We start from the raw sequence: 241,584 nt of genomic DNA, 5'->3' as shown, positions 1-241,584 counted from the left end.
ACATCTTAGCTTTCCATCCTGACTACAACAGTGATCCTCAAGCAAATGTGCAGAGTTGATGTTATCACCATGTTAATTTTTTTTAATAAGCTTTGTCGTTACTTGACTTGGGTTGGTATCATTATGCTTTAAAGCAAGAAGCCCTCTTCTATATCTTTTCTTTTGTTAGAGAAAGTAGAGCTCAAATTAAACTTGTTAGCTATTATTATGAATATTGTTTGTAGGATGACTTCTAAGGCATGAGGTTGGAAGTTGTCACAAGCATGAAATTTACCTTCAATTTTTCGTGTTGTGTGGCGCTTAGAGGCCCTCAACTCTTTGCAAGCTCCACATGAGACACAAGCAACAACACGCAAACAATACAACTCTTTGTAGGGAAAACCCCCCAACTTGCATTAACTCTCAAGCAATTACAAGAAAATTACCAAGGTCTTTTCTGAATAAGACTTCACAACTTTCGCTAGTGGAAAGGCTTGATAAAACACATTACATGAAGGCAATAATTACACTCATGTTCTAGGAATCAACCCACTAACACAAACCACATTTTAGGTAGTGGGTCAGCTCATGCTGCAGTGTAAACACATTACAATTGCATTCCATAGTCCTGCTTTTGTTAGATTTCACAATAGTTACATTGTTTGCTTTTGCTCATACGACCTGTACCATGCTCAAGAGCCCACTCTCTTGTTTATGCCACATTTTTTTGTTCTTATTGTACCATTGCATTCTACTGATTCCATCATAGTAGAAAATCACTTGGCTTGTGCCATGTGTCAAATGTTTTGCAACCCTCATACTAGGTGTGATTTCCTTGATGCACTAACATCCCCTTGCTTAAGCTTCTCCCGATGTCAAAAGTGTCACATCCTTATATCTTTTCTTTTTGTAGTTCCTCAAATGGGGATCCAAAATCAGGAGATATGACTTTCACTGCTCTGAGCTTTAAACTTACTTGAGAATTTCTTGGATATCATTATTGCTGCATCTGCATATAAGCATAAATGATAAATCAGGTCCATCTTCATGCTCTATAAATTATTACTGTTTCACTCATTTTATTTTTATATATTTTTTTAAGGCAAAACTAAATTGCCTCACAATCACCTACCAAGCAAAAATACGGAATGCACGAAAGGCAGCAAAAATCAACATCTCGGACCATCTTAGAAATCAAACTAGTAGCTAAATTTACAATCCAAAACAGCATTTGACCCAGAATACTGAATATATTCAACGCGTCTTATCACGCCACCGTATCAAACAGAGTACGGGACGACCTTTCGAAGCTTCTTCACACCTCCCCTCAGGAAGCTTCCATGCAGAATTGTCAATAGCTCCTTAACAGAACAAGGACCAGAAGTTACCGAACGAAGAAAACACCACCAAAGTCCATAATCATGAGCTGGTTCCCCTTCCATCTTGGCGTCAGGTGATTGCTGTTTCAGATTGCTTGGCTGACTGGGAATTGCCATTTCTGTGCTTTATCACACCAAGTCGCCATCCCTGTTTTCTAGAATTTGGGGTCAAATTGATCTATTTTATAAACAAACATAATGTAAAGTATAAGTATGGTTTGAAACTATTGGTTAAGCTAACCTTTTTTTTTAATTAATTTATTTAAATTAGTTTGAACCCTTATTTTATAAATACATTTTCTATGAAAATTAGAAATTGCAGTCTCAAATTACAATTTCTAAATAACCAAAAACTCCATTTCAAACAGTAGACTTTGAACCAAAACTCTGTTGTCTAGGCTTTTGCCAAGGGCATGAACCCTATTTTGGCTCAATATGTGGTCACGTTTTAGTGTCATAGCAGAGCTTTTATGGCGCATTTCTTGAATGCCCCCTCATATGATGCCTGAGGTTTAGACTGCTCCCCCAGTCCTCCCCAAGACCAACACTTCTCATTGCTCTATTATATACGCTCATCACATCAACCTCTCTCCACCAACTCTCACACACATCCACTACTCACAACTACAGACCTTCAATACATAGCCATCAAATATGATCACCGCTTTCATCCTACTCTCCATCTTCTTTACAGTCTTCTCTGCTCCAGACTTCTCTCAAACTTTACCGGCCACAGTCAATCAAGGTGAATGGCATCTCTTGCACGCCAGCATCGGCATATCAGCCATGCACATGCAGCTCCTTTGGAACAACAAAGTCGTCATTTTTGATAGAACTGATTTTGGCCCTTCCAACCTCTCTCTTCCCCCTCACCTTTGCCGCCATGATCCTCGTGATCATGCCCTCCAAACTGACTGCACTGCTCACTCCTTACTATACTGCGTCGACACCAACACTTTCCGGCCGTTGAAGGTTCAAACTGACACTTGGTGTTCCTCTGGATCCGTTCTCCCCAATGGGACTCTTACTCAGACTGGTGGGTTTAACGATGGAGATCACGTCCTGCGAATGTTCACCCCATGCGACGATTATAGCTGTGATTGGGTCGAGTTTCCTGGGTACCTGTCCCAACGTAGATGGTATGCGAGTAATCAGATATTGCCGGACGGCCGTATCATCATCGTCGGAGGAAGACGGCAGTTTAATTATGAGTTTTACCCTCGGAGTTCTCGAGGTTCTAACTTATACACCCTTGATTTTTTGAGAGAAACCAGAGATGCCCATGAGAACAACTTGTACCCATTCTTACACCTCTTACCCGACGGAAACCTGTTCATTTTCGCCAACACACGATCGATTTCTCTAGATTACAAGCGGAATAGGGTTGTTCAGGAGTTCCCACCGATCACCGGCGGCGAGCCTCGTAACTACCCTAGCTCAGGATCATCAGTCATGCTCCCCATCAATGAAACCCAAGCCATTGAAGCTGAGGTCTTGGTCTGTGGTGGTGCACCGCCCGGTGCAGTGTCACAAGCGTTGCGTGGAAACTTTGTTAGTGCAAGCTTGACATGCGGACGTCTGAAGGTCACTGATGAAAACCCTAATTGGGTCATGGAGGAGATGCCGGTTGCTCGAGTTATGGGGGATATGCTACTTCTTCCCACTGGCGACGTTATCATAATCAATGGGGCACGATTGGGCGCAGCCGGGTGGGAGTACGGAAGAAGTCCGGTTACTAACCCGGTGATTTACCTGCCTTTTGGGGATGTTAACCGGAGATTTTTAGTCATGTCCGGATCAATCAGACCAAGAATGTACCACTCCTCCGCTGTCCTATTACCGGATGGCCGGATTTTAGTCGGAGGAAGCAACCCTCACGTATACTATAACTTCACAAACGTCCTTTACCCCACAGACCTCAGCTTGGAAGCATACTCACCTCCCTATACATCACCAGCATTCTCTTCACTTCGTCCTCATATTCTATCCCTGGATGAGAACTTACTATATGGGCAGTCATTCTCGATTGTTTTCAATGTGTGTGAGTACACGAATGATAGAGTTCTATCAGCAAATATTGTTGCGCCATCGTTTACTACACACACAGTGGCAATGAACCAGAGAATGGTGGTGCTAAGAGTGGAAAGTGTCATGCAGGAGGTAGGGAATACGTATAGGTTGAGTGTGGTTGGGCCATCAACGCCTGAAATTGCACCACCAGGTTACTATATGTTGTTTGTGGTGCATTCTGGTATACCAAGTCATGGTTCGTGGGTCAAAATCCATTGATTGGAGTCGTGAAATACTCAGATTTTGTTTATTGTACCCACAGTTTTTATTCATTGTTGGAAACAAGAAATGATTGAATGACCAATGAATTTGCTCAAAGGAAAAAAGGAAAAAGATTTCAAACAAATCCAAATCCCAAAGATTTCAGACTCTTATTTCTCCTGAAATCTCACCATCATTTAATTAATCTACACCATTGGGAAAATTTTCGGAAGTTTCCTCTTTGAAAATGATCCGGGAGGCTTGCTTCGCAAGCAAGTAATTAATCTTTTGACACGCAATCTTCCACGTAAGGAAGCCAACTTTATTGTTCATGGACATGACTCAACAACTTTGTCTTTAGTTGATATATAGAGTTTTAATTAGGTCATCTCTAAGTCGTAGTTGGCCCATTAAGGGGTATAATGGACATTTCAATGGCACTCATTTGTATTACACATTAAGTTAATTTGTATATTATTATGTCTTTAAGTTATATGGCCCATTAAGTGCCATTATTTTTTTTTTTTATAGTATTTTGCTTAGAATATGTTTAATAATGATTTTAGAAAATGTTATAATTATTTTAATATTTAAATTTTTTTATCTTTCAAGAAATGTTAAAAATATTTTTTTTTAAATTATTGTCAAACATATTCTTAGTGTATGTTTGTCAAACTAGTTTAACAACTTAAAGTGATTTAATAACTTAATTTAAGTTATTAAATAAATTAAGTATATTTAATAAAATAGCTTAATAATATGACTTAGAATAAAAACAACCTTAAGTAATAAATAAAAATAATAAAGTGATTTATTGTTTTGCTGAATGTTTTATTATAAAGTTAGGTTTATTTTGAATCCCATGATTATGCTAAAGTGATATTTTGACCATCTTTGAAAGGATAGAAGAAATAAATAAATAAATTATATTCAATATGATACATATAGGCTTGATTGGGGATGACACCTAACTTCTACATTTAATAATTGAAGTATAAGTATAACTAGAAGTAATTAATAATGTCATGTCATTCATTTTCATGTTTAGAAATTGTCTTTAAAAAATATTTTTATTAAAGATAAAGATAATTATTGTGTTTGAAAATTTTGAATTAAAAAAAATAATTGTGTTTGATGGAATATTAAATGCTAGATTTTACGGAAATACTTGCTCATGGGATGAAAATTGATCAAAACTCATAGGTAAGTTGAAAATTTATGAGGTTTAACCGTAATATAATATACATTGATGATAATATGATTTTTGAAAATATACACTCAAATTTAATACGACCACAAATATTTGATTCTATGAAATGTCAATACTAGCTCCTTCCTTTCCCTAGATAGGAAATGTTTGAGTCACCCATGCATTCATTTAAAATCTTCCTTGAATATGATATAGAACATCATATAACATTTCTATACGAAGAAAATTAAACATACCAGTAGAACATGAACTCATCCCATATTTGTGGAAGAGGCTATCTATAAAGAAAAATATATGGATAAACATTAACTTCAATTAATGTGTTAGTGTGTTGAGTCTTTATGTTCATGGGCTCAAAACCGGTAAAAAGGAACTCATTTTTAAATGTTTATATCCTTTATTGTCTCTTTTCTATCTATGACTCTTTGATAGCTCTTATGCATGGACCGACTCATTTGAAGCTATGATCCTTATCTTATATGCAGCATGTGAAATTGATTTCAGTAATGAATGAGTTCAATGGATGTTGACTTTGGTTATATTGCTCAATATTTCATCCATCATTGACATCATTACCATCATCTCGATCTTTTCTTAAGTTAGCATAGTTGCTACTAGAAGCATCAATATCACTAATTTGGCCAACTTATGGAATCAATACTAATATGAGGAGGTCGTCTTTAAGGTCACATTGTCTACTCCTTTCTCAAATATGTTCCCTCAATACTCCTTTCTAAAGAGATTTTGTAGAATATTACTCTTGAAATTAAGAAAAATTGATGAAAAGGAAATGAATGGAAATAATTTATACTTAATGGGTACTTTTGAAAAAAAATATTTTTTTTATTAAAGAAATTGAAATTTAAAAAGGAAATTAAATCAGCAAAAACCAAATAAAAAACTTGGAATCAATATTATTATTGTAGTCAAAGATTTTGACCAAGAAAAAAAAAGAAGAAGTTGAAATATGGAGAGATTTCACGTTACAATAAACTTAGAATTAAGAGATTGATTCACAAATATGAGAGAAAATAAGTGACATAATAAAAACATTTTAGGAAGAGGAAAATTTACATACATTTGTATTTTTGTATGACTTAGGGTATAGATAGATTTGACTCTTATGTGACACTTATTTTTTGGTTGAATAGAAAAAATCAAAATATTTTATTTTTTTTATTATGTCAAAAGTAATTTATTAATATCAATTAACATAACTAAATTGAACTTATTGATAAAAAGTTCACTTTAATTATATTGGTTGATATTAATAAATTACTTTTAAATTAATAAAAAAAACTAAATATTTTAACTTTTTCTATTTAACTAAACAACAAACACCACCTAAGATCATTTGGCTACAAGAGGAATTACACAAAACATAAGTTATAATGCAATAATGAGCAACAACAAAAGATGAATTTAATATTAATTTTATGATGAATGAATGATAAAAAGGTGAATTTAATATGGATTGTTGGAATCAAATCACGAGGTGGAGTAGGTGTGGAGGTCATTTACATCATGGGGAAATCATCTATATTTGTGGAGTACTTCAATTTCAAAAGGATACATATCCACTCTTCATAATTTCTAATATAGTATAGATTAAACTTTTTCAAACTAAAAGAGGGTTTAGTTAAACTTAATTTTGACTAAATTGTGTTTAAATGTATGGTTAAACAACTCTTTGGAACTCCTTCAAGCTAATATTTGCCATAAAATTGAATTTCCATTTATGGAATTCAAACCATTTAGAAAATTAAGTTTTGTGTGTAAATATATTTTTAAACTTAATTTAAGTAGATTATTTGGTAAAACTTAATACTTAATTATTTAAGTGATTTTAAGTTAAATTATACTTAAAATATTGACTTAAAACTTATTACTTAATTTTTATTTTAAGTATTAAGATTGTTTAATAAAATTAACTTAAAACTTATTCTAAATCATCAAATTGACATATTTATCCTCATAAATTATAATTAGGGCAAATAAGATTGAGTGTTAATGAAGGTTATGAAGTAGCAAAGAAGATTATGGAGGTAATTAGGATACATGAAAAAATAAAAAATAAAATGAAGATGTGAACTTAATAATAAGTTAATTGTTTTTACTTATTACTTGAAGTTATTTTTTACTTTAAATCATATTATTGAGTTATTTTACTAAATATATTTAATTTTTTTAATAATTTAAATAAGTTATTACATTACTTTAAGTTATTAAGTTGGTTTACCAAACATCCACTTACAAACTGATAAAATGAAATTTGATTATATGACAAAATTAAGTTTAAAAATTTTAACTAATTTTGATAAATCTTGAATCATACCATACAAACCAAGTTTGAATGTACAAATAGCAAGTCATTAGATTCACCATAATTATCATATTAATTGATCCTAATGTATGGAACTTTAGTTGTTTATGATTGTGATGTCTCACATAAGATAGATGAGAAAGTTTTTGACGTTATATATATAAACTCCTCCTAACTTTGTAAATACATTTTAGATTTGTAAAAACTCTTTTAAATACAAAACAGACAATATATACATGGTTGGAAACGAATCATTACAAATAGTATCAGAGTTGATTTTTGACTTCAATATGGAGGTTTGTTTGGTTCCGTGAGGGGTTGTTTGTTTGTTTAACTCCATAATCCCTTGGGATACAATGAAGACGTTGTGCTTGCATGAAGAAAGATTGATTATGATGTTCTACATCAGATAAAGGAGAAAGTTCCTGATACCATATGTATATAGACTTTTTTTAACCTTGTAAATGTGTTTTAAAACCTTAAGGTCCCTTCAGGTTCAAAACAAACAATATCTATATGATTTGATATGAGTTGTTACGCTTTATAATTTTTAAATCTACAAACATGGGACACATTTAGTATACATACAAAATCTCCGCACTCTTAAAAGTGTTATTATGTGTGGCTAAGATCTCTGCACTCTTAAAAGTGTTATCGTGTGTGGCTAAGATCTCCACACTCCACCTCGAATACCTAGATCCACTCTACGAAGAAACGATAGCCCGTTAAGTTCAAGTAAAAAACACAAAATTAGTTATAATATATCCAAACTTGAATACACTAATGAGTAGTTCGATAAAACCAATTTACGTTTCTATTTACAACACAATCTTAAATAGGATTCATGAGGATCTAAATAATTAGAACCAATTATTATATTCTTGTGACAAAAAATTGAACTTGTAACCATGTAATGCATATTAGAAAATAATTGGGTCAGACTATCTAATGGTTATTATTTTAAACACAAAAAATTTAGGTGCCATTTGCATACTTTTCTTTTTTAAAAATAAAAATTAAAAATTAAAAATAATAACTTATGTATAAGTAATAAAGGATTACCTTTGAAGATTATTATTATTTTTTTTCAAAAATTGTTTGAAAAATATAAGTATTAAATTAACTATTTTAAATATTAAATATTTTGATAGCAATTTTAAGGCTAAGGGGGTGTTTGTTAAAATTTAATAAGTTGACTTTAAGTTATTAACTTAAAATTTATTACTTAATTATTACTTTAAGTGTTAAGATTCTTTGATAAAATTAACTTAAAAATATATTTTAAACAATCAAATTAACATATAATTAGGGTAAAGGAAGTTGAGGAACAGTGGAAGTCGTAGAGCAGCAAAAGATCCCACATTAGATATGGGAGAAAGTTCCTGACACAATATATGTATGAGCTCCTTAACCCTGTAGACATGTTTTAAAGCCGTGAGGACTCCTTTAGGCCTAGAGCAAATGATATCTATACAATTAGGTATGAACTGATCCTTGACCTCGATGTGAGATACAATAAGGATGTTATTTTAAGAAATTTATTATTATGTAGACACGTTTTAAAGCTATAAAGGCTCTTTTGAACTCATAACGGACAATGAACAATATCTACATAATTGGAAGCGAGAATTAGAGAAATAGAGACAAAAAGTTAAAATGAATATATAAACTTAATAATAAGTTAATTATTTTTACTTATTATTTAAAAATATTTTTTACTTTAAATCGTATCATTAAGTTACTTTATCAAAATAATTAATTTACTTAGTGAATTAAATTAAGTTATTAAGCCAATTTAAGTTATTAAATTGATTTATCAAACACTTACTAATTTTAAAAAAATTAGAAATATTTTTTTATTACGACGTATTATTAAATATATTATTAAAATTATTTTTTGATTTATATCCCATCGTAAACCTTTTAAAAATATTTTGTTATAAATAAATTATTAACTTTCGGGAATATAAATACAAAAATTGTTATATTTTAAATCATTTTAAAAATATATGTATTTTTTCAAAATGCCTAATTTTTATATATTTATTTTATTTCGAACGCGCTTCTACGCATTAACTAGTAGAGAGCACATTGGGCCCAAAAGAAACGGACGTGATTTCTGGAGTGGTGAAAGGTGTAAGGCTGCTCAGAGTGGCATTCCTTTGTAATTTCGGTGAAATTGGTGAACATTTATTAACCTGGAGCCTATATATCTGTGCCCGAACGTTTTCCCTCCCAACTCCTTGTGACCAGAGGAAGAAGCCAAGAAGAAGAGAAACATAATCAATTTCAGACAAGAAATTAGAGAGAGAAAGGGAGATGAAGCACATTTTCAAGAAGCTTCATATAGGGAGTAGCAGTCACGATCCCAATCGATCCAACGAAACCCTAAGCTCCGCCACTACATCATCGCCCGCCTGTGCTTCCGATCATCGGACATCTTCCGCGCAGTCTTCGGTGAGCCCTCCCTCCTCCTATCCTTCTCCGACTACTGTATCCTCCACCGCCGCCTCCACCCTCCCCACCGCCACCTCTCCGGCGGCATCGAATCGGTCGGACTATTTCTTGTCCGAAGAGGAGTTTCAGGTCCAACTTGCTCTTGCTATCAGCGCTTCCAATTCGGACTTCCGTGATGATTCGGAGAAGGATCAGATCCGCGCCGCGACGTTGCTCAGCTTGGGTCGCCACCGAACTGATTCGGTCCGCGATAAGGATGAATCGGCGGAGTCTATGTCGCGCCGATATTGGGTGAGTTTGTTGAAAGCTGAATTTCGTGGAGTTCTTGCCATTCATATAGTGAAGTCTACTAAATTTGCATGAATTTAGTTGATTTTGTTGTGTGTCTTTTTTTGTGGTTGACTTGATTCTAGTTTCAGATTAGGGCAATCTTAATTTGCTCAATTGAGTGTTAAATTAAGCTAAACTTTGTTCGTCTTCTCTGAACTTGGTTGCATTCTGTTTTTTAGCCTCGAATGTACTGAATTCTGTGGCATCATCATGATTTTGTTGGTTTTACTATATTTCTAGTAGTTATTGTGCAGTGTCTCTTAATCTGTTCTGGAATTGGGAAATTTTTTTTGCAATTTAAATTTGGAACAATATGGTCTGGGAAGGTCTAAATGATCAAAACTGCCCATTTGTACTTTAACTTTATGGATTGAGTTGAATTTGGTTTTATTTGGTCTAAAATATGCTGAATGCTACACCATGAGCATTATCTACAGATTTTCTTCCTCAGTTTTTTGTTGTCCGAATATGGAGTACTTTTGCATATGGTATTGTGTTGGTGTCAATTGGGAGCAAATGTTTGATTCAGATTGTTCCACTGAAGTTAGGAGAGGCTTGGTTAGAAAAGCAAAAGAAAAAAAAAAAATTGTGATGTGCTCATTGTTCAAGTGAATAATTGAATTTACTACTATCAATTGCATAACTGAATTTACTTTATTAATTCCATAACTTCTCTGGAACATTTCTTGTATTAAATTCCACTGCATAAGCATGACTCCTTTGCTTTTAGCTGGGTTTTTGGTGGTTGAGTATTTATGAATCTGGTTTCAGATTGGATAGCAATCTTGGTGATGTTGATTAGCGTGAATATTAATTTTGTGATATGGTGTTAAGTTGGGTGAAATTTGGCTCCTGGGGACAAAAAAGCACCTAAAGTGGTCATCTTGTGACTAAAGTTGGTTGAATTTGGGTTGTTCAAACTTCTCTTGAGCCCTCAATGTCCTGAATTTTACTAAGTGAGTACATTTTGAATAATTTAGTCCCTAGCCTCACCTCCAGCCTCTGGACCAAAAAAGAACAAAAAAAAGAAAAAATGAGAGGAAAAATGAGGATGCTGTAATGTATTTTGCTTGTATCTTCTGTTCATTAACAAGAAAGATTTTTTGTACTTGTTATATCTAACTTGGCTTGATTTATTTTGGGTTCTCTTAACTCCCTCAGGATTACAATGTGCTTGACTATGAAGAGAAAGTGGTAGATGGGTTTTATGATGTGTATGGGCTCTCCACAGATCCAGTAATCCAAGGGAAAATGCCATCTCTCACAGATCTTGAAACAAACCTTGGAAACTCTGGATTTGAAGTGATTGTAGTTAACCGCAGAATTGACCCTGCCCTGGAAGAGTTGGTGCAAGTCGCACACTGTATTGCCTTAGACTGCCCTGCTGCTGAGGTTGGTGTTTTGGTGCAGAGGCTTGCTGAGATTGTTACAGATCACATGGGTGGGCCAGTAAGGGATGCTAATATTATGTTGGTGAAGTGGATGGAAAGCAGAAAAGATTTGAGGACATCTCTTCACACAAGCATTTTGCCTGTTGGGTCCTTAAGTATTGGCCTTTCACGTCACCGTGCTTTGCTTTTCAAGGTGAGCTATTTGACTGTCATTTCACTGTAGTCTCTTGAGCCTAGAGCTTATCAAGTGTAGTCTTTTCCTGGCTGTCCCTGCTCTTGGAATCAAACATCAAATTCAGCAGGTGCCATGTTACATTGGTAAATTGCAATTTGAAACCTGGATCCTCCAATCTATGGGTTTGGGTATGCTTCCTTGAGTAATTCTAATTTTTGTCCCTAATACTAGGATTTTGGGATCAACGATGTTTGAAGTTTGGTTAAATCAGTTCTTAAATTACTCTTGTTTTCTTCTTGTAGTTTGCAGCCTGTTATTCATGGTGTAGAACATTTGGAGATTGTTACAAAAATCAAATTTTCTTTTGGGTTTTTGGAAATGGAAATAAATGTAGAGGTGGGAAACGCACATATGGAGATTGTTACAAAAATTGTCTTAAAAAGTTTATATAGAAAGGCCTCCTTCTTTTTAGTGTCATATTGTTTTATCTTCAGGTTCTCATTTTCCAGATCATGCTTAAGAAAATGAAACTACAACGAAAAAAAATGTAAAAGAGCTAAGTTTAGCTAGTAACATGGGTTGCTCTTTCTATTGATTTAGATGATTGTGTTGTTGATCAGCTAGCTAAATAGGGTGTCAACAAGTCTCTTGGTTTTAGACATTTTGAACCACTTAGGTATTTATTTATTTTTTTTGGGTGATTCACAATCACTTGTTTGTATTTACACATGCAGTTGTTTTCCTGTTTGATTTAAGTGGCATTTGTTTTTTTTTAATCTAAAGTATGAATAGGTCTGACTTTGTCAGAAATCTAAATGGAAATTGATGCAAAAGTTTCAATTTAGATAAAAAAAAAAAAAGTTACCTATAAGAAAAAAAAAGGTTCACTCATTGGATTTATATGAGAAAAAAAAAGTTGTAATGCAATGATTGCTTAGGAGGTGAGAGGAGGTTTGAAAGGTGGAAAGTGTTGGTTTGCAGTAGAATCCAAGACCTTTGAAATCTCCATTGAAGTAGTCCAAGGTAAGCCGAGAGGGATTATTTTGGAAAGGAGCGACAAAGGCTTTTCCTCTTGGATAAGGTTTGGAGAAAGGAGTTTGAGCTATCTGTTGGAAGGTGTGGAAGCTTGGTGTAGAGGAGAGTCAAGTTCGAGGTGTCTAAAAGTTTGGGAAGATGGAGGAAGAAAGTTCAGGCTGGAGTGTCAATCGAATGAAGTTGGTAGGTTTATACTCTGTTTGGTGCTAGATGTGGAAGCTAAGAAGTATTGTCTTGTATTTCCAGAGGGAAAAGGTTTAGTTGGGGGGTGGTTCTTGTTGGCTAAGAAGTTAAGGGCCTTAGGAGTCTCCACTCCAACTCTGAGCAAAGCTTTTTCGGGTGTTTCCATCTCTAAAAGGGGTGGGTGTGGTTTCAAAGAGAAAGAGAAAGGGAAAGGAACGTATGCAGATGGCACGAGGGTGAAGACAGGGGAACTAGGGGAGTCTTTATGGGTGCATTTAGGGGATCGAGAACTTCTTTGCAGGGAAGAGTAGCTAAGTCGTTGCTTGGTTGGCTGCTTTGGTGACAGTTTTGAATTGGTTCCTCCTCTGTCATCCTTGAAGGGGTGGGTGCTTGCAAGTTGGATTCTAAGGGGGGGTTCAAAAATCTCCAAGTTGGGTGGGGCCTTTGTGCTGTTTGAGTTTGAAAATAAATGTGAAGCTGATTTGGTGCTTTTAAGGGGCAACATACGGTTTAAGGAGAGAAAGTTTCTTTTGCAAAGATGAGGACCTGAAGTGGGGTGTTTTTGGAATGGGAGCCATGCCAAGGAAGTATGGGTGAAGGTTGTAGGACTTCCTCTTCACTTTTGGAGTAGAGAGGTGTTCAAGAGAATTGGGGAGAGCTGTGGGGGTTTTATAGCTGTAGATGAGGAAATATAAGGCACAACTTAAAAAACTAAACATAAAACATCTAAAGTCTATTAATACTTCAAACAAAAAAAGGGCCTTAAGTCTCACTTATGAAAACATAATTTTCAATTGTTTCCATAATGTGTCTATTCTTTTTCAAGAACCAAGTTGATGCTGCGTGATTCCTGATAAAAGGTCAGACATGTGTGGAGCACTAGAAACCGTTTGTGTGGGAGGGAGGGGGTTTATACTTTTGATATTTCTCATTTTGATTTTGTGAGTTAAGATTCGAGACACTACCTCTAAAACCAAGTAAGGAATGCAGTTGCATGAGCTTTTGCTCCACTCTACTAACATAAATTTGTTAATAATTCTTTGCCATTTCTCTTTGCATTATGATTTGATCTTGCCATGTTCATAAGAACTAATTATATTTGTGCTCAGGTTTTGTTAATTTTTACAATGTTCTTATTATCACATTCAAATTGACTAGTTTTGTATTTTTTATTCTCTTTATTTTCTGGGATGCAGATATTAGCTGACAATGTTGGTGTACCATGTCGACTGGTAAAAGGTAGTCATTACACTGGCGTAGAGGATGATGCTGTCAACATAATAAAATTGGATAATGAAAGGTTACAACTTCTGCTTGTTTTAGAATCTTTTATTATGTTTACCTTTATGGCTGCTGCTAAGGACTGTTATTTGAATACTGCACGTAGTATTCTTTTTAATTTCTAGTAGCTTTTTTCCCCTTAGTTATCCTCTCTATTTAATTGAAGGTCGGGCAAACCCCATGAACAATGCCCTACTGTGTCATGGCTTAGTCCTGAAAGGACCTTTTTTGCTGAGTTTCCTTGCCTAGACATGTTACATTATTCATTCCAGATGGTTATTTATCTTTTTGTTGAAACAAACTTTCATTTTTTGATCTCATGATCATTTGTATTATTTATGCTTATGCACACATGCACGCACATTTTGTCTAAATAGTGAAACTAGTTGTTAGTTGTTATATACATCATCCGTAACCCCTTAAGTCATGGATCTAATCCCTGTTTTTCTGTTTTCAGGGAGTTTTTGGTTGATCTCATGGGAGCCCCTGGGACACTTATTCCAGCTGACATTCTTAGTGCAAAGGATAGTTCTTTAAAGTCATATAATCCAAAATTAAGTAAAATCCCAACTCTTCAGGCATCTAAGGACCCTGGAGGTGTTTACTCAAGACCTAAGCCATTGCTTGGTGATTATGAAGGCAGTAGTCAAACCTCCACAATTGAAAATAGTTTGCCTCAGGATAGGAAAGCAAGTTCTGAAAAGATAGAATCCTTGGATTCATTTTCTAGTTCAAGTGGTGACACTGGTGTTGGTACTTCCAGAATTTCTAAAAGAGTGACTCCTGTTAATCAGTCAGATCTTCGGCCTTCATTGGCAATTGGGGCCTCTGTGTATAAAGGGAGTCGTGGTGCCAATGCAGTTGGTGATGGTTCGAGGATGAATGTTAACATAGTTCCATATAATCAAAACAGCACAGAAGACCCTAAAAACCTTTTTGCAGATCTTAATCCTTTCCAGATGATAGGATCCAGCAAGGCTTCTGCACAGAGCAAACCTATGGAGAATAAAGTTGATGAGTTTCAAAGAGAGAAAAATAGCGCTGCCCCTGGTAGACCCCCTTTGCCATTGATGTGGAAGAATCGTTATGCTAACAATGAGGTCCCAAGAAAAAAGGAAAATGATTTTGTGGAGGGTCTCTTTCCAAAAATCAACCGTGAAACCAATGACTACAATCTGCCATCATTAACTTCCAACAATGCTACTACATCTGAAAAAGTTTATTCCGGTGTTTTCAAGTTATCTGGTAATGCCTATATGAATAACAAAGTTAATGATGACCAAAATTCTTCTTGTAATACCACTTCAATGTTGGCACCAAGCACAAGTCAGTTCAATAGGTTATCTTTGGATGAGGATGTAAATGCTAATTACAATGAAAAATATCACAAGGATGGGAAAGTTTTTCAAAGTGACATGGTAGATGCTGCAAAAGAACATGACAAGAATGAAACTGGTCTGCATGATCACAGAAAGTTCAGACATGATAGCTTTATGGAGAACAATTTGAGGGAAGCTGAAAGTCCTTGCTCGTCTGTTGACAGTGATGCTGGTAAAGTTGATCAAATGTTTGAAGATGTAGGTGAATGCGAAATTCCTTGGGAAGACCTGGTTCTTGGGGAAAGGATTGGACTAGGTAACGTATATGACTAGCCAATTTTTTTTATCGTGTGGATGAGTTAGTTGTTGCTAACATTTCATTTGGTTGGTCTAGGGGGTATACAACTTTAAGCTTTTCAGGAAAAGTGATATTATGGTAATCTCTTTGGGAGATGTTTCTCTTGAGAACCAAGATCTCTTTCCTTTTGAGCAATTCTCTCTTTCTCTCTCTCTCAATGATGTTAATTAATCTCTTACGGGAAATCTTCTGCTGTTTTCCTTTCACCAATTGACCATTCTCCTTTGCTTTTTGTTGAAGAACAACAATTCCTACTGCTACCGCTCTTTTTATTTTTTTATTTTTTATTGTTTATGTTAACGTTTTTCTTATTGGAAGAATGGTTGTAGTGTTTCAATCTGAGCATTGCAATATGCTCATTTATTTGGATGTTTTCTGATTATTATTCATGTTTTGTTGTCAATAGGCTCGTATGGAGAGGTCTACCATGGTGATTGGAATGGCACAGTGAGTTTTACTTCTCCTTCCTGTATTTCAATCCCTTACATGTAATGCTTTGTTGAGGGGAAAAATTGCTGAAAGAAGAGAATAGTGGATCCATAAATGTGACTCTTCTGGATTTTTTTTTTTTGTCTTTGCATTTTTATTTTTTATGCTAGTGTCTTCTATGTCTTGAAACCAGTTTTTTGTGATTTAGTTTATTTACCTCATCTACTGCTTTTTTCCCCTCAACTGTTGTATGCTCTTTGTAATGCACTATGTATGCAGAATTTGGTTTTTTTGAACGGAACCATAAAAATTGTTTGCATGCTCACTCTGACTTTTCTTTATTGAACAAACAAACTATCATTTTTACTCATCTGTCTTGTTTCTTTCTCCATTGCACCCTCCTCTTAAGGCATACAGCCTAGGATACCGTTGTTATCTTTGTAAACATCTTAATCAGATCCAAAAATGATCAACCCAAATTTTCCCCTAGTGCTATCTTTTTTTAATTAACTGAGAAATGATGATTCGAAGAACTCTTTAATTTTGTCCACAAAAGATTGCACATTCCTGCTTGTTTTATGCCGCATTTCCTGATCTTGATAGTTGACATTTCTTATTACAGTTTTTGTTTCTTTTTTTTGAATACTTTCTGTATACTTGATTTGCTAACAGTCCCTTACCACTCACAGGAGAAAAAAAGACACTTTTGCAATAGAGTGGTAAAGAGAGGATGAAACAAGTATGCACATGAGAAAGGTTTTAAAGTTTTTTTTTTTACTTATCAAAAAAGAAAAAAGGATGATGAAACAAAATGAAACTTTAAAATCTTTCTCATGTGCATACTTAAGTTCAATAATGATGTTACTACACACTATTTGTGATGGATATTCTTAATATTGCCGTAGTAATGATATTGTGGAACATTAAGTGAATGGTGTAAACTGAAATTGCAGTCAGGTTATGTGAAGTGAATCTTAAAATGTATTGGAGTGTGATATCATAGGAAATTGGAAAATAGGCACTCTATTATTATTATTATTATTATTATTAATTTGAAACAAATTGATATGATTTTTTTATAGGTAAAAGCAATTATATCAAAAGCACCTACCAAAGGGGCATGCAAAAGTATACACAATTTTTTTTTTCGATAGACAATGATGTAATTTTATACACAAACACAATAGAAACATCGTAGCAAGGTCACAGGATGTATACAATGAGTGCCAAAGAAAAAACAAAAAGGGGCACTGAGGAACCACCAAAATGAGAACAAAAAACAACTTTCTGCCTTCTTGTTAATCCAACCAATCAACAAAGTCAATTAAATATATTTTACCTTCACGTATGTACAACTTTACCTTACCCACAAAAAGAGAAAATCTTCCAAAAATACAAAAGATGGTCAGAAAAAGAAGGGGGAAACGCGTAATTAGAGTTGCATAATAGCTATATAGATCAAAGATAAAACAAGAATATGTACAAAATATAGAAATAAAATACAATTCAAGTGGGGTAAATAATCCTCTACAAAAGAACTCATCTACTTGGCATAACCTTTTGCTAATTGATTTGCAACATCATTAATTAAGTGCGAGGACTAAGAAAAGGAACGACCCTAGTTGCTTGCTAGATCTAAATTTTGATGAAACCACATTTCTTACTTCCAAGGACCTCTCTCCTCTCTCCAATCTAGACATCTATGAGATGATGACAGCATAATCACCTTTCACCCATAATTGGATATATCCAAAGCCTTAACCTGCAATAAGCCTTCTAAAAGACTAAAATCTCTACCCCAACAGCCAATACTTCTACTAGTTTAGAGAAGGATCTCAATATTGTGCCATGGTGATCCCTAATTACACCTCCGATTCCCAATTAACTTGGGTTACCTAGAGCACTCCTGTTAAAGTTTAGTTTAATCACACCCATTGGAGGTATAGTCCATATTAGAAGCAACTCCCTAGCTACCCTCTTTGACCTGGAAACCATATTCTAATCAAGCTATAGAATTCTCGAAGGAGGACCTTCAAAAGTTGTAAAGGTTGAAGCTTGGACAAAGGAATATAACTGTAGCAAAAACCAAATAGATTCTAAGGTCCTTTTATCCTAAAAAAACCCTCATGTTCCTTCCCCTCTAGACTATCCATAACAAAGTAAGGCAAGCCAACATAGCAAAACTTCCTCTAGGAGAACTCCATGCCCCCCAAAAGGGATACTCATATTTGTCACACTCATGGGAGGACTCCAATCCATCCCAACAAGGCTAAATAGCTTATGTCAAAGGCTTGAAGTCACTGGGAATTATAAAATAATATTATCAGTCAATTTCCAGCTCCTTAGGCATATAACAAAATGATTCAGACTGAGAGCTTTGAGAAGCCTCCTCACCTATAGCAAATCAGTGTTTTATTATTGGTCATTGGCCATGCAAAAGTCTTAACCGTAGATTGGGATTTTAGATTCACAAATGAAGTTGACAAGAAAAACATGGCCTAGAATTAGGGGTTAGAAAGAGTTGTAAAGGAAAAATTTACAAAAAATAAGCCTATGAAAGTTAATACTTATAAAAAAAAATGAAAGTTAATGACAAAATTCTTATGTCCAGTAAGAAAGATGACAAATAAAGAAGGATAAAAGATGACACAATAGCTCAACATATTTGAAAATTTTTCTGCTTGTGTGTATTGAAGTTCCATAGAATTGTTGGAGGTGGTGGTTGATAGTAGTGTTGATGATGGTGTAGAATGGTACTGGATTGTTCATTGTTGGTGATAAGGAGGCTGTGGTGGTGAGGATGCTGGTTTGTACAGGTATTTGTTGGTGATAAGATTGGACTCCATATGATGTTGGAGGAGATGGTTTTGGATGAGTTAGGTGCAGATATGGAGTGGTAAAAGTTTGTGGTGGTGCTTGTCTATACCTTATGTCTTGTACAGAAAGTGGATGCAATGGTTGTGTGGTAGGGTGACAAAAGAGGCATGTGGTTATGGTGTTGATTATAAAAATTTATGCTGGCTCTATGGGTGTCTACTGAGAGGGTTGTGGTCCAATTCATTATTGTTGGAGGTCCATTCATTTGAAAATGATATAATTGTCCTCTAAATGGATTTCATTATTCCATTTGTAACAGTGCTTTCTTTTTATTGTCTTTTTAAAAAGTCAGTCATATTTATTATTTTATTTATTACGATTTTTTTGGGACATTGGGCAGAGGCATTAGTGGGTTACAGTGCCTTTTTTGATTGACTTTACTTCCATAAGATTATTATTGTTATTATTATTATTATTGTTATAATGTTAGATTTTTTGTCGGACACCAGGAGGTTGCTGTGAAGAAGTTCTTGGACCAGGATTTCTCAGGTGCTGCTTTGGCCGAGTTCAAAAGAGAAGTAAGCACCGAGTCAGACTTTGATTTATGCATCTAAAGTGTTCTGTTTTGTTGCTAAAATTTAAGAGGAAAAGAAAATGAAATTGAGAAGGCCAGAGAAATAGGAAATAGTTTAAAGTTGCATTCCTTTCTAAAAAAAAAAAAAGAACAAAAAAAACCTTTTTTATTTATCCATTCAGAAGAATACAAACTTAACTCAACTCAACAATGGCTTGTACAGTTTATTTGAAGTAGTTAGGAATCATGTTTTCCTATTCTCTTCTTTCTAGACCTGTGTCACAAAGATGCTAGAAAAGGGGGAAAAAAAGGAGAAAATTCCTAAGCATTAATGTTGGTGTTGGTGGTTTGTGGTGCAGTGCCAGTGATGATGATTTGAAAGGCCACATAAATTGGTGGTGGTGCACCATTGTCAGCCTGTCTCTGCTGTAACTTGGAAAAAAAGTGGAAACCATAAAAACAGAAAAATGAATATTTTGCTCAAAATTATTTCTATTTTATGTTATAGTTACCTGAAGACAATAGAATGAGTGAATAAGATCCCAAGGCCCAAAACCCAACTGTTCAAGTTTTTTAAATTAGGATTTCTGTTCTATTAGCTACGAAATTGTTGACCATAAGAGGATTCGAATTATGTTTTGTTTCCTTTTGTGCCTGACAATGAAAAAGAACTTAAAATATTATATTATTTCTATGTTGGAGACTTGGCTGGTAATTTTGTTATAAAGCAAAAATGTTAACTTGATGTCTGTCTTTTTTGTTCTTTAATGTAAGGTGCGAATAATGCGTAGATTACGTCATCCAAATGTTGTTCTTTTTATGGGTGCTGTTACTCGCCCTCCAAACCTCTCTATCATCACTGAGTTTCTTCCAAGGTACATTTATATGATATTTTCCCCCTCCTTTTAATGAAGTGAATTTCTTTGCCAAAGTATTGGAATACTTAATCCGAATCTTTTTGTTCTTGGCATGCATGTTCAACCTGAGCATGGTAATCCTTAGAATTGATTGTGTTGATTTACACTATGTTATTATTTATTCCTTAATGATATTGTATTCCAGAAGACGCTAGTCTGGAATTTTTATTATCATAAGGGATGGGGATTCAACTTACCAATCTCTATGGCTCATCTGCTATCAATTTATGATATTATTATATTATTTTATTTTTTGTTGGTTACTCAATGGTTTTGTTACTTGATGGGGACAGTAACAGAGATCTGCATCAGAACTTTTAGGTGTGTAGGCCTGGCTTTAGCAAGTTGGTCATGGATTGTCAAGCAGTACAAAGATAGTACTATTGATTTTATTATTTGAATGTCCAACCCAACTAATTCTTTGAAGACAGTTTAGGGTTGGCTGATACTGAAAGCTTTGGGTTCAGTAGAAAGCATATTTCAAATGACACACGCATCAATATCCCCCCACTTCTGTTGTACACAAAATATGCTTGTAGGTGTATATCATGAAGTACTTGACGAGGCTTGACATGTTTCTTGAGATGTCATAAACTAAGAGGGTATTTGGTAAATGAATTTAATGATTTAAAGTGACTTAATGTCTTAATTTATATCAATCTTAAATCTTTTTTATAAACATGGTTTTAGATTTTTAAGTAAGAAGAAATTAAATATTTTGACTTAATACTTAATATCACAATTTAAAGTTAAAAATTACTATAAGGTTTTTTTAACAAACATGCTTAATCTATTTAATAACTTAAATTAAGTTATTAAGTCACTTTAAATTATTAAGTTGATTTACCAAACACCCTTTAATAGTATGACTTCTTCCTTTGTTACCATTGACATCTTCTGTTATTGTCAAAATTGCTGGGAAATACAAATTTCTTTGTTCCTTGACCTTGAATCGTATAAGGTGAATGCTTTCTACCCTAGGCATCTTCAAATCTATTGCAGTGGAATAACAAGGCTATAAAAACCAAAAACAACAGATTTAGAGAGTATAAAGATTATACCTTTGATATGGATGTTCCCAAATTATTTCCAATCCGATGAAGATGTCAAAAACCATTGTAGAAGTCATTTACCCGATGCTCTTCCATCCGATCTCTCCTTCAAGGGTCTAGGCATGGGAAAAGTGTGGACTTTTCTCTCTAAAAGATAACTAGGGTTTTTCTCTTTGGAGGCTCTTTGGAAGATGACAGGAAAAACTCTTAAACCCTAACCCCTTGAGGGGCTTATAGGGCTCTGTGTGGCCTTGAGGGTCTTTAAGCCCGAGTTGGGCTTAGGTCACCTAAACCAGCCTACTTGGGTACTAATTAATTAATTAGCTCTATTGAGCTTCAATTAATTAATTAGTCTTGTCTAGAAAGACAATTCATAAGGTCTAGTACAACCTTAGGTTTTTATCAAACGCCCTTATTTACACTTATGAACCTGAAACCAAAAATTCTCAAAACAAACGTGCCACCAAGATTTAGGAGCTTGAGTAGAGGCCATTGGGGCTCATAGGGAAATACTAGCTTTCTCGTAATCTAATTCTAAAGTTGATTCAACATTCCACTAAATAGAATCAACTATACTTATTATACTATGTAATTAAAACTAGGCGAAGATTAAGGTCATGCATACTATTTATTACATACAAACTTCCGGTGAACTGATGTTTGTAATCTAATAAGATACTGCTCTCAACCTATCAAGGTTACCTATCAAATCCTTGAGTTGCAGATTCACCTATTATATGATCAATTGACATACTCGAGTTCCAAGGAGTATATTCAAATTCCATTGAAGGAATTGCCATGACCATAGTTTTCTAAATCAACTGTCCTTTGGATCACCCAAGGGGACACACTGTATCAATCCTTTGAGATATCATGGTGTTTCCAATGTTTTAAAAACCGGACCGGACCGGCCGGTCTGACAGGTCCAACAGTCGACCGGTCACCATTCCGATCTGGTTCGGCCATTTGGCCCATAAAGAGGTTGAGCCGGAATCGAACCGGTTGAACCGACGATCGGACCGCCGAACCAGCCGGTTCCCTCCGAACCGTCCGACTCAATTTTTTTTTTCTTTTCTTTTTTTTTCCTCCTAGCATCTGCGCGGCTGTTCCCATTGTCGTCGGTCATTGGAGCGTCGTCCCACTGGCAGCAGCCCCCGCGCGTTGGAAAGCCCTCCCCCGAAACGCTGCAAAGCCCCGTCGTCGGCCACTCAACCCCCCCTTCCCCCGCGGCTGTTCCCATTGTCGCCGACAGTGTTTGAAATATCGAAAAATTTTGGCGATATTTCTCAAAAATCGTGGAGTTAGGGTTCGTGAAATTTAAATCCATTGGCATAAAAGCAAAGAGACCCCTAGAATAGATCAAGAAAACACAGAGAGCAAAAAAAATAGCAATTTTGTTGGTTTTCGTTGGGGGTTTTGAACGGATTTTCTCGGAAATCAAACGAGGATGAATTTTCTCGGAAATCAAATGGGGGATGGATTTTCTTTGGAATCAAAGAGGGGTTGCAAAGAAAAAAATCAAAAACATGATTAGATTAGTAACTACGAGGATTGAGAGTGGCAGAGGAAAGTAGGGCCTTTTTGGCTTTTTACCTTTTAGGGATTGTCTCGTCTAGAGGGCACCTTCAGAGAAAAGGGCTTCTTTGCCTTGAGTGAGAGAATTTCTCTTTATAAATAATTATTAATTATTAATAATTCATCTTAATTTTTATTAAATCAAAATCGTGGCTTGAGTTCAATGCTTGCTAGCATTGGACTATGATAGTCTTTGATAATATATATTTAATTTAAATTTTTTAAGGTTCATCATTAAAAAAAAATTTAATTTTAATTATTTTATTTTAAATTATATTTAATTGATTAATAAAAATATAAAAAATAATATTATAATTTTTTAAAAATTTTAATAATATATAAAAACATATTTATGACGTCACCGCTTCATCCGCGGTTTGACCACCGGTCCGACTAGTGAACTGTGAACCGGTAACTTTTCTTGTTCAATGACCGGTCCGATTCTGAAAACATTGGGTGTTTCATTGAGAATATCTATTGTCATCAGCCTCCATTAACAATAACCTAAATCATAGGGATATATGACTGTGTTAGGGTTTCATTTATAGGTCAAAACCTTCTATTGATTTTGATACAGACTCGATACCTTTTCAAGGTTGAGAGCCCATGCAGTAAAGTTGCTTGGTAAATCATGATAATTGATAACCTTAGGTCATGATTCACCGTAAGTCTTATTCAATATTTAACCATACACACAAGTGCACTAACCATGGGAAACCTATCCAGACGGACAAGACAAGTCATCCCTCCAATTAGGAGATAATGCACTATAGTCTCTATTGAATTGTCCAAATCCATGAACCGATTGCCATGTTATCATCTTGCAAGGGGCTCATGGCTTATATCCTCTATGCTACTCTAAATGCATCCAAGTTATGTACAATACAAGCGATATGAGTATGTATGCTCGGATAACCAATTAATGCACAAGGGGTAACAAAGGGAAACCAAGAAACATAAATAAATAAATTTATTAATGAATTAACCATTTGTTACATCATGTTATTCTTTTCAGGGCTCTGGCCCAACAAAAATAACCATTTTGTTGGCCTCTAACCTCCATTACCACAAAACTGCCTTCATTGCCATGTAGATGCATATTCTGAAGTACTTGATGAGGCTCGACATGTGACTTGAGATGGCATAAACCAACAGTATGGCTTCGTCCTTTGTCAACATTGGCATCTTCTGTCACTGTCAAAATCACCATTCTGTTGGCCTCCAACCTCTATTACCACAAAACTGTCTCCATTGTCATGTAGATGTATATTCTGAAGTACTTGATGAGGCTCGACATGTGACTTGAGGTGTCATAAACCAACAGTATGGCTTCTTCCTTTGTCACCACTGGCATCTTCTGTCACTGTCAAAATCACCATTCTGTTGGCCTCCAACCTCTATTACCACAAAACCGTCTCCATTGCCATGTAGATGTATATTCTGAAGTACTTGATGAGGCTCGACATGTGACTTGAGATGTCATAAACCAACAGTATGGCTTCTTCCTTTGTCACCACCGGCATCTTCTGTCACTGTCAAAATCACCATTCTGTTGGCCTCCAACCTCCATTACCACAAAACTGCCTCCGTTGCAACATAACACTACATTTTCCACTGCCAAGGAGAGCCTCTCTCTCTCTCTCTCTCTCTCACTCCCCACACAACCAACACCCTATCTTGGTTATGTTATAATCCTCTTTCACAGTTCTGTTCTATCTTGTTCTGTCCCCACCCATTCCCCTCTCCCACACAAAACCACTCTTTTCCTCCTCTTCCTTCCTTTGAACTCTGACATTCTGTGCTGGAAATCATGGTTGTGTTGTAGTCCTCTTTGCAGTTCTGTTATCTTGTGGATTGTGCTTGGTGTGATGCTCCCCTGTGCTAAGATCCAGAACTTTAAGCTCCAAAATCTTATTTCTAACCATTCTTACTTTCTACAACAACTACAAGTATGTACAAGAAATTACAACAATTGGACCAAGAGTGATTGACTAGAAACTATGGAGGACATCAGACTTGTGGGGAGAATGAGATACAGAGGAAGATAATGGCATTGTTTTCTCTTTAGTCTCCCTCTCTTTGTATATATATGGGTGGGGGCAACAACTACAAGTTTGTACAAGAAATTACAACAATTGGACCAAGAGTGATTGACTAGAAACTATGGAGGACATCGGACTTGTGGGGAGAATGAGATACAGAGGAAGATAATGGCATTGTTTTCTCTTTAGTCTCCCTCTCTTTGTATATATATGGGTGGGGGCAACAACTACAAGTATGTACAAGAAATTACAACAATTGGACCAAGAGTGATTCACCAGAAACTATGGAGGACATTGGACTTGTGGGGAGAGTGAGATATAGAGGAAGTTAATAGCATTGTTTTCTTTTTAATCTCCCTCTCTTTGAATATATATGGGTGGGTGGGTGTGTGTGTGTACAAATTTATATTTTCAAGTTATCAATTTACTAAATGTTATCACGTCTAGTTAGAACTATGGGGTTATTTTTGGTTTAAGGTGAGAACATTGCTAGCTACGTTAATGGTGATGTGGGTTAAAATCCCTACCTACATGTGTAGGATCAAATTACAACTATTATAAAAGCTTTTAATGCTACACTCAATATTTTGTCTCGACCTAATTTGTTTTTTTATTTTTTTATTTGGATCCATAGTTGTTAAAAATGCAATTAAAGTGTGTGTAGGCCTAAGGCATAATGACTCCCTCACTATAGTAGCTCACTTGCAAAGCACATACCTTGTTGGAGTGGGGTGCTTCATCTATTTTCTTTTTTCTTTTTAATAATTCCATTCTTGAAAATTTAGTTTGATTGCTGGGTGACATATCAAAAGGAAAGAGGCCAAAGATGTGCTTAAGGGCAAGAGATTGATTTAAAGACTCTATTTGTAGACCCTAAACGACCTTAGCTACTTGAAAGGCTCATCTCTTATTGGATGCTTCTTCTAAATGGTTGGACTTTTGAATTTTTTGTTGCTTGGATTGAATTTTGGATAAAATTGACAGGCACCCTAAATTAGGCCTCATTATGCATCAAGTGCCACTAATGTTGTGCTTTGAGCTTAAGCATATGAGATTTTTAAGCCTAAGGTGTGCCTTATGCTTTTCAAAACTATGATTCAATTAGATACTATTACAATGTCAATTATGCATGTCAAACATCATATTGCTTAGTTATCAATAGGTGTCGGATCCAAAAAATGACATTTTATTTTATAATTTTTTATTGGCAATACATTTGTAGATATGGCAAAAAGTACACCAAAGTTCACCAAACGCATATTACGGGCACCAAATGGTAGTGCCAAAAGAGAATACAAAAAGCTACCCTTTCTCTCTCAGCACAATCTCAACTAATCTACAATATCAACCGGGGGTATTGAACCTTCTTTTATGTACAACCTAAATCCGTGCTAAAAGGTTACTTAGAAATGAATATTCTAGCTTTTTATCATATTACTCCTCTTTTTCGAACACTTTTTGATTTCTTTTCTTCTAACTCGTCAAAAAATGCAAAGAAGTATCTCTTCATACATTTTTCTCTTTCCTTCTTACAAAGGAACCATACCAGCTTAAAAGAATCTCTTTGACCAAGCAAGGGATCACCTAAACTATGCCAAATAAGGAGAATAACAACTATTATATAATCCTTGATTTTGCATAGTGACGGAGAATGTGACCTATTGATTCTTCTTCATCTTTACAGAGAAAAACATCTATTTCTTAGTAGCCATACTCAACATCAATGCCTTTCCCCTACTAGCTTTCCAAGTAAAAACATCGCTCTAGATGGGGCTCATGAATTCCAAATTATAGTTCCGTTGGAAAGGGAATTGATCTCCTTGTCTCCAAAACAGATTAGAGGGATTTGAGAGAAAAAACTTAATTATTGCAATTCCTTCCAAGCCAACCTATTGTTTTCTTTCCTCTTCACCGACTTACCTTGCAATTTTGAGAAAAAAATTTCAACAATATCCAACTCCTAAGTGTCTAGAGAAACATGGATTCTAATGACACCCCACACTTGTCTCATTCCATAAATCCAACATCCAAGCCTCTTTGGAGGTGACTAAAACATATGAAGAGGGAAAGGACACATACATGGGCTCCTCTCCACAATATTTATCCTTTCGAGACTCCACCCTCCTTTCATTACCCACTTCAAAGGATGCCTTATTATTGAAGAGGTCCACCCTTTCCTAGTACCTTTCCATACCTAACCCTATTCCCATCTCTCACATTACAAGAATACTAATTCCCTTCTTCCTTGTCATATTTTCTCTCTATCACTTGTTTATAGAGAATTTCTCTTTCAAAAGCAAATCTTTAGCCATAGTTTCTAAGGAGAGCCTAATTAAATGATGAAAGGCTTGTACTATTCAGTTTTCCCTTGCTCTTATTCATGCAAATGGTTGTCCATTTCACTAAATGTGATTTTTCCTCTATGCCTCACCTTCCTATAGAAGATGTCTTTGAATCTTCTCAAGTCTCAAACTGTCTTTGAGCCTCTCACCTTTTGAAATATAGTCTTTTCCATATCAACAATCTTTTATAGACCCTCTCTTCCACCCAATTCCATACCAATACAGATTTGAAAGGAGCACCCAACGGTAGAACTAAGTAGATGAAAGCTCTCCCATTGCATAGCCTAACTCCAACTCCGACTTCTCCATATTAGCGACCCCCCAAATTGGGATTAATTCTCATTTTGTGTGTTTATTTTTAGCCTTGAAATTATTTCAAACCACATGAGTAGCCAACTTAAATGAATCATTTGATCTCAAAAATCATTGCCAAAAAACCAAAGTATCATCTGCAAACATCAGGTGGGACATCTTCACTCTCTCACTACCCCTCCCCCTCACCCTGAAGCTTGGCAAAAATAACTGCCCTCCTTGGCCCTCTCTAAAACACAACTCAACACCTCCGTCACCAACACATACATGAATGAGACAACTTTTAATGTATAATCAACTTGATATTTGGCATGCATGATAAGAACGGCAGTTCGACTATACTCCAATGGTGGATTTGGGAAGACATGGACTCATGAAAAAATTTGGAGACTGCGCAACAAAAGAAATTCTACAATATACACATATATTCAAGCACATTACATATGTTTGTGTGTATGGATTTGGAGAAAATTTACCTCCCTCTCTCTCATTATAGCTTGGTGAGTTAAAATAGGTTAATCTCTGACCAATTGGATTGTGAGAAAAATCATTGTCTTCTATAACATTAATCTTGGACCAATTGGATTGTGAGAAAAATTATTGTCTTTTGTAATGTGTTTCTCTTTTAAATCAGTAACAGCATACTTGGAAAATCTTGGTACTTTCTTTGGAATTTTCTTGACTCCAAGATTGATTTATTTACTGAGAACTCTCATAAGGGATTGTAATGTTCTGAAAACTACTTAAAAATAGTGTGGCAATCATTTTGGTTTGCTCTATGGTTCCTATTATTCTAGCTAGATATTACAATGGATGTTATTTTTCCAAATTGCCCAATATTCACAACAAATTAGTTTTTCCTGTGATTGTGTGAGCAATCTTGATGAATGCATGCATATATTGTGCTTTCATGTTCTTAGTAGAGTGGGATGATCACTTGTTTGAGTGTTTTTGGTTTCTCAGAGGAAGCTTATATCGGATTCTTCATCGTCCTTCTTGTCAAATTGATGAGAAGCGTAGAATTAAAATGGCTCTTGATGTGGTACAAAACAATCAACCTACTTCATTCTTCTAATGAGCATTTTATATCTTTATCTAATTCCAGAACTGCTGTGTGCAGGCAAAGGGTATGAATTGTTTGCACACCAGTTTACCAACAATTGTTCACCGGGATTTGAAGTCACCAAATCTGCTGGTTGATAAGAACTGGAATGTCAAGGTATGGCATTGTCTTTTTAACATTTCATTTAGACAACAGTAGGATTGGGAGTTCTTTTTTTCTTCTCTTTTCCCAAGTTTTGTGTTACAATTGAAGCAATAATTGGTCCACTTCCCTCATATTGCACTTTGTTCAACTAGTGTTTCCAAGCTTCCACTCCTTTGTGAGAAAATAGAAAGACATTAATAGCTCTCTGCATATTTTCATCTGATAGCAGCCAATGTTCCAGAAACTGATAATACATTTATTCTTGATAATCTGATGGATTTGCTGATCCAAGTGCTGGCAACATTTCGTGTAAATTATGATTTGCTTGTCGTTTCCTTGGTTGTTTGTGGAGCTATTTGATTTCCTATGCAGTTTCTGACAATCAACTCACCAACCCAAGTTCATGATTCAAGCAATGATTTATTACAGCAAACTTGAACCTTTGCAAGTTACTTGCACTGGTTTGTCATGCTGTAGACTATTATTTGAAATGTCTTCTGGCCCGTAGAATGATACATATGGGATTCATCATATATAGCGTGTTCACTCTTTGGAGACTATTGATGGCTACTTTTGGGTCTGTGGCGGGGAAGAAAGGATTTGTGTATGTTGGTGTTAAAGGAGCAAAGTTTATTACTAGTATTTGTGCTTTGGCTTTGTTGAATTTGGATCTCAAGCCCCTGTCAAGCTTATGTGTTTATTGTTGTTTTTAGAGTGTGTCAGGAAGCCAGGATGGCCTTTATCTTAGGTCAGTTGAATCTTTCTCAAGTCTAAAAGAAAAAGTCCTGCCACTTCAAAGTTTGAAGAGGAACTCTAGAACACAAATTTTTAAGCACAAAGGATGTTGGTTCTCTGCCACCATGTTCACATTCTTCCTTTTTGGCAACCAATTCAATGCTCTGCCAGTGCATTAAGAGCCTTAACAAGGACACCAGGTCTTGCCTCAAACAAAATATGGCAGAACCCATCTCACTTTTCTAAAACAGGAAACGAGCAACCTTAAAAACTAGGAATGCAGGGGTAAAAAGAGGTAAATAAAATTAAAGGAGGTGTGACAGTTACCTACAGTCCCATAGGTTATGGGAGCCTCCTAGTGTCGTTCTATCCAATTCTTGTTCTAGAAACCTAATTATGAAAATTGTCCAATTCTTGAAGGAGGGATGACAGCTATCTACAGTCCCAAGGTTATATTTGCTTAGCTTGTTTCTAAACAGAGCCCCTAATTCAAGCTAGACCTGGGTTTGATAAGCTGGTTAATTGGTTGAGTATAGACGTTGCTTTTTACTTAAGTAGCTCTATATGAGAAGGGGCCACCCAAGTATTAAGAACGGAAAAACAACAAAAATAATATTCTATCACAGTTGTGGTTTGACATACAATATCTTCATGGACCATAATTTATGACTTTGCAGGTATGTGATTTTGGGTTGTCACGCCTGAAGCACAACACATTTTTGTCATCCAAATCAACTGCTGGAACGGTGAGAATCTGAGACTTGCATTCAAGAATTGATTATGTTACTATCTTTATTTTCTTTTTCATACTATTTACAAAGAACAATCCAACTTGATGAATATGTCTTGATCTTGCTTTCTACTCCATTTCTGCATCTCTTCATGATTTAAGTTTCTGTTTGTTAGCCTGAGTGGATGGCCCCAGAAGTTCTCCGCAATGAAAATTCAAATGAGAAGTGAGTCAACTACTCTTACCTTACCTTTCTTCTGTATTGCATTTTTAGCTTATTATTTCTCACATGCGCTTTATTATCATTCATTAGCTAGCTGCTGGTCTGTGATTCTTTATCTTTAGTCTCTCTCTCTCTCTTCAGTGCCCTGTTTGGTTGTTGAGAATAAGGAGAGAGAAAAGTTTCAATCTTATAACAATCATTGCAACTAAAAATTGATATAACATGCCAAATTTCACTTACAGGTGTGATGTCTATAGCTTTGGAATCATTCTGTGGGAGCTTGCAACTTTAAGGTTGCCTTGGAGTGGGATGAATCCAATGCAAGTTGTGGGAGCAGTAGGTTTCCAGAACCGTCGTCTTGACATACCAAAGGAAGTTGATCCCTTGGTTGCAAGGATAATCTGGGAATGCTGGCAGACGTAAGTTCACATTTGCAGACCAGATTGCACATCAAAATGCCATTCTTATGCTGACAAAACTTTAGCATGGATTTATTGTTCTGCATTTTCTAATTCAATCAGTGGCTTTTTCTGTCATGTTGTTTTCCAGGGATCCGAACTTGCGCCCATCGTTTGCACAGCTGACAGTAGCTCTGAAGCCCTTACAGCGACTGGTGATCCCTCAACATTTGGACCAGCAAAGCCTGACCCTCCAGCAAGAGATCTCAGTAAATTCTACACCTTGAAATGTGTTAGTTTCTCTCCAAGTGTGAATAAGGACAAATTGCTTCTCTGTAGGATGAAGTTAGATTGTGCGATTAAGGAGAAAGAAAATGTGAGCAAAACTTGGTGATATAGTTGAGGGTTGTGTAGAGGAATCAACATATATATATACATATATATACTTGCAGCGGCAGCATGTTTTGTATAGTGGGATTCCGTGGTTTTTGACCTGGACAAAACTAAAAAACTCCCTTATAATGTTAAGAAAAATGGGAAGAATGTTTATTACATCAACACACTGTGCCTTCATAATGTTAATACATATTTTGGAGATTGTAATTATGAAATAGAGCCTGTCTTCCAACAATAATCATTTGATTAAATGATAACACTTGCTTCCGACTCTGGTACTTGAATTCTCATGCACCAGCACTCATCTTTAAGGTTTGATATGGTGTCTTACCATTTCTTTTGATTTATTTGTCCATATTTCATTAGTCTCTTTTTTTTGCAACCATGATTCCATATCTACTACTTATATTTTGTCGTAAGTTTTAATTCATTAAGTAATAAGTATTAAGTTTTACGTAGCACTTTTAAAATTTGTCAGGCATTGTACCGATGTTTCATTAAAAATGACATCCCAATGTACATATACATGTATGCTATTTCTCACACCATATCATCCACGGCCCCGTTCGAGTCAGTGGACAAAAGACTATATATCACCAAGTCTTTCAATTGGCCCTTGAGAAATGTGTATTTCCTGAGTAAACCCTCCCTGGTGAATCCAGCTTTCTCCAACACCCTCTGAGAAGCAATATTCTCCACCACTGCAAATGCTTGCAACCTTACCAGATCAGGGAAGTCCTTGAACACCTCCGATATAACCATCTTCACAGCTTTGGTGGCAATCCCCTGCCCCCAATGCTTTGCAGCTACACCATACCCTATGTCCGCCTTATGTCTGTCGGCGCCCGACCACCTGATGACCAAAACAAAGCCGATGGAGCGGTCATCTATACATATGGATCGACAAAAATGGTGGGGGATGCAGACTTCTTTGATGAAGGTCAAGGCTTCCTCCTTAGAGGTGATGGTCTTCCATCGGATGGTTCGAGTGACTTGCTCATCGCCCGCCCACAGTATGAAGTCATCCACATCGCTGACCCTGAATGGTCGAAAAGTAACCCTCTCGGAGTCCATCTATTGCAAAAATATTGATTACTGTGCTCTGTGGATCAGCACTAAGCGCTTGGGCTGAGGGATTATATAAAACTGACAGATGGATGCCCATATTATAATATTGAACGTTCTCTCTCTCGTTTACTGGTGTAGTTTGTTTCATGTGAATTTCATATGTTAAATTCTCGTTGTTTGGTTAACATGGTATTGGTCCTCCTACTCAATAATAATATATGGAAAGAATATTAAGTACACCATCTACCATTGAACCGAATCCATTTGAACCAATGATATTGGTATCCACCTCATGGTCCTTGAGCAATCAGCTGATTCAAATTTACTTATCTAGGGGGTGGCTTAAGGGTTTAAAGCAAGCTTTACTCCTAGAATCACTTTTTTTTTAATCATCTTTTTTTATACAATTTTGTCTTAATGGACTAAGTGATTTTTTTTAATCTTAATTGAAAAAACCACTTTTTCTCATTTCTTTTTTCAACCCTTAACTTTGTTATAATCAACGTTTTAATAATCGAATCCATCATTGAACAAGAAAAATAATTGAATCATGGTTCACCATGTGTCAATGATGACAAGTGCTATATTTGTTACAAGATTTGGGCTAAAATAAACCAGTAAGGTTGGTATTCTGTTGAGAATATTATGCAAGATTGCAAGAACAATTTTTTTTTAATTAGAATTTTTTGAATTCATAGTTGACTTGGTAATGCTATTAGAAATCCGTTGAAAATATGTAGGTAGATTTTTTGGCTTTGTTTATTTCTTTTCCTGTATAAATTTAGATTTTGCAAGACATGCAATTTTCAGCCCAAATTTCTGTGTTTATTATTTTATTGTTCTTACTCTAAAAAACCTACAAAGTGGTATCAGAGCCCTCTTTCTTTAGGAACCTGTGAAGTGTGTGTGTATCCAATGAGAGACAAACCACAACAAATCAAACACCTAGCCTTCATCTTGAAACCTAATATGACAGGAAATAATTTCTTGTCTGCACCTCCAGTTTTCATAGGAGAAAATTACCAAATATTGGCTGTGAAAATGAAGTCATACCTGCAAGCATGTGACTTGTGGGACTTGGTGGAAACAGATCCTGAGGATACAACAATAGCATAGATCAAGAACAACAGAGAGGAAAGAAAGAGGAGATATAAGGCCAAGACCTGCACCCACTCTACAATTTCAGAGACAATATTTACAAAGATCATGGCATGTTAAACAGCAAAACAGGCATGTGATCTTTTGAAAGATGAATATCAAGGAAACATTAAGACAAAGCAACAGGTCTTGAACCTGATGAGGGAATTTGAAATGCAGAAAATGGAGGAGATAGAAGCAGTTAAGGACTATACAGACAGGATGTTGATATTGGCCAACAATATTAAGATGCTAAGGGAAGAATTCTCTGACATAAGGGTAGTAGAGAAGATTTTGGTGACCTTGCCTGAGAGATTTGAATCCAAAATCTCTTCACTTGAAGAGTCCAAAGATCTGTCAATAATAACATTAGCAGAACTCATCAATGTACTACAAGCTCAAGAGCAAAGGAGAGCTTATAGAAAAGATGAGACAATTGAGAGAGCATTTCAAGTGAAAGAGGCTGATCAAGCTCAAGGAGGCAACAAAGAAAAGAAACAGTGGAGTAAGAAGAACAGCAAGAAAGGGGAAAGCAACAACAATGGAGGTAGCAAGGGCAATCACCCTCTATGTCCTTATTGTAAGAAAACCTCTTATTTGAAGAAAAAATGTTGGTTTAAACCTAAATTCAGTGCAGGGCATGCAAACAATTGGGGCATATGGAGAGGGTGTGTAAAAACAAACAACAAGAAGAACACCAAGCTCAAGCAGTGGATCAACACTAGGAGGAGCAACTTTTTGTTGCATCTTGTTTTTCTAGTAGCAGTTCAAGTGATGATTGGCTTATAAACAGTGGATGCACAAACCACATGTCTTTTGATGAATCCTTTTCAACGAAGTAAACAAGTCAGAGGTGTCAACAGTTAGAATTGACAATGGGCAGTATATTGAGGTGAAAGGTAAAGAGACTATTGCAATAAAAGGCTCAACAGGGTATAAAGCTAATTTCTTATGTATTTACTTATTCCTAAAATTGATCAAAAGCTGCTGAGTGTGGGACAATTGCTTGAGAAAGGCTATTCTATTGTGTTTAAGAATAAAATGTGTGTGATTGCTGACTCAGATGGTGTGTTCTGTTTTCTGTGAAAATGAATAGCAAAAGTTTCGGTCTAAATTGGAACAAGGATGAGTCTAGTGCATATCCATGTCCTTTGGACCAGGTTGAGTAATGGCACAAGAGGATGGGGCATTTTCACTATTTTGTATTGGATTACATGTAGAAAAAGGATCTTGTATGAGGAATGACTTACAATGGAGAAGGAGCAGCAGTGTGTGGAGTTTATCAGCTTGGAAAGCAAGCCAAATTGCCATTTATTGTTAACAAGGCATGGAGGGTAGTTGAGAAGCTTTAATTGATCCACATTGATGTTTCTGAAACTTTGAGGATTGCATCCTTAAGTGGTAACATGTATTTTATGGTTCTTATTGATGACTTTAGCAAAAAATGTTGGGTTTGTTTTCTTAAATAGAAGTTTGAGGTTGCTGGTGTGTTTTGGAAGTTCAAAACATGGATTGAAAATCGAAGTGGTTGTAGAATTAAGGTGATTAGGTCTGATAATGGGACTGAATATGCTGCTGACAAATTTGCTAAGTTTTGTGAAGCTGCAAGGATTGAACATCAGCTTACTGTAACTTATACTCCTAAGCAAAATGGAGTCTGTGAGAGGAATTAGTTACCCATTTTCCATTAAAAATAATATCCCATTATACAAATACATGATGCTATTTCTCATACTTCATCATCCACGGCCCCATTCGAATCAGTGGACAAAAGACTATATATCACCAAGTCTTTCAATTGGCCCTTCAGAAATGAGTGTTTCCTGAGTAAAGCCTCCCTGGTGAATCCAGCTTTCTCCAACACCCTCTGAGAAGCAATGTTCTCCACCACAGCAACTGCTTGCAACCTTACCAGATCAGGGAAGTCCTTGAACACCTCTGATATAACCATCTTCACAGTTTTGGTGGCAATCCCCTGCCCCCAATACTTTGCAGCTACACCATACCCCATGCTCGCCTTCTGTCTGTCGGCGCCCGACCCCCTGATGACATAAACAAAGCCGATGGAGCGGTCATCTATGCATATGGATCGATAAAAAGGGTGGGGGATGCAGACTTCTTTGATGAAGGTCAAGGCTTCCTCCTTAGAGGTGATGGTCTTCCATCGGATGGTTCGAGTGACTTGCTCATCGCCCGCCCACAGCATTAAGTCATCCACATCGCTTACCCTGAATGGTCGAAGAGTTAGGCTCTCGGAATCCATCTATGCCAAAGATATTGATTACTTTGCTCTGTGGATCAGCGCTGAGCGCTTGGGCTGAGGGATTATATAAAACTGACAGACGGATTACTCATATTTCTCGTTGTTTGTCAACAATGTGTTGGTCATCAAGCTTAATAATAGTAGAAGTGGAAAGGATATTGAGTACACTTTCCGCCATTCAACCCACTGATATTGGCATCCACCTCATGGTCCTTGCTACAGCTGACTCAAATTGACAAATTGACAGATAAAAGGGAGGGAGGAGGGAGGGGGGAGGGGGGTTGGTATCCACCTCATGGTCCTTGACCTACAGCTGACTCAAATTTGACAAAGGCGGGGGGAGGATGTTGAGGGCTTTTTGAACTTTTAGCAATGACTCATATTTCTCGTTGTTTGTCAACAATGTGTTGGTCATCAAGCTTGATAATAGTAGAAGTGGAAAGGATATTGAGTACACTTTCCGCCATTCAACCCACTGATATTGGTATCCACCTCATGGTCCTTGCTACAGCTGACTCAAATTGACAGATTAAAAGGGAGGGAGGGGGAAGGGGGGTTGGTATCCACCTCATGGTCCTTGACCTACAGCTGACTCAAATTTGACAAATTGACTCATAAAGGAGGCGAGGGGAGGATGTTGAGGGCTTTTTTAACTTTTAGCAATTTAAAAAAATGGTAGTTGAAAAAATATTGATAGATTTATGACAATTTTGGTCATGTGGAAGACATCTCTTCGATAGACATTTTTTATAATTTGACAAATTTGAATGTCTCATGATTTTAAAATTAGATGTGTCTCTTGAAAATACACTTTTCACAATTTCACAAAATCCAATATATATTAAAAATTGTGAAAATGATTTTAAAACTAAAGATGTCTCTTTTCAATATAAATTCAAAATTTTCTACAGTGTATGAAAATTGTGGAAAATGTCTGTGTCTTTACTTTCAGTATAAAACCAATTTTTTTAAAATTGTGGAAGGTGTCTCTTGAAGAGACACCTTCAACCTTCCACAATTCCCAAAAAATGGAATTATAATGAAAGTGTCTCTTCAAGATACACCTTCCATAATCTTTAAAAAAATTGAGTTTATACTGAAAGTGTCTCTTCAAGAGACACTCTTTACAATTTTCATTCATAGTAGAAAATTTCGAATTTATATTGAAGAGAGACAACTTTAGCTTTAAAATAATTTCCACAATTTTTAAGACATATTGGATTTTGTGGAATTGATGTGACTTATGGTAGCTTAGCTTTAAAGGCGTATCAACAAAATTTATATCTTAAATACTATTACTAAAGTAGCCAAGCTACTATAGCATAGTGGTTCTAGAATCGTTCACTGGGAAGAGTTTTTGCAAATACTAGTGATATTCAAATTAGGAAAATAAGTGATTTTCTTATGGATGTTAGCTTTAAAAGAAGATGTAAATGGTTTTAGAAAGATTTAAACTAATCTAAGCTAACATTAAAGACTAAAATGAAAGGGTGTAAAAACAAGTTTCTCCAAGATAGGATAGCTATGCTTTGGCTCTTATGCAAATTGGAAATCTCAGGATAGGCTTCTCGCGTTGGGGTTGCAACTATGGTGATGCTTGCTTCCCGAACCGGTATGAATTTAGCAAATCAAGTTTTAATCCTTTGAAATGGCAAAACAGATGATAGTGAATTTCATCAATGGTTATTCACCTTAGACTTCCTTTGAATGGCTTGTAAGAGATAACTAATGGTTTAAAGCCAAAAGCTTACCAAATATTAGCAACTCAAAGTCATTCCAGGTGATAAACTCACTTTTCAATGGTCATTGAAATTGGTTCTAACGGATTACTGCAAAACTTGGAATTGAAAACCTCACCTTCTAATAGCTCGTACGAGATAACTAATGGATAGAAATCCAAAAGCTTATCAAGTATTAGCCGTCGGCAGTTGTCCAAAGGAAATAAAAACCAGACTTTGCATTAATGAACCATTAATGAAAAACGACTACCTTACCTTCCAGGTGCAAGAAATTTCCATGAGATTGCATCCAAGCCATCACATAACATCCATACTTTGAGAAACTTAGAAGTTTTAGCCAATCATCCTCTGAGGAAAAGTCCTCAGAGGCTATTTGGCTACTAAGAAAATAGAAATGGGGAAGAACAGGAGAAGAGAGAAAAATAGAGCTTTATATATTTCTAAATTAATGTACAGAGGATCGATCACCCAATAATAATTTTTTGGAGGTGTTGTGCACCTCTATATATAGCAAAATTACAAGATAAAGCCTTATGTCGGCTGAATACAAGGTTACAAAAGGAATTTACACGAGAAAATATCAAGCTAAAAATATCTGGGAAGTCGGTGGTGCGTGTGTGGAGAAACAGAGGAAATTTGGCAAGGTAAAAGGTTACTTGCGAAATTTTGGCAAGGTAAAAGGTTACCTTGCGAAATTTTCGCAAGGTGAATTACTCATGATGCGAAGTGCCATATTTTCGTATCATGAGTAAATTCACCTTGCCAAATTTGGCAAGGTGCATTTTCACCTTGCGAAAATTGCATTTTGGCAAGGTACTTTGCCTTGCCTTGCGAAATGGCTATCCCTTTGTTTGTGCTCGTGTTTCCACTTGAAATTCAAGCCTGTAAACTTCCAAAATCCTTGCTTTAACTTGTCCAAGTAGCTCCTCCATCATTTGGCATGCTTGAATTGATTCATAAGCTGATAAAAACATGTAAACTTGCCACAAAATGGTTAAAACCAATTACTAAGGACCTTAATGAATTAATTGGGTTAAATGAATATGATTACTACTCAAAGGTGCTTAAAACCATTATAATTAGGTCTACAAAATAACACTTTTTGGTAGTAATCAGGAATTGTGGAAAATGTTTTTTCAAGAGACACCTTTAGTATAAATCTAATTTTTTAAAATTGTAGAAGGTGTCTCTTGAAGAGACACCTTTAGTATATATTGGAATTTGTGGAATTGTGAAATTATAGAAAATGTCTCTTCAAGTGACACCTTTTGTATAAATTAAAATTTTTAGGAATTGTAAAAGGTATATCTTCAAGAGACATCTTTAGCTTTAAAATCATGACACATTCAAATTTGTCAAATTGTGGAAGGTGTCTCTTCAAAAGACACCTTTAATGCATATTGGATTTTTTTTCACGTGAAAAATGTCTTTTCAAGAGGCACCTTTAATATAAATCCAATTTTCTGAAATTGTAGAAAGTGTCTCTTCAAGAAATACCTTTAACTTAAATTTAATTCTTTTATGATTTTGAAAATTGTGAAATGTGTCTCTTCAAAAGACATCTTCCACGTGGCCAAAACTACCGTAGAACTATCAATATTTTCTCAACAACCAATTTTTAATAATTATTTTTTAAAATTGCGGTAAAAGTTATAAAAAAAAAAAAAAATCGTGTGGGGGGTGGTCTGATAGTGGTGCTTTATTCTTAGAATCACTTGTTTTCTAATTTATTATCCTTTTTAATACAATTTTGTCCTAATGGACTAAGTTTTTTTTTTTTTTTAACTAAAAAATATACCAAGTTTTATATTTAGAGCTATTTTGTCCATTTATATGTAAGTTTGCAAAGTTCCTTACTATATATATATATATACATGCTATAAAATTTAAGTTTCTTTTTTTATGTGAAAAGAGCCTAAAAAATCCTTACACTTTTCATTACCCAAAACTTTCAAAGGTGTTTGCTTTCATTCTTAAGTTCGTGAGAGAGAATTACATCCTCTTATAACATTGAGGAGTTTATTAAGAAGCAAGGTAGTGTTGCATTCCAAACATAAAGTAAGGTGTAGGTATTTGATGTAAGTCTTAGAGATTAGCAATCAATAAATAAATTTGTGTACTTAATTCTTCACAGTTAGTGAAGTACAACTTTGTAATCTTTGATCCCTTGATTTTATATTCACAAAATCATAAAATTAAAATATAACAAATATAAAATAAAATAAATAATAACGGCGATGAACTAAATAAAAATAAAAATCTTGAAAGAAATGGGGAAGAGGTGCTATTGGAAAAGAAAACGGGAGAAAGACGACGACACATGGGGCGTTAGGCAGCAGGAAGGAGGGTGGCAAGAGGAGGAGGCAAAGATCTACGTGGCTGAGAGGCAAAGACTAGTGCAGGGGGAGGGGGGTTTTCGGTGACAGACGACGGCTATTGGAGCTAGGCTGGCCTAGGGGGTGGGGAGAAAGAAAAAGACACTTTTATAGTCATCAAAATGGCATCATTTTCGTTCAAGAAGCATCAAAACAACGTCGTTTTGATGTTGTAAAAAAAGAAAAAAAAATCAATGGTTGAACCATTCGGTTCATAGAGAATCAATTGGACCATCAGTTCACCAAGTCTGATTTCGATTCAACGATCTTCTGGCTTAATTCACCAAATTGAACCGGAACCGTGATCAATTGGCCAATCCAGTCCGATTTTTAAAACTATGATGTAAACATCCATTTGGTTATTCTCAACCTACTCTTCACGTCACCATGTATGAGGTGATTATACTGAGGATCTCTAGGTTGATTAGGAAAGCTTTGGGTCTCTATTCTCTTTTTAAGAAATTGCTTGCATTTCCTCTTAAGGTCCTTGCCTTGACTTTTGTTGAGTATTAGGAGATTCTTGTGAGCTTATTTAATGTTTCAAAGGGATCTATCCGTACAGATATTATTACAGTTAAATGACCTTTTTTTTTTTTTTTTCTTTGGGTTTGTGATGGTAGTGGAGGGATCGACCAATATACCTATGCATATATATGAGATTTCCTTACCTATATGCATATATTTCTATCAAAAATTTGTTTATTACTCTCACGCGTGCACCCATCACATATATGTGTGTGTGATGATGTATAGTTTTAAGGTTATGATGATGGTGATGATTATGCTTATGTATAGTTTTAAGGTTATTACTCTTGTACTCCCACACACACACATATATATATATATGATGTATAGTTTTAAGATTATGATGATAATGATTATACTTCTATTGTAATCGCTCACAACTCTCTCATCTTGTACCAATTTTTGACATAGTGGATCTTCTTCTCTTCTACTTATGGTTTTTCACGTCTAAGGATTCCAGGTATATCTATGTATTCTTATTTTGTTTTTCTTATTGATTATTCTCGTTATTTTGTAACACATTTATCCGAATGACTTTACTAAGCTAAGCTAAAATTGACTACTACAAATTGACTTTGAGTGTGGGCATAATAATCGTAATAGCTAACGAGAGAAATAGTATATTAAATATGTGGATAAAACCATGTCATTGGATGCTTTCGAATTGAGTTTTTCAAAAAGTAATTTTTATAAGAACAATTGATAAATATTTCCTTATATGAAAATATGTTTGATAACTTCAAAAACGTCTTTTCTACATTCAGAACATTTCTTAAAACTAATTTGTATTTATAGTATTGTATTTTTAATCATTATCTGTATAATTATTTTTTATAATATACTAAAAAAATTAAATGAAAATAAGTGAGAATAATTAAAATATCTTCCCAAAAAATATTATATTTTCATAACAATTCTCATAAAAACTCATTTTGGGAATAATTGACAATCAAACATATTTCTATATTTTTTTTTCCTTTTGTCCTAAAAACAAAAAAACTATTCTTAAGAATATGTATCAAACATAACCTTAATAATGTTAAAGGGAGAGCAACATGTGATATGTAAAAAAGAAAAAAATTAATTATAATAACCGAATATGTGTGACGAATCGAGTGACAAGTTAAGATATAATTTTACTTATTTGATAAAATCAATTACTGTTTTGGAAAAATAATTTTTAAAACTATTTATTTGTTAATATTTTATCATATTTTTTGCTTTATTTTAAATTTTACAGTATTTATTTTGTTAAAAATAAAAAATTTAATGAATTGCAATGCATAGGTGGAAAGTAAATCATGTCTTAGAACATTCCTACCTAACCAATAAGTCAAATGTACTAGTTGTGTATGAGACGGTGTTAATAAGAAAAATCAACAAACATTTCTAGATATATTATTGAAAAAAATCAACACAATATGTTCAATCAATTGGAATTGCAAAATTTTTGTTCCTATTGTTATAAACATACAATTCATAGAAAGATAAATAAAAATAAATAAAAAATTGAATCAACGGCCTGTATATCACTCTTCCAAGGACCAGTAAAAATAATATAGTATATAATGTTATATATATAACATATAGAAATAAACCAAATCCTATTTATGCTATTTATAAATTCTAATTCATTTTTTTATCCAAATGAAATTGGATTTTTAGGATAAAGAATAAACAAACCATGGATAAATCCAAATGACCTTGTTGATGTTATGATGTTGCCTTTACTTTTTGCATAATTTGAGTCATCATATCCTAGAACATGTCCATCCTCACCATCATAAGCGTAGGAAGTGTCCACAATTCTATTTTTAAGTTAATTGAAAAGAAATTAATGGTTTCTTAATAAAATATATTTTTGTAAGGGGTTTTGTATTATCATAGAGGAAATATCTTATTGTAAGATCTTCTTTTATAAATAGTTATCTTTGACAATTATACAATTAATTTCTAATATAAAATCTTTCGGGTGTAATATGTTGATTTCAACATAAACTCAATATCCCTTCAAGTTGAGAGTTTATGTGGTACAATAACTTAGTAAATCATGATTACCCAATAACCAATGTCATGATTCGTCGTAAGTCTTGTCTAATGTGTAACCATAGATACCAGTACACTCACCATGAGAAACTCATCCAGATGACCAAGATCAATCATCTCTCCAATTAGGAAGTAATGTACTACAACTTCAAATGGATTGCTTGAATTCATAAACAAAAATAACTCAGCAATCTTACAAAGAGCCACGAATTGGATCTTTCATACAACTACTAATACACTCAAGTCACGTATAGTAGAAGTGATGTAGGTCTGAATGCTAAAATCAATATCAATGAAAATGAGGATAGTAAAGTGAAAAGTCAAGTTTAATGTTTTAAGAACTCCATCCCAATAGGTACATTATACATGGAAGAGTTATGTCACTTGAATTCAAACTTTTTACATCATTTATTCATCAAAGTGTTGTAGAAACATTTTTCATTATCAGTTATGAGGTGTTAAGGGATATTATACCGATAAATGATGTTAGCTTGAATGAAGTTGACAATAATCCATTTTTTTACCTCTTTAAGTGGCACAACTTCTGCCCATTTGGAGATGTAGTCTACAACTACCAATATATATGCATGACCTCTGGAAGATTTCAATGTGATTAGTCCTACTACATCAAGTCCTTATGCATTCAAAGGCGCACTATAAAGCAATGCTAGGATGTAAGGGCTTCAAAGGTTGATAAATAAAGTTTGAAGTAACTTAACGAGCTTGACATCTTTTTGCATAATTCATGGAGTTTTCAAACATCGTCAACCAATAACACCCTATTCTTTTACTTGAAAATGAAAGTTTGGACCGGATTAATAGGTGCACAACATATCCCGGAATATGCTTCTTATAAAACCTTGGTTGCTTCATGTTTTCCTAATCAACAAAGAAACACTTCATCAAAGGACCACTTATAAAATGTATTATTGTGGTAAATAACTGAGGTGCTCATCATCATATTTTAATTCTTGGACATGGATTATTAGGAAGTACTCTGTTTTATAAGTAGTCGATGAGTGGTTGTCTCCTGTCTTCTTTTTCGACCTCAAAAACAAATATAGGGTTAAAACTCTTTTTCATCACTTACATCTTCAAAAATTATTTGCACAACCCAACTTTGAAATTGGATGTTAATTTAATATCCGACGTGTGGGGACCTTCCCCCAAGTGGTAAACCACTATTGGCCCATGTGACACTCCTCTCAGTACGGTCCAAGAGGATGGGGCATTTTCACTATTTTGTATTGTACGAGGAATGACTTACAATGGGGAAGGAGCAGCAGTGTGTGGAGTTTATCAGCTTGGAAAGCAAGCCAAATTGCCATTTCTTGTTAACAAGGCATGGAGGGTAGTTGAGAAGCTTTAATTGATCCACATTGATGTTTGTGAACCTTTAAGTGGTAACATGTATTTTATGGTTCTTATTGATGACTTTAGCAAAATATGTTGGGTTTGTTTTCTTAAATAGAAGTTTGAGGTTGCTGGTGTGTTTTGGAAGTTCAAAACATGGATTGAAAATCGAGGTGGTTGTAGAATTAAGGTGATTAGGTCTGATAATGGGACTGAATATGCTGCTGACAAATTTGCTAAGTTTTGTGAAGCTGCAAGGATTGAACATCAGCTTACTGTAACTTATACTCCTAAGCAAAATGGAGTCTGTGAGAGGAATTAGTTACCCATTTTCCATTAAAAATAATATCCCATTATACAAATACATGATGCTATTTCTCATACTTCATCATCCACGGCCCCATTCGAATCAGTGGACAAAAGACTATATATCACCAAGTCTTTCAATTGGCCCTTCAGAAATGAGTGTTTCCTGAGTAAAGCCTCCCTGGTGAATCCAGCTTTCTCCAACACCCTCTGAGAAGCAATGTTCTCCACCACAGCAACTGCTTGCAACCTTACCAGATCAGGGAAGTCCTTGAACACCTCTGATATAACCATCTTCACAGTTTTGGTGGCAATCCCCTGCCCCCAATGCTTCGCGGCTACACCATACCCCATGTCCGCCTTATGTCTGTCGGCGCCCGACCCCCTGATGCATGGTTCAAAGTCGCGGTATCGGTCATTGACTCGGAGGGTCACGAGGCATATCGGTATCGGTGTCTCGGTTCGGTATCGGGCGATACGTAAAATAAGATAATTAAAATTTTCAAAAAATTATAAAAATATTATATAAATTAAAAAACAAAATAGATATAATTAAATAAATTGAAAATTTTAATAAAACAATTTTTTTTTTTACATTTAACTCAAAGTTATTTATGATAATATTAAAAATTGAGGATTTAATTATCACTTTACCATATAAATATTTTAATTTATCATTAAACCTCATATATATACCTTTCATATCATTTTAACAAATGGGTACTCAATTTTCCTAATTAGTTATTATTAAATAAGATTAATATAAAAGGTATTTTTCAGGTAAATTGGCCTTAATTCTCCGTGTAAATCCGTATAAAAGGTAGCTTTTTTACTTTACTAATTTGAGCCCCAATCTCCCGTCCTCGCCACCATTGCTGTCAAGACCCACAACAGAGCTCTCAATCTCCCACCCTCGCACACCACCATGCTGTCAAGACCCACAACAGACGACACCACTTGCAATCGCAAATTTATAACCGTTCCTAACATGGGAGGGGGAGCAATCTGATTGCGAGGGGTTGTCTTGTCGACGCCGCCGATGAAATATTCAGTCCACTTGACGAGTCACCACCGCCGACACCAAAGCTCCACCCTCTGGTAATGCTCGATTTTGAGGAAAATCAGGTAAGTAAATCATAAATCATGCCCTCATCCTTCGGTGGTTTCTCCGCTTATTTCCGAATGGGTTACGGTTAGGGTTTTTTCTTCTTCATCTTCTTTGATCTTCTTATTGATGGTTTAAAATTTCAGAATAGGTGTTTGCTTTTGGAAGGGCAATCTCTGGTTAATTTTTTTTTTTTATTTTATGAAAAATTTGAAAATTCTCTGTAACCTAACCGAGTCAACCGAGTTAACTCGGAAACTCAGACAAGTCAGTCGAGTCTAACCGATTCCCAGTCGAGTTCATGCATTATACCGTATCTGGTATCGGTCTCGTCGCGGCAGGTGTCGAGGCGGATACGACTCGGCCGAGTCGTACCGGACTCGGCCGATACTTTGAACCTTGCCCTGATGACATAAACAAAGCCGATGGAGCGGTCATCTATACATATGGATCGACAAAAAGGGTGGGGGATGCAGACTTCTTTGATGAAGGTCAAGGCTTCCTCCTTAGAGGTGATGGTCTTCCATCGGATGGTTCGAGTGACTTGCTCATCACCCGCCCACAGTATTAAGTCATCCACATCGCTCACCCTGAATGGTCGAAGAGTTAGGCTCTCGGAATCCATCTATGCCAAAGATACTGAATGCATTGCTCTGTAGATCAGCGCTGAGCGCTTGGGCTGAGAGATTATGTGAAACTGACAGACGGATTACTCATATTTCTCGTTGTTTGTCAACAATGTGTTGGTCCTCCAGCTTAATAATAGTAGAAGTGGAAAAGATATTGAGTGCACTTTCCGCCATTCAACCGAGTCCATTTGAACCACTGATATTGATTGGTATCCACCTCATGGTGGACCATGAGCTACAGCTGACTCAAATTGACAAATTGAGGGGGGTGTGGGGGGTTGATCTGATAGTGGTGCTTTATTCTTAGAATCACTTGTTTTCTAATTTATTATCCTTTTTAATACAATTTTTTCCTAATGGATTGAGTATTTTCCTTTTTTTAACTCAAAAATATACCAAGTTCTATATTTAGAGCTATTTTGTCCATTTATACGTAAGTTTGCAAAGTTCCTTACTTTATATATATACATATTGTAAAATTCAAGTTTCTTTTTTTTTTTTTTTTATGTGAAAAGAGCCTAAAAAGTCCTTACACTTTCCATTACCTAAAACTCTCAAAGGTGTTTGCTTTCATTCTTAAGTTCGTGAGAGAGAATTACATCCTCTTATAACATCGAGAAGTTTATTAAGAAGCACGGTAGTGTTGCATTCCAGACATAAAGTAAGGTATAGGTATTGGATGTAAGTCTTAGATATTAGCAATCAATAAATAAATTTGTGTACTTAATTCTTCATAGTTAGTGAATTACAACTTTGTAGTCTTTGATCCCTTGATTGTATATTTACAAAGTCTTTATAAGGCTTTATAAGTGGTTTTTCATGTAAATCACTTGTGTATGTGTATGATTGGAATTCTTAATCTATTGATTAATTGTCCAATTAATTAAAGAATTCTTAAAATTAAATATTTGAAATCTTTAGGCTAATTGAATAATAAACTATGTATTCACTCGTTTCTTTGTTGTCCCACATATTTATTGACCATCAATGGCAACCCTTGACTTCCGTAACTAGAACATTATATCCTCATTATGCATGGATATTCTATGTAAACCAATGTTTTAAGAATTAGATCAGTCATTGAACCAAAAGAATTACTAGTTCATGATTTACTAGTCGGATCGACGATCGAACCACAATTGAACTGACGTCGTTATAAATATCTAATTTATATATTATTAAAATTTTAAAATAATTTTAAAAATAAAAATAATATAATTGATATATTATTTAAAAATTAAAATTTTATTTGAAAATAATAAAATTATTTGAAAATTAGAAAACTAGTTTCAAATTAGAAATTAAAATTAAAAATCTTAAAATTTATTTTTAAATCAAAAAACTATTTTTAAAATAAAAATTATTTAAAATTACATTTAAATTAAAATGACAAGTTTTAAAAATCATAAAATAAAAAAATAACAAATATAAAATAAAATAAATAATAATGGCAATGAACAAGGTAAATAAAAATAAAAATAAAAATCTCGAAAGAAATGGGGAAGAGACACCATAGGAAAAGAAAATGGGAGAAAGGTTGCGGCGCATGGGGCGTTGGGCAGTAGGAAGAGGGGTGGCAAGGGGAAGGGGGGCAAAGACCGCTGGTGCTCTGCGTGGGTGGGATCAAAGACTGGAGTAGGGGGAGGGGGGGTTGTTGGCAGCAGGCGGCAGCTATTGAAGTTGGGCAGGCTGCCGGGGGTGGGGGAAAGAAAAAGATACTTTAAATAGTCATCAAAATAGCATCATTTTGATTCAAGAAGCATCAAAACAACATTGTTTTGATGTTGTAAAAAAAAAAGGTTAAACCATCCAGTTCAAAGAGAATCCGCTGGTTCATCAATCGAACTGCCAATTCATTAGGTCCAATTTCCATTCAACCATCTTTTGGCCTAATTCATCAAATTGGATCGGAATCGTGATTGACCAACAGTAAGACCAATTGATCCGGTCCAATTTTTAAAACCATGATGTCAACATCCATTTGGTTATTCTCAACCTATTTTTTAGGTCACCATGTATGGGGTGATTATACTGAGGATCTCTAGGTTGATTAGGAAAGCTTTGGGTCTTTGTCCTCTTTTTAAGAAATCGCTTGCATTTCCTTTTTAAGGTCCTTGCCTTGACTTTTGTTGAATATTAGGAGATTCTTGTAGCTTATTTAATGCTCCAAGGGATCTACCCATATACATATTGTTATAATTTGGTAACCCAAGTTCTTTTTTAATTGATCCGAAAAACTTGCGGTGTAACATATGTGATAAAGTTAAAATTATGATTTTTTTTTTTTAAGGTTATGATGATGATGATTATGCTTATGTATAGTTTTAAGGTTATGATGATGATGATTATGCTTATGTGTGTGTGTGATGATGTATAGTTTTAAGACTATGATGATAATGATTATACTTCTGTTATAGTTGCTCACAACCATGGTTTTAAAAATTGGACCAGACTGGCCAGTCTGACCGGTTTGATCGTCGGCCGATCACTAATTCGGTCCAGTTCAACCATTTGGGCCAGGGAGCCTTTAAACTGGCGTTGGATCGCCGGAACCACGGTCAGACCAATGAACCAAATGACTATGCCGGTTTCGATGAACCGAATAGTTCTCCTCCCCCATCCAACGCTTCATCAGCTCACCTCAGTGCCACCGCCGTCCTACAACCATCCTTCTTCTCATCCCCTCGCAATGCCCCGACCTAGATTTTTTCCCCTTTTTGGTGTCAAAACCCTTCCTTCTTCCTCACTCTTCCTCACCCAGACTTTTTCCCTTTCCGCTTCCAGTGCCCCCCAAAACCCTTCCTTCTACCTCTCCCTTCCCTACCTAGATTTTTTCCCTTTCCTTTCCGATGCTCCCACCCAGATTTTTTACATTTTCTAATAGCCCCAAAACCCTACCTTTTTGGCCGCCCAAATTTTTGACATTTTTTATTTTCCTTTTTGACATTTTTTGACCTTTTTGGCCGCCCTTTCCAATTTTTATTTTTTTTATTTTTTTTACTCTATCAACGTTATTATTTATTTTATTTTATATCTATTATTTTTTTACTTCATGATTTTTAAAACTTGTGATTTTAATTTAAATAAATGAAAATAATAAATATTATAATTTTAAAATAAATTTATGATTATAAAATAAGTTTTTGATTTAAAATTTCAAAATTTAAATTTAAATTCTGATTTTAATTTAAAATTTTAATTTGAAACTAATTTTATGATTTTTAAATAAAAATTTAATTTTTAAATAATATATAAATCATTATTATTATTATTATTATTAATTTTAATAATATATAAATTATATATTTATGACATCACCGGTTCGACCGTCGGTCCGACCAGTGAACCGTGAATTGGTAACTTTTCCGATTCAATACCCGATCCGATTTTGAAAACATTGCTTACAACTCTCTTTTCTAGTATCAATTTTTGACATAGTGGATCTTCTTCTCTTCTACTTATGATTTTTCTTCTTATAAGGTTTCCACGTAAATTTATATATTCTTATTCTTTTCTTATTGCTTATTCCTGTTATTTTGTAACACATTTATCTGGATGACTTTACTAAGCTAAGCTATACATTCTTATTATCTTTGCTAGCTACACCTTCTATCCCACCTCTCATAGGATTGGGTTCTAAACCAATGATCTTTGGAACAAAATTATCAACTTAAACCAATCTTTAAAATAATTTTCCCTTTCCAATTAGATTATATAAAAAGTCTGAAATTGCTAATTTGTACCCATCTCTAAAGCCAATTACAAATATTCAACTTTTGTTAGTTATGAAATTATTGGGATTCAAGCACACAAACTACAACTACTTTAGGGGACTACTGATTTTCTTACAGTAGTTCGTCATCCACGGCCACGCTTATGTCAGTGGACAAGAAACTATATATCACCAAATCCTTCAATTGGCCCTTGAGATATGTGTATTTCCTGAGTAAACCCTCCTTGGTGAACCCAGCTTTCTCCAACACCCTCTGAGAGGCCTTATTCTCCACTGCAGCAAATGCCTGCAACCTTACCAGATCAGGGAAGTCCTTAAACACCTCTGATACAGCCATCTTCACTGCTTTGGTGGTAATCCCTTGCCCCCAATACTTCGCAGCTATCGCATACGCTATGTCCGCCTTACATATGTCGTTGCCCGACCACCGGTAGACCGAAACAAAGCCGATGGAGCGGTCGTCAATACATATGGACCGACGCCATGGGTGGGGGATGCAGACATCTTTGATGAAGGTCAAGGCTTCCTCCTTAGAGGTGACGGTCTTCCACCGGATGTTTCGAGTGACTTGATCATCGCCTGCCCATAGTATGAAGTCATCCACGTCGCTGACCCTGAATGGTCTAAGAGTGACCCTCCCGGAATCCATCTATGGCAGAAATATTGATGATTGTTTCTGTACCAGCGCTAAGCCCTTGAGCTTGGGGATTACATAAAACTAATAGATTGACGGATGCCCATATATGTTGAATTTTCTTTGTTTGGTAGTGACAATGTGAGGATGGAGGTTGATGATGGGTTTTTGTTCTCATATGATTCTATGTGTATGTAATTCTTGGTCCTCCAATTCAGTAATAATAGAAGTCGATTGGATATTGAGAGCCAATGGTATTGGCATTCAACTCATGGGCCTTAAACAGTACTGGTCATCATCTACAATTGGCTGCTACAAATTGACTCTGACTGTGGACAATGGACCAAGGTCATTTTCATGTGAATATATATGATTTTCATATGTTGAATTTTCTTTGTTTGATTAGTATTATATTGGTAGTGACAATGTGAGGATGGAGGTTGATGATGGGTTTTTGTTGTCATATGATTCTATGTGTATGTAATTCTTGGTTCTCCAATTCAATAATAATAGAAGTCGATTGGATATGGAGAGCCAATGGTATTGGCATCCAACTCATGGTCCTTAAACAGTGGTCATCATCTACAATCGACTGCTACAAATTGACTCTGAGTGTGGGCATACCAACCGTAATAGCTGACGAGAGAAATAGTATATTAAATATGTGGATAAAACCATGTCATTGGCTGCTTTCGAATCCAGTTTTTCAAAAAGTAATTTTTATAACAATTGATTTATATTTTCTTATATAAAAATATGTTTGATAACTTCAAAAACGTTTTTTCTACATTCGAATATTTCTTAAAACTAATTTTTATTTATAGTATTGTATTTTTAATCATTCTTTGTACAATTATTTTTTATAATATACTAAAAAATAAATAAAAATAAGTGAGAATAATTAAAATATCTTCCCAAAAAGTACTCAATTTTCATAACAATTCTCGTAAAAACTTATTTTGGGAATAACCGACAATCAAACATATTTTTGTATTTTTTTTCTCCTAAAAATAAAAAACTATTCTTAAGAATATGTATCAAACATAACCTTAATGATCTTGCATGGAGAGCAACATCTCACATGTAAAAAAGAGAATTTTAATTATAATAATCAAATATGTGTGGCGGAGTGACAAGTTAAGAAATAATTTTACTTAATAGATAAAATCAATTACTATTTTGAAAAAATAATTTTTAAAACTATTTATTTGCTAATACTTGATCATATTTATTTCTTTATTTTAAATTTTATAGTATCTATTTTCTTAAAAATAAAAAATTTAATGAATCACAATGCATAGGTGGCAAGTAAATCATGTCTTAGAACATTTCTACCTAGCCAATAAGTCAAATGTACTAGTTGTGTACGAGATGATGTTAATAAGAAAAATCAATAGACATTTCTAGATATATTATTGAAAAAAATCAACATAATACGTTCAATCCGTTGGAATTACGAAAATTTTGTTCCTATTGTTATAAACATACAATTCATAGAAAGATAAATAAAAAAAATAAAAAATTGAAAATAGTCTATGTGTCACTCTTTCAAGGAACAATAAAAATAATATAGTATATAATGTTATATATATATATATATATATATATATATATATATATATATATATATATATATATATATGTATGTATGTATGTATGTATACATAACATATAGAATAAACCAAATCCTATTTATATTATTTATAAATTCTAATTCATTTTTTTATGAGAATGAAATAGGATTTTTGGGATAAGGAATAAACAAACCATGGATAAATCCAAATGACCTTCTTGATGTTATGATGTTGCCTTTACTTTTTGCATAATTTGAGTCATCATATCCTAAAACATGTCCATCCTCGCCATCATAAGCGTAGGAAAGTCTCTAGCAATTCTATTTTTAAGTTAATTGAAAAGTCATTAATGGTTTTTTAATAAGATATATTTTTGTAAGGGGTTTTGTATTATCATAGAGGAAACATCTTATTATAAGATCTTTTATAAATAGTTATCTTTGACAATTATACAATTAGTTTCTAATATAAAATCTTTCAATAAAATTAGGAAAATATACATAGAAACATATTTTGACTTAAATAGGAAGTCTCTTTTTAGGGTATAATATGTTGATTTCAACACAAACTCAATATCCTCTCAAGTTGAAAGTTTACGTAGTACAATAACATAGTAAATCATGATTACCCAATAACCAATATCATGATTCGTCGTAAGTCTTATCCAATATGTAACCATACATACTACTGCACTCATCATGAGAAACTCATTCAGATTATCAAGACCAAACATCCCTCCAATTAGGAAGTAATGTACTACAACTTCAAATGGATTGTTTGAATTCATAAACCGAAATGGCTCATCGATCTTACAAAGAACCATGAATTGGATCTTTCATACAACTCCTAATGCACTCAAATCATGTACAATATAAGTAATATAAGTTTGAATACTAAAATCAATATCAATGAAAATGAGGATAGTAAAGTGAAAAGTCAAGTTTAATCTTTTAAGAACTCCATACCAATAGGTACATTATACATGGAAGGGTTATGTAACTTGAATTCAAAATTTTTACATAGTTTATTCATCAAAGTCTTGTAGAAACATTTTTCATTATCAGTTATGAGGTGTTAAGGGATATTATATCGATAAATGATGTTAGCTTGAATGAAGTTGACAACAATCCCTTTTTTTTACCTCTTTAAGTGGCACAACTTCTGCCCATTTGGAGATGTAGTCTACAACTACCAATATATATGCATGACCTCTGGAAGACTTTAGTGTGATTAGTCCTACTACATCAAGTCCCTCTGCATTCAAAGGCGCACTATAAAGCAATGGTAGGATGCAAGGGCTTCAGAGGTTGATAAATAAAGTTTGCATGAACTTAACAAGATTGACATTTTTTGCATAATTCATGGGGTCTTCAACCATCGTTGGCCAATAATACCCCATTCTTTTACTTGAAAATGAAAGTTTGGACCGGATTAATAGGTGCACAACATATCCCGGAATGTGCTTCTTATAAAACCTTGGTTGCTTCATGTCCTCCTAATCAACAAAGAAACAGTTCATCAAAGAACCACTTATAAAATGTATTATTGTGGTAAATAACTGAGGTGCTCGTCATCGTATTTTAATTCTTGGACATGGATTATTAGGAAGTGTTCTGTTTTATAAGTAGTCGATGAGTGGTTGTCTCCGGTCTTCTTTTTTTTTTCGACCTCAAAAACAGATATAGGGTTAACCTCTTTTTCATCACTAACATCTTAAAAAATTATTCGCACAACCCAACTTTGAAATTGGATGTTAATTTAATTTCCTATGGCTGATGGATATTTGTTAGACAGAGGAACCTTGTTACAAACATGGTTCCTATTCTTTTTCACAGTCCAGCTAGAGTACAATGTGTTATGCTCAGTTGTGCTTGTGTCGGTGATTCTTGTAGGAACATCCAGACGGCAACTGAATACAGTCTCCATGGACCTGTTGGGCAAGTTTACACCTTGGAGGCAACGGGTAAAGATATGGTTTTTGCTGTGTGGAAATGGCTTCGAAACAGACTACAGAAGCTGATTTGAGCAGTAATCAAGCTGTGTACAGACGATGATATTTTTTTGGGAACTGAATTAGAGTTGTAGGAGTCAAACAAATTGTAACCACCATCCATTCAATGAAAAAATGTATACCATATTTCTCTTTGTTTTGGGTCCATGTGACTGCCCTTTTTGTTTTCTATTTTTTGTTGAGTGATGAAGTTTGATTTAGCTGACAGAAGTAATGGAATGGACCTGAGGAATTGCAGTTTATAAAAACAATTGGTTTTGTAACTTGAGAGTGGGAAAGTAAGTGGTGGGTTCATATATTTGAAATTCAGATTTTCTTCTGCAACCTTAAAACAGAAGCTATAATTAGGTGCAGGGATTTTTTACAGGAAGATTGCTTGTGTGTTGGTTACATTACAAGGTTTCATTTAAGATCAGACAATTCCATTATGTCTAGTAAGTTAGTAACATCTACCATGTCAGAAATATCAATGATTGCAATTACTCATCAACACCTTTCTTTTAGCTTCTAGAATCCATTCTTTAATTCAAGAAAAGTCATGTGTGAAAACAGAAAACTGCTCCATTGTGTTTGTTCTGGATCATTTGGGGAAGAGAAATAAGAACCCTGGTGCTTGCTGCATCTAGACTTCCTCAGTTAGTGAACCATGAAGAAATGCATTATTAACGTTCAATTTCCAAATATGATACGAGCACTACCTTTTAATAGCAGCAGCATTAAACGACAGTGAAAAAACAAAGGACAAAAAGAAAACGAGGAGAAACAGCAGATTTTGTGTTGGCATTCAAGCACACAAACTAAAACTACTTTAGGGGGGATTACTGATTTTCTTAGAGTAGTTTGTCATCCACGGCCACGGTTATGTCAGTGGACAAGAAACTATATATCACCAAATCCTTCAGTTGGCCCTTGAGAAATGTGTACTTCCTGAGCAAACCCTCCTTGGTGAACCCAGCTTTCTCCAACACCCTCTGAGAGGCCTTATTCTCTACTGCAGCAAATGCCTGCAGCCTTACCAGATCAGGGAAGTCCTTAAACACCTCTAATACAGCCATCTTCACTGCTTTGGTGGTAATCCCTTGTCCCCAATACTTTGCAGCTATCCCATACGCTATGTCCGCCTTACATATTTCGTTGCCCGACCACCGGTAGACTGAAACAAAGCCGATGGAGCGGTCATCTATACATATGGATCGACGCCAGGGGTGGGGGATGCAGACTTCTTTAATGAAGGTCAAGGCTTCCTCCTTAGAGGTGATGGTCTTCCACCGGATGTTTCGAGTGACTTGATCATCGCCTGCCCATAGTATGAAGTCATCCACATCGCTGACCCTGAATGGTCTGAGAGTGACAGTCCCGGAATCCATCTATTGCAGAAATATTGATGATTGTTTCTGGATCAGCACTAAGCTCTTGAGCTTAGGGATTATATAAAACCAACACATGGATGCCCAAATTATAATATTGGATATATTCTCTTTCGTTTACTCAAATAATTTATTTCAGTGACAGCAAGACAAAGAGTTGATTAATCTGAATCATGGGTCATGCTCATTTTCTTTGTTTGGTTTAGTATTATTTACTGATATCTAGGAGTTGAAGATTTAAATTAGTTTAGAAGTCAAACTCCTGATTTCTAGGGATTCTATAAGTTTTTTTTTTTTCCCTTCTTTACCAAATATACGCTTATATATACACATTTTTTCTAAGCAATAAAGAAATACTTTTCTTCGCAATTGTTTTCATGGTATTATGGTTGTCGAACTAGGGTTCCTTTTTCTTTTCTAGAGACATTTGTATCTATTTTATTCTCAAGATTTGGTTAGAGAGTCCTATTTTTCTAAGTTCATTTTTTTTTTCTCTCTCTTTGCTTTCATCTTCTTTATCCTTGGTTCTTTCTTCTCCAAAAAATGTTAGTAGGATCTAAGATAATATTTTCTAAGGTTTCTTCAAACCCGAACAGATTGAATGGAAGCCTTCACAACCCGACACTTCATATCACTACAGAAAAATTGAATGGAAAAAAATTTCTGGAGTGGTCTCATACGGGGAAGCTGTTTCTTAGGAGCAAGAAGAAGATGGGCTACATTTTGGAAATGATTAAAGCTCCCAAGACTACTGACCCTCTCTTTGAATCATGGGACTCTAAGAACTCCATGATCATGTCCTGACTTCTTAATTCTATGCAATCTGAGATAGGGAAGTCATTCTTATTTGTGTCCACAGCCAAGGATATCTAGGATGCCATGGTGAAGACTTATTCAAAGAAAGGGAATGTCACTCAGATTTTTTAATTAAAGCTCGTAATTCATGAGACCAAATAGAGAGATCTAGATTTTCAATAAATTGAAAATTCTATAGGAAGAATTGGATGTCCACCAACATTGGGAGATGGAATCACCAAGAGATGTTGCAAAGCCTGTAGAGATTCTTGGATGAGAAAGGATCTTCGATTTCTTGGTTGGATTAAGACTTGAGTATGATGAGGTCCGAAGCAGGTTGTTGGGCAGGGATATAGATCCAAATCTGCATGAGGTATTCTCCACCATATGAGATGAAGAAAGTAGACAGGCTGTGATGTTAGGATCCAATAATGAATCAAATAAGTCAGCACTCAAAACTTCTCGTTAAAACATTGTAGGAAACAAGAAAAATGATCATTGGTGTGACTTCTGCAACAGGGATAATCATACCAGAGAAACATGTTGGACAATAACTAGATTACCACGCATGGATAAAAAGAACCAAAAGGGAAAAAACTAGTCCAAGACAAGGAAAGGCTTCCATACTGACTCAACTAGCACTCAAACTTCCAAACCTGCTGCAGTTGCCACCAAAAACTGAGTCTTCACAAAAGATCAATTAGAGCTAAAACTATTGGGAAAAATTGAGGTTACTTCGCTAACCCCATCAGCCTCTTGTGCCTTGGCACAATCAGGTATAACCGAACCTATTATGTGCATGGCATCGGTCCTAAAGAATGTTCATTGGATTGTTGACTCTAGAGCAAGTGATCATATGATTCAAGAGTCAAAACTCTTTAAGTCATATATGCCTTGCTCTGGGAAATTAACAGAAAGTTTTCGTGGCAAACTGCTCGAATATATCAGTGCATGGAAAAGAAAGTATAGCCATTAATAAAGACTTTACTCTTGATTTTATTTTACATGTTCTTGAGATGTCAGTGAATTCGTTGTCCATTAACAAGCTTACGAAGTCTCAAAACCGTTCAGTAACACTTTTCTTGAATCAGTGTGTTTTTCAAGATCTGGCTATGGAGAAGATGATTGACAGTGCTAAGGGAAGAGAGGGCCTATACTACCTAATTCCGCAAGATTGAGCCTACCAAATGGAAGGAAGTTTAGCTAGAGAACATGAAATTAGGTTGCAACATGAAAGAATATTAGGACATTTAAATTTTGGTCCTTTAAGAATATACCCTGATTTGTTTAAGGGTTTTGATTCATCTTTTCTTAAGTTTGAAATTTGTGAACTTGCAAAGAGTCATCATGTTCCATACTCGTTGAGAAATAATAAATGTGATTTCCCATTTTTTTTTTCTTATTCACACAGATATATGGGTCCTTCTAGGGTCACGAGTATGTCAAGAACAAGGTGGTTTATTAATTTCATTGATGATTGTATTAGAGTTACCTGAATTTATTTGATGAGAGAAAAATCTGATGCTATAGGGACTTTCCAAAAATTTCACAAGATGATTAGTGTCAAATTTGATGCAAAAGTTAAGGTTATTAGATCTGATAATAGAGGAGAACACTTTAATGGATCTCTTAGCATGTTTCTAACTAATAATGGAATTAATGATACGAGTCATCATGCACAAATACACCTGAGTAAAATGGTGTTGCTGAGGGTAAGAATAGACATCTTTTGGAGGTTGCTTGGTTACTTCTCTTTGCTAGGAGTGTCTCAAAGATTTATTGGGGTGATGTTGTTTTAATAGCAGCTTACTTAACAAATTGGATGCCTTCCAAAATGCTTGCTAACAAGGCACCCCTTGAATCACTTAAAGGGTTCTTTCCTACGAAATATTTTCCAAGCTCCATACTGCCAAAAATCTTTGGGTCAGTTGCTTTTGTTCACATTCTAGCTAGGAGTTGTTCGAAACTAGAACCGAGAGCCCTAAAGTGTTGATTTATGGGTTATTCATCTCATCAAAAAGGCTATATTTGCTACCACCCTCCAACCAAGAAAAAATCTCCCTGAATGTTACTTTTTTCGAGACACAAGGTTATTTTTCTGGTCCTGATCTTCAGGGGGAGGGGGAGGAATAGAAGTAGTGAAGACCAGTCACAAAATATTTTTCCACTCCCAAAGTGGGAAGATATCAAACGTATTGACACGCAGAGTGGAGCTTCATGTCATAGAGAGAATGTAGAGAAGATAAAAACCTCTCTTGTACTTCCAGCCATTGAAAATGAATCTGAACAGGTTCCTTAATTTGGAGGTCTCAAATTAGTTATAGATTTAAGAACCAACAACTTCTGCACCTACAGACCGCCCTCTTCAAGTTTACTCTGGGAAGAACAAGCAGGAGATGAATCAAGGAACAGGCTCTCTCTCTCCAAATACTCAATCTTCTAAACTCGAGGTAAGTCCTGAAACTTGCAATGTTTGAGAAAAACCTGGCTTTTTGTTAAGACTAATTGTGATCTTCCCATAACTTTTTTTTTTAAAAAAAGTGTGAAGTGATACAAAGCATCTTATTGCCCATTTTCTCTTTTATTAGAAAATGAGACTATCAAACCTATCAAATGAGACTATCCTAAGGGATATTAAAGAAGCTTTGAAAGATCCAAAGTGGAAAGAGGCCATTAATGAGAAGATCAATGCATTGGAAGAGCAACACTTGGAAAGTGCCAAACTTACCCAAATGGAAGAATACCATGGGGTGCAAGTGGGTATTTACAATTAAATACAAGTGTGATGGCACTATAAAGAGATACAAAGCACATCTAGTCGTGAAGGGATATACACAAAGTCATGGGATTGACTATCAGGAAACATTGGCTCCAGTTACTAAAATTGATTCCATTCAAGTCTTGTTATCATTAGCAACTAATAATGACTGGTCTTTACAGCAGCTAGATATAAAGAATGTAATCCTCCATGGAAATCTAGAAAAAGTGTTTATGAATGCTCCTCCTAGTTTCAAAAAATACTTTGGTACTGGTAAGGTGTGCAAACTTAAGAAATATCTCTATGGCTTGAAGCAATAACTTAGAGCTTGATTTGAAAGATTTAGTAGGTCAATTATTCAATTTGGTTTCCAACAAAGCCAAGGTGATCATACTCTTTTTATTAAAAACAAGTCAGAAGAAAAACTAACAGCCTTGATTGTGTACGTGGACGACATTATCTTGATAGGGAATGATCTTGAGGGGATGAAAATGGTTAAGTTGAAGCTTGCTAAAGAATTTGAGATCAAAGACTTGTACAGTTTGAGATATTTCCTTAGCATTGAGATGGCAAGATCAAAGAAAGGTATCTATGTCACAACAAAAATACATCATTGACCTTTTAAACAAGGTTGGAATGTTAGGATGAAAACTTGAAACTACACCCATCAATCTTATTCATAAGTTAAGCTCTGACCCCTCAAGAACACTTGTAGGCAAAGGATGGTATCAACAATTAGTGGGAAAACTGATTTATTTGTCTCATAGTACTCGACATGACATAACTTATATCGTTGGCCTTGTTAGTCAATTCATGCACACTCCAATGAACTGTCATATAGAAGTAGTGACTCACATTTTCAGGTGCTTAAAACATACTCGAGGCAAAGGTCTTCTATTTGAGAAACAAGACCAATGTGATTGGGGTGGTTCATTCACACACAAGCGTTCTACATCAGGCTACTGCACTTTTGTTGCTAGAAATTTGGATGTGGAGGAGTAAAAAATAGCAGGTGGTCTCTCGATCCAATGCTAAAGCAAAATTTAAGGCTATGACTCTTAGGATTTGTGAGCTAATATGGCTCCATACTCTTCTAAAAGAAGTATATGTAAACGTGGATGAACCTATGAGATTGTATTGTGATAACAAATCAATAATAAATATCGTACATAATCTAGTACAACATAACAGAACAAAGTACGTTAAGATCAACTGAACTTCATCAAGGAGAAGATCAACAAAATGGTGATCAACACACCATTCATAGGCTCCAACTCACAATTGGTAGATGTGTTCACTAAGGCCTTACCTTCTAACATTTATTTTCTCTTAATTGACAAGTTGAACGTGTTGGACATCTTTGAACCAGCTTGAAGAGGAGTATTAGGGGATCTTTGAGTTGAAGATTTAAATTAGTTTAAAAGTCAAACTTTATATTTTAGGAGATTTTAAATTTAATTTCCTGTTTTGGGGAATCTATAAGTTTCTATTTTTTCGCCCTTCTTACACTTATATATACATTTTTTCTAAGCAATTAGGTTGTTTGTTTTTCTACTTTTACATAACTTATTATAAATTTTTTACTAAATAAAAAAAAAATCAAAATATGTAGTTTTTTCTAAATAAAAAAATAACATATATATATTTACTTTTTAATACTTTATAAAAATAAAATACTACAAAAACAAATAACTTAATATTTAACACTATTAAGCATTAAGATTTTATTTAGAATTAAGTAAAAGAACAAACATCACCTAAGTTTTGGTCCTCTAATTTAATAATAATAATAATAATAATAATAATAATAATTATAGAAGTGGAAAGAATACTGAGCACACCTTCTGCCATTAATTTAATGGCAATCCATTTGAAGTTTGAACCAATGGTATTGGTATCCAACTCATGGTCCTTAAACAGTGGTCATCATCTATAATTGGCTGCTGCAAATTGACTCCTAGTGTGGACAAACTATCGTAATCGCTGACGAGAGAAGTAATATATTAGATATTTGGGTAAAATCATATCATCGAATGCTTCGAATACAGTTTAATTTTCTCATATAAAAATAATATATTTGAGAACATCATTACAACTTCTTTTCTACCTCCAAAACATTTCTTAATTATAACTTCTATTTATATCATTAATCCTATTTTAAAAAATTGTTATCACTTCATTTTTAATTTTTTTTTATTCATCCTTTTAATTTATTTCATTTTGAATGTTTTTATTTTAAATTTTAAAAATATAAATTTATTCAAAAATTGCTAAAATATATATATATATATATATATAAAAGTAAGTAATGAAAATTCTAATATTTTATAAATTAAAATTAATTTAATAAGATAAATTATTAATATAATTTCAATTATTTAAATAAACTAATGTTAATAGCAAAAAGTTTTCACCACAAATTTATAATAAAATTTTAGAAATTAAATCTCAAATAAAATATTTTATATAAATATTAGAAATGATTTAATTTTTTATTTAAAATATAGAAAAAACATGTTTTAATAAAATAGTTTTTAATTTTTAAAATAAATGAATATAAATATATTAAATGAATTTAAGATTTTTTTTTTTTTCTAAAAAAACTTGATAAATATCATTAGAATTTTTAATATAGATTTTTTTTTTGATAAAATTAGTAATCTAACTTAAAGTTAAATAAGAAAAATTTTAAAATTTGATAACATTAGAAATTGTTATTCACGACTATTATTCTAATTATAAATAGAATCCAATGTCATGATTAATTTATTATAAATATAAATTTGTTATTGCATCGAAAAAAAAAAGATGGTAATAAAATCTTATTTTAGAAAAATACTATCAATATCTTCCAACAAAATTATTGTTGAAAACAAATGTCAAATGTGAAGTGAATGTTTTAACACCCAAAAAATAAGTAGGCTTTCCTAAACCTTTCTTGTGTGACATCATCACCAACTTAGAACAAAGCAACAAGAAGCTTTCAATACCATACCACCAACTTATAATAAAACAATAAACATATTCTTTTCATCACCATACACAAACATCATAGGCACAGGGAGCTTGTTTCAGTTCATAGAGAGCTTTCTATGACTTACAAACATCCGAGTGATCATGATGATGAACACCAAGTCTAGCACATGTACACTTGTTCTTGTAGAAAACCATGCAAAAATAGAACTTCCATAACAAGTTGTTCCAAATCTTCTAAGGCCTATGAAAGGATTATTTAAATTGTTGTTAGTTTAATAAGACAGAATTCCCCAGCATCAACTCCTCTTGATTTAAGCTTTAGGCTACTAGGTGAGCTCGAAGTCAGAAATGCACCATCAATTTTTGTATTAAAAAGAAAGACATTCAACATTCAGAAAAACTAAATATCAACCCACTTAAAAGGGTGAAGAGAGATTTCATACATTTTATTAGTAAAATTTGTTCTGCCTGAATTTCATGACCAGAACAATGTATAAATACAAGCCACTCAATTGCTTAGCTGGCCTATAGATATACTCCATGGAAGCAAAAACAACAGCCTGCATGAATACAAGCACTCAATCAGGTTAATTAACCAGCATGTAGACAGTCTAGTCCATGAAAGCAAATTTTAAAACACCTTTGCAGCCAGTGTCCATGTAGCAAATTAACCAAAAGGCTCTAACAAGATGCCATTTGAAACAGCAAATGAATTTGTACAATCTCAGGAAATCTCTCCCATATCAAGGTCAGAGTAAGGTTTTCATGTATCTCTTCTTTAAAATCTTCAATCCTTTCCGCAGCACCTATACAAGAAAAAAGGCAAATAAGCGAATTGATTTAAATAATGAAAAAACATATGCAAATTAAATAACTAAAATCTGTGCAATCAACATATAGTTAGACAAGTTTTGTGCAATCATCAATTTAGAATAACTACACATGTATGTACATGTGCTTGGGTAGACAAGTTTTTAAGATACGTAGCCTACTCTCCTAGATGTACATATTAGAAGGTAGCACATAATTACAAAGGAAAGGCTTTTCCTGATTGCTTTCCATACATGGTAAAAATATCTTCAATCCAACCCTTTATGACAAATTTAGCTCAAGATTTATAAAAAAAAAAATTGATATATTTTTGTTAAATATTTCCATGAAACTATTTCAGCTTCCATTACATAAACTCTGAACATCTAAAGAGTCAGCCATCCAAACATGAGTCCTAGCTGAGTTCCACTCAAACTAGAGCTTATGGTAAGATGGATGGAAGTTTCCGTAGATGTTTTTAACTGCAAGCCAAGATGCTTTAGAAACCCAAGGCGACCTGGGCAAATCAACTAACTAGCATGAAAACTACCAACTGATACATACGGTTAAAGAAGACCATGATTCTTCAAATATTTCACTTCATTCTTACATTTATGTAATCCTCCTCAATTGTCCAGCCCATATGGCTTCTCTTTAAGGAGGTTCTTCACTTGTTTCGATTATAGTTGCATATTGTAGAAGGATGTCTTGTCTCTCTTGAATTTTTTAATTAATAGAAAATACTTGTGTTTCAGATATTAAAAAAAAATGAATCTCAAAAGTATGAAACATTTTCTTACTCTCCATTGATTACAAAGAGGGGGAAAGGATGAACAATTTCAATTTACCACTATCACAATATAGTTAAAAGTATATAGAAAGATATTAAAAATCAAGCAATTTTAATAGACAGTCGATATCATGAGAGAATCAAGTAAGCTGCAAAGAAGGAAATCTAGATCATCCATGCAGAATTGATACCACATCAAGACATACATTAAGCATAAGTTTTTTTTATTTGTAAATAGTTCTCATACATCTTTCAGTTTTGCAGCTACTTTTGCCTTCATTTGGAAAAGTTCACTTTTATTTTCTTCTTTCTTTTATCAGTTCTTTTGTGTTTTGGAAGGATTTCTCATCCTTCATTATTTTACTAATCCATATCAACAAATCTATTGTTTCTATATGTTTGAAAACTGTGTTAAACACAGAAATATAACTGTATGGAATATCCAGATTACAAGTCAAGCAAAATGATTGAACAAAGCTACCCTAACTAAATGCTCTCACAAATTCTGTAAACAAGTCAAGAAATTAGAGTTAAACTGTTCTGAAAAACAATGTAAAGTACCGCTTGTATCTCTTTTTGGAACCACATGGGCAGAGTGCATTTCTACTTATTTGACCACTTTTAGCCAAGTTAGACCTGGCAAGATCCACCGGTGTTGAACCCATCAGCTTTTGCAACTACAGAACAAAAAATACCAAGTATAATTAGTATATTCGTGCAAATATTTTTATTTTCTGCTGGGTAATATAGGGCTCTACTTTCTAATCAGAAATCATGCATCTTGAAAGGATTGCTCATCCTTCTCTGTATTACCCTTTAGTACAATGAATATGTTTGTTTCACATTAGAAAAGAAAAGAATAAAGTAAGTACATTTGAAACATTCCATGTTTAAAGGAAAATTTTAGGAGAAAAATAACCAACATGGAACATTTTCTGTAAAGCAGTTCTAACAAGTTTCTGAAAACATGGAGTGACTAAATACTTTGAGACCATTGATCATAAAGAATGGCAAAATATGATTAGAGTGGTGGTCAAACATCAATAGTTAGCAAACAAGACCAATGAATATTTTTCTGATTTTTTATCTAATTTTTGGGTGAAAAACAAGAAACTGAAAAATACCCCATTTCAGCCAATAGTCTGCATTTTAAACCACTGGTTCCTATCTAATAGAGGTTTGCTTACATGAGAATAAACATGTTCCCAGAATATCTAAAAAGACAACATATGAATTTCAGATATCCAAATCAACTCAAGACTCATTGTGTGCAGTTGATTCCAAAAAAGGCTTAATAATCAGGTTTATTACTAACCATAAAGAACATAACCCATACCTTGCAAAAAAATAACATGAACATGACAACCAGGTCACCATGTTTTCTATATTCTGTACACAACTGAGAAGTATAACAAACAAACTGATGCATACTATATATATATATGGTGTACATACATTTTTTTGTTACCTATTCATACATAAACATATAGTATTCTCAAGTTAAGAAAGAATTAGACCCATTGATCTGTAACTTCTAATCCTCCAATATAAGTCCTCTGACATTCCATTTATCCAAAGCACTATATTTGAAAGATTAAGAAAACAACCATGCTTAAGGCAAAGTTTTGCTCCAATTCTATACAAACCCACACTAGCAATGCAATCAGAACAGCATCTTCCAGCACAATTCACAAAAGGCCTAAAATAATAGTAATCTACCTTAAACATCATTATCCCATACCAGGTTCCATATGTCTTCCTTTCACTGAGATCTAAAACCCATAAATGCTCTAAACCCATCAAAATTCATATCAATTTTAATGGAACTAATCATACTCCTCCACTAATCCAAGCATAGGATTTAGCCTTCTGGTGGAATGAAGTCCCAGTCCTTGACCATGTATTTACAGCCAGGAAGACCCTAGGATGTGTTCTACATTATAAGCAAAGACAAGGACACTGAAACTCACCCTCAGAAGTGCATGTACAGATACATTCTCCCATTAAATCCAAAACAAGTTAAGTTAGAAAATAAAACCGTTTAATGAATAGCCCCATATATGGTGACCCATTAAGATGGCCTCTATTACCCATACAAGTATAACCCCATTTTGGAAGTAAAAATGCTATAATAAGATGCAGGAAATAGTACCTCAGCCATCGACTTTGGGATTGGTTTCCCTTCTTCCTTTAACTTCTCCAATTTCTTGTGTGCTTGTTTAGCCCAAGTAAACTTTGCAAGAGCATTCTCGACATCAGCTATTGTGCAATTACAATTTTTTGCCGCTTCTTGCTTTTGACTAGTTTGCAGATTCTGCAATCAATAAACCAAAGACCCGAAACCAACATCTATATAACCAAATCAGAACATTCCCAACATATAACAGCCTCTCAGCTGCACTGCTTAAACAATCAAATCGAATTGGCAGTTGCAATTAATCTTGTGCTGAACTGCATATTTATTACAAAGAAATTATTCAGCAGAGGAGTGATCTAAGATGCAGATTAAGGTGGAAACTATTATAATTACTTGGATACTTTTAAGCTTAAAAAATTCAGATAATTCGGGAACTAGTGGCAATCTTTGCAGATAATATTCATTTGAAGCAAAAAAACTGGCAAAATAATCTTGAAAATAAAAAGATAGATTGGATTAAAGGGTTAAAAACTAACATCTCCAGAAGGATCAAAACGTCCAAGATATCGAATAATCGCTTCCTGCTTCCCGAAAGCATCAGCAAATGTGGCCTCACTGCTTCGACCCACTACAAACCTTTTAAATGTCCCTGCAGCCCTTGCGGCCTTCAGCTCATTTGCAAAACCTGAAACCCAAAATAATAAGAAGAAGAAGAAGAAATAATTGAAAAGAAGAAAATAAAAACAACCAACAAGCCCTATAAAAGATCAACAAATCTTACATTTTCCCCAAAAATTTGTTAACAGGCTCAAAGAAAAAAAGAACGCAAATTTGAAACAAAACAACAGAAATTTTCACAAACCAAAGCAAAGTGGTTTTCCAAAAATCTGAAGACATTAAAAAGGTGAAAAATCAATCGCCAATCAAGAGAACATTTCTAGCTTTTGCGTTCACTGGTGCTAAAACAGAGCAGTGATCGGGAGCTTACGAAGGAGGGTGAATTCTTCGGTGGTGATTTGGCCATCTGGGGCGGCCTTTTTGCCTGTTAAAACTCCTTTAATCTTGTCCATCCATGAGGCGTCGAGGTGGGACGTGGAGAAGATCGACCTGTGCTGTGACGGAGGTAGCTGACGGTAATGGTAAGAAAATGTAGAGGATGAAGAGGAGGAGAATAAGAAGGTGGGGTTGTTCTTGTAAATGTTGCGCAGAGTTCGTAAAGAAGCCATTATCGTTCTCTGCAAATCTTTCTAAGGTTAAGGTATAGGATTTTACACTCAGGGTTTTTCATGAGGAAGTGGAAGCAGCAGCAATACCCCTAAAACGCCGTCGTTTTGGTGCTCACATCATTCCTCGGACCTAACGCCCAAGTGAAACCCAATCCGAGCTTTCTCTTTTTTCACAAAATATTAAATTATTAATAATATAATTTTTTTTTTTAATAATGATTCAAAATTACAACATGTGTATTCCAAAATGTTTACGTTACAAAATTTAATTATTAAATATTTTATCCTCATTTATTAAAAGATAAAAAGAGTCTTTAAAATAAATCAATGAGAAAGTCTTTATTATTAAGAAATCTGTCGAAATAGCTCATGTGTAGAAGCAATGGTCTCCAACGGGCGGGCCGGGCCGGGCCGTAAATAGGAGGCCCGTGGCCCAGCTCGGGCCGGGCCTATGGGCCCGTTGACTGGTCAACAGATCAGGTCGGCCCGGGCCATGCTAAAATGCTAGGCATGGGCCCGGCCTATGAGCCCGCAGGCTGGCGGGCCTACGAGCCGGGCCTAAAGTGGGCTGCGGGCCGCGGACTTTTTGGAGACCCTTATGTAGAAGTAACGACCATCTTTCATGAAATCACCTTACCTTTTTCAAGGCGTGTAAAAGGTGGAACTCATTGAGAAACCATACATATACCTTTTTTTTCTTATAGGAGCTGGGATGGATGCAACCACCATCTACATTGCCAGAAGAGATTGAGAAAAATGCATTTTTTTAAGGCTACGTTTGGATTCATAAAAATAAAAAAAACAAACATTAATCACTTTTACCCATTAAAATGATGTATATATTAAAATGAGATATTTGGAAATTTCATCAAAAAATCTTAATAATAATTCATTAGAAAAGAAAAAAAAATTAAAAACATGAAAGCTATAAATTTCAATTTTTATGAATAAGGAAACTTAAACAAATTGTTAAATATTTATCCTAAAATATTCCTTATAAAATTTTGAAAAAAAATAATTTTAATATTTAATATTTTATTTTTAATAATTCTACATATTTATATAATTATTTTTTAAAACAAACTTAAGAAAAGAAACAAAAATATAAAAAATTAATTAATAGATGTTTTCTAAAAACACTATATTTTATGTTTTTAAAAATAGAAAATAGAAAATAGCTTTTTATTATTAAATGTGTTTTCATAATCTTTTATTCTGAAAAATAAAAAACTGTTCTCTATCAAATAAGCTCTAAAATTTAAATTTTCATATCACCGTGTGGAGATGTCTTTTGGATGGATTATAACCTTGCCAATATAACTTATTAAAATTTTGTTTCATAGTTAATCATGGCCATAATTTGATCAAATTATTGGTACATAGAAGTAAAGATGGTTTAAAATAAAAAATAATAATTATATAAATACTATCATTTCTTTAATATTTATATATTAAAATTACATGCATCATTATTTTAATATTAAATAAAGGAAAAAAGTGGGTTTTGATTATTATTATTATTATTATTATTATTTTATTATTTAGAATTCTTTTTCTCACTGAGAACAAAGGCCTCTTAGGAAAAGTTGAGATTTATTTTTTTCTACTTGAACAAACATCCAATAGTAAAAGTGGGGTAATTTGAAAAGTATGGACATTAAAAGTAGTGAAAAAAAACTCAAATAAAATAATAATAATAATAATGAATCTAAAGTAAAGGAAAACATTTGGGTGAATCTAGTTATCAATTATTTTAGAGAATAATTAAATGACTCATTCAAAAATTTATGTATTTCAAATTAATTTTAAATAGATGAAGATAACACTAATTTAAAAATTTTGAGATTTCTTTTTCCATATATTTTTATTTTAATAAATCAAAACCCATTTTTCCCAAAAATATATCTTCAAATTCTATAAATTATTATCCAGTAAATAAAATAGCAAGCAAAAAAATGATATTCAAAAGTTAAAAACTTGGAAATTATAGGTGAGTTAATAGTCTTAATTTAACCATATTCCTCCCTTGATCATAATTATTCACAAAAACAAACATATATTGAAAAAAAAATCTCCTAAAAATGGGAATGGAGGATATAGTTCCAATTAATTTACCAATTAGGCCATGTTTAGTTCCCAAAAAGTAATAAGAAAAAAAAATACTAAGGAAAATAATTTTCTCATAAGGGAACCAATTTTCTCATGTTTAGGTTCACCATGAAAAATATATATAAAAAAAATCAAATATAATGAAAATTAGTTTAAATTTTATACATTTTAAAATTATTTAATCCTTGTGAAACCAAAGTTTGATTAATCTCAATTTTGATGATAATAAAATAAGGTTTAAAACTAATGATTATATTTCAAGTGTGATTAGGCAAGACGATTTCCAAAGTAGCAATCACAAAAACAAATCAAGTCAATGAGAAATCATGAAGAAGAAAACCACCTCAAAGAAAAGTGTTTTTCAAAACCCAAGTTTCATAAGATCTCTTTGTAAGGTTGTTAGTGCACTACGATTTTCATGCATTACATTTTTTACTTATGCACCAAAATCATCCAAGAGTTATTTTGTTTTAAATATTTTAAAATTGGATGATTTCATGTTTTCAACTAAAACCTTATTTCAAATGTTTTTCAAACTTGTTTTAAAATGTTTTAAGTTGAAAAAACTGGTTGTCGCGGCCAAAACGTTGAACCGATTGAGGCACTAGGCCAATCGGCTCAACCGGCCAAGGTACCAGTTGACCGGTTCCCCTTGCCCAGTTGAGGTCAGGTCGAGGAGTGCTAAAAACACTTTCTCGCATCTAGCAGTCTTCCCTTCCCGGTCGAGGTATCCTTCTTCCCGGTCGACCTCCGATCGAGGTCCAGTTGAAGCAATGGTAACCTGTCAAAGCATTAAATGCTCTAATGGTTAGTGAACCGACCGACCCCCAACTCGACCAGTCGAACCCCCAACGGCTAGTTTGGTCATTTTCTTTTATAAAAAGACTCCAAATCTTCATTGTTTAGAGAGCTCAACCTTCCTAAACTTTTCTTGAATATATTTGAGCTTTAGAAAAGTGTTTTGAGTGCACCATTGTTCTAAAACTTGCATATCATTAGTGCACCTCTCAATCCTAATTTTCTTGTATCATTTGAGCTTAAAGTTTTTGTACTAGGATTTTGTGAGATCAATTATTTGTATATCTTTGAGATGATGATTCTCAAGTGTGGGGTATCACTTGAGAGGTTGTTCAAGAGTGAGGTATCTCTTGAGGATTGTAAAGGGTGTTTGGAGCCAAAAGTCCAAGATGGTGGATTGGAACCATAATCCAATTATATTGCTTGAATGCTTGGTTTGGAAGCCTTAAATTAGTGGAACCTCAAGCTTGGAATTGAAGTTAGAGGAGTGGATGTAGGCCGAGTTGCGTCGAACCACTATAGAATCTTGTGTTTGCATTCTCTCTTCCCTACTCTTTTACTTTATATGCAATTGTCTTTATATTGATTTATTATATATTTGCATATAATTGTCTCTTACATTCACATATGGAAATTAAGTTAAATAAATTTTAAAAAACATATAAAAATAATTTATTGGCTTTAAATTTATTTTTTATTTTCATCCATTTTTTTCTTTTCTTTTCACTTTTCATCTCTATTTTTTTTTCCACACATTTTCTTTCAAAATTTTCAAGTACCAAACATAGCCCAAAGTAAAAGAAAAATCTGTATGTTTATATTACACAAAATTCCTCACATATTAACATCATCGTCTCATGGGCCTTTTTGGATTCTCTTACTCGGTTTGTCTTGTGCCATGTATCTCTCCTTTTATTTTTCTCTCTGACGCTTTCTAAACACCTGTTCCTCCTTGACTTTCTCCGCTTCAAATCTTTTCCTCTTCTCCGTTGCTTTCAACTTCCGCTTCTTGATCTATGAAACATTAGACTCATAAATCATTACATCTATTGACAAACTGGAAACAAATTAACACAAAGAAATGTCAAATTTAACAATTGTACCTTCTCATTTCTAATCATCTGAAGGTGTCGGACAAGGGCATGGACTTTTCGCTTATGGGGTTCCATAACAACAGCTCTTTGGTTCTCCAGAAGAGGCTTCTTTCGTTTTGGAATATCTTTGGGCTTTGAAGCGAAAGGAAGAGCTGCTTGTAATGACTTGGGGATAACCAAGGGGTTGAACTTCCTTCCTTCCTTTCAATTGGCTGGTATACCCAACAATAAGCAAGCAAATGGATGAATTAAAAAACAATGTCCAAGAGAGAGGGAAAATTTTAAACAATACCATGTCCTGAGAGCATCATAAATTTTACCCTGTAGAGTGAATATTTGTTAACAGGAATGGAAAGATCGTTCTCTCTTCTTAATTCAGCCACAGTTTTCCTTCCTTGCTAGGTCTGCTCACGGGGTTGCAGGGCTGTTGTCAATGGATTAAAGAAGCAAGGGACTTCAACTTCAATCCATGCACGCAACAAAACCAGGTTACTCACCAATATTCTATCCTCAAATGTGCACCTGGCAATCCCTTCTCTAGGAAGTCCTCTTTTCTTTTTGGGTTGGTTACCAAGCTCTTCTTTTGCAGTCTGCCAAGATTATTGACATTAAATTCAAACTACCAATAAACTTTTCCATGGCAGAGGAAAAACACAAACTTCTTGGAATGCCCTTTTTTTTTCAGTTGGGAAAAAAATTCCCCAATAATATTACATGCTAAACAATGGCACCCAAAGAAAAATAATTGTAATTGTGCTTCCAATAGAACAATGCAAAAGTAAAAAATGAAGAACGTATTGTTTATAAGATGCATACCTCCTTCACCTGTCCCTTGATACCACTAGCAGTCTGGACTCCTGCACTTTCAAACCTAGCTATTTCAAGATCTGAAGTAAACATGTTCTTTATAAGTGTCGTCTTCTTGAAAATTTCGCAAGGCTCAGCAACTAGCTTGATCTTCTTTACTAAGCGTGGTGCATGATTGAACTCTAAGACAATTGCAGTGGCAATGATCCTAAATGCTGCCTGAGAAGGAACAACATTCACTGGTAAAAGAAAAGCCAGAAAAAGGAAAAAGGACTACAGAACCCAACAGAAAATATTCATTGACAACAAAAATAAAAGAAACCACCTGCAACAATATCATGTATAAGGCTTTAAGGATCTTCCTATATGCTAAAATTCCAAAGAGAGGTCCTTTGATTGTGGTTCAATGTTTTTAAAATCAATAGCTCAAACAAATTCAAATAGTGAAAATTGATTCCAAAAAAAAATTAAAAAAAAATAGGTGTGTTTTTTGGAAGATCTTTAAATGGTTTCTTTTGTATTTATTTATTTTTCCATGGACTATAATAGCTATGTTTTAAACTAAGGGAATGAATGAGTTTTGAAGTTAATTGATATATACAATGTCTTTTTTGAATTTGTTTTGCAAATCTGGGCAACTTACAATGTCATATTAACATATTTACATTGCAAAAGAAAATATTTAAAAGAAATTTATTTTTTTAAAAATTATGAACTATAAAATAAAAAATATTGTCAAATTTTTTTTTATAAAAAAAATTAAATGCTAATTTTTTTTATATTCAAATACTTAAATTTAATGAGCACTTACTAGTTATTATAAAGGAAAAAGATGTGAATTCTAAGTACAACACTTATATAAATATACTAAAAGTACAATACATTATCTCAAGAAGTTTTAGAGGACAGTTTTACTATTAAATATATTTTCTATATTATCTATAAATATATTTGAGATTGTCAATAATATGGGGCCCACTCATGATGATAAATATATTTAATCATTAGTACATATCTCGTGTCAAAAAAAAATTATTTTTCACTTTTGAACTATTACCCCGACTATTTAATATAGTTTTACTTATAAAAAGTCAAGGATAAAGATAATTTTATTATTTACTTGAAATGGACTTGCAAATGATAAGTCCAATTGAATGTTAAAATATTCATCAAAATAATATAATAAATTATGCATTATTAATCTAGTTTATTATTTTGTATTAATCATAAATTATTTTGTATTAACACATCAACATGATATATTTAATAAATTTGTCATTTTTATGTTACTCCTTTAGTTACTTAGAGCTAAAAAAAAAATGGGAAAGTGAAAAAAATGAAAAAGAAAAGGAATATATATAATTTTTCTTATTTTATTATAAGAAATTAAATTATTTGAATTTTTTTTTCTTCAAAACATTTGAGATTTATAGTCACGAATTTCGCATGACCGTGACCAAATGTATAGAGGTTTATTTTAAATATTTTGAACCTATGGTCACGGGGTTCACACAATCGTGACCAAAAGTCTATTAGTTATTTTTTTGGGTTACCTATTATAATATTTTAGAAAATCTTTTATATATATATCATAAATAGAAATTATCATTAATAGTAATAATAATAGTTCTTATTAATTATAAAAAGTTTAAAGTTATATTACTATATATTTTTTTAAGTTAAGAAACAAATTAGTGTGTTACCTATTTTTCTTTAGTTAAAATTATTTAATTTCCTTGTTATGATTAATGTTTTAATAAGAATCAAAATAAAGTTTAATATATTAGTTTAAAAATATGATGGTTCAATTTGATATTATTTGATAAAAAGTTTAAATGCAAGTGAGTTAGCAAATTAAAAAACAATTTTGATTTTATATATGTGTGGACCCCGTATTTCGGCTCATGCATTTCCACTCAATGACGAGCTCGATTTTATTTTAAAAAATGATTATATTTATTCAAAAATGACTTGGAGTCGCCACTTATTTTTGTTTTATTTTTAAAAGGGTAAACAAAATAAGAAAGAAAACACTAAGTGTGACTCCTTATTTGGAAAATGTGGTTTGTGAAAAACTGAATCGAGCTCGGGGATCAGGTTACTTATCAGGAAGGTACGATAAAGACCGTAGCACCCTTCTAAGTCCCTAAAGTCGGGTCTCTACTAATAAGATGAAGCTGACGTGGCAGTCAATAAGAGAATCAATGGATACCGACATGATCACATACTGAAAGTCAAAGCATATATGGATGATAGTTAAAGTAAAAAAGGATGCGTACCTGATCCGTAAACAGCAACGCGCTATCACAAAATGGGGTTAGTGCATAGTAATGATCATAAAATATGTCACTCATATCACCAAACCAGATAAAGAAGCACCAATAGCATGCACGACATTTCATTCAATTCCATTTTTATTTTAAAGGAAATTTATTTGATGTTGGGCCTCCACCATAGCCCAATTTATTATTGCATGAATTAATTCTGTAAATTCCATCACTTGAAATTACGAAATTTAGCTCACGCTTATTTTTAAAACATTTTAAAAAATCATGGAAGTTATTGAAAATTGCATGCCTAAAGAAATGTGGCAGCAAAATTTTATTGAAATTGATATTTTGAGGCCTAATAAAAAACTACCGATGAAGATTTGAAAAATTAAAATAATTTGAAGGGTTTAGAATTTGGAAAAAACTATTTAAAAGCTAGAATTTGAAAAAAGATTTGAGTATTGGAGTGTGAAAAATTATATATGAAAACCAAACGAGGATGAAGAAGAATGAAAGGGACACACGGCCAAAAAGTAGTCATACTAAAGGTGGTCATGCATGAGTATTTTCTTCTGGGCCCATTCTGGAAAAGTACTCTTTTAGACACTTCCTTTCTCAACGCAGTGAACCCAATTCAAATGGCATATCCAGGTTCCAATTCAGGTCACTTTCAAGCAATTTTTCATTCAAGGGGATCCAAATGTTGGCCCATTAACAATCATCAACTCATTCAAACTGTACCTCAATGGCCTTATCTTTCTTGAGAAGCAGGGAATACCCAACAAAATATAAGTGTTGAAAATGGGTCTTGCAAAAAAGAATCCATCAGCATGGCCACACTAACCAGGATAGGATGAGATTGCAGCCAACAACCGGCCACTACCAAATTGCTCTTCGATATGTGGATCAAGTTTGTGATCCTGTTGACGCTTCTCTAATTTTCTCACCACATGGTTGCCCTTATTTATCTCCTCAACAGGACCATCACCTTTCTCTCCTTCTTTCTTGGTGTGGTTGAGGCTTTCTTCTTGCAACCAATGTCAAGGCCATAGTGTTGGAGATACCGCTATTTAAATGGTGATGCATCAACCTGAATAATGGCATTCTTCACCAATGTTTGGGTACGAACTAACTCATTGTTTGATGCATTGTAAACCACATCCAAGATTCAAGTTTTCCTGTTTTACATCTCCATGCACATAACCTCGTGATGGCATTTTCTCTAGGATTGATAAATACTCAACTGCAGTACAAGCTACCAATTCTGAAGACATCGCTCGCCTTGAAGAATTCCATACATCCAATAAGCTAGGCCCTAGCATGGCCATAACCTTATGTTCTACTCTTATAACTTTTAAGAACTTTCCATGAGGATCCCAAGTCTCCAAGATTCATCAATGGGTCTCTTCTCTTCATCACCACGGATCACTTCAGGTCAGAGATGGAGACCACAGCGTCAGAGATGAGCTAGTTGCGAAGTACGCTGGAGATGACAATAATGACCACCAGAACAGTAATAACTAGGGCTGTGGAAGAAGAAGACGCATGTGGATCATGCGAAGTGAAAGATGAAGTGGAGTTCTTGTCCAAAACGTCGACGTATCGGTGTTGCTTCTTGACGACAACACCATCAACCTTAAAAAGGTCAGGTAAAAGCAGAACGGGAGGACCTGGTTGAGATCCTGAATTCAGTATGAGACAAAACACATTGAAGATGCCAATTGCACTGAGATTTCTTGCAGATTTCAGACGGGTATCCTTTTTCAATCTTGTTAACCTCTGATGTCGTGCCTTAGTTCCCAGGAGCAGTAGCTCTTAAATCATTGAAAATCCCGCAACTTGATGTGAACCATTGTGAAGATTTCCTCAGCGCTAAACCACTTTTCTTCGCCATTGTAGGTAGCCATGCAAACTGCCACAATTGGATAAGCCCGACTCATGGTCAAATTTATGTGATGTCATGGCTTGATAACTCCATATTTGGTTCAACATGTTTTTAATAGGACTCATGCTCACAGGTTTACTTTCACAGTGGATGCCCAAATAGCTAGCACTTCACATGGTTATGGTAGGATGGGTTCCTAATGAAAACATGTGGGTAGGATGGGTATTGGAAGGATTAGTGGTATGCACGGGTATGGAAGTTTGGAAAATGATGAAGGTGATAAATGAGAGAAATGGGTATAGATGAGGACCATGCATGCATGAGAATTGATAGAACGGGCATGGGGATATAGAGAATGATCATGAAGACAGTGGGTTTCATGGAGGTGATGACATGGGTGGGATAAGAGAAAATAGGTATGCTTGGATGTAGAGAGAGAAATGTGGTGATATGCATGGGGGTATAGAAGATGGGTGATACGTGTACGCATGGAGATGGGTATGAGAAAATTGAAGAATGGGTATGAAGTGGGCATGAAGGACGGGTATGGAGGAGTATGTATGATGGGTTTGAAAGAAAATGGGTATGAAGGAATGTGGTGGAAGGGAAATGGGTTTGGTATGCACGAGGTATGATAAATGGTGCATAGCCTTGGATATGATGGAATTGTGAGTGTGGGTATTATTGATAGCATGGATGGTTGGTGGTAATGGGGAGTGAGCTTGGTGGAAAGTGGATTTCAAGGAAAGGTGTTGGAAAGGGTTAGGGAGTCATGCACGTAAATTCCATGCGAATGGAAGAATAGAAGATAAATGAATATAGAGTGAATGAAGGAGGTATGGGTAGCTGGTAGTGAGTATGGGGGATGGGTTTGAAGGACATTTAAAAAGAATGGATATGTGGTGTGGTGTAGAAAGAGAAAAACATGAGGGAGTATGAGAATGTGTTCAATGGGTTTAAAAAGAATAGGTAGCATGTATAGGTATGGAAATGAGGAGAATAATGGGTTAGTTTAAGTGGGATGAAGGATGAATGAACACTGAAAACATGCCACCGGTGTGTGAAAGATGGAGATGAATAGGAGAGGTGGTGAGGAGGAATGGGTTTGGTGTGGTGATGGGCATGTAGGTTCTTGAGAAGGTGGGCGGTGGAGTGTTTCATGTAGCTATACATGCATGCACTGCATGCATATGGGGAATACCCTAATTCATGTTCCCATAAATCCTATAACCAGCAAGAAGTGTCTTCCAAATAGGCGGGCATGGGCATATACCATAAAGGCCTGACAGAGATTCAAAGTAGCAAAGTCCCTCTTCAACTAGATCAGCATGGCATGTCCTTGTTGACCCAGAGCTGCAATCATGACGTTCCAGGATATTGAACCCAAATAATACATTGTTAGAAAAACATAATGGGTCGCCTCAACCACACCACATCTTGCATGCATTACTATCAGTGCATTCCCTACTGGAAAGATAGAATCAAAACATAGCTGGACAAGCTGAGCATGGAGTTGTCGTCCATGTATCAACACTGCCAACCAAACACAAGCAATAATTGCCCCTGCAAATGCATAATCACATGGCTCAAAACCCTCTGGCTCTGTACGATTGAATAGATTTAGACCTTCTTCACCAAAACCGTTTTGCGCCAATCCAGATATTCATCACAGTCCGTGTCAAAAAATTCATCTCCGGCATCTCCCTGGAATCATCACATTCCATGCAACTACCAATTTTTGTGTCATCCCATCAACATATTCCTTATGCTTTAAGTGAAGAGCATCAATAACCTCACGCAGATTGTTAGCCTCCTCTTTCATCAAATCATCAATCTTACTTAATTGGATGATAGCATTTTCTGCAGATAGCTTTCCATGCAAAGCCTGTGCTATGTTTTTTGTTTTGACCCTTTGAGTATCAATGGTATCTTCCAGGGATTTCATCAACTCTAGAGTAGAAGAATGTCGCAAAGCAAGGGCTTCTTCAACATATTTGATAATTCCATCATTCCCATTGCTTTCAACAGAATCTGTTTCTAGCAGTCTATAGAGAAATATCTCCTCAGCAAGACATGATGGAATTAGACCTCGAGAATGGTCTGCATGGCCCAAGGTTTGTATAGCATTTTGACCTCCCCCCGCTCGTATTCCAAGTAGGATTAAATCATCAACCAACTAACTCTAGAGTGGGTTCGTGGTAATCAACATGTCATCATATGAAGTCTGTATGTCTTTTAATTCTTTGGTTTTGTCTTCAAGATCATGCAACTCATGCTTCTGCACCTCTAACTGTTGAACAAGTTTTTGATTCTGATACTGGACGTAAGTTGCATCAACGCTTCGGTTATCGGGAGAAACACTAGAGTTTCGGGCCATGGGGGATGACACAGTGTTCAAATGAGGCCTCTTCTTCTCTGTTAACACTCTCAGCTGAACATCCAAACCCTGTTCTCAAAGTGACAGTATCTCATATCTACTGGGTAGGCAACAACCTACCCTTGTTGAGGCTCGAATATGTATCCAGAATTATCAACAGTTGAAAGATGGCATTAATGCCTTGCTTTGGCAGTCATTATTTCTTTATTTTCAGTCCAAATAAGTTCGAGTGACATTCATCTTCCAGATTAGGAGCAGCCAAAGCTTTCTCAAAGGGGGATACACAGTCTACAAAGGGTGATACACAGTCCAAGGCATTTTCACAATTAAACACATGTGAGCACAAAAGTATGGAGAATGAAATAGATAAAACAAAGCAAGAACTCAAGCAATTATTAGGCAAAACCTCGTTTCATGAGCGATGAACAAAATGCCAACTGGTGGGACGAGCAGTAAGATTTTGTGTATTTAATCAAACATCAAGCTCAAAGAAAGTAAACCATATCCCAGTCATTTGAGGGAAAACAGAGAAACCGAATAAAGAACAGAGTAGAATGAACATAATAACAAAAACCATCAAACCATGCCTAAGATCAACGATGTGAAGAGACGAAAATCAAGTAATACAAAGTGAAAAAACTCCTAATGGTCATACCTGAGTCCTCAAGCGAAGATAATATGGCTTGCTTTCTGCTCAAACTCTTTCCGGACACCTCTGGTTTTCTCTTCAAGGAACCAACCTGCAACTTCCTCTGTCTAATCCCCTCCTCGTTGTTTTCTTCCAGCAAAAGGATGCTCTAAAAAAAAAATATTCCCCCCCCCCCCCCCCCCCCCCCCAAGCCTTTTTTTTTTACTTCTCACAGCTTGCTGCCCCTAGCTAAACGAATCCTCCCTCAGAAGCTCCAGGATCTCCCAACTCTCTGCAACTCCTCACAAAATCCCTAGTCCCCCCTCTTTCTTTCTCTGTTTTTTTCTCTCAAAAAAAAAAACCACCTCTCCTGCAGCTCACCAAAATATCTCTCCTCTACCAGTACCAAAAAAAGCACATCTCTCTCTGCAGAATCCTCTCTCCGAAGCTCCCAGACCTCCCATTTTTTCTTTCTTGTTTCTGTCTTCCTTGGCAAGCCACTACCCGCTCTCCTATTCACCGATCAACAAGCATGTCGTCTTCAACCACCACCATGGCCAGCCATGCTCCTTGCCACCCGTCCATGCAGCTGGTCCTTCTCTAAAAAGAGGTCCCCCTACTTAAAAAAATGGAAAAATTCCACTCTCCCGGGTGGTCATGGAATGCCTTTTATTTCAAATTATAAAAATAGTAATAATAAAATAATAACAACAAACCATTACACTTGGTTTGAAAAGAGGAAGGGTCTACAATATCATAAATAATTCTTAATCAATTGAATAATATACAAATATTCAATTGAATAACACACAACTATTCAATAGAATAACACACAACCATTCGTTGTATAATATAGCATGTGAAAAAAATTAAACAAAATTAAATTAAATTATATTGTAATATATTATAACGTTATTGTATTTATATTGTAAGTACAGTGCATTTATGTCGTACATATATTTTATTACAAAAGTAATAATACTAAAAATATTTATTCATAGTCTATTTGTATTAACACATCATATCAGTATATTAACATCATTCACCCAGTGCATTAAAATTATTTAATAATTTTTGTATATATATAAATTAAAAAAAATGCGAGTCTCATGAATTCAAATTAGTTCTTCATTTTGTTTCTAAAATGATTCATAATATAAGTATGTTATAAAGTATAGAATGATCATACAAAACTATCACTTTTATAAAAAAGTTCAAAATTTTCTCAATTAGGTTTTATTGTTATGTATTGTAATGTAAGTGTATTTATATCGTAATTATAATATATTTTTGTCGTACTTGTATTTTATAATAAAAGTAATAGTCTTAAGAGTCACTTTTTATACCTCATTAATATTTAACATATCATATGTATTGACATCATCCACTCTATGTAGTGAAGAAAAATAAAATTATATATAAAAATTAAGAAAGAAACATTATGCAAAGGAAAAATATATAGAAAAATCACATAATTTTTTTAAAATTATTTTATTATAAAAAATAAAAAACAATTAAACATTCTCCATCATTTTCTTATTCTTTTTAGATAATTTAAATGAAAAATTAAGCATTTTATCTTTCCCGAATTTAATACAAAAACATGATTTATCAATTTAAAATTTAATATATATATATATATGAAAAAAAATCATAATTTTTATTATATAATTATGAAACTTATTTTGTTCTTAATAAAATTAAAAAATAGAATAAAAATACAAAAAAAAACACATTAAATGTTATTTTAAAAATATTTCTTAAAAGTATTTTTTTAAAATAATAAATTTAAATAACAAATTCTACTATTGTTATATATAATAGTCGTAAAGGTTAAACCCACAATTTTGATTTGAATTTTGAATGTCAATAATTACAATAAATGTGGAATCCACACACCATAATTGTCACGACAAAACAAGTAAATTGCTTTAAATGCGTTGAATTTTAAAAGTTTTTAGTTGAATGACATTTTTAAATTTTAAGCCTATTATTGTCTTCCCCAATAATTATCAAAAGATATCACCCTTCCCGATCATTATCACACCCAACCCATCCTATATGGTAATTGTCACACCCTTGAAAATCCCTCTAAATTTTTCTTTGTGTGCAATGTTAAGTACCCTTCCTTAGCCAACCTTTCCCTTAAGCCTTATAAAAGCAGTGTAATCAGACCAAAACAATTATGGGAATACTTCCCAACTTGTATTATCCCAATCAACTACAAGATACAAAACTTTTTTCAAAGTGTTACAACACTTTACAAGAATCAGAGGATTGCAATGCTTTACACCCTAAGCATTCAGTAACTTTCCCACCCTCTGTCTCAAAGATGCATGAGGAATTTTATAACACTCAGCTTGCAGTTTTCTTTCAAATTTTTAACTAAGGGAGCCTATCGATAGTTATGTAACCACCCATAACCACTCATCTAGAGACACCCCTCTGAATCAAGTTGTCCCTTCACACCAACCACTAGCTTCTCAGCTACCTATCAGTTCTTTGTTGTTAAGTCTATTTGTTGTCATTTCATGTGTTGCATTGATCAACCTATTGTCACTAGCTAGCTGTTGTTTCTTTAAGTCATTTCTCATGGAGTTGTTGATGAGTTCCCCTAACAAGGTGTCTCCTCCTCGTAAAGTGCCTCCTATGATCGAGTGTCCATCAAGGTGTTTTTGACCAAGGCTTTCTAAACCAGCACTGTGCATCAACCAGTTGATCAAGTGCATTTGGTGCATTAGTGTGTCTTCCTCACACTGATGTCTAAGCTTATGCCTTGTCAAGGTACCCATTACCTAGGGCATGTGTCAAGCCCCCTCTGTTAGCCAAGGCTCACTATTGCCTTGCCCATGCTATGCACCACCAATCTTGTTTGTTGCCTTAAAGCTTCCTATCTAGCCACTGATCCACAACATCGAGCCATGGCATTGCGCCCATGGCTATTCCATCCTCATGCACAAGGCATTACACCCTTATGCATGCATAGGTGTCATGAGTCTGAGTCGGTTGCATGTCTAGTGTCCCATCGAGCCATGACATTGCACTCATGGCTTCTCCAATTGGCTCAATGCAAGTCTTTAGGCGCCCTCGTGCTAACGCGGGGAGGAGGTAGGTTGTATTAGATTATTAGGCCCTGTGCCATTGCAGTCATAGGGTGCACACCACACATGTCGTGGAGCCCATGTGTGCATGCTAGTGTGCCATCCATGTGTCCTAGGCACACCCAAGGTTGTGCCATGGTGCTCCCTTAGTGTAGTCAAGGCTTAGCCTTGGTACCCCTTCAGTCACATACCCCTCCTTAAAGAGCATTACGGGTCATTCTCGAGATGTCTAAAAGAGACATCAAACCCCCTTGAGGAAACATAATGGAATATTTAAATAAATAATAATTATATTTCATAAGAAACCTCACCCTCCATCTACACCGCCACCATAGTCCCAAATATGCAAGATGTGTGTTGAGTGTGCAGCCTGGTGTGTGCATGCGCATGATCTAGTGTGCACGCAAGTGCGGGACGGATGTGCGCATTGTGTCTGTCTGATGTGCGCGTGGTGTACACGCAACCTACGCCTAGTGCGTGTCTAGTGTGCACATAGCTTGTGCCAATCTCTTCATTTCACTTCTTGAGGCTTGAACCACCAAACCTCCAGGCTTTCTCGGTTCTCCTCCTAGGATCCTCATGGGTGCAAGGCCTACCCATGAGGCCCTTTACTCCATCATTGGGTCAAGGAGCTAAGGGGTTGACAATAATCCTCTTCTCACATATTATAAAAATAGTTTTTTTATTATGATTTTTTCTTAATAGTTATATTATAAGGTTAAACAACTCAAAATTTCTAAATCTATTTAATAAAAATATAAAAAAATAATTGTTGTAATATTTTCTTATGAAATCTTTATAATAAAAAACATAATAAATTTATTTATTTTAATTATTGAAAATAATTTGTGATTAATTATTATATTATTTATATGTATTAGTATTAATATTATTTTTATTTGATATATTATTTATAATGATAATAATAATTAGAAAAGACAAAGTAAGAATATGATTGATTTTAAAATGAAAAATATGATTGTATATTTGACTTTTTGTATTTTAAGACATTTAAAGACTTATCAAAGCATATGATCCTTCAAGGTTATTATCACATCCAACCCACCTTATATGGTGATTTTCCCATGAAATAATGTCATGACTCATAATTGTTTCCAAGAATTTGAATTTGGCCCATTTGCCTACTGGCCCGAACCGAGCTAACTTTTTTAGTCTAAGCCTAACCCCTGGAGTAGCCCAATCCGACCCGAACAGTAAAGCCCAAAAATTTATGCTTAATGTATAACGGTTATTATCACACCCAACCCACCCTATATGGCAATTTTTCCATGAAATAGTGTCATGACTCATAATTGTTTCCAAGAATGTGAATTTGGCCCATTTGCCTACTAGCCTAAACCGAACTAACTTTTGAAGTCTAAGCCTAACCCCTGGACTAGCCCAATCCGACGTGAACATTAAAGCCCAATAATCTATGCTTAATATATATATTGTTTGGTAAAACTTAATAATAATTTTTATATTAAATTGATTTACCAAACACCTTCTTAAAAATAATTTAATTTAAAATTGACTTAAATCATTAAATAATAAATATCAAGTTTTACTTAACACCCACTAAATCCTTTCAATATTTTTTCTAAAAGAACATCAAAGGTGATAAAAGAAAGAGGAATACAAAAAATAAATTACTAATAAAAAGAGGAATAAGAAATGTGAGAAAAGTATCATTTTTTCAATTATTTATTCTCTTAAATAAATAAATAGATCATGTTGATAGATTATATCCATATTGTATTAAAACTCAGACCCTCCACCAAATAAATGGACCCATCTAATTATTAAATAGATAATACATCATAAAATCGGATAATTTAGACTTAATTAATGTATTTATTCAATCAAAATTTAAATGAATCAATTAAATAAGTTATGATTATAATCACTTTAATCAACACCATTCTCAAATAGATTAATTCAAATCATATTTATGTTACCTGTTTTCGTATGAATTTGATCTAAACACGATTATACTCAACTCAGATTCAAAAAATACGGAAGCTCGGAATAATGACTGGGAAATGACATCAAAAAATTAAATAGCAACAATCTTCTATCAACAGCCGGACAAGGGAATAAATATTCAGCTCTCCAAAAGTTTCAAGCGAAAATAAAAAATCCCATAGAAGCCGAGGATAAGGCGAAGTACAGAGAGGGTTCACATCCTCCACTTGGACAGGAACTGTCCTATAACCTCTCCTCCAAGCCAACAAAGAAAATCCACAGGAACCCATTTTGGTATAGCAAATTCTCTCATAAAATATGACAACTTTCTGGATTTTCCAAAATCTCTAGGCATTGTGAGGTTGTGAGTCAGATGCATACTGAGGAACTAAACAGTTGTGGGGGATCCTTCTTACGTAGATCCCCGTCCCAGAAAGAATTGTCACCAACTGGCAAGAAGGCAGAAACGGTTGAACTTTGTTCAGAGAATTAATCTTCCCTCAGGATTACCAACTAGTGTACTAGAACTTTGAAGATAGTAAAATCTAAACCTCACCGAAAGAAACTTGATGTGATGAGCACAAAAGGAATCAGGTTTAGGAAACGGCCAAAGCAAACCCGGGAAGTTGAATGCAGGCATGATCATTACTGTCTAAGTAACAAAGACCTTCAAAATATCCACAAGTCTACTAAAGGAAATACATGAAAATGTAAATATCAACTGGACGAAAATTCCACTAGAACTAGTTAAGTTAAAGCCTAATTTCACGGATTGATTAACAAATTTCTCTAGCTTGAAAACATGCTCCAATGGCTCTAGGACTAGCAACTTTTGTCCTTGTTGAAATCCCTTTCTCATGACAAAAAAATCTACTCAACTTTATCTTGTTTATACCCTAGGTACCACCATGTTTACCTTAAATTTGCCTCCGAAGGGAGGTTTCCACAGCAGCAACCCCTGAATATCATACAAACTTCAAATCTGAATCCATTTCTATAAGACTAGTTACCATTAAGAAAACAAGAAACAAACAAACATGTTGATGTCGGAAAGGTTTGAAGCATCATACAAACACAATCACATCAGCAAGCATATAACTACATTGCAGTCAAAAGCAAATCAATCATATGGTTTTACTAATTGAAAGCAGGCCCCCACTTAAGTAAATGATTATTTGAACACAATCATTCAAGTTTATTGCAAGCGTGTAAAGGAGTTTCCTGTGCAATGATCAATAACAGCAGAGAATGGCAAGATAAAATGTCTGTACTGCAGCTAATTAAATAAATCCCAAATATATACTACTCATTACATGGTGTCAGTCTCAAATAACACAAAGCCCCCTCTTTTGCACTCAATCTCAAATACCTAAATAATAGTTACACAATCATTGTCATGTCAAAATTACAAAGCAGGGCCCCTGTTTCCTGCCAGATTTACGATTCATCTAAAAAAATCTGCAAGTGAGTAAGCCTTCTTTCTTCCACGTACAAATATCAACAGAGCATTGAAAATCCAACATTCCAAAAAATGTCACCATACCAACGAAGAGCAACACAATGTGCCCACTTTCAGCTGACAGCTGCATTGCTTGCTTCAAAATCGCTAATAACTAAACCCAAAAAGACTAAATTGAAAGAACTCTAAGCTTTTGACCTCCTGAACTCAAACCAAATCTCATAATGATTGAAGAGTAAGCTGTCATGTGTATGCTTGGCAACATACTCAAGTCCTAAACTTGTAAGCCTCTTTGTGCACTCCTCTCCTCCCAAACGCGAGCAGAACTTTATATTATGTGATACAAAGATCCGACCTTCATAAGGTTTCAATTTATTTGCTAGCCTCTCCAATCCAACCCAAACAAGCTTATCAGGCATATGAAGAAATACAGCACTAGCATATATCAAATCATACACAACTCCAGATCCAAACCTGCTAAAATCCATATCTTCACCTCTCACAATCAGAGGACGCTTGTACAACAGGCCTTGGGAAGGAAGCTCATACCTGAATGCAGCCATTAGGGAAAGCTCATCCCTCTCTAGACAGTGGTAGTGCTCAGGGTTCAGGTATCGAATGAAATGCAAGCCAACACGAAGCGTCCCACACCCAATCTCGAGGACACGGGAGTCAGGACTGAGGTGTACCGACTCAGCAATGAACTCAAACACATCTCGGCCACCTGCCCAGGGCTCACCATAGTTGCTATGGTGCTCTTCTACAAGTAGCTCACCAGGACATGGGAGTGCCGTATGGTTGCCCTCTCCAGGTTCTTCATAGTGAGATATTCCTTTGAATCTAGATATTTTAGGAAATTAAGTCATGATTCAAAGCAAATATGTGATAAATGTGCAGAAATTTGGGTTTGCAAGTTGAAAATTAAAAAGAAGAAGAGAAATGGAACCCGATCACAGTTCAAAAACAAAATTAGTGTCATTTAGCAACTAAAACTGGAAGAGAAAAAAGAAAAAGGGAAAAAGTGGATCTGCTAATTTCAGTTGTTTTTTATTCGCAGACACAAAAATCATCTCAACCAAGCAAAAGTGTTGTGACAGATCACAATTGTGTACAGTTATTAATTTTCTCTACTTCCCGAATTCCAATTACTTCATTTTCTTTTCCCAAGTTTGTCATCATCCAAGGAGACCCTATATGATACCAAATTGTAACTCGAGCAATAGATAGATAGATCGATAAAGTTATGATTTTTGTTTTCAATTTTTTTGTGTTTGTGTGCAAAGAAATGAAGAGATCAACTTATCCAAGCCAAATTGCTACATTAAGTTAAACTGAGTGAAATTATCTACTTTTGCTCTTCCTAAATTCTAGTTCCTTCCTTTTTCTTTTCCTCACATTTCTCACGAACCAAACAGACACTCTGTGAGAGAGATACACTAACCGGAATACACACTAACAAATTTTCCTTTTTTTTTTTTCTTTTTTTTCGTTTTTCTATGGGGAGGAAAATCTCAGTAAAGCCAAGCTAAATTGTTGTATTGGGTTAGGTTAAATGAACTCGCTGGTTTTCTCCCAAAATATTCAAGATTCAAAACATAGTTTTTCTTTTCTATTGTTTTGGTATACCTGCCCCAAAACCAAATGAAACCCTACGTCATAACACCGGGCAGTACAGATACAAATACAGAAACAAACACGCATATACGAAGAGATGAGAGAGTGAGTGAGTGAGAGAGATTACTCAATGAGATCTTGGAGCTGCTGCTGGCGAGTGCGAGGATTGATGCCCTTACGCAGCACATTGTCCTGCATTCTCAAACCATTCACTCTGATCTGACCTTTCACCCACTCTACATCCTCCGCACTCGTTGATATCCGACCCTCAAATGCCCCACTGCCGCCGCGGCCACCACCACCACCACCACCATCACCGACATCGCTGCCGACGGAGGAAGGAGCGGGGGGGATGGGGCAAGAGCAGGAGTAGAGGGAGGAGAGGAGGAAGAAGAGGAATACGGCGGCGACAGAGATGGAAAGAACGAGAACTGTAACAGTGCTCACCCCTCCCTTCGATGATAAAGCCATGTCTTCGTCACTCCCAATTCAGATCTCCCTCACATCTGTGTTTCGTGGACTAGTGTTTTCCCAAACGACGTCGTTTTGGGATTCGGGGGACCATGTTTTCTTTGTTTATCGGGAGGAGATGGGCCGGTGAATCATTGTTGCTTCGAATGTCGCAAGGGTGAAATAGAAAATCTGCGAGAAAGATTATTATGCGGGAGAGCTCATGGGACTTATCATGTGCTCTACGTTCACACCGCTCGTCTATAGCCTGAAATTATTTTTAGCTGCAAGAGCCACCGACGGTCCAAATGGCCTCCAACCACGAAAATAAATATCATATGCAAATTATCATTTGACTTACAATAAGGAATAAGTATGTCTCCTACACTCTTAATAAAAATAATTACAAAATAAAAACCCTTTAAAAATAATTCAAATTGCATGTAATGATCGGATCAAATATAATATCTAAAATAGTCAAAGTAGTACAAAAAATACATAAAATGTTAATAATTTGATAAGGTTAAAAAAAAAAATAGATATAATGATAAATTAATTTGGTATAAAATTATAATTTAATTTTGATATGAATAGAAAACTCAAGAATCAAATGATAGGCTTCACTATAAAGCTACAACATAAAGTCCTTAACGATTGAGGGTCTATTTGGTAATATTTTTAAAATCAATTTTTTGTTTTTTATAGAACAAAAAAACCATGAAAATATATTTAGCAACTAAAAATTATTTTTTATTTTTTATTCTTAAGAATAGAAAATAATGTATTTTTATAAAACATATTATAATTATTTTTACTTTTTGAGAACTGTTTTAAAAAATAATTATACAAACTTGTAGAACGATTAAAAATAAAACACTAGATATAAAATTAGTTTTAAAAATAAATTAAAAACATTTTAGATTTTCAAACAGAGTTTTGTTTTACAAAATATCAAATAACAATTTTTAAAAATTGTTTTTACAACTGTTTTAAAAAACAGTTACCAAAGGCAAGTCTCTATCTGTCCTTTGCTTTAAGTTCACTGGGAACACAAGCCAAGGAAAAGGCAACAATTTTATGGGAAAAACAGAGGAATGAAATCAATAGGGTCAGAGAACCTTGAGAAAGGTGAATAAGCAAAATAATGAACTGTGAAAAGCAAAGACATATACCAGACTAAAAAGATAACTTTTTGAGTTACATAATTTCAGGATATTTATAATGAGAATCTCAAAAATAAAGGAAGCCAATGTTTTTTCATATATGTTTCAATAACATGATGTCAACAAACCTATAGGCCCTATGTGGGCTACAAGACAAGGATCATGTAAATGAACAATTGACAGATCCCAAAAAGCCTAAACAAACCATGAGAGTTAAAGGGATCATGTAAACAAATAATTAACAGATCCCAACAAGCCTAAAAAAAAAAAGAAGAAGAAAAACCACCCCTTTAGAACAATGACACAAAATCAATCATCCTATATAAAAACCACTGTTAATCAAACATGGACAAAAAAACATTGTACAGAAAGCGCGAAATATCATTAACCAGGAGCAATTTACCCTCTAGATAAAATCAGACATCCTTCTTCTGTGACGGGAAAGTGTAACTCTCAAGTTTGGATTGGAAGAAGTGACGATCTTGCTCCGAGGCATGGAGGTTGTCTTAGAATCCAAATCACTGCATTTGGGACTCTCCATGGCAGGAGTATTCGTTTCCCCATATCTTGATTTTTTATTTGATCTTAAAATGGATTTGAAACGAAGATCTGAATAACTGAGGGACTGGGAACCTGAGAATTGGATTGAGCTTCGAGTCCCAGTTCTTGAACTGTTTGCTCTGCTATCAATTTCTTTTTCTGCAGCACCTAGCCTTTGGCGACTTGCCACGGTGGAATTCATGAATCGAGGCATAGAATTAGAAAATTTTCTTCTAGTCGTTTTCTCAAATGTTAGAGATGCTCTAGAAACTTGTACAAGAGCTCCCTTAGGGCTTGCAGGGGCCTTTCCTTCATCTTCAGGAGGTTGATATGTGGAAGAGAAGAGCCTTTTGTTTTCATTTAACAAGAACTCAGCCTTTTGTATTTGATTCCTAACTTTCTGACATTCTTCTTCAGCTTCTCTCATCTCTTCTTCAAGCTTGGCAATTCTCTTTTCCTTTTGCTTCTTTAAGTCCTAAATAAATGCATAGAGATCAGTAAGAGCTTTCAACATTCATACTCCAAGGACATTGGTAGCTAGCAAGAAATTGAAGAGGAGTACCTCAGGGAGCTCTTTAGTGGACTCCACTGCTCTTGCTCTCTTTGCAAAGCTCAAGGAATAGGTTGTCTCCCCGATATCTTCTTCAAATGGGCTTACATGCACAAGCATCAAGATCTTTGAACCGTCCCCTAAAGCAATCAGATTAAGAAGTATAAGACATTTTGCACTTTAATCCATCGTCTTCTCAACAGTATTATAGAAAACAAATTCATCTTTTGGAATGGAGTCATCACAAAAACTTGATAATTCAAAATTGAGAGAGCCTCCATTTCTCTAAATCAAAGAGTTTTCACCCCTTCAACAAAATAAATTCATTTTAAATGCAATGAGACAAGTAAAACAATTTCAAGTTCTAAGTAAATCAAAGAGGAAAAACTTTAATTTCTCAGTGGCAGCCAAACAGCCCACAACTAAATTAGAACCAAGAATGCAGTGTCATACCAAGGGAATCCTTGAGAATTTGAGTTAGCTTGCTATTTCTGCAACCAAAGAAACAAAACCCAACCAGATTAGAAGTGCAAATCTCAATGGGAACTAGAATGTAAGAACTTACCTATAGGGGACATGGCCTCGCTTCCTTCTCAGGGCTGCAATGACATCACCAAGAGCTGAAAGAGAGAGATTTATAGCCCTTCCTTCATCTAGTGTCTGACCAGTGGCACCTGTCTTTAACAATCTTTCACTTCCTCCAAGGTCAACCATCCACAGTTTGCTTACTTCTGCTTTAGCTTCCGAAGCAACCCCACGCCGAAAAATGGTGATCCTCGTTAAGCTAGATATATAGAACTAAACAGATAACGTAATTACCAAATCAAATTAATCCATCAAAGAAGTTGCAAAAGCCTGAGTAAACCTGGAACCCACCAATGAGACCTGCTAGATGCTTCATTCACGTTAGTCCATGAAGTAGATCTAACCCGTCTCCCCTTGGTATACCACCAACTTGCTTTTGTAAAATCAGAAATTGGCACTTCTGAGAGACCCTCAATTTCGACCAATCCCTTTGGATCTGTTTGAATGTTGAGATTGCTGTAGTAGGGTCAACAAAACACAGAACTGCAGTAAGCAACTCAGTTATCCCTCAAATTCATTTCTATTTCTGGGGCTTTAGGAGGTGTAGGAAGAAATATGATTACCATCTTGATATGGTTTCATATGCTCTGGAAAATGATTTGGGAGCCAGCAAATCTCTCAGACTACCCATGTAAACCTCCAACATGCTCATTGAAAAGGTATAAGACGATGATTTATCCAAAGAGGCATTATGGAAGAGCTGAACAAGGGCTCGAGGAGCAATTCCCAGCTGATCATTTGTACCATCCTGAATAATAATTGCATCACAACATTTATCCATAAGAAACAATGCAGTTTCAAATGATATGAGTAAAACAAAATCTTGATCACTAACCATTGTAAATGTCTTGCCAGTGCCAGTTTGACCATAAGCTAATATACATACATTGTGCCCATCCAGTGCCGACCTAAGAATTGGCTCGACCTCAACAAAAACATCTTCTACAGAGTTTTCAAAAGCAGGATAGAGTCTCTTACTACAACCGGAAACAAAATAAGATAATTAAACTTGAGAAAAACAGATGGAGATTTGATACTGACCTTGGCTTGCTTCTTGTGGGAACACCTTATCAAAACTGAACTCTTTCCTACTTCCCCCTGATCTAACCACTATCTTCTCCAATTCAGTAGAGATGGGTTGGTGAATTCTTCTCCTATCTGTCAATAGAATTGGTCTAACTCGACAAAACACTCTAATGCTGCCTGCAGGTTAAAGTCAATTCTTCAATAAACACACTTGTATATACAAATGCAAGATAAACCCATGATAAAGCCAGCCATGACCAGCTACCTTTTATATCTAAGATCTTATTCAGTGCTTCTCTTCGCGTCCGGTCCAAAGACCGATGCTGCAACCTCAATCCAGCAATTTCTCCTGCATAGTTAAATTCAGATTCATATTAGGAGCTCGTCAAAATGCTCCATCTTGTGAATTAATGCCAGAAGATGGTACCTTCTAGAGTAGAAATTGTTTGCTCAAGCTCCTGCTTTTCTTGCTCAGGAACAACAGTCACATCAGTATAGAGGGCAGGAACAGGAACCGGATCGCACAATTCAGTACCCGCCGGAAACCCATTAAGGGAATCCGGGTATGATCCTGCTGGGGAAGTTGACTTAAATGACTCCCCCCCATTCTCCAAAGGCAGTGAGATCTGTTCTTTCTCAGTAGAAACGAACATTTCTCAGCTACCGAACAAACCAAAACCACGAACCCCTTTACAGAAACTTCAAAATTCATGCACAAAGAACACTCCTTATACACCCAAAAATCCAAAATGAAGTAGAAATCAAGCTAAATCTACTCTACCAAACAAAAAAAAAATAAAGAAATAACAGCAACTGCAGATCACAACAAACAACGAGCAGAGATTTAACAGAGTATCACCACTCTGAAATCTCTCATTTCCTACTAAAAACTCAATGTTACTCGAATCAACCAACCTATAAAACAAACCCTTTCAAGAAACCCCAAGATTCACACACAAACAACACTCTTTACCCAGAAAAAGCAATGTTCAAACAAACCCTAAAAATTTCAAAAACCCTAGAAATTTGAGAAACCCCAAATCAGAAAAAGTGAAAAACAAAACTGGTAATGTTTTGATTTCAATGATTGATCACTCCACATGGACTCTGATTCAGAGGTTTTTTTTTTTTTTTTTAATTAATAGTTGTTTCACTCAAATACACCAATGAAATAAAAATATGAAGAATCTTGGGTTGCTTCAGATCTAAAAATCAACCTGGAAAGGTTGATTTTTCTGACAGGAGCGTGGGAGGGGCAAAAGTGGAAATAAGAATATATGCTGTATCTAGGGCTTTTCTGGGAATTTTGGAGGGAAAGAAACGGGGAAATGAATCAGCGTGCTAGATTTTGCCACGTCGGGTGGACGCCGTACGTTATTAGCCAGGATATGACGTGGCAAGATCTCAATAGTGTTGTGAGCTGAAATATAGCATAGGGAATTGTAGCTTTTTAACGGAATTTCAGAAAAGACTTGCCGTTAACGTTAAAGGTGCAATAATGGCGGGGACATCATTTTTTAAAATTTGGAAAATTATATTCATATTTGTTTATTCGAAGCTTCTAGGTTATGAAAATTAAAGTCTACGTTCGATTCTCCAACGTTTGATGAAAAAAAAAAGGAGAAAAAAAAATCTATAATTGTTTTTGTTTTATTATTTATAGAAAAGCTGAAGAAAAAGAATATAAAAAAATTATTTTTCCGACATTTACAAAGAAAGAAAATTTATATTTTTTATTTTATTATATTTTATTATTTGTGAAAAATTACATACAAATGCACTTTTCTTCATCTCTACTCACATTTATTTATAAAAAAAAGGATTTTTTTTTAATATCTTCTAATTTTAAAATATTTTTCACATGCAAACACAAGAAAATTAGTCTTTATTCGCTAACTATTTTAAAAAATAGTTTGAGATGTTTTGTAAAATAAAAATCTATTTAAAATTTTAAAATATTATTAATTTGTTTTTATTGTTTTTAAAATAAATTTTTATATTTAATGTTTTATTTTTAATAATTCTATATGTTTTTATTATTATTTTTTACAACATTCATAAAAAAATAAAACAAAACAATTAAAAAGCTAATTTTCTTTAAAAATAAAAAAGAAAAAATAATTTTTTTAGTTGTTATTATGAAAGACAATAGAAGGGTTAGGGATGAGTTACTCTTGAACATGTTTTTATCATGAATGACGGTAGAAGGGTTACGAATGAGTTACTCTCATCATAAACTTACCCTATTTAATCAAAGTAATTGTCGTCTCTATCCCATTATAAAAAATTAAAAAAGAGAGGACGGGGTTAAGAGAATATAAATTTCACATGCCGTCCCAACTTGTTTAAATTTTTTTTTTTTTTTGAAAATTTTAAATTTTTTTCTCAAAAAAAATATATATTTAATATTTTTAATTACATTAAAATAAATATATTTTCTAAATAATTAAAATATTATAATTTTGATAACTCATTCTATTTAAAAAATATTTTTATTATTATATATCAAAATTAGAAAAATAAAATTTTTAATTAATTCAATTTTTAAAATACATTTTATATATAATGGAAGCTAAATAGGATGGAACAAGACAATACCTAAACTTATCCCAAGTTTAAAAAAAAAAATATCAAATTTACCCATAATCTATTTATTTAATTTTCAAACGGGATAAAATCCCTAAGTATCTTTTTTTTTTTTTTCCCAATAACAAAAAACCATTTTTGAAAACATAATCAAATTTGCTCTTATTATTCTTAAAGGTTTTTAATACTTACCAAAACCCAAATTATCGCAATTAAATAGCAATCGACATAACATCATTTTTCTACATTATGAGGAAAACGTGTCCTTTAATATCATTAAAAAAAACACACATGTTTTTTTTTAATAATTTTTGTCATCACGCTAATTTAATTAGTAAGACAAAGTGGAATTTCTCACTATTTGTCTGTTTGTCGGTTTTATTTAAATAGAATGTCTTTTGTTACTTTCTATTATTAGGAAATTTTGGATAATAGTTTATTTATGAGTGACAGAAAATTAAACATTTGTAGTAAGTGTGGTGAATTTAAAGCATTTTTGTCCTGCTTTGCGGTCTATGCTAAGGTGGTCAGGTATGACAAACTCGTACTGATTTACGGAAGTTTGGATACTACCCTTTTTATGTTTTTTTTTTTTGAAATTATGTTGGAGTTGGATTTCAGTGACTCGATTCCATACAACAAAATGAAAAATGGGAGAATAGTATATAGGAGTTAAAACTACTTAAAAATGGTAACGGTTTAAAACAATTCTAAAAAATAGTTTTTAAAAATAGTTTTTGAAAATTATTTTTTGATGTTTTATAAAACAAAAGCCTATTTGAAATAGGATCTATGTAATCATAAATAAATAAATAAATCTTCCTTCTTTAGTAATATCGAAAGAACATGTTGTTGCAAGAAAGTTGTCTTTTTTGAATTTCGTCTAATTTTTTTTTTCTTAGTGAAAAAAGTCAAGACATTTGTGCTATGAAAAACAAAGTGTTTCTCAAAATTTTGTAATTTTATTCGCAGTTTGAGATAAAGAATTCATCAATGAAACAATTAATCTAGATTTTGAGTATTTTGGAAGATAATGAGAATCTTTATTTCCACTAATTATTTATTAAAGAAAACGGATTAAAACAATTTTATCAATATATATATATATATATGAATTGAGAACTAAAACACTCATCAAAATAGAAGGAATTTTATATCAATATTGAATAAAATGGGTTAAAATACTCTTGATACCAGGAAAATAACCTATTTTATTTATTTGCTATATAAATGATTTATTTTGGACATTTTTTAACCTTTTTTTATTTCATTTAAAAATAATATTTCCTTCTCACTCCTTGTCAAAGTTAAAAATAAATGTAAAAGAAAGTGTTATTTTTGTTCACATCATTTGAGGTATATAATTAATACTGATTTCAAATTTCCTAAGTTGATATTTCTATAAAATTATTTTGTTTACAAAAATTATTTTTAAAGAGATTTAACAATGGGGTTTATGTATTTATGCTAAACATCATGAAGTGTGAATGAAAATAACTTTAAAAATATTTTAGATTTAAAAATGACTATAAATTTTTAATAATAGAAAATAAAATTTATATTTTCTATTTTAGTAAAATTTATATTTTCTTTATTTATTTTTATAACTAATTATTTGTTCTCTATTTCTACTTTTTAAAAATAAAGTAAACTATCAAATAATTTTTAGAAAACAAGAAGTTATTTTAACTAAATTTTAAAAAAAGGAAAATTTAAAAAATTTAAAAAAATCATTAAAAAAAAAAAACAAATAAGATTAAACATGATATCATTCTTCTTCTCTTTTAATGATGTGACAATGATATAAAAAAAATCTTCAAATATGATATTCTTGTTGTAAAACAAAGGTAAATATAATGCAAATCAAAGTAATAGAGATGAAATATATCTTACTTTGATATATAATAGGGAAGAATAAATCAGAGAACAGAGTTGAGAAAGTTGAGAGAATGAAAACAGAGAAAATGAGATAAAGTAAAAAATTTATTTATTACTTAGGGATACATATTACAGGGGTTAGGAAACCCTTTTATAGGCTTTCCAAATGGCTTTCATTAATATTCTCATTAATGAATATTAATGGAACTCATAAATAATATTAATGAGTATTAATGAAAATCATAAATAATACTTAATTAACATTTATTATAATTAATGTGGTGGCATTCATTACTTCAGTTATAACACTCCTCCTTGGATGTCCACCACATTGAAGAATATGTTTCATTAAAACCTTGCTAGTAAAAAATCCTATGGGAAAAACCTAGCAAAGGAAAAAGAGTGTAATATTCTTATAATTCTTTAAGTTGCTCTTGGTATGTTAGGACTGCCTCGTTAAAAACCTTGTCAGTAAAACCCAGTAGGATAAAACATGGACGAAGGAAAAAAGAGTACAGTACACTAACACCCTTTTACAAGCATACCCCCTCTCATGTCAATATCCTTGAGTTGACGCATTCCAATCCTGTGTATTAACTTCTTGAATGTTGAGGTTGGCAATGATTTTGTGAATAAATCTGCTAGATTATCACTTAAGCATATTTGTTGCACATCAATTTCACCACTCTTCTGGAGTTCATGTGTATAAAAGAAATTTGGTAAAATGTATTTAGTTATATCCCCTTTAATATAACCCCCTGTTATTTGTGCAATGCATGCAACATTATTTTTAAATAATATTATCGGGTCACCTTTGTTAGAGGAGAGTCCACATGATTCTCGAATATGCTGGATCATAGATCTTAGCCATATACATTCACAACTTGCTTCATGAATTGCCAGTATTTCTGAATGATTTGATAATGTGGCCACCATTATTTGTTTGATAGATCTCCATGAAATAGCAATACCATTGCAATTAAACATATACCCTGTTTGTGACCTACCTTTATGTGGATCTGAAAGATATCTTGCATCTGCATATCCAAGCAATTGTTGATTTGATTCCCTTGAGTAAAATAAACTCATATCAGTAGTTATGCGAAGATAACGCAATATATGTTTGATACCATTCTAATGTCTTCGAGTTGGAGCGAAACTATATCTTGCTAATAAATTGACAGAAAAAACAATGTTGGACGTGTACAAGTGACAAGATACATAAGTGCACCAATAGCACTAAGATATAGTACTTCAAGACCAAGTAACTCTTCATCTTTTTCTCAATGACGAAATGAGTCTTTTTTCACATCAAGTGATCGGACAACCATTGAAGAACTTAAAGAATGCACTTTATCCATATAAAAACGCTTCAAAACTTTCTTAATGTATGTTGATTGATATACTAAAACTCCATTTGGAAAATGCTCGATTTGTAGGGCGAGACAAAATTTTGTTTTTCCAAGATCTTTCATCTCAAATTCCTTTTTTCAAGTAATTTGTTGTTCTTGTGAGCTCTTTAGGAGTTCCAACAAGATTTAAGTCATCAACATACACTGCAATAATTGCAAATCCGGTTTCTGATTTCTTAATGAAGATGCATGGGTATATAGAGTTATTTACATACCCTTCTTTTAGCAAGTATTTGCTAAGGCAATTGTACCACATGCGTCCAAATTGCTTTAATCCATACAAGGATCGTTGAAACTTGATTGAGTACATGCTACGAGGCTTTGTACTATTTGCTTCAGGCAATTTAAATCCTTCAAAGATTTTTATGTATATATCATTATCCATGGATCCGTATAAATATGTTGTAATAACATCCATGAGACACATATCCAGTCCTTCTGAGATTGCTAAACTAATTAAGAAACGAAATGTAATTGCGTCCATGACGGGAGAATATGTTTCCTCGTAGTCAATACTAGGTCTCTACGAGAAACCTTGTGCTACTAATCGCGTTTTATATCTTATGATCTCATTATTTTCATTGCGCTTTCGTACAAATACCCATTTGTACCCAATAGACTTTACATCTTCAGGTGTTTGGACTACAGGTCCAAAAACTTCTTGTTTTGTTAATGAGTTTAACTCTGCCTGTATAGCTTCTTTCCATTTTGGCCAATTATTTCTATGTCGACATTTTTCCACATTTCGTGGTTTGGGATCTTCATCATTTCTTATGAGATCAGAGACCACTTGGAAAGTAAAAATATTGTTAATAATAATATTATTTCAATCCCATTTTTTTCCCGTGTGTACATAACTTACTAAGATCTCACAATTTTCAGGTATCTGTGCCTTTTCAGGGGCTTCTTGTTCAATATGTGCCTCTTTAAGGGCTTCTTGTTCAATATGTGCCTCTTTAAGGGCTTCTTGTTCAATATGTGTCTCTTCAGGGGCTTTCTGCATTATTTGTGTCTCTTATAGGGCTATAAATTCATCAATTTTAAACTGATCAATCATTTTGATGGCCTCTTCTAGAGTGCCAAGTTTTTCTTGGGCTCTCCTCTTCCGAGGAGTTACATCATTTGAGCCGACAGATCTACCATGTTTCAGGCGTATCTTAGATTCATTTTTTAACTGTCCTACAAGGACATCAATCTGTGTTGAAGTATTTGCAGCCGGGATATGTGACTTTGTCACTTTCTTTGTATCAATGAATGCATCTGGTAATAGATTTGCAAGATTTTGCAAATGAATGATCCTTTGAACTTTTAGTTCACATTGATTTGTATGAGGATCAAGATGGGTCATAGTAGATGCCTTCCAACTAATTTCTCGTCGTTCTTCAGGAATCGACTTTTCTCCCCCTAATGACGGGAAAACACTCTCATTAAAATAACAATCCGTAAAGCGGGTTGTAAAAACATCGTCTGTCAAAGGTTCAAGATATCTTATGATAGATGGAGAATCAAAACCTACATAAATCCCAAGTCTTCGTTGAGGACCCATTTTAGTGTGTTGTGTAGGTGCAATTGGTACATATACTGCACAACCAAAGATTAGTAAGTGAGAGATATTTGGTTGTTTTCCAAACACAAGTTGTGAAGGGGAGTATTCATGGTAAGTTATAGGTCCAATATGGAATAAAGCTGCAGCATGCATAATAGCATGTCCCCAAACGAAAGTAGGTAATTTGGTTTTCATTAGTAATGGTCGAGCTATTAATTGGAGACGTTTGATGAAGGATTCTGCTAAACCATTTTGGGTATGAGTATGAGCAACATGATGCTCAATATTTATTCCTACTAACATGCAATAGTCAATGAATGTTTAAGAAGTAAATTCATTAGCATTATGAAGACATATTGTTTTAATTGGATAATCTGGAAATTGTACTCGTAATTTGATTATTTGTGCAAGGAGTCTATCAAAAGCAACGTTATGTGTAGAAAGGAGACAAACATGTGACCACCTAGTAGAAGCATCTATTAAGATCATACAATAACGGAATGGTCCACATGGTGGATGGATAGGCCCACATATGTTCCCATGTATTCTTTCTAAAAAGACCGGTGACTCAGATAAAAGATGGTCTGACTATCAATTTACCTTGTGAGCAGGCAACACATGAATATTCATTGGGCAAAATAATCTTCTAGTTATTTAGTGGATGTCCATGTGAGTGTTCGATTATTCGATGCATCATTGAAGACCCTAGGTGACCTAGCCTATCATGCCAAAGGACAAAAACTTTTGGGTTGTTGAACTTCTAGTTCACGACGACATATGATTCAATAAGCTTTATAGTTGCATGATACAACCCATAGGAGAAAGCCGAAAGTTTTTCCATTATAAGCTTCTGGCTAGATATAATGGAAGTAATGTAAAGATATTCTACATTATTTTCATCCATAGTTTCAATATGATATTCATTTCTACGGATATCTTTAAAACTGAGCAAATTTTTTCTGGATTTGCTAGAATATAAAGCATCATTTATATGGAATCTAGTTCCATTTAATAACATTATGTTTGCTCTTCGAAAGCCTTCAACTAAGTTTGTAGTAGTACCAGATATGGTACTTACATTAGCTTTTATTAATGTCAATTTGAGGAAATATCTTTTATCTCGAAGAATTGTGTGCATGGTCACACAGTTTATGAGACATACATCATCTTCATTCATCTTGAGACCAAATAACACATGGATTTCAGATATAACTAAAAAAACAAGGCATAATGTAAATAAGAAAAGAAAATCAGATGTAAATATAAGACATAATAATATATTATTTCATATATAAAGTAACATCAATCAATGTTAATTTTCTCATCATTTATCAAATGATCTATTTTTTCATTGGGACCTCCAAAGAAATCAATGTCATAGTAGGTTAGGTCCAATCCATCACCATCGGTAAAGTTCATCTCTATCTCTTTTCCTTTTTCTTTTATTGATGCTTGGTAAAGGTCAACCAAATGTTTGGGCATACGACAGGTATGAGACCAATGCCCCTTCATACCACATCTATAACAATTATTCTCATGGTTCTTAAGAGGTTTATCTTGTAAACGCTTCCCATTTTCTTGTTTTGCCTCAGTATTGTTCCACTTCTGGTGGTGCAACGAGGCTTTCATTTTCTGAGAATTATTACAATAAGAACCATGGTATCTAGGATTTCTTCCATGACCACGATCACGTCCTCGTCCATGTCCACGAGTTTGGGACGATATTGCATTCACTTCAAGGAATGGTTTAAATCCAGTTAGACGAGACTGGTGATTTCTCATCAAAAGTTCATTATCTTGTTCAGCAACAATAAGACATGATATTAATTCAGAATATTTTGTAATTCTATGCTCTCGATATTGCTGCTGCAGGAGCACCACATTCGAGGCATGAAATGTAGTAAAAGTTTTCTCTAACATGTTTTTTTCTGTGATTTTTTCTTCACACAACTTTAATTAAGACTGATTTTGAAAAGTGCAGAGTTGTATTCACTAACAGTTTTAAAATCTTGCAACCTTAGATGCATCCAATCATATTGAGCTTTTGGGAGAATCACAGTTTTCTGGTGGTCATATCTTTCCTTCAAATTACTCCATAGAGTAAAAGGGTCCTTTATCGTAAGATACTCATTTTTTAAACCTTCATGGAGGTGATGGCGAAGGAAAACTAATGTTTTTGCACGATCTTACAGGGATGCTTGATTTCCTTCTTTGATCGTAGCTCCAAGGTTCATTGCATCAAGATGTATTTCAACATTAAGGATCCAAGATAGATAGTTCTTTCCCGAAATAGCAAGTGCCACAAATTCGAGTTTTGTGATATTCGACATTGTCAAATAACTTCATATATATGACAAAACAATATTATTAGAATCAATTATAATAACTTGATGGCATTAATAGTATTTAAAATTCCATAACATAATTTCTTCATTTGGTTTTGAAGAAAATGTTATGGATCAATGCATGTACCTTAAGGTCAGTGGGAGTAAAGTTTGTTTTCTTGTTTTATACATGGATGACATCTTACTTGCAACCAATGATAAGGGTTTGCTTCATGAGGTAAAACAATTCCTCTCTAAAAATTTCGACATGAAGGATATGGGTGAGGCATCTTTATGTCATTGACATTAAGATCCATAGAGACAGATTTCAAGGTATCTTAGGTTTGTCTTAAGAGACCTATATCAATAAAGTTTTAGAGAGATTTTGGATGAAGAATTGTTCACCTAGTGTTTCTCCTATAGTGAAGGGTGATAGGTTCAATTTGGATCAATGCCCGAAAAACGATCTTGAGAGGGAACAAATGAAGAACATTCCATACGCTTCTGCAGTTGGAAGTCTGATGTATGCTCAGGTCTGCACAAGGCCTGACATTGCATTTGCTGTTGGAATGTTAGGACAATATCAGAGTAACCCAGGTAAGAACCACTGTAAAGCTGCAAAGAAAGTGATGAGATATCTTCAAGGAACCAAAGATTACAAGCTTATGTACAGATGGACAAGCAATTTAGAGGTTGTTGGCTACTCAGATTCAGACTTTGCTAGTTGTGTTGATTCACGTAAATCAACATCTGGATACATTTTTATATTGGCCGGTGGAGCTATATCTTGGAGGAGTGTTAAGCAGACCATGACTGCTACTTCTACTATGGAAGCTGAGTTCATATCTTATTTTGAGGCTACTTCACATGGTGTATGGCTTAAGAGTTTCATTTATGGGCTTAGAGTTATGGATTCAATATCTAGGCCATTGAGTATATATTGCGACAATTCAATTGCAGTCTTTATAGCGAAGAACAATAAAAGTGGAAGTCGAAGCAAACACATCGACATTAAGTATCTAGCCATAAGAGAACGTGTTAAAGAAAAGAAAGTGGTTATTGAGCACATTAGCACTGAATTGATGATCGCTGATCCTTTAACTAAGGGCATGCCACCATTGAAATTCAAGGATCATGTAGTGAACATGGAACTTAGTTCTTTTATGTAGTTTTTATTGTACAAACTCTTATTATGATGTTTTCTCATATTGATGCGCACTTTTTATTTAATTTTGAGAAAATTCAACTTCATTGGACCAAGAATGAACATAGGGTTTATTCATTAAGTAATATTGCCACATAAAGTATAATGTTAAGAAATGAGTACACTGTAATACATAGAAGGTAACACTCGTTAAATAGAGGACTTATCGCCATGATTCATGTATTTGTTACTTAGTGGGACAATTGATGGACTGAATTAGGACATTAGGTTAAAGGTGTGGACCAAGTGGGAGAATGTAAGCTGAATACACGTTCACACGTTCTCACTTCATGATGTGGTCCAACACTTTGACCATGTCTTCCACCATCTCACTTCCGCTGCGGTTAAGGAGCCAGCAACTGCTCAACGTGGTGGCAAGAACAACGTGGTATGATGGAAGCCATGGATATAAAGATTTTAAAAGGAAAAATGGTCCCGAACTCGTCTGCTATTATCTTCAGAAACACCATCTAAACAAAGGGAGATTAGAGTTTGGAAATCAAGTTTTTGAAACCGACTACAATGACTGGAGGTAAGTAGACTATTCTTAGTCTTTTTCAGTTTTGATTCATATTGCAAATCCATTGGAATCATATATATATATAGCATGTAAACAACTTACAATTACCTCATAAACTTATTAAAAAGTTAATTAGTTGGTTAAGTAAAAAAACAATGCTAAAATGCAAAGAAAAACAACTGAAATGCAAAGAAAAATATCTAATATCCAAGTTCAACGTCACCACACTTTGCAATAACATGCAAAAATCACGAATAGTCATGCGAAGATCCCTCTAAAATAAAATTTTAGAACTGATAGCTACTATATTTTGAATACAGTTGAGAATTTTCATTTTAAGATTAGTAATTCAAAGTTGGTTTTACTTAATTTCATACTAATATTCAAATCAAAGTACAAAAAAGATGAATCTCTTCCATAATTTTATGAAAAGTTTGTAATTAGAGGCAAGGTGTTTGTACTTAATAAGTTTATAGGGCAAAATGTTAGGTTTTGAACGTAAGAGGGTAAAATGTAAACATGCCAAAGATTGAGGGGGTTAAGTGTATTTAACCCTAAAATCTATTCACTCGACATTGTTTTTTTAAAACATTACAGAACACTTAAGGCCCATTTTGTCGATGTTTTTTAAAAAATGTTTTAAAAATAGAGAATAAAAATAGTTTTTTATAATTTTTTAAAAACTAGATTGTTTGGCAAGATATTTTAAAATATTGTTTTTTAAAACAAAAAATAAGAAGTTTGTTTGAATGGAAGAATTTGTATTGTTTTTAAAAATAATTTATTATTTTTATTTTATAAAATTAATTTATAATAATATGAAATCAAATTCAAATTAAGTCTTATTAAAAACTAAAAATTAAATTTACAACTATATATGAGTTAAAGATAAATATATGTTTTTTAATTATGAAACAACTTTTTTATTATAGTGAAACAAAAATTTCTATAAGATAAAAATAATTTTAATATTTATTTTTAATACAAGTCAAATAAGTATTTCAATTACTTTTTTTTTAATTTTTTGTTTGATCATGATTTCTCGTGCTTTTTTTAGAAACTTTTTTTTTTTTTAAGTTAAAAGAATAATTTTTTTTTTAATGTTTTATAAAATTAGGATATTTGGTAAGTTATTTTTATAAAAGGATTTTAAAAATAAAAAACAAAAGTCTTGTTTGAATAAATTGTTTTTTTTTTTAAAAATGTTTTGATTTTGTAAAAACCTTTTAAATTCAATTTATTTAATATTAATTAATTAAATTTAATTGAAGTCTTATTGAAAATGAAAATAATTTTTTAATTACAAAAAAATTAAAAAATATATGGCTTTTAGTAAAACATAAATAATAATATTATAGTAAAATCATAAATTATATTTTTAGTAGAAAATATACTATTTTATTATATGTTAGAAAAATAATATTTTATTATATTCATAAATTTATAGTATTAATGAGTTTATTATTTAAGTTTTAAATTATTTTTAAAAATTAATAGACTTGTTAACAAATCCAACACATTAAGTCTCGCTTAATTTGCCTAACAAAAAATAATTGAAAAATAATAATTCTATATAGGAAATAAGTAATAGAGTGTATGTGTCTTTTTATTGTTTTTAAAAATTGGTGAAAACAAATTTTACTTGTTTTCTAAAAGGTGTGCTTTATTTCACTTTGTTTTTAAAAAATGAAAACAGAGAATAATAACCAAACAGTGCTATGAATTTTTAAAAATTATTTTCTGTTTTTAAAAACTCCAGGCTCTTAAGTTTTCATAATATTTTTAAGATTATTTTTCTTTTATATAAAGAATAAAATATATTTTTTAATAAGTCTCTATTACTATTTTGTTATCTCTTACATTTTTTGCATATCATTTGAGATTTTTTTTTTTCCTTTCTTTTTCTAATACTTTTCAAATACAAAGCATTAAGAAACTTGAGAAAGTATTTTGTTTTTGACATGGTATATATCCATTCATATTTTCCCACATCAATGTTTAAAATAATTAAAGAAAGAAAGTTATTAGGGTTTAAAAATAACTAAGAAATTTTCAATTATTAATAAATTAAAATTTGAAGTTTCTTTTCAATGAAATAATTTATAGTTTATATTTATTTTGATAAATAAATAATTTTTAATAAAATAAAAATATATTAATGAATGGTTATACAAAATAAACCTCCCAATGGCTTAGCTCACTTACCAAGTACTTTCCAAAGGAGAAAGATGCACAACAATCACTTTCTTCCTTACATGGTACTTGCCAAACAAAGAATATGTAAAATTTTTAAATACTTTCTATTTTAAGTAATTTTAAAATAGAAAAAAATATTTTCTCCTTTTTTAAAATTTAATCATTTTATTTATGAAGCCCCAAACCTCTCCCCCCCCAAAAAAAAAAAAAAACCCACTAGATTTTAAAAAATAAAAAATGAAGGGTAGTCAATGACAATCTCACTAAGGGTTTTTTTGGAACCAAATTTAACTAGGGTTGTTGGATTGAAAATTTTCCTTGAGGGGTTGTTTTGGTATTTCCCTTCCTTTGTAATGTCAAAAGAAGAGAAAAATGGAAGCTTAATTAAATTCAAATGGTGGCATGACATGTGAAGTTCATTAAATGAGGGAAAAGTTGAGTAGCAAAGCTCTCAACCAATGGTCCAAGTTAGTGGCCAAACCACATGGATATCTTTTAGGAATTTGTACTATCACCATCCCATATCTACTTTTTTTCTCATTATTTTCCTTTATTTGTGCTCATTGCTTGTTTTCCCACAAGGGGTCTCATTCATTATGTTTTTCATGCCCTTGGCCAAGGGCTTGTTTGGGCACCTTCAATCTTGGATTGTGTTTTGAGCCAAAAATAAATTGGATCCCTTGTAACATCATTTGCAACTAAATTTTGAATTTGTTAAGTTGTTAATTTGTTGGTTTGATGATAGAATTGTTAGAAGTGATAGTTGTCCTTAAGTTAAAAAGCTCAGTTTTAAGGATATATGAGACATTTTATTTTTACTCAAAGAAGGAAAAAAAACTATTTTTATATTATTTTCTTCTAGTTTTTCTTTCTATTTTCTTGTTCTAATATTTTCTCTCAAATTTTTTACGATCAAACATTGCATTTATCCAAAAGAAAAAAAAAAGAGTGAGAGAATTATAACTCTTGATGAGAAAATAGATCTAATTATTTTTTATAAGTAAAAATGTAACTACTTTAATAATATAATATGGTGTATGGTATATATGAAGGCAAAGGTTAAGCACGATAATAAAAAAGGATTCATTAATACGAGGATAATGTAAGATAGACTTTAAATATTGGAAGGCTAGATTAAGTATGTATGCGAGACATCTCACTATTTCTTTGTTTAAGCTACATTAAGTACACATTTAAGGTTTATGAAACATCTTGTATTCTAACCTTAATCCCGATTTCTTTATTTAAGATTTGAATTAAATAATTCTAATAATGTATTAGAGAATAAATTGTTTTGCCAATGAGGCACTTTCTTAACTTTTTAGAAAAACAACATTTTTCTTAAGTCTTAAGCTTATTAGGTTTTTTTTTTTTTTTTTTTTTTCCAGTATTATGATGTCTTGAAAACCTATGATTAATGTATTGAACATAGGAGAATGAAATGTCTCTTTTACCAAAGGATATGTTCATAATTCTTTTAGAATATCACCTTTTAAGTCACAAGTTTATTAGATTCCTTTTTAATGTTATCATGTCCTAAGGAAGCCATAATTATTGTCTTGAAGATGAATGGATGAGCATCTCTTTCTCATTGAGGTTTCTTAATGTTAATGTCTACTCCTTTCACTAACAAACATATCTAGTGCTATCACCTTATAAAATACAAAAAAAAAAAAAAAAAACCCCGAGGCCACAAAAAAGATGGAAAATAAGAATACTCGTACTAAATATCACGTTTATGCCTTTTTATAAAAAAGTGATACATCACTCTTTCATTATTACGAGTCTATTTGATAATGTTTTTTAAAACAATTCTCAAAATACAATTTTTAAAAATAGTTTTCAAGTGTTTCCATGGCCAAAATTTTGTTTAGGAACTCAAATATTTGTTTTATTGGTTTGTTCTTAGTGGAATTTCTACAATATTAAAGTTTTTAAAATGTTCTTCATATTTTCAATTGTTACTTGAGCACTCTACAACATCATAACTAAAAATATATCAAATGTGTTCTAAAAAACATCTTACTTTCATAACAAATTTTGAAATATTTTTCTATTTATAAAACAATTTGCTATTTTCAAGAGCAGAAAACCATTTCAGAAAATAGTTACCATTTTATAAAATAAACCTTAAGGGTTTGTTTGGTAATTGTTTTTGAAAACAGTTTTAAAAAATAATTTTTAAAAATAGTTTTTGAAATTTATTTTGTTATAAAAACAGTTTTTGAAAACAGTTATCAAATAAGCCGTCTTTGAAGAATGCAAAAGTAAACCCTAGATTAACCCAAATTTCTGTATGGGCTTTAGGGGGGAACACAAGCCCATACAACATAGAGATTATGGGGGCTGACAATTTTGAATAATATCCTCAGGCATGGGCCAGCCTGGCCAATGTGCAGTAATATTATTACAGTCTTGACAACATTTCCTTGTGGTGCCACCTTTCATTTCCACTTTTGCTTTCTATTCTCTCTCCTTCTTTCCTTTTATTTTTATTTTTTAAATAGTAAATAGTAAAATTTTATAAGGAATTGATACCTACCTCCATGTCTTCTTTAATTTAATTTCAGAGTAAATATGCCCTAATTCTCTTTTGGCATTTGTCTTCTGGTTATGTTTGGTTTGAAGGAAAATGGAGGGAAAGAAAATATAAAGAAAGAGCAAAAATTAAAAGTAAAGAAAAATAAAATATAGATTTATATTATATTTAGTTTTTGAAAAATTTGAAGGAAAAAAAATTGAGATGAAAAGTAAAAAAAGAAAAAAAGAAAAATTGAAGAAAAATAAAAAATAATTTTAAAATCAATAAATTATTCTTTTTTACTATTTCAAACACATTTCACTTATTTTACTTGCCCATGTGAAGATTAAACAACTAAAAAAATGTATAAGTTTTTAATTAGTTTTAATTATAATTGATTTTTTTTATATATTTTCTATATAACAATCAAACATGAGAAAATATTTTTTTTAACATTTTTTTTGTTTTTTTTTAAATATTTTTTGGAATCAAACATAACGGAAAAATAGAAATAAAAAGTCTGGAAAAATAAAAAATAAGTTTTAATTTAACAAATTATTTTTATATGTTTCTTTAAACTTATTTATTCGTTATAATAAGATTAAATAATTTAAAAATATATAAAAATTTTAAATTAATTTTAATTATATTTGATTTTCTTTTTATATTTTTTTACGTTGAAACCAAATATGAGAAAACCATTTTTCTTAACATTTTTTTTTCTTTCCTTAATACCAAACATCTTGTTAAAGTCAACAAATTAATTTTATATACTACAATTTTTATTTTTATTTTTACTTATTTAGCTCTTTTATATAAAGATTAAATAATTTTAAAATATATACATTTTTTAATAATTTTAATTATATCTATTTTTTTATATATTTTTCATAATAAAATCAAATATGAAAAAATCATTCTCTTTAACAATTTTTTTATTTCCTTGATACTTTTCGGGAATAATTTATTCCTAATGTAATGTAAAAACATTTTTTTTGAAATAATTATGATTTAATTTATGAATGCAATTAAATTATTATTATTATTTTTAAAAATATATAGAAAACACTAGACAGGCATAAAAATGGTATATGTGCTCAAACCAAGGGGTACGCATGAGAACGTATTTTGGGATACGAGGCAGATAACGAAAAAACCATTAAACCGTGGCTTATTCACAAATACGACAAAATACAGGGGTGCCGTTGCAAAAACGACTTTCGCCTAAAAATCATCAACCCCACTCGCACTCCACTCAGAACAACTCTACTCGCTAATCCCCAAACTCCCAGTTCCATCAGCTCTTTCGTTTGCATCACAACCGTCTGCCAACGCCATAAAACCGGTCCCACCTAACAATTGGACGGCTGGGGAAGCGAGTAAGAATAAGCCAACTATCTCCGCGATTGTCATTAATTTTTCCTCCGCCTCTGTTGTTTATCTGTTGAGAGCGAAAAGACTAGATAACCCTCGAAGAAAACGGGAAAACCCAGTCAAAGGACTCATCCACACAACAAGATCGAAACTCACAAACCATCTCTCTCTGCACTTTCTCTCTCTAGCATTCTCAGCCATTTCTCACACACTGCCTCTCTCTCTCTACATTTTCTGTGTCTGAATTTTGGAACTTCATCAGTAGAGAAAAAACCAAAGCCGAAACCCCCACCAAATTCTTCATTGATTTTAAGGTTAGGGTTTCATTTTTTTCCCCTTCTCGACAGCTCCAATTTTGGTATCAATATGTGCTTGGATTGAATCTAGTGGATTTCTTAGGTTCTGTCTGTATGATTTTGTCTTTTTTGCGATTGATTATTTGGGGTTTGGTTCGATTTTGGATACCCTAAATCGTTTGATCTGGTTGATTGAATTAGGGGAAAGATCGACTGGTTTCAGTGTTTTGCAGTTGATGAGGGTTTTGGGTACTTGAAACCCTTGCCTTGTGTCCGGCTGCTGAGGAAAAGAGAAGGGGAATTTTGAATTTTGGGTTTTGTGGTATTTTTGGTTTCTGGGAAATGTAAAAAGTCAACTTAACTGAAATGTGGAATTCGGCTGTCCTTTATTTTAATGATTCTTATTGGTTAGGAAGCAGATTTTATTACTTTCATGCGCATCTGTGATTGTTTTGAAACTGATTTTAATGCTTTTTTCGAGTATCATAATCTGGGGTTTGATAGTTTAGAGATTTGCTATTGAATTTTTGAAATTTTCCCATTTGGACTATGGTTGTGAAGGATTAGACTTTTTGGTGAATTTTGTTGAGGGCTATGATTGTCTGTGACCACCCTATAGAATTTATTTATTTATTTTTTTAGGGGGGGTTGGGGTGTTTCTTGCTTTAGACGGGCATTATTGTAGATAGTGCTTTCTTTTGATCATATTACCATCCTAAGTCGATAATTGCTAAAAAGATCAATAGCAAATGTTGTTAAAAGTCATGATTGAGAATGCCATTTTCAAACTGCTTCCTCGTTTGAGTTCATCACAAACGAAACTCCTGAGTCACTTATCAAAGCAATTGATTTAATCAAGGAAAGACCACAATGAGAAAATGCTAATGTAAAACCTCATCTATATTACCACTTCATCCCTATGTTCTGCATTTACTCAATGGTTTATATTGGTCTGTCTAGGTTAGAATCTTCCTTGCAGACCTCATTTAGGAATATAATTTATAGTTGTCTTTTTCCTCACACATGCGATGTTTGTAATAATTGATAAATGCTTCATTGTTCACAGAACATATGTATATATATATATATATATATTTTAAATTAATGCAGTGAGACTGAAAAATGCAAGTGAAAATGTTCCTTGGTACAGATTAAAACTTTGCAAAGATGATTTTTATGTTATATATGTGATTTTTCAGCTTTTGAAATCTAAAGGGCATTTCAAGGGTACCTTTGGGGTTTCTGCAATTGTATCCATATCTTCTGGTTATCATCATTTGTAGATATGCTTGAAGGTGCCTCTTTGATTTGTTTGACAAATCTGCTATTAACACATTTGAAGTGCCAAATTATCTGGAAACTGGAGAACAGTCCGAATGTTTATGCTTATCAGTGACTGATTGAGAAAGGAAGCTTTTAACAGCGAGTGGGTATGGGAAGACATATTTCTAGACTTACTTTTTTCAATAAAAAAAGGAATGAACATTTTCAGACTGTTAATGTTTAATGTCCTAAAGTGGATAGTTTGACTGAAGTGGTAGCGCATGTATTAACTTCTCTGTACTTGTTGTATTGCAATCTCCTCGTTTGAACATTTGAATGCATGTAATAATCATTTATGATTGCTTTCTTGACCTTTTATTAGATTTTTTATAATTTTTTTAATAATTTTATGTATTGTTGCTTGTCAGTAATTGCTGATTGTATAGCTGGTACTGAACTGTACCAGGGTTCTGTTGATAGCAGGACCAACTCGATTCCTAAATTGATGAATTTTTACTTCCATTATATTACACATGGATAAAGGTTGGTCCAAAATTTGATACTGGATCATTCTGGCTCACATATGTCCCATTTCATTCAATCTTGAGGAAAAACAAAAAAAACTGATGCTAAGGTATTTTACTCCAATGGAATGTTATCTTGCTTTTTCACTGGTAGGAGTCTGCAAGCATTTCATGCTTATGAGTGTTTCCAAGTAATTGATAGGGAATTACATTCTTTAACATTTTTTCTTTATTTGACATTTTATTTATATCTGTTTAGGGGTTTCTGCAATGCACCGCGTAGGCAGTGCAGGAAACACATCTAATTCAACTCGCCCTCGCAAAGAGAAGAGGTTGACATATGTGTTGAATGATGCGGATGACACAAAGGTAGATTATTTTGTATTTGTTGAACATGCATGTTAGTTATCTATAAATTTTATCAGGGCCCCCTTTACTACTTGGATGTGTCACCTTCACTTTTAATGTATTGGGTTCTCCGAAATTGTGATGATTGCTGTAACTTGTTTCTTAAATTGAAGATAATTTGTAATTATATATTTTTCCAAATTATTGACGAGTGTCTAACAATTTTTTCCCCCTTTAGTGAATTTTTTATATTTCCTGAATCTTTCTCATTATTTTAGGGTGTTTATGGTTTACAGATTGCCATGTTTTTCTGCCCAATGTGGTGTAGTACCTTGGGTCACATATATTTTACTTTATTTGCTTACGAACCAAAATATGAGAGATTTTTACCCTGATACAACTTTATCACCATCTTTTGTCTCTTCATAGACAGTTCATGCAACTTTAAGTTAAATAACTTGATTCTTCTCCCTCACTGACAGGGGGAAAATAATTCACCAAATAGAAAAATATATTTTGTCATACCTGGGATGTGTGTATTTTTTTTTATCAGAGGGATATGTATGTTCACTAATATGTGTTGCTTCAATTTGGATGAAAAATTGTTATATGCTTGCTCGTGGTGTTAGATTTGTTCTATTTTTAAATGAACATGTTAAGATTGCTGTGTTCCTATGTTACTTATCAAAAAAAAAAAAAAAAAAAAGATTGCTGTGTTCTTATGTTATAGCTCCTGTTTTCAGTGAATCCATTTGGCTTGTTGGAACCCATGCTACCCTCCCCTTCACAAGGAGATACCTAAGCACACTCCTGCTGCTGTGGCCATGGTGTCATTTTTTTTATATTTTTTACCAGAGCTATGTTATCATTGATTACTTTTTATACATGTTGTCCTATTTTTTCTTTTTACAATCACGAAGTTCAAGCAATTTACATGCTTAGCTATGCCTATTATTGTTTGTCTTATTGTAACTATGTATGGTTAACCAACATGCGTGTGGGAATCACTTAACAAAATAAATCATATGACAGTGTTCTCATTTACACACCCCTCTTGTGTTGTTTTATTTTTCCCAATATCAAGAAGATTCTTTTCCCCTCCTCATCAAAAAAGGAAGATTTCTTTCCCCTTTGCTAGGTTACTGTTCTGTTGATAATTCTTTTACTGTTAGAGGATTTATAAATTCTTATGTTACTCCATTGTGGAATGTTTCCCTATTTGCAGCATTGTGCAGGCATAAATTGTTTGGCTGTATGGAAGCCATTGGCTCCTGATGGGCGTGATTACCTCTTCACTGGAAGCCGTGATGGCACGCTGAAGAGGTGGGAGCTCACTGAAGAGGTGGCTACCTGTTCTGCCACATTTGAGTCACACATTGATTGGGTACTGATCTTGCTTGTGTTAGGCTATTCTTCATCATTTACTTCACCCATTGCTGATCTGATTAGTGCCTAATTATTAGAATCATTTACATAAGTAGTTTCAGCCTTTATATTGGTATAGGCTATTCTTTTGCATTATCAGTTCCTCACAAAATGAATTTATCTAGTTTTAGCCACATAGCATTATTATTGGCAATCTAGCATTGCCAATCATTGATGAAATGGACATTTCTTTTAAAATTTTTAATTTATAGGTTTCCATTTTCAACATTGATAGTTCTCTTATCTTTATATGGGATTGTTTAGTTCATTGAATTCCATTTTTTATTGTGCTGCATACATACATTATTATTGAATTTGAAAGGAAAATTGTTGGTTGTGCAGGTTAATGATGCTGTTCTTGCAGGTGACAATACACTCGTTTCCTGTTCTTCAGATACTACCCTCAAGGTTTGTCAATTTGAATCCATCATTGTTGGTTTTTTAACCTATGGAAAATCTGATTATTTTTATTGACTTATTTCCCTTATTGAGATACACCAGACCTGGAATTGCTTGTCTGATGGAACTTGTACCAGGACTCTCCGTCAACACTCTGACTATGTTACTTGTCTCGCTGCAGCAGAAAAAAATGTAATTTCTTTGTCAAAATTTTCATGGAATTATTTACTGCATAGATGAAGGGTTCTTGTCAGTGTAATGCTGTTATTTAAGTTTCATGTTCAATTTAATGGTGCATATTTGGGGGCATTGTGTCATATTTTGTCGTTATCATTTTCTGATCCTTTTATAGTGTCATGCATTTTAGAGCAATGTTGTTGCCTCTGGTGGCCTTGGTGGGGAGGTTTTTGTATGGGATCTGGAAGCTGCACTAACTCCAGTCTCAAAGTCAAGTGATGCAATGGAGGAGGATTGTTCCAATGGCATCAATGGTTCTGGAAATTCATTGCCCATTACAAGTCTACGGACTATTAGTTCAAGCAACAGCATTTCTCTACACCCTACTCCACCTCATGGATATGTGCCTGTTGCTGCCAAAGGCCACAAAGAGTCTGTGTATGCATTGGCAATGAATGATAGTGGAACCCTTCTTGTTTCTGGTGGAACTGAGAAGGTATGCTATGATATTTATAGTTTCTTTATTGTCTTCATTTTTGAAGGATCGTTAATTCTTCCTTGCATCTGATTTCTTTTTTATATAAGAAATTTATTTATAATAGGTTCATTAGGTTTCTCTAAGTACCAACGAAGCCATTTTATGATATAGTTGATTTGCATCTTATATCCTTGACTTCTATGTTGATCAGCTAGTGTGTTGCTCCTGGTTTACTATTATTGGAAAGCAATTTTATGGCAAACTGCTACTGTACTGTAGGTTGTGCGTATTTGGGACCCAAGAACTGGTTCAAAGACTATGAAGCTCAGAGGGCATACAGATAACATTAGGGCTCTGCTTCTGGATTCTACTGGCAGGTGGGTTGCATGAAATCTGCAGTTATTTGACAAGGCAATTGTAAGCATTTTTGCTAAGCTTCAAATTGATTTTGGTCTTTTTCATTTGCAAATTTTTATACTAGATTTTCTTTTTCCCTTTTTTAGGGTAGGGGCAAAGCATTTTGTGTTGACTAGTTGTTGCATTTATATCATCATTTTTTTGGTGATATCCATTCATGCACTTGATTGAATTTTTCATATATGTATACATGCATATGTAATACAGGTTCGAACAATGTTTCAACCATACCTAATACTTTTGTTCAGTTCTGTAGCACTTGCTGCAATCTTGGTTTGAAGTCAGATTGCTCTGCAGGAGGCATTCCCATATGGATTTTGTTACCAGTTTGAGTGGCCCTTCATTGTTAAGTGCTATCTTGTTTATTATTTTCTTTCGTTTTCTTGTCCTCCTTGCTTATGTAGTTTGGTTGGGCCCAGTGAGTGTACTCCATGTATACATGGATTGCCACCCCCCACAAGGTTTTTTTTAATTCTTTTTTTTTTTTTTTTTTTTTGTACTTATCAGGAAAAAAAAGTTTCTTGTGGGTTCTGTTTTGTATGGCATGGCTAGAAATCTATGTATTTATAGTGTCATGTTATGTATGTCTAAATGGATGTTTCCATGTTTTTGTGCCTATGTATGTCGGTGTGTGTATGTATATATACTATGGATTATCTCTGAATCCTATTATCAACATATCATTCAACAATGCCTTTGATTTCCTTCATTGATACACTTATTACTACTGCTGTTGTTGATGGGACTACAGATAAAAGACGATACCAACAAAGAGGGATTACTTATCAAAAAAGTGGAAAAGGAGAGAGAAAGAAAGAGGGAATTTGGTTGTTTTCCGTTTTATTTCATCTTAAATTTTCTTGGAGTTTGGGGGTAGGAAGAGTTGAGAGTTCAGCAGTATTCTTATGGAAAGCACCTCAAGTGGCTAGGGTTGGGGTGGGGATGTGAAGGTTCTAGGTTTGATTTCATGTCCTAAAGTTCTGATTGAAGGAATTTGTGATAACATATGGGAATAACCTGGACAAAGTTTGGAAGCCATTGGCAATGATGAAATTGGGCTAAGCTTTGGGTATGATATGGTGTTTTTCTTTTTCTTTCTTTCTTCTTCCTTTTTTATTTTTATTTTTTTTATTTTTATTTTTTATTTTTTTTTTAAAGGGGAGGGAGGAATAAACTTGGAAGTTATGTTTTTCTTGAAACCTTGTTGATAGCTCCTCTTGTTGAATGATAGATAAATCAGTAAATTTATTTGCATGATATTCATTTTACTATAGTTATGCTTTACTTGAAACCTTGTTGATAGTACCTCTGGTTGAATGATAGATAAATCAGTTAATTTATGTACTTGATATTCATTTTTCTGTCTTCTTGATCCTTCTTTGAATAGAGGTTACATCTTGGCAGAACTGCTTATCCTTCTTTGAATGTTTAACCACAATGAAATCATTGGTTATTATAAAAAAAATTTACTAGGAGAAAAACTTTATGCATTTTAATGTCATATAATACAATGGAAATTATGGTGTAGTTGAAAATTAAATCTTTTAGAACATAAATAAAATATGTAATTATTGTCAACTTCATAGATTGGCTGGGGTCTTGCTAAAGGAGGGGAGTTGTTTCTTGTACCCTCTGTCTTTTGGGTTGTGCCTTTCGATGCCTGTTGTAGACAACCTGTATACTTTGGTGTGCTCTTATTGGCACTGTTTATAAATTTGTTTTCATTTGCTTATCAAAAAATAAAAAAATAAAAAATATTGTCATCCCAGTTATTAGGGGTGTGACTCTTAAATACTTGAGATGACCCTATGGCATAAAATATCGCATTCCCTAGGAAACCTCAATAATCACTTTTTCAAGAGTTTGCTAGTGCTCAAATAAATCCTCCCCAAACTCAAACAATTGTTGTTCCTAGATCGAGGGATTTTGTCTTTATTTTTACTTTAGTTCTGCGTTTACTTCTCTTTTATATCTGTAGTTGCACTTTTCTGTTTAGCCATTTTTTTTTTAAAATAAAAAAAGAAGGGAAATATATTTTTTGGGTAAGCTTGTTTGTTTAATTTGTTATGCTAAGATGACCATTGTCTTGCTGCTTGGTACTTACACAGTGTTAGAAGAATGCATCATCCTTCTTTGTACTTTCCTTTTATTATTACATTTTTTTGCTTCTTACTAGAAAAAAGGGGCACATATTTGAGAAGCATGTTAGTTAGCAATTTCTTTTATCCACTGGATTTGTGTTGCTTCCTGGCAAATTCACAAAATCAAACCTTTAATATTTTTGAGCTTCAAACTTTTTTAATCTTCGTTTTATTTTTTGCAAGTAACATCCTGTATTCTGACAATTTAATTTGTTGCAAATATTTCCTGTTTTTCTGTCACTACAGCATCCCTTATGATTAATTTTTTATTTCAGTACTTTTTTCCTCTTTAATTTTCAGTGTCACACAAGGTAAATTTTAGGACTGTGATGGATCTTGAAATGCATTAGGGAGATATTGGGTGTGTTGCATCATTGTTGGACTGACTAATCATTAGTTGGCTTTCCAATTTGATGAATCATCTATTGCTGTGTTACTAATCATTTTGATTATGTTCTTGTTTACTTCAAGTAAGTGTTTTTTAATTCTCATTGTTGCAGGTTTTGCTTATCGGGGTCTTCTGATTCCATGATTAGGTTGGTACCTCATACTGCTTTTTGCTTTTTCACAATGATGAAACTTATTATCTTATTCAGACATGCAAATTTGCCTTTTAATGTTCCTCCAGTTCCATATGCAGTTCAAATGGTTGTAATGATGCTAGTCAGTCAATTTTTTGTTCCTCTTGGTCATTTTTTATGAGTAGGCCCAATATCAACTACTTGGCTGTATAAATACCAAGGATGAACGTCTAATTTGTTTGCTTAGATTTGCATGGGAAATGCACTTTTCATGGGCAAAAAACTAAAGCTAACAGGTACGAATTGGTCTGATCAGATAGGTACCCATTTTGGGGATGTCCAGGGCTAAAGTCACTGAATGGTAAGTGGCAATTCCCCAAATTGAACTCTGTTTTGTATTCATCTATGGGGTTATAGGTAGGACTGAGTGTAACCACCAAGTTTGGAGTGGGGTGGCGTGGTTCCTCAATGCCTGGGACATCAGAATATTGAACCATGAACAAAGAAAGGCATGAGAAAAAAGCCTCATTGGTGAGCATTGTGAAGCCCAATTCTTTACTTGAGGGAACATGAAAGGCATTTGACTTTCCATCTCTGAGAGAGGGGAAGGGCAGAGCTTTTGGTTTCAACATGATGAGTTGTTTCAAAACTAATCTCAACAGTTTTTTGAATTGATCCTCAACAGAATCAAAGTAACTTGATTGATGCACATGCCTTGTAATTCTTTATTGTGTAATTCTTTTTTTTTTTTTTTTGATAACCGAGGAACCTTCCATGGCCAAGCCCTTAGTACTCATCATGGGGACCCAAACCTTGGGGTGCTGACTGCCCAGCAACAACCAATCTTTATTGTGTAATTCAGTAATTCTTTATTTAGGACCTTCTCCTAGACAAAGAGAGGGCAAGTGTCAAATCAAATTAACTTGATTTATAAGCATACCTTCTAATTCTTTATTGAGTGGTTTTCTATTATAACTTCTATACCTATTATGTTTATTTACCATCTCCAAGAATTTTTTATTTTTTTTATAGGCAAAAAATGCGAATATATAAACAAGCACCAAAAAGACAGCAAACCATTGTACACAGGTGGTATACAATGAGTACCTAAAGGCGCAACCAAAAAAGAGAGAACACAAAAAACAACTCCCTCCCTCAATGAGAACCCAACCAATCTACAAAATCAAATAAAGATGTAGAGCTTATGTCTATGCACATCTTCACCCACGAAAACAAATTTCTAAGGAAGAGTTTTTCTAACCTTGATCTGATTGCTCCTTATCGTAAAAAGCAAGTGTCAAAGCATTCAAATCATATCATCCCTAACCATTATCTCTCCTCTTAGCTGTAACAAAGAGTTGGGTTGAGATTGATAAAAATCGGGGATACATAACTGTGATACTATATACGGGAATGGAAAGTTTGCTATTATGCTACATTTTTTGTTGAATTTTACATTGCTTAGCAAGTGTTTAGTGCCTTCAAAGGAGCCTAATTTTATATGGAGCTCTATCATGGCTATTAAGTATTGGTACATGGGTGAGGAATAGGCAGCAAGGTGCTGTATGGATAGCACCTTTGGGATCTATGTCTGAAGTATTTGAGGATTTTCTTAAGGCATCATATGATATCCTGGAATGTCGCCCTAGGATCAAGATCATTATGATTTTAAATTCTTGGGTGACTGAATTCTAGTTTCTGGTATGAAACTAAACCCTACAATGCTATTTCAGATGCAAGTTTGCAGGTTTCTAATATGTGGGAGAGAGATGCCCTTCCAATCTTGGAGCACACTTTCTGCCCTACTGTTCATATAGGAGAGAAAGTTCCTAGCGTTATATAAGCATCGACTCCTCTTAACCATGTAGACGCGTTTTAAAGTTGTGAGCCCTTTGAGCTCAGAGCGAATAATATTTATACGGTTGGGAGCGGGTCATTACATATGGTATTAGAGTTGATCCCCGACTTCAGTGTTGAGGTTTGTTTGTTTGACCCTATAATCCCATGGGACACAACGAGGACGTTGTGTCTGCATGGGGGTGATTGTGATATCCCATAGCCGATAGGGGAGAAAGTTCCTAACACTAGACGTGTTTTAAAGCCGTGAGCCCTTTGAGCTTAGAGTAAATGATATCTATATGGTTGGGAGTGGATTGTTACAAAGCCTCTACCTCCTTTTCATATCATTATTGCCAAAAACTTCCACTTCTGCAACACTACTATTGTTCTCACACTGCTGCCACCCATGCCACTATTGCTAGAAACCATGTGGTTGCCAATTCTCCCTCCATTGCATTGCTGACACTGTCAGTAGGCCACCTCCATCATGGTCACTCCAATCCAACCACCATCACTGTTAGGCACTCATCTCATGCATGCCACATGCTTCACCACAAGATCATCATGAGTGCCACGACCACCATCTTCATTGATTGTGGACTAACACAATCATTGTCACACCAAATGCCACCACCATAACCACTGCATCCCCTTTCAGAATTGTAAGTGATCTACAAGGATATTTTTTTGGGGGTCCTAAACAGAAGAGGGGCACCTCTGTTGGGGTTGGTCCAGTCAATCGTGTCCAACATAACCATGCATCTCCTTTCAGAGTTGCGAGTGCTCCACAATGGGTGTATATAGATATTGGGTTCTAAATAGAAGGGAGGCACACATCTCTTTTGAATTTGGTTCGGTAAATTGTGTTAATTAATTGGTTTTCTGAGTGAAATACAATTTTTGTAAACCAAATGTGGTCTAAATGCTGTTGTTAGGATTTACACCCCCACAAGAAAAAGGGGAAGGCAGCAATGAGAAACAAAGGAAATGCCATAATAGAACTACTATTATAGCATCCTCCATTGATGTAGAACAACCTTAGGATAGTTGTCTACAACCAAATAAGGTGGGCTAGGGCTTCAATTTTTTAAGATTTAAGGAGAGCTAAAATTATGGCAGTGAAGAAAATAAAATAAAATAAAATCTTAAACAAGTCATTAAAGCCTTCTTAGAGTCTCACCTAAAAGAAAAGTCATGGAGTCTCACAATTGAAAATTGCAAGGTATGTAAAAACTTTAATATAATTCGTCATCAATCCCATAATTAAGTAATTAACCTTATTTGCAGGTTTTGGAAAACTCTAAAAATTGAATAAAATTATGAAAACAGAAACCTAGTCCATTTAGTAATTAAGAGTTCTATTCTTTTCCTATAATGATTAAAGCTTCTAAATAAAAAAATCTAAAAGAAAGTAAAAATACTTTTTTTTTAGATTAGAAGCTTAACTTTATATAAAATTCTTTTTCTTTCCCTAATATGCTTCAAGAAAGAATATATGTGTGTGTGTGTGTGTGTATAAAGAAATAAGCACTAGAGATACCAAAGTGCACACAAAGTACGAAGAATAGGTAAGAAGAAGACACAGGCAAGTTTTGCAAGGAGCAACATGTTATGCACCATCATATTTTGAAACTATAATGTGATGAAACTTTGAGTAACACTTGCATGGCCCTGTGCTCTGTTACTTCATTTTTTCATTAGAGTAATTTCTTTAAAGCTCTATGCAGTTTTCTTTATTTTGTAAGCTACATATCATTGATGGGGAAAGCTACAAGTTGGTTGAATCCTAGAAGTTTTCTCCAAGAATTATATTTCTACACGAGTTTTGCCTTGTTTTTTTTTCCCTTTATCCTTAGGGGTGAGGTTGAGGTTTGTGCTTGGATTCATGGTTGTTAAGTTGCAAAACATATTATCATTTTTCTATTCTTTTGTACAATGTATCATAAGTTTTTTTATATGGTGAAAAAATAAATAGAAAAAAAATGTATACATGTACATATATATTGGAAGCATGGATTGTGAGGTAGCATATAACCAATTTCATAAAAGATGTTGAGATTTAAAGAGTCAAACTATATCATACCATATGAAAACATTGAATGCTAGAGCTTTAAAAAATTCAATTTAACAAAATATGAGTTTAATGCATAGATTTATCATAACATCCACACAAATAAGCTTTTTTAAACTTTTACATATGATTTTAGTTCCAAATTCTAACTAGGCATATGTACTTGTATGTGTTGTGGATATTTATGCCTTATGTTTTATCCCCAAACTTCTAACTTTTCATGTTTGTCACATTTTCTTTTTCTCTGTAAAGTAAAGAGAAAAAAAATGGGAGAGAGAGAGAGAGAGAGTGCGAGAGAGAGAGAGAGGGCGTGAGGGAGAGTGAGAGCGCGTGCGACGGCGACGACGATGAGACCGGCGAGGTGAGTCGAAAGCGAGGCTTCACGGTGGAATCCAAGACTTTCGAGCTCGCCCTGGATGAAAGGAAAGGGAAACGTCAGTTTCTCATTGTGGAGAAGAAGCGGGGGGCCTCGACATGGGTTCGATTAGGGCTGGAAAGCTTATGGCTTTTCAAGGAGGGGCTAATCCATTGTATACGAGACGAAAAAGAAGGGAGATGGAAAAAGGAGTGGAAAGAAAGCGGCAAGCTGTATACATTGGCTCGGGGCTTCAACAGAGCGGGTGGTTTTTTAAGGTTGGGGGTTGTGGATCTGGAACGAAAAAGGTTCTGTATCTTCTTACCGAGAGGTAGGAGGGACAAAAGAGGATGGATGGCTATGACGGAGATGATACGGCAAATGGAAGAGCTGGTTGGTAGAAGAACAGATTTCAGGAAGTAAGGGTCGGCGGAAAAGCTTTTCCGGCGAAATCATATGCAGAAGTAGTCATGAGAACAAATCGGAAAGGCTCAAATGCAATCAAGATGAAGGTCACTAGGGAGGAGATTGCTGGAAATTTACAGAAGCTGGAGCACTGCCTCGTCGAGAGCTGGAAGTCCAACAAAAAGGAAGAAGAAGATTTGGAGAGGCTGGGAAGTCTTTGGGCGAATTCTTGGGGCCTAAAAGGCAAGTTAGGGCTGGCCAAGTTGGAACGAGGTAGGGCATTGTTGGAGTTTGAAGATCTAAGAGAGGCACACCGTGTGGTCTCCTCGGGGAGCAGAGTGATGGGAGGAGCCCACTTAGGGTTGGATCTCTAGAATCCAAAGACGGGTTGTTGGGTAGAGAAGGAGATGGAACAGGAAGCTTGGGTTAAAATTTTCGGCCTTCCAATTTCGCTATGGAGCCCGGTGATTTTGAAGAAAATAGGGGAGGAATGTGAGTGATTTGTTGAAATTGATGAGCGGACAAGGTCGATGGGGGAGATTCAATGGGCTAGGATACTGGTCAAAATAAGAGGTGATTTTAGACCGAGTATGTTAGAAATTGAGGTAGAGGAGGAGGTTTACACTTTGGCGCTATGGTGGGAGATTAGGTCGGTGGTGAGACGGATTTTCTCTGCGGCGAAAAACAGAAGGAGAAATGAGGTCAGGGGTGACACGTATTCACGCGCGGAGAAGCGCGTGGGGAAGGAACTGGTAGACGCGGGAACCGAGGAATTGCACCTGCCAGATGATGGGAGGTTTCTGCAGGAGAATGGGCCGGGTCTAGAGCTCGGGAACCAGATCCATGGCCCGGTACCTCGGGATTGGGTCTATCCAGATGGAAGAGTGGCTGGGTCGATCTCATTTGGCCCAAATATGGGTCTTAAAGAGCTGGAGAAGGATGGTGGGCTGGCTAAGATAGACGGGCCTTTGGACCGAATTTTAAAAGATAAGACAAAGGTGGCTGGTGATTCAGAGGCAGGCCCATCGTCTAGTAGTTGGGCTGCCATCCTTTAGTTGAGGTGGAAGGCTTGGAAAGGGATGGTCCAACTGCGCCCCAAGAGAAGGCTGGTTTTCTAGGCCGTTTTATCTCCAGAAAAATATCCATTCCAGAGGATCCTTTGACGAGCTGGGTGCCAGAGGAGCTTAGAAGGGAACAGAGGGATGATGGCTTTTCAATGATTGACCGAGCGCTTGAAGAGGAAGCTAAGAGGTATGTCTTGAATTCCCATCCTAAAGGAAATCGGGTTATGGGGACACCCCTTCTTCTCTCTTCTAATTCTGATTAGGCTCCGGAGGGGGAGTCTTTCGATCGTTCAGGGGGAATAGAGGAGGAATTTTGGGGGGACAAGTCAACATGGTTAACAGTCTATGAGGGGAACGTTGAGAATGAGAACGGATCCTGGAAGTTGGGAGAGGCCAACAAAAACAGAGACAAGGTTAGGGGCAAGGAGGGGAATACTAGTGCCTCTGGATCTCAATATACCAAAAATGAGAAAGAGGAACTATGGGAGGACTGTAGCTTAGCAAAATTTAGCCAATTTCTGGGATTCTCTAAGGAGGGGCTGGAAAAGGAGATATTGAATTTTCTGACTAAAATCAGAAAGAGGCGGGAAAAGATTCATAGCAAAGAACTTTTGGAGAAGTCCAAGTTTGAAAGGGAACTAAAGAGGCTGGAATGCTCTGTCAATTATGAGGGGGGGAATAAGCAGAAAGGTCCTTCACAGGGCAAAGGGAATCAATTGATAGTTGCCCAATGAAGCTGAAGATTATAAGTTGGAATGTGAGGGGAGCTAATGACAGCTCTAAGAGGAAAATTATTAAGAACTATATAAGGAACCAGAGGGTGGACCTAATGTGTATTCAGGAAATCAAGATTTAGGAGATGTCGGAGGGTATTGTAAGAAGTCTGGGCACGGGGAGATTTATAGATTGGAGAGCCCTAAATGCGGAGGGGGCTGCGGGTGGCATTTTGATATGCTGGGACAAGAGGGTCTTGGATATTTTGGATTGGGAGGAGGGTCATTTCTCATTGTCTTATAGATTCGAGACTATAGAAAATGGGGCTACTTGGGTTTTTATGGGAGTGTATGGTCCATTTACCAAAGTGGAAAGGGAGGGTATGTGGGAAGAATTTGGGGCGATAAGAGGCCTTTGGGATGATCCCTGGTGTCTCGGTGGGGATTTCAATATCACTCTGCTTCAACAAGAAAGGAGCAGCCAAAGAAGAATCAGCTCAGCCATGAGGAGATTTGCAGAGACTGTGGATGAGTTAGAGCTGGTGGACCTGCACCTTCAGGGGGGAGAGTTCACTTGGAATGGGGGGCTTAATAATCAGGCGTGGGCGAGACTAGACAGATTTTTAGTTTCCCCTAGCTGGTTAGATCAGTTTAGTGGAGTCACTCAGAGCAGGCTGTCTCGGCCAATTTCTGATCACTTCCCAATCGTGTTAGAGGGGGGTGGAATAAGAAAAGGCTCAACCCCGTTTAGATTCGAAAATATGTGGTTGAAGGTTGAGGGGTTTAAAGACATTGTTAGAACCTGGTGGCAGGGAATTGAAGTCAGGGGCAGCGCTAGCTATAGATTGGCTGTTAAAATGAAGGAAATTAAAAAGAAGCTGAAAGTTTGGAACAAAGAGGTTTTTGGGAGGCTGGAAATTAATAAAGCTTCAGCCTTATAGCAAGTAGACTTTTGGGATCGGGTGGAAAGTGAGAGAAACTTGACTGTGGAGGAAGCTGAATTAAAAAAGGAAGCTAAAGACTCCTTTAAGAAATGGGTCCTGGTGGAGGAAGCCCATTGGAGACAGCACTCAAGGGAGATTTGGTTAAGGGAGGGGGATAGAAACACGGGGTTCTTCCATAGAATGGCAAGTGCTCATCGAAGAAACAACGCTATGGACAGAATTAAGGTTAATGGGGAGTGGCTAGTAAAGGAGCAGGAGGTGAGAGAAGGAGTTGTGAATTCGTTTCAGTAGATGCTTTCAGAAGATATGGTTTGGCAGGCAGATATTGGTAGAATTCAGGTGAGTTGCATCAGCCAGCAAGAAGCAGAGAGTTTGGAAATCCCATTTGCAGAGATTGAGATTCATTCGGCGTTGATGGAGATGAATGGGGATAAAGCCCCTGGCCCAAATGGTTTTACTGTAGCCTTCTGGCAAAACGCATGGGATTTTACCAAAGAGGAGATCATGGAGATGTTTAAAGAATTTCATGAGCATAATTCCTTTGTTAGGAGCCTCAACAATACTTTTCTGGTGTTGATACCCAAGAAAAGCGGGGCTGAGGATCTTGGAGACTTTAGACCTATCAGCCTGTTGGGGGGGCTTTATAAACTTTTGGCTAAAGTCTTAGCTAATAGACTCAAAAAAGTAATTGGTAAGGTGGTCTCTATTGCTCAGAATGCCTTTGTAATGGGAAGACAAACTCTGGATGCGTCCTTAATTGCTAATGAGGTGATAGATTCAGGGCAGAAGAGAAAAGAAAAGGGCCTTATTTGCAAATTGGATATAGAAAAAGCTTATGACAACATCAATTGGAATTTCTTAATGAAAGTCCTTCAAAAAAGGGGCTTTGGGACCAAGTGGGTGGGATGGATGTGGAGCTGCGTGTCTTCTGCTAAATTCTCTATTCTTGTTAATGGAGTGCCAGTTGGGTTTTTTCCTACCACTAGAGGGCTTCGTCAAGGGGATCCTCTATCCCCTTACCTCTTTGTTATGGGAATGGAGATTCTGGACGTCCTTATCAGGAGAGCGGTGGAGGGGGGATATCTATCAGGATGCAACATTCGGGGTGGTAGTAGAACTTCCTTGAATATCTCCCACCTATTTTTTGCTGATGACACAATTGTGTTTTGTGAGGCGAGCAAAGAGCAAGTTTCTCATCTAAGCTGGATTCTCTTTTGGTTTGAAGCGGCTTCGGGTCTTCGAATTAATCTAGCCAAAAGCGAAATCATTCCAGTTGGAGAAGTGGAGGAGATTCTTGAGATGGCAGCTGAGCTAGGGTTCAGGGTGGGGTCTCTGCCCTCTCACTATTTGGGTCTCCCCTTAGGGGTCCCTAATAGGGCTACTTCTATGTGGGATGGAGTGGAAGAGAGGGTCAGGAGGAGACTTGCGCTTTGGAAAAGACAGTACATCTCCAAAGGGGGGAGGACCACTCTCATAAAAGGCACCTTGGCTAGCATGCCAATTTACCAAATGTCTATCTTCCGAATGCCCAAGTCCGTTGCTAAAAGAGTGGAGAAAACCCAAAGAGATTTCCTATGGGGGGGAGGAAACTTGGAGGGAAAAGTTCATCTAGTTAAATGGGATGTGGTCTGTACAGAAAACCACAAGGGAGGGCTAGGATTAAGGAGAATAGCCACTCTGAATAGAGCCTTGTTGGGCAAGTGGATTTGGAGGTTTGCTTGTGAAAAGGATAACCTTTGGAAACAAGTGATCACTACGAAATATGGACAAGAGGATTATGGTTGGAGGTCAAAGAAGGCTAGTGGGGCTGCTGGAGTAGGGGTCTGGAAGGAGATTATGAAAGAATCTGAATGGTGCTGGGAAAATTTGGCTTTTCTAGTTGGGAAGGGTTCCAAAATCAAATTTTGGAAAGATAGTTGGTGCACTGACACTCCGTTGTCCCAATGCTTCAATCATCTTTTTGTCCTTGCCGCGCATAGGGACGCTACGATTGAGGAGATGTGGGACCAAGATTCGGGCCAAGGAGATTGGAATCTTGTTTTTGTGAGGGACTTCAATGATTGGGTGTTGGATATGGTTGGGGATTTGCTCCATACTTTGAGGGGTCATAGGCCATCCCTAGAGGATGATTCAGTTATGTGGAGGTAGGGAAGAAATGGTCTCTTCAGGGTCAAAGAAGCTTACAGGTTGCTGGACAAGCCTAATGCCACAGTGTTTCCCGCAAGGAGAATATGGGTGGATAGGGTGCCAACTAAAGTCTGTTTTTTTGCTTGGGAGGCTACGTGGGGCAAGGATGAAAGTTTCCATTTTTTTCGCCGAAATTTCTTCGAAATTTCGGGTTTCGGTGGTCGGCGATACGAAAGAGGGGGGCGAAATGTCGATAGGATATGTATAAATTATTGATATTTACTAAAATAAGTTTTTCATGAAAGTTCATAATGAGTGTATAAATACAATTGACATAATATAATTATGTTTAATATCGCAAATCATATTATATATATATATATATATATATATATATATATATATCAAATTCTTCACCAAAACAACTTTAAATTGTTTATTATACTTTTAATTACATTAATATGAGGTTTTTTTACATTTCCATAAGTTTTGATCAATTTTTTGCTTATCAAATTTTTTTTCCAAAATATCCGTCGATAATTCTCCGATATATCCGATATATCTGTAAAATCAAGTTACCAATATATCCGTGATTACCGATATTTTCATCCTTGACGTGGGGGAAGGTGCTCACTCTGGACAGACTCTAGATAAGAGGGATGCAACTCCCAAATTGCTGCTTTTTGTGTGGTTGTGAAGAAGAGAATGTAAATCATATTCTTTTACACTGTATAGTGACTAGAATCCTATGGGATATTATTTTTGGGTTGATAGGTATTAAGTGGGTCCTCCCAGAAACTGTAAAGGAGGCTTTAATCTCCTGGAGGGGTTCATTTGTAGGGAAGAAAAGGAAAAATATTTGGAAATCCATTCCGTTGTGTATTTTTTGGATGGTTTGGAAGGAGAGGAATAGGTTAGCTTTTAGGGGGGGGGGGGGGGGGGTGCGTTGAATATTCAGAAATTAAAAAATTCTTTTGTCTGTAACTTATGGAATTGGGCCAAAGTGTATTTAGGTGAGGAGTCTTTCTCCCTTATAGGATTTTTGGAGTGGATAGCTTCCACTTAAGGGGAGGTAGGTCTTTTTGATCCTTTTTCTCTTTTTGAGGCTGTAGTCGTCTTGTATACTCCCTGTATGCTTTGTGGCGTTTTGCCTTTTCTATTGCATTTCTTGTTTACTTATCAAAAAAAAAAAAAACTTTTCATGTTTGTCACCATTCTTTTTCCACTAGAAAAAAAATAAAAAACTAATTTATTACCTAAAAATTTTTATTTATCAATTACCATCATTTTCAATGTCAATAAATATTGTTAGAATAAATTTAATTAACTTCCAACATTGTCTTTGACAACAAGGATATAGTTTTTCATATAGGATTATTTTACCTCTCTCTCCCTTTTATGACTACTTTCTAACCTTACCATTCATTTTAAACAATTACTATAATAATTCTTTCAAAAAACGGAATTTATTTTTGTTAAAATTATGAAAAATAGTTGAAGATGTATATATTGTTGTATTTTGTATTATATCATGTATTGTATATGTATTGCAAGATACGTTAATGATAAAATATGAATTACGATATGTATTGATTTTTGTTAAAAACGCAATGCATCATTGTATCGTATTATGTATTGTAAGTTTTGGGCCCTTCTTCTCTTGTAAGTTTCTTTGATTGGTTAGGCTTTAAGTAAGGGAAGGTGATGTGTTTTGTTTCTATCCCTTCCCCTTCGGTTTTAAGCCTTTGGGCTTCTTTTGTATACTTTGAGGGCACTGTTTTTGGTGCTTCCTCTTTTTGTTTAATATACATCCTTTTATCTATAAAAAAAAAAACAAAATGTATTGCAAGTTTTTAACAACTATGCTTGGATTTAGTTGTGCAAGGTAGTTGCTTCCCTCATCCCTCCAGTCTCCTTGGTTGCTGCTTTTGTATTTCTTCCTCTTAATAAGTTTTCTACATTGCTTGTAGGCATTGTACGTTTTCTTTTAGTTTCTCAGCTGAGCAGCTTTAGTTTCTTTTGGGGTGTTTTTCCATTCTTACTCTTTTATCAGTTCTTATTTTTTTAGAATGATACCTACTTCTTTGTATTTTTAATCCATTTCAATGAATTTCTTTTCTGATAAGATAAATAAATTTTCTGGTTTCTGATTTTTAATCACGCATTCAATATATGTTTCGTTTATTTCCTTATAATTAATCCTTTTAGTGCTTCATGTGGTTGATCAACCTGTACATCTCTCTTCACATTTCACAGGCTATGGGATCTTGGTCAGCAGAGATGCGTGCATTCCTATGCCGTGCATACAGATTCTGTCTGGGCACTTGCAAGCACCCCAACATTTAGCCATGTTTATAGTGGTGGGAGGGACCTTTCCGTGAGTACAGTTTTCTCCCAGAACTCAACCAATGCAAATATTCCCCTGCCTCTTTCTTATGTTTTGCCATTATTTTTTTCCTTTAGCATATGATGTTTTCTCCCTTTTTTCTTTCTCTATCTCTCTCTCTCTCTCTTTTCTGATCTTTTTCTGCAATACTCATCCTTTGATGCCCAATTCTGTTTATACTCTCAGTTATACTTGACAGACTTGGCGACAAGAGAGAGTATTTTGCTTTGCACAAAGGAACATCCTATTTTGCAACTGGCATTGCATGATGATGGCATATGGGCTGCAACAACTGACTCTTCTGTACGCAGATGGCCAGCTGAAGGACGTAACCCTCAAAAGGTTTTTCAGAGAGGCGGTTCATTCTTGGCTGGAAACTTGTCCTTTTCAAGGGCAAGGGCTTCCTTAGAAGGATCAACCCCTGTAAGTCATTCTTATTCCTGTCTGTTCTGTAATTCATAAAAGATGTTAATGTGTATACTGAATCCTTATTGTGCATAATAATATGAATAGTAGGCATCCTTTAAAAAACAGTAATCTAGAAATATAATTAGTTCAATCAGTCTTGTTCTCTTTTGTTTATTTCTTTTTCCTTCTTTCTCCAAAGAGGTATACCTGAGCTTCCTTAACCAAGTTAATATACTTTTTCCAATGTTGTAGGTTCCTGTTCACAAGGAACCATCCTTTACCATTCCTGGAACCCCAGGAATTGTGCAGCATGAGATTCTAAATAATAGAAGGCATGTCTTGACTAAGGTAATTACGATGCTTCCTCTTATTTTACGATAAGATAATTATTACTTTTACGATCAATTTCTAATTCAGATTTGAATGGTTATTTTGTTGAATGTGATTTTGCAAATTGACACTATACTTCTCCACAATAGGATACAGCTGGCTCAGTAAAGCTATGGGAGATCACCAGAGGCATTGTTGTTGAGGACTATGGACAGGTTAAAAGAGCTCATTTTTTTGTCTATAGTTTTTGTGACACTAGAATGATATGATTCGTGCCCCTGTGCTAAGGCCTGATTGGGTTGCAATCGTCTTGCTGAATTACGATGTACGGCTTTTACGTTCGAAGATTTTCTTTTGGGCTAATTCCTAAACATTTGTGCTTTTAACATCCTTAGGTCTCATTTGAGGAGAAGAAAGAAGAATTGTTCGAGATGGTATGGATTCCTAATTTATATTAAATATTTGTTGTAATTTGAGTGAAACATTTTGGTGGATCTTTCTTTTGATTGCATTATCTTGTCCAGGTGAGCATTCCTGCATGGTTTACTGTAGATACGAGGCTGGGAAGCTTGTCTGTCCATTTGGATACCCCACAATGCTTTTCTGCAGAAATGTACTCTGCTGACCTTAATATTATTGGAAAACCTGAGGATGATAAGGTAAATCCGTCATTATTCCTTATTATCATCTCCCCTTGAGAAAGTATTTTGTTGCTTTGTTTGGTTGGAGTGATTTATTAATTTTTTTTTTGGGTTTTTTTAACTCTTTTTTTTGCTTTTATTTATTTTTTCTCCTAGAATGGGTGGGGCTTTTGGGTTGGTTGGTGTTGTTGTTTATGTACCTTTAATACAGTTTTTCCATTATTTGTAAAAACTATGATAAAATGGAAACAAGATTATCAATTAAAAATTCTTTTCCAATGTCTGACTCTCAGAGATATATTATCCTTTATTCTCTTATGAAATGGTACTCATGAAGTGACCAGATCTCTTTTACATCGTATAATTATAAAATTGAATTTATTCAGGTGAGATTTCTTATCTTTATTCTCAAAGTTTTGTATCACTATGTCATTGGATTTCTGAATTTGGTAGCAGAAATCCCTTGGGTACATCTCAGCTATATCTGTACATTTTTGGGCACTTCATGTAGATAGCTGGAGTGTTAGAATTTTGTTCTTCTTCAATTTTGTTTTTGTAAAATTTTCTGACTTTAAAAGGCATTTTAGACAATGTGAGGTAGGAAGCCAAAGGCTTTCCACCAAGTGGTTTTTGCTTTACACTGTATGATTTATTTATTTATTTATCTCTTTTTGAAGGATTTCTTATCCTTCTTCCTTTTGTGTATACTCCTAATATACAAGTATAGTTTTTCCTCAAAGAAAATAAAACATTTTTATTTTTTTGCTGTTATATATCATAAAAGAAGTTCTATACTCATCATTAATTGGAATGTGTTTGGTAATCAATGTATCCTGAAATGGTGTAACTTTGCATTTTCATAGGTTTAATTGCAATAATTCATTTATTGTATCATCTTAATGTGATTCTGCAGGTTAATTTAGCACGGGAAACTCTTAAAGGTCTTTTGTCTCATTGGTTAACCAAAAGAAAACAAAGATTTGGGTCCCAATCTGTAGTCAATGGGGAGGTTGCTTCTGGGAAGGAAATTTCTACTAGAAGTATTACCCATTCAAGAATGGAGATAGATGGTAATGCTGAAAATGATTCCATGGTTTATCCTCCTTTTGAGTTTTCAACAGTTTCCCCTCCTTCCATTATTACTGAGGGCTCGCAAGGAGGCCCATGGAGAAAGAAAATCACTGATCTAGATGGAACAGAGGATGAGAAGGACTTCCCTTGGTGGTGTCTAGATTGTGTACTGAACAATCGTCTACCTCCCAGGGAAAATACCAAGTAATTCTTTGACCTTGTTGCATTTGCTTTTCTTTATTGGTTATTATTTTCCCCTTTTTTTATAGGCTTTTCTTTATTTGTCATCTACTTGCAAGATACCTTGCATATAAGAAATTGCTTATTATTTGTTTGCTGTTCTGTGATTGAAAGATGCCTGCTGCTTGCTGTAGTAGGACCTGTTAAAAGATTGCGATCATTTCTGGGATGTGAAATAAGTGTCAGTGGTTGGGGCCATATATTAAATTGCTTTAAATAAATTTATGCATCCAGAATGAAACAGTTGACTGTCGAATTCTTCTACTGGAAGCTATTGGAAGTATTATGGTGTTAATGAGCCCTTGACATGTAGACATGTTTGGGAAATTAAAAGAACTATATTTTTGTTATGTTTGATGTTGCTGGTGCTCAGGCTCCCTAAAATTGTGAACTATCTTTATTTTGTCCAATGAAAAGTAATGAATGATTGTCATAGGAAATCAGACATTTTCAGTTATTGGTTGCCTAGCGTTATAGGACACTGTTCATTTTTTATTTATTTTACATAACCAATTTAGTAATTTTCATAAAATTTTATGTAAACTACTGCAGGTGCAGCTTTTATCTACAAGCATGTGAAGGTTCAACTGTTCAGATCCTTACTCAAGGGAAACTGAGTGCACCTCGTATATTGAGAATTCATAAAGTAAGTTTTTCTTTTGGTTCTGCTAGTTTGGAAAAAGGTAAAGTTTTCAACTTCACTTGTTTGGGTACAATAACACATGTATATTTTATGTACATGTGCATATATGCCTTGTGCATGCATATCATGAACGCTGCTTGTGGCTTTTGTCTGATATTTGTTTTCTTCATGTGTCATTCATTATTGAAGTTGAAAGTTCTTAACTATAATGACCAACTCCAATGTACATATGAGATAAATGGGAAATGGATGTTGTACTGTATATTCTCTCACTTTATAGCATATGCTTTGTGAATAGTGAAACAAAATGAAAATTGAGTTGTGTTTCATTTTCTCTGAGGCAAGTTGAATGCCTTGTTGGATCTGCTTATTTTGATGTAAAATTCTTCCTGCCTTTTTTTTTTCCATGTAAAATACCTTTTCCACCTGTCTACCTTGAGCTCCATCTCACTCTTCATCTCCATAGCTTCCAAGCAACACTAACTGCTCAAAATTTTTGAGCGATTTTCTCTTGAAAAAGCTGTTAATGATTTTTCTGGGAACCTTTTTCTTGAGCTATGGTCACCTTTGGGAATCCACTGCTGTATCAGCCATTCTCTGTGGAACTTGATGCTTTATTTGCCTATAATTCTATCTCCACCCCACTGATTTCTGGCAATATTGTCCTTTTGAAAATCTAGTACGTTGACAATCTCTGCTTGGAATCATAATCAATGATTGATTTATATGTATTATGTAAAAAACCTCACAGAAGTTTTTATGGATCAGGTTCACAGTCAATCTGAAAGCATGGCAAAAATTGGGGAAAAAACAAAGTCAGTGTTGAAATTATTAAAGAAAATAGTTCTCTTCATTCTTTCAATTGATATTTCCAGTTAGGGTTTTTATTTATTTATTTTTAAATATAAATTTTTCTTTTTGGTTTTTACTTTTTTATATGTGAAGTCGAAAGTGAATGAAGGTGTCCAAGTTGATTGTAGATAAATAAAACCCCTAAATTTATTGTGTTACCTGAATACATGATGACCAGGAAATTGAAGTAAATAAAAAATGGTGCTTAAATCCTTGACTAATAAAAAACAGTCGGTGGTGATTTTGAAGATGAGGGTTTAGCACCACAAATGGTTGGTGTCATAATACTCTTGTCTTTCCTTCGTAACACACTGATTAATGATTGTAGAATACTTGAACATTTTCAAGTTTCATACCAAACAATGAAAAAACTAAAAAAATTGGTGTTTTACCTGTAAAGGCTTTAAATTTGAAATGTTTTCCCACCATGAAGTGCTTTATGTCAAAGCAACTGAAGTCATTATCTAAAATATACTTTAGTAGATACACAGAGATGTATTAGACTGCTGGCTGAAGCATCAGGGAAAAATGTTCAGAGGTTAACTCGGAGCATGTCTCATATATATTATCATCCTCACTGTGCTCTGTGATGGGAGATCACATTATCCTGTCCCACCTAGGGGTCTGAGACTTCTTCTAAGTACTTGGGCATAATTTTGTAGAAGAGTTCTGGTGTCTGTTTCCTTAGTTGGAACACATTGTTTAAATGTATATATTATCATCTGAATGGATGAAAGATGTGAGGAGCATCTCTTTTTGTGCATCTTGACATGTGTTCACACCAGGTTGTACAAAACTGCATTTACTTCATGCTTTTAGAAGAATACTGTGTGATGAAAACAATTCTGTGGATTTGTTTCTTTTAGGTTGTTAATTATGTTGTGGAAAAGATGGTCCTTGACAAACCAATGGATAGTGTAAACCCTGATGGAACATTTGCCCCGGGCCTCCCTGGTGGGCAGTCACAGCATTCAGCGGTTGGTGGAGATGGATCCTTCAGGTCTGGGTTGAAGCCTTGGCAAAAGCTTAAGCCCTCAATAGAGATCTTGTGCAATAACCAGGCAAGTTGATATACTTGGATGAGTATAATGTTACTGATCCATTCACCTTTTGTTAAAGCAGTATTTCAAACTATGAACTACAACTTTGTGCTTCTTGAAATGCTGAATTAAAACAGAAGAATTAGAATTTGGAAAAAACAGTAAAGTAGAATGGATAAATATATTAATGGTAATCGATATGTGATATGGAGTGCCATTCCCTTGGGTTTGAGCTAGACTGTCAGACTGTGGTCTGAAATGTTTTCCCCTAGTTTTCTTTCATTCCTATTCTTGAATTTATTTTAATTTTCATTTAGTTGTTTACTCTTTGATTTCATTCCCATTCATGAAATCACTTTCATGTTTATTTGAGGGACTTACCATATTATTCGAGATGGACTAGGGGCGGAGGAAAGTCTGCCAATTGGAAATTCATTTTCTCAAGGAATTTAAGAAAACCCATGATAGTTTTCCCTGTTATTGTTCTTCTGTAAGACATGCTTTGATATACTTCTTGCTGGAAATATATTGGATGTTTATTTATGGGACCTACCATGTTATTTAAGAGTACACTTTTGCCCTGATATTGTTCATATGTAAGACAAACTTTGACATCCTTATCTATGGAATTATTTTTGGAATGACCAGAATGGACTATGGAGTTCTGAAATGCCTGGTAAACTCTCTGATAGTAGGAGTTTTTTAAGCTTCGTTTAGATCATAGAAAGAACAAGGGAAATGGGAGGGAGATGCTGATAATAGTTTGAGAAGGATACCATTTTGAAATTTTCAGCATTTTCCCATTTCCTTTCCCCTTCTCTGGGGATTCAGAAAGAGCCTTGGTATTCTTGATAACAATGTCTTTTATTTGTTGTGTTTTAGGTCTTATCCCCTGACATGAGCTTAGCCACAGTCCGCGCTTATATATGGAAGAAACCTGAGGACCTGGTTCTTAATTACAGAGTGGTGCAGGGAAGATGATTCCAGATGACATTTTGACAGAGGTTAGTGCTGATTTACTTAGATGTGCATATGCATTATTTTTATTTTTGTTTTATTCAAGAAACTTTGTCATGGACCTGAAATGTACATCAATGGAACATCTTTGAGTTCATTCTGATGAATTAGTGGGAAATGATTTTGTGAGTCTTAGAACATGGCAAGCATAGAAATAGGTATTTCTTGGTCAGTAAAATTGTGAGTTGGAATATATGATTTTCACTTGTTCTTTAATCTTGGAAAAGCATTTTAGAGTTCAGCAAAATTTCTAAGCCACAGGAACAGCATTCTTTGCTGTGGGTGCTCATCTCTGGTACTATTTAATTCTAGATTTATAAAGATGGCAGCATCCTATGATCATTGGTCCAATGGATTTATCTATTCATTTTCTTAAAGCTATTTTCTTTGATTGAATCAGAAGATTGCAAGTTTGTGGTTGAACAGTGTGGAGCTTGATTCACACTTAGCTTTGTTCAAAGTTTCTCCTGTTGCCTCTTGAAGCACTTCGTCTGTCCTTGTATTCATTTGTTTCTTTAACAGCATGGATTCTTGGTTTGTATGAGGGAAGAAAAAATAAATAAATAAAAACCAGAGTGTAGCAGCTATTTTTGAGTGATACCCTCTTAGTTACAGATACTTGCAGGATTGGAGTTCGAGGCCCATGGTGATGAAGATCTTGTGCTTTGTGTAAAATACTTGGAAATGATCGAATCTTCTTGGGGGTTGCTTGCGATGATCAGTTGCAAATCTTGATAATCAATCCATTGCTGAGTCAAATCGGTATTCTCAAAAATTTGATGAGAGAACCCGGTTAGCTGTTTCATAGTTGGACGGTGGTATTATAAGTTTTGGCTTTGTGTAGCTCTTCTCATGCAAGCTTTTACTTGACATGATGGAGTGTTTGTTGTAGTCCCTCTCTCCTTGCGGGCGGGATTAGAACGTGTTTTTTTGACTCTGAAGGGGAATTAGCATGAAGGAACTTGGAGCAACACCCAAGTTGAATATGATGTCGAAAGCTTTGTAGATTTATATTGTTGGGGCACAGTAGCAAAACCATGTTATGAAGGTCATTAATATTTTTTCTTTCATTTTCTCCTTTTGAAAATAAAATACCATTCCCATTTGTGTCTAGTTAAGTCACTTGACATATATATATAATACTAGATAGTAGATTTTTTTTTTTTTCCTTTCTTCTTTCTTCTACTGGGAAGTTCAATATCTGAAGATCAGTGGCTGGTAAGGTGTTGGGATTTCACAGTATCTTCGGCTCTTCCAACTGGTGACTTGCAGCCGTAGTTTATGAATTGGTTATTGTTGCTGCTGCTGCTCTATATACATATACTCCTTTGAGATGAAGTTAAAAATTTGATTTCATTGAATGATTCAGAGCATTTGCTTCTTTTTATCTATTGTTCCCTAATTACTAATATGTGGCAGCTCAAAAGTGCAAATAGAAGGGCATGTAACTGTTATTGATGCTTTAACAAATTTTGAAGGGATGGTATAGAAGTAGGCTTCTAAGTCTATTCAACTCAAATCATTCCCAATCCACCCAACTTGATTTGAGAATTGTGGAAATTGACTTGATGAGAAAAAAATAGAGAGGAAAAGGAGCGGAGAAAAAAATTTAAAATTAATAAATTATTTTTATAAAATGAAATAATGTAAAAATTTGTAAATTATTTAGTAATTTTAATTTTTAATTTTTATTTTTTATAATAAACATAGACTGGTAGGGTTTATAATGACTTCAACTGAATAAAGTAAGCCTAACGGGCTTGTCTTGATTGTTGAGCACATCGATTCCCTCGTCCAAGGAATTCCATGCGGAACATAATTATTATTATTGTTTATATTTACTGGAAAGTTTTCTTAAATACTATGTTCAATCCCAATGAATTCTTTTCTATGATGAACTCTTGTTAATCTTTGATTGTTGGAATGATAATTTTAATTAGGTTTTGTTTGGGAGGTGTTTTTGAGAATTGAAAATATTACGGAAAAATAATTTTTGAAAACCTATTTTCTAATGTTTTATTAAATAAAGTTTTATTGGAGAATTTGAACTGTTTTTAACTTATTTTTTTATACTTTTACATATGTTTTTAAAATGTTTTTTTGTATGTAATATTTTATTTCATATTTAAGAATGTGGTGCAGAAACTTAAAAAATACCTACATCAAGACAACCTTCAATCCATTCAGTCAATTGAAGACGGACCCAAGAAGCTTCCAATTACACCCTTAAGGCAAAGAGTAGACCCAAGAAGCTTTGTGCATGTGCATCATCTTGAGTTTTAGAGAGAGAAAAAAGGCATGTGTTGGAGAAGATGATCTAAGGGCAAAAATGGAATAAATTGAATAGCACTATTTTCCTACCGCTGGGAGGATTAAGGTTTGTTTAGTTGCTGTTTTTTAAAATTATTCCGAAAACAGTTTTTAAGAATAGTTTTTAGTGTTTTCAGAAAAAAAAAAAAATTGTTTTTTGGGAAATGAATTTTGGAAAACATTTTTTGTTCTCAAAAGTAAAAAAAAATATGTTTGGTTGAGCTAATAAAAAAGTTTTTTTAGAATAAATAAAACAAAAAAAAACATGTTTGAAGGTTTTTTTTAATTAATAAAGTATTTTCTTTCATTAACTTGATATTATAAATATATAAATAATTTTTATATGCACAATTCATTTTAATTAAAAAAGATATTCTATTTTGAAAATTTTACATCAATTATAATTTTTTTAAATAAATGATGATTTTGTATTTTATAACCATGTAAGTATATTAATTTCATTAATTTAAGGAAGAAAAAAAGGCTTACAGATGGGGATATGGTGATTGGGTGGAGTTTACATTTCTAGAAACACAAAAAGCAACTAGGAAAACATAAAAAAAAAAGAAAAGAAAACACGTAAAACAATCTATTATTTAAACAGTGAAAAAACAATAAAACATGTTTTTATTGTTCTCAAAGAAGTGGTTTTTGAGAATACGAAAAACATAAAAAACTAAAACACACCCCTTTCTCTAAACATGTTTTTAGTGTTTTTTGTTTTCAAGAAGTAAAATTAGTTCTTGAAAATAACAATCAAACATATCCTTACTTTTTGTTGTGGGCTCTTAACCAAAATGTAGGCAGATGAACTACCAAAATTTAGATAGATTGGGCTCTTTCACTCACTTTTCCTAATTTTCTTTTCTAATAATATATCCAATTGAAATTTTTTACACCTTCCTCTAGAAAAGTATGAACCACTTAAAAAAAAATCAATTGAAAAAAAAGATAAAAAAAAAAAAAATCTATAGCATTGTCTCATATCATATCAAACTTTTTAGTTTGGGTTGTAGATCAAAATTTAAAGAGTAGCTGAATAAGGGTATTAAGATATGAGATGGGGTTTAGATTAATGACACCCAACTACCAAACTAAGTAAATAAATGCAGCAATAAAAAGAAGTAGAAAGCAATAAAAATTAAATGGCGACTTAGGGTAGACAAGTGGCAAAATTTGTTGTTGGTAGGTTCAGAGGTAATGAGAGGGTAGCTTTCCAATTGAATCAATTGTTTATATTACCCCAAAACCTTGTAGATTGAAGGCTAATGGATGTGTTGGTGATGGTGATGGTGACGTGCCCCTAATATTGGGTAATGATGTTGTGAGTAACCCATCGTTTCCTCTCTGGATGAACCCTAAACGTATGTCATTGATTCTCATCATGTCTATTTAAGTGAAGGCGAGAGACCAACTAGAGCTTCATCTCCATGATTCAAATCACTCCACCCCACCTCTTAATTTTTTCTTCGATGCATGAAACACATTTTAATTGTTTTAAGCATGGACCACTGGCAGCTGTGCAGAAGTTAATAGTCCTGATTAACCTAAAAATGGCTGTTTTATTTTCCAAAGTAAGAAAAAAAAACATAGATGAAAAAAACAAAGGCAGGAGCATTTTTGAATACTTCGATAGTTTTATTAACCACAAAATGCCAAATGAAGATAAAAAAGGGAAACATCCATTGCAGGGCCACCAATCTCGTGCAGCTCCAAAAGGTAGCTGACACTTCTACGGTGTGAAAACTGAGGCTGAGAGGGGACTTGGGTGGCTCAAGAACAACCAGACAAACAACAAGCATGTGGACAACCGCCCGACCCAGTGACAGTTCTCCCTCTCTCTCTCTCTTTCTCTCTCCATCTGCACACACCCAACTTGTCAGAATGGCTATCTGACAAAAGATAGTTCAACCCCACATGGTTAAAGGTTTAAAGAAAAAAACCCATTAATTTTATTTTCATTTATTTATTTCAACGTCCATTTTTTCACTTCCCAATTACTGCTTCACAATAATTTCTTTCCCTTTTTTACTTGTTGTGGAAACCCCACACTTCATTTTGCTTCTGGGTTTCTCTCTAATTCCCGTTTTGTTCCCATTTGGTTTGTTCTTTTTTGTATATTAAGCACATTGTATATAGCCTTTCCTCTTGTCCTGAAAGTTCTTGAAAGAAGGGGGGTGTATTGGTGTATTGTATATTCCATGCCATGGCATCAGTTTCAAGTTTCCGGGTGGCTCTGCCTAGTTTTGTGCTCAAGTCAGAGTGTAAGTCTAGGAATCGAGCACAAATTCAGTGTTTAACGGGCCCTGATTCGTCCATGGTGTCTTCTGATTCAGTTTTAGTAAATGGAGCTTCTGTTGTTGGAGATAAGTCCAAAATTGAGCCTTTGATCAATGGTGAGAATAGGAGGTTAGGGTCTAAAGTTGAGGAGAAGAAGAGTGTGAAATATGATGTCAAGGAACAGTTAGAAGTGTTGTGGGATGATGGTTATGGGACTGAGACTGTAAAAGATTACCTTGAGATATCCAAGGAGATGATTAGGCCAGATGGGGGGCCACCCCGGTGGTTTTGCCCAGTGGCCTGTGGGCAGCCTTTGAAGGATTCCCCTGTTCTTTTGTTTTTGCCAGGTAACAAACTCTGGGGACAAACTCTTAAGTTGGTTTCATGTTTGTGATTGTTCTAGAAATACTGGGCACATGTAGATGGCTCTGGTTATGGTGTATATTTCAGCCTCTCAAAGGTTCTCCAATTCTTTTGCCTTTTCCTAGTAACCGGCTTGTTATAAACTCTCAAGTGGATTTTGAAGTTAGTCAAGTCTCTATAAATAAGGGGTACATGTAGATGGCTTCAATTTCTTATATATTTTACTGGGTCTTTGAAAAATTCCCAATTCTTTTGTTTAGGCCTGGTATCTACAGGGGTGATCAACTCTTGTTAGAGTTTTAGGCTTGTCAACACTTTAGGGGCCCATGTAGATGACTTTAGATTTTTAAATATCTATCTTAGTTTCAAAGAAGTGCTTTTGTTTTCAAAACCGTCTATTCACCGAGAAAATTGAGATTTGAAATTGAAAAAATGGATGTTATGCATGTTTAATGGTTTCTCGGTCACTATAAAATGAATACTTTCAACAAAACTTAGTCAATATTTATATCATGGTCACCAGAATAGAGTTTTCTGTTTCTCTGGTCATGTGGTGAAAAATTTTAGTTTCAAACTATTTACCTTTTTTTTTCTTTTCCATTTCCAATTTACTTGGAATTTTTGTTTGTGTTGATTTTCTTTTTTTGGTAATGATTTTATAGATTTAATCACCAGTTACTGGGTTTTGAATCACAATTAGGGCTGATATATTTTTGTTTTTAATGTATGTAGGTATAGATGGTGTTGGATTGGGCCTCATTTTACACCATAAAGCTCTTGGCAAGTAAGTCATAGTGTTCTCATTCTTTCATTATCATATGGGCAAATAAGTTTTTATATGTATATTATTTTATAGGTAAAATGAATATCTGTTAATCTGTAGCTATATGTAGTTGTATTGGATAAAGCGATAAATGAATCTATTCAAGAGTTTCCCTTGACATGGTGGATCTGAAAATATGTCTATTATGTCCTGAGATGATAATCCAGTTTTTTCTTGAATCTACTCGGTCAGGTAATTTTCCAGCGAAAAATTTATCTCTATGCCTCTAGCTTCCGATTGTCTATAATTGGAATTTTTTACTTAAAAAAATGACTTCTTGGGTTTTTTTCACTTCTTTTTTAGGTTTTTGTTCCCTTCTTTTCCCTTCTTTTTTCTTTCTATAGGACAGCAGAAACATAATATTAATAGAACTAGAGATGGGACCTTACTAAAAGGACGCATGAGCCATCCTTCAGACTGGAACATAAAAGCAAAAAGAGAAGAAAGGCCAAATCTTTGTGCTACCTGGTTGTCAGCCTAGGAATCCAAACAAAGGAACAGGTCAATAATCTTGCAAGTCCAAAAATCTAATTTGTATGGCCATTTGAGTAACGTGTGAGAGAACAATCTGTGAGTTCCCCTCTGGTAAGAGATTACTGCCACCCAATGGGGCCACCTTGATCAACTGTTTCAATAGAGCAATGATTTCTGCCTCAATGGTCAAATCATAGCTAGTTGATATTTTCTCCAAGCCTTTGTCTCTATTATCCTTGATCACTTTGCCGATTCTCATTTGTCCTATGTTACCTAAAGGACAATTGTCAAAATTCAGTTTAAGGCACCAATAAGGTGGCAATGTTCATTTAATGTCTACTCCTGCATGGTTTCTATAATCTTTTGTACGAAGACGTGAAAATTAAAATTTTATTAAATCAAATGGAAATTACATTTAAATAGACTTAGGTTTGAATAAGAGTTTACAACCAAGTCCAAAACCTACTCTTAATATCTCGGCAGTTTAGTTTCTATCAACTAACCTGATTTATTTGAATTTAAAAATAAAAAACAATAACTCCTAATCTAGATAAAGGGAAATAACAACCTAAACATATTGACTTATTTAAATTCTTCCTAAAAACTAGATTTTATCTGTCAACACTCCCCCTCAAGCTTGGCCATAGATGTCAATGAGCCCAAGCTTGCCTACTAAGTACTCAAATGTTGGTCCTGAGAGACCTTTGGTGGGTATCTCTGCAACTTTTTGGTCTGTAGGAATGTACTCTATGCTGATTATTCTGTTATCTAGTTTTTCAGTAATAAAGTGTCTATCCACCTCCACATGTTTGGTTCTATCATGATGAACCGGGTTGTGTGCTATGCTGATTGTGGCATTGTTGTTGCAATAGAGCTGCATAGGGAACTCACAAACTGATCCGCAACTCTTCTAGCAATTGTTTCAACCAAATTGCTTCACAAATACCATAAGTCATGGCTTTGTATTCAGCTTCAGTACTACTCCTTGCTACTACGGACTTCTTTTTGTTGTGCTGAGTCACTAAATTCCCCCAAAGACGTGTGCAATACCCAGATGTTGATTTCCTATCATTGATGGATCCTGCCCAATCTGCATCTGTAAAAATTTCCACTTTTCTGTTTCCTTCTTTACCAAAAAATAATCCTTTCCCCAGAGTCTTCTTGAGATACCTCAATATTTGATAAACGAGATCAAAGTGTCCTTGGCACGACGAATGCATGTATTGGCTTACTACACTTACTGCAAAGGTGATGTCAGGTTTTGTGTGTGAAAGGTATATTAGTTTTCCCACAAGCCATTGATATCTTCCTTTATCAACCATATCTCCTTCAATTAATTTTGCCTTGCCTTCTTGTTCAATTGGAGTCTTTATTGGTTTGCAGTCGAGCATACCTGTCTCTTCTAACAAGTCTAGCGTGTACTTCCTTTGTGATATAGAAATGCCCTTCTTACTTCTTGCGACTTCCATTCCCAAAAAAGATTTCAAAGTTCCGAGATCTTTAACCTCAAACTCCATTGCCATCAATCTTTTAATTTCCTCCATTTCTTTGAAGTTGCCTCTAGTAAGTATTATACCATCTATGTATACTATTAGGGGTGTGATTTTTCCATCTGATGAGTGCTTAACAAATAACGTGTGATCAGTTTGCCCTTGTGAGTATCCGTGGCTCCTAATCACCTTCAAAAATCTATCAAACCATGCATGCGGAGACTGCTTTAGCCCATACGGTGATTTCTTTAACTTGCACACCATTCTGTTTTTCTTATCTTCTTCAAAGCCGAGTGGGAGACTCATGTATACTTCTTCCTCCAATTCACCATTTAAGAATGCATTCTTCACATAGAGTTGAAACAATGGCTGATCTAAATGTACTACTAGGGATAATAGGACTCGGATTGTGTTGAGCTTTGCCACAGGAGCGAATGTCTCAGTGTAATCTACTCCATAAGTTTGTGTGAAACCTTTTGCAACTAGCCGTGCTTTGTATCTTTCAATCAATCCATCTGGTTTTAATTTGACAGTAAATATCCATTTACATCTGATCACACTCTTGCCTTGTGGTAATTTCACCAAACTCCATGTGTCATTCTTCTTAAGTGCTCGCATCTCTTCAAGGGCTGCATTTTTCCATTCAGGAACAGCAAAGGCTTCTTTTACTGACCTGGGAGTATTAACACTAGATAGATTTGTGGTAAAGGCATGAAATGATGGAGACAAGTTATCATATGACAGATTTAGAAATAGGATGTTTTGTACATGATCTAACACCTTTCCTATGGGTAATTGGCACATCTAGTGTTTCAAAAATGTTTTCGGGATTACCTGAAGATGAGGAATTAGTTCCTAGCACAAGTTCAGATTCTGGACAGTGCATAGAGTTCATGAGCAGCTTGTTTCCTTGAGAATTCTGTTTCCGAGAATAAACACGGAGCTCTTGCTGATTAGGAATATTGAGATCTCCCCCTGTTTCAAGGAGCGGTACTGCTTGTGTTTGCTGTAGCATATTCTGTGTTTGCTGTGGCATATTCTCGGATGGTGGTATAGTTTTGGATGGGGTGAGCTCGGGTGTGATGGGTGTAGTAGCATCAATCTCAGTCTCAAATGAGGTGAATTCGGGTGTGATGGGTGAAGCAGTAGTGGTTTTGGGTAATGAGGTGGCAGACATGGATGGAGTCTCGGATATAGGTAAGGCAATGGTGTCTCAATCCCACACATGAGCTTTTTGGTTGTGGTTCTCCCCTTGAAGCGAAGTGGGGGAATAGTATGGCACTTCTTCAAAGAATGTGACATCTCGGGAGATAAATATTTTTTTGGTCTTGGGACAGTAGCACCGGTACCCTTTTTAGGTTGGAGAATAGCCAAGAAAGATGGTTTTTATGGCTTGAGGGTCAAATTTGGTTCGGTGTTGGGAGTGAAGATGAACAAAGGTGGTGCATCTAAATGTCTTGAGGGGAAGATTATTTACGGTTTGAAGGTGTGGATATGTTTTGGTAAGCAAGGACAGTTGGGAATTGAAGTTTAAGGTTCGACTAGGTAGGCGATTTATGAGAAACGTAGCAATTCAAATGGCATTTCCCCATAGGTATTTGGGAATGTTCATTGTAAACATGAGAGCACGGGCCACTTCCAATAAATGTCTATTTTTTCTTTTTGAGACTCCGTTTTGTTGCGGTGTATCAACACAAGAACTTTGGTGAACAATTCCCTGTTATAGCAAATATTCTCCCAAGATAGATTGAAAATATTCTCTCCCATTGTCAGTTCTTAAGACAGTTTTTTTCCTGAAACCGAGTTTGAATCATGCTGTTGAAATTTTGGAATACTTGGTAGGTTTCAGATTTTTCTCGAAGAAGATATACCCAAGTTATTCGTGTATGATCATCAATAAATGTCACAAACCATCTTTTTCCATTCATTGTGGTAACCTTAGATGACCCCCATATGTCGCTGTGAATTAAGGTTTAGGAGAAAATGGTACCCGAGTGTGTTTTGCAAATTGGCCGATGTCACAATTGAAAGAAACAAGAGTTTTTCTTGAAGGATGATGGTAACAAATGTTTCAAATATGAAAAATTAGGGTGGCTGAGTCTATGATGCCACAACATTATTTTCTTATCACTAGAAAGAGAAATAGGCGAAATACTAGTCGCAAAGGCTTGTCGCCTCTCATTCTCCGTGTCCTCAAGGAAGTAAAGCCCCTCATGAACTCTAGCACTACCAATCATCCTCCCTGATGATAGGTCTTGAGAGTGACACATAGAGGAATGAAAATTAGCAACACAATTATTATCATGAGTGAGTTTACTTATTGACAACAGATTGCATTTTAAGGCGGGAACAGAAGGACTGAATTAAGAGTTAGGTCTTTAGATACTTTTACTGAACCTATTCCTGCAACAGAAGACAAGGATCAATCTGTAATTTTCACTATAGTAGAACTAGGACATGGAGTATAAGAGAGGAAAAAATTAGAGACACCTGCCATATGGTCGGAGGCACCAGAATCAATGATCCAAGGTTCCTTAAAGTGAATGGTAGATTTTAAGGCTGAGTGATAGTTACCAGATTGAGCTACATAACATAATCCAAGGCTTGGAGTTGATGAGGATGGGGCAGGTGACTGATTGAGAAGGCGACAGAGTTGCTTAGTCTGTTCCTTGCTAAACAGAATTGAGGCTTGATTTTCTGTTGTTGCTTCATTGTCTTGGTTTGATTGAGTTTGACATGCATGTCCTTCAGTTTGTCTTTGGGGAACCCAATTTGCAGGTTTGCCATGAATTTTCCAACATATGTCACTGGTATGTCCATGGCGGTTATAATGGTCGCACCACATTTGTTCTCCTCGTCGTGGTGTCCTAGAATCATTGTTGTTCCTTGCTAGTTGCAAAAGCTGAGCTTTCTGTTGGTGGGTGCACTAGGAGATCCTTCCTCTGGCAGCATGACTTTCCAGCGTTTTTCTTCTCTATGAACTTCAGCAAATGCTTCTTCAGTTGTTGGGAATGGAAGACGACTCAAGATATGTCCTCTGACTTCATCCAGGCCTCGATTTAATCCAGTGAGAAAGTCGTACACGCGTTCTTTTTCAAGAATCTGTCTCTGCTTCACATTACAGGTTGCACACACTGAATTTTCTTCAAGGAAAAGATCCAGTTCTTGCCAACTGTCCTGTAGATCAGTGAAGTATTGAGTAACAAATTTGGTACCCTGTTTCATCTCCTTCAGTTTTGAAGGAATTTCGAACACTTGTGAGGCATTGCCAAGATCAGAATTTGTTCTTCTAGCAGTATCCCATACATCTTTAGCTGTTGGAAGGAAGAGATATCGGCGGCTGATCATGGGTTCCATGGAGTTGATAAGCCATGCGTGTACAATGGAGCTTTCTGCAAATCATTTCTTGTATGCAGGGGCAGTTGGAGCTGGAGCTTTAGCTTCACCGGTGATGTATTTGAATTTTCCTCTGCTGCAAATCACAATTTTAATTGATTGAGACCATTGAAGATAGTTTTTTCCGTTACGTTTGTGAGCTGTAATCTGGGGTGAGCTGTTGTCGCCGCCGGGAAACGCTGTGATGGGCTGATCAGCGTGAGTCTTGTTGGAGATTTCTGATTTGGGATTGTCTCCACGTAAGGACCCTGTCATGGCTGTTTTTGCCATGGAAATTATCAGAGTTCTAGCTCTGATACCATGTATGAAGATTAAATTTTTTATTAAATCAAACAGAAATTACATTTAAATAGACTTAGGTTTGAATAAGATTTTACAACCAAGTCCAAAACCTACTCCTAATATCTCGGCAGTTTAGTTTCTATCAAATAACCTGATTTATTTGAATTTAAAAAGAAAGAACAAACTGATAACTCCTAATCTAGATAAATGGAAATAACAACCTAAACATATTGACTTATTTAAATTCTTCCTAAAAACTAGATCCTATCTGTCAACATCCCTGCATGCTCCTCTCATTTTCAACATAATCCCACTGGTGATGGGGACACCCCAAAAACTCTAGCTGCATATCCCCAAAGGAAGGTAAGGTAGTGTATGGAATTCTAGAAGACATCCAAGGTCCTCCACCTATCTTCAAAGATTCTAACATTATTCTTAATCCATATCCTCCAACAGCCCCCCACTATAGCACTTGTCCCTAGTTTTTTTCCCCCCCAAAACCATGAAATGAAATAACCACAATAGCTGCAATTTGTTCAGGAGGAGCCTGGGAAATATGCCAATCTGAAATTTCAGCTCTTGAGAATACTTTCTGCCTTTGCCTTGCCATAATCATGAAGGAATATTTCTACAGATTTTCCCATGAAACGATTAGAGGCTAATCAGACTTATGGCAAAGATTGGGGAACATATAAACAATTTCTTCGCATTTATGGCACCATTCTGAGATTAGATAATTCCTCTTATAGAGCAAAGAGCAACTTCTTTAGAGTCATTGCTAACTGCCTTGAGTGTGCTTGTTTTCTATGCTGCAGTTTTGAAATCAAATTGATAGAATAGCTAGAAAAATTACAATTGCATTACACTTGGGAAACACTCTGATACTTGGAACTTGTATATGTTCTTGTAGTTTATTGTTAGTTGCAAAAGCAAGATTCTTTTGAAAAGATTTCTAAATTAATTTTTTTGGACTGCCTAGCTTTATTTTATTTATGCTTTTTAACAAGGTTATTTTTGTTTTTCCTTATTTTCCTCAATGGGCACTGTTATCCATGTGAGAATTGAAGTTGTATTGACAATATCATAGTTGTACAAATGCATTGCTTTCATGGTCTTCTTTTGCTTTCTTTTCTTGCTTAGTATGTGTATGTGCGGTTTTCCAAGATTTTTTTTTTTTTTTGAATCCATATGTTCCATTCAAAATAATGAATCATATCCACTCTAAGGATTGCACTTGTCCTGTTCAGGAAAATCCTCTGAGGCTTTAGTTCTGTAAAATTTGGGTTAACTTTAAGTAAATGTCTGATTTTGAATTGTTCAATTTCAGGGTTTTTGAAGTTCGGTGCATGCATATTCCTGTTTATGATCGAACGCCATTTGAAGGTCCTAACTGCAAAAGCTTCTAAATATAGCAGAGAATTTTTCTTGAATTATTTATAGAGTTCACTTATTTATGGAGTTCATTATAATATTTTTATATATTATTTCCCTTAGTTTTGAAATTGATACCGTTATATTGTATTATATCTTAAATCTTTGGAATTAGTATTTATTGAGAGATTTTTTGGAACTTTCCTTTGCTGGATTTATAGTGCTTAGGATTTGTGCTTTGGTGCCTAAGCAATGTGCATTTCTGCATGTACACTTGCATGCACCCTATGGTCATGCTTTTGCAAATTTGTTTTTCTATTTATAAGATTTTATCGTTTTTATCAATATAATTTGATGGTAATCCCTTATGGGCAGCTCAACTGGCAGGCACTCCTGCTTTGGGATGGGAGGTCCCAGGTTTTATTCTGGGCATGCCTAATATACAGTCCTTGTTCCTGCTAAGTGGAAATAGTGGGTTTCTGTATTATAAAAAAAAAAACTTAATGCCAATTTGTTTTCTTCTTTTTCTGGTATGAAGGTCTGGTGAAACTTGTGGAAAAAACTGTGAGGCTTGAGCATGCTTCATCTCCAAATAAACCCATTTATTTGTTAGGAGAGTCATTTGGAGGATGCCTGGCACTTGCTGTTGCTGCTCGTAATCCTACCATTGACCTGGTAGTGATATTAGTAAATCCAGGTCAGTTTCCAGATTTACAGTTTAATTTTATCATCATATTTTATTTAGATGTGTCTGGTTGAACAACTCTGTTCACTGATACATGGTAGTAACTGATGTCTTTGGTTGTTCATTTTAGCAACATCATTTGGGAGGTCACAGCTGCAACCTTTGCTCCCTATATTGGAGTCTTTGCCTGATGGACTTCATTTCACAGTGCCTTATCTGCTCAGCTTTATTATGGGTATGTGCTTTCAAATTCAATGTTGAGTTTCTTTATTTTTTTGAAAAATTATATGGAAATATTATGAAATAGACATTCTTAAAACTATTACCGTTTTTATGAAACAAACATTATGTTATTTGATGCTCTGTGCTGCTTCTCTAAGCTTGAATTCCTGATTGTATTAAGTTTTGGCTGCCTTCTAGAAAGCATGATAATGAATGATATTTCTTTGTCATTCATCGGATGAATTTTGTTTCATTTACAATCTTAAATTCAACCTGAACTGTTGATGAAAAATTGACATTGTTGAAAAGCCTGATATATATTATGAGCCTAAATCTTATCAGCTTAAACTTTTAGGAAAATTAGTAGCCTAATATGGTATCTGAGCCTCAGGAGGTGGTGAGTTTGAACCTCACCATATTTCCCTAATTTATTGAGTCCATGTGTAAGCCTAAAGAAGGCTTTTTGCTGTTTCTTTGCCTACAGGTCAGTTTGTCTCTCTACATAGGTATGAGGCTGTACATGAGGGAGGGTGTTTCTTAGGAAGACTGGTTGTCCAACAGAAGTACTTTAAACCACTTTTATAAATATATGGACTTACCAGTAGTGTTAAAAATCACTGTTGAGCCAAGCAAGGGACAAGTCTTGTCAATCTAGTTGTACTATTGTTTGGTCCTTGATAATCTTATCCATGGGATGAAGTGGTAAATCCACTTTCATGCTGTGGATTGGTGGATTGCAGCAGGTCCACCAAATTCATGGATTGAAATCTTTTGGGTGCTTGAATTTTGTTAAGTCTGTTTGATAAGCTTATAATTTCTTCCTAAAAAGATCTAAAGAAACCTCAAATGCTAGAAATTACAATTGGCTCACTGACTTCTCACTGAAACCTACTGAGAAATGAAAATTGAGAACTTTTCTGTCAACTTTTCATGTCATATGGCAATCATGATTTCTGAGTTATATGTACCATTTGTTTGGTTGGAATTCCTATACATATATAATCATATTGATATGCATGCAAACACAAACATATTTGCAGGCTTAGATATATTTTCAAAGGCATAAATGGAAATATCTACAATAATATTGAGTTTCAGAAGATATGGAGATATTAATAACAAGCTTTTTATTGATAATCTAAACATTTGAGTTATTGGTAGAGATATGCACAAGTAAATGGATTTTAAAGCCATGTATGCATTATTCTGCATGCTATACAAGCTCTGGAGCATTAATTCCATCTCTGCACTCCCCCCTTATACCATCAAATCACTCTCTTGAGCTCTTGATCCTGTGTTTGCATCTTCTTTTGCTAGTTGCTTCAATGGCATTTACTTAAAGCTTGTGTATTTAGTATCTTGAAACTAAAAATGTATAACCCACAATTTGTTCCGCTTTAATGTTGCATCCTTTTTCCTCTCAATGAGGGTTAATTTCTGTTCCCAACAGCATCATTATCTCCCATATTGACATCAACAATGACAAATCCTCCGTGTGTGTGTGATAGCTGCAATTACCGTTCCTTGGGGATTTTTAACGATATTCCATTGAAATATTCTGTGTGCACCTCCTGGGAGTTTTACTATAACCTATTTTGAACTTGTATTATCTTGGAATATCTTGCTGGTTGAGTCATCAATATGTTTTGTTTTGAGTTTATTTAGAAGTTTCTCCAATGATTTGCTGAAGAAACATGAAGTACCGTTCCTTAGGGATTTTGAGTGATCTTCCATTCATTTGCACCTATTGGAGTTTTATTGTAACCCATCCTGAACTTGTATTGTATCAGAAATATCATGTTGATTGAGTTATCCTTGTGTCTTGTTTTGAATTTATTTTGAAGTTTCTTCAATGAGTCGCTGAAGAACTCTGAAGTGGGAAGTTCTTGCATTTGATAGCCTTTTGGATGTTCTGTGTATGCATCATGCAACTTGATACTGCACTGGATCTTGGATTATGGGATTGATATGCTAAATTCAGGGTTCACTTTTTTCCCCCTTTTTCATTCCATTTCATCAAGCAACAATTAGCATCCTAAGCATTTCCTTTTCTTTATGTTCTCAGATGCAAATAGGCCCATGAATTGGCTTGTATGTAAATTTTCTAGTTGTTCCATTTCATCAAGATACTTATTCATGGAATCAATCTTATGGTTCATATGATTTGTTTTTATTTTGTCGATACAAGCTACTAAATATTTTCTTTATATAGCTTGTTGATAAACTTTATCATTTATTATCCAATTCAGTTTTTAGCTTCAATTTGCTCTCATCTTATGGTTGCTTACTTTCTTGACACCAGGAGATCCAATGAAGATGGCAATGGTCAATATTGATAGTACACTTCCTCCTCCATTTGTAGTTGAACAATTATCTGGGAACCTCACTGCTTTGCTACCATGTCTTTCTGTAAGAAGTCCTCCACTGCTTATGCTTTCTCTGAACTTTTTGATTTCAAATTTTTTCTATGGTGTAAGAATTGCTTTTGGTACTATTTATTTTTGAAATTTACTTAAGATCAAATAACAGTTCAGAATGGAGTTAAATACATTTTACCATCAGTTGTTGGAAGGATGTTGGAGGGAGCATTCCAATATAATCTTTTCCCCTGGAACATTCAATTTGTTATAGATTGAAATAGATCTTGAAGTTAACAAAGAACAAAAAAGGGAAAAAGAAAAAAAAAAGTACAGGAAAGGCAACTGGTTTTTCATTGTTTATCGATGGGGCGTAGTTCATTTAGTTAGTTTAGATGATAGTTGTACACTGAACTGGAAAACTCTTCCAACTTTTCCTTGGTTAAATTATGTTGAACATTTCATTGTGGTAAGGTAAAATTTCAGGTTGCAGATATTGCAATAGGTTAAAGCCTTGCAGGAAAATAGAACAGGTGGGTGCATTGTTTAATGTAGGCTAGGTTGATTTCTTGTGTAACACTATTGCGGTACAATCCTATCTTGTTCATAAAGTTGTTAATTGATTTATCTGAGGATGAGGATGTTTGGATATTTTCTGGGTTTTAATTTTCTTCCTTTCTTAGGGCTTGTCTGACATCATACCCAAAGACACTCTTCATTGGAAGCTGAAGCTGCTTAAATCAGCTGCTGCTTATGCTAATTCCCGCCTCCATGCTGTTAAAGCTGAAGTACTTTTGCTTGCTAGGTTTTTGTTCTCTCTCGCTTTCATGTGGATCTTTGTTATATTCACCATCCATGAATATTTTATATCGAATCTCTTTTTGAATTTTTGTTTAGTGTGTTCTTTTTTTCCTTTATTTTCTTTTTTTACATTTGGTTTTGATTTTGTGGTAGCCATTCAACTCTATGATCCCCTTAGTGGTTGTGTTCTGCCTCTAATTATTAATCTCTGCTTACAAATTTTATATTTTTAATTCTAGAGTTCACCAAATCAAGTTATTATTGATTTTAGAGTAGGCATATGGTTTTTACCTTGAGAGGGAGAAAGGAATATAGAACGCATTTGTAACATGGGCTTGTAGCAAGAATGATTATGATTGGATGGGAGACTGATTGAGTTTCCAAGTCTTAGTTGTCTTACATCAAAAGGTTGACACCAGGTAACACTGCTCTTATATTTGTCACAGATGCAGAAACCGTCAGATAAATTAGGTGGTTATGTTGTGATTCTTTTCTGATGATTTATTTTCTCTGTCCACTCTGTCTTTCTCTGTCCTTGTGAGTTGTACAAATCTTTCCATTTTTCAGTTTGATCGATCTATTCATTTGTGGAGCTATTTACTGGATTGCAGACATTTCTAGAGCACCTTTAACAGAGGGACAAATTGACAATTTTGAAAGAAATTATTCTCAACCTCTTTTAGATATGAATCTGTCTAATTCAGAAGAGACAAACTTCCATTAGTATCCCAATTTCAATTCAAATATGGGTTTGATTCACACTTAATATTCAGAGAAATATTTGCCATTTGAAGAGAGGGAAAGTATTGAGAAAGGGTAGATGTATATAACCTTTCAACGAGATAGAGCCTTTTCGACTCTCTTAAAACATGTCTCACGGTTCCATCTCTTTCTACTCTCACTTTTTTTTTTTAATGCCCATGTGTTTCTATTTATGTGCATGGGTTTCTTAAGATTAAATGAAAATTATGGGTTAAACTCTGTAGATATTTGACAGTCTTCAATTGGGAAATACTAGTGAAGGTCACAAGGTTTTGAATATTGAGAAGAGGAGATTTGTTTTGATCCTATCCAATTGCAATGTTCTTATTCCTCATGGAAGTTTAGATGTTCAAGACCTCATTCGATTGAGAGGTTTTGTTTTGATTTTTCACTTATGGTTCTATATAGATGTATAGGTCTTATTAACATACTGGAGTAGGTCAATATATATATATATATATATATATATATATATATATATATATATTTCTGTTTAGCTTTTGTAAATATGGGGAAGATTCCTTATTCTTCTCATGTATTTGCTTTACCTATTTCTTATACATTCTATTTTCTGATTAAAAAAAAAGAAGAAAGAAATATATGAATTTTGGGTGTAGAGTACATTAAGGAGCGAGAGATTAGAGAAAATGATGCTTATACTTCATTGCACTTGTGTAAAAAAAGAGTAAGATCAACAAAATTTTAGATTTCAGACCTATCAACCTAGTCACTATCTTGTATAAGATCATAGCTAAAGTCTTTTTAGGTTGTATCCGAGGAGTCCTTCATGAAACCATTCATATTTCCCAAGGAGCTTTTGTTGAGGGGAGGCAGATTTTGGACATAGTTCTAAGGTCCAATGAAATGGTGGATGAGAACAAATGTTCAAGAGAGAAAGGGGTAGTCTTCAAGATTGATTTTGAAAAGGTCTCTAATCATGTGAACTTGGGTTTTTGTGATCATGCACTAAAGAAGAAAGAGGCTTAGTGCAAGATGGGTGTCGTGGATGAAGGGTTGCTTGTTTGTGACAAATTTTGTGGTCTTAGTGAATGGAAGCACCAAAGGATTGGTTAAAGCAATCAAAGGTTTAAGATAAAGGGATCCTTTTTCCCTATTGCTTTCACCATTGCAATGTCAAAATACTAAAAAAAACTCCACAGAATCCGAGAACTCTGATCAGTTTTTTTATATTTCATTGCATCCATCTATATACAAATATATATCCTATACACGGAGTCTAACTGATTCCTAAATTGTATATGGTAACATTAACAAATACATGGTAAGCCAATCTGTCAATCTTTTCCTATATGTACAACCAATATGATTGCTAAATTGTATATGGTAACATTAACATTCCTATATGTACAACCAATATGATTCCTAAATTGTATATGGTAACATTAACATCCCCCCTCAAATTGATGCTTGTAAGTCAACCAACAACAATTTGCCAATAAGAAATTGATGCCGTTGTCGAGTCAAAGCTTTGGTGAAGATATCAGCCACTTGGAGATCAGAAGAGATGTGAAGAAGAGATATCACCCGACTTTCCAAGGTGTCTCGAATAGAATGACAATCAACCTCAATGTGCTTGGTACGTTCATGAAAAACGGGATTGGTGGCAATCCGAATAGCACTAGTGTTATCAGCATGAAGAGGTTTAGAAGTAGTCTGAGGAAATCTAAGCTCCTTAAGAAAACCGCGTAGCCATACAATTTCAGAACAAGCAGTAGACATGGCATGATACTCGGCCTCAGTAGAGGATTTAGAAACACGATCTTGTTTCTTACATCTCCAAGAAATTAAGGCATCACCTAAAAACATACACCAACTCGTAGTAGATCGATGTGTATCTGGACACCCAACCCAATCAGCATCATTATAGGCAACAAGTTGAAGAGAGGAGCCGGTAGGAAAGAATAACCCACGAGTAGGTGAACCTCGAAGATAGCGGATGATGCGTCGAACTACAGCAAGATGGAGATGTCGAGGAGAAGTCATAAATTGACGGACCTGATGAACAACATAGGATATATCATGTCGAGTAGTGGTCAAGTAGATAAGACTCCCAACCAGGCGCCGATAGAGAGTAGGATCATCCAGAAGGTCCCCTTCATCTTTCCTGCATTTGACATTTACCTCCATAGGAGTATCAACAGAAGAAGTGTCCTCCAAACCAGCAAAAGTGATAAGATCTTGAATATACTTATGTTGGTTCACAAAAATACCACTAGCTCGATGATGAACTTCCAATCCTAAGAAGTATGTGCGCTGTCCAAGATCTTTCATATGGAAAGTTGTATGTAACATCCGTTGAAGCTTAGTAATCAAACCACAGTCAGTGCCAGTAATGATGATATCATCCACATAAATCAAGAGAAGGACTATACCTAACACAAACGTGTGGAAGAAGAGGGAAGAATCATACTGACTTTGGGTAAAACTGAAGGAAAGAATTGTACTGCGAAACTTCTCAAACGAAGCCCGGGGTGCTTGCTTGAGCCCATACAAAGAATGTTTTAGGTTACAGACATCATGAGGAGAAGAATTAGTTATACCAGAGGGAAGCTTCATGTAAATCTCTTCTTGGAGATCACCATGAAGAAAAACATTCTTTACATCCATCTGATGTAGTTGCCATGACTGTGAAGCGGCAATAGCTAAGATGGTTCGAACCATGGTCATTTTGGCAATAGGAGCAAATGTCTCCTCATAATCAACCCCATATTCCTACTTGTTACCCAGAGCTACGAGGTGAGCTTTGTACCAGTCCAAAGAGCCATCAGAGCGAAGTTTTACAGAGAAAACCCATTTACTCCCAATAGGTTTGACTGTAGGAGGACAAGGAACAATATCCCAAGTATGATTCTCCTCAAGTGCTTGAAGTTCTGTTTGCATTGCATTTTGCCAACACTTATGTTCCATGGCCTGTTTGTAGCAAGAGGGAATAGAAATAGTGGATAAAGTAGCAACAGGAGAGACAGGAGAGAAGAATCCATACCAATCAGGGGGTCGAGAAAGACGAGTAGACTGACGAAGAGTGGTGGAAGTAAGAGCAGGATTAGGCGCCTAGTCAAGATCGAAAGGGGGCACAGAGGAAGTGGAACCGGACTCATGTCGACTACGTTTTTCATACACAAAACCAGGTTTGAACCTTTCCACAATTGTTGGGGATTCAGAAAAACTAGGCAGAAGAGATACAAATGTAGATGGCAGCTCAACATGAGATGGAAAGAAATATTGATTTTCAAAGAAAATCACATTCTGGGAAACTTGTATACGACGAGCATGGGGATCATAACAAACATAACCCTTGTGAAGGATAGCATAACCAAGAAAAGCACACTTAACAGACTGAGCAATAAGTTTATGTCATTCATGAGTAGGTAGATGCACAAAACAAACACAACCAAATGTACGAAGATCATAATATAAAGGAGAATGACCAAACAACTTAGAGAAAGGAGAAACATGATTTAACATAGGAGAGGGTAAGCGATTGATCAAATGAACTGCAGTAGAAAGTGCTTCACACCAAAAACGAGGAGGAAACGATGAGTCAAGTAAAAGAGTTCTTACCACATCAAGAAGATGACGATTTTTCCTCTCAGTAACACCGTTTTGTTGCGTTGTCGAAGGACAAGAACGCTGAGAGATGATCCCTTTGCTTTGAAGAAAGTCTTGAAACTCATTAGATATGTATTCTCCGCTAGAATCGGAGCGCAAGACCTTGATGCTGGCAGATAATTGAGTCTCAATAAGTGCAAGAAAGCGCTTAAAGACTGAAAAAACTTCAGCCTTAGCTCGGAGGAAGTAAATCCAAGTAAAGCGACTAAAGTCATCAATGAAAGTAACAAAGTACTTGTAATGTGCATGAGAAATAATAGGTGCAATCCCCCAAACATCACTATGTATAATATTAAAACATTGTGAGGCACGAGATGTGGAATGAGGAAAAGGTAGAACTTTACTTTTGCCAAGTTTGCATGACGTACGATCGAAAGAAAGATCAAGGGAAGAACATGCTTTATTTCCTAATAATCCAAAATTAAACAAAGTACGAAGTATATCAGAGTTTGGGTGGTCAAGACATCTAAGCCACATCTTATGTCTAGAACCAACAACATTACATGCAAAGGAAAGTAAAGGAAAATTAGGAATAATAGTGGAAGGAGAAACATGAAGAGGAAAGAGTCGTCCCACTTTAGGTCCCTTCACGATCATCTTCCCGGACACTTGATCCTGCACAACACAACCAGAATGGGAGAAATTGACATTACAATTATTATCAACCAATTGACCAACAGAAATAAGATTTGTGGAGAGGTTAGGAGACACAAAAACATCAGTTAAGGAAGAGGAAAGATCACCAACAACACTGATAGGCAGAGAACTGCCATCAGCAGTGTTAATTTTCAGATTTCCATCATAATTTTTGACATTGGAGAGAGAAAGAACAATATTTGTCATATGGTTAGAAGCTCTAGAGTCAAAATACCATGGCTTAGAAGAAACCGTATGATTACCTGAGAGCCTAAAAACAGAAAAAACAGAAATGATCATTTATTGTACCATTTCAGGAGTGAGTGTGTTTGGGTTTGCTAAGACTGTAGGAGCAGGAATAGGAACAACTGACGAGGCAGCAGACAATGCAACAAAACTAGAGGCACCGGTGGAGGTATGATAAGCAGTACCTTGCTTTCTTTCAGGCTGAATGGGACAAATAGAGATGATATGACCTTGTTTCTTGCAGTAGTTACAGAACTTCTTAGGACAATCCCAAGCAATGTGACCAAAATCTTTACAACTAAAGCACTGGACAACATGCATGTCTCAATCCTTATTCCGCCCTTATGTTGCATAAGCCACAGAAACAGGTGCACTAACATTAGCTCGATGTTCCATGGTAGCTAGTTACGATATGTTGCTCCTCACGCAGAAGTTCACTCAAGCAGGCATCTAGAGATGGTACGGGATGACGATTCATCAGATTAGATCGTGCAATTTTGAAGTCGGGTCGTAGCTTCATTAAGAATTGATCTCGCTTGCTGGTTGCATGCACTGCTTGGACAATAGAGCTGCAACGGGAACATTAACATAAACAATGTCGGAATAATCAATCCAAAGAGTTTGAAAACCAGAAAAATATTCCTCAATTGAGAGACTTCCTTGTGTGAAATTAGCCATCTCATACTCCAATTGAAAACGCCTAGCAGAGTTGTCTTGATTGTAAACCGTGTGGAGATAATTCCACATAGTAGCCACAGTTTTATAAGGTTTCAGATTGAGAACAAGGTGAGGTTCAACCAAGCTAAGGATCCAGGTCATAACCTGAGCATCCTTAATTTCCCACTTAGACAAAGCCTCGGCATCACGAGGTGCAGGATTACTCCCATCAATATGACCCCATAATTCCTTTCCTTTGACAAATAATTTAAATTGAAACTCCCAAGCACAATAATTTTTGCCAATAAATCTAATAGGAAATGATTCCAACTTATCTGATGACATGATGCAACCGAGAGACAAAGGAAATAGCCCACCAGAAAATTGGAACAGAAAAGGCCAAGAACCAGGTCGTGATGAACCCGATCAACACTGTTTTCGATGCCAAGCGTTTGATTCGTAGAAGATCACGAACTCCACTCAAAAGGTGTCGAAACCTTGCTTTGATACCATGTCAAAATACTCGAAAAAACTCCACAGAAACCGAGGACTTTGATAAGTTTTTTTATATTTCACTGCATCCATCTATATACAGATATATATCTTATACACGGAGTCTAATTGATTCCTCAATTGTATATGGTAACATTAGCAAATACATAGTAAGTCAATCTGTCAATCTTTTCCTATATGTACAACCAATATGATTCCTAAATTGTATATGGTAACATTAACATTCCTATATGTACAACCAATATGATTCCTAAATTGTATATGGTAACATTAACAATTGATATTTTAAGTAGGATATTGTTGTGAGCTAAAAAGTGGTTTTTTTGAAGGCTTCTTAGCAGGTTGGAGTAGGACTAGAGAATGCAAGTGACACCATGTTTTTTTAGAGCTTGTTTGGAAGATAATCAAAATTTGAAACTTATATTATTGGTTTTTTGACACATATCAGGACTTAAGATCACTTTAAATAAGAAAACTCTATCTGGTATTAACATGAGCTAGGATTAGATTACTAGACCGACTACCATGCTTGAATGCAAAGTCTCTTATTAGCCCTTATTCTACCCGGGCCTCTCATTAGGGGGAACCCAAAGGTTGACGCCTTTTAAGATCTAGTGATTGAAAAAATTTCACGGAGATTTGATGGATGGAAAAAAAAACGCTTTTGTCATTAGGTCGAAGAATAACTCAAATAAAGTCTTGCTTGTCTCACATTCCTTTTTTTTCTAGATTCCATCATTAGTGGCTTCTAAGATTGGGAAATTTAAAAGGAATTTTCTATGGTTGGGGAAGGTAAGAGAGATCATCTTATTAGTCGGGGCATAGTATGCAAGCCTAAGGCAAAAAAGGTCTAAGGTTTGCGAAGATTTCTTTGAGGAATCAAGTGCTCTTAGGGAAGTGACTTTGGAGGTTTCCAAGGGAAAGTTTTGTTTTTTGGCATTAGTCATATTGAGTATCTATGAGACACACCCCAATTGGTGAGATGCCAACATTCTAGTCAAGTGATCGCATTGTTACTCTCAGAAGGCAATTGCACAAGTTTTTCAAGATTTTTTCAGACGTACTCGCTTTGTGGTGAGTGATAGGATAAGTATTCGTTTTTGTGAAGACATGTAGTGGGGGGATCAACCATCATGTTCTTAATTTTTAGGTCTTTTCACGTTTGTCATAATTAGAAAACTACTTATCTCATCTGTTCTTGGCATCTCTTCCCATTTTTCTTGAAACCTAAACTTTCTGTTAACCCTTATTGACTTGGAGTAGAGAACCTTGAAATACTCATGTCTTCTTTTACTCGTGTGTACTTTTCACCATTTGTTCCAGATGTAAGAGTTTGGTCATTATCTTTTCCAGGCTCATTTATGATGGAGTTTTTCATTTTAAACTTGTTCAATTTATTAGATCCAGTTTCTTTCTCTCTAGCTAAATTTATTTGGAAACCTAAAGTCCCATTTAAGATCAAAGCCTTTGCTTGGTTAGTGGCTAATAAGAAGGTTAGCACTAACAACATGCTATAGTAATAACTCAGAGCATTTGGAATATCTAAGCTAGGTTTTCATGTGGTTTGAAGCGGTATTTTGTTTAAGGATAAAAATAGAAAAAAGTGAGCTAATTCTAATTGGAGAAGCCATAAGTATGGAAGGTCTAGCCTTAGTGTTGGGTTGTAGGGTTAGGAGCCTGCCTACTACATACTTGGGTCTTTTGTTAGGTGCACCCCATAAATCATTAAGGGTATGGGATTTAGTGGAGGAGAGATTTCAGAGATAACTATTCTTGTGGAAAAGATAGTATTTATCCAAATGAGGGAGACTCACTTTGATCAAAAGCACACTGTCTAGTTTGCTAATTTATTTCATGTTTCTTTTTGCCATTCTAAGAAGGTTGAGTTTAAGACTTGAGTTGATATAAAGGGATTTCCTTTGGGGCGAAGGGGTGCTTGAGAAAAACCTTATTTGGTTAATTGGTCTACCATTTGTTTAGGGGAAAAAAACATAGAGGGCTTAGCATTAGAAATCTCCATACTCTGCATAAGGTTCTCCTTAGTAAATGAAGTTAGAGATTCGCTTTCAAGAGAGATCCCTTATGGAAACAAGTCATATCATGGAAGCGCGGGACAGATGAGGGGGAATGGTGGTCAAGGGTGGTGAGGAATGACTATGAGGTGTGGTTGTGGAAGGCTATTAGAGATAGTTGGAAGTTTTTAGAAGTAAAACTCACCCTCTTTGTAGATAATGACAGAAAGATAAAATTTTGGAAAGACAAATGGGATGATGAATCTTCTTTGGAAAAGTCTTTCCTGGCGTTATTTTCTATAGCTGTTGATAAAGACTCTTGGATAGTAGAAATGTGGGAATGGGTTGGGGAGGGGGCCGGTAGAGTTCTTGTTTTCACAAACAATTCCATGATTAGGAATTGGAAAGAGTGGAGATTTTTTTTTTGAAGACTATTGAAGGGCGAAAAGGACAAATTGAGTTAGAAGAGAGGTAGAGACTATGGCTCTCTCTCTTTTTGGAGTTAGAAGATGGCTCTTTAGAAAAAACTATGGAAACCCTAACCCCTAAGAGGGGATTTATAGCGTTCCTCATAGGTTTGAGTGATTTGAGCTTATTAAGAGCTTGGGTTACTTAATCTAACCCAAAATGGGTCCAAGTCGATTAGTTAACCTAATAGGGCCTACTAATTAATCAATTAGCTCAATCTAGAGACCTTGTTCACTTATCCTTGTGCAAGCTTGAGTAATTACCAAAACGCCCTTATACACAAAAGTGAACCTAGAGCTAATCCGATCATAACCCGTGCCAACAAGACATATGAGCTCAGAGTGGGGACATTAGGACCCATAGGAGTATTGACTCTCTTAAAATTAATTTTGAAGTTGATTCTGTCAAAGGACAGCTTTGCTGGTCAAAGGACAACTATCAAAGGACAGCTTTGCTGTCACACTTCCTTCCTTATTTTAGCCCACACTTGCTGTCCACACTTCCTTCCTTAATTTAGCCCACCCTTCTTTCTTTATTTTAGCCTACAATTGTTTCCTTATTTCTTCATTTATTATTTTGTACAGTTAGCATATATTATTTGACAGATTATAGTTTACATGTATAGGGCTAGAATCATGCTGGAATTTATTTGCTTTTATTTGCTTTCCATGTAAAGCATCCTTGTAAAGTCTATATATAATATACAAAACTCAAGGCCAAGGTATTCGGTCATTCACACAATATTTTGACATGGTATCAGAGCAAGGTTGCTAATTTTTCTTCCCTCAAATTCTTTTCTGTCTTTTCGGTTTCGGAGGTGCCTCTCGTGTCTTTCGGTCAAGTCTGTGTTGATCCGTGCTGCACCCAACCACAACCATTTTTCTCAGTATTTCTGTGGCTGTCGTGGGTCAGTTTTCTTCTGGGATTTTTTTTTGGTCCATCCTTTTGTCTCGGGTTCTATTTATTTTCTATGGATTCCGCACCGCTGTGTGTTAAGTTTACAGGCACAAATTATTCTACCTGGGCATTTCAGTTTGAACTTTTTCTTAAGGGAAAAGACCTTTGGGGTCATATTGATGGCACGGATGTTGAAAAACCATCCACTTTTGACAAATCTCAGGATGTTGGGACTTCTCATTCATGGGCTGTGCTTGATGCACGCATCATGTCTTGGCTTCTTGGTTCAGTGGAGCCTCATATTGTCACCCACTTGCGGCCCCATCGCTCCGCTCAATCTATGTGGGCTTATTTGAAGAAAGTTTATCATCAGGATAACGATGCTCGTCGCTTTCAATTAGAACATGCGATTTCCATGTTTCAACATGGTAGTCTTTCCATCCAGGACTACTACTCGGCATTTCTGACTCTTTGGCATGAATATGCTGATTTGGTTACAGTGGATGTTCCTATTGCCGCTCTCTCAACTATTCAGACTATTCACGCGACTACCCGGCGTGATCAGTTTCTTATGAAACTACGTTCGGAATATGAATCTGTTCGCTCCTCTTTACTGAATAGATCTCCTGTTCCCTCTCTTGATATTTGTTTTGGTGAGTTACTTCGCGAAGAGCAACGCCTTAGTACTCAAGCTATTTTGGAGCAATCTCATGGCAGTTCCGGGACGACAACTGTAGCTTATTGTCACGGACTTAGTCGTTCACTAAGCTCGTGCGGCACTTAGACAAGCCAAGACGCTTGATCTTGCTAAGTCAGCCTTGCTCCCCAATGCTTAGCTTGCTCGGCTAAGACACTCGCGACTTAAAAGCTTAAGAAGCTTGGTAGGCAACTCTTGAAAGAATGGAAGCTTTCACTAACTTAAGGAAACCTTTACAAGTGCTTGGATGCTCACTTGCTTGGTGCCTTGGCCAAATGAGGCCCTCACCTATTTATAGGCACCAATGGAACTCTCTAGAACCTTGGAGGGTTCCTTACAATTCATGAATATTCTAGAATGTCCTACACTATTCTAGAATATTCAAGAGACTTCTAGAATGTCCTACACTATTCTAGAATATTCAAGAGACTTCTAGAATGTCCTACACTATTCTAGAATATTCAAGAGACTTCTAGATTTCTCTAGAAAGCTTTGGACCCTTCTCATGCCTTCTACCAGAGTGTAGAGTTGTGTGGACTTCTCTAGGCATTTCTAGAACCTTCCACACTCTTCCCACTAATGACTAAGTGTGGATGTCTCCAAGGGTCTCTAGAAGCTTCTCACCTCCTATATAAGCCATGGGGAGGGTCATTTGAAGCATCTTGTGACACTCTCCCCCACCTAAGCCGCAGACGTCCTCGTCGTGTCTTCTGCCCGGAACCGCTCAATCTGTTCCTGGAACTGCCATAGTGCATTTGCTGGCTCCCAACTAGCCTCGCTTTCTGGTAGTCCCTTCCATTTCACTAAGTACTCCGTAGCAGGAGGCACACCACGCCTTCTGATGATTCGGTCTGCAATGATGTGTTCCACCTCCTTGTCATAGGAGGTCACAACCGCTGTAGGTGCCCTCTTAGAAAGCCCTTGGCTTGGATCATCCTTGTCTTCGTGATATGGTTTCAAGTAACTCACGTGGAAGACAGGGTGAATCTTTAACCTTGGCGGTAACTCCACTTTGTAGGACACCTTGCCGACCTTTCCAAGTATAGGGAAGGGTCCTTCATACCTCCTCACAAGGCCCTTATGCACTGGCCTTAGGGATTTGAATTGTTGAGGAAGGAGCTTGACAAGCACCATGTCTCCGACCTTGTACTCCGTGTGACGTCGCTTCTTGTCAGCCCACTTCTTCATTTTCTTAGCGGCCTTGTCCAAGTACGAGCGTGCTATGTCAGCTTGCTCATGCCACCCCTTCGCGAACTTGAAAGCCGCTGGACTTCTCCTTGTGTAGCCTATCGTTAGCGTGTGAGGAGTTAAGGGTTGCTGCCCTGTGGCTAGCTCGAATGAGCTCTTGTTGGTCGCCTCACTCCTTTGCAAGTTGTATGAGAACTGGGCTATATCTAGCAACTTAGCCCAATCCCTCTGGTTGGCACTCACAAAGTGCCTCAAGTATAGCTCCAGCAAGGCGTTCACCCTCTCAGTCTGCCCATCTGTCTGTGGGTGAAAGCTGGTGGAGAAGTGAAGCTCCGAACCCATAAGCTTGAAGAGCTCCGTCCAAAACTTCCCAGTGAAGCGCGGGTCGCGATCACTGATGATGAACTTAGGCAACCCCCAATACTTGACTACGTTCTTTAGGAATAGCCTCGCCGTCTCTTCCGCAGTGCAGTCAGTCGGGGCTGCTATGAAGGTTGCATACTTAGAGAACCTATCCACCACCACTATGATAGAGCCGTTGTCCTCTGACTTAGGTAGCCCGATGATGAAGTCCATGGTGACGCTGTCCCATGGGCGTTCTGCTACAGGTAGTGGCTCTAACAGGCCTCTAGGTTGTCGTTGTTCCACCTTGTTTTGTTGGCACACAAGACAAGTCCTCACATAGGCCTCAACCTCGTCCCGTATCTGAGGCCAATAGTAAGCCGACTCGAGTAGTGCCCTAGTGCGTCGTTGCCCAGGGTGCCCTGCCCACTTGGTGTCATGGCACTCCTTAATCAGGTTCCGCCTTATGTTCCCCCACTTAGGCACGTAGAGTCGTCTCCCTTTGGTGTAGAGTAAGCCGTCCTCCACCCAAAACCGCTTGGTCTTCCCTTCATGAGCCAGGGCGATGAGGCTCTTAGCCACTGGATCATGTTGCAGTCCCTCCCTTAGAAGATCCATTATGTCTCCTTGGGGCTGACTCGTTATGGACGCTAGCTCGGCTTTGCAACTTAGGGCGTCGGCCACATGATTAGCACTTCCTGGCTTATACTCCATCGTATAGTTGAACTCGGCCAGGAAGTCTTGCCACCTAGCTTGTTTAGGACTCAGCTTCTTCTGTGTCTGGAAGTAGCTAGTGGCCACATTGTCGGTCTTCACTATGAAGTGAGACCCTAGCAAATAGTGCCTCCAGGTGCGCAAGCAGTGAACGATAGCGGTCATCTCCTTTTCTTGCACCGTGTAACGCCTCTCCGCGTCGTTTAGCTTGCGACTCTCAAATGCAATTGGGTGTCTTTCTTGCATAAGGACTCCCCCAATAGCGAAGTCTGAGGCATCTGTGTGTACCTCAAAGACCTTGGTGTGGTCGGGTAGTGCCAACACTGGCTCCTCAGTCACAGCCTTCTTCAGGTCCTCAAAGGCTTGTTGGCACCTTTCATCCCATTCCCATGCCTTATTCTTCTTCAGAAGATCAGTGAGTGGAGCGGCCCTTGCCGAATAACCCTTTATGAACCGCCGATAGTAATTAACTAAACCAAGGAAAGATCTGAGTTGAGGTACCTTGGTTGGTGGATCCCATTCTTGGATGGCTTTCACCTTGCTATCATCCATCATCAGCTTGCCATCTCTGATGCGATGCCCAAGGAGGCTCACTTCCTCCTTAGCAAACGAACACTTCTCCTTCTTCACGTATAGCTCGTTCTGCCTCAAGATCTTAAAGACCTTCCTCAAGTGCTCTACGTGCTCCTTTAGAGTGTTACTATAGATGACTATGTCATCCAAGTACACCACCATGAACTTGTCCAAGTATGGGTGGAAGATCTTGTTCATGAGGGTGCAAAACGTTGCTGGGGCATTGGTGAGTCCGAAAGGCATTACTAAGAACTCATATGAGCCATACCTGGTCACACATGTAGTCTTCGGCTCATCTCCCTCCGCAATCCTGACTTGGTAGTAGCCTGACCTTAAGTCCAGCTTCGTGAAGTACCTTGCCCTTCCAAGTTGATCGAACAAGTCAGCAATGAGCGGGATGGGATACTTGTTCTTCACCATCACCTTGTTGAGTGCCCGGTAATCTATGCACATTCGTAGGGACCCATCATGCTTTTTCTGAAATAGAACCGGCGCGCCATAAGGAGCCTTGGATGGTTGGATGAACCCCGCATCTAGCAACTCTTTGAGTTGTCTCCTTAGCTCCTCCAACTCGGGTGGTGCCATCCTATATGGCCCCATAGCAGGGGGCTTGGCTCCCGGCTCCAGCTCAATCTTGTGATCTTCCTCTCTCCTAGGAGGAAGTCTCTTGGGCAACTCGGGCGGCATAACGTCCTTGAACTCATCAAGGACCCCCTCGATTTCTCTAGGCATGGGTTCTCCCGACCCATCATCCTTTTCTTCCTTTAGGGTGGCGAGGTAGGTCACCTCTTCCCTCTTTAACCCCTTCTTTACTTGCATAGCGGATAACATAGGGGTCTTGAGCGTACCTTCATTGACCGTAGGGACCATGCACGGCTTCTCCTCCTCTAGGATAGCCATTGAGCGTAGGAAAGGTAGTGGCACGGCCTTGACCTTCTGTAGGAAGTCCATTCCTAGCACCATCTTGAAGTCATCCATGGGTGCCACTGTGAAGTCGACCCTTCCTTCCCACGAGCCGATGTGCATAGTCACCTCGCGAGCTACTCCATGTGATGGCTTGGCGGCTGAATTGACTGCCTTGAGCCATCCTCCTTCCTTGGATGCTTGGAGCTCCAACCTTCTTGCCTCATTCTCCGAGACAAAGTTGTGAGTGGCACCTGTGTCCACCAGGGCCTTGGTGGCCTTCCCATTCACAAGGGCCTCCACATACATCAACCCTTTGCTTTGAGGCGTCTTAGGCATCGGCTTGGCCTTAAGGGCATTTAAGAACTGCAACGATCCCATCTTAGCATCGCCTTCTTGCTCCTTTTCCTCGATCATAGCATTTAAGGCCTTCCTCTTAGGGCAGTCTCGTGCCCAGTGCGGACCATCGCACAGGAAGCAATTGGTCCTGGGCGTGAACTCCTTTCGCTTGTCCTTGCCTTTGCCATCCTTGCCACTAGGGCCTTTGCTTGATCTTTCCTTAGAGGTATGGCCTTGCGACCTCTTGTCTCCCCCACCTTTGGCCTGGTTACCCTTGGATGGTGGCTTGGGCTTGGAGGAGTCTCCCCTTCTATAATCTACTAAGGACTCGGCTACTGCCATGGCCGTGGCTAGGTCTTGGACACCACGTCTCCTCAACTCTTGCTCGGCCCAGCTTTGCAAGTTGAACAGTAGCTCCTCCTTAGCCATGTTAGGTATCTCAAGCATAAGAGTAGAGAATTCTTTGACATACTCACGGATCGAGCCCGTGTTCTTGAGACGCTTCAAACTCTTCCTTGCTAGGTAAGCCACGTCTTCGGGATAGAATTGCCTCTTGATTTCTCTCTTAAAGGTATCCCATGTGTCTATGGTGCACGTCCCTCTCTCTATGTCGGCAAATCGTCGACGCCACCATAGAGTAGCATTATCAGTGAGGTAAAGGGTCGCGGTGCGTACCTTAGTGGCTTCATCCGTTAATGCAATTGCCTCAAAGTAACGCTCCATGTGCCACAAGAAGTTATCTAGCTCCTTGGTATCCCTCTTGCCACTGAACGTGTGTGGCTTGGGCACCTCCACCCTTGGTGCCTCATGAGTGGCCATGACTCGTGCTGATACAGCGGTCTTATAGATGGCCAACTCTTGTCGAATCTCTTGGTCTCGGGCCTCCACTCGTGCAGTCAAGGCCTCCATCCTTGACTCCACACTAGCGAACATGCTCATGACCTTGTCTTGGAAAGACATGAACTCCTCGTGTGACACCGACTGAACTTGCGAGACCAGCACCCCCTCGCGAAGGTCTTGGATCTACTCCCTTAGATCCTCTAAGCCCTTCTCCATGCCTTGCTCGATCAAGTCCACCCCTTCCCGGGTGTCTGCCATGGCTAGCTCCACCTTGGCTAACCTTGCCTCCATGTTGGCAACAACATCACGAGATGTATCCTTCTTACCTCTGCCCCTGCCCCGTGCAGTAGGCTCGGCCTCCCTTCCACGGGTTTGTTCGCTATACTCCTCCATGTTAGAGCCCGACATGCTTCCCTTATGCCCGCTTCGTAGCCACGCTCTGATACCACTTGTCATGGACTTAGTCGTTCACTAAGCTCGTGCGGCACTTAGACAAGCCAAGACGCTTGATTTTGCTAAGTCAGCCTTGCTCCCCAATGCTTAGCTTGCTCGGCTAAGACACTCGCGACTTAAAAGCTTAAGAAGCTTGGTAGGCAACTCTTGAAAAAATGGAAGCTTTCACTAACTCAAGGAAACCTTTACAAGTGCTTGGATGCTCACTTGCTTGGTGCCTTGGCCAAATGAGGCCCTCACCTATTTATAGGCACCAATGGAACTCTCTAGAACCTTGGAGGGTTCCTTACAATTCATGAATATTCTAGAATGTCCTACACTATTCTAGAATATTCAAGAGACTTCTAGAATGTCCTACACTATTCTAGAATATTCAAGAGACTTCTAGATTTCTCTAGAAAGCTTTGGACCCTTCTCATGCCTTCTACCATAGTGTAGAGTTGTGTGGACTTCTCTAGGCATTTCTAGAACTTTCCACACTCTTCCCACTAGTGGCTAAGTGTGGATGTCTCCAAGGGTCTCTAGAAGCTTCTCACCTCCTATATAAGCCATGGGGAGGGTCATTTGAAGCATCTTGTGACATTATGCTGCCCAAGGACGCGGACCACCTATGCATTCTAAAAACTTGCAGTGTTTTTGTTGCAAGGAATATGGACATATTGCTGCCACTTGCCCTAAGAAGTTTTGTTCTTATTGCAAGAAGAAAGGTCACATTATCAAAGAATGTCGTATTCGCCCCCAGAATCGTCAGGCCCAAGCATTTCAGACTTCGGTTATTGTCCCTCCTGTAGCAACACACGACTCTCCTTCAGCTGCGTGCTCTGTTCCTGCACCTCCTGCACCAGATTACTGCACCCCAGAAATGGTGCAACGAATATTAATTTCAGCATTATCAGCAATGGGGTTTCAAGGTAACAATTCTACTAAACTCTGGTACGTGGACTCGGGGGCCTCTAATCACATGACTAATAATCCCACCGCTTTGTGTCATGTTCGGCCCTACGCTGGTCAATCTTCCATTCAGACTGCCAATGGCAGCTCTTTGCCCATAGCTGCTATCGGCGATGCCTCTTCTAAGTTCACTGATGTGTTTCTTGCCCCTCAGCTTTCCACAAATCTTATTTCTGTTGGCCAATTAGTTGATAACAATTGTGCTGTTAATTTTTCTGGTAATGGTTGTGTTGTGCAGGACCAGGTAACGGGGAAGCCGATCGCGAAGGGACCTAAAGTGGGGCGCTTGTTTCCACTATTTTTACCTGTTCCAGATTTTTCTCCACGTTCTTCTATTAAGTCTTTTGCTTGTAATAATGTTTCAGATCTTAGTATGGTGTGGCATCGTCGTTTAGGCCATCCCAATACTCAGATCTTATCTCATGTATTGAACTCTGATTTACCTGGTAATAAGGATCGTTATTCTTTATCTCTTGAGTGTGATTCTTGCAAACTTGGTAAAAGTAAAACTCTTCCCTTCCCTTTGCATGCAAGTAGAGCATCTCACTGCTTTGATCTTATCCATAGTGATGTTTGGGGACCTTCCCCGGTTAGTTCACATGAGAAATTTAAATATTATGTGACTTTCATTGATGATCATAGCAGATTTACTTGGGTCTACTTTCTTCGCTCTAAATCTGAGGTATTTCGTACTTTCACTGAGTTTTTAGCGTATGTTGACAATCAATTTTCTACTTCTATTAAGACATTACGCACAGATTTTGGTGGTGAGTATTTGTCTACTGAGTTTCAAGCATTCTTGGCTTCTAAGGGTATTATTCATCAACGTTCATGTCCCTCTACTCCTCAACAAAATGGAGTTGCCGAACGCAAAAATCGTTATCTTTTAGATGTGGTACGTACTCTCTTGTTAGAATCTTCTGTTCCATCCATGTTTTGGGTAGAGGCTCTAAAAACTGCTACTCACTTGATTAATCGTTTACCTTCTCAAGTCCTACATATGGAGTCTCCCTATTTCCGCTTATTTGCTAAGCAACCTAGTTATGATCACCTTCGTATTTTTGGTTGTGTATGCTTTGTTCATTTACCTCCTCATGAGCGACATAAATTATCTGCTCAATCTGTTCGATGTGCTTTCTTGGGATATAATATGTGTCAAAAGGGATTTGTTTGCTATGATCCTACATTACATCGTACACGTATTTCTAGGAATGTTATTTTCTTTGAAAATCAACATTTCTTTCCTGTCTCCTCTTCTACTGTGTCATCCTCTTCTACTGTGGTCCTTCCCTCCTTTGAGCAACAGTTCTCAGATCTTCATCCAGTCAGTTCTCGTTTTCAACCAGGTATTGTGTATACGAGACGCTCCCGCCCACAGTCTCTTTCGGTGGCTCACCCGATATCTGATCCTACCACGCTCCAGATGCAGTCAGTTGCAGCACCTTCAGTACGTCGCTCTTCTCGAGTGTCTGTACCTTCGAATAGGTATGAATTTCCCTCTTCCAGTTCTGGCAATTCTATTTTAGCCCTTACTGCTGCATTGTCCAAATTTGATATTCCCACATGCTACTCACATGCTGCTAAGCATGATTGTTGGCGACAAGCTATGCAGGAAGAAATTGTCGCTCTAGAGGCCAATCACACTTGGGACATTGAGCCCTGTCCTCCCACTATTGTTCCTCTGGGTTGCAAATGGGTTTACTCAGTCAAGGTCCGATCTGATGGAAGTTTGGATCGTTACAAAGCTCGGCTTGTTGCACTTGGGAATAATCAGGAATATGGTGTCAATTATGAAGAGACCTTTGCTCCTGTGGCTAAAATGACTACTGTTCGTACGATTCTAGCTCTTGCTGCTTCCAGTGATTGGCCATTACATCAGATGAATGTAAAAAATGCTTTTCTTCATGGGGATCTTAAAGAGTGTATTTATATGAAGTCACCCCCGGGATTGTTTCCCTCTCCGACTTCACAGGTGTGTAAGCTTCGTCGCTCTCTTTATGGTCTCAAATAGGCTCCGAGGGCCTGGTTTGAGAAATTCCGCACCACTTTATTACAATTTTCATTCAGGCAGAGCAAGTATGACACTTCCTTGTTTCTTCGGAAATCAGACATGGGTATTGTTGTTCTTTTGGTTTATGTTGATGATATTGTGATCACTGGTTCCGATTCTGCTTTACTTGGTCAGCTCAAAACTCATCTCTCCGAGTCCTTTCATATGAAAGATCTTGGACCTCTCACATATTTTCTTGGTCTTGAGGTGCATCATAGTCCCTCTGGTATTTTCCTCAATCAACATAAGTATGCGAGTGACTTGGTGGCTACAACTGGTCTACAAGGGGCTACTTCTGTTGATACTCCCATGGAATTAAATGTCAAGCTTCGCAAAGAGGAGGACGACTTACTTGCTGATCCCAGTTTATACAGGAAGTTGGTGGGTAGCCTTGTTTATCTCACCATTACTAGACCGGACATTTCTTTTGCTGTACAGCAAGTCAGCCAGTTCCTTCAGATTCCTCGTCATCTTCATTTGGCTGCTGTTCGTAGGATCATACGCTATGTTCAAGGCACTTCTACTCGTGGCTTGTTCTTCCCTGCAGGCAATTCTACTCGCCTTGCTGCTTAGAGTGATGCTGATTGGGCAGGTTGTGCGGATACCCGTCGCTCCATCACTGGTTGGTGTGTGTTCTTAGGAGATGCATTGATATCTTGGAAAAGTAAGAAGCAAGACAGAGTCTCTAAGTCATCTACGGAATCTGAGTACCGGGCGATGTCTCTTGCTTGTTCTGAAATCATTTGGCTTCGAGGTATGCTTGCGGAGTTAGATTTTTCTGAGACCGATCCTACACCTCTCCATGCCGATAATACAAGCGCTATTCAGATCACGGCCAATCCTGTCTATCATGAGCGCACAAAGCATATTGAAGTGGACTGTCACTCTATCCGTGAAGCCTTTGAAGCTCGTGTTATCACTCTTCCACATATTTCCACCGACTTACAAATTGCTGATATCTTCACCAAGGCTCTCCTTCGTCATCGACATTGCTTGCTAAGTAGCAAATTGATGCTTGTTGATCAACCTGCATCAATTTGAGGGGGGCTGTCAAAGGATAGCTTTGCTGTCCACACTAGGACAACTTTGCTGGTCAAAGGACAGCTATCAAAGGACAGCTTTGCTGTCACACTTCCTTCCTTATTTTAGCCCACACTTGCTGTCCACACTTCCTTCCTTAATTTAGCCCACCCTTCTTTCCTTATTTTAGCCCACAATTGTTTCCTTATTTCTTCATTTATTATTTTGTACAGTTAGCATATATTATTTGACAGATTATAGTTTACATGTATAGGGCTAGAATCATGCTGGAATTTATTTGCTTTTATTTGCTTTCCATGTAAAGCATCCTTGTAAAGTCTATATATAATATACAAAACTCAAGGCCAAGGTATTCGGTCATTCACACAATATTTTGACAGATTCAACATCTTAAGATAGAGAATCAACTGAACTCCAATATCCTATGTAATTAACAATGAGACACTATGTGCTAGGGTCTGTGACCTGCTATCCATTGTGTTCGGTCTCTTTATGAACTGATGTCTGTAGTCTAACAAGTTGAAAACTATTAGCCTTTCAAGACTATTTTTACTGTCCTATTGTGTGTTCAATTGACATGTTTTAGCTCTTAAAGAGTTAATATCAAGTTCCACTTAAGGAACTATTATGAACATAGTTTTCATGAACATAGTTTTCATGAACACACCTCCTTAGGATCACCTAAGGGGATCTTTTGTGTCAATTCCATGAGATATCGTGGTGCCTCCACGGAGAATACTTATTACTATCGGTTTCCATCAATAGTGAACCAATTCATAGAGAATATATAATCAACTTATGATGTCACTCGTATGTCAAAACTACCACTAACCTTAGCACAAACTCAATATTCTCTCAAGGTTGAGAGACAATACAATGAAGTAGCTTGGTGAAGTCATGACTGCTTGATAACTTTAAATCATAACTCACCATAGGTCTTGTCCAATGTGTAACCATACACACTAATGTACTCGTCATGGGAAATTCATCTTGATGACCAAGATCGACCATCCCTCGAATTAGGAGGTGGTACACTACAAGCTCTAATGCGTTGCCTAGACCCACAAACCAATTGTGAACAAGTCATGTATTTGCAAGGAACCCGTAACTTAGATATTCCGTGCAACTCTTAATGTACCCAAGTCAACGTACAATGCAAAAGATGCAAGCTAGAGTGCTTACAAGGTATAATGTATGGAAATAGGATAAATAAAAATGAATTGGAATTTTATTAAATAAATAATAAAATTTAAGAGTTTATTATGTCATGTCATGCTTTTAATGGCTTTATCCTAACACTTTCTATGTCAATGATAGACTTTGTAAATTGGTTGATTTCGAGGTAAGGAGAGGGAGATTGTTTTTTTTTGTATTCTTTCTTCCTTTTATTTGCTTGTTTTGGGCATTAATTGTATATATTATGTGTACCTTGTTTTTGTTTTTTTTTTAGGTACTTTCTTTATAAATATATCTTTTGTTTTCCTATCCACAAAAAAGGACATGTTACAGACGAAAAGACCTTACAAACCCTTAGTTCTAACTTTCTGATCAATTTCAATCATTGTGATGACATCCTTTGTGTCTTTCATTTTTCATGGATTTCGATCATTACGATAGCATTGTCGAGCTTTTTTTTCATTTCCCCTTGATTGCAAACACATCCTTGGAGTTTTTCATTTCCCATTGATTCAGGTCATAACCATTGCATCCATGGTATTTTTTCATTTCCCATTGGTTTCGGTCATCTCTATATATTCTATCGTCTGTTATTTTAGGAGCTATGACATAGGCTATTCAAACTAGCTAGCTTGGATTGGGTTCTTCCCTAAAGTATATGTGATATAATGGCCATCTCCTTTAGTGGTTTGAGGAGCCTCACTAGAGCTAAAGTCCTATGGTAAATCACCTATCTCATGATGGTTTGGATTGTGGTGAGAAACAAATGCAAAATTTTTTAGGACAAGTGGAGGAAGACTATGGGATCTAATTTGTTTCTATTCCTCTTTCAAGGCCTCTTGTACCACAATCTTTAAGGGTACTCCTCTCAATGTTGTTCATCTCAATTGGTATGCAGTGTGTAAATCATAAGGGTTTGGATAACAAGGAGAGAAACATTGATTCGATTTTGAAGGTTGTTTTAGCCCTCATGGAGTGATGAGTTGTTTTATATTATATATCCTTTTGTGGTACTGTACTGATGTATGGGTCTCCTTTGTATATTGGAAGAGGTTCAATCATCTATTCTTTGATCAGTTTTTGTAAGGATTCCTTATCCTTCATATGTGCCTTTATCCATATCAAAGCATATTTCTGATAATATATATATATATATATTGTTAACCCTCATGGAGTGATGAGTTGTTTTATATATCCTTTTGTGGTACTGTACTGATGTTTGGGTCTCCTTTGTATATTGGAAGAGGTTCAATCATCTATTCTTTGATCAGTTTTTGTAAATTTGGGGAGGATTCCTTATCCTTCACATGTGTCTTTATCCATATCAAAGCATATTTCTGATAATATATATATATATATATATATATATATATTGATAACCCTCATGGAGTGATGAGTTGTTTTATATATCCTTTTGTGGTACTGTACTGATGTTTGGGTCTCCATTGTATATTGGAAGAGGTTCAATCATCTATTCTTTGATCAGTTTTTGTAAATTTGGGGAGGATTCCTTATCCTTCACATGTGTCTTTATCCATATCAAAGCATATTTCTGATAATATATATATATATATATATATATATATATATAGGGAGAGAGAGAGAGAGAGAGAGACAGAGAGAGATTGATAAAACTGGATTAATTTTCAGGAGTATACTTGAGCTTGTCTGTTCCTAGGTATGAATTTTGTTTTTAAGTTGGTATAGTTCAAGATTAATGCTAATATGAATAGAATAACTTTAGTATCTTTATCTATTTGGTGGCTAAACAAATTATCAAGCACTATTTATTATTAATCATCTGGATTAAAATTTTGATATTATATAGTTTTGGGAAGTAATTTGTTGATTTTCTTTTTCTGTTTCTCCATTCTTATATGAGATATCAATGTAAGTTACTTTTAAATTGGTATATCTTGATGGAATTTTAGGTTTGATGGTGTATTTGCATTTTAGTGGCAAGGACAACATGCTTCCTAGTGGAGATGAAGCTCGACGACTTTGGAATTTACTACAGAATTGTAGAGTTCGTTACTTCAAGGACAATGGGCATACCCTCTTACTGGTAGGTTAAATGTATGTGTTGTTATGCTGCTCCTAGACTCTCTTAAAATTCTCTTCATTAGGGATTAGCTTTTAGATCAATAGAGCTTCTCAACATATCAAGATTTGACATACACTGTTGAATTTCAATTTGAACTCTTTGTCAAGTATGTCAATTATTTACTTAAATTTGATAAAGTTCTCTTTCCATCCTTTGGTGATTCTGCCTGTAATGTTAATTTGTCAATTGGTGATTTCATGACATGTTCTTTATAAAGCAATAGATTAGGTTTTTCACTGAAATGAGTCCTTATGTTGAATTTTGACTTAGTATTTGCTGGAATTTGAATTTTGAATATTGCAGCTGGAGTCTTGCACAAAATCTGCAACATCTAGATATTTTCTTATTTTTATTTGGTCAAGATTTGGTTTCTATTTTATAGGAAGTAGTTGTTCATCATCTAGTAGCTTGATTTTCTGCTATTCTAATGTCATTTAAGTTACAAGTTCATGTATAAATTCAGCATTCTTCATCAATAAAATCAGAGTTCCAGCAGCCCAAAAATATATATTCTGTATAAGTATTTAATCTTATACCAACAAAGTGGTATCAGAGCCATAGTTATCTTGAGGGGCCAGTGAGGTGAGAACCCAAACACCTTCTAAAATCATCTAGCAATGGAAGAGTCAAGTCTCACAGTTGCACCATCAATTCTTGATGGAGACAATTATGAAACTTGGGCTGTTAGAATGACAGTTCATCTACAAGCACTTGATGTTTGGGAAGCAGTGGAAGAAAATTATGAAGTTCCTCCCCTAGGAGCCAATCCAACTGTGGCTCAAATGAAGTTGCATAAAGAAAGAAGGACAAGAAAGGCTAAAGCGAAAGCTTGCTTGTTTGCTGCAGTTTCACCATCAATTTTCATCAAAATCATGAAAATTGATTCAGCTGCAGAAATTTGGGAGTATCTCAAGGAGGAATACAAAGGAGATGAAAGAATCAAGAACATGCAGGTGATGAACTTGATTCGAGAATTTGAAATGAAGAAAATGAGGGAGTCTGATGCTGTTAAAGACTATGCTGCACAACTTCTTTCAATAGCAGACAAAGTTAGGCTGCTTGGAAAAGAATTTTCCAATGAGAAGATTGTTCAAAAGATATTGGTTACACTTCCTGAGAAATATGAAGCTACAATTTCCTCTTTGGAGAATTCAAAAGATCTGTCAACTATTAGCTTGACAGAATTATTACATTCCTTGGAGGCTGTGGAACAAAGAAGACTCATGAGACAAGGAGATACTACAGAAGGAGCATTTCAAGCAAGAATGCAGAAAAATGCAGGCCATAAAAATGGAAAGATGAACAACAACAAGCCATGCAGCAACAACCAGAAAAATGGAGTTTTTCCACCTTGTCCTCATTGCAAGAAGACAAATCATTCTCCACAAAAATGTTGGTGGAGACCAGATGTGAAATGCAACAAGTGTGGTAAACAAGGACATGTGGAGAGGATTTGCAAAAATCAACAACAGGAAGAAACTAGTGCAGCAGTTGATTATTGCCAGGAGGAGCAATTGTTTGCAGCAACGTGTTTTGCTAATAAAAGCACCTCTGAAAGTTGGCTTGTGGATAGTGGTTGTACAAATCACATGACAAATAATCAAGATCTCTTTAGAGAACTTGATAGAACAACTATTTCCAAAGTCAAAATTGGAAATGGTGAGTATATTCCAGTGAAGGGCAAAGGAACGGTTGCTATCGAAAGCCAAACAGGTTTGAAACTCATTTATGATGTTTTGTTTGTGCCTGACATTGACCAAAACTTACTCAGTGTTGGACAGCTCGTTGAGAAAGAATTTAAAGTTTATTTTGAAGATAGGAATTGCATTATCAAGGATGCTGAAGGCAAAGAGGTGTTCAACATAAAAATGAAGGGCAAGAGTTTTGCCTTGAATTTACTGGAAGATGAGCATACTGCTATTTTACAACAAGATAGCACAACAATGTTTTGGGACAGAAGGGTCGAGCACTTTCATCATGATGATGTGCTCTACATGAAGAAAAATCAAATAGTTGAAGGACTTCCTGACTTAGAAAAAGATCTTCCTATATGTGCTACTTGTCAATATGGGAAGCAAACTAAACTTCCCTTTCCAAAGAAAATATCCTGGAGAGCAACCCAAAAACTGCAACTGGTGCATACTGATGTTGGTGGATCTCAAAAGATGCCATCCTTGAAATTGAATGCAAACAATGTTCACCAGCTCACTGCACCATATAATCCACAACAAAATGGAGCAGTATATTTTCTGAAGCAGACTCCTTTCGAAGTTTGGTTTGAGTGTCTACGTGCAAGACTTGGAGTTTGCATCTACGAAGTCAAGGAGGAGTGTTGAATTTTGACTTAGTATTTGCTGGAATTTGAATTTTGAATATTGCAGCTGGAGTCTTGCACAAAATCTGCAACATCTAGATATTTTCTTATTTTTATTTGGTCAAGATTTGGTTTCTATTTTATAGGAAGTAGTTGTTCATCATCTAGTAGCTTGATTTTCTGCTATTCTAATGTCATTTAAGTTACAAGTTCATGTATAAATTCAGCATTCTTCATCAATAAAATCAGAGTTCCAGCAGCCCAAAAATATATATTCTGTATAAGTATTTAATCTTATACCAACACCTTAAGATCAGTCTTGAAGATGTGTTTATGTTGGGTTCAAGACTGGTGAAGTTTTGGTTGAGGACCAAGACAGATTCATCACTGAAGGTAATGACTGGTTGGAGTAGAATTATTCCAATTTTTCACAAGACCAGGTTGTAGTCTTTCTAGCATTTCTTAGATATCGTAGACCTATTAGGATCTCCAAAACATGCCTGGGAGTTAGTTTAGCTTAGGTCAAACGTAGAAGATGAGAGAGCTCAAAGAGCAGTTCTTTTCACTTGCTCCCAGCATTGTAGAAGCAAGATGGATTGGAAGCCTTGCAAACTGCCTAGAGGTTTAAATGGTTCAGGGTGAGCAGTTTGAGGATAGAATGCCCTTAAACCAGGTCTGTCCAAACTGCCCTGCAGTTTGTTGTGCCCAGGCAAAGTGGTTTGATGACAGAACAGGAGCTTTTACATGGATTGAAACTGCTTGGTCTGAATGTTTTGTCTCAAAGAGTATTATTGTTTCTTGCAAATGGCCCCATGGTTTGAAACTACTTAGGGGGTGCGGTTTTGCTTGATTTTGCGGCTTCTTGGCGCTTTTCTAATGCCACACTATAGAATGTGCTTGGGTCAGTATGATTTGGTTTGGGACTTTCAATTTGGAGTCTTTGAGAACCGATTGGACCGTACCACATGTTTTTTTATTTTATCTGAGTCTTTTGCCTGTCAATAAATCCTTAGATGTGATTTTTTAGCGACTTTTGGAGAGGACTTTCTGCTCATTTGTTCCAATTGAGAGAGATCATTTGAGAGCCTCTTCTAGGATAGAAACCTAGGTTTTTAATTGATCAATCCAAATCTTGTGAACATTGTAATTGAATCTCCTCAGTTGTGATTTTGCAATGGATCTGATATGTTGATTTTTCATTTGTTGTGTTCATTGATTCTGGAGAGATTTTGGAAAGCTGATCCATAGGGCTTTAGGAGTTTTAGTTGAAGTGATTCAACATCTGTTGTGAAGCTCAGTTTCAGTGTGATTTCAAGGTGCTTTCTGAGATGAAGAGCATTTGGCAAGTTGAAGATCAAAAGTAGAAGAATTCAAATGAGACTAATGTTGGGATTGATCTTAAGACCCACGTTCACTGAGACCAATCTTGTACTTTGAACTTTGGTTAGTGAAGTTTTGGGTGCCATGATTGTTGCTGTGGTTTTTGACCTCTTGGTAGAGGTTTTCCACACGTGGCATGCCATTTTTGGATATTTTCTTGTTTGCTGTTATTGAACCAGATTAATAATCAATCACTAATCATCAGAAAGTTGACTTTAATAATTAGCAAATTTCATTCATAAAATGAAGCATATCTTACTGAAATCAATCTATTATTTGAGAACCCATAGCTTAAGATGATCAAATCACATCATATCATGATTTTTCACCACCCTACCGAGTTTTGATAGATACCTAACATGAGATAACATTTTGACCTTGCAGCCACAAGGTTCCTTGTCTGTGGTCCATGTCAGGTCATAAACTTGACAAGATTTCCTCAAATGATGAATAGGACATGGAAACATGGATATTGCATGAATACCCTTTGTATCATGACATAAGATCAAATAACTAAACATTAAGATTCTGTGGCACTTGATGGTATGAGTGAATGCATTATCATTTTATAAAGGATGAGGGTAGTCTAATTGCAGTATGCGAACTTGTGAATATGTTGGTTCACTGGGTTTCTTAAGCAACGGCTACATCTTTATCACTCAGTTCTATGGTTCTTACACTTGAATTTTGGATATAATTCAAGCATGTATGTTTTAAATTTTTTTCACCTAAGATAATTGCAAGCAGGAACAAATGATTAATTGATGTTCAAGATATGAAATTTGGATGAACTTTTCCTAAAATTTGATATTCCACCTTTTTTTTCCTCCAGGGTATTTTGGATTTGTAGAAGTGGATCACATAATCTAAGCCTCTCTAGTTAGGAAAGCATTTTGGAGATACACTTTGGAAGGAGAAGCATTTTGAAAAAAGGTCATTCAGGGAAAGCATGAAGAAGATTAGGGGGGTTGGTGTTCCTACAATGTAAGGGAAGGGTATAGGGTTGAAGTTTGAAAAAACATCAGAAAGGATGAGACTTGGTTGGCAATAGAGTATCCTTTGAGATGGGAAACAGAAGGAGGGTGAAGTTTTGGAATAGGTGGTGCAGGGATGAACCCTTATTTACATCTTTCCCCTCCATATATGCCTTAGCATTGTTAATAGGGGCTTGGGTGGTGCATGTGTAGGATGATTTGGGTGATGGGGGCCACTAGAATCCTTGTTTCACTAGATACTTAAATGATTGGGAGCTAGATAATATAAAGGCTTTCTTCTCAAAGCTTCAAGGAAGGCCCATGAAGAGGGCATAGAAGGATAAAGTGGTATGCATGTATTCTAGGAATGGGGTCTTCTCCATCAAATCTTTATTTTCCATTATGGATCCGGAGCATGCACTTTCTTTCCCAATGGCCTTCATTTGGAATTCATGGGTCCCATTAAAAGTGAGTTTTTTGACATGAGAAGCTAGTTGGGGTAAGTGGTGACTTTGGATTAGCTTCATATAAGAGAATGGTGTCATTGGCGAACAAATGTCTCCTTTGCAGCAGCGAAGAGGTATTGATCACATTCTTCTACACCGTGGCAATTTCTGTTCTCTTTGTTCGGCATTGCATGGATCCTTCCTTCTACACTCAGGGGGACTCTTTTAAGTTGGCATAGCTTGTTTGTGGGAAGAAAACACAAGAAGGTTTGGAGTGCTGCTCTTCTATGCATTTTTTTTTTAATAATTTAGAAGGAAAAGAATTAAAGAGTGTTTGAAAGTGAGGAGCAGTCGCTTAAAGAGCTAAAGTGTTCTTTCCTTAGAAATATAGTGTTTTGAGCTAGCATGTACATAGAAGTAGGCTCAATGCCTTTAATTGATTTTGTTGATTAGGTTCTAGTTGAGGGAGGGAGTAGTTATTTTAGAGTTGTCTTTTTCTAGCAATGTCTTTTGGTACCCATTGTATACGTCCTGTGTATCTTGGTGTATAGCTTTTTTGATATTTATTGTATTTCCTTGCTTGCATATGTATATGAAAAAAATCTAAATCTCTTTGCCTATCAAGATGAAGCCTACTCAATTATTAGTAAATGTGAATGTCTTTTTCCATGTAGGTTTTAATTCTAGATACCAACTGTTGCATCTGGAATTGAGCATTGAATGGGATTTCCTGTGGTTCAAGTTTGGGTTTAGGTTCAGGGAAGGGAGTAGAGGCTATCTAATAGGTCAGAATCATGTCCGTGGACCAAAATGTGAATGGGGTTTGGGCATTGGATTAGCCTTTTTGAGACATAAAACCCTCTTTGCCTGGTGGTTGTGGAGGTTTCCTATGGAAAGTGATTCTCTCTAAGATTAAAATATCTGCAGTCTTACTTCAATGGTTGTGATATCAACATTCAGCTTAGGAGGTGGATTACTAAACTATATGTTCTTCCCATGAAAACAATATTATGCTCATGTGGTTTTTGCCTCTTCTTATGCTCCTCATTCTTTTCTTGTTGAATCATACACACTAGCTACAAAAAGGTATTTGTTTGATGACATTTTTTGACTTTTACTGTGTGGCCCTTTGGGAAGTCCATAGCACTGTAAAATTTGATCACTGCAGTGGAACTTATTCTCTGCACGATTGCATTGTGAAAACTTGGTGAAACTTCTGACTGCAATGTTTATTGTGATAGTGCAGGAGGATGGAGTTAATCTGCTGACTATTATTAAAGGTGCTTTGAGATACCGCCGTTCAAGGAGACATGATTACGTTTCTGATTTTCTGCCTCCTAGTATGTCAGAACTGAAACGTGCATTCGATCAACAAAATAGGTAATTCGACAGAAAAATCTGTACTATCTTATTTTTTAATGGAACATCACTGGGAATCAAGGTTATTCTGAATCCAGACTATTATTGTGACTTGATCTTCTCTAATATAAGTTATAGTACATAATGTTGACATCTCCCTCAGTCTTGCCACACCTTTCTGGTCCCTCATAAGGTGAAATTTAAACCTTTTCATTCTCAAAATAATTTTTACTTGTAATTCTTTTGCTACAAGTAGCTAAATGGAGTCTCACATTTCTCATCTTGGTGTGTGTTTTTTTATTTTTTTTGAAGGGGAATATATTATTGTGGAACAAAGGTAGAACTTAAGAGTGTTTTTTCCCCATTTTTCAATTCTGTATCTTTTTTCCTTAAAAGTTAGCTCTTAAAAAGTTAGTCTTTTTTCCTTCAAATTGTCAGGTTCTCTTACAGATTCCAGTGTGACATCTATGTAAATCAGCACCAATCCCTTTATATGTGCCCCAGTTTAAACGGATCTAATTTACATAGATTAAACTGGATCTAATTTACATAGATTAAACTGGATCTAATTTAGTTGAGGTGTGTTAAGGATGATAATAGATACATTGGTTTAAAGCTTGAGTTAGCTGCTGGGTAGTTTTTTCACCCTCATGTTTAAGCTTGGGTTGAGCCCCATCCTCAGCCAGGGTGTTAGTTGCACTCTTTTACATATTTTTAGGTATGTGAATCTGAAGCTGATGCTTTATAATGCCATGAGTTGCAGACTACTTCGCTTTGGTGCTAGTCCAATAATGTTCTCAACTTTGGAAAATGGAAAGATAGTGAAAGGCATTGCAGGAGTTCCAAATGAAGGTCCTGTCTTGTTGGTGGGCTATCACATGCTGATGGGATTAGAACTTTCTTTCCTCATAGAAGAATTCTTGCGTGAGAAGAATATTATGGTTCGTGGCGTAGCACATCCAGAGTTGTTCTTAGAGAGGCGTGCAAGTCCATCTGATGAATTTTCCTATTTTGATTGGACAAGAATATATGGTGCAGTACCTGTAACAGCAAGCAACCTTTTCAAGTTGTTTTCAAAAAAATCACATATTCTCCTTTATCCTGGTGGTGCACGTGAGGCTCTACATCGCAAGGTGTGTCATACTCCTGTTCAGCTTGACTAGTTTTATTCTTCTACAGCTGAAAATCACCATATTTCTTAGTGTTCTTATTTCTTGCGATGTCCCATAAAATCTGCACAATCATTTTGTTATAATTTTTTTATTTTGCTGCTGTCTTTTTATAACTGGAATGATAAATTCAAAACTCCAACATTAAAAGACATTAATATTCTAACTGAAGTGCTTTTTTGGCTACGGTTTATGTCAAATGTTGAAGTGTAAGGTGTAGAAAATCAGAGGAGAAACTGATGTTTTCATAAAATTGATCAAAAAACGAAATACAACTAAGGCCTAAATAAATAGAAATCGGGAGTCAGTTCAAGTTTGAATCTGACCAGTTTTCTTTCCTACTTCTATGGTACTAACTTTGAAAGATTCGAAGTTTACAATTATTTAAATTTGGATAACAATAACTAAAATCAAATAAACTTTAAACTAAAACAAGATAATATCCTAAAATAATTAAACAGAAACCAGATTATTCAAACGCAGGTAATTCAGGATTATCTTCAGATTTGATTTTCCACACTCCCCCTCAAGCTGGTAAGAAAATATCCAACATGCCCAGCTTAGAACAAAGGTCTTCAAAAATCGGCTTAGGTGGACTTTAAGTAAACACATTGGCTACTTGCTTGGTGGTTGGGACAAAGGTCATGCTAATGATCTTCTGCTTGATTTTTTCTTTTATGAAATGATGATTGACTTCCACATGTTTAGTTATGTTGTAGTGAACTGGATTATGAACAATACTTATTGTAGCCTTGTTGTCACAAAATAATTTCATAGGACCATTAAATGGAATTTTCAATTCGTCTAAAATCAATTTTAACCATAATAATTCGCAAGTCCCTTGAGCAATGGATTGAAACTCCTCTTCTACACTACTCCTTGTGACAACTGAATTTTTTTCACTTTTCCAAGTTACCAAATTTCCCCAAAGGAACGTACAATAGCCCATGGTGGATCTTCTATTGGAAACTAAACCAACCCAATACATTGGTGAAGGCTTCCACACTGCTCTCTTCATTTCTTCCAAAAAACCAATCCTTTTCCTGGTATTCCCTTTAAATATTTCAAAATTTTGTAAATGGCTTCAAGGTGTTCTTCTCGTGGTGAGTGCATAAACTAAGTCACGTAGCTCTTGACAAAGGCAATGTCTGGTCTTGTATGTGATAAGCATATTAACCTTCCTAAGAGTCACTAATAACTCCCTCGATCAACCGGTTCTCCTTCTTCTGCATGTTTGAGTTTTAAGTTTGCATACACCAGTGTCTTTGTTGGTTTGCTTCCAAGTGTTCTGGTCTCCTCTAGAAGATCAAGGTGTATTTCCTTTGCGAAACAGAAATAACTTTTTTTTTTTTTTTATCTCACCACTTCCATGCTAAGAAGTTCTTTAAGTTTCCGAGATCTTTTATCTAGAATTCTTGTGCCAAAGTGCTTTTTAATTTCTCCATCTCTTTAAGAGCATCTCCTGTAATAATAATACTATCAATGTACACAATAAGAATGGTGATTTTTCCATTCTCATTATATTTGAAAAACAAAGTGTGGTCCATCTATCCTTAGTGGAAGCTGTGATTTTTAATGGACCGTGTAAATCTCTTGAACCATGTTCTCGAGGATTGCTTGAGACCGTATAAAGACTTTAGTAGTCGACACACCTTATTGTTTGAAAAATAAAGTGTGGTCCATCTATCCTCAGTGGAAGCTGTGATTTTTAATGGACCTTGTAAATCTCTTGAACCATGTTCTTGAGGATTGCTTGAGACCGTATAAAGACTTCAATAGTTGACACACCTTATTGCTCCCAAATTTTTCTTCAAAACCCAGTGGTGCATCTATGTACACTTCTTCCTCAAGGTCACCATTAAGAAATGCATTTTTTTTATGTCAAACTGCGAGAGTGACCAATCAAGATTTGCAACTAGTGAAAGAAGAACCCGAATTGAATTTAGCTTTGCAACTGGAGCAAAAGTCTTCTGATAGTCAATGCCATAGGTTTGGGTGAAACCCTTGGCAACTAAACTCGAACATGTAGAAGAAGGAGAATCGATTGATTGAGGGAGTTATGTTTTGCTACTAGGAAGGTTAATATACTTATCACATACGAGACCAGAGATTACCTTTGCTGTGAGCTTAGTGAGTCAGTTTATGCATTCACTGTAAGAAGAACACCTTGAAGCCGTTTACATAATTTTGGGATATTTAAAGGGAACTCTAGGAAAAAGATTTTATTTTATTTTTGGGCAGAAAATTAGAGGAGAAACTGATTTTTCATAAAATTGATAAAAAACGAAATAAAACCTAGGCCTAAATAATTATAAATCGGAAGTCAGTTCAAATTTGAATCTGACCGGTTTTCTTTTCTACTTTTATGCTACTAACTTTGAAAGATTCAAAGTTTACAATTATTCAAATTTGGATAACAATAATTGTGTAACTCAACCAAGGTATTTCTCAATTCCCTTATTCTTTATTAAAGGAATAATACTTATATATATATACAATTGAGAGTCCTAAATTAGGAAGATATTATCCCTAAGGAAACAACCAAATTATGGTATATACAGATATATACAACTAACACTCCCCCTCAAGCTGGAGCATAGATGTTGATCATGCCCAGCTTGTTACAAAAGTACTCAACTCGAGTTCCATTTAGAGCTTTTGTAAAAATATCCCCAAGTTGCTCTCCAGTCTTCACATAGCCAGTAGAGACTAGATTTTCCTCAATCTTTTCACGAATGAAGTGACAATCGACCTCAATGTGTTTGGTTCTTTCATGATAGACTGGGTTCGCAGCAATATGAAGAGCGGCTTGATTGTCACACCAAAGCTTTGCTGGCATTGTGCACTTCATTCCCACTTCACATAAGAGTTGATGTATCCATATGATTTCACAAGTAGCCTGTGCCATGGCCCTATACTCAGATTCTGCACTCGAACGGGATACAACACTCTGCTTCTTACTTTTCCAAGCCACTAGATTCCCACCAAAGAACGCACAATAACCTGTAGTGGATCTTCTATCAAACTTAGAACCTGCCCAATCCGCATAAGAAAAACACTCAATGCGAGTGTGTCCCTAACTACTATATAGTATGCCTAGACCAGGAGCCTTCTTTAGATAGCACAAAATCTGCTCTAAAGCCGCCCAATGCTTTATTGTAGGCGCAGATGTGAACTGACTAATAACACTTACTGCATATGCAATATCTGGTCGCGTCACGGTGAGATAATTCAGCTTTCCAACCACTCTCCGATACCTCTCAGGGTTGTAGAAGGGATCTCCATCATCTGACATAAGTTGTACATTAGGAACCATCGGGGTAGTACATGGCTTTGCTTCTATCTTACCGGTCTCTTTAAGCAGATCAAGCACATACTTCCTCTGTGATAAGAACATCCCTTTCTTGCTCCTTGATACTTCTATTCCTAGGAAATACTTAGTTCACCCTAGTCCTTTGTATGAAACTTGGAATGCATGAATGCCTTAAGATCAGAAATTCCTGCATGATCATTTCCTATAATAACTATATCATCGACATAGACCACAAGAAGTATGATACCAGCAGTTGATTTCTCGTAGAAAACGGAGTGATCTTTCTCACTCTTGTTCATGCCAAATGCTTGAATCTCCTTACTGAATTTTCCAAACCAAGCACGGGGACTCTGCTTCAATCCATAGAGAGCTTTTTTCAGACAACAAACCTTCCCATACTCCCCCTGAGCAACAAACCTAGGAGGTTGCTCCAGATAGACTTCTTCTTCTAGATCACCATGAAGAAAAGCATTCTTGATGTCTAACTGATGTATCATCCACTGTTGGGAAGCAGCAATAGAAATAAATAGTCGAACTGAATTTAGTTTGGCAACTGGAGAGAAAGTATCAGAATAGTCTACTCCATATGTTTGAGCATATCCTCTAGCTACAAGCCTGGCTTTCAGTCGTGCCACAGAGCCATCAGGATTAACTTTTATCGCAAAGACCCACTTGCAGCCAACAACTTTCTTTCCTTGACGCAAATCAACAAGTTTCCATGTATGATTATCCTCCATTGCACAGATTTCTTCAAGCATTGCATTCTTCCAACCAGGATGATTCAGGGCCTTTGTAACAGTTTTAGGTACTGAAATAGAATCTATAGAGGCTACAAGAACACTTGAGGAAGATGACAGGTGATCATAAGACACAAAGTTAGCAATGGAATAGATAGATTTGCAGTGTCGTTTACCTTTCCGAAGGCTAATAGGAAGGTCGAGATCACTGGAAGGATCAGATGACGAAGGAGCTGGTGCAGGACATGTATCTGTTGTCACTGGGCGCCGAGAGTACACCTGTACAATTGGTGGTTTGTCTGGAGCAGGAGGAATATTAACAACAAGACCCAAATGAGCAAGAGACGCATCAGAATCAACCACACTTGATTGCCCAACAGTTGGTCTTGAATTAACCACTTGATACACAAGCCATTCTTCATCCTCCTCCTCACTTGCAGAACTTGTGGGTGAAGAGAAAAAGGATGTGTCTTCTGAAAACACAACATCCGTTGATACTAGATACTTATTAAGATGAGGCGAGAAACATTTATAGCCCTTTTGCAGTCTTGAGTACCCCAAGAAAACACACTTTAACGCCTTAGGATCAAGTTTAGTAACAAAAGGCCTTGTATCTCTAACATAGCATGTACATCCAAAAATTCTTGGTTCAAGTGGAAAAAGTGATTTTTGTGGATGTATTACTTTGTACGGAATATCACCTTTAAGCACTACAGTGGGCATACGGTTGATCAGAAAGCAAGCTGTGGAAACTGCATTAGCCCAAAATTGTTTCGGAACCTTCATCTGGAACATGAATGCACGAGCCGTCTCAAGTAAATGCCTGTTTTTTCTTTCAGCAACCCCATTTTGAGAAGGAGTATCAACACAAGATGTTTGATGAAGAATCCCATTGTGACTCATGTAGTTTTGAAATGAGTTAGACACATATTCTTTTCCATTATCGCTTCTTAATATTTTCACAGACACATCATATTTAGTTTTAATCTTAGCAGAGAATGCACAAAAATGGGAAAATACTTCTGAATGATTCTTCATAAATTAAATCCAAGTCATTCGAGAAAAATCATCCACAAAGGTAACAAAATATCGAAACCCAGTTTTAGAAGTAACAGGACACGGACCAAACATCATAATGTACTAACTCAAACAAAGACTCAGCCCGTTTATTAATCCTTGGGCCTAAAGAACTACGATGATGCTTCGCAAAATGACACGACTCACAATCTAATGAAGGTAAATTATCAAACTGAGGACATAATTTCTTCAACATCGGTAGAGAAGGATGTCCTAACCGACAATGAGCTTCAACAGGAGAGGCAGTACTGACATACACAACTAGTCGAGGTACCCACTCGTCAAGAATATAGAGCCCATCAGATACATGTCCTTTACCAAATGTCTGTTTCGTCATAAGATCCTGAAACACACAATGATCAGGGAAAAATGAGACACTACAATTCAGATTTTTGGTAAGTTTACTGACAGAGATTAGGTTAAAGGCCAAATTTGGTAAGTTTAACATAGAAGATAACGTAATAGAAGATGTTGGTTTCACAGTCCCAGACCCTTTAATCTCATAGGTAGAACCATCAGCAACAGTAACAGGAGGAGCATAATGTGTTCTGAAGGTAGAGAAAGTTTTATGATTACCTGTCATATGATCTGTGGCACCTGAATCAATTATCCATTTGTTTGAGGAGGAGACAAGACATGTTTTACCTGACTTTGCCAGAGCACTAACAGGAGTAAATGCTTTCAGTGCGTCTTGATACTGTGAATATTTAGCAAACTCTTTTGTTGTCATTGTGACGATCTTGTCTGAGGAGTCTGAAAATGTAACAGTATCAGATGTAGCAACATTGGCAGTTTGAATTCTCCGATTTCGATTCTGCAATTTCCTGCAGTTCTTCTTGGTATGGCCAGCCTCATGGAAGTAAAAACACACAATAGTACTTGAATCATTGCCACGATTTTCAAATGCCCTGTTTCCGCCCCTGTTATTCACCCTTCTTGCATTTTCTGCATTTCCTCCTTTTGCAGTAAGAACATTGGTGTGCTGAGAAGACGAGACATTCTTAGTTCGTAGAACTCTACTGAAAACTTCCTGAAGGGAACCAATGTCAGAACCAGAAAGAATATGAGATTTTGCAGTCTCAAACTCAGATGGGAGACCGGATAAGAAACTCATAACAGCCATCTGTTCCCGTTGAGCCTATTGTACTCTAACATTCGGACTGAAAGGCATAAGTGCATTCAATTCCTCATATACCTTCTTGAAGTCCATAAAATATGCAGTGAGGGATTTAGCTCCCTTCTCAGGACAATGGAAGGCATTCCATACATCATACATCCGAGAGACATTTCCTTTTCCAGAGTACAGAAAATCAAGAGAATCCATTAGCTCTTTAACAAATTCACAATGACTCAGCAGACCAACAATATCACTATTAATAGAGTTTTTCATCTACAGAAATAACCATGCATCATCTTGCATCCAAAGTTTTCTAGTGTTATCATTAGGAGGTTCCTCAATCAAGTGGTCATCTTTAGCAACACTTCTCAGATAAATTTTGATAGTCTTGCTCCATTCAATATAATTAGACCCATTTAATTTGTGTTCAGTTATTTTTGACACAATAGGCACTATATCAGCAACAGAATTCTTATTCTCTTCCATGACAATAAAATTCAATCTCCAAAGTAATCAGCCCAGACCAGAAATTACAATTCACTATAGCAAGAAGAAAGAGACAAGTACCTCTCTTACAAGAAGGCGTCAAAAGTGTCAAAGCGTCAAAAGCGTGCGTCAAAAGCGTCACTTATATTTTTTCTTCCCCCATTTTTGCCGTAGCAACTATAAAACCCTTGACTCCCTCTTTTTCTCACCCTGAAAGTTGTGAGGAAAAATGGATTGTTGTCGTGGCGGCCAAGGTGGGCGAAGAGGAGTGTGCGAGAAACTCAGATTGGTCCGGTTTCTAAGAGGAGCAATTCAATTGGATCGGCGTTGAAGCGGTGGAGAGTCGAGATTTACTCCGGCGAAGTAACAGTAGCGGCGAAGTTACAGCAGTGGCAAGTATCAGCAGCGAGAGACAACAACCCTTTCAATGAAGTTCTTCTCGGAACTGGGGTCGTGCTGCCGAGCTCCAGCGTCGGTGCCGGAGACAGAGGTCTCGTCAGGGCTGCTGACAAACGTGGGTTGTGTGTCGGGCCTGAAAAGCAGCAATAAAAGGCGCTCCTCTGGGCAGTGGAGGTTGGGGCTTTCAATGATTTCGGAAGACGGCATCGCTTCGGCGGCGAAGAGAAGGCGTGAGAGGGTGGCGGGATCTGAGAAGAAGGCGTCTCAGGAAGGTGGATCGAGGGGCAGGGTTCGCCGGACTAGCGATGGTGACAAATCTGACAAATCTGATCAGTCAAAGGAAAAGAGAAACTCCGTCAACGCGTCCCAAGGGTAGAATCTCACAGTCCAAGAACGAGATCACCCTGGCCAGAAAACAGGATTGTGACGCCAATGGAACTGGTCAGAGGTCAAAAGAAGCTGCTATGCTCCTCCACGCGCCGGCGCGTGAGTTGACGCGTCCTGCTTCTCAGTCCGGACGCGTGAGCTTCACGTGTTCAGCTTCAGGTCGTCAGACTTCGGGTACCGGCCGATCTTGACACCTTGCTTCCCCCTCCGAAGGTAGTGACACTACCAGGTCACTTTTATTCTGTGACCCAAGAACAAACCCAGAATTTGAGCCAATGGCTCTGATACCATGTAACTCAACCAAGGTATTTCTCAATTCCCTTATTCTTTATTAAAGGAATAATACTTATATATATATACAATTGAGAGTCCTAAATTAGGAAGATATTATCCCTAAGGAAACAACCAAATTATGGTATGTACAAATATATACAACTAACAAATTGAAACTAAATAAACTTTAAACTAAATCAAGATAATCTCCTAAACTAATTAAACATAAACCAAATTATCCAAATGGAGATAATCCAGGATTATCTCCAAATTTGATTTTCCACACAAGGTTTATAACTTATTTTTTTTAAATGAACAATTAGAATTTCTGAATGAAATGTAAAAGTGCTTGTGTTTTTTTTTTTTTTTAATCAATTTGTAATTTAAACTTGTTTCCAAGTGTGGCAATGTGAAGTTATTGCCTAGGCTGACTTCTAGCTTTTTATTCTTTAATTTTTGCCCTATACAACGACCTGAAGTGATGCTACTTGTAGTAGTTGATGCTTTGTTTCATAGGTACATGACCAACTGAAAATGCATCCTCGAGCAGAAATCATCCCACCTACTCTTAGGGCATTCTACAAGCTCGACCAGGAGACTTCTCTGTTCTCTCTAGATCTTCATCCTTCTTTCTCCTCTTCATACTTTCCCACAATTACCTATCTCTAAAAACTATCATGCTTGTTTCAAAGCTTCAAAATCATTTCCTAGCAAACCCTTGTTCAAGGACAAATGTAAAATTTTTTTTTGTAAAATTATGGAAGTGACTTTCTTGTTAGAACTCAAGTATTACCCAAAATAGGAATGTGAACTAGTAGTGGTAGTTATCATTTTGGTTGTCACCATCATGTAGTCCTAAAAGCTTTCATCAGTAGGCACTGTCCTGGGACCTGGTGTAGCAGGTCTGTTTGCATCCTACCCTTTAGGATACAACAGCTGCTACCTTAGGATCCCTCCCCTCAAATTACCGGGCTCATTTACCATTTAGACCTTCCTCTAGAATTGGAAATACAATTCATGAGTTGAGGGAACACAGTTGTAGTCGATTTTTTTCCCCTTTTTCTTTTAAGTTTAACTAGTGTAGCAACAACGATAGTTGTAGTTCCTATAATTGCAAAAAAGAGAAACCAAATTGCCAGAGAGAAACTAAAAAGATAGCAAAGAAAAATAACAATTGACAAGTTGTTTGGCACCCTATGCTCCATGCTACAACAATTGTTACCTATGCAAGTGTAAGCTTTCTTTTTAATAGGCAAATGTTGTGCTAGTGGAAACTTCAATTCCACCTATTCAACATACAATGATACAGAAGATTTTAACATTATTTGACTAATGATACCTACATTTATGGATGGGAGAGAATCATTCTTCTATCATCAAATATTAGAAAGAGAAAAACTAGATTAATTCTCAAGAGCTAAAGCATCCCGTATTTTTTCACTCTTAGTATTTATACTTGAATTGTAACCGCTACTTCACTGGATCTTTCTTATGATTCCTCACATCTCTACATGCTCTTTATAGTCTTTATAAGTTTATTTAAATATGATAAATTTTTATTTTGATGACCTAGAATATTTCTAGTGACATTCCTAATATATTTCCTTATTTTATAAGGAAACCTATTTTTACTAGGAATATCAATGTATTAAATATTATATATAATATTCTTTACTAAAAGGAATATATACCAAAAAGAAATTTTAGATATTTTCAATAATCTTCACCTTGAATCAAATTCCATCAAGTCAATCTTTTATCTTTTGATGATACATGATTCCATTGTATACATGGCTTTTCCTCACATGCTTTTACTAGCAACACACCACTCTTTTGATATGCCTTAATCAACGTAATTTCTGATATGTTTCACTTGGAAATTTATCTACACCACCTTCACTAGAGATTAAGTTTTGAGTAAAAAAATATCATATGGGCATCCATTATCTTTAATCATAGGTCCACAATACTTGATCTTTTGAATCATTACTCCATGGTATGATTTTCACATTCACTATGATGCAAACACTCTCAGATACTACTTGTTGTGCGAGTGGAAGCTTCAATGCCACATGTTAGAGCAATAACATAAAAGACAAAATTTTCCTCCCATAAATGTTTACAAGGTTTTAATATGATTTAAACAATGATGCTTACAAACATGGATGAGAGAGAATCACTCTATTGTACCATGGAGCATTACAAGGGAAAGAGAAAAAAAAATCAAATGCAACTCTTGTACTTTGAAACAAGGTCCCAACCAAAGCGGCCTTTTTTGCTTGGGAAGCCGCGTGGGGGAGGATTCTCACCTTGGATAAGCTTAAAAAACGGGGATGGCAGCTCCCTAACCGCTGTTTTTTGTGCGGGCGTGAAGAGAAAAATGTAAATCACATTCTTTTACATTGTATAGTGGTAAGGGCCCTATGGGAGATCGTCCTTGCCCTTGTTGGGGTTCAGTGGGTGTTCCCAGAGTTAGTTAAAGAGGCGTTATTCAGTTGGAGGGGCTCTTTTGTGGGGAAAAAAAGGAAAAAGATTTGGAATTCCATCCCATTGTGTATTTTTTGGACGGTATGGAAGGAAATGAATAGATTAGCTTTTAGGGGAGGTGTGTTAGATATACAGAAACTCAAAAATTCTTTTGTATGTACCTTGTGAAGTTGAGCTAGGGTGTATATTAGAGAGGAGTCCTCTTCGCTTTTAGGCTTTTTGGAGTGGCTAGCGGCCACTTAAGGGTGGGTAAGGGTGCTTGTTTTTTGTGTTCTTGTTTTAGGCTGATTTGTATACTCCCTGTATGCTTTGTGGCCTTTGCCCTTTAATATATTTGTGATTATCTATCCAAAAAAAAAAATCTACACCATAAACCATGAGCCTTGTTTTATTGAATATCTTCCACTCTTCCTTACATCTATACTAACCTTATATAGTCTTTACAAATTGTGACCTAGAATATTTCTAAAGATATTCTCAACACATTTCCTTATTTATAAGGAAACCTATTTTTACAAGGAATAATAATATATGTTATATTCTATACAATATTCTTACCAAAAAGAATATATACCAAATAGGAATTTGAGATATTTTCCAACTGAAAATGGGAGAAAATTTGTTGGAAAGCACCTAATAGAAAAAAAAAAAAAAGGTGCCATTGGAACATATCAGAAGTATACTAGGCACCCAAAGACTTGAACAAAACCAAAAAAATGTTATGCTTTTGTCTTATATTACCCATACCATTTGCAAAATCTAGAAAAGAAAATTTACCATTGCCTACCACCTCTTTGGTCTATAATAATAAAGCCTCTAGAAACAACCCCTTTAAAGCCACTCCGCCTGGTTTACTCTTGAAAATTCTTATGTCATGCTCTCTCCAAATTGACTAATAAGGCATAAAGTGGGCAACCTACAAAATGCCTCACTGCCCATGTAGTCATTGTTCAAAACTAAGCAACATCTTTCTTACTTATTAGAGGATCCAAGATATTCTTAACAAGGTGAATGCTAAGGCCCACAAAGTAGAAGCTCATCTATAAAAAATGAAGATATGCTCCTAAATCAGAGCTTGCTGACTTAGCAAGCATATGCTTGCAATGCTTCAACTTAGCAAAAGCTCGGATATAGGAATAGAAATTGTAAGAGGATTAAAAATAGAAGTGGTTGGAAGATAGCAGTAGGAATATTATTATTATTATTATTTTTATTTCATTAAATGGTTTAAACTGATGGCTGATGGTTTTCCTAATTTCATTTGGAAATCTAAAGCCCACTCTAAGGTAAAGGCTTTTGCATGTCTTGTGGCTAGTAAGAGGGTTAACACTAATAATATGCTTTAGAAGTAGAGTCCTCTCAAAGCCGTAAGGTACTTAATTCAAAGTTGTGCATCATGTGCAAGAAGAGTAAGGAATCAATTGATCTTCTTTTTCTTCATTGCCTTAGTAGCTTTGGGCCTATGACATAGAATATTCATCCTTGCGGGACTAGATTGGGTGGCATCATGTTCAATGGTGGAGATGATAACTAGTTCCTTTAAAGATTTTACGAATCATGCAAAAGGAAAGGTTTTATGTTGTATTGCAAGCGTTAGTTTGATTTGGTCAATATGGTGGAAAAGAAATCCGAGGATTTTTTCGGATGCTATGAGGACAATGGATGCAGTTTGGGACCTATTTTACTCTTCATCGTCTCTTTGGGCCTCTACTAGCAAGGCCTTTAGAGTTACACCCTTGAGTCTAATATTACTAGATTGAAGTCTTTTATGCAAGTCAAAGAGGGTCAGGAAGACCTGACAAGTATGGTTAGTGCTAATTGAAGGAGTAGTTGAGTAGAACTTCGATGTATGTTCTTTGGGCACCTCAGGGCAACTTGGGATTGATGGTGTGATTAGAGATCATCGAGGTTCAATAGTCAAAGCATATTCTAAACTTACAGGTGATGGTTTTGCTATTGAGGTTGAGGTTGTACCACTTATGGAGGGCCTTGTGCTAGCAAAAGCTTTGGGTAGGTAGTTTATGTTGTTGTTAGCTCATGGGTGGCTTAAAAAAAAAGAGGTTCATGGAGACTTGACAGGTGGTTGTGCCAAATATTCGATATCTTTATAGAGTTAGGTTGCTCCATTGGATGGGTTCCTTGCTTAGCTAATCAAGTGGCAAATGGGCTAGTAGGAGCAGAGCAATTGATATCTTTTATTGGAGATTATATGTCTCCTTAAGTCTACTTAATGGTTGTTCAAATGTTACTTCACTTTTTGTAACTTCTCTCATTTATTTGGTTAAATGGTTCCTTGTAAAGAAGTCCATTCTGTAGTCTTGATCTAAGTTTGTACATTATGGAAGGATGTCTTGTCCTTCTTGATCTTTTAATTAATAGTCAGGATCTATTAGGTTTGTAATAAAAAAAAAGAAGAAAAAAAAAGAGAAAAACCAACTAGTAGGGAACAACAAAAAGATCTTTCCCCCTTGGTAGCTGGTCTCGTTCATATGTAGGATCTCAGACTTGTCTACAAAGTTGGGTTGCTCTTTCTTGTGGACTCCTTGTTTAGCTAACCATTTAGCACAGATATGTTGCTAAGTGAGGTGCTTCTAGCAAAAGGATTTTGGAAGGGAATTCTTGTTTTTATTGAGTATTTGTTATATGTTTGGATCTCTTATTGCTTTAGGGTGGGTCTGTGTGTTTTACTTGTTCATCCTTGAAGAATTTCTTTTTTTTTTTTTTTCTTTCTTTTTTCTTTATAGTCTGTTTGTGGAGGGTAACTTATCCTTACCATTTTTTTGATCTATGTTGCAATAAAATTGTTGTTTCTGATCAAGAAAGATGACATAACTTCCATGAATCTCCTTTAATGGATGTGGCAAGATCCCTAAAGAGGGACTTACTATAAAGGAAGCTTCAGCAAAGAAAAACACAAAAATTATGTTGACTGTATATGCATATCCACCAGTCATATACGGGAATTTGCACATGATGTGAACTTGTGCACTGCACTATGCTCGTTCTGAACTCTTATGCTGTCTGAAGAGAAATGAAAGTTGTCCAATGAACTTTGAATGAGCTGCCAGAAGCTGCAATTACTACAGAGTTGAATGCTGAATATTTTGGTTTGGCCCTGGTTCTAGGCAAATCCAAACTGCTCTATACTTCGAAGAAAATTTTGAGGGCTTGGATTTGAAATGTCATTACAACTCCAGCAAGTTCTCCTCTCAAATGTGCAAAAGCTTTTGTTGAACATTTGGTGTCTCATTTAAATTTTAAGCCCTTCTGGTAAGACTATTCAAAGAAACTAGAGTCAGTTTGCAATGGCATATCAGAAGGTCAGGCACAAGCATGATAGCTCATCACCCCTAAACTAGGATTTCACTAGTCTATAAACTTGGAAGTATTGAGCTTCATCAGAGTTCTTTTTGCCTTTTTTGATAGTCTTGCCCCATATTTCCTTACTATGACAGAAAAATGAGAGTGTAGACAGGCTGTTGCAACAATGGTCTGTCATTTATAAGGCCTTCTCTTTCTTCCTTTACCTGGAAATTATAGAAACACAAAAGAGATTAATATTTTGAATTATGTCTTCACCCTTGGGGACATCAAGAACAAAATCTCTAACAAACTGGGATTAATATCTGGCCCTTTTGAGGTGATATTCATTCTATGACATTCCAAAACCATAAAATATAGTGTTGAGATTGTCCAATGAGATAGTGCTGAGGCAATAATTTTCATTATGTTATGAGCAGTGTTCTGTAATAGTTAAGGTTTTTGTTTTGATAGGTTCTGTAAAAGTTAAGGTTATGTATTATCTAATGTTGTGGTTTATCTATGGTATTAGGGTGAAGAATATCAGTTATTTTGGCCTGATCAGCCAGAATTTGTGCGGATGGCAGCACATTTTGGGGCCACAATTGTACCATTTGGAGTTGTTGGAGAAGATGACATAGCAGAAGTAAGTTTGTGCTTTTGTTTCTCTTAAAAATTTGTTTAAATTTTAATAGAAACAACCTTTTCATGGTGGAATATTATTCTAATTTGGCATCTTAGATTGGACTAAAGATTTTTACATGATTTTCTTTCTTTTTTTCCTCCCCTTCTATTTCTATAACTTTTGTTGGCAATGATTTATTACATACTTACGAATTAACCCATACTCAAGGTTACTAGAATTGAGGAACTTTGGTAGATCATTATGGAAGAATTAGCCATTGAGAGTTACATCTATATATAGTAACATTATAAAAGAAACATGGAAAAATTGCAAAATAGAATGATGAAAAATATTTAAAGAACATTTTTTTTTTCTTCAGTACATGGAACCATACCTGGAACTTTCCTATCCCTACCCAGGCCTTGAGCCAGGGCTGAGGCTTCTTAGAGAATATATTGTTTCAATATATACAAATAAGAAATAATGAGCAATGAAGTGGAAATTTGCAAATTTTTCCTATTTTAAAAGTATGTGAAACTATTGAAATAAAATTTGGCAAGTATGAAAATATTAAAGGGCACTCTTATTGGGATGGAAGGACAAAAACTAATGATCTTTGCACAAGTTATTTCACATGGTGGTGGAAGATATATATTGACTTTCATTGATGACCACTCGAGAAAGGTCTGACCATATATCTTGAAGCATAAGAATTATGTTTTTGGGAAGTTCAAACAGTGGAAAGCTACGATCAAGAAGCAGAAACAAAAATAGATCAAATGCTTGAGAACTAACAATGACAATGAATTCTATGGGAAAAAGTTCAATTAATTCTATATGAATGAAGCTCTGATGAGATACTGCATAGTTAGGCATACTTTAGAACATAATGACGTTGCAAAACAGATGAATATAAATCTTTTAGAGAAAGACACTTTCAAATGTAGGTTTATTGAAGGAATTTGAGTTGAAACAATTAATTCAACTTATTTTCTTGTAAAGTGATCTACTTCAATTTTTATTAATTGGAGGACACTTGAACAGGTATGGTTTAGTTCTCATGTTAATTATACAAATTTAATGATTTTTGTTATCTTGTTTATTCTCATATGAATGAAGGTAAGTTAGAACTAAGAGTAATGCAGAGCATATTTTTCTAATGTATGAAGATGATGTATAAGGGTTTAGGTTATGATGTCTAAATTCAAAATTCTCTAGATTTATTAGTGGAGATGTGACCTTTGATGAGTCTATAATGTTGAGTCCTAGTAAGGACTAATTTGATGGAGAAAAAACCCCGGTGTCAGAGAAGGCAAAGTTTGAGCTTGATACTTCAAGAACTATAGAAAAAGAAGCTTTTGGCAAAAAAGACACCGTAAGAGCAACAATACAATTATTATTTTATTTTTCTTCGTTTCTGATAAAAAAAAAAAAAGAGCAACAATACAATTTAGCTTGGAAATAACGAGGAGGAGGCAAATTAAACCAACTCAAAGGTATATGCTAGTAATAGTAGTGTTGCTTATATATTTAGTGTGACAAACATTAAAAAAAAAATCATAGTAGTGGAGAGTCCAATAAACGTGATTACTAAATTTGTTCCTACATTTAAGTTCAGAGATTGCTTGAATTTTAATGGTGATTGCAGTTTCTAAAGGCCCTTTAAGGGTGTGGGAGTGAAGTGACATGAAATACTTTTGAGCTTGTTTAAGACATGGGAATTTAAGCTAAGGTAGAAATTGTTGGAAAGTATCTTAGGTTCTCTTTTAAGTTAATTTTTAACTTTGATATTTTCCTATTTGAATACATTCTAGTTGGGGACATTCCTATTATTATGAAGGAAATATTCTATTGTGAGAATTTTTTTTTATTTATAGGAATAAGTACTTTAATAATTAGACAATTAAGTTTTTATATGTAATCAGGAAAAATATACAAAGAGATTTTGATTGAAGATAGAGTTATTTGTTTTGGGTGTAATTGGGGATTTGGGATTTGAGAGCTCTAAGATTGCAATATCTTTTAACAATAGTAGTTTTTTTTCATCTTCACTCATAGATGTGGGCTTTAAGCCTAATCATGTAAATCATAGTATGTTTTATGTATTTTCCATTTTCTTTTCCTCATTTTCTTCTTATTGTTGTTCTTTGTTGTGGTTTTATATAACCAAAAAAGTGATCATCATTTTATTGAAGTGGGATTGAATGTTGATTGTGAAACTACTAAGTCTATCATGAATCAAAACAAAAGGTTGTAGTTATTGTTCTGATTAGGATTATCTTAGATGGATCATGGGGCTATATTCATTCTTTCGGAAAGAAGAAAAAAAAAAAGAATGTAAATTTCCTCTTCCTGAGAAAGGTATTAGTTAGAGAATACATCCTTGTAGGAAGGAATTTGTCACAAGAAGGATATTTGGGTTTCTCTTTCCATTTTTCCATCTTCTGTATCTGAATCAGAATATGCTTAAAACTGTGTTTCCTGTATGAAAAATCCTGCCTACTCGTTGAAGGGTGAACAATTGGTCATATCCTATATATATATATATCCGTTTATGATTTTATGATAATGCAGGGTAGATTCTTCTTTGGTTTATATTTTTATCCGGTTTTTCCTTTTATGGTTGGTACATCTAGTCTTGCACACATGTTTCTTCTAAAGATCATGAAAGTTGTGATCACTGCTTTCTCCATTTCTTTACCATATTGGTACCAAGAGAAGAGATCAACTATAATATCTTACATCAAATAAGGGAAAAAACTCTTCATGCTATATATACAGGGGCTTCTCTTAATCACGTAGACGTGTTTTAAAATTGTGAAGGACCTTTGGATCAAAGTAGGCAGTACTTGAACAGTTGGGAGGGGTTCGTTACATCAGGACCCAACTTTTGAGGTTGTCTTGTTTAATATATAAGTTCTTGAAAATTTAAATATATTTGATGAGGTTTGACCATCCAATTTGAGAATTAATTTCTCCAAAAATTTTATAAGATTCTCCACCATCCATGAATTCGATTCAATATGATTACAATCAAAATGCAAGATCATCAAATGAGCTGCTTTTTAGTAGAGCTTATGCTTAGTAAATGAGACCCATTATCTTAAGGAACTTTAACCACATGTACCCAAATATGAGCTCAAGTTTGCAATTAACATTGTACTTGCTTATGACCTCTGCTACTTTACGATTGCCTGATATGGTCATTTCTGGCATGGCAGCTTGTTCTCGACTATGATGACCTGATGAGAATCCCCTTGGTTAATGACTATATTAAAGAAACTACTCGGGATGCTGTAAGACCCAGGTAATTCTCTTCTTTCAATTATAGTTATTACTTGGTTCAAATTAGTTTTGCATGGACCCTTCTTCTATAGATCAAAATATCTCATAAACCAATGCTTCAACTATTAACATGGAACATGTTCTTGTTATAGGGCTGGTTTCAGTGGTGAGGTTGGTAATGAAAATCTCTTTGTACCAGTGCTTTTTCCTAAGGTTCCTGGACGCTTCTACTATCTGTTTGGGAAGCCAATAGAAACAAAGGGAAGAGAAAATGAGCTGAAGAACAAAGAAAATGCAAATGTATTGTACTTGCAGATAAAATCCGAGATTGAACATATTATGGCCTACTTGATTAAGAAGCGAGAGAAGGATCCTTACAGGGGTATCATTGATAGAACTATATATCAGGCGATTTCTGCTCCCCCTGGTCAAGTCCCAACATTTGATCCATGAAAGAGCTAGTTCAGAAGGTAGATCACATACCATTTTCTACATGTAAAGTGGTGTATGTACAAATATATAATAGTGTGGTGACGGTACTTTATCTCCTGTGTTACATGTAGTCTATTCATGATCTAAAGTATATCATAATACATTCTGTGAAATAAAAGTGGAATAAAATTCTCCTGATGGATGATTCTCCTGCAGGTTTTGAACGTTCTGGGATAATTCTTGGTCTATCTGGGAATGCTATCTACTATTTAACAATGATCTGCAATTATTACACAGGGCCTTGATATTGGTTCATCCTCAGCCTTCTTCTTCTCTTGCAATGGTGAAAGCACCATCTGTGTAAGCAAATTCACATTCATTTGAAGTGTGACTCTCCCTGCTCTGTTTTACCCTGCCGACCTTGGCAGCCATTGTGGATGAAAGTTGATGAGGAAGACATTCCGGTACATGCGTGAAAACCGACACTCAAAATTCAAGGGTTGAGAAGGTAGTGGAGGTCGCCATCCACAAGTAATTATCAGATTATGTATTGTTCTTACAACCATTATTTCACCGGAAGCACGTGAATGAATCCACTGGTGCATACTGAGGTGCAAGAAAAGTGGAATATGATCCTTGGAAGAAAAACGCAACTTTGAATCTAAAATATAGCGGGGGATTGGGATAGAAGTTGACACTAACCCAGAACACCCAATTTGGCACCAGATTCCAGTTTCTGAACCAACCTTAGGATCAATACCTGTTGGGTTGTTGACCCAGAACTACTGTTGCCTTGCCAAAGAGAAGCGAAATATTCACATTATTTTTCATAAAGTCGAAGTGATTGTCTCCCTTCTTTCATTCTCAATCACAGGACCAGTTGTAACTCCGGTTCAGCAGTACCGATACAATCAAGAATGGGGTGAAGGTGGTCACACACCAATCACCATTGATAAGAAGAATATGATTCGTACTGTTTAACTTTTTCATTCAATGGAATGGCCTGTAAAATCTTAAAAGGTGTTTGCAAAAAGTGGCGTATGCTCTTTGCTACTGCGGCCGTAAGCAAAATAGAGCAAAAAATTTTCTATCTAAAGAGATGTTTCTGCATGTCTAATATGTAAAAGAAAATCCTTCTGCTAAGAGTAGTTAAGGGAAAGCAATGGCTGAGTGGCTACACGAGAGGAGACTACACCACCTCCAGGATGTTTTCACAGGCCGAACCCACCAGCAGGAATGACGGTGCTGCGAATGGCCTTGTTAGGGTTGATTCCGTCGGAATAACGCAGCGTGTCATCTATTTCCCAGACAGCTATGGTACAAAACCATTTGTGGAACAACGTGCGGTAAATAGAAGGGGTAGGCCTTCAAACCCAGTTGATGATCGTGACTGGGGTTCTTCCCCCTACAGCACCATGGATTTGCGTCAGCCACCATATTCGACAGGCCACAATGGCAGCAGTGGCTATGGTGGGCATAGTGAGTACAGCAAGAATGATTCCTGGAACAGGCCTAGTGGTAATACCATTAGAAATGACGGTTTCGACGACTACCACCGCAGAATTGATCGCGCCATGGAAGTGATGAACACCAGTGGGGGGGTGGGGTAGCAGGCCAAACAGTGGAGGATGGTCTGCAACGTCCGGCTCCTCACTGGCCAAACCAACAAACAACATTGGCGAGGCTGTGGAGACTCTGAAGGAAGCTACCAGGTCTACATCTTCACGACAGGGGGTTTCACAGCACTAGTTTCAGCAGGGCATACATATGCTGAAACCACGACAGTATGGATGCCACAAGGCGATATGGGAACTTTAAATTAACTTCTATGTCAACCAAGAGCGTAGGGTTCTACTGAACACAACATCTAGACATGATTACACATATATATGGATCTATGGACTATAGCTTCATGCAGCTTCTCAGCTGGAATGCTCTGTGAGTTGAAGGTTTGTTGAAACTTCATCTAGCTAGCTAAACTATCAGTATTGTATGTTTTCCGTTTTGCTGTTCGTTACGGTGGAATGTCTTTGGTGTCATAAACAGGTAAGTGGTGCTAATTAATGGCCTTTGATGCTCTGCCATTGCTAGTATAAAATAAGCTTTCCTTGTAAGCAGATTGCAATGAAGTATCTCTCCTTTTTATTTATGGTTTTTTTTTCCCTAAGGATTGATTCACCTCGGATCACATGTGGCTAGTACCCTTAAATATCCATTATGTTTATCTTTTTATCAAAAAATTGAAGAGATCTCACATATGATAGGTAACTATTTTCGAGGATAGTTTTGAAAAAACCATTTTTGAGAACAAATATTTTGTAGAATAAAAGTCTGTTTAGATAATTTTTTAAATATATTTTAAAAATAATTTTTATATTTAGTGTTTTATTTTTAATTATTTTACATGTTTATATAGTTATTTTTTAAAACGGTTATAAAAAACAAGTGAAAAAGGTAGAAAACAATTAACAAATGTTATTTTAACAACTTTTTTTTATTGTCAAATCGTGTTTTCCTAATTTTTTTTGTTTGGAAGAGAAAAACTGTTCTCTAAAACAGTTATCAAATTGTTTGAATAAAAATTAATGTAAAAGTATCAAATTTAAGATAAAATTTAAAATAATACTTGGAATTTGTTTGCATATTAAATTAAAATTTTAAAATAAGTTACTTTAAGATTTAAATTTGACTTCATCATTTAGTATGAGATAATTTTGTTTTAAAGAAAAAAGTCAATTTTTTCCATCTTTGTCTTATTGGAAAAAATAACTTCTTATATTTTATCTTTTCAAATTTTAACTTCAACAACATCCAAACCCAATTTCTCAAATAAAATAAAGCCAAATATACTTTTGAAAATTTTTGTTAATTCTTAACTTAAAAATAAATCAAGTTACCCAAATTACAAGTAAAGTCAAATGTGAATGATAGATGAATTTCTTATAAATTAATAAAGTAGTTGTTCCCATTTCTTAAGCAAATTTACATCTAAATCTTTTGAATAATCCTTACTAAAATTGAAACCAACAATCTAAGAGTCAATTAATTTGAACAAGAAACAATTCCAAAATAAATGTACAAATTTTAAAAACCGAAATAAATATTTAGTCATATATAATCAATATTTTTATCTCATAACTCATTCAATTCTCAACGAAAATAAATTCTTCACCTATCCCACTTAAAAAAAAAAAGAAGCTTGACTTGAATGATGCTATATTAAGAGCTAAATCAACTAAAGGACAAATATAAGTACATAATTCACCATTATAGACTTGTATTATTGTAATTTATTTAATCATTTAGAGACATTTGGAAATATTTTAATTTAAATTAGTAGGGTTTTTTTTTTAATTTTTAATTTTAATTCTTAGTTTTTAAATTGCTTATCTTAATTGTATAGAATAATAAAGTACTAAATTTTGGTATTTTGAGATATATGAAAATATAATAAATTACTTTTTTTTAATTATCATTTTCAAATATATTTATTTTAATTATATGAAATAAAAAAGAAATAACTATGTTTCAACTTTCAAGTAAATTTTTATTAATCATATAAAAAATAAAAATAAATAATTATTTTTATAATGATAGAATTTTTTATTTAATTTGTAAAAAACATTAAGATATTATTAAAATTAAGTCATTTAACACTTAATAGTTCTAACCTTAACAAAAATAAATAACTTAAACACTTAATTCAATAGACTTAAATTAAGATATATTTAGATTTGATAGAAAAAAAAAAGGCCACCTTAGTTATAAAAAATAAACAAAATAAACGAACCATCTGTAAGTGATGTAATTTTAACAATAGCTAAAAACATTAGCAATTGTGGAGTAAATAAGAAATTCTTATTTTTATTTTTTATATTATTTTATAAATTTACTTTTTTATTATATAATTATTCTACACTAGACTTAATTTATCTTATTTGAAAGTGGGTTCCTTAATGGACTAGTCCCAATGCGATGGTGAAAGATTATTAATTTTTTTTAAAAAAATATTATTAAAAATATAAAATATGGCACTTTTGGTTTTTTTTTTTAAACATTAAATTCATTTTTTAAAGGTAGTTCACCCTTTATATTGAATTCATTTTATGAAAATGTAGGTTTCTTTTTTTAACATTTAACTCATTTTTCATCTTTTTCTTACAAAAAAATGAGCTCAATTACATTTTGAAATTTTTTACGTTGGATTTATGTTTTTTAAAAACTAGTTTACATCTATAATAGCAACAATTACATCAAAATAAGGTAAATGGGAAAACTCTTACTGCTAATAATTATCGAAATTGCGGTTTACAAACTCTCTCTATTTCTTCCTCTTCTTCTCCCTCTTCCACCTTCATTTTGCATTTTTAATCCATTACCATTGACTTAAACAAGATATACTTAAAACTTTTGTTCTAAGCCAAGGACACCCAACTTTTAATCCATTCCCCAAGTAGCTATGAACCAATGGTAAGGTTGAAACAACAAAAGAACATGTATGTATAATCCTTAATTGCTAGACAATGCATACTCCATCGAGTTAAGGGTAAGTAGATTGAAGATATATTGGAGAGAATAACAGTAAAACAAAGAACACTCTATTTTGAATTATAAGAAAAATAGGATACAAGAATATATATATAACCTACAACCCTCCTATTTATAGACTTAAGCATATGTTGACTATACCTCATTTACATTTTTTTTACTCAATCTTATTCACTCGTACTCTATATAATTATCATTGCTTTCTTCTCGCCTTTCTCAACTTCATTTCAAGGAGAGGACAATTTTGTTTGATGTGATCCAACTTCTTGTATAAGTGGTATACAATATTCTTCATCTTGTTATCTTCATTTGATGATGTTGTCTTTGGTTGAAGTTTTATTTCCTTACTCTTTTGAACTTCATAATCTTCTTTAAAAATTTTTCCAATGAAATCAAAATCTTCATCTTTTTTACTTTCCTCGTCATTATTGATGCTTTAAATGCAATGTTCTTTTTAATTCTTATGGTTTTCAACTTCTTGATGACTTTTCAATATGATCTCAAGAATCATAAGTGATTTAATGAGTTCTTCAACTAGGAGCTTCGTGATATTGTTAACCTTTTATATGTAATAACTTTGGCCTCCCATTGCTTTGGTTGAAACCTCATAATCTTCATCATTTTCTTCAATTTGGTGTGGACTTTCCTTAAGAACTATAGACCATTTACGATGTTGGTGAACCAGGTGAACATCTTAATAGTGGTCTCATTTTTCTCATCTTTAAAATTAATAATTATGCATAAGAAAGTTAATTATAGACATTTTTATTTGATTGATGCCCTTTTAAATAACCTTAAATGACCTTCATATATATTTAGTTGATCCATAACGACAAACTTTAGTACATTCATGTCTATATTTGACATAATACAAGTAATAAAAAGCCCTTACATTTAATCGAACCCTTCTCTTATATATCATGCTAGGTTTGAGGAGTCAAAACCTATTTTTAATTCTAGTAGGCATATGAGGACCATTTTGAATGACTTGCTATAACTCATAATCAATTAATTTTTAAAACTAAGGTGGTGTTTGTTTTTTTGGCTTTTTGCTTAAAGCAATTTGTTTTCAAAATTAGGTTGTTTGTTTTTCTATTTTTTCATGACTTATTATAAACTTTTTACTAATTAGAAAAAACCAAAATATGTAGCTTTTTCTAAATAGAAAAAATAACATATTGGTTTTTCTTTACTTTTTAATACTTAATATAAATAAAATACTAAAAAAACAAACAACTTAATATTTAACACTATTAAGCATTAAGGTTTTATTTAGAATTAAGTAAAAAAACAAACATCACCTAAGTCACTTTATTTTTCCAATAGCTATAATCGTGTTAGACTAAAGTTTGATTAATCTTAGTTTTGATTTTATAATTGGAAAACAAGTTTTAGAACTAATGGTTCTATTCTAAATATGATTAGACAAGAAGATTTCTTAAAAGACAATTGATGAGAACTCAAACTTGACACTTAATAGCTCTAAAGAGTTTATTTCTATGCGTTTGAAGTACTCAAAACTAATCCAATGCTTGCTTTTATTGTTAATGCCTTAACCCTTTATATTTGATGATTTTTGCAAGCATTTTATAGGTTTGAAGGTGTTTTGAGGTGTAGTAGAATCCTTTGGAGGGCTTTGAAAATGTAAGAATGCCTAATGAGGAAAGAAGGAACTTGATAAATAGTTGGTGCACTTGTATGTGTAGGGCCACAGTCTTGTGGCACACCTCTATGGTGTGCCATGTTATTGATTTGGGTTGGGCTCACCGGCCCGCTTTTACGAGGATGCCGCCTGAAAGGACCCCTGGTCTTTTGGATGCTATAACAGCGGGCTCCCAAATTAAAGAACCCATCCAGATCTTTCATGATGCAAAAGCTTCATTCCATGATTCAATGACAGGGCTCCAAACATCTTTTTTTCTGTCCTGCAATTGCACACTTCCTTCTTCACAGGTACAAGAAGTGCACCTCACATTGTGAATCAAACAGACATTGTGCACCTCTTTCCTTCAATTAAGCTGCGCTCCTCGATCCCCTGCAATTCAAGTTGCACACCTCCTCCACACTACTTAAACATGCGCAATCCATTTGCCACTCAAAGCTGCATACCGACTGTTAAAGTATATTATGTTATGGGCTTTAGGCCCAGTTAGGTTACTTGTATAGTACACTTTACTTGTACCGCACACATATGCCTCATATATAAAGGCACTGATGTATATTCTTTAATTAAGAAATAGAATACAATTATTCCATATTTCTAACATGGTATCAGAGCCACTGCTCTGACCTTTTCTTAGCAGTCTTGTTTTCATTAGTGTGACTTCCTTTCTTTCACTAAATGCTTCCGCCATCACAACTGCTGCCGCAACCTCTTGTCGTTGAACCTTCGACGTCATCCAGCCGTCGTCCTTGGGTTGCGGACCTGCAGCCGCCGTCGTTAAGGAGTTTCACACTGCACAGACCACTGCTCTTTGCATCACCGCTACGAATATTGCTCCGATTTCATTTTTGAAGATACCACTAAGATCATCCAGCGCCGATTTACACATTCGTGGAACCCTCGCCGCCATCAGAGACCGCACGCGCCCCCACGCGCCGCTCAAAGATTCTGCGATGCTGATCACGCGCCTCCATGCGCTCTCACACGCCTCCACGCGCCTCCATGCGCTCTCACACACCTCCACGCGCTCTCACACGCCGGGGCCTGGTCTACTGACGTCATCATTTCTACCACGTTAGCCCTAGCTGCGTCAGCATCCACCGATTTGCTGACGTCATCTCCACGTCATCCTGTGGCTTCATCCGTTGACCGTTGACCCAACCGTTGACCGTTGACCGTTGACCATCCGTTGACCGTTGACTTCTCTCTAGTTGACTTTTTCTATCCAGGTTCTCCTTACCCAGTTTTTCGTGTAGATTTCATTTTTGCAGTCTGTTTTTGCATATTGTGTCTCTAAATGGATAAAAATGATGTTTTTCTTCCTCGCCCCATCAATACTGTATTGGAGGGGAATAAAAATTACTTATCCTGGTCTCAAACTATGCACAGTTTTCTTAAGAGTCGCATGCTCTGGCATTATTGTACTGGTGCAATGACTATTCCTGTCAAGGGAGCAAGTGAAGAAGATGTTGTCTTTCTTAGTCGCATGATTGAATGGGATAGTCATAACCACATGATCCTCACATGGATTCGGAATACTTCCATTCCCTCTATTTCCAATCTATTGGGCAGCTTTGACGATGCAAAATCTGCATGGGATATGTTGACCAAAAGGTACTCCACTACTCATGGATCCATGAAATATCAGTTAGTGGTTGAATTGCATCAACTCAGGCAAGAATCGGGGCAATCCATCAATGACTATTATGATCAGCTTCGCTTCATTTGGGACCAAATTGACCTTTCTGATCCAACTTGGGCATGCTCAAAAGATGCTCAGCAATATGCTTCCATCAGAGATGAATTTCGCCTCTATGAATTCTTGATGTCACTTCACAAGGACTTTGAGCCCATTCGTGGTCAGCTGCTAAATCGCAGTCCTGCTCCCTCTCTTGATACTGCTGTGAATGAGTTGGTTAGAGAAGAAGCTCGTCTTGCAACCCTGCAAGCCCAGAATAAGCTCAATGTTTTGGCTATTACTCCATTTACTCCACTCATAGAGCAACCTCAACAATTAGGTGATTTTTCTAGCTCTAGCAATCGTCGCAAGTAGACCAACAAAAAGTTCTGCAACTATTGCAAGCGTCCTGGCCACACCATTGAGACTTGTTACCGTCGTAACAAATCTACTGTTGCTGTTGCTAATACTGAGCCTACTCCGCCAACGGCTTCCACCTCAGCTGAGTCCCAGTCTTCTGGATCTACTATCAACCTCTCCTCCACTGAACTACAAGAGACCATAGCTCAAGCTGTTCATATGGCTGGTAATGCATCACTTTCCACTGCCTTATCTGTTCTACCTGGTAAGTCTCAAACTTGGCTTTTTTATTTTGCTTGCTGCAATCACATGACACCTCACTCATCCCTGTTCTCCAACCTTGACCCTGCACCACATCCTCTAAATATTCATATAGCTGATGGTTCCACCATGCATGGAAATAGTCTAGGTTTTGTTTCAACTTCTAATCTTTCTGTTCCTGGAGTCTTCCACGTACCTGCCCTATCCTATAATTTGTGCTCTGTGGGACAATTAGCTGAACTAGGTTATCGCCTTATTTTTTACTATTCTGGGTGTATTGTGTAGGATCTGAGGACGGGGCAGGAGCTTGGGATCGGTCCTAGAGTTGGGCGTATGTTTCCCGTGAACAATCTTCATCTTCCACCTATTGCTCCTGTTTCTGTTGCTGCTGCAGCGGCTGCAGTTTCTTCCTTACCTTCTCTTGCACTTTGACATTCTCGTCTTGGTCATGCACCATCTTCTCGGGTACAACAGTTAGTGTCTAGGGGTCTGTTGGGTTCTGTGTCTAAAGATAATTTTGATTGCACTTCATGTCAGTTAGGAAAACAGTCAACTTTGTCTTTTAATAACAGTGAATCCATTTCTAATAGTATTTTTGAGTTAATTCATTCTGATGTTTGGGGACCTTCTCCTGTTGCTAGTATTGGTGGATCTCGATATTTTGTTGTTTTTATTGATGATTATTCTCGTTATAGTTGGATTTTTCCTATGAAATCTCGTTCTGAAATTTTACCAATATATAGCAATTTTGCAAAAATGGTTGAAACTCAATTCTCCAAACGTATCAAAACCTTTCGATCTGATAATGCTCTTGAATATACTCAATATGCGTTTCAAGCTCTGTTACATTCCTATGGCACTATACGTCATCTAACTTGTCCAGGTACCTCTCAGCAAAATGGTAGAGCCGAAAGAAAACTTCGTCATATTCTTGACACTGTTCGTGCTCTACTTCTTTCTGCCAAAGTTCCTGCCCCATTTTGGGGTGAAGCTAATCTTCATGTTGTTCATGCAATTAACCGCATTCCAAGTGTTGTCATCTATAATTAGACTCCGTATGAGCGTCTTTTTGGGTCACCCCCTGACTATCATCACCTTCGCTCATTTGGATCTGCTTGTTTCGTTCTTCTTCAGCCTCATGAGCACAACAAACTTGAGCCTCGATCTAGACTATGTTGTTTCCTTGGTTATGGCGAAACTCAAAAGGGGTATAGGTGTTATGATCCTGTCTCTCATCGTCTTCGTGTTTCTCGTGATGTTGTCTTTTGGGATCACCGATTGTTTGTTGACCTCTCTCACTTTCGTTCTTCCTTGACTAACTCCTCTGTTTTAGAAATCTTTCCAGATGAGTCTCTTGTTCCTTTTACAATACTTTTGATCCTCCTTTGGACTCTCTCCAGATATCTTTGATGCTTCTCCTAGACAGGTTGCAGATGAACAGATTGATGATGAGCTACCCCACTTTGAGCTTGGGTCCCCTGTTCCTACTCTGCCTGAAGATCCTCCACAAGACATTCCACCTCGCCACTCAACCCGGGTAAGATCCATTCTTCCACACCTCCTTTACTATCATTGTTACACTGCCCTTGCTACACTTCACGAGCCTCAAACCTATCGTGAGGCCTCTACTGACCCTTTATGGCAGATTGCAATGAAAGAGGAACTTGATGCATTAACCAAAAACCATACTTGGGACCTTGTTACTCTCTCTCCTGGACAGTCTATGGTTGGTTGTAAGTGGATCTATAAGATCAAGACTCGCTCTGATGGATCCGTTGAGCGCTACAAGGCTCGTCTTGTTGCCAAAGGTTTTACACAGGAGTATGGGATTGATTATGAAGAGACTTTTGCTCCAGTTGCTCGTATCTCATCTGTTCATGCTCTCTTAGCTGTTGCTGCTACTCGTAAATGGGATCTTTTTCAGATGGATGTTAAAAATGCCTTCCTTAATGGGGATCTGAGTGAAGAAGTCTATATGCAACCTCCTCCTGGTCTCTCTGTTGAATCAAACAAGGTTTGTCATCTTCGACGTGCACTTTATGGTCTTAAACAAGCCCCACGAGCTTGGTTTGCCAAGTTCAGCTCCACTATTTTTCCGTTTGGGTTACACTGCCAGTCCGTATGATTCTGCCTTATTTCTTCGTCGTACTGATAAAGGCACTATTTTGCTTCTTCTATATGTGGATGATATGATCATAACTGGTGATGACCTTAGTAGCATTCAAGAACTCAAGGATTTTCTCAGTCAGCAGTTTGAGATGAAAGATCTTGGACATCTCAGCTATTTCTTGGGTCTTGAAATTACTCATTCCACATATGGTCTTTATATTACTCAAGCCAAGTATGCTTCTGACCTGTTGTCTCAAGCTGGACTCACTGACAGCAAGACTGTTGACACTCCAGTTGAACTTAATGCGCATCTGACACCCTCGGGGGGAAACCATTGTCTAATCCTTCTCTTTACAAACGATTGGTTGGCAGCTTAGTTTATCTCACAGTTACTCGTCCAGACATCTCCTATGCTGTTCATCAGGTGAGCCAGTATTTGTTTGCTCCACGATCAACTCACTATGCTGTTGTTCTGTGCATTCTTCGATACCTGAAGGGTACCCTTTTTCATGGCCTTTTCTACTCAGCTCAGTCTCCTCTTGTATTCCGTGCATTCTCTGATGCTGATTGGGCAGGAGATCCTACTAATCACAGGTCTACAGGTTATTTCTTCCTCCTTGGTTCTTCTTTGATTTCTTGGAGAAGTAAGAAACAAACTTTTGTGGCCTGCTCCAGTACTGAAGCGAAATATCGTGCCCTTGCTGATACCACATTTGAGCTCCTTTGGCTAAGATGGCTTCTTAAGGATTTGGGTGTGTCCACCTCCTCTGCTACTCCTCTTTATTGTGACAACTAGAGTGACATTCATATTGCTCACAATGATGTCTTTCATGAACGGACTAAACACATCGAGATTGATTGTCATTTTATCCGTTATCATCTTGTCCATGGTGCTCTTAAGCTTTTCTCCGTCTCCTCCAAAGATCAACTTGCAGATATCTTCACCAAGTCACTTCCTAAGAGACGCACTCGTGATTTAGTTGACAACCTCAAGTTGGTCTCACATCCACCTTGAATTTGAGGGGGGCTGTTAAAGTATATTATGTTTTGGGCTTTAGGCCCAGTTAGGTTACTTGTATAGTACACTTTACTTGTACCGCACACATATTACTTGTATCGCACACATATGCCTCCTATATAAAGGCATTGATGTATATTCTTTAATTAAGAAATAGAATACAATTATTCCATATTTCTAACACCTGCCAAAGTTGAACTAAAGCTTTCCATGCTACTTCCATAGAAAAAACATGTGTACCTCTTTCCTTTATGTTGATTGCCAAAGCCTTCAATGCAAAGTGTCCTTAATTCAATTTTACACTTGATAATTAAAGGTATTAGTGAACCTGAACACCTTCTCAAGTGTTCTTCTAACACTCGAGTAATACACTCCCACACAAAGTATAAATGAATAATAGCTTGAAGTACAAGAATTAGTCTAGGTCACCAACAAATGTAGGAGAAAAGATAGCTAGATAGTCATTATGAGGATGCAATCAATAGGAAAGCAAGTTGGGAGTAACTGCACTCAAGCATTGAAAGATCCAAATAAATTCTCACTAATGATATTTACACGATAAGTAATTCATAATTGAAGTTTAGATGTTATAAATATGAGATTTTTGTACTACCTAACTATTAGACACAAATTCCAACTCAATTAGTCAACTACCCAATCAACCGATCAACTAGTTGTTGACATGTATGTTTATGTATGTAGGTGACCAATGAGCTAACAAGAGTTCATTTGATATTGATTCTAGGAAATACTTTTATCCTAAAATTTATATATATATATATATATATATATATATATAAAGATGTTTAATAAAATTTAGAAAACACTTTTAAAAATTTGAAAAAATCACTTCTAGTATTTTGTTTTTTGGAGATTGCTTGAATTTAATTGGTGATTGTAGTATCTAAAGGCCCTTTAAGGGTGTGGGAGTGAAGTGACATGAAAGACTTTTGAGCTTGTTTAAGACATGAGAATTTAAGCTAAGGTAGAAATTATTAGAAAGCATCTCAAATTCTCTTTTAAGTTCATTTTTAACTTCAATATTTTCCTATTTGAATACATTCTAGTTGGGGAGATTCCTATTATTATGAAGGAAATATTCTATTGTGAGAATTTTTTATTATAGGAATAAGTACTTTAATAATTAGACAATTAAGTTTTTATATGTAATCAGGAAAAATATACAAAGAGATTTGGACTGAAAGATAAAGTTCTTTGTTTTGGGTGTAATTGGGGATTTGAGAACTCTAAGATTGCAATATCTTTTAACAATAGTAGTTTTTTTTTCATCTTCACTCATAGATGTGGGCTTTAGGCTAATCATGTAAATCATGGTATGTTTTATGTATTTTCCATTTTCTTTTCCTCATTTTCTTCTCTTTATTGTTGTTCTTTGTTGTGGTTTTATATAACCAAAAAAGTCATCATCATTTTATTGAAGTAGGATTGAATGTTGATTGTGAAACTACTAAGTCTATCATGAGTCAAAACAAAAGGTGGTTGTAGTTATTGTTCTGATTAGGATGTTATCTTAGATGGATCATGGGGCTATATTTATTCTTTCAAAAAGAAGAAAAAAAAAAAGGGAAAAAAAAGAATGTGAATTTCCTCTTCTTGAGAAAAGGTATTAGTTAGAGAATACATCCTTGTAGGAAGGAATCTGTCACAAGAAGGATATTTGGGTTTCTCTTTCCATTTCTCCATCTTCTGTATCTGAATCAGAATATGCTTAAAACTGTGTGTTTCCTATATGAAAAATCCTGCCTACTCGTTGAAGAGTGAACAATTGGTCATATCCTATATATACCCGTTTATGATTTTATGATAATGTAGGGTAGATTCTTCTTTGGTTTATATTTTTATCCGGTTTTTCCTTTTATGGTTGGTACATCTAGTCTTGCACACATGTTTCTTCTAAAGATCATGAAAGTAGTGATCACTGCTTTCTCCATTTTTGTACCATATTGGTACCAAGAGAATAGATCAACTGTAATATCTTACATCAAATAAGGGAAAAAAACTCTTTATGTTATATATACAAGGACTCTTCTTAATCACGTAGACGTGTTTTAAAATTGTGAAGGGCCTTTGGGCCAAAGTAGGCAATATTTAAACAGTTGGGAGGGGTTCATTACATCAAGACCCGACTTTTGAGGTTGTCTTGTTTAATATATAAGTTCTTGAAAATTTAAATATATTTGATGAGGCTCGACCATCCAATTTGAGAATTAATTTCTCCAAAAATTTTATAAGCTTCTCCACCATCCATGAATTCAATTCAATATGATTACAATCAAAATGTAAGATCATCAAATGAGCTACTTTTTAGTAGAGCTTATGCTTAGTAAATGTGACCCATCATCTTAAGGAAACTTAACCACATGTACCCAAATATGAGCTCAAGTTTGCAATTAACATTGTACTTGCTTATGACCTCTGCTACTTTGGATTGCTTGATATGGTCATTTCTGGCATGGCAGCTTGTTCTCGACTATGATGACCTGATGAGAATCCCCTTGGTTAATGACTATATTAAAGAAACTACTCGGGATGCTGTAAGACTCAGGTAATTCTCTTCTTTCAATTATAGTTTTACTTGGTTTGCATGGACCCTTCTATAGATCAAAATATCTCATAAACTAATGCTTCAACTATTAACATAGAACATGTTCTTGTTAAAGGGCTGGTTTCAGTGGCGAGGTTGGTAATGAAAATCTCTTTGTACCAGTGCTTTTTCCTAAGGTTCCTGGATGCTTCTACTATCTGTTTGGGAAGCGAATAGAAACAAAGGGAAGAGAAAATGAGATGAAGAACGAAAGTATATTATAATACATTCTGTGAAATAAAAGTGGAGGAAATTTTTCCTAATAGATGATTCTCCTGCAGGTTTTGAACGTTCTGGGATAATTCTTGGTCCATCTGGGAATGCTATCTATTATTTAACAATGATCTGCAATTATTACACAGGGCCTTGGTATTGGTTCATCCTCAGCCCTCTTCTTCTCTTGCAATGGTGAAAGCACCATCTATGTAAGCAAATTCACATTCATTTGAAGTGTGACTCTCCCTTCTCGATCTGTTTTACCCTGCCGACCTTGGCAGCCATTGTGGATGAAAGTTGATGTGGAAGACATTCCGGTGTATGCGTGAAAACCGACACTAAAAATTCAAGGGTTGAGAAGGTAGTGGAGGTCGCCATCCACAAGTAATTATCAGAATATGTATTGTTCTGACAACCATTATTTCACCGGAAGCACGTGAATGAATGCACTGGTGCATACTGAGGTGAAAGAAAAGTGGAATATGATCCTTGGAAGAGAAATGCCACTTTGAATCTAAATATAGTGGGGGATTGGGATAGAAGTTGACATTGACCCAGAACATCCAATTTGGCACCAGATTCCATTTTCTGAACCAACCTTAGGACCAATACCTGTTGGGTCATTAACCCAGAACTCTTTCTCCACCTTTGCCTTGCCATAGACAACAAAATATTCACATTATTTTTCATAAAGTGGACGTGATTGTCTCCCTTCTTTCATTCTCAATCACAGGACCCGTTGTGACTCCGGTTCAGCAGTACCGATACAATCAAGAATGGGGTGAAGTTGGTCACACACCAATCACCATTAATAAGAATATGATTCTTACTGAAACTTTTTCATTCAATGGAATGGCCTGTAGAATCTTAAAAGGTGTTTGCAAGAAGTGGCATATACTCTGCGCTATTGCGGCCGTAAGCAAAATAGAGCAAAAATTTTTCTATATAAAGAGATGTTTCTGTATGTCTAATATGTAAAAGGAAATCCTTCTGCTAAGAGTAGTTAAGGGAAAGTAATGGCTGAGTATGGCTACACGAGCGGAGACTACACCACCTCCAGTAGGATGTTTCCACGGACCGAACCCGTCGGCATGAATTACGGGGCTGAGATGTTTTCACGGACCGAACCCGTCGGCATGAATTACAGGGCTGCGAAGGGCCCTGTCACCGTTGATGGCCGCGGAAAAACGCAGCCTGTCATCTATTTCCCAGACAGCTATGGTACAAAACCATTTGTGGAACAACCTGAGCACAAATACAGCTCTCCTGCAAATAGATGGGGTAGGCCTTCAAGCCCAGTTCATGATCGTGATTCCCAGAGAACTGGGGAGTTCTTCACCAAAATCCAAACTGAAGTGAGCCAATCAACCAGGTCTCCCCCCAACAGCACCATGGATTGGCGTCAGCCACCATATTCGACAGGCCACAATGGCAGCAGTGGCTATGGTGGGTATAGTGAGTACAGCAAGAATGATTCCTGGAACAGGCCTAGTGGTAATACCATTAGAAATGACGGTTTCGACGACTACCACCGCAGAAATGATCGTGCCATGGAAGTGATGAACACCAGTGGGGGGTGGGGTAGCAGGCCAAACAGTGGAGGATGGTCTGCAACGTCCGGCTCCTCACTGACCAAACCAACAAACAACATTGGCGAGGCTGTCGAGACTCTGAAGGAAGCTGCCACGTCTACATTTTCACGACAGGGAGGGTCAGCACCGGTTTCAGCAGGGCCTAGATATGCTGAAACCACTGACAGTATGGATGCTGCAAGGCGATATGGGAACTTTAAATTAACTTCTAGGTCACCCAAGAGCGTAGGGTTCTACTGAACACAACATCTAGACTTGATTACACATATATATGGATCTATGGACTATAGCTTCATGAAGCTCCTCAGCTGGAATGCTCTGTGAGTAGAAGGTTTGTTGGAACTTCATCTAGCTAGCTAAACTATCAGTATTGTATGTTTTCCGTTTTGCCGTTCGTTTCAGTGGAATCTCTTTGGTGTCGTAAACAGGTAAGTGGTGCTAATTAATGGCCTTTGATGCTCTGCCATTGCTAGTATAAAATAAGCTTTCCTTGTAAGCAGATTGCAATGAAGTATCTCTCCTTTTTATTTATGGTTTTGTTTCCCTAAGGATTGATTCGCCTCGGATCACATGTGGTTAGTACCCTTACATATCCCTTATGTTTATCTTTTTATCAAAAAGTTGAAGAGATGTAGCATATGATAAGGTAACTATTTTCGAAAACAATTCTAAAATTAGTTTTGAAAACAATTTTTTAAAACTGGTTTTTAATATTTTATATAACAAAAGTTTATTTGTATAATTTTTTTAAATAGGTTTTAAAAATAATTTTATATTTAGTGTTTTATTTTTAATCATTCTACATAATTGTATAATTATTTTTTTAAAATAGTCTTTAAAAAATAAATAAAAATGATATAGAACAAGTAAAAGATATTTTTTGAAAACACCCTATTTTATGTTTTTAAGAATAAAAAACAAATTTTTTTTAATAATAATTACCAAACAAGTCATTAAATTTTGAATAAAAATCAATACAAAGATATCAATTTTAAGATAAAATTTAAAACAACACTTGGAATTTGTTTGCATATTCAACTAAAATTTTAAAATAAGTTATTTTAAGATTTAAGTTTGGCTCTATCATTTATTACGTGGTAATTTTGTTTTAATGAAAAAAGTTAATTTTTTCAATCTTTGTCTTATTGGGAAAATAACTTTTGCAACGTCCAAACCCAATTTCTCAAATAAAATAAAGCCAAATATACTTTTCAAAATTTTTGTTAATTCTTAACTTAAAAATAAATCAAATTACCTAAATTACAAGTAAAATCAAATGTGATTGATAGATGAATTTCCTATAAATTAATAAAGTAGTTGTCTCCATTTCTTAAGCAAATTTAGATCTAAATCTTTTGAATAATCCTTACTAAAATTGAAACCAACAATCTAAGAGTCAATTACTTCAAACAAGATATGATTCCAAAATAAATGTATAAATTTTAAAAATTGAAATAAATATTTGGTCATATATAATTAATATTTTTATCTCATAACTCATTCAACTCTCAACGAAAATAAATTCTTGTCCTATCCCACTAATATATATATATATTAAGAGCTAAATTAGCTAAAGGGCAAATATGCATCAAATAAGTGAGTAGACAAAGAAATTTAACTTAAAACAATTTTTAATATTTCTTATTAACCAAACATAATTGGAAAACTTGATTACTAATTAATTTTTAATTTCATAACTAATTAAATAATTCACCATTATAAACTTGTATCATTGTCATTTATTTTAGCATTTAGAGACATTTGGAAATATTTTAATTTAAGTTAGTAGGGTTTTTTTTTTTCAAAAAAAAAATTCTTAATTTTTAAATATCTTATCTTAATTGTATAAAATAATAATGTAATAAATTTTGGTATTTTGAGATATATGAAAATATAATAAATTAATTTTTTAATTATCATTTTTAAATATATAAAATAAAATAAAAATAACTATGTTTTCAGTATATTTTTATTAACTATATAAAAATAAAAAATAAAAAATTACTTTTATAAGGATAAAATTTGTTTATTTAATTGGTAAACAACAATATTAAGATATTATTAAAATTAAGTCATTTAACACTTAATAGTTCTAACATTAACAAAAATAAATAACTTAAATAATTAATTTGGTCGACTTAAGTTAAATTAAGATATATTTAGATTTGATAAAAAATAAAATAAAATACGTCATCTTAGTTATAAAAAAAAAAAAAACAAAATAGATGAACCATCCGTAAGTGATGTAATTTTAACAATAGCTAAAGACTTTTAGCAATTAAGGAATAAATAAGAAATTCTTCTTTTTATTGTTTCTATTATTTTATAAATTTATTTTTCTTATTATATAGTTATTCTACACTAGCTTTAATTTATCTTATTTGAAAGTGAGTTCCTTAATGGAGCAGTCTCAATGCCATGGTGAAGGATTATTTTTAGGAAAAAATATTATTAAAAAATATAAAAAATAATCTATTTATATATAGACTAAGCAATAAGTTAGTGAGGATTCTCATTTTTCTTGGAAAAAACACACCAACTCAACATGTATCAAAACATGGGGTTATTGAGAACATGGAGCTAAACACCATTCTAAACCAAGGTAACTAAACTACCATTACTAACTAAGCTGAAAATTCCTAGAGGAGTTTTGTGAACCCATTTGCAACTTAGTTAATTGAAAGAACATCTTGAATAAAATGATGGTGCTGCTCAATGTTCTTTTTTATTCCATTAAAAACATGTTTCTTTGTCATAGAAATTGTTGTCTCAATGTATTAGAAATTCATAGCATACATATTGTTAGTTGAATTTTACAGAAATATCGAAAATATTATATAAACATTCAAAAAAAAATGGTGAAATGGAAAATTTGAAATTGATCATTTTTCCCATTTAATTTGAAATTTTTTTGTGTGCTATTGCTTGAAACCTTTTTTTTAAAAAAAAATAATTTTCATCACATTTTTTTTAATGAGATTTGTAACTAAAACCCTCTTTATCAAAATTAATGCATTTTTGGCAAGCTAAAATCATGTTCAAAGTCTTTTAGCCGTTCAAAAATTTTAAGAAATAGTATTCAACCATTTATTTTTATTTTCTAAAATATTATTTACTTTCTCAACAGAAGTTTTAGCCTTCTTATAAGTTTCAAAATTTTATCAAACTCATTTTGAAGATAAGAGATTGTCCTTTTAAGAGAAGAATGTTCTAAATCATTATATAATTCTACAAAAGCCTGTGCAACTTATCATAGTTTTGAATTAAAATTTGCATTATCTACTTTTTCTTTAATATCCATGAAGCATGTGTTGACCATGTTATTTGCATTTTTTTTTTATTCAATCTTTTTCACTTGTACTCTAGCTATACAACCGTCATTGTTTTCTTCTTCCTTTTCTTAACTTCATTTAAAGGAGAGGATAATTTTGTTTGATGTGATTCATCTTCTTTAATAAGTGGTATACCTTCGTCTTTTTCTCCATTTGAGGATGTTGTCTTTGGTTGAAGTTTTCTATTTCACTCTTTTCGAACTTTATAATCTTCTTTAAATTTCTTCCCAATGAAATCAAGATCTTCATCTTTTTCACTTTCCTCATTATCATTGAGGCTTTGAATGCAATGTTCTTATTAATTCTTGTTGTTTTCAACTTCTTAATGACTTTTTCACTATGATCTCATGAGTCATAAGCGATTTAACAAGTTCTTTAACTAGGAGCTCTATGATATCCTTAACCTCTTATATATAATAACTTTGGCCTCCCTTTGCTTTGGTTGAGACCTTAGAATCTTCATTATTTTCTTGAATTTGGTGTAGACTTTCCTTAAGAATTGTAGACCATTTACGATGCTGGTAAACCTAATGAACATCTCAATAGTAGTCTCGTTATTCTTTATCTTTAAAAATCATAATTATGCATATGAAGGTTAATTATAGACATTTTTATTTGATTGATGCCCTTTTAAGTAGCCTTAAATAACCTTCATATATATTTAGTTGATCCATAATGACAAACTCTAGTACAATCATTTCTATTTATGACATAATACAAGTAATAAATAGCCTTTGGATTTAATTGAGCCGTACTCTTATCATGCTAGGTTTGAGGAGTAGAAACTTATTGTAATTCTAGTAGGCATATGAGGACCATTTTGAATGACTTATCATCACTCGTGGTCAATTAATTTTTAAAACTAAGTCATTTTATTTTTCCAATAACTACAATTGTTAGACTAAAGTCCGATTAACCTTAGTTTTGATTTTATAATTGAAAAACAAGTTTTAGAACTAATGGTTCTATTCTAAATATGATTAGACAAGAAGATTTCTTAAAAGACAATCGATGAGAACTCAAACTCGACACTTTAATAGCTCTAAAGAGTTTATTTAAGTGCATTAATTAAGGTACTCAAAACTAATCCAATGCGTGCTTTTATTGTTAATGTCTGAGCCTTTTTATATTGGATGATTTTTACAAGTATTTTGTAGGTTTTAAGGTGTGGTAGAATTACTTTGGAGGGCTTTGAAAATGTAAGAATGCCGAATGATGAAAGAAGGAACTTGATAAATAGTTGGTGCACTTATTTAATGTGTAGGGCCGCATCAGGCTCACTGGCATGCATTAACAAGGATGTCGCCCGAAAGGACCCCGGTCTTTTGGATGCTATAAAAGCAGGCTCCCAAATTAAAGAACCCGTTGAGGTCTTTCATGATGCAAAAGCTTCATTCCATGATTCAGTGACAGGACTCCAAACGTCTTTTTTTATCTGTCATGCAATTGCACACTTCCTTCTGCACAGGTCCAAGGAGCGCACCTCACACTGTGAATCAAACTCACATTGTGCACCTCTTTCCTTGAATTAAGCTGCGCTCCTCCCCTGCAATTTAAGTTGTGCACCAACTTAAATTGCGCAATCCATTTGCCACTACTTATACATGCGCAATCCATTTGCCACTCCAAGCTGCACACCCACCAAAGTTGCGCAAAAGCTTTCCATGCTGATTGCACAGAAAAAACATCTGTACCTTTTTCCCTTATGCTGATTGCAAAAGCCTCCAATGCAAAGAGTCCTTCAATGTACACTTGAAATTAAAATTGAAGGTATTAGTGAATCTGAACACCTTCTCAAGTGTTCTCCTAACACTCAAGTAATACACTCGCACATAAAGTATAAATGAATAGTAGCTTGAAGAAGCACAAGAATTAGTCTAGATCACTGACAAATGTAAGAGAAAAGATAGATAGATAGTCATGAGGATGCAATCAATAGGGAATGCAAGTTGGGAGTAATTGCACTCAAGTATTGAAAGATCCGAATAAATTCTCACTAATGATATTTAGGCTATAAGTAATTCATAACTGAAGTTTAGATGTTATAAATATGAGATTTTTGCACAACATAATACAATACATCAGTTTGGAGATGATAAGAAAAGTAAAGAAGAAACCGTGAGGAATTGCTGAAGAATTTGATAATTTGGTAATAGAAGTAATGTGTATTTTATTGTTTCTTTTCAAAAATTTATACAAGAATGCATTTGGGAATTATAAAAAGAAATAAATAACAAATATCCTAAAATTAAAGAAATGAACATTATTTCCTAAATTAGGAGAATCAAATATTGTTAATATTTGATTGCTCTTGATTTATTTAAAATAAATATCCTAAATTAAGAAAATAAAATATTATTAATATTTTATTGCTCTAAATTTATGGAAATATTGACTAAATGGATACTTAATATTTTTTGTGTCCTACCATTTTATACTCCTGTGTCATTCTGTGTCCATGTCCTGTCATTTTGTGTCTTGTCATTATATGTCTTCTTTTATTCTTTCCCTTAATTCACCCCTCAAATTGGAGTGGAATGAATATGAACTCCCAACTTGTCTCAAAACTTGGTGAAGACATCCGTGTGTGTGTATAACAATAGGATTCACTTGAATCTAAAATTATGAAATTAAAAAATTCAACAGGATTTTATTTTCATTTATTCACTTTTTAAATAAATGATACGAAGTTTTAGAAAATAGAAATTTCTAAATATTTTTTTTGTGCTTCATTTTATTATTTACTAATTTATAGAAGTTCGGATTCCTTTTTCTATATTTTTTTAAATTAGTGAGTCAAGACCCACTTTTTCCTATATTATATTATATATATTAATAATTGTAACACACTAGAAATGGTGAAACCTCTTTGCCCTAAATTGAAATTTCTACCTTCTCAACCATTCCAACTATGACTATGTTGTTTAAATAAAAACTTATGAATGCTCTAAGAATATTTTCTCTCCTCTATTTTGGTAGTGAGTAATTGATTATGTCCTTAAAGAGCTACTATGATTTTGGCTTTATCATAAGCCATATGAGAATGGACAATATATATAATAGTAACGCATAGAAAGGGTGAAACCTCTTCCCCTTAAATTGGGAAATTTTTGCCTTCTCAACCATTCCAACCATGATTATGTTGTCTAAATAAAACTTGTGCATACTCTAGGATCATTTTTTCTCCTTCATTTTGATAGTGAGTAATTGATTATATCCTTGAAGAGTTGCCACGATTTTGGCTTTGTCCTAAGCCAGGTGTGAATGGACAAACTTTGTCTTGGTCTGAAATTGGCTTTGATTGCATCGAGATGTTACATATATTTTTTAAGTCTCTTAAATATTCTTTTAAGAACTCTTTTTTTTAAAGAAGCAATTGCTCTTTCAGAGAAGTTCATACCTCATATACCGTGTTAACACCAAGGATCGTGCTAAAAACATCTTCTTTCATTGTTCCAATAATTCATGAAGTGATAAATTTGTTATTGTTGATCATATTGCAGGATAGAACATTTGCTCTTCTCATCATTAATTTCTTTAGCAAGTTTCCCCACCTAAGAGATATTAGAGAACATCAATGTCATAAACAATGATTTGATTTTGCCATAGTAGGAATTTTGTGGTGTTTAGCTTGATTGAAATCAAACTAGAAATAACACAAATGAAAGGCTAGAACATTGAAGCCACGAAGTAAGTTAAAAAATTCATGGTGTTTAGCTTGATTGAAATCAAACTAGAATGAATATTATTGATGGAAAGACTAGAACACTAAGGATTTTTTTTTAAAAAAAAAAATTAATAAGACGAAGACATGGTTTGTGTGGATGGGTCGACCCTTTTAGAGCATTTGACTACCTTTGGAGAAAACCAATAGATACAAGGTGTATTTTATTATTTCTTTTCATCAATCATAAATTTATACAAGAATGCACAGGGAATTATAGAGAAAAATAAATAATAAATATCCTAAAATTAAGGAAATAAATATTATTTCCTAAATTAAGAGAATAAAATATTATCAATGTAATGCTCTTGATTTATTTAAAACGAATATTGTTTTAAGAGAATCAAATATTATTAATATTTTATTGCTCTAAATTTATGAAAATATTGACTAAATGGATGCTTAATATTGTGTATGCGTCCTGGTATTGTCTGTGTCCTACCATTATATGTTTTGTCTCCTGTCATTCTATGTTTTGCCGTTATGTGTACTTTTTTATTCTTTCCCCCAGTAATTGCATCAAGAAAATGGACAGGATCATTAGGAAAACATTTGCAGGCCCCAGTTGAGGGAATCACATCCAAAAAAGATGAGTATGTTGGAAATTAAATCTGACAATGATGAAGGCAGTGATTTTGGTCAGTCAAAGACGGGTAACATTTGATAAAGAGAAAAATCTCTAGAACTCATACAAGGCCCTTCAAAGATTCAAATTCTATTGAAATATAGTAGAGTGCAGACTCTGAGGGTAGAAAAATAGCTGGTTTTTACTGAAAAGCAAATACTATTTCATGAGCCAGCACTTTTTAATTTTTTGGTTCCTGCCTTGCCAAAACAGAATGGAACATTCAAATTACAATTCATGGAGTCAAAAGTAATTCTCTTACTTTTCTTTATTCTGTAGTGATTGCTGCACAACCTGCTTTGCAATCATGAAAGGGCCAGTTGTAACTACAAGGCATCTCCTTCACCTTAGCAGAACCGGTAAAATCAAGGAATATGTAATGGAGGTCGCACACTCCATGGATTAGTAGAATATGATTCTTGTGGAACTTCTTATCGGATGGGAGGGCCCTAAGAATCTTGAAAGTGGGAAAAAGCAGCATACAATCCTTCTATCATGTTATGTAAGGAATTCAGCATAATTAATTTCTCTATATAAGAAGATAGTGTGGCAAGTTGCATGTATGAGAAGAAACTCATTTTATTAAGACTTCTTTGAGGGAAAAACATCTTGGTGAATCAGGCAATGGCTCATGAGTATGGCTACTGGAACGGAGGCCGCAGTGATGGAGGCTACAGCGACGGAGGCTATACCACCCACAATGGACCGCGGGAGGAGGAGTGGAGAAAAGGCGCTGGAAATGGGCATGCTGATCATGTATGCCGCCCAGTCATTGTTGATGCTATGGGAAGAAAAAGGCCTATAGTTTGCTTCAATCCCATCAGTAACACAGAGACCTATGTTGCACAAACTGAAACAATTGTCTTCCGCACTCCAGCTGTCACAGAGTACAGATTCAGCGCTCCTGGAAGGGTGGGTGAGCACAAATACAGCTATCCTGTAAGGGAGGAGGAATACAAGCTTGGCTCTCCTGGAAGGGTGGATGAGCAGAAATACAGCTATCCTGTAAGGGTGGAGGAATACAAGCATGGCTCTCCTGGAAGGGTGGATGAGCACAAATACAGCTATCCTGTAAGGGTGGAGTACAAGCCTAGCTCTCCTGGAAAGGTGGACGAGCACAAGTACAGCCACCCTGTAAGGGTGGAGGAGTACAAGCATAGCCCTCCTGCCAACAGATGGGGTAGGCCTTCGAGCCCAGTTCATGACCGTCCTCCCGAAGTCGAGCAATTCATCACTAAAATCCAAACTGAAGTTAGCGAAGTACCCACCAGGCATGGCCCCCTCACTGCCATGAACTGGCGTCAGCACCATAATCCCCCCAAAGCTCTTAATGGCACCGGCGGCTATGGCGAGTATGGTAACTACGGCAAAGACGATTACTGGAACAAGCCAAATAGTAATATTATAATTCGAAGTGACCCTTCTGATGGTGATGATGACTATTACCACAGAAATGATGGCACCAAGGAACCAACTATCACGAACAGCAACGGCTGGGGTGGTCGGCCAAAACAGGCAGAGTGGGCTACACCCCCCGGCAGCAAGCTGACCAGACCAACAAGTGACATAGGAGCAGCGGTGGAGATTCTGAAGGAGGCTGCCATGCCTTCATCTGGACAGCCTGTTCGGTTCGCAACACCAGCTCCTACCGTGCCTAAATACGCAGAAACCATTGACAGCAAGGAAGCCGCAAGGCGATATGGCAACTTCAAACCAACTCCTAGGCCAGACTTGACCGGAGGGACAATCATTGACAGCAAGACGGCCCAGGAAAAGTATAAGGGCGCAAAAGTCTGACCACAAGCTTGCAGACATACAGGAGTCTCCGGGATAATTATAGGTTTTGCTGGGACTTCATCTAGCTATACTTTCTACCGGTGTGCCTGTTTTCTCCTTTGTTGTTCATCTCTGTGGAACTATATATAGATAAATATGGTGTGGTAATTAATGGCATTTTATGCCTTGATGTTACTGATAAAATAAGCTTTCTTTGTAAGCATGCAGTTTGCAATATATTAATTTACTAAGTATCTTTTCTTTTTGTATATAGATTTTTTTCTCTTTTTTTTTTTTAATTTCCTTATGTCAATGGTTATGGTGATACATTCTTGAACTTCGATGTTAATATTAATATTTGTCCACTTCAAATTGAAGTTAGAAATGAATTTTTCCGATAAAGTAAACTTAATGGATCACTAAAAATGTAATTGGTTGAAAAGTTACTTATCAAAAAAGCCAAGTATTTTGGCTTTTTTTTTTTTTTAACTTAATTCATTATAGTTATATTTGTTAATATCAATATATTGCTTTTAATGAAATAAATAAATAAATATTTTATTTTTTTTATTCAAACACTACCTTAATTGTATTAATGAATAATTGGACCCAAATACTAATTTCCATGATGGTGCATAATACAAATTGATCAAGAATTAAATTAATTTTTCTTTGACATTAAACTCAAAAGATGTAGGGCACCTTGTATTATTATATATAGCATGACCTACATAATGATATTGGGTTTAATAATTGTTATTAATTTTAGGTATATTTACAAAACTTGCTGTGGTGTTTATTTTTTTGATTTTTTTTATTTCATTAAAAACAATTTATTGATATCAATCAATATAACTAAATTAAACCTATTGATAATAAACTCAGTTTAATTATATTAATTTATTAATATTAATAGGTTACTTTAAGTGGAATAGAAAAAACTAAATATTTTAATTTTTTCTATTCGGTTAAAAACAAACATAATCACATGTTAATTAGGATTGTGCGAAACTACTATTAATGATTATAAACCAATGAACATATTCTCATATGAATTATAATATAATAATCTCTTCAAATCATATATGAATAAAGGAGGATATGTTCTTGATAAAGATCATATACTGTAGAAATGACAACAATATGGTTCTTTGCTCATAAATGATATGAATATGTTGTTGAGACAGCCTATCACACATTGTGGAAGAATGTATTCTCCTTGTCACTAATACAAAACCCAGAAAATGAACACATGCAGCTGATCATGGGTATACTGTACGTACAAACAAGAATAATATATTCAAACAGCCAGTAAGAGTATAATTCTTGGAAATATTTAGCAAGTGGGAGGCCTTGGAAACACAAAAAATTGTGGAAGAATATGATTTCAAAAATTGTATGAATATATTTTGGTATAAATTGTGGTAGAATAAAATCTCTTGGAATTTTTAAAAGTATTAATCTACCATGATATTGACAAGAGTATAATATTTATGCCCAGAAATGAAGAACATACACGTAATAAAATTTACACTCAATAGATAAACAAGAATATTTTCAAATGATCACCAGAAAATTAAAGAGGGACGAAATTAATCTATATTGATAAGAATAATGGAATGTCACATGAAGTGTTGTAAGACAGCAAGATCAAGCTTATGGTCTTCAATCACCACCCATAGTGTGGATAACCTAGAAATAGACAAGTACCCAAGAAAGTTCACATTTGATAAAGATTAGTGCTCCTGCAATGGAAGGATTTTGAGGGACTTCATGAATTAGCTTGTGTTGGATTGTCAAACCCGAATCAGTATTATTGCGCTTAGATGTTGGGTTGAATTGCTTGGTCAGCTTGCAGGAGTTGAAAGCCTCCTGAATAAAAAATTTTATGTGATGATTGATAAGTTTGCTCTTATTATATATTTTAACCCTTTTTATTTTAGGGTTTTGTTTTCTAGAGAATCAATCGTAATTGAAAGTTTTTTTCAAGAATTTCATCATTGTAACTCTTCTCATTCATTTTTATTAGTGGATTGTTGAGTGTTGGTGCATTCCATAAATGTAGGAATCATATTGATCGTCAAACCATGTTAAAAATTTTGTCTTCTTCTTTACTTTCTACTAGCATGTGTGCGTGATTTGTTTAACAGCCCGACAAATCTTAGTACTCTATGGCCAAACCATATACTATGCTACCATGGTATACGATGTTAGCCCTTCACCTAACATGGAACCAGTCACAGCTTTAGTTAATTAACTGGAGTTTTGGGTTAGTTTCTTCATGTATTTGATCTATTTATTATATCTATATCTATATATATATATATATATATATATATATATATATATATATATAAATACACACACGCACAGGTGACTTCCTTGAAGAGTGATATATAGAGTCACAATCATTTAACAAGCACCTAGGAGCCATATCTATGGACTGTAGGTACATCAAGCCCCTCTTGAATGCTTTCTCTGGGAGTGGTTTGTGGTGGGAGTTTATCTAGCCACCATAAATGTGATGTTCCTCTTGTTGTTCATTTCAGTTGGACCATACATGTTTTCATCTGTAAGCAAGTCTTGCCAGATGTGTTTTCCTTGTAAGCTGTTACCTCTAATTTTTTTCTAAATGTATTTCCTCACATATTCATGAGAGGTTTTGAGTGTGATTAATATGTATGAGAAAGTCTTTCAGGAGTCATTTGCAGGGAAGCATCCCCACAGAAATTGAGTAATGGTTGTCATCAAGTGATTAATGTCGATGAAGATGGAAGAAAAATGCCTATCATTTCTTTCAATCCCAACCATAACACAGAGCCCTATTCTACGAAAACTGAGACGGTCAAAGTAGAACAGGTTCATGCACCCAGCTAGCTCTATCATGAAGGTGGAGCCAGTACCGCAGGATTATGAATCAGTTGTCAGCAATAGATGGGGTAGGCCTGGAGCTCAGCTAATGATCAGACACAGAAGCCCAACAGCTTCATCACCAATTCAAGTTAGAGTCAACCCACCAAAGCTGGCCACATCGATGGGATGCCTTATTCCACTGGTTGTGGCTGCACCACTGACGATGGAGGGTGCGGTACTGAATTCAGCAAGCTCCATTACTGGACCAAGCCAAGTGCTGAAATCATTCCTAATGACAACTTTGACTATTATTTCCATGGAGCTGAGAGCATCATAGGTCACTGCTGTGGAACTCCACGAGAAGCCTACCAATACTGCACCAAATTCCCTGATTAAAGTAACAATCAACAGAGTTCAGTTAACTCTAGAAGAAGCAGCAAGCTAGGTTACATGGATAGCAGAGAGTTATATTCATCCATAATATATCCATCTGAAGTTCTTCAAAGTGGGGAAAAGTCTTGAACAGCCAACTTTTCTTACTAAACATATGCGGAACTAATTTTCAGTGGAAAAAATACTCACTTTTAACCATTAGAGTAGTTTGGGAAGTGATTTTGGTAGAAGTGATATTTACTGTAATTTTCATTGGAAATAATACTCACTTTTAACCATTAGAGTAGTTTGGGAAGTGATTTTGGTAGAAGTGATATTTTCTGTGTGTTTGGGAGTGTTTATCCGAAATGTTTTTAGTAAAAATATTGTTTCAAGAAGTGTTTTTAGAAGAATCACTCTTAAAAGTGCTTTTCCAAAAAACTCTATAAGTAATTTTTCAATAGTATAGGTGATTCTTCGTATTTTTAAAAGCGTTTCTTAAATTTTATCAAACACTTATTTTAAAAAAAATACTTTTTAAATTAAAAGTGTTTCATAGTAATTCGAACGGACTCTTATGGCTTGTGGCTTGTGGCTTGTTTGATAATTGTTTTTAAGAACAATTATGAGAAATAGAACCGATATCTGATTTTATAAAACAAATGTTTGTTTGAAACCTAAAATGTTTTTAATCTGTTTTTAACATTTTAAATATGTTTTAAAAATATTTTTTATATTTAGTTTTTTATTTTTAATTATTTTACATATTTGTATAATCATTTCTTAAAACTATCCTAAGAAAATAAGAAAAAACAATCAAAAGATATTCTAACACCCTATTTTCTATTCTTATGAACATAAAATAGATAATAGTTTTTTGTTATCAAATATGTTTTCAGTATTTTTTGTTCTAGAGAACAAAAAATTGTTCTAAAAAATAGTTCTCAAACACTCTTTAATCTCTAATATTTTTTATTAGTAACTCGATTAGAAATTGTTTTAGGGAGAGTAAGTGTTTGGATATAAAAAGGAAAAAAAAATGGAAAAGTGGTATAAGGTGTGTTAGATAGAAAATTTTGAAAAATATGTTACTTGCTTTTATATTTTCAATGCAAATGACAATAACACATCTTATTTCATAAAATTCTTATCTCATAAGGTATGAACTCTTATTGGCATACCAACATTATCATCTTTTATATGTGTGTGTATATATATATATATATATATATTCTCAATGATAGAAACTTTTAAAATATAAAAAAAAAAAAGAAATTTGAGATTTTCAAATAATAGAATTCTTTAAAAATTTGTTCATATGAAAATTCCTTTTTGTCAGAAAATATTTAATCATAAATAATTTTATAAATACTCGTTCTAAAATATGTTAATATAGATGAAGTTAAAAATGTTATTAATTTTTGTGATTAAGTATTATCGTAAACAATAAATTAATAAATACTTTGATGAGAAAATAATTTGTCATCAAAAGTAAAGGTTTTTATAATTTAAAATTTTATTTGTTTGTGATGTGACATTATTACCATAAAATAATTATTATAAATAATAAATATATTTTTGAAAAAGGACCGAGGGTTTGGTGAATAAAACTATTTATTATTAAAAATTGAAAATTAGTGACAAATAATTTTATCTCCAATATATATTTATTTTGCCATTAAAAAAAAATTCCTCCACACGGCGAGAACAACAATTTTGACATCAACTCTCCAATGGTGAAATATTTTATGACAAAATTTCATCTTCGTAGCGTATGATTCATAATTAGTAACAAATTTTTAGTCATTAAAAAAATGATCACTAAATCTCACATTTGTTGGAGTGCTTCCACACTCATCCACCACCAAACATCGACAATTGTTACGGCTAATAAAGATTTCAATCACCATAGAACAACATTTTTGTCACGATCTTCCCGTCATCCATATGTTCAAGTATCACTTCAAAATTATAGTGTGAATATATAATTATTTCAATAAAAGTTGGGAATTAACATTTACAAATGCCTAAAACCTATTTTCTGACTCCACCGGTGTACACAACTAAGCAAAGAAAAAAAATATTAATCATTGAGTTTTTCTTTCTGACAATAGAACTTTACTTTATTTTCCAAAAAATGTGTTTATGTAACCTAATGGCAAGTGTAAAGAAGAAAATCACAAGGCCCTGATAGGCTTTAGCATTTCAAGCCTGTGGTCACTCAAGACTGAAACCAGCCTCATGCCCAAGCATAGCTCTATCCCTGATCAGTACAACAAATATGGTTTTTTTTTACTACAAAGCAATTTATGACTAAAAGATTTATGCCATGCAAAACTTTTTGTGACAAGTTCATGCTTATAAATTTGTGGACTAGTTTTTTTTCTTTTAATCACAAGAATGATGTTTGTTGCAAAATACTTAATATACCTTATATTTTGGGTGTTATATTTAAAGTGTAGTTTGGTCCCGCTTCTAATGTTGCTATTTTAAAAACTAAGAATATAAGAGTCTATTTTTCTGTGTGATTTAAAAACAGTTTTTTGTATTTAAAAATTGAAAATTGTTTTTAAAAATTTATAATATTGTTTGGTTGTTATTCTTTGGAAACAATTTTTAAAAACAAAGTAAAATAGAGAACAATTTTTAAAGAATAAGTATGAATTGTTTTTATCAGTTTTTAAAAAACAAAAGAAAAATATGGGCCAATTTGACCATATTTTCTTTTAAATTGTTTTTAAGTAAAAGGATAAAAAATAGTTTTTAAAAACAAGTTTCAAAAAACATGACCAAACAAATCCTAAGAGTTAGTTTGATCATGTTTTTTGAAACTTGTTTTTAAAAAAACCAGTGAAAACAATTTTTACTTATTTTTAAAAAACTATTATCTATTTCACTTTGTTTTTAATCATTGTTTCCAAAAAACAATGAAAAACAACATTATGAATTTTTAAAAACAATTTTATATTTTTAAAAAGAGAAAATTGTTTTAAAATCAAACAGCCAAATAAACTCTAAATATTTTTTAATTATATTTTTAACTTGGGCTTTGGGATCACAAGGTTCTATCTATATAATATCGAGTTATATAAAAGATTTTAATACATATATATATAGTTAGTTAGTTAGTAGGGTTCTTTTCCAAAAGTGGGAAGCTGCGAGAGATATAGGGATTGATACCCTACATCTCCACTAGTCCCACTAGACCATCCAAGTAAGACCAAACTCACAAACCTTACAATCTTTCTTATAGTGGCCTACTTTACTACACCTAAAGACTCTTGAGATACCAAGGTTCTTTGTACACTTTGGTATGATCCAAGCCAAATGATTCCACTTTTCATCACTCAATTTTTCCAACGTTTCTTAGGAAACCTTAATTATGTATCAGAATTCCTTAAGGGCTTCTAAAGGGGGTAAATTTGGGGACATGTTGCAAAAACTTGCTAAAAGTCTTGTCTTAAGAGATCCTTGTTAATCTCAAATTCTTGACTTACATTGTTAATCATTTGTGAATATGTGGGAGAAATATTTGGTGATTTATCTTGTTGTGATCCTTAAATAGACTCTTTTTCCTCAATGTAAAAGAGTCTAGCTAGGTTGGTGTAACTCTTGACACCTGTTAGCTTAATATTCTTAAGATTCACTAAAGTGGATCATTCCTCCATCCTAGAGGTTCTTATTAGGATAGATGAGCTTGATGCTTTGGAAATCTCATAATCTGAAATTCTAAGATTACTAGAATGTCTAAAAGAGTTGGAGAAAACCAAATCTCCTCCTCCATCTAGATATTAAATGATTTGTTCAATTCTCTCAGATCTTTGTTCTATGGCTGGAACAACATTGGTGAAATGCTATGATTATGGAAATTCAACTTCATTCCATAGGATTTTCTTAAGGATGATAAAGTTGGACTTATGGACTGAGTCTAATTGAAAGAGAATAGTTTCTCCCTTAAGGCTGGTGCACAATGCTCCAGAACCAACGCTTGTGGTCATACTCTTATAGGCAAATGTTGTAATGATGGAAACATGATTGTTTCCTTCCTTCAACTTAAATCCATGAGTCTTAACATGAAGGATAATCGAATCAAGGATGTCGACATCAATCTTGTCTGGACTGCTCCAATAATAGAATCTCGGTAATCAAGATGTCTATTATCCCTTAAACACAAGACAATTAAGGTGTTTAAGCCTATTCTTGTCAAAGGCTTCGCTACTACTTGGATCATACCAAAGTGTATGAAGTTGTAATCTTTCTTATGTCCCTCTATACATCTACTATCCAAGAGTCTTATCACTTGATCTCCTAGCTCTAGGCTTATGATTTGCTCAAGTGTCTTAATGGTGTAATCTATGCAGAACTTAAAGGTTTTTTTTTTATAAATTTCTTGATTAGATACCTTGGGTAATCTCCAATCATCTAACCCATTTTGAGTCTTAGGATAATTGATCTTTTCACTATTTAATACAACTTCTTGAGAATCTATGGATTTCCTAAACATGGTTCAAAAAACCGAATCCATCTTAAGGTCTTAATCTAAAGCCTAATAGCAGATTGACAAACCTAAGTAAGTAATCACCCAAAAAATCTTGCCCTAACAGCGCCTGACCTTGGCTAACAACGGGCACAACCTGGGATCTCCTTTAGGCACATTGCTACTTCCTAGGATAGATTAAAAACTTAAAATAAACACAACTTCCCTTCCCGTGATCTTTGTTGGAGAAAACCAAATCTCCTCCTCCATCTGTGTAACAACTCGTACCCAATTGCGTAGATATTGTTCACTTTGGACTCAAATGAGGCTTCACGGCTTTAAAATGTGTCTACATGGTTAAGAGGAGTCCATAGCCAGAAACTTTCCCCCCTATCCAATGTAGGATGTCACAAACACTCACTGATACAAACACAACATCCTCGTTGTATGCCATGAGATTATGGTGCCAAATTAACAAGCACCCCATAAGGGACCAAACAAACCCCCACACTGGGGTTGGGGATCGGCTCGATACCATTTGTAACGACCCGTACCCAGTTGTGTAAATATTGTCCGCTCTAAACCTGAAAGGGCCCTTATGACTTTAAAACGCATCTACATGGTTAAGAGGAATCCATACTTATATACTGTCAGGAACTTTCCCCCCTATTCGATGTGAAATGTCACAAACACCCCCCCATACAAACACAACGTCCTCATTGTGTCCCATGGGAATGTGGGGCCAAACAAACAAGCACCCTCTACAAGGCCAAACAAACTCCCACATCGGGGTCGAGGATCGGCTTTAATAACATTTATGATGACCCGCACCTAACTGTATAGATATTGTCCGCTATAGCCTCAAAAAAAATCTTACGGCTTTAAAACGCATTCACATGGTTAAGAGAAGTTCATACTTATATAGTGTCAGGAACTTTCCCCTTCATTCGATGTGAGATGTCACAATCTGGGTATTGAACGATTTGTTCAATCCTCCTCTTAGATCTTTGTTTTATGGTTGGAACATCATTGGTGAAATGCTATGAATCTGGAAATTCATATATATATTATCATCCATGTGATTTTCCACTAAAAACATAAATTTTGTGACAAAATATGAAATTTATTAAATTTATAAAATAAAATAAAAATCTATGTACTTACCATAAAAATATTGTAGAATGTGACTTTTGTTCATAACCAAAAGAAAATGATATTTAAAACTTATAAAAAATATTTGTTACAAAGAGATATCATGGTTAAATGTGATTTTAATAACTAACATAGATTTCATACTAAAAGTTGATGGAGTTCATAGATGTCATATTTTTTGCCATAAATACAAATTTGGTCTTTTATAAAATTATATAAGTTAGGTAGTGTTTGTTTCTTACCTAAATAGAAAAAATCAAAATATTTAACTTTTTTCTCATTCAAGTAAAAATAACTTATTGATATTAATCATCATAACTAAACTAAACTTATTGATAACAAGTTCACTTTAGTTATATTAGTCGATATCAACAAGTCATTATCTTTAGTTTTAAAAAAAATTTAAATATTTTGAATTTTTCTATTTAATCAAAAAAACAAACATCACTTTATTGACATAAATAAGCATCATAATTAAATATGACTTTTTACCCATCAATATAAACTTTACAATAAACCATTTTGAAAAATTATGTGCCCCAAATAAAAACCATGACTAAATATGAATTTTCATAACAACCACAAAGTTTATAAATAAAAAAAAAGTTAATTCAATTCACCTCCCCTAAGGTTTTTGTTAAATACATTTAGTCCTCATAGGTTTGAAAATTCATCATACACCTCCCTTATTTTGATTGAAATGGGAGGTGGGTGAAAATAAGAAATGAAAAAAATAAGGGAAGTATTTGATGAAATTTCAAACCTATAGGGATTAAATGTATTTAGCTTAAACTTTAAGAGAGGTGGATGAAATTAATCCAAAAAAAGAATTATTTTTGACACCAAAATAAAAATAATGGAAAAAAAAGTCTATTTCAACTACAATAATACCTTGCTGGCAAAAATTCTTCTCATCACAAAAGGTAAACATTGTTGTGGTGATTTGCACTAGACTTAATACTTGAAAAGGGAAAAAAATGAGCAAATAAAGGATCAATATTAAGACACATAAATAATGTACAAGACACCTAATCCTGCATGGTATAAAAAGAAAATATGCATGCATATGAAAGGAAGAAAATCTGTGAATGGATTGTGGTTTTGAACCTATTCATCACTAACCAAACAACCTTCCTTTTTGTACAAATATGCTACCAGGTTTCAGTTCCTTACCATCATAGGTGAATAGATACCAAATATATATATATATATAATGTACACACACGTATATATATATATATATATATATGAACCCTAGCTGATTGCCAAACTAACTAATCAGAAATGGAGAAAGCTTCACTGAAGGTGGTATTCATGGCAGTCCTACTAGTTATTGGATGTGGTAAGCATCTATATTTGCTCTTCCATGCACAGATTTTTCTGTTGATTTACAATGTACTTATATCACATAATGGAAAAGAAGTGGAGTTATGAATATATTATTTGATGAGTAATAATGGAAAAACTGTTGGCAGGTCTGCAGTTGAGAGTTGAAGGAAGGTTAGAGAAGGGAGCTCAAAATGAAGCCATGGTGGGAGCCACCCGTCCAATGGAGGAAAAAAAAGTGCAGTGCAGAGTCCCCAATGACTGCATCCAAATCTGTCATGGCTGCCAGGTGAACAAGTGCACTGCCGGCCTTTGTGTTTGTGGCTGTTAACAACTGACCAAAAAAATAAATATATATATATGTTATGACAACTCCATTAATGTCTTGGTGAATAAGGGTGGTTCCATGCATGTTCGTCATTGGCATGTACTCCATCTTTGTAATAAGTAATGGAAGCTAATAATGGTATTGCTTTTACTATTTTGCCAAGTTTTGTGATTTTGATGAAAGGGTGAGGATCATATGGGCCATATTCTAGTTGATGAAAGTTTCCACAATTGATTCTCCAGTCTTGCTTGCCTTTCTTAGCTGAAAATTTTCTAAGTCATAAATTAGATAGAGGATTGAAAATAAGAAATTTATTCCATTCCTTATTCAACTTTTTTTTTTTTTTGGAGAATTATGTTTTGGGTGTAGATGGGCCTCCAAATTAACAAAAGGTCCATGTAACTCTTCAAATTGAGCCCAAGACCCGATAAAAGTATGGAAATTGAGTTGAAGGATATCATCCTTCAGTATTTCCAAAAATGCCCTTTGTTGATTTTGAGAAAAAAAATTAATATTTTTGAAAAATACTTTTATTTAATTTAATATTTTTTATTTAATTTAATGTTTTTTTAAAATACTTTTATGTAATTTAATATTTTTTAAAATACTTTTATGTAATTTAATATTTTTTAAAATACTTTTATTTAATTTAATATTTTTTAAAAATAAATTTATTTAATTTAATATTTTTTAATATTTAAAAAAATATTTAATTTAATATTTTTTTTAAATACTTTAATTTAATTTAATATTTTTGAAAAAAAATTAATTTAATATTTTTGAAAAAAAAATTATTTAATTTAATATTTTTGAAAACTACTTTTATTTAATTTAGTATTTTTGAAAAAAAATTATTAAAAAAAATTATTTAACTTAATTTTATAAAATATTTTATGTGTTCTTAAAGGGTATATTTGTCCGTTACTATTTCATATCCTTCAACTCAATTTGAAGAGTTATACGGACCTTTTGTTAATTTGGGGGCCCATCTACCCCCAAAACATAATTTTCCCTTTTTTTTTTTAGGTTATTTACTAAAAAGAAGAATGAAAATAAAAAGCTCATTCTCGAAATTCACTTTTAGAAAGATTTTAATTTATATTTTTTATATGGTATTGTGATTTAATTCTATTTATTTTTAAACTTGTTACCAAATGCACCCATTGTGAATTATAATGGAGGTTAGATATATAAGGGGATTTTATTCAAATAAAGTTTTTTAAAAACCAAGATGGTGACAAAAATTTCAAGTTAAACTTATTTAAAAAAAATTATATTTTTAAAAACAATTTGTTAAACATTTTTGTTTTTATAAAGCATTAAAAAATTGTTTTTAAAAACCAACTATTAGAAACATAGACCTGAAGATCCACCTTCTATAATTTACAATTTGGCATCTAGAATGATTACCAATTTTTCTCAAATATGTCTAAGCATGTGGACACCTTGATATAGAGTCTAATGTATACGTTAAATAAGGATTAAAAGTGTGTTTGACAATGATTTTACTAATCTTTTTAATATTTAAAAAAAATTCAAATATAACTAAATAATAAAATGGAAATTAATTTTGACCAAAAATTACAAATTCATAACTCTAATTAAAGTAACTACGTAAAATCTCAAATGCTTTATATATATATAGATATTTTGTTTGATTAATTGCACAGAATTTTCTTTTCTTTCCTTTTTGTTAGTTTTCTCCTTACTTTCTTAGTAGCCAAATTATGAAAACTAACAAGAAATTTGATCAAAACACTTGCCTTGTCTTTTGTTTTCATACTAAGAAATATAATTACTAATTCAACTTGGACATACTTAGCTTATCTTTGATTCCAAGGAAATAAGAAAAATAATGATAAAAAAAATATTTTTTTCATATTCGGTTGTACTACAAAAAATATCAAAAAATAAATTAATATAATTAAAATTAATTAAAAACTTATTGATTTTCAAATTATTTATTATCTTTATCAAAGAATTAAAATAAATAAAATGAGTTTCAAATTATATATAAAAATAATTTATTAACTTTAAATTTATTTTTTAGTTTTTTTTATTTTTCATTTTCTTTTATTTTTTCTTTGTATTTTCCCGAAACCAAACATGTTCGGATGGTCAAACTTTCTTCTCTTTTCTTATTTTATTAACTCCGTGATAATCAAATGGAAGATAACGGAAACCAAATCTAACTTTTGTACTTTCTCTACCATTTTCATAATTGGAAAACCAACCCAACCTCATTTAATAGACCAATTTGAGTGTAATAATCATATCTAAAGTTGCAACTTTTCTTTCTCTTTCCCATCGATTTCCCAACAACTAAAAAGTAAACTAAGATAAAAACCATGGACAAAATTATAAATTTGAAATTTGAGGGAATAATCTCTAATATGCCCCTTGATTAATCTTATAAAGACAAAAACAACTTTTTAAGCAATTTAGTTCTTAATTTTGGATCAAGATAGGTTTTATCAGAAGTCTTTCAATAAATAATAATAATAAAAAAAATCTTCAAGTCTCCATTTTTTCAAGAAATCTTCGAATTTTTTTCAAATCTTCAAGAAATCTTCAAATTTTCTTGAGGTTTTCAAGAAATCTGAGTCTTCAAGGAAAATCTTCAAAAGCTCTTCAAATTTTCTTCCATCTTCCAAGCGTTCCTCAATTGAAAATTTTATTTTAATATTATTTCTTGATTTTCTCAAGATAATAATGGTATTTGTTATGATGATTATCATTTATTTTAATTATTATAATTTTTTTATTATGATAGTTATAATACTTATTTGATTTTTTATTTATCAAATTATTTTATATTACATGTCAATTTATTATTAGTCAACCATTGACATGTAGCAATTAATAAGTAGACAAAATTTGTCCCTCCACAAATGTCCCTTTTAAAAATTTGTTCACATGCACAATTTGAGAGTGGAGTTTACAATTTTTTTAAACTTTGCTTTACTACCTTTTTTATTTAATTTTTTTATTTCCAATTAAAAATCAAAACACAATCAACAACCATTTGGCTTGATTCTTTCGTACTTTTTATTTTGCTCTTGAAGAAAGCCATTTGGGTATCCTTTTCTTTTTTACCATTTAAGGAATTTGTTCTTCTAGTTGAATTAAGTTTGTCATCATGACTCACATGATGGTATTAGAAGACATGATGATATTATTAGAAGTACATGATCACTTGTTGGTTGTGTTACTTTTAAGGTCTCACATGGAGATAGTGGTGTAGATCAATTCCTAGACTCGTTGCCTTTTTTTAGTGGAAGAAGATTTTAGAGCTACTTCTTAAGACTTGGCTAGTTGTGATTCTACTTGTTCAACCATGTTATTTTACTTTGCCCCGGGAGTTCTAAGGAGATTTCTAGATTTTTGGGAGAAGTTACTTCAGAAACCACAACTATCTTAGAAAATAAAGTAACTTTCACTCAGTTATCATGAAATTAGAATTTGCTTCAATTCTAACAACTTTGAATATATTATAATGAGTAGATATAATTCCTTAATGACTAAATTTATTTTTTTAAGACTTCATATAATGTAATATACATTTATTATAAAGAAATCTTAATTTTAGATTAAAAGAGGTTTCATCCACAAATAATAGATTATGAAATCTTCTAATAAAAGGAAATCTTCATGTTTTTATTTCTTCAAGAAATCTTTAAAATCTTCTTCGATTGTTTAAAAAATCTATGAAATTTCTTGAAGTGAAATCTTGAGTTTTCAAGGAAAATCTTTACGAGCTCTCTAAATTTTTTTCAAACTTCCAAGTGTGCTTTGAAATGAAAAGAACCCTCTATTAAGAGGGTTGAAAAATCTTATTTTGATACTACCTCTTGATTTTCTAAAGATAATTATTTTATTTATTATGATAATTATAATTAATTAGTATAATTATAATATTTATTTGATTTTGTATTTATTAGACTATTTTATGTGACATGTCAATATATCATTAGTCAATAATTGACACATGACAATTAATAAGTGGACATAATTTGTCCCTATACAATTAGAAAATCCCCTTAGGAGTAGTCATTTCGCTTTAGAGCCAAATGAGCAAAATCACATAAAACTAGGCTATGTCATCCCCATTTCACTTAATTTTAATTTTGAGGTTGGTTGAGGGGATTAGAGATGTCCAACTAAGCCTAAACCCCTTTTTTTTTTTTTTTGAATTCTTGACTCATTGAAGAGCAATCCCACAAATTTTCATGAGATTTAGTTATAATTTACCAAAACAAAAAATTATAAAAAGATTCATTAAAAATGGGGAAATGTTAAAGATGCTTTCCAAGCTAGGACATCCTCCAATTCACACTCCACTCCTAGTGTGTAGTTCCTCTACATACACTTCAAAGCTTCATTTCTAGATGAGGAGCTCTTAGATGCCCTATTAGTATGCACCCCTACTATTTTGCACCCTACTTGTTCTCATGGGTTGAATCAAATTGTATATTTTGGGTTGAGTTCCTAGGCACAAAGACTTCAAATTTACTACTTAACAAGTACGATGGGCAAACCTAAGGGATTAGGCTTTCGCAACAAATATTATGTTTTTAGAGTTACTTAAAAGGTATAAAACCACAAATGAGTTTGCAATCGAGTTTTCTCAAAGTGGATGGTAATCAATATGAAGTATAGCCCTGGGGTCTCATCTCAGCCTAGTTATATTTTCTAGAATACATACCCACTTACTTTCCCTAATGGAGTAGCCTTGTTCATCCAACAATTTGAGTCATGTTGAAAAGAGGCTTTACTTCACCCAATTGTTTGCTTTACTCAACAAAACAATTGAATCAAGTAGATGACATTATGGCCACTATGAGTGGCTAGAGCCTTTAAGTCAAGGGGAGGAAAGGCATGGGTCTCTCTGCTCAAATCAAGCGACATTAAAGAACTTGAGGTCTATCAATTCCTCATTTGACTTGTTTAAAAACACTTAGAGCTTGTTTGACAATAATTTTAGGAAATGTTTCTAATATTTCTAGTATTTTTAACGATTCTAACACTTGAAAATTGTTATTAGAAGAG

General features: G+C 35.1%; 16 protein-coding genes and 1 pseudogene across 26 annotated transcripts; 8 read left to right on the top strand and 9 right to left on the bottom strand.

Annotated features, from left to right (window-relative positions):
- Positions 1–1,748: 1,748 nt before the first annotated feature.
- LOC100257180 (aldehyde oxidase GLOX) lies at positions 1,749–3,769 on the top strand. Its single transcript, XM_010661789.3, has one exon. The coding sequence runs from the start codon at positions 2,013–2,015 to the stop codon at positions 3,645–3,647; it is 1,635 nt and encodes a 544-aa protein (XP_010660091.1). The 5' UTR covers positions 1,749–2,012; the 3' UTR covers positions 3,648–3,769.
- Positions 3,770–9,266: 5,497 nt separating this feature from the next.
- Positions 9,267–31,718, top strand: LOC100262285 (serine/threonine-protein kinase EDR1). The gene is made up of 13 exons (XM_010661650.3): positions 9,267–9,910; positions 11,111–11,533; positions 13,930–14,033; positions 14,472–15,649; positions 16,098–16,138; positions 19,447–19,515; positions 20,286–20,386; positions 28,715–28,793; positions 28,872–28,970; positions 30,371–30,439; positions 30,600–30,649; positions 30,889–31,065; positions 31,196–31,718. The coding sequence occupies exons 1-13, from the start codon at positions 9,482–9,484 to the stop codon at positions 31,329–31,331; spliced, it is 2,955 nt and encodes a 984-aa protein (XP_010659952.1). The 5' UTR covers positions 9,267–9,481; the 3' UTR covers positions 31,332–31,718.
- Positions 31,719–31,781: 63 nt separating this feature from the next.
- On the bottom strand, positions 31,782–32,702 carry LOC100267445 (uncharacterized). The gene has a single exon (XM_002271685.4). The coding sequence runs from the start codon at positions 32,512–32,514 to the stop codon at positions 31,981–31,983; it is 534 nt and encodes a 177-aa protein (XP_002271721.1). The 5' UTR covers positions 32,515–32,702; the 3' UTR covers positions 31,782–31,980.
- A 2,603-nt stretch (positions 32,703–35,305) lies between these two features.
- Positions 35,306–36,285, bottom strand: LOC100255573 (uncharacterized). The gene has a single exon (XM_019224741.2). It carries the CDS (start codon positions 35,906–35,908, stop codon positions 35,375–35,377), a length of 534 nt encoding a protein of 177 aa, XP_019080286.2. The 5' UTR covers positions 35,909–36,285; the 3' UTR covers positions 35,306–35,374.
- An 8,821-nt stretch (positions 36,286–45,106) lies between these two features.
- Positions 45,107–46,160, bottom strand: LOC132255117 (uncharacterized). Its single transcript, XM_059742874.1, has one exon. It carries the CDS (start codon positions 45,980–45,982, stop codon positions 45,626–45,628), a length of 357 nt encoding a protein of 118 aa, XP_059598857.1. The 5' UTR covers positions 45,983–46,160; the 3' UTR covers positions 45,107–45,625.
- A 3,671-nt stretch (positions 46,161–49,831) lies between these two features.
- LOC109123842 (uncharacterized) lies at positions 49,832–50,405 on the bottom strand. The gene has a single exon (XM_019224822.2). The coding sequence runs from the start codon at positions 50,366–50,368 to the stop codon at positions 49,832–49,834; it is 537 nt and encodes a 178-aa protein (XP_019080367.1). The 5' UTR covers positions 50,369–50,405.
- A 4,363-nt stretch (positions 50,406–54,768) lies between these two features.
- LOC100260509 (uncharacterized) lies at positions 54,769–55,305 on the bottom strand. The gene has a single exon (XM_002271552.3). The coding sequence runs from the start codon at positions 55,303–55,305 to the stop codon at positions 54,769–54,771; it is 537 nt and encodes a 178-aa protein (XP_002271588.1).
- Positions 55,306–62,235: 6,930 nt separating this feature from the next.
- On the bottom strand, positions 62,236–66,932 carry LOC100260646 (uncharacterized). Of its 2 annotated transcripts, XR_787464.3 has the most exons (6): positions 66,560–66,932; positions 66,108–66,256; positions 65,587–65,748; positions 63,996–64,111; positions 62,475–62,640; positions 62,236–62,394 (listed from the first exon to the last, which is right to left on the bottom strand). XR_787464.3 is itself a non-coding variant. In XM_002274403.4 (5 exons), exons 1-5 carry the CDS (start codon positions 66,795–66,797, stop codon positions 62,622–62,624), a joined length of 684 nt encoding a protein of 227 aa, XP_002274439.1. In that variant the 5' UTR covers positions 66,798–66,932; the 3' UTR covers positions 62,236–62,621. The 2 variants fall into 2 exon arrangements, 1 of the variants encoding a protein (XP_002274439.1); XM_002274403.4 differs by having other exon boundaries at positions 62,236–62,640.
- Positions 66,933–70,559: 3,627 nt separating this feature from the next.
- LOC100265947 (uncharacterized) lies at positions 70,560–75,769 on the bottom strand (annotated as a pseudogene).
- Positions 75,770–85,080: 9,311 nt separating this feature from the next.
- Positions 85,081–87,555, bottom strand: LOC100265858 (uncharacterized). Its single transcript, XM_002274232.5, has 2 exons — positions 87,032–87,555; positions 85,081–86,130 (listed from the first exon to the last, which is right to left on the bottom strand). Exons 1-2 carry the CDS (start codon positions 87,373–87,375, stop codon positions 85,476–85,478), a joined length of 999 nt encoding a protein of 332 aa, XP_002274268.1. The 5' UTR covers positions 87,376–87,555; the 3' UTR covers positions 85,081–85,475.
- A 1,036-nt stretch (positions 87,556–88,591) lies between these two features.
- LOC100243532 (kinesin-like protein KIN-14U) lies at positions 88,592–92,469 on the bottom strand. Its single transcript, XM_002274159.4, has 10 exons — positions 91,646–92,469; positions 91,484–91,567; positions 91,234–91,395; positions 91,028–91,134; positions 90,756–90,940; positions 90,484–90,648; positions 90,173–90,391; positions 90,061–90,098; positions 89,620–89,747; positions 88,592–89,532 (listed from the first exon to the last, which is right to left on the bottom strand). Exons 1-10 carry the CDS (start codon positions 91,869–91,871, stop codon positions 88,924–88,926), a joined length of 1,923 nt encoding a protein of 640 aa, XP_002274195.1. The 5' UTR covers positions 91,872–92,469; the 3' UTR covers positions 88,592–88,923.
- A 16,431-nt stretch (positions 92,470–108,900) lies between these two features.
- Positions 108,901–136,275, top strand: LOC100248769 (uncharacterized). Of its 5 annotated transcripts, none has more exons than XM_019224950.2 (20): positions 108,901–109,093; positions 110,275–110,370; positions 111,122–111,231; positions 112,436–112,594; positions 112,978–113,043; positions 113,137–113,226; positions 113,402–113,707; positions 113,969–114,066; positions 116,748–116,783; positions 128,543–128,663; positions 128,859–129,095; positions 129,333–129,428; positions 129,560–129,625; positions 129,806–129,844; positions 129,935–130,069; positions 130,965–131,326; positions 131,915–132,008; positions 133,724–133,918; positions 134,780–134,901; positions 135,540–136,275. In XM_019224950.2, the coding sequence occupies exons 2-19, from the start codon at positions 110,361–110,363 to the stop codon at positions 134,876–134,878; spliced, it is 2,319 nt and encodes a 772-aa protein (XP_019080495.1). In that variant the 5' UTR covers positions 108,901–109,093; positions 110,275–110,360; the 3' UTR covers positions 134,879–134,901; positions 135,540–136,275. The 5 variants fall into 5 exon arrangements, with proteins under 5 accessions (XP_019080495.1, XP_059598562.1, XP_059598560.1 ...); XM_059742579.1 differs by lacking the exon at positions 110,275–110,370 and adding an exon at positions 110,805–110,881 and having other exon boundaries at positions 108,902–109,093; positions 135,524–136,275; XM_059742577.1 differs by lacking the exon at positions 110,275–110,370 and adding an exon at positions 110,767–110,881 and having other exon boundaries at positions 108,902–109,093; positions 135,530–136,275.
- Positions 136,276–138,931: 2,656 nt separating this feature from the next.
- LOC100253864 (phytyl ester synthase 1, chloroplastic) lies at positions 138,932–202,669 on the top strand. 6 transcript variants are annotated; one of them, XM_059742580.1, is made up of 14 exons: positions 138,932–139,052; positions 140,600–140,651; positions 147,660–147,715; positions 148,242–148,400; positions 148,519–148,623; positions 150,913–151,019; positions 151,651–151,772; positions 174,813–174,921; positions 181,321–181,454; positions 182,197–182,566; positions 196,711–196,824; positions 200,025–200,110; positions 200,241–200,558; positions 200,737–202,669. In XM_059742580.1, the coding sequence occupies exons 1-13, from the start codon at positions 139,025–139,027 to the stop codon at positions 200,539–200,541; spliced, it is 1,743 nt and encodes a 580-aa protein (XP_059598563.1). In that variant the 5' UTR covers positions 138,932–139,024; the 3' UTR covers positions 200,542–200,558; positions 200,737–202,669. The 6 variants fall into 6 exon arrangements, with proteins under 6 accessions (XP_059598563.1, XP_019080498.1, XP_019080499.1 ...); XM_010661655.2 differs by lacking the exon at positions 138,932–139,052 and adding an exon at positions 139,201–139,851; XM_019224953.2 differs by having other exon boundaries at positions 138,933–139,052; positions 200,241–202,669.
- On the top strand, positions 168,119–169,058 carry LOC104881421 (uncharacterized). The gene is made up of 2 exons (XM_010661654.3): positions 168,119–168,549; positions 168,828–169,058. The coding sequence occupies exons 1-2, from the start codon at positions 168,249–168,251 to the stop codon at positions 168,863–168,865; spliced, it is 339 nt and encodes a 112-aa protein (XP_010659956.1). The 5' UTR covers positions 168,119–168,248; the 3' UTR covers positions 168,866–169,058.
- An 8,550-nt stretch (positions 202,670–211,219) lies between the features above and the next one.
- Positions 211,220–211,935, top strand: LOC132255051 (uncharacterized mitochondrial protein AtMg00810-like). Its single transcript, XM_059742678.1, has 3 exons — positions 211,220–211,446; positions 211,512–211,733; positions 211,815–211,935. The coding sequence occupies exons 1-3, from the start codon at positions 211,220–211,222 to the stop codon at positions 211,933–211,935; spliced, it is 570 nt and encodes a 189-aa protein (XP_059598661.1).
- Positions 211,936–215,937: 4,002 nt separating this feature from the next.
- LOC100855224 (uncharacterized) lies at positions 215,938–217,101 on the top strand. Its single transcript, XM_003633619.4, has one exon. It carries the CDS (start codon positions 215,995–215,997, stop codon positions 216,808–216,810), a length of 816 nt encoding a protein of 271 aa, XP_003633667.1. The 5' UTR covers positions 215,938–215,994; the 3' UTR covers positions 216,811–217,101.
- Positions 217,102–224,785: 7,684 nt separating this feature from the next.
- Positions 224,786–226,296, top strand: LOC104881423 (uncharacterized). The gene has a single exon (XM_010661656.3). The coding sequence runs from the start codon at positions 224,876–224,878 to the stop codon at positions 226,046–226,048; it is 1,173 nt and encodes a 390-aa protein (XP_010659958.1). The 5' UTR covers positions 224,786–224,875; the 3' UTR covers positions 226,049–226,296.
- Positions 226,297–241,584: the final 15,288 nt, after the last annotated feature.

This window comes from Vitis vinifera, chromosome 14 (genome assembly GCF_030704535.1).
Source record: "Vitis vinifera cultivar Pinot Noir 40024 chromosome 14, ASM3070453v1".
NCBI classification, from domain to species: Eukaryota; Viridiplantae; Streptophyta; class Magnoliopsida; order Vitales; family Vitaceae; genus Vitis; species Vitis vinifera.
The sequence above is the reverse complement of the archived record's forward strand: the minus strand, read 5'-3'. Positions and strand labels throughout refer to the sequence as shown.

Excerpts from the sequence above, each read along its gene's own strand:
- LOC100243532 (XM_002274159.4), bottom strand. The coding sequence starts at position 91,871 with ATGTTCGTTTCTACTGAGAAAGAACAGATCTCACTGCCTTTGGAGAAT. Across the intron at positions 91,135-91,233 it reads CCCACAAGAAGCAAGCCAAG|AAGATGTTTTTGTTGAGGTC; the intron begins GTCAGTATCAAA and ends AAAACTCTGTAG. Across the intron at positions 90,649-90,755 it reads TATGAAACCATATCAAGATG|CAATCTCAACATTCAAACAG; the intron begins GTAATCATATTT and ends ACCCTACTACAG.
- LOC100262285 (XM_010661650.3), top strand. The coding sequence starts at position 9,482 with ATGAAGCACATTTTCAAGAAGCTTCATATAGGGAGTAGCAGTCACGAT. Across the intron at positions 19,516-20,285 it reads TGGCCGAGTTCAAAAGAGAA|GTGCGAATAATGCGTAGATT; the intron begins GTAAGCACCGAG and ends CTTTAATGTAAG. Across the intron at positions 30,650-30,888 it reads AATGAAAATTCAAATGAGAA|GTGTGATGTCTATAGCTTTG; the intron begins GTGAGTCAACTA and ends TTTCACTTACAG.
- LOC100265858 (XM_002274232.5), bottom strand. The coding sequence starts at position 87,375 with ATGGCTTTATCATCGAAGGGAGGGGTGAGCACTGTTACAGTTCTCGTT. Across the intron at positions 86,131-87,031 it reads CAGCTCCAAGATCTCATTGA|ATTCAAAGGAATATCTCACT; the intron begins GTAATCTCTCTC and ends TAAAATATCTAG.
- LOC109123842 (XM_019224822.2), bottom strand. The coding sequence starts at position 50,368 with ATGGATTCCGGGAGGGTCACTCTTAGACCATTCAGGGTCAGCGACGTG.
- LOC104881423 (XM_010661656.3), top strand. The coding sequence starts at position 224,876 with ATGGCTCATGAGTATGGCTACTGGAACGGAGGCCGCAGTGATGGAGGC.
- LOC104881421 (XM_010661654.3), top strand. The coding sequence starts at position 168,249 with ATGCATTCTAAAAACTTGCAGTGTTTTTGTTGCAAGGAATATGGACAT. Across the intron at positions 168,550-168,827 it reads ATCAGCAATGGGGTTTCAAG|GACCAGGTAACGGGGAAGCC; the intron begins GTAACAATTCTA and ends TGTGTTGTGCAG.
- LOC100255573 (XM_019224741.2), bottom strand. The coding sequence starts at position 35,908 with ATGGATTCCGAGAGCCTAACTCTTCGACCATTCAGGGTAAGCGATGTG.
- LOC100248769 (XM_019224950.2), top strand. Across the intron at positions 116,784-128,542 it reads TCTTCTGATTCCATGATTAG|GCTATGGGATCTTGGTCAGC; the intron begins GTTGGTACCTCA and ends CACATTTCACAG. Across the intron at positions 132,009-133,723 it reads GTATATTGAGAATTCATAAA|GTTGTTAATTATGTTGTGGA; the intron begins GTAAGTTTTTCT and ends TGTTTCTTTTAG.
- LOC100257180 (XM_010661789.3), top strand. The coding sequence starts at position 2,013 with ATGATCACCGCTTTCATCCTACTCTCCATCTTCTTTACAGTCTTCTCT.
- LOC100260646 (XM_002274403.4), bottom strand. The coding sequence starts at position 66,797 with ATGGCTTCTTTACGAACTCTGCGCAACATTTACAAGAACAACCCCACC. Across the intron at positions 66,257-66,559 it reads CGAAGAATTCACCCTCCTTC|GTTTTGCAAATGAGCTGAAG; the intron begins GTAAGCTCCCGA and ends TTTGGGTTTCAG. Across the intron at positions 64,112-65,586 it reads TCCCAAAGTCGATGGCTGAG|TTGCAAAAGCTGATGGGTTC; the intron begins GTACTATTTCCT and ends TTTGTTCTGTAG.
- LOC100253864 (XM_010661655.2), top strand. The coding sequence starts at position 139,431 with ATGGCATCAGTTTCAAGTTTCCGGGTGGCTCTGCCTAGTTTTGTGCTC. Across the intron at positions 139,852-140,599 it reads TGTTCTTTTGTTTTTGCCAG|GTATAGATGGTGTTGGATTG; the intron begins GTAACAAACTCT and ends TAATGTATGTAG. Across the intron at positions 182,567-196,710 it reads GTGAGGCTCTACATCGCAAG|GGTGAAGAATATCAGTTATT; the intron begins GTGTGTCATACT and ends CTATGGTATTAG.
- LOC132255051 (XM_059742678.1), top strand. The coding sequence starts at position 211,220 with ATGATCATAACTGGTGATGACCTTAGTAGCATTCAAGAACTCAAGGAT. Across the intron at positions 211,447-211,511 it reads ACTCCAGTTGAACTTAATGC|CTTAGTTTATCTCACAGTTA; the intron begins GCATCTGACACC and ends ATTGGTTGGCAG. Across the intron at positions 211,734-211,814 it reads GGAGATCCTACTAATCACAG|TACTGAAGCGAAATATCGTG; the intron begins GTCTACAGGTTA and ends GGCCTGCTCCAG.
- LOC132255117 (XM_059742874.1), bottom strand. The coding sequence starts at position 45,982 with ATGGATTCCGAGAGCCTAACTCTTCGACCATTCAGGGTGAGCGATGTG.
- LOC100267445 (XM_002271685.4), bottom strand. The coding sequence starts at position 32,514 with ATGGACTCCGAGAGGGTTACTTTTCGACCATTCAGGGTCAGCGATGTG.
- LOC100260509 (XM_002271552.3), bottom strand. The coding sequence starts at position 55,305 with ATGGATTCCGGGACTGTCACTCTCAGACCATTCAGGGTCAGCGATGTG.
- LOC100855224 (XM_003633619.4), top strand. The coding sequence starts at position 215,995 with ATGGCTGAGTATGGCTACACGAGCGGAGACTACACCACCTCCAGTAGG.